Genomic DNA, 288,358 nt, shown 5'->3' on the forward strand with positions numbered 1-288,358 from the left:
ACCATATGTTCTCCCTGATCGGTGACAACTGACTCAACACCAAAAAGGAAACCTCCTGAAGTGAAATGGACACTATGAGAAATGGTGGCTTGATCAGCATAGCTCTGACTGCTAATGGACAACTTAATACATTATCCCTCATAGTATTTTTTTTGTCTGTTCTACTTAATATGACTGGTTTAATTCTGTAATTATCACACAGTTATTCTTAAGTGTTGAAAATTAACCGAAATGTGATCCCTGTTAAACATAAGAGTGGGAATAAGAGAGGGAAGAGATGTATAATTTGGGACATGCTCGGGCTGACTTGCCCCAATTGGTAGAGTTGTATTCTTTTTTTTAAAAGATGCATTCATTTATTTGAAAGGCAGAGTTACAGAGAGGCAGAGGCAAAGAGAGAGAGAGAAAGAGAGGTCTTCCATCCACTGGTTCACTCCCCAGATGGCCACAATGGCTGGATCTGCACCGATCTGAAACCAGGAGCCAGGAGCTTCTTCCTGGTCTCCCACACAGGTGCAGGAGCCCAAGGACTTGGGATATCTTCTACTGCTTTCCCAGGTCATAGCAGAGAGCTGGATAGGAAGCAGAGCAGTGGGGGCTCAAACCAGTGTCCATAAGGGATGCCGGCACTGCAGGCGGCAGCTTTACTCATTATGCCACAGCACTGGCCCCACAATTCTATGCATTCTACATAAACATATGTAAATGATAGAATAAGTATGAAATTTCAGGTGATGGCAATTTGATCCTCTATGGGGAATAAAGGAGTGAATGGAAATGGAGCCAGGTACACTGAAGAATTCAATGTTGGTAGGGTTGGCGCTGTGTCATGATGGGTAAAGCTACCACCTGCAGTGCCAGCATCCCAGATGGGTGCCAGTTCGAGTCCCAGATGCTCCACTTCTGATCCAGCTCTCTGCTAGGCCTGGGAAAGCAGTGGAAAATGGCCCAAGTCCTTGGGCCCCTGCACCTGGAAGGTCCTGGCTCCTGGCTTCAGATCAGCATAGCTCTGGTCATTGTGGCCATTTGGAGAGTGAACTAGCAGATGGAAGACCTCACTCACTCCCTCTCTCTCTCTCTCTGCCTCTGCCTCTCTGTAACTCTGCCTTTCACAGAATTAAAATGAATTAAAAAAAAAAAAGAATTCAATGTTGGGGCAGGCTCTGAGGCACAGCAGTTTCAGCTGCCACCTGGGACTTGCACTGTCCACATTGGAGTTGCCTGCTTCACTTCTGCTCCTGGGAACGTGGCACATGATGGATGGAGTACCTGGGTCCTTGTCACTCTTGTGGGAGAATAAATGCAATTCCTGGCACCTGGCTTCCTCTTGCCCCAGCCTAGCTGTTGCTGCCATATGAGGAGTGAACCAACAAATAGAATATCTCTCGCTCACTCTCGCTGAATCTGCCTTTCAAACAAATAAAAAAAACTTTAAAAAATAATTCAATGATATTAACTGGGCATACTGAATAAATAATATACATTAAATTGCAATGATGTATGCAAGTGCTTTAAAATATTACATAGCTTTCTGTAAGGGTAATTATTTTATAATTTTTAAAATGTAAAAAACTAGAAACTAGAAATTTTAAAAATACTTCTTGAAGATGAATAAAAAGTCCTAAATATTTGTATCTGTAAATCCTTGCAAGAGTTCAAAACTGCCCTGCACATAGCACCTGTTCCACCCCCTAGACTTGGCAGGACCCTGTGTAAGCAAACACACCACATGGGCTGGACTTAAACTGTGTTCCTACTCTAGCACCAGTGTTTTCACTTGGAAACATATCTGCCTAGTTCCATCCTTGTCCTACATTCAGCACTGCCCCTACCACACATGCCTCCATGCCTTTCACAACTTGCTTTAGGGAGTTATAATTTATGTGTGTGCATCATGATTTTGTAATGTTAAGGTCAAGAACTGGATCTTGACCATCTTTGCATTCTTGTACCCTCATCTCATACCTAATAGAATGTGCAGTTCAGCACTTCACACGGCAATAAAAGTGGTCCCAGTATGGCCTCAATCTCATCTTCAGCCACATCTGGCCATGCCCTTTGTACAGTCTCCCCCTCTAGTGTAGCCCTGTATTGGATTTACAGTGCTACAGATCCTGGAACAAACCTATTCCTGTACACATACATGTGAAAGGAATGCATTCTACACAGTATTGGGAAAAAATAGAAAAACACAACCCATGATTCTGACTCAGACATAGCCTTCTCCCCTGCAGAAGATGTCCATAAACACCTGTGTGGCCAAGGTACATGACATTCGGATCTTTTGAATACCAACTATGTGCCAGAGATTTTACTATGAGCTTTCTATGTGTGTTCATCACAACATAAAATCAGAATATGTGATACATCTGTTCAACAGAATACTTGCCGCAAAAGCAATGTCCACTTTGTCCACTAGGATATAAGCTTCATGAAGACAGGAACCCACTTTTCTGTATATCCAGGGCCTATCAAAATTTTTGGCTTGTAGTAGGCATTCAACAAATTTCTACTGACTGATTGAATAAATATTTCTATAACTTGTGTATTATTATTTGTTTTACTGAGAAAATTAAAACATTGCATTACTTGCTCAAAGTCACACAGCTAGAAAATGGCTGAGCCAAGTGTAAATGCACAGTGTTGCAGCACTCAGTATTACACCTGCTTCCTATTGGTACCAACAAATGAGGAACTGTCGTAGCCCAGAGCACCTCTATAAATCCCCGTCAGCTTCCCACAGGGGACCTCACAAGTTCTGTCATACTTTCCCCTCTAAAGATAGTGAAAGTGTGATACTAGCATGTGTCCAAGGTTATCCCTGGCTTTAAAAGAAACAGATGCAGTGTAGCTGCTTTATGGGCAGCAGTGTTGGAGGTTCACAGATTTTCCACTTTACATCTGGACCAAAGAGTCCAGCTCTGACAAATCACCTAGGTAATTATTGAACATCATTTTAGTCATTTATTGATAGGCCTTGAATTATTGCCATTTGCTCTTTAGCTTTCTATGGTAGCTGTTGCAAAGTAATGTTTGTGACATGCTTAATGTCACTGACAGAACCTAATTTATAATATCTGAAGATAATTAGATAATTACTGACAAATACCTAGGAAGCAATGAAGACAAGCTTTTTGAGGTGGAATGAGGCACAATATAGGTATTTGTTGTTGGTTTTCTAGCTATGGATCAGCTAGAAATCCTCTGCAATAAACAAAATGATATTATTAAGCTTTTCCAAGCAGACAATTTTTACAAGATTCATTACACATCAATTTAGATAAAACAATCTCCTGCCGTGGTTAAGCTCACAAACATCCTTTATCATATGATGATACCGACACTTTTGATACTTTGGTAGCTGTCAAAGTGAGAACATCACCTTCTGCTCATAGTCAGCAGGGGAACCAGTGATTCCCCCATAACCAGAGGTACAATTTGTCAACTGGATGGAGGGATAAATGGATGGATGGATGGATGGATGGACGGACAAACGGATGGACAGATGGATGGATACACAGACAGATGGATGGATTCATGGATTGATGGAAGAATGGATGGACAAAGACAGAAGATGTAAAGATAGAGATATGCAGATATACATATACCTATATAGGTATGCACATGGATCACACACGTGTTAAGACAAACTCTAAATCCTGCACTTTTTCCCCAAAGAATTGAGGTGACTGATAAAAGTAAAAGGGATACTGAGGAGGCTGACAGGGTAAAGGGGATGTTTCAGTCAGGAGAACATCCTTTATGACATTAAGAAAGGTCTATAAACAACATCTTGAAAAATAAACTGTAATGTATGCCAGTAAGAAGTCATTAGGAGATTGGTAGATGTCAGAAGTGAAGCAGAATATGATTTTAAAATCTAAATGTATTACAAATGCATGAAAAATCATTAAAGGGAGTGGGAGATCAAAGAGCTGACTTGAGTAACTTTGGAAATGAGTGGACTTTGAAATAAAGGAAAAGCGACTGTCCATAACACCATATATACTTTAGGAGATGGAATTATTGCACACAGGTATGGGCTGACAATTATTGAAACCACTATGTATGCATACTGAAATGGAATGATTAAGTATGTGGATGGTGAACATTGAGAGCCAGATTTCTCATGGTTGGAGTGAGAAGTAATACACAAGCAAGGGGAAGAACTAGAATGATCAGCTTGGTGCTGATTAGAGTGAGATTCATCAGTATGAACAAATGCTTAGCTTAATATAGAGATGTCCACATCTAGAAAAGTTTATAGAGATGGGTTTATCTCTTGGTTTATGTACACAACATACATATCCTTGCTGAGAGGGTGCAGAAGCAATGACACTCAAGGAACAAAGAACACACCCAAGGTTCAGACCTGGGTTCCTAATTCTTTTATACAACAAAAGAAATCATGATCCCTAGGAAAAATTGTTGATTTTAAGACTATTCCAAAAAAATAAATACAAGATGAAGAACTTGGAGCCAGAAACATAATAAAGTATTCACACACACACACACACACACACATGCACTCATACACATGTGCACACACGTGCACACACGTGCACACACACAGGCAAAAATGACAGAAAGTCAAAGAAATGTAGGAGACAATTTAAAGAGCTAATAGCCAAATGTAGAATAATTTGAGTTAAAAAAGAGGTAAGTAGTACTGAATTATAACCAAACTATTCAATGAGAGGCTGGCAGGTTAAGCTGCTGCTTACAACACCAGTATCTGATATTGGAGACAAGCCGGAGTCCCAGCTACTCTGCTTTAAATCCCCACTTCCCTGACAGAGCACCTGGGAAAATCACAGATGATGAACCAAGTGCTTGGGCCCCTGTCACCCACATGGAAGACCCGGATGAAGTTCCTGGTTCCTGGCTTCAGCCAGGTCCAGCTCTGGCCATTGCAGCCACTCGGGGAGTGAACCAGCAGATGAAAGATATTCTCTCTCTCTCTCTCTCTCTCTCTCTCTCTCTCTGCTTCTCTATAACTCTGCCTTTCAAATGAATAGATAAATCTTAAAAAAAAATGATTAAACACAGAAAGAAGGCAAGCCTGCAAGCAGTATCACCTAATGGTGTACAAGTTCCTCATTTTGAATGCATGGAAGTGCAATGTAATGGATGCACTGCTTGGATTTGACTCATTTGGAAAGCATTTTTGTTGTTGTTGTTGTTTTTTGACAGGCAGAGTGGACAGTGAGAGAGAGACAGAGAGAAAGGTCTTCCTTTTGCTGTTGGTTCACCCTCCAATGGCCATGGCTGTCACAGACGGCGCACCGGGCTGATCCGAAGGCAGGAGCCAGGTACTTATCCTGGTCTCCTGTGGGGTGCAGGGCCCAAGCACTTGGGACATCCTCCACTGCACTCCCTGGCCACAGCAGAGAGCTGGCCTAGAAGAGGGGCAACCGGGACAGAATCCAGCGCCCCGACCGGGACTAGAACCCGGTGTGCCGGCGCCGCAAGGCGGAGGATTAGCCTAGTGAGCCGCGGCGCCAGCCCTGGAAAGCATTTTCCAATGAGGTTTACAAAGTTCCTCTACAGGAACCTCTGACTGCAGTTCCCAGGAAACCATGCATACCTCTCCCTTTGTCCACAGCAACCCCCTTTCTCTGTCTCTTCCAAACCACGTGGTCAAAGATGGAAGAGGGAGCCCACAGTCAGTGGGAAGCCATAGGTCTCCTGTGTGTGAGCACACTCAGCACAGGTAGCATTGCATCACCCAAAGTAAACATCTGATCCCTGTTAAATTATCCTCGACTTCCTCGGAAGTTAAATCCAGGGATGCTCCTCACAATCTGTTAAAACTAGGTTTGTCGATCAACTTTTATTAAGAAAATCATCAAATGCTCCTAAGTCTACAGGCTATTTTCGAAGTCTAAGGTAATTAATCGGAAGGCCTCTTTAATCTTCCATGATCAGTCATTCTAATATATTTTCTACTACTAAGCTAATCCACGCACCCTTTGTGCCCCTACGTTTAATCATGATTTTCTACGTGCTGGCCTTACTTCACTTCCTCTCCACCCCCAGTCAGGATTCTTTGCTGCAGACTATGGAAATGGAATTTGGTTAATTCCCATAGAAAAGAAATTAATGAGAAGGATATTAGAGAGTTACAGAATCACTTGGAAATCTGGAGAACCATATTTGGAAGGAAATTAATAAAGAGAGAGAAGGCTGGGTTCCATCACAGGAACGACCCGCTAGAGACCCCCAACGTGACCGAACATTCTCCTGGCCTCACTGAGCTCGCTCTTCTCCTGCAGCTACAGCAAAGACTCTCTCTCCCTAGCCCCGCATCTTTGCCTTATCCCCAGAGGGAACTAAGCCCTAGAGAGGAACATATACTTAGCTGCAGCTAAACTATGTGCCCACAACTCAAAACCCATGAGGAAGAGAAACTACTTCACATCAGAAAAAAGTCAGATTAATTATTTTTGCACATAATACTATTTTTATATAAAAATTCCATGAGAATATATTGAAAATGATCAGTCTCACTGGGAGATATCTGCAGGCCTATGTGCAAAAAACAAAACAAAACAAAACACAAAACTGTATACAGCAACAAAGAGAAAACAGTTAAAATATAAATTATATAAGCAAAAATGTCAAAATCAATTAATTTTGAAGAAAACTACAAAAATTAATTCAGATGTACAAAGAACTGGATTAAAGCAAAGCATGTAATACTTTTGGTGGAAAAAATATTTTAAAATAGCATTTTCTGTACTACATATATAATTCAGGGTGAATCTGGTTTAGACTTTGTAACCACACACCTAAATAACCAACGGGAATTTAGAGTGAGAATTAAATTTTGTTAATTTGATTGAATCTATTCATTTTTTTGGTCAGAGAGAGGTCATATTTATACGTGTTCTAGAAATTGTTTGAAATTAGTTTATAGACAGAGATCCTGAGAGAATGACAGAATCTGATGTTAAGCTAGATAGGTAGACAAGAGCCTATGTGTGTGCAAAGGACCAAAGAAAAAAATGGAATTTCTGAGCCGTGGAATGAGGAAGCACTGGTCAGGAACCAAAGTTTACATGTCAAAAATCCTGCTGATGTTCAATGGCCAGGTGGGGTGGGGGCTGGCCCCAGCCCTCTCCCTGGGGGCACCTTGGGGACCTCATCTGCCCTTCACCCAGGGGCTAGTTTGAAGTTCTGAAAGGGATTCCACACCCAGAAAGTCCTCCACCCAGCAATACCCCAGAAAGGATGGACAGGGAGAAGAAGGGAGGACCCAGACTCAGATTTGTAGAAACTCAGTCGAGTGCAGACTGCACTCAGCTGTTTCCTGACACAGCTGCCTTGTCCATCAGGTACAGTTCTCTTCATTAAATTTTTCTACTTCACTTCCCACTACTCTGTCTCTCATCTGAATTTTTTCATGCGCTAAGACAAGAACCTCCAAGCAGTCAATCCTTTGTAACATTTAGACTAGTGAATGTGATATTAAACACAAAATCATCAACAAAAAAAGGATCTAAGCTCACAGTAGAGTTTTAATATCCACATTTCTACTCAAAGAATTGTTATATTTTAAATCTGAAACTCAATAAGGAAATCATAAGTTTTAGCCTAAGTTTCCATACTATCCATTCTTAAAATGTTACCTTCTCTCCAACTATCTCTGAGAAATGTAGATTCTCCTCTGTTTTTCTGGTATTTTCCTGTGTTCAAAATTAGCACACCTTTTCCCTAATCAGCCATCATGGAACTAATCCTAATTCCTCCTTTTTTTTTTTTTTTTTTTGACAGGCAGAGTTAGACAGTGAGAGAGAGACAGAGAGAAAGGTCTTCCTTCCGCTGGTTCATCCCCCAAATGGCCGCCACGGCCGGCGCGCTGTGCCGATCCGAAGCCAGGAACCAGGTGTTTCCTCCTGGTCTCCCACGCGGGTGCAGGGCACAAGCACTTGGGCCATCCTCCACTGCCTTCCTGGGCCACAGCAGAGAGCTGGACTGGAAGAGGAGCAGCCGGGACTAGAACCCGGCGCCCATATGGGATGCCTGCACCACAAGGCGGAGGATTAACCAAGTGAGCCACGGTGCCTGCCCCCTAATTCCTCCTAAACTATTCAAAACAACTGAAAGGGAATTCTTCCAAATTATTTCTTCAAGGTCAGCAACACCTTAATTCCAAAAGCAGCAAAAGATACAACAAAGAAGTAACTATAGGAGCCAGCATTGTGGCTTAGCAGGTTAACCCTCCACCCACAGTGCCGCCATCCCATACAGGTGCTGGTTTGAGATCCAGCTGTTCCCTTTCTGATCCAGCTGCCTGCTAACGTGCCTAGGAGATCAGTGGAACCCTGTAACCATGTGGAATACCTGAATGAAGCTCCAGGCTCCTAGCTTTAGCCTCTCGTAGCACTAGCTGTTTTGGACATTTGGAGAATGAACCAGCAGATGAAAGATCAATCTCTCTCTAACTCTCTCCTCCTCTCTTTCTGTAACTCTGCCATTTAAGAAATAAAATCTTTAAAAAATAGAAAAGAAAAAGAACTATAGACCAATATCCTGGTGAACACTGATGTAAAAACCCTCAACAAGATACTAGTTAATTGAATCCACCAATACATCAAAAAGATCATCTACTCAGACCAAGTGGAATTTATCCCTGGTATGCAGGGAAGGTTCAACATATGCAAATCAATAAATGTGATATGTCACATTAACAAATTAATTATCTCAATAGATGCAGAGAAAGCACTTGAAAAAATGTAGCATATTTTCATGATTAAAAAAATTTTAAGAAAATTGGGTATAGAAGGAACATATTGTGAGGAGTTAGGCAGGCATGCAGGCAAGTTAGGTCAGGTCTCTACCAGATCTCTGTCCTTAATGTGTTGTACTTTGTGAATTAACAGTATAGCTAGTACTCAAACAGTACTTTATACTTTGCGTTTCTCTGTGGATGCAAACTGTTGAAATCTTTATTTAGTATATACTAAATTGATCTGTATATAAAAATAATTGAAAATGAATCTTGATGAAGAATGGGATGGGAGAGGGTGTGGGAGATGGGACAGTTGTGGGTGGGAGGGAGGTTATGGGGGGAAAAGCTGCTATAATCCAAAAGTTGTACTTTGGAAATTTAGATTTATTAAATAAAAGTTTAAAAAAAGAAAAAAAAAAGAGGCAGAATCCAATTAAGAGCGGACAAAGTGCTTAAACTCTTCCCAGAGGTAATTCAATAACTTTCGCTTTGCTCACTGTCTTTGTCTATCTAGAGATTCTTCTCCAACGTGAGATAAGAACCCATATTGCCTCCATTGTCCCTAACGGAACAGTACTGTGACCTGGATCCAACTCAAATGTGACTCGGATACAGTTCAAAGACTTGGATCTAACCCAAATTCAATTTGAATCAGCACCAGATCACCTCATCAGATGCGTAAGCAGGTGGACAGCTACTGTTTTTCTGCGAGCTTCATTCTCTTCCACAGCAAACTCTCCCAAGAATAGCAGATCCATGTCTACAGAGAAAGTGGTTAGCCTGGCTGCCGATCCTAAGACACAAGGGTCAGGCTTGCTGATTCGGGCTGGATCAGTCCCCCGGAGCTGAGCTCGTTCTACGCCCCCTCTCTTGTTTGAATCAGCCCTTCACGATTGACAGATCCTGACTGGGGCTTACCGCAGTGCTTCCTGAAAGTCTCTTGGGTAGACCCCAGCAGCCTGTGAGGGTGTCAGGCTGAGAAGCACCCACCATCCTCTTGTGTGGATCAGGCCTTCATGAAGGACTGGGAGAAGGTCCTGAAATGATTGATGCATCCTGGCTTCCCAAATGTCTCTTGGCTGGACCCAGACACCAACATCCCGGAATGAAGTTGGGCTGGGAAGCACACATCCTGCAGGGAGCAGCACTACTGACACTGGACACGGTCCGGAGCAAGGCCCTGGGCTCCGTGCCCCAGCGACTCCTTACTTTACCCGGGACTCCGGTGCTCCAGGCCTGCTCCTTTGGAGTCCTTGCAAGCTGTAGCACTAGAGGCTCCACCCTCCCCACTGCTCATCTCAGCTCTGGACATGGTGCTCCTGCCCTACTCAGTTTCCTTTCCTGGAGATGTCGGTCACTTCAGCCTGGAAAAAGGTCTTACAGTAATCGCAAGACTCACGCCAAGGAAACACTGGTGTTTTGCAAAGGATCCTTGACCCTACACCAGACTCCAACAGCCTGTTAGGGTCCCGAGCTGAGAGCTGCGCTCAGTTCTTGCTTCCACGGAGGTCTGGTGAGGAAGGGAGCAGTCTGGAGGGACGGCATGGGTCCCGTGCCCCAGGGATTCCTTAGTTTACCCGACTCTGACAAGATCTCCATCAGTGTTTCTGCCTTCCGCACTACACTGTGGCCTCTGGTCGTTTCCCTTTTCCTGCCAGCTCTCCTCATTTCTTACAAACTCGAATTCCTGCTCCAATTGGTTGGAATTTCCCTAAACAGCTGCTTGGCTGTTTTCCATCTGGACACCTTTCTAGGTGCAGCTCCTCCGTGTCCTGGATTGTGGACACAGATCTCCAGCACATTCGCTGGTGTCCCCCTCCTTCCTTTTTGAGTCTCCCCCTCTTTGGGGTCCGCCTCTGTCAGATGCTCCCAGTGCAGTCCACACCTCAGAGGCAGCTCACTGGGGAGAAGTTCATTCCCCTGCCACGCTCCTTTATCCCTTCACCTGCTAGGTCAGCAACTCTGCAGTGGCCAGGATCGGCACCCTATCCCAACCTCTAGTTCCAAATGCTTTTGTTAAGGCTCTTATCATGAAGGCTTGTTGTCAAAATCAGGCCCATAAGATCTGGCTTAATGTGAGGATCCCTTTGACCCCCCCTAGAGCTTAAAGAAAAAAATGCTAGATCTTTGCCCAACTGCCTGGCCTGGTTACAAACTAGAGGTTGGAGAAAGCTAGCCTAACTGGGTTGAGATCTCTTATGCCCAGGCTTTCTTTGTGCTGAAGTACCCCAGGTTGATGAAGGACCCCAGGAAAATCCCTCCGCCTTCTTAGAACTCTTGAGGGAGACTTTAAATAAATAAACCCCATTAGACCCTGATTCTGTAGAAGGCCAAGTGTAGAAGGAGAAGCTTTGGCCCCCTTCCTCTCTCACAACAACTATAAAAAGCGTCTCGGGAACTCCCTAAGTTACGTATTTCAGCCAAATTTTGAGCAGTGTCTGGAATGACCTAGTATTTACTCACTCCTGTTGATCATACATCCTGGAGACTTGGTACTAATAAAAGCTCTTTCCATCTCTTCCTGAATCTTGGGAAGTCCTTTTCACTGTCACCCTGTCCAAACACTCCCTCTTCGATAAAGTTCTGAGGCTACGATGCCTGAATCCGTGATTGCCGGAGTAGGAGTCTGGACAGCCCAAGGCCCAGCAGACCAGACTCCAGAAGACAATCCAGACCCAACATGAGCAAGGGCAAGAATGACTCATGGGAAGCTACCCAGGGACTCAAGCTGCTGTTCAAGGGGACCCCACTCTCAGATAAGTAACACTTTTTATTTATTTATTTATTTATTTATTTGAAAGTCAAAGTTACAAAGAGAGAGAAGGAGAGGCAGAGAGAGAGGTCTTCCACTGCTGGTTCACTCCCCAACTGGCTGCAACGGCCTGAGCTGCACTAATCTGAAGCCAGGAGTCAGGAGCTTCTTCCAGGTCTCCCAGGTGGGTGCAGGGGCCCAAGGACTTGGGCCATCTTCCACTGCTTTCCCAGGCCATAGCAGAGAGCTAGATGGGAAGTGGAGCAGCCGAGTCTCAAACCGGCACCCATATGGGATGCCGGCACTGCAGGCGGTGGCTTAACCCGCTAAGCCACAGTGCCAGCCCCAGGTAACTCTTTTTATTAAGATCATCACTACCAATACAACTCAGCTGCTGGCAGTTGAAATTCTGGGTCTTCTTTGTGGTAATATTCCTCTTTTCGCAATTCCTAAGTCAGCCTCTGGCCTCTGCTTTGTGAGTCAGGCAGTGCCTCTCCTCATCTCTCCAATGAGGGCATCTGCACGTTCCATACGTGCTGGAGGATTCTTTGTTACTGCTCACTTGAACTGAAGCATTGGTAGCGGCTATTTTCATTATACCAATGCCTGGACTAGATGCATGGGCATATAAGATAATTAATCAATTGACCTGTATATTAGAAGAGACAGCTAATTCCACTGCTACTGCCTTGTGGTATATTAATGACAAACTGAGCCAAATTCAAGAAGTGGTCTTACAAAAATGTGCAGCTATTGATTACTTATTATTAAAGAACCAAATTAGATGTAGCAATTATCGGAATGTGTTGTTTCAATTTAACTGATAATGCAAGCCTAATTCAAAGGGAAATTGGCCAATTACATGAAGAGGTTAATAAAATACGTATGTTGACAGGAAATTTCAATGTCTTTTAAATTGGAAATGGCTACCTTTACTATCTCCCTTCCTAGGACCAGTATGTGCCATCCTATTTATGCTCGTTAGGACCATGCATACAAAACTGGCTTATATATTTTCTGTTCTCCAGTATTAAACAACTGGAAGCCATCAAACTCCAGATAGTACTCCAGATGCCCTCAGGGAAATTGTCATTTTACCAGGACCCCTTAGACCAACCCTCAGAGACATTTCCTGCTGTCACTCCAGCTCTACCTCCCTTATCAGCAGGAAGCACCCCAAGCAGTCATCACCTCCTACCCCTTATGATGGTTAGCTTCCATTATCCCCAAGGGGGAGTGCAAGGAGTAGACAGGCTAACGGGAAGTTAGGTCTAGCTCCCTGTTGGAATGAGAAAAGGGGCAGAGATCCTTTAAGACTGGACAAAGAGCTTGCCTCCTCTCAGAACTGTTTTAACAAAACAGTTTTATCCTGAGAGCAGGCTAGACAGGATGACAAATTCCAGCCTTCTGACAGGTTTTACCTTTGCTTCTAATCGCTTGGTATTCCAGCCCCCAGTTGGCTATTATTCTAGCCCTCTGAGCTGTTAGCTCCTATTATGTTCCTCCCCTGATTGGCTAAATCTAGGTGGCCGCTTTTGTGCAAAAAAGGAGCTAGGACCCTCAGGCTTCCCCAGGACAATTCCCCTCTTGGAGCCTCTTTCCAAATTCCTATGGCAGGAGGCTTCTCACTTTCAATAAAGCTTGCTTTGCTCATTGCTCCTGTCTGTGTAGAAATTCTTCTTTGAAGTGAAACAAGAACTGAGGTCTTATTCATTGCCCTGTAACAGTATCTCAACACAATCAAGGACATATATGACAAACTCATAGACAGCATCATAGTGAATGGGGAAAAGCTGGAAGCATTTCCAGTAAGATCCTGAACCAGACAAGATGCCAACCTTCATCATAACTGTTCAATAGTGTTCTGGAAACTTTAGCCAGACATTAGGCAAGAAAAAGAAATCAAAGGAATCAAAGGGATAAAACTTGGAAAGGAGGAAGAAAAATTATCCCTATTAACAAGTGACATGATTGTATATATAGGAGAACCAAAAGACTCCACTAAAAGACTGTTGGAACTCATAAGAGAGTTTGGTAAAGTTACAGGATATAAAATCAACACCAAAAATCAGTAACATTGATATACACAATGCTGTGAATGAGAACGAACTCATAAGATGAATCCCATTCATAAGAGCTACACAAAATCTAAATATATTAGAATAAATTTACCCAGGGATATGAAAGAGCTCTATAATGAAAACTATAAAACACTGATAGAAGAAGACATCAAAAAATGGAAAAAACCTTCCATGTTCATGGATTGGAAGAATTGATATCATCAACATGTCCATACTACACAAAGTGATTTACAGATTCACTGTGATCCCAATTAAAATATCAAGGACGTTCTTCTCAGTACTAGAAAAAGCAATCTTACAATTCATATGGAAACACACACACATACACACACACACACACACACTAATAGCTAAAGCGATCTTAAATAACAAAAACAAATTTGGAGCCATCACAATAATGGATTTCAAAACATACTATAGGACAGTTATAATTGAAAGAGCCTCTTACTGGCACAAAAATAGGCATGTAGACTAATGGAACAAAATAGAAACACCAAAATTAAACTACATATGTCCAGCCAACCAGTTTTTAACAAATGAGTTAAAATCACTCCCTACGAAAGGACAGTGTCCTCAACAAATGGTGTTGAAAAGAATCAGATCTCCACATACAGATGTATGAAACAAGACCCCTACTTTACACCTTATAGAAAAATAAACTCAAAATAGATCAAGGATCTAAATCTGTGACCTGATACCATCAAATTACTAGAGGAAAACATGGCAGAAATTTTGCATGACACTAGCATAGGCAAAGAATTCTTAGATGAGATCCCAGAAGAACAAGCAATAAAAGAAAAAGTGGACAAATGGGATTACATCAAGCTAAGAATCTTCTACACAACAAAGAAAAATCCAACAAAGTGAGGAGTGAGAGAAAATACAAACAATGCATCAGGTAAAGGATTAATATCCAGAAAATATAAGGAACTCAAGAAACTCAATAACAACAAAGCAATTCAGTTAAGAAATGGGCAAGGGACATGAATAGGCATTTCTCAAAGGATGACATACAAATGGCCAACAGATACATGAAAAAAATGTTCAGAATCACTAGCCATCAGTGAAATGCAAATAAAAACCACAATGTGGTATCATTTCACCCCAGCTGGAATGTTTATCACCCAAAAATAAAAAAATAATTCATTCTGGCAAGGATATGGAGAAAAAGGTACCCTAACAACTGTTGAGAGGAAGGTAAAGTTAATAAGACCATTATGGAACATAGTACGGAGATTCCTCAGAAATCTGAAAATAGATCTACCATACTGACCTAGACATTCCACTCTTGTGAATTTATCCAAAGGAACAGAAGTCAGCACACATAAAAGTTATTTGCACTCCCGTGTTTATAATGTCTAAATTCACAGTAGCTAAGACACCAACCCAGATGTCCATCAACTTATGACTGGAGAAAGAAAATATGGGGTGTGTGTGTGTGTGTGTATATATATATATATATATACACACACAATAGAATATGACTCAGTCAAGAAAAAAGAATAAAATCCTGTCTTTTGCAACAAAATGGATGCAACTGGAGACCATTATGGTTAGTGAAATAAACCAGTCTCAAAAAGACAAATATAATATGCTCTCTGATATGTGGTAGTTAATACAGAATATAAAAAACCACAATGTATAAGAATGAAACACCTTAATTTTTATTATTTGAGATCTTCTTTCAATATATCTATTTTTATAGTCCTTCTCCATATTCCTCTGGAACAGTGGTCTTTCTACTTTTTACTTATTGAACATTATGATTGGTGGTTCACCAAGCCTGTGATTATAAAGTAAATTTGCAGCATGTTACTGTGAAAATTAAAGGAAAGAAAAAGAAAGGAAAAAGGTGGGATTGAGGGAGGAAGGAAGAAAATAAGGAGGGAAGTATGATCATCTCCTTAGAATTGTATCTATCAAATACATGAAATCTGTCCTCTTTATATTAATAAAAATTTAGAAAAAAATTTAAAACTACACACATAGAAAAAACAAAAAACAAAACATCTATAAACCTGGAAAAATGGTAACTTACACATGGAGGGATGACAAATGGTCTAACAGGCAGTTAGGTGGTCCCAGTTGGATGAGCAGAAGGGGAGTCTCCTCTAAGAGGGTATGAGATGCTTGCTTACCCCAAGAGTTGGCTCTGGCAAGATCAAAGTACCAGATCTCACTGCTTGCTTCTTCCCAACAGCTGCCTTTAGCAAGACAACAGTGTCCATCCCAGTCCTCAGGAGCTTCGGAGCTTCCGGTATTACCACGAGAACTGCCAGGAAGTGGTAGTTCCACCTTTTTGAGTTCTCAGTTTACCAAGAAAACATATCCTACCCTTCTGATGTTTTTTTGTCTTACCATGAGCCAACTAGATAGGATAAGCAACATTACAAATCTGGCCTTGTGATGGGTTTCATCCTTGCTTTCTAACTGATTGCTAGCTGCCACTGTTCTGGTTGTTTTTTTTTTTTTTTTCTTTACCCAAAAGTGTGTTTAAAAGACTCAGACAGACCCTCAGACTGTTCTGGGGTGATCCCTATAGCAGGAAAGTCTGACTTTAATAAATCTTACTATTCTGTCCGCCTTGTCCATGTGGAACTTCTTTGACTTGAGATAAAGAACCAAGGTGGTCTTCTTCCACAACCATTTCACTCATACCAGAAAGACTCCATCTTATTTTCCATCTCATTCAGCAACTAGAAAGTTAGATTATTTCTAGTTTTAGTTTGTACTGCCTTGTTTTGCTGTTAGAGGTTCAGACAGATGACAAGATCAAGGATTTGCTAAATCTCCAGTTGAAAAATCCCATTTGTAATTATCAAATCATACTGCAAACATAACGCCATCACTAGTGGAGATTTGATCAGTGTGGTGACAAATAAATGCAATTACGACAATTAGGGAACTTTCATCAAATGTTGGAAATCATGGGATAAACAGGGTGCTCAGAACAAGTCTCACTTTCCACTGTCTGCTGCTGACTGTAATTCAGCGACAGCTGTAACTAAAGAATATCAGGATGTCAAAAGCCCTGCGTAACCACAGGAAGCCTAAAGCCCTGCCAGATATCAGTATAATTTCTTCCTCAAGTGCTGTTATTACATCTCCAAGGCCTTACACATTGCTTGTTCCAGAGTCACTTTATGAAGCTGAACGGCCATGTGCCACACCTCACCTCATCGTGCTTTTGTTGTTCATATTATCTTGGAAAGAGAGGGAAGGGTATATTTACAAACCAAACCAATCAAGCCAAACCTGGAGTGCTATTTACCTTTCTCTTCTAAGTATGTGGTGATGAATAAAGAACAAAAAAAAATCCATTTTTTTTCATGAATTCGGAAAGATCTCTGGTAAGGAGAGACAGGCAAGGAAATAGCTAGATAAATCACTCTCTGGCTCTATGTCAGGCTGCTTCAACCACAACATTCCTTGAGGAACTTACAGCATCTGCTGACTTCTTGCTGATCAGGATCTTGTTTCTAGTAATTTTGTTGGCTACATTTCCTTCTTGCTGGGAATCTAGGCTGTAGGGCTTGTTTTGTTTTTTGTTTTGTTAGTGCACCCAATTCCTGAAACATCTATAATTTAATGATTTTCTGCTAAAAACTATACTACCCCCAGGAAAGCCCATTAAGTACACAGAGGTACAGTGATTGGAAAATAATGATTGTTTACCATATTTTAAGAATAATAATCTGGGAATACATATTATATTATGCTAAAGTGTTTATGATGTCATCAATACTATCACAAACACACACTGACAAAACTACAGTAAATACAGCAGATGTTTTTCCACCTCCTCATTGCTCAACTGTTTTAACTGGTAACTGCAGTCTTAATTTATCACTCTTTAACCTTTTATGACACCAACTGGCCTAGTGATACACTAATCAATCTTGATGAAAATGTCATTGCATAGCAAGTTAAAAACAATACATCATGCATCCAAGATAATAAAAGATAATATGCATTACTTAGACAACCTTATTAGAAGTGAAAGTTATGATACTTAATACACGCTGTGAATTTGGTAGATCTAAACATTCCAAGCTGTAAACTCCAAAGTTAGAAGTCTAAGCTGACTCCATTGGAAGCGATGGAGTTTCTGTCTTCTAACACTTCTAGTGTGTATGTGTCAGTGGAGGTCTGTAAAGGGGCACTGAGTGAAAGCTAGTGAGCAATGGAGGAGTTCATAAAGGGGTATAGACAACTCAATAAGGCTTGTTTGTCCCTAATGGACTGCATACTTAGGAAAATCAAACCAGCATATCTGTAAGTGAAAGTCTATTAACAAATTCATTCATTATTACAGTTCAGCTTTGAAAGGCAACTACTGTTTATTTGAACATTTATTTATCTATTTGAAAGACAGAGAGACAGAAACAGATCTTATATCCACTGATTCACTCACAAGTTCCCACAACATCTGGGGCTAGGCCAGGTCAAAGTCAGGAGCCCAGAACTCAATCTGGGATTCCCAAATGGAAGTCAGGAATTCCAAGTACTTGAGCCATGACTTGGGATATGCATTAGCAGTAAGCTGGACTGGAAGCAGAGGAGCCAGGACAAGAACAGGCACTCTGCTATAGGATACAGGCAGCCCAGGTAGCATTTTAAATGTTGCATCAAACGTCCACCCAACGACTACATTTTAAGATTATAACTTTTGCCATCATCAATGAATTGCCTAAAAATCTCTTTCAGATATGTTGTTTGCCTTATTTAAAACTTTGACTTGCTATAAAATGTTAAAGGTAAGTTTGACTTACAATGAACATTGTGTTGACTTTCCTTAGAGAGGCTAGTAAGGACAAGTAGACTATTCAGGAGTTAAAAATGGAAGAGTAAATCGCATTCAAAAGAAGAACGGCCAGAGCTGTAGCACAATAGGTTAAGCCTTCACCTGTGGCACCAGCATCCCACATGTCCTGGCTTCTCTTCTGATCCAGCTCTCCACTGACGCATCTGGGAAAGCAGTGGAAAATGGCCCAAGTGCTCAGGCCCCTGCACCCATGTGGGGGACCCAGAGGAAGATCACAGCTTCAGTTTGGCCCGGCTCTGGCTGTTGTGGCCAATCAGAGAGTGAACCAGCAGATGGAAGACCTTCACTTCTGTCTCTCCTTCTATCCAATAAATAAATACATAAATATCTTTAAAAAAAAGATAATGGGAATTGTTCCTCTTCGTCCCTTTAGGGGAGGGAGGTACAGAGTATTAACCATCCAACCACAATGGCTCAAGTACTTGAGTCCCTGCCATCCATGTGGGAGACATGGATTGAGTTACCATTACCAGGCTTTGTCCTGACCCAGCCTTGCCACTGTGGGCATCTGGGGAGTGAATCAGCAGATTGGAGATTTCTCTCTGTATCTCTGTCTCTCCCGCTATCCATGAAATATAAATAAATACATATAATAAAAAAAGCCAAACACTTGCCTTTGCATACATTGGCACTAATCATGCTATTGTTGACGTGTTCATCATTCACTCTCTGAACTTTTGTAGTTATTTAACAGAATAATTTCACATCTGTTTAAATCTAGGCTTTGTATTTCCTATTTTCCTAGTAATTTATTTTCATTATAACTTATAAAATTATCTGAAACATGAGAAATTTTTAAAAAATTTTTAACTGAATATTTATGTGGTACCAAGTGAAATTCATTAGATGTATATATTTTGCAATATTTAGATGGAATATCTAGTTCACAAGAATTTTTTTAAAGAAAAATATGTATCTTCACCAAAGATAGAAATCAAAATAAAAGAGAGCATGTAGTAAAGGAGAAACAGAGATTTGGGTTTATTTGGAAAGGAGAACTTTTGATAAAAATTAAGCTAGAGAGCCGGCGCCGCGGCTCACTAGGCTAATCCTCCGCCTAGCGGCGCCGGCACACCGGGTTCTAGTCCCGGTCGGGGTGCCGGATTCTGTCCCGGTTGCCCCTCTTCCAGGCCAGCCCTCTGCTGTGGCCAGGGAGTGCAGTGGAGGATGGCCCAGGTGCTTGGGCCCTGCACCCCATGGGAGACCAGGAAAAGCACCTGGCTCCTGGCTCCTGCCATCGGATCAGCGCGGTGCGCCGGCCGCAGCGCGCCGGCCGCGGCGGCCATTGGAGGGTGAACCAACGGCAAAAGGAAGACCTTTCTCTCTGTCTCTCTCTCTCACTGTCCACTCTGCCTGTCAAAAAAAAAAAAAAAAAAAAAAAAAAATTAAGCTAGAGAGATTAAGAAAACTTCATGGAGGGTATTTTTTTTTTTTTTTTGGCTTTTCCTTCATTTTTTCCTAACCCTTTCCATCCAAGCATAGGTAATCTTCTCAGTGTTAATTTGATTGGGTCAAATATATTGCTTCATGGTCTTCAATGAAGCATTTTGTATTTTCTCTCTTTTTTTTATTTTATTCCATTTGTTAATCATCTCAACAACCTTCCTTTAAGTGTTTGACATATGCACATATTTTTAATAGCAGCTTTAGGCGTTAACTAGAGCCAATTTCATATCCTTGGTGTGACAGTAGGTAATTGGTTGCTTATCTCTGGTTTTCACTCCTGCCATAGATTGATCCATACTCCATGAGTGTCAGCTGCAGAATGTGGCCTTTGTCAAGCTTTTCTTTCACAGGCTTTCTGGGGCTTAGAATTAGAACTAATGGAAAATTTCTTGCAATCAAGAAACTGTACTCCCTCCACTACCGCATCAACATAAGGACAGAAGTAAACAGTTGGATGTGTTCAGGTTTCTCCTCTTCTCTACCCCACATGCTGCCACAGCTGCTTATAGGTGATAAGTATGCAGGGAGCAGAGAAAAGGAGCAAGTGAGGAAAGTTATCCATTTTCAATCCCGGGAAATAATCAAGTCCTTTTCCTTAGCAGCAAATTCATGTTGTAATAATTATAAGCAGAAATCAGATTTCTAACAGACAACTAAGGAAAACAGCCTCCAACACAAGTTCCTATTGTATGGAAATTCAGTTAAAAATCAGCCTGCAGCTTGTTAATATTTTCTGGTTTGCAAAGATGTGTACTGGTTTTACCTTTGAGCAGAGAAGGAAACTATCTTTCGGGGTAATTTATGGGAGTTCCTAGAAGACAGCTCTTTACTATTGGCAAAGAAGACTAAACTACCGATACTCAGTAATGGATGAATCCTGGAAACATGCTGACACAGCAAACCTAATGTCATTCACACCAAGTTCTAGAAAGACACAAAAATAGAGAATGATGAAACATGTTACTACAATGATTACTTCCTGAGTTGAATGGTAGGAAAAGGGATTGACTTAGAAGGAAACTTCAGTATTTTGATAAGTTTGGACTCTACAAGTATACACATTTATCACATCTTATCCAATGCTACATATACAATGTATGCATTTCACTGTATATTTGTAAAATTTATCTCAAAATTAAGAACACACGTACAGCACTCTAGTTAATTATATGCATACTGAAATGTCTAGGGTGAAATGTACTAATATCCACAACTCCCCTTTGAATTTATTCAAAAACCAAGAGCCATGATAAAGATACAGAGCGATGGATAGATATATGATTAAATAAGTGTAGCAAATATTGATTGTGGATGTTCATGTGTAATCCTTTCAACTTCTCTGTGTATTTGAAAATATTTCATAATAAAAGATGACAAGGCTGTTTGCCTTAGCAGTTGAGACACCTGTTCAGACACTAGCATCCCATCACAGTGCCTGGGTTCTAATCAAGGTTCTGTCTATGATTCCAACTTCCTGCTAGTGTGTACCCTTGGAGGCAGCAGAAGCTGAGTGAAGTGACTGTGTCTCTGCCACCTGCATGGGAGAGTCAGACTGAGTTCAAGTTCCTGGCTTTAACCTGCCCCAGCTACTGTTGTGACATCTGCAGAGTAAACCAGTAGATGGAAGATCTCGATATCTCTCTCTCTCTCTCTCTCCCATTTCTCATTGAAAAAAGAAAGAAAAAAAGGTAAAATTTTTTTAAACCACAAACATAAGATTTTTGTGCAAAACGGAAATTTTACCACCCTGAGCCTAAAAATGTCTCCATAAACTTCTGTCAGCTTTTCTGAAATTTCTCATTAAATACTATTAAGTCTTTTTAGATTACTTCTCAGCACTTTTCTTTGGGAGTGAAAGATAAGGTACTGAGTTTCTAGAAGAAGATAAAATATGATTAAGCAACTATATAGCTGTTATTGGTATTAGCTCATTTAATTTTAAGACAACTTTTAAAATCAGATACTGTTTTTGGTGTGAAGATCACATTTTTAATAACATTGGCCCTTTGAGTGCTATGATAACAGAAAACACAACATTACAGATTTTATCAATGTCTTGATGCTTTGGGACAATGGGAGCAAAGAAATGGAAAAAAATAAAATCTCCCAAACATTCTGAAGTATCATTTAAGAACATGAATAACACCTTCCTCATCTTTTTATCGAAATGCATTTACTCATCTTAACAGACCATAGCTGAAGAGATCTATTGTGTCTTCTGGTGATTCTTAGCATTTAATATCTTGGCACCTGGTGATCACAGTAATGCTAAGCATTAATCTTTAAAAATTCAAGAATTAAAATCATATAATTGGCCTTTGCTGTACACGTATCTTAAATCCTAGAAGCCTGCAACTGACTTCAAGTACAGGAGCAAAAGGACAGACAGAGTATTGTCACAGGAAAAGCAATTTTTCCTGGGAGATAAAAGGTCATATCCGTGTTTAAACACATAAATTGGGGCAAGATTATAAAGTCCACAGTTCTCTAAGTTGGGGGTCTAACAGAGTTCACCCCATTCTTCCTGAACATACTTCTTTAAGCCCAGCAATAGATAACCTTATCGAGAAATTCACAGAGAAATAAGAAAGTTCAGAGTGCTTATGAAACTCATCCAGAGCTTTACAGGTAGAGAGTAGGAAATGAAGCTCTACATAGACCTATTTAATTTTTTAAAATGTTCTTTTCCTCTACACCAAGTTGTGATTTATTCTTAATGTGAGTTAGCTTATTGGATCAGTTTCCAGATATGTTGCTGAAAACTGAGCATTGAAAAGAATGGCGGCTTTCACCAGAAAAGAGAATATTGGGATACATAACACTACCGAGAGATGGCTCGTCGAGACATTCCAAGGGTGGGGTGTCAAGTGAGCCTGGAACAAATGAAAGATGGAAGGAAAAGAGAGAGGCAATAAAATAAGCTTCGTGACTTCCCATTTTGTCACCCATACCTTATTTCAGTTATTTTGATAACAGAGGTAGGATTACCACATATCACAATTTGCCAGAGTCTATGCCTGTTGTCCCTGCATAATTATCAGTGTAAAGTTTCACTTGTGCTATAAATCATATGGTCACCCTATTTAGAAAAGAAATATGAATATTGACAATTCATTCATTAGGAAAAAATATGTCATGAGAAAGGATCTTTAAAGTTGGGTGTGATTATAATTAAATGATATGATTATAATTAAATGGTATAATTGCAGCTAAATGGTAGCCAAAAGTATTTTCTGCAGCTATCATTTTAGTGGCCCTGCTGTTAACTCATTGGCTTATTACATTTTAGAAGATCAGTCCAATTAGGATGACTGTTTTATGGAGACACTTTGAGCTGGTTGAAATTATGCTATTCTCCTTTCAAAAAGTAGTCTCTCTGGACTAGGCATACTGCCCGGATTCCCAGACAATTATTCTCAAACTATCACACTTAAATTATTTTAAAAATGTGTACTCCATGCTCATTATGTATTTTCATTTATGCTTTCAAATATGAAATGAAATCTGTTTAGAAAATGGGAAACTATCCACTCTGATCCTTACAGCTTAGCCCCCAGTGCACTTCCTTGTTTATGTCATTTTATATATGAGGTGAAATACATGGTGACAATGTTTTAAAACTGAAATGGGTCAAGGAATATTTCATTTAACTGCAGGGGAACATGAGATAATATTTCTATATTTGTTGAGATATTACGTGGTTACAGTCCATGTGAGTCATTTATATTTCTCAAACTGCTTCCAAAATGTGTGTTATCTGCATCATGAAAAAGGAGTCCTTTAGCAGAGTGCAAAGTGAATTCCGATGTATTCATGCCAAGTCAATGCAAAGCCTGATGGGAAATGTACACACAGATTCCTCTCCTCTCACATCTGTATCTCATCACCAAGGAGAGGCCACCTTGGACACATCATCGCTTTTCTCTAGGCTGACCTCAGTTTCCTCAATTATGGAGTTAAGATGTTGGTTTTAAGGTCTTTTTGTCCAGTTCTAGAAAACAATATAATATTGACCAAAGTTTGAAAAAAAATCTTTCTAATAACTTAAACTTTTTGAATCCTGAACAAGACAAAGTAAATTAGGATACATGGAATGCTTAGTGTTCATCAAACATGGTGCCAGGTTCTTTCCCGTGTTGCAGAATTTGATACTTAAATAATCCTAAAAACTTAAGGAGGAATCATACACCTGAGGACAATATATGGAAGAGGAAATACACCAGAAAATTTCCAAAGATCATTTAATTTGCAAATGGTTGGAACAAGGGTCAAGTCTCAGGCCTCCCAAGTTCATTGCCCATGTGACTAATGAATATGATACCTTACCCCACCTCCTCCCACTCTAATGGAAGACCAGAACTCTCAAGAACAGTGCTCTGTATATTTGTTTTTAATTTCTTTGAGAAGCAGATGCACGCAGAAATAATGGTAGAAAGAGAGAAAACAGACAGTAGGAGAACATTCCCATCTGATGATTCACTCCCCTAATGCCTGTGGCAGTCAGAGGGCTGAAGCCAGGAGCCAGAGATAAATTCAGGTCTCTCACACAAGTGACAAGAACGCAACAACTAGAGCCATCATGGCTGCCTCCCAGGATCTACACTGTAGGATTCCACAATCAGGGGCTGGAGCCAAGAATTGAACCCAGGCACTCGGATGTGGGATTGGGTTCCCTAACCTCTTGGCCAAAGATCTGCCCCTCTCCTGTTGTTTTGACAGGACATAAGCATAAACCTTTGACAAATCTTTTCCACTGGAGTCCCATTCTTTCATTTTTGAGTGACAATCTCGACTGTGAGGAGCTAGATAGGCTAACAGGAAGTTAGGTCAGATCCGTGTAGGAATGAGAAAAAGAGTCAGAGTCCCTTTAGGAGCAGACAAAGTGCTTGCCTCTTCTCAGAGTCTATCTGTAACAACATTTAGTTTTTTTTGTTTTTGTTTTTGTTTTTTTTTAATCAAGATAATAAACAAGTTTACCAATTACCAACCGTCCGATAGGTTTTTAGCTTTATCTTGAAAGAAAGCTAGGCAAGAATACAATTCTTAGCCTTCGGATGGATTTTGTTCTTGCCTCTGATTGGCTATTATCCCAGCCTTCTGATTGGCTGTTATCCTACTTCTCCTCTTATTGGCTAAATCTAGGTAGCCACTTTTCCATATTAAAGACCCAACACTGGCAAGTTTCCCAGGCAACTCTTTCCCAGAAGTCTCCTTCCTGACTGTCGGGAAAGGAAGTTTATAATTTAAATAAAGAATGCTTTGCTCACTGTCCCTGTCCACAAAGAAATTCTTCCTTGTCATGAGACAAGAACTGAAATTACCTTCCTCATCCAGTAACACAACTTCCAAGTTCCAACTCTTTATGCTTATGCTGTAAGAACCTTTTAATGTTTATCATGCCTAAACTCAAACCCTGTTCCGATACCCAAAACTAATACAATTTAATAAGAATAAAGTTCTTTCTCATTGAAATAAACTGATTATTTCTTGGTAGCTCAAAACTGGTTATTTAGAATGAAGATGTAGAAAAGTAGAGAGGTTTGAATGATATTTAGGAAGCAAAACCTACAAAACTAGTTACAGATTAGATGGGAATCCTAAGAGAGGAATAGGATCCCTTAGCTGCTGGCTTTTATAAAACGGTGATGGAGGCAATTCAGTTGGCCAAGAGCACTTGAATAAAGGACAACAGTATTTAGTGTAGATTTTATTTTCAATTTTCTAGTTGAAAAAGTAACTTCCAAACTAAGAGTTGATTCTGGTCTCTCAGAAGGAGAAAGGTGCTGTGTGGAACTACACTTCGCAACCATCTGAAGTCCTACAGAGCTGGGGGCAGTAGAGCTCATCTGTGAAATAAAGGCTTCTCAGTCCTTTCTCCCAAGTCTGTGAACATGGTTATCTAGGTGGCCAGAGATCCAGGAGAAGAACACTGTGCTCCGGGATGCTGGCCCTCAGTCAACACGCGTTCCTCAGCTCAGTCATTCTCATGCTAAAGGTACCCTGGAGGCCAACTAAAGCCTTACTACAGGCTGCAGCAAAGGATACAGGCTCATGATGGCCCCATTTCCCTAGTGAAAGACGCTTGTTGGTGATTTCTTTTTCTTCCACTCAGCTCAGCCTAAATATTTCAAATTTCCTATTCTAATCTCAAGTGTGTTTTCATGGAATGATGGGCTGTGGAATAATGCACAGAGGAATTAAGGAGTTGGCTCTCTTCTGAAACTCAAAATCAAACTCTTAATAATGGTAATTCTGACAAAAATAATTCCCAAACATATATTTCAAAATTTCTCCATAAACTTCCCCAGGATCATTTTTCCTCAGCTCCATTCTGTTATTACTTCCTTCATCTGGGTCAATATTAGATTTAATATTCAAACTGTGCAGATGCTTGGGAAGGAAGCAGATTTCAGTCTGCAAATTCTACAGCTGCCGTGACTCCTGCGGTAGAGGTCCGCTAAGTCAAGTTTCAGCAAAGCAGAGTCAATATATACATCGTTGTCTCTTAGTTTGCAAAGGTCCCATTTGGTGGTACCTAGACAACATTTCTCAATTATACTTTTTAGAAGTTGCTAATGGGCAGAGCCTAGCAGTTTTCAACTCCTTCTTCTCTAACAACCATCACAGCCTTAATACCAACAGCAGGAAAGAATACAACACATCACAATGTCATTTACTTAGATACATCATTATTTTCCAAATGTATAGAACTTATACTAGCTTCTTGCTTTTTTTCCAATATTCATACGTATTTCTACTATTGCTTACTTAATTTTTAGTTGACTCAATATACTTAACACAACATCTTGATATACAAAGGAAATTATATTAAGGTTAAAAATAACTCTTCTTCAAACTTAAAGAGTCTTCCAAAAGTTCATGGAAAAATTCACATTGTGAATTAATAATGCATATTTTTTTTTGACAGGCAGAGTTAGACAGTGAGAGTGAGAGACAGAGAGAAAGGTCTTCCTTCCATTGGTTCACCCCCCAAATGGCCACCACAGCCAGCGTGCTGCAGCGATCCAAACCCAGGAGCCAGGTGCTTCCTCCTGGTCTCCCATGTGGGTGCAGGGCCCAAGCACTTGGGCATCCTCCACTGCACTCCCGGGCCACAGCAGAGAGCTGAACTGGAAGGAAGAGGAGCAACTGGGACAGAATCCAGCACCCCAATTGGGACTAGAACCCGGGGTGCCAGCGCCGCAGGCAGAGGATTAGCCAAGTAAGCTGCGGCGCAGGCCAAATTCTATTTCTAAGAAACAAGTTTCTAGGTCCAACCCCCACCCAAAAGGAGGGGATTACATAAGGCCTAGAATATCAGGAAGCAAGGTGCTTTGGGAGCCATTTTAGAAGATGTTTATCCTGGCAGTACTTGATTAATGTTGGCATGCTTAAGTATAATTACAGTTGAAAAACAAATTACTTTATCCAGAGAGTATCTGAACTCAGTAGTATTTTGTGTCTGATTAGCATTCATTTATGTATCTAACAAAGTTAAATATAACATATAAGATAGAATTAAATACTATTACATGGCACCATGTCATCTACTGTCCCACTGGAATCCACTTGAGAATATCTAAACCATTTCACATCACACGAAACAGTATTGCAAGTATGGATTGAGATGCGTGTGAAAGCAGCAGTGTTTCTCCGGGTTATTTTTACTTATATATGCTATGAACTAAAAGAGGACTAAAGACATTCTTCTTATTCTACCCAGTTAACGTCTAACATTTCAATATGCATGGTACAGTTCTGGAATAAATATCTTTGTGTTAATCAGTCATGCTCAGGTATGCAGCATCTTTACCATGTGGTCTCACACAGTGTGTTTTTGAACAAAGTAAATGAAACGACCTAAATTAAGGATTTGGAGAAGAAGAGAGAATGAATTCAAATCCTAACATAATCATCACTTTCTTTAGCTCTTTATTACTTAATGCAAAGTTGTGAAGTATTTACTGCCATTTCCAATGAAATACTTCTATGCTATATTGATTTTACTGAATAAATTTACTGATCAAAAATTTTTAATTTGTGCCACTAAAGTGCAAAGCACCTTATTGGATACTGGTGATACAACACACAAGACAAACGAGTTTCTTTCCATTTGGGAGCTAGTATGCTAATGAGGGAGGAAGATCTCAAAAGAACATGTAAAATAGGATTACATGGCATGAAGAAAGGTACAAGATATATTCTTGTCAGTTTCATAACAATACCCCATGGACTAAGTGGCCTAAATAATAGGAACTTATTTTTTCAGTTATGGCAACTGGGAGCCCAAAATCAAGGTGCCCCCCCCACGTGGTTGGGTTCTGGACACAGATCTCTTCCAGTCTTCTAAATGTTTCTTGCTTAGCAGAAAAATAACTCTTTCTCTTTCCCATTCATCTTAAAAGGCATCAATTCTTTCAGACAGAAAGAAGTGGACAAAGAGGCTGTAACTTCAGAATCATTGTAGTTAGAGAACTTTTACTACATATGAAAACCCAATCAGCTAGAAAAAGAGTGAGAAGAGCAAACAGTCCAGGTTGGAGTACTGAGATTCCCCAACCTACAGTGGGTCAGTAGAGGAGGGGCGACTGCCAAAGCAGAAGAGGAGAGAAGGGGTGATCTGAAGCTTGGCATGATCTAGGACCTAAGGGACAGGTGTGTGTTTCCGAAGGAAGGAGTAACTGACAGTGTTTAATGTAGTCCCCACTATCATTCTCTCCATAATAACTACAGTAAGGTTGTTTCTCATTTGTTTACATCTATGTATGAATATCTATATCCATACGTATGTGTGTGTGTTTATCCCAGTCTTTGCTTGTACATTCAGTCATGCGAATATTTATCAGGTGTCTACTTTATGAAAGTCATTGGAGAAACAGCAGTGAGTAAAACAGACATACTAATAGAATTTTCAAGGTTTTCTCTCCAGAAATATATTAAGGTTTCTTTTAATCCCAGTAACCCAAGCAAGATCAATAATCTTCCCCGTGATAAATAATGCAAAATGAACTTGTGCCTGTATTTCCTAGAACATCCTACTCCCACTGACTTTTTGAATAAAAGTAATAAATGTCTCTGAACTCAGAGTCAGGAATATATAAAAATCAAGTTGCCCTAATTTAGCAAACAGTTTGACTGAAATATGAGTCCCTGAAGGAACTGGGAAATGATGTTCAGGAAAGAATTTGAGGAAAGAAAAAGCTAGACTTCCCACACAGGACGGAAGTGACCACTGGAAGAATTTCAACAGTGCACGAGGAGTGGAAACACAACATCTGCTCTGCCCTCTGACTTTCCTGAAACTTCCCTTCACTCCGATGCTCTTCCACCTGAAGATGTGACTTTCCTGGCCCTGTTTCCTTCCCTCTGGCCCTGTTGTTCCTGGACCTAGAAAAGCAATGTCTGTATTTCCTACTCCTCATTGCTGCGTTTGGGCCATTCTCATCCCAGGATCTCATGATATCAGACCCCAACACCCACTCTCCTATCTTGCTGTTGTCTTCTGCAGAAATCCCAGGAATGCACCCCTAATTCTTTGAAGAATTGAGCTGCAGACCCACTGTCACTCTCTCTAATACTATTCATGTTATTATTCGTAATGTCAGTATCCATATTTTTCCTTCCAGAAACCTATCTTTTCCTTTCCTAAATTCCACTCCTCAATAAATTTGTTCTCCACTACTTTTCTGCTGTGTTTGATTTTATGCACTTCTACTAATGACTGTCCCTTAATCTTTTTTCAATCCTGTTATTCTTTAGCTATGCCCTGGCTTTAGACCACCCCTTCCTTACCCAAACTAACAACTGTTCAACTTCTTGAGACTCCATTGCTTTGATTCTACCACCATCCCACTATTTGCCAAATTTAAATCTCATCATAACGATTGCTTTGAGCATTCTCATCTCCATGGTCCCACCTCTCTTCTTTGAAATTGCCTGAATAACACCCCACCTGGTTAAATGCACTCTCCACTTACTCTTGTCTTCTCATGACACAGATTGTAGCTAGAAGAAAACACAGTCAGGGAAAGCTGCCAACAGCAACTGTGCTCCGCTTGCTCTCCAGATATCTTACCACATTTACTGAACTCACTTTTCCACTCTCCCCAAATATTTTATACCTTATTCTCTTCTCAAACATTCCATAACTCTTTCCATTTCTGCACTCTAATCTCAGCCCTTGCTATGTACTTCTCTTAGGGGATAGCTTTCAGAAGTTTGGTCACCAGATTGACCATACAACAGACTTCTATATGTCCCTAACCGCTCTCTTTTTTCCTGTTACATGAATCGACAGTTGATTGTTTTTCTGAGCCAAACCCCTCTACTTGGGCCCTGTGTTCCATCGGATCCCACCCACTAACAGAATTCAGTGCACAAGCATGTGATGCATTCCTTTATAAAATGTACTTACCACGTACTGCATTGCATTTTCCACCCTTCTACTCTGCTGCTCACTTAGCAAACTTCCCATCCAGCCACCTGCACTTGAACCCTGCGAATCTTGTTCTTTCACATCTGAAACCTAAATCATTTGACTTTTACCTCCATTCTCCACCTTTTTTTTTTTTTTTCACTAAAGTCAACAACTTCCATGGTTCTAAATCCAGTGGTCAATTCTCCGTTCCTAGTTGGTTCCTAAGCTACATTTGGCATGGTTGCTTACTCCCTTCTGGTTGATAACTGACTCCTTTTTTTTTTTAAACTTTTATTCAGTAAATATAATTTTCCAAAGTACAGTTTATGGATTACAATGGCTTTTTCCCTCCCTTAATTTCCCTCCCACCTGAAACCCTCCCATCTCCTGCTCCCTCTCCCATTCCATTCACATCAAGATTCATTTTCAATTCTCTTTATATACAGAATATCAGTTTAGTATATATTAAAATTTCATCAGTTTGCACCCACACAGAACATAAAGTGTAAAATACTGTTTGAGTACTAGTTATAGCATTAATTCACATTGGACAACACATTAAGGACTGGGATCCCACATGAGGAGTAAGTACACAGGGACTCCTGTTGTTGACTTAACAATTTGACACTCTTGTTTATGGCCTCAGTAATCTCCCTAGGCTCTAGTCATGAGATTCCAAGGCTTTCGAAGCCTCTTGAGTTCACTGACTTCAATCTTATTTAGACAAGGTCATAGTCAAAGTGGAAGTTCTCTCCTCCCTTCAGAGAAAGGTACCTCCTTCTTTGATGGCCCGTTCTTTCTACTGGAATCTCACTAGCAGAGATCTTTCATTTAGGTCTTCTTTTGACAGAGTGTCTTGGCTTTCCACGCCTGAAATACTCTCATGGGCTTTTCAGCTGGATCCGCATGCCTTCAGGGCTGATTCTGAGGCCAGAGTGCTGTTTACGACATCTACCATTCTATGAGTCTGCTGTGTATCTCGCTTCCCATGTTGGATTGTTCTCTCCCTTTGTTACTCTATCAGTTAGTGTTAGCAGACACTAGTCTTGTTTATGTGATCCCTTTTGCTCTTAGTCCTATCATTATGATCAATTGAGAACTGAAATTGATCACTGGGATTAGTGAGATGGCATTGGTACATGCCACCTTGATGGGATTGAATTGGAATCCCCTGGTATGTTTCTAACTCTACCGTTTGGGGCAAGTCGATAACTGACTCCTTTAAAGCCTCCTTCATGTGGCCCCAGGAAATCCCAGCTTCCTGATTTTCCTCTCACCTCAGCAGATGCTTTTTCTGTCTGATTTGCTCATGTGTTTAGTCTCTGATACCTCTAATGGTTCTTTGCCTCTACTCTACATTAGAAACTACACAGCGAGCCTTGTGAAGCTCCCATCCCACATCCGGGCCTAAGAACCGTCTCCTGGAATTCCTGATATACAGCCTAAACTGGGAAACAGAACTGTCCCTCCCCCGCAGTGATGTCACTGAGAGAATGCAACCATTTTAAATATCATCCTTGTGCTTAAGACTCCTACCTTGTATCTCCAGTATCAATTTCTTCCCTGAAGTCTGTCACCTATATACACAACCATCCTCTCAGTAAGAAATTATCTCAAATTAGTCTTTTAAAACTGAACTCTCAGACACAGCCTCAAACCTGCTCCTCCATGATCGTCCCCTAACTGGCAACTCTACTCTTCAAATACTTAGAACAAAAATATGTACACTCACAGGTAATCAAAAACCTTGCAGAGTCTATTTTAAATACATTCAGAATCTGACCTCCTCTGGAGACTTCAACTACTATCACTAAGGCCCAGTTCATCATGGATCTCATCAGAAGCTTAGGAAGCCTCCACAGTTCTCCACAGTCTACCCTGCCTGCTTCCTTCCTTGCCCCTGACCATCTACGATCCACAAAGGCACCAAAGCAATCTTCAAAGAATGTAAGTTAGATGATTTCACTTAGGATACCAGTAACTCCCACTACTGCTAAAAGTCCAAGTTCATTCCGGGGACAGGCATTTGGCCTAAGAGTTGAGGTGCCGTGTCATTCAATGCCTGTCTCTGCTCCTAGCTCCGGATTTCTGCTAATGCAGAACCTAAGAGACAATGCAGATGGCTCAAGTAGTTGAGTGCTTGCCCACATGTAGGATACCTACAGGACTGACTCTCTGACTCCCACTGTGGGCATTTGAAGAATGAACGAGGGGTAGGAATATTTCTCTTTCTCTCTCTGTCTCCGACTCTCTCTCCCTCTTTTCCTTCCTCCCTCCCTTTCAAATAAGTAAATTCAAAAATTAGGTGACACAGAGTCATTACGATGACATAAAAGGCACTACATTATATCTATACAAATGTTTGATTACGACCAGCTTCCCATGCCCATGTGGTGAAAAGCATGTTTTTGAAGAGTAAAGAAAAATGAGAACAGCCACATACTTTATAATTAATCACCATTGGTTCTTTTAGGTTGCTTACCTGTCAGTAACATTGCTTTTCAACCTGGAGTGGTAGCACTCAAAGGAACCAAGCCACCTCCTCAAAGCCCACTGTTACTTTTCTGGGTTGTAGTCTTCAAAAATTAACTATCTGAATTTCTACCAAACTGTCAGCTAAGCATCAAGAGGATCTGTTTCTTGTTCATTTAAATGGAATTTCTTATTCTGTAAATTAATGTTTCATTAGGAGGTAAGCCCTGTTTTGTCTGCAAAGTAAATCCTATGATACAATGTTGGTGCTGAAATCCCTTTTAGCACATAGTTAAGTGGTACTTTGCTTCAATAGTTTAGAGAAAATTATTCTAAGATAAGATATTCTGAACAAAACAGATTGACAGAGTGATTATACCTTTGCCTTGAATCTGAGGCAAAAAGCAGTCATTTCTAATATGATAATGGCTACAACTTAGGAAGCTCTTAATAAATGCCAGAAATTTCAAACACAGTTACTCATATACCCCATGCAGTGGCCTGTAAGATGGGTCAAATTATCTCACCTTATAATCATAAAAACACCAGGCCTTGCCAAGGTCATGTAGCTGATACAATACCGAAATTGTAGCTCAAATTTTCTTCCTAAAATTAACGGCCCCTATGTTCTCCACTCTGTTGATTACACAGTCACAACCAGCTAGCTGTTCAAAACCAGAAAAGATCAGCCTCACTCTAAATGAAACGTATTACTGTGTTGTGATTAGGAAGATTTGGTCAAGAAAAGTTCCCCACTAATTAAAATATTTTTGGGTTTCCACACAGTGGAGGCTCCCATAATCCAAGCCAATCAGCCTTGGACCTGACACCACCGCAGATCAGCTACGTGGGTATTTTGCAAAGGCGAGGCTCTCACTTGCAGGAACAGGGCCCTCCTCGCGATGCTTTCAGATCCTAGCCGTGACTTTGAACGGACAGAACGCTATCTGGATTTCCCACCAATTCTATGTCCTGCTAGGATCCTCCTTGGTACATCCCTCTCCCGTTTCTTTCTAATTTTAACATTCACGAAGTCAGAGGCAGTTACAAAAGCAACCAAGAATTGAGTTTCAACGCATATTTGAAGTGAGACTAATTGTCTCCTGACATGTGTTCATCAGTTACAAGAAACAGAGTGAGGCAGGTGGACATCCTGTTTTGCACTAAAATCTCACCAAGTATGGGCCTTTACATTACAATCCCAGTTCTTACAATGTCACTTTTCGATGGTCAGAATTTACACCTACAAAGAAACGCACCTGCGAAAGGATTTTGACCAACTACAGAGATGGCATATAACTGTCATTGAGTTCCATGAGCCTTTATTACAAAGAATGCTAAGGCTTCAAGCGATGAAACAGCTTCAGAACAGAAAGAACCGACCTGGCCAAAGGGCTGGCAGCTGGCGGTAGCCACGAATCCAGTGTTCTTACGGTGCTCAAAGAGGTATATTTTCTTCTTTCTTTCGGATTTTATTTACTTATTTCAGAGGTAGAGTTAAGACAGAGAGAGAAAGAGAGATAGGTCATCCATCCACTGATTCACTCCCCAGATGGCCGCAGTGGCTGGAGGTGGGCTGATCTGAAGCCAGGAGCCAGGTGCTTCCTCTGGATCTCCCATGCAGGTGCAGGGGCCCAAGTGCTTGGGCCATCTTATACTACTTTCCCAGGCTATAGCAGAGAGCTAGATTGGAAAAGGAGCAACTGGGACTTGAACCGGCATCCACATGGGATACCAGCACTACAGACAGAGGATTAACCTACTGTACCACAGTGCCAGCCCCAGTATATTTTATCTAAATTTTCTACTAGATTTATGAGTGCAAGTTGAAGAGCTCCAATAATCGAGTATGCCTTCCCTTGTAGTCTCTCTAGATCCAGGCTACTCTCCCACGACAGGAATTACCCAATTTTAACAAACCTGGTAGTACAAACAGCAACATTAACTGAATAGTAGCTATGTGCCAGATACTCCTATCTCATTAGGAAGTCACATGAGACCTCTAAAATATGTATGGTTAATATCACACTTTACCAATAAGGAAATCAAATGAATTTGTCTGATTTTACACAGCAAGAAAAAAATGGAACCTGAGTCTATATATGGCTGTCTGCCTCCGAAGTCCAGCAAAATATTCTACTGCAGGGTCATTTATCTGTTCATCTGCTGTACCATTATATTCACTGGCAAAGAATCACATAGGAGTTTAATAAAGATCAACCGAATACATCAATGACAGAGATAGTATATGGGGCATAAGATGATTTATCCAACATATTAGTCTGTCAAAATAATTTTAATGGAGTGCTAAAACTTTGCTCCTTGAGATAACAAGTCTACTATAGAGGAAAGAGAAAAAAAGCCCAACAGATGACTGCATAATACATCCAGGGACCATCTCTAAGCCAGGGCGCAACAGACTTTCTGTAAAGTGCAGGAGAGTAAACATTCCAGGCTTGTCGGGCCCCATAGGGCTCCACTGCAACCATTTGGTTCTGGAGTTGGATGGAGAAACTGGCCACAGATGATATGTAAATAAATGAGTGTGATGTGACACAGTAAAACTGCATTGATGGACACTAACATTTGGATTTCATATCATTTTCATAGGTTATGAAATATTATTCAACTTCTGATTTTTCAACTATTAAAAATATTTTAAAAATCCTTAGGTTGTGTGATATACACACAAAAAACAAACAGTCTGAAATTGGCACAAAAGCAGTGGTTTTCTGGTTTTCTGCTTCAAATCACTCTTGTAGTCTCTTTACAAATGGTGAAAAAAATTTTTTTTGATTTTTACTTATTTGAAAGTTACAAAGAAATGAGAGAGAGAGAGAAACTTCCATTCACTGGTTCATGCCCTAAATGGCCACAACAACCACCAGGGCTGGGCCAAGCCAAAGCCAGGAGCTTCCTCTGGGTCTCCCACACTAGTGCAGGGGTCTGAGGACTCGGTCATCCTCCGCTGCTTTTCCAGGCACACCTCTAAGGAGCTGGATCAGAAGTGGAGTAGCTGGGAGTTAAACCAGTGCTCATATGGGATGCCAGCACTGGAGATGGCACCTCAACCCACTGCATCCCAACACCAGGCCCATAAATAGTGAAATGTTGAAAGAAAAGGAAGATGTGATTCCAAAACAAATGAGGTTCATACAAATGCACTTTGTGTTGTGAATGTTATCTGTGCAAACTCCCATGCAGGAAGTTGAGCCATTAATGTAAACATCCAAGTTGCACCGGATGAATAAGGCCAAGATCAGCCAAGCAGTGCAAATGGGAGGGAGCACTATTACCCTGCTACCTACCAGGGATTATGTCTTTCATAAGATGATGAGAGAGACAAGAGGACACATTTTAAGCCTTGGACGTGTTCAGACGGTCAGAAAAATAGCATCAGTTACCTAAGATCTAATTACATCTTCTTCAGCTAAAATCAAAATTGATTGGCTCATTATAAATGAACTGATTCAAATGCTTTGTGCCCAGTAGTTAAAATGGACCTACGACTGTTAAAATGTGTAGAATACACAATCCAGATCTGGAGGTTCTATTTTTCCATCGACAACTAAAGAACGAAAGCACCTCCATTTCTGTTGAACCAGATTGCTTTTTCTCCTCTCAAAACAGATTTTTCTGCACGCAGACTGCCAAGTGGTGCCTGAGAAAGCCACACAGCCACGCAGGTGGGACCGCAGTCCTGCACTGGAACCGGCACAAAGCCTCTCTCCACCCATGGCCACATCCCCTTCCCTGTCCTCAAACGCCACGCAGAGTCCTTGACCGTTCTCCGGCACAGCCAGTCCGGGCTCCAGCTTTCCTGTCTGCGCTGACCTTGTTTCTGTCTCACAGAGAAACAGTAGCTGGAAGCTGTGAGGAGGAAGAGTTCACTCCCTGCCCACTGAGCGACAGACATTAGGATCTCCTTTCCTTCTTTTGTCGAGCTGAAGTATCCCTTTGCTTGCCTCAAGCCCGTCTCCGCTCCTGTGACCTGGAGACCCACTGCCTTCTCCCACCTTGTGCGGAGTCAGGACTTCTCATCTCTCACATCCTCTCTCCTGGAACTGCAAGTGTCCCTCTTTTCCCACTCCTCATCCTCAGCCTGGGAATACACCTGCCTCTTCCCCAGGTGAAACTGAACCGCCAATCCCTCTCGCCCCCCCCCCTGCTCTCATCCTCCCACCTCCCTGCCCCCCTCAGCTTTCCCATCAGGGCCTTCAACCCCCAGCTCTCTCCTCTCCCTTGTCGTCACCTCTCCTTCACTACTGTGGGCTCTCACAGCCTAGCAGGGCAGACATTCCCAATCACCTTATGTCCTCTGTGAATATGGAACTTTAATACTGTGCTAATGTAAAAGAGAAAACACAATCGCCTATATTTTTAATTCCTCAGAAGTTGACACTGTTTATTTCTCATTAAATAAGTTCAAACTAAAAATGAGGTTTTGATGTAAGATTCTTATATAATCTCTGATAAAATGGTATGCATGCAAATGTACCAAGTACATTTCTGTGAATCTAGGATAATTTTGACCTAAATTGACCAAATTTGGAAGACACAAATTTTACCCCAACAGAGTCAATCACTCAAAATTCCACTACTTTAAACAAATAAAGCAAAAAATGTTTTTCTCTGTTTTTGAATGTCTACTTTTTTAGTTATAATCCGTTAGAAACAAAGGAAGTGAAAATATTTCTATATACTTTTACCTCTCATAAACTACAATTAATGTAACTGCCACTACTCCTCCCAGACATCTATCCATATACATATCCATATACACATGAGTGTGCACACAAGTCAAATTATAACTAATCCTTCAGGGCTGGCGCTGTGGCACAGCGAGTTAACGCCCTGGCCTGTAGTGCCAGCATCCCATATGGGAGCCATTTATAATCCCAGCTGCTCCTCTTCTGATCCAGCTCTCTGCTGTGGCCTAGGAAAGCAGTGGAAGATGGCCCAAGTCCTTGGGCCCCTGCACCCGCATGGAAGACCTGGAAGAAGCGTCTGGCTCCTGGCTTTGGATAGGCACAGCTCTGGCCGTTGCAGCCATCTGGGGAGTGAACCAGCAAATGGAAGACCTTTCTCTCTGCCTCTACCTCTCTCTGCAACTCTTTCAAATAAATAAAACAAATCTTTAAAAAAAATAACTAATTCTTCGGTTCTCTCTTTGCCTAACATCAACATTTTACACAACTGATCCCTCCTTTCCTCTTGAATCCCTTACTTCTATTATCAATCACATGAACCTTAAATACTGTCTTGAAACCCTTTTTCCTTTTTCCATCTTGCAAACAGTGAGTAAAACCTGCCAATGCTGTCGCCTGGCTACTCTTGTTACACACCATACACTAACGCATTGCTGTCGGCAGATACTGCATTTCAGCTGGACAGCTTCTCCGACCCCTGCATCTATTCTTGGCCCTCTCTAATATATATGAGACTAGCACAGCATTTTTCCCCTGAAATATGATCTTCTCCCTGCTGCAGCTGAAATCTTCTAATGACTTCCTTCTGCCTATAGAGCTCAGACTCTTCATTACAAATTGCAAGACAGATATCATATGTTTTCCCTGATCCGAGGTAACTAATAGAGTATTTGAAATGTAATAGATGGGAGTGAAATAGACATTGTGAGATTTGATGATTGCTTCTAGCCCTCGTCTCTTCCATTGAGGAACAGTGTTGTTGCTTTTTTCTCTGCACACTATTTCTTGAACTCTTTTACTTAGTGGAGAGTTAACGATACAATCATTAAATAAACTGAAAACAGATCTTTGTAAAAATTAAGAGTGGGAATGTGAGAGGGAGGAGAAGGAAGAGTTGGAGGATGGGTGGGAGGGATAGTAGGGGGGGAAGTGTCACTATGTTCCTAAATCTGTATATATGAAATACGTGAAATGTGTGTAACTTAAACAAAATTTTAAAAATTAAAAAATTAAATTTTTAAAAAATTTCAAGACTCTATATGATTTGGCCCATGCTTAACCTGTCACCTGTATCTTTTTTACCAAGATACCCTTTCATACTCCCTGAACCAGAAACCCTAAACTATATATGGTTCTTTGAACTTGCTCCTTCTGCCTGGGTTGCCTCCTCCCTATCTCTACATTGTAGTAAATAAGCATCTGTACTTCCAACACACAGTTTAAGCATTACCATTTTTAAAAAGATTTATTTTTATTTATTTGAAAGACAGAGTTATAGAGAGAGGTAGAGCCAGAGAGAGAAAGGTCTTCCATCTGCTGGTTCATTTCCCAAATGACCACAACAGCCAGAGCTGAGCTGATCTGAAGGCAGGAGCCAGGAGCTTCTTCCAGGTCTCCCAGATGAGTGTAGGGGTCTTATTCTACTGCTCCCCCAGGCCATAGCAGAGAGCTGGATTGGAAGAGGAGTAGCCAGGACTTGAACCAGTGCCCATATGGGATGCCGGCACTGCAGGTGGTAGCTTTACCTGCTATGCCACAGCGCTGGCCCCATTTTGATAATGGATTTATTTTCTCCTAAACCCTCAGATAAAGCTCACCTCTCTTGTAGTATACTTTCTTATATATTTTTTAGTTCTACCAATACCTAATCAATTCCATGATTCTCTCAAAGATCTCATGGACATAAGAAATACAGACCATTTGAGGGTAGAAGGTATCTTTGCATATTACTGCTTCCAAATTTGTGTCCTACCTGTTGAGGAGAAAATGCAAGGGTGACAGGTGCCAATTCCTCATCTCAAACTAGTGAGATAGGAACCACTGGGATTACTAAGAATCTGATGAGTCCTAGTGTTTATGAAGACAAAGTAGCCAAGAGTTTGACTCCTGCTCAGAAAATCTAGAGTTTGAGAGGCACTGGGCAGCAGCGCTAGCAGTTGTAGGCTGTTTGTTTACCATCTTGGCCAAGAACGTTTCCCGGGAACTATGTGAGAGCTAGCCAGTGTGTGAGTTACAATAGAGCTTCTTCCATAGGACTGCCTATAGTAAACCCAGTGGACAGATGCCCAAGGTGGACAAAGGAATTGCTAAGAGCTGAAGAGGAAGCAAATGGCCAACTAAAATAGGGAAATTTCATTTGTATTAAGGGAACTACTGGTGAGATATAACTACTTGGGATATACAAGGATTCCTAACTATCCCATGAAAGTATCTCCTGGAGAATCACCGTGAACCTCCTGGCAAGCCCCAAGGTTGGAGCCGTGGTATAAAGACAGCAGAGACAATGACTTCGGCACCTCCCAGGTCTCTCCTCCCTTCCCACTGGTCTAACAGATTAAGAGGAGAAGAAATGCTACAAGTGAAGCTGCCAGCTTGGGGAAGGGGTGATGAGAGAAATCAAATTTAATGTTTTCTTAGCATTTGAATACACATTCTCTTTAATGAACTGAGACATGTTATGAAAAGTGGTCATAACTCTTTCCCTTACCTAAGGGTGAACAGAAAAGTTACAGAATCTGCCATAGTCTGAATCCAGCAGTAAAGAAAGCACTACCCCCGATCAGAGTATTAAAAGATCAGTGGGACACTGTGTTTTTAATTGGCTTGCTTCGGGGCTTATGGTCCTTGTTTGTACATCAATTCCAACTGTGTGGACGATGAGGCAGAATCTATGTTTAAACTGAGATTTTGGTCACCAGTCAGTCCCATAGCATGAATGAATTTAGGAGGGGAAAACTAAAGAGATCAAGGAAATTCTTTAAACTTATGGGGCTGTAAAGTGACCACGGGGATGGGTAGTTGTGGATATCACTCAAGTTAGAAAGCTTAATCCTTGCCCTAACTTTCACCTCTCTTTCATTCTCCATAGCTGGGCAATTGTAGAATCAAGTTATATCAACTTCCACAATATTCTCCAACAGCTCTCCATTCTGTGTGCCCTGGTTTCATTTCTCAGGTTCTCATTCCTGGATCTCCTAGCTGATCTTTCTTCTATAAGATCTAACTGTAATCATTCTTCACTCAGTTTTAAGAGATATATACATTCCCAAAGCAACATGTTTGCACATGTCTTTGCCCAGCTGTTCAGATTTAGTGCAACTTAGCATGGCATTCACAGTCTGCCTCAATCCACTCTACTCTACTTAGCACCCATTACATCACACACACACACACACATGCACACAAATACACACATGCACACACATACACACATGTGTGAACACACACATGCAAACATATGTGCACATATATACATACATGAAGACATGTACACACACATGCAGACACACACGTGCACAGGCATGTGCAAGCACCACAAAGCTGCCTTCCTGTTAGACTGCTTACCATTCCTCAAATAGTCCAGATTAAATATTCTTTTCCAGTCCCACAGTGTGTCACCCTCCTCTCCTCTTGCTTCAGGTCCCGTATTTTTTAGAACTCTTTGAAACATCATCTGGTCTCTGGTAAGCACTGTCGTTGTTATTTTTTATACCGCACTTATTTAAATCATTCCACTCTAATTTACAATACACGGGTTTTTGTTTGTTCCTCTATTAGTTGGTAAACCTTTAGATGGCTCGCCTATAACAGACATCAACAGATGTTTGTCAAACTAAATTCAGTGCAGTTGCCTCTGTCCTTTAATTTTTCTAGAATATAATATTCTCCGATTTTATTACCTACCAGTGCTTACTGTTTCAGTCAAAATGACTTTGAAAGAGCAATATATTTGTTTTGTAAGACTTCAGGACCAGTTTTTTTAATTCATAGAGGTGAAGTAGAATATTTAAAAACAAGTGAGTTTCTAAAAACAGAGATTTGCTTCTCTAAGGCAGAGAGCTTCGTTTTTAGGGAAAAGCAACTTAAAATATGTTGTATTTAAGATAGCCGATGCTGACTACAAGGATGATGTCTTTTATTTGAAAGGGTCAGCACTTTTTGTCTCATTTTTGTTAACAGCTGACTGAGGTATTACTTTTTAATATTTTCATTTTATTTATTTTGAAAGGCAGAGTTAAAGAGAGAGAGACAGAGAGAGAGACACAGGGAGAGAGAGAGAGGAAGAAAGGAGGTCTTCTATCAGCTGATTTACTCCCCAAATGCTGCAATGGCCCGGACTGGACCAGACTGAAGCAAGGAGCCAGGAGCTTCTGCTAGGTCTCCTGCATGTGTGCACACCCTCCACTGCTTTCCCAGGCTCATTAGCAGGGAGCTGGACTGGAAGTGGAGCAGTGCTCACACGTGATGCTGGCACTGCAGGTGGCAGCTTAACCCACTGCACCACAGCACTAGCTCAGGTATTACCATTTTAAAATGTACCCTCTTGAAAAAGGGGGAAAAGATGATGGAATAGAAATACTTGATGATTTCAGAACAGCAAAAGCTTCGTGTCTGGAGTCGATGTCAACATTCCATATCTAGTCTGCTTCAGTAGAAGTAACCATCGTACCCTTCTCTGTGGCAAGGCTAGACGTCCGCTCACATATTAGCGCAGTAGCCTTTTTCTCTACTGAATTTTGGGTGTCTGGAAAACAAAGTCTCCTCCATGTTGTTCCGCTAAGCACAGTGGTTAGCACTTTGTAGCACTCGATAAATATGTCCTCATTAGATGGAAGAACAAAGAGTGACAGAAGCTTAATAGCAACGTGGTGCAATGGAAAGAGGGGGAGCTTTGGTGTCAGAAGAGGAATATAAATATTACTTATGTTTTACAAAGCACAGGAACTCTACAAAGAAATCTGCCATTTCCACTGTTGGCAAAGTATTTCTCTCTTCAGTGCTTAGACAATTGCATTACCTGGCCCCCTTGGGTAGAACCATGTGACTAGACATCTGTCACCTCTGGACCAGAGCACTTAGTTCCTGGAAAACCCTTTAGCGTTTTACTTCTGTTCCAGCCATGACAATAAGCGGGCTGGGGTCCTTGAGTAGCTATGACTAGTTCCTCCCCTTCCTCCTCTCTCTCCCACCAACCCTCAATTGACCCATTAATTCAATGAGAAAAAAGAGAAGTTTTTTAAAGACACAATATTTGGAGGCCATTATAACACAGCATAACCTGTCCTATCTGACATAGGTAAGCAAACAGTAGTGTGTTCTCCACATTTAATAGCTAATAAAACTGAATTTCAAAGAAACTAAGGGAAATTGTCAACATTGCATTAGTCAGTTACTAGAAGTAGGAGAGTTGGAATTTATCACCAGACTTTCTCACTGTAATTGTTAAGCATTTTTGCATAAGTTCTAAAGGAAAAAAATTCTAGATACTTTTATTTAATTGAACACAATTTTGCATATATTTGTGTGTATGTGTACATACATATATATGATTTATATATAATTTTAGATAAAGTGTAGGGCAAAATGAGTGCAATTGGAATAATAAATTTCAGTAGAATTATATTAAAATATTGTTGAGGGGTGGGCATTTCGCATAGCACTTAAGATGACAATTTGGATTCTTTCATACCATATTGGAATTACAGGTTTCTTCTCCTGGCTTTGGCTCCTAATTCCAGCTTCCTCTAATTTATACGTTGGGAGGCAACGGTGATGGCTCAATTTGTTGGGTTCCAGCCACCAATGTGAGATTGAATCCTGGATTGGATTCCCACCATGACTTTACCAGTTCCAACTATTGTAGGCATTTGGAGCATGAACCAAATGGAAGAATTCTCTCACTCGTCCCCATCTCTGACTCTTAAATAAATTACAAGTCTACAAATAGATATGTGAAATTTAGCCAGAACTGAAATAAATCCAATCTCTATAGCAAAGATAAAGCTAAATTTACATACTAGTGTATTTTTAGTGAAAAATTTTAATTTATTTTTAAACCTAAAATTGCTTACAGCTTTAATTAACAAAAAGTCTAAAATTATAGGATTGTTTAGGCATGCAAACTATATTCAGTTTTTGAAATTATATCCTTTTTAGGAAAACATAGTTTTTTGTTGGAAAATGAACTCAATTTCTAATTAAGCTCTCTTTAGGTACTTAACATTAATGAGACAACTTATAATTATATTCAATGTTATTTTAGCAGTATTATCAGGATAGTAAGAAATGTTTTACATATTTACAAGAAAAAAAACTGTGTTATGCAGATTATGAAGTAAACTGAATTTTCTGGTTTTCTATAATTTCATAATTTGCATTGTTGCTAAAACTTAGGATGTTTTTCCTTCCTCTGATTAGCTGCAATATGTAATATATAAGCAAGCTAATCTTTCTCTTGAATCAACAAAAACTATCGTCCAAACATCAATTAAACATTATTTCTGTGGTTCTGTGTGGGCAACAATTTATATCGTTCCCTTTTCTACTAGCAATTTCTATTTTCTGGAACTGAAAATATTTCTCTAATTTTTTTAATCTTATTTTTCAAGGCCAGTGTACAAAAGGGCAGGGGAATAATGTAAATTGTTTAGAAGGCATTTAAATTAAAAAAGAAGACATGCAGACACGAAGTTGAAACCCTGGGTCTTTTTTTTTTTTTTTAAAGATAATTGTATTCCAATGCTAAATTTAGCCACTCGTGATCCAAATCAGTTGCTGGAATACTTATTGAGATGCTTCAGAAGGAAAAATTATCTCTAAAAGAGCAATTATCAAATAAATAATTTAAATTCCCTACTGTCATTATCAAAGCAGCCTCCGAACACTAAAAACTTTAAGTGGAATGATAGCGAACAGTTAAGGATCTCTGATTGAAAGCAACAGAAAGTAACCGGTACTAACTTAGGAAATTAAGTCCATTGGGAGGATATCTCACAGCTTTCAAGAAAGGTTACTGTCCGGGAAAGACAGGACCAAGAAGTCCTGGGGATTCTGCAGCCAGACACGGAACACCCTTCTCCAGGCTACTGCTATAGAACGACTGGACCCCTGCGAGTTCTGTGTTCTGGGATACATCAGAGAATCTGATTCTTTCAGCTTCTTTACTGCCCGCAAACCCCAGCCAGGGGAAGGAGTGTGGCTCCTCCGTTGACCGTCCCGTAAGGCCAGCAGGATGAGGAAGAGATCCTTTTCCAGGGAACCTTCAGCAGGGCATTACAAACTAAGGGGAGCACTCTAGCTGTCTCAGGGTCTCTTCCCAAATGATGGCTCCACGGCGGGGGGGGGGGGGGGGGGGGGGCTCTGTCACGGTGCTCTCCTAACCCCTCTGGCATAACAAGAAGATTTGACAACTCAGACAGAGAACACTGATTTTCACATACCTCCACTCCCTACGATTACGCCTTCAGGATGCCAGGGAAATTAATGACAAGGGATAAGGTGGTATCACTGGGTCAGTTTATCTGGTAAATGAACTGTGGACTGCTTTTGCTTCCTGAGGACGCGCAGTCACTAACCCACTAACCAGTACGGAACTAGGTGGCCACTATTCCAAGTCCCTGTGACCCATGCTTCCTCCCAGGCTGCTTCACGAGCCTCTCCTTCAGCCCTCGCCAACCGTGGAAGGTGAGTGCAGCAGTTCTAGGAACGCCATAACAAAGACCACACATGTGTGGCTTAAACAGCATCAACATTTTGAATCACACTTCCAGAAGCTGGAAATCTGCAAGACATTGGCAGGGCCTTGTTCCCTCTGGAGATGGAAGGAAGGGTCAGCTCCAGGCTCTTTTTCCAGGTTTGGTAGCTGGCTTGGGAAGGCAGGACTCCAACATTCACCTGTGTGCTCCCTGTGTGAGCAACTGTGTTCAAATTCACCCTTTATAAAAAGTCACTGGACATATTGGGTGGCCCACTCTACTCCAATAGTCACTCATTCTAGTTACATCTGCAAGAATCGGATTTCCAATCAAGGTCACCTTCTGACGTACTGAGAGTTTGAGCTTCAATCGATGAAATTTAGCGACTCACAAACCCCTAAGATTGAGATTCTGGCCTCATGATACACTGGTGGTTATGATGTCTTTTCTTATCTGATTTGTCTCCTATTGCTGATCCACAGCTTTCTGTATCTTGTATTTTTGACTGGGCATAAGCTTCAAACGACTTATTACCAAGTTACTACTTCTAGCACCCCCACTTTACACACCAGCTACCCTCACACAGTGCTGTGCTAGGTGCATGAACTGGCATCTCTTCACCCACCAGTTAGAAGCAGGGAGAAGGGACCACTAGACTCGGGAGGAAAAGATTCCAACAGCTTGGTAAGGCTGAGAAGGATCTGACTTCTCACAGGAGAAAAATGTCTCATTTCCCAGAGCCACATTACTACCCGGCTGGAGTTGCCCACTGTTCTGTTCAGCTACAAAATCCACAAGCTGTCTCCACCACCCCTGAGAAATGGCCACATTCCCTTCTTCTAGTCAAATCTGTCACAGATTTCGTGATCTCTCAGAGATGTTCACAGTCATTAAAAGTTATTGGAACTTCGTGTCACATCTACAGACCATCAGAGTTACTGCTCTTGAACATGACATGTTAAAATTTAAGAATGTCATAAGTCTAGATATAAGCACATGTCCATAACCTTTCTGCTTTATCGATATTGACTTCCTTGGAGAGAAATTTCATTAAAAGTCCCCACATTTAAAAAATTTGCTTTATCTGAGTCAAGTTGGACATCTCTTCATTTGTAGCTCTTGCCTATTTTCCTGGACTGTGGCCTTTTTGATGTTTATTTGTTGAACTCTTATTTTGTAGAGCCATTAAGCTTTCGACTATAATGTAAATGAAAAATGTTATCTCAAAAGTAAATAAAATATTAAGTTTTTTTTTAAAAATCCCTACCTTACTGTTTGATCCCTTTACATGGCTCTTCATATATCTCTGACTTCTGACCTTCCTACTAGGATGGTATCTCTCTATTGTTTGATTCATTCTGGCTTCAGAGAAATGGTTTGGGGCTGATCAAACCTACTGAGGGGAAAAAGTTTATGTTCTGCTTTAATGCATCAAATATCTTCTAGAAGACTTTTCTGCCTCCAATTGTTTCAACTTAATATCTTACGCCACTCATGAACACCCTTGTGTGTAATTAGTATTGTGTTCAAAATGTGTGTGGCCTCTTGCAGCATTAGAATAGGGGAAACACAGTGGAGAAAGGATTCTACTTATACATTAAACCCTTGTGAAACACTCTCACCAAAAATCAACTTCCTTGAAAAGATCCTTACCTTTGCTTGCACCTGAATTTGAAATCAAGAGGCTGCTTCTGATTAGTTTTAAAATAGAACTTAGGGATTCATTGCAATAGTCAATGGGGTTTTCAGGCGAAAAAGTTCCAAAAAATTATCTGCAAATGCAGAAGTATGTGAAATGGCATGTATTCTACAGGACTGTTCACCTTTGTCTCCTATTTGCATCATATAAAATAGGGAGCCATTCTGTTCGGAGGTATTGAGAATTAAGTTCCATGAATATATGTAGGTAACTGACTTTTTAATTTCAACATTTTTGTGAGGTCAAAAAAAGGCAAAATGCATACTTTGTATTACAAATATTTTTGTAATAAATGTAACATTTACTTCATTTTATATTTTGCAAAGTATTTTGAAAATTTTCCTTAGTTATTCCTCCCTACTCAACTGTGTAGTTTAATCCCTTCAATGTTACTGTTTCTTAAAACAATAAGGTTGATAACATAATCACTGAGTATATTCTTATTAACGTTCACTTCCCCCATCAAGGCCACTCTACGCCTTTTCTCTTTGTCTCTGAACAACCAGGGCTGTGGAAGAGGAGTCACGGACCACCACCTCCATGGATGCTTTCTAGAGCGTTTGACCAACATGGAGCAGCATCACGAGATGGCAAGAAGGAATAGGACATGGCTGCAGTATTTATGCCTCTGGTGCTCCTCAAAGATTGCCTTGGGCTGCCTGCATCTACTGGGGAGCTCTCTCCACATTCAACAGTCCCTGACTCTTGTAGGCAGTCACACCCTCTCTCATTCATTGAGGTCTATGACTAGTAGTGTTCTTGCCATCAGCTAAGCATGCTGTCTGACCCCTTGTAGTTCATCTACACTCCTCCTGTACCTTTGAAAGCACTTCCTTTATTAAACTCTACTCAAATTATCCCAATTTTTAATACCCTAACTGGAACCCAATGTTCTCAGTGTAACGAGATATCACACAGTTTACTGACTATATAAGATTCATTTAGAGATATTTCAGAAAATATTTTACAAAATCATGCTTGTATGTGATATTTCAAATGATAAAGTTAGCCTAGTAGTGGAAATGTGTGGCATCTCCCTCCCTGTGCTAAGGATCACAACTGACAGTCCTGTAACACAGACTAACAGAAGTTTTATGTAACACAGGAGCATTCAGAAACAAAGACACGCAGATACAGTGACAGCTGCTTTTATGCTTAGGTTCTGTGGAAGATGGACAGTCATGTAGAAATATGATTGGACAAAAACATGTGACTCGGTGGTGATTGGGGGGTGACCCAGCGAGGCCTGAATGCTGGACTCTTCCTGGCCTCTCTGTGCAGTGTTCTTTCCTCCTGGGTATAAGGCAGGAGCCCTTCAGGAAGAAGGGTCTTCTGGTCTACCCTCAGACCTGCTAAGTCAGAGAATTTCCTCCCGGCCCACTCTTCCACAGAACGGTGGGGGACAGTCACAGCGATAGTTCTGCTCTCTGTGAGCTGCTTTGGGGAGCAGCCCTTTTGTGTTTCCGTGGGTCACCGTGAGGAGATGGAGAGAGAGAGGAGAAGTTCAGGAAGAGACTCTCTGAGGCCCTTCCCAAGGCCCTCAGCTTAAAGGACTCAGGATGCCACAATGCTGTGCTTTGAGATCTCATTTTCTGAGCTCCAACATTAGGAAAAGGGCTGTGATTTAGTGAATGAATTATACAGCAGAGCCTTGAAATTCCCTCAGTAGTAGAAGGAAGGGAGACCAAGAACAGCAAGAATGTCCAAAAAATCTGCTAATGAACATCGTGGGCTTCCAGATCCCATTCCCCAACTCCATGCAGTCAGGTGACCCCCCCAGCTCTGGGAGAGGACCCAGGGGTTGTGGGAATCACAGTTCCCCTTAGAAACTGTAGCACTTACTAATAAACACAGGAGTTAAGGGAAAGTTAACAGTCTGAACACTTGGGCCCCTACTTTTATTTCCAGATTGGGAAGAACCCTTCTAAAAGGGTTTATTTAGGAGATCACCTGGAGAAGCCAATGAGCTCCAATGAAGAGAATCAAAGACACTGATACCAACAATTTCTTAATTCTAATTTCTTCAAATCACCCTCTAGGGAACGTCAGAGGTACAAGACTCCATCTATGAGAACACAACTATCAGTAGGTTTTTAATCCTTCATTATTCACCATAAAGATAAACAAGAATTGCCCGACAGAAATGAAAATTATCTATGGAAATTAACAACATGGAGGAAATCAAGACTATGCAGAGAGGTAAACTTTTAAAAACTGGTTAGCAATATTTTCAAATGGGTAAAAAAAATATGTTATCAGGAACAACAGCAATGTGCTATGAAAAACAAATATTTCTACAAAAAAAATACAAATTCTTGCATATTTATTTATAACAGCAGCAATTTTAAACTCAATTATAGAGTGTTAGAAGACAAAGCTGATAAAATCTCCCTATAAATAAAGCAAAAAAAAAAAAAAAACACAAAGGTTTTTAAAATAGGAGATGAAAAATGGAAAAAGAATTAATGCAGAAAGTCTAATGATTATGTGTGTGTGCACATGTGTGTGTGTGTACCTATATGTATGTGCACAGTTATGGCTAAACATAAAAAAATGAGGAATTCATTAGAAAAATAATTTTAGAAAATTCCTCATAACTGGAAGGCATGAATTTTCATACTGAAAGGGAAAATCTGAGTTCCCATATTACTGAATCAAAGAGAGATAAAAGTTTATTTAGAACACTGGGAACAAAGGGAAATAAACCACAAATTTGCAGAAAGGGAAGGAAAACTTTATAAAAATCATACACTGTAGATTTCTCAACAGCAACCCTAGCTACTTGAGTATAAAAAAAAATCAAAGCTTAAAAAAACATGGAGAATATTGTTCAACCTAGAAGTCTATATTGAGACAATTTACCAATCAACAACAAGCTATTGTCATTTTCAGATATGATAAGTGTCAAAAATTGGGAGGGAGGGAGGGTTGAAGGAAGGAACTATCCTTATGCTTTTACAATTGTATCTACAAGCACAGTGAATCTGTTAAAGACCAATTCAAAAAACTTTAATTTATGACTGTGTCTACAGAGGGAACCAGTCTATGAAAAAACAGATTGTGTATGTAGTTTGTGAAAAATGAAACTAAAAGAGAAGTTCATTTTAGTACAAAAACTTTGAGATCACACATATGAGAGCCCTTAAAAATTCATGGAAAATTCATATTGTGAAAAACTATGCATGAAATTAAATATTTTTGCATCAAAAACAACTTCTTCTAACTCCACCTTCCATGAAATTTTTGAACACTCATATCAGTGTTCTTATTGCTGTTATAAAATAGTTGAGGTAGGCTATTTTATCTAAAAAAAAAAAAAAAAAAAAAAAAAAAAAAAAAAAAAAAGATGGGGGCTATCTTTGCCCTCAGTTCTGGAGGTACAAGTTTTAGCAGCTTCAGTCGATGATGGTGTTCTTGCTGGGAGAGTCCGTAGGTGGTACGGAGCAGCACACAGCAAGAGACAGGAAGGGTATATGTCTACTTGTCCGTCTGGTCTCTCTCTTTCTTCTTAAAAATTCACCAGGATATTTTCATGAAGGATCTGCCCTAAGAACTGCATCTAAGCCTAATCAATTCCCAAAGGGCTCAACTTGAAACACGGCAGTCAGATTAAATTTCCATCTTTTTATACCAATAGCATATGACTGAGGATTGAACCTGTGACTGAGATTTGAGTGACAGACGATATGAAAGCCATAGCTGTCAGAAGGCTCTCACAGAGGTTTCTCTAGCAGATGATGCTGATAAAAAATCTTGAAAAGAGATTGAGATGTCTGGCAGAAAATTTGACACTGAATTAGTGACAATATCATCTTTAAAACATCAGGCAAATGCAATACCATCATTAAAACTATGGAGTATGTGATGTCTTATTTTTGATAAATGTATCTTAAAAATAAAAATTATTAACTTCAGTTAATCATGAAAAAAGAATAATCATAGTTTACTATATGGCTCCATTCTAAATAATTAGCATTCTCTTAGAAAGGTAAACATGAAAATTAAAAACAAAAATGATAACAGAAACACATTAGGGACAGTGGAGGAATAGGAGGTGTGTTTGCCATAGTGGCAGATTGGGAAGACTTGGTAAAATAGTGCTGAATTCCTTTTGGAAAATCAATAGGTAATACCTAAAATTTTAAAAACAAATAGCAATGTAAGCATGTTATTTCTCTAACATATAATAATATAATATAATAATATAGAAGTTAAGATCAAAATAAAATAAATTAATGTGATGTTAATAGCTGATTTATTACTCTGGGTTTGAAATTTTTTGAATTCATTCCTGTTTAAGTTCTTGCTTTGTTCAACCTGTTAAGTCATGTTTTCTCCCTCAGAACAAGCAGTAGTTAATACAACCCACATTTCCTAATCCAATTGTTATGAGCATAGATCCTCAATGAGAGTTATGCAACAAAAACTGAATTTGTTCATTCACTAATAGATCTGAGTTATGGAAATATATGCACTCAACCCAAATGCAAAGAATCTAGCCACTAGTTCTCCTTTCCCAAGCTGTCTGCCATCTGCCTTTTCAAAGTTAGTATAACATTATTTAGGAGTTGGCACTGTCAATACATTTTTCAAAACGTCCCAAGTCATGAGAAAAAGTTATATCTGTCTTTTCTTTAAATACTAAAGGCTGGGTTTTCATGTAAAAACATATTTGATATTGAAAGTCCTAGTACCTTTTATATAACAGTTCTTTTCAAAATGAAAACAACAACAAAAGGGTTGCTTCTAATTCTCATAGTAAATGGGCTAATATGTCATCCATGAAGGGCTTTTACCGTAACATAGTCAAAGGATGAGAGGGTTCTTAGGAGGACAAATGCTGCAACCACACACAAGTTATTCAACTGCTGCCATCCACCGTGAGTGCTACAGCACCAGACTCCATGAGCACAAGACAAACAGCCTGGACCAAGCAATGCATACGAAGTTGCCCAGATGTGCAGTCCACCCCCTTTCTGTCTGCCTGCAGAGCTGCACATCTTTCGGGAACTCTGACTCCTGGATGTAAACTGCTGTAGTCAGGGATATTGCCCAGATTTATGGCCTTTTCTGGAGTGCTGGGGGCCTCGCACCCTGAGCAAGGATGATCATCATTCATATATGGAGAGTTGCTTCTTTTGCTCTGTGGCAGATGTAACATTGCTATCTTATTTCAGAAAGTCACTCATACATAATTCAAGTCAAAGATAAAAGGAATAAACCCATTTAACTCTTTCATGGCTCAAGCACAAAAAATAAACTGAATTGGGGCACAGGAGATTCCTTTTGTAGCTGGTGCCAAAACCTTCCATGAAGCAGCCACATCATAGCTTCCCTGGAGGCAATCCCAATCCCCAGTGGTTATTGTAACACAGGAGTGGCACTTTAAGCCTTGTGGTAAGACAGAGTTTAAAATAAACCCAGAAACTCTATATTTCATCATACTTAAGTCCCCCATTGTCTGGAATGCCACTTTCCATGATTTCAACCCCAAAATATAGAGTGGACAATTCCATATTTTGAGATACAGACAACATTCACTTTACTATTATTATAGACTACTATAACTGCCCTATTTTATGAGTATTGTTACTAATATCTTACTGAGCCTAATTTATAAATCAAACTTTATAATATGTATACATGTAGAGGGAAGACTTAGGATGTGGTAATATCAGTGGTTTCAAGTACCTGCTGGTGATCTTGGAATGTATTCTTCATGAAAAAAGGGGGAAATACTCAATTTCCCTAAAAATCCCAGGGCCACATTTTTGGCATTCATCCATTGATAATGAAGTGTTCCTGGACCATTCAGTCCATCCTGATCCACTACACTTTCTCCATGGACATGTTAATAGCATTAACAGGTACCTGTGATTAAGTCTCTACCAAAGCCTTTCAAGTCATCATCACAACTATCCTTTTTTTTAATACAAAAAAATTTTTTGACAGGTAGAGTTATAGACAGAGAGAGAGACAGAGAGAAAGGTCTTCTGTCTGCTGGTTCACTCCCCAAATGGCCACAATGGCCAGAGCTGCATCAATCTGAAGCCAGGAACCAGGTTCTTCCTCCTGGTCTCCCATGCGGGTGCAGGGCCCAAGCACTTGGGCCATCCTCCGCTGCCTTCCCAGGCCAAAGCAGAGAGCTGGACTGGAAGCGGAGCAGCAGGGACTAGAACCCGGCATGCATATGGGATGCCGGCACCACAGGCGGAGGATTAACTAAGTGAGCCTCGGTGCCAACTCCCACAACTATGGTTAAGGTAGGTACCGAGGTATTCACTCTACCTCATGAGTATCAGATGAGAAAACTACATACTATAGAGGTTAAGCACCATGACTCTTGTCATGGCCACGATGAGAAATCACTTTGACATAATGCCTATTCCTCGTAAGACAGTGACCCATCGTGAATTAGAAGTCACATCTGAGCAGGTCACCTCCTTTGAGACCCTTCTCCAAAAGTCCTCCCACCACTGAACATCATCCCTCTCTCACGGCACCACCCCAAGAGCACAGTATTTGAGAAAGCAAGGGGAAAATAGAGCTCACAGATTCCAGGGAGAGAGTACAGGAGAACAGAGGGTAGAACTTTTGCTTCCATCTAAAAATATGTAACTATAACAAACATATTATGCAAATACAGAAGACATACTGCTAATTGTAAGTAACCAATATGTTGGTTTCTGTTATATAACCTTTGCACTTTTTCTTTTTGACAGGCAGAGTGGACAGTGAGAGAGAGAGAGAGACAAAGAGAAAGGTCTTCCTTTTTCCATTGGTTCACCCCCCAGTGGCCGCTGCAGCCAGTGCACTGCGGCCAGCACACCACACTGATCCAAAGCCAGGAGCCAGGTGCTTCTTTGGTCTCCCATGCGGGTGCAGGGCTCAAGGACTTGGGCCATCCTCCACTGCCCTCCTGGGCCACAGCAGAGAGCTGGCCTGGAAAAGGAGCAACCGGGACAGAATCCGGCACCCCGACCAGGACTAGAACCCGGTGTGCCAGTGCCGCAGGCGGAGGATTAGCCTATTGAGCCGTAGTGCTGGCCTATAACCTTGGCACTTACATGTATGTTTGGAAAGCCTTATATTTATTTAAAGAAATCTTATTTAAAACTAAAAGGTAGGTTAAGTCAAGCTAAGACATAAATACTAACACCATGCTAAAGTTTTACAAGTAATAATCACTGAAATTTGCAAGTAGGGAAACAAGGGTCTTAGGACTCTGAAACTCCTACAGCAAAGGAAAAATGCGCTGAAAATGGGCAGAGGTGAGGGTCAGAGAAATAACTGAAAAGGCTGCCCCAAAACTAGGGTAGAAGGTGACCAGATTTGAGTCATGCTGAGGACGGAGAGAATTAGAAAGGGATGGAAGTGAGGGGATTTGTTTGTATGGGTTCCATGGGACTTTGTGTTTGTTGGACTTTTAAGGATGAGCAGGGAAGAGAATCAAATACAGAAACTAGCATGAAATCAAGGAGAAAACAGCGCAGATATGGATGGACAAATGATCATTTCAGTGTGGGGCTTCTACTTAGGAGTACTGACAGGATATCAAAGTGAGATGCCCACAGACCTCAGGACCAGGAGCCCGGAGCTCTGGGAAAGCCAGCCAGGACAACAGCCAAGGGTTTCCTGAACCATCAAAGCCAGAAAGCCAAAGAAGACAAGAGAGCGAGCTGAATGAAAGCAGGGCGGTACAAAAGACGGGAGGAAAGTTCTGGACACTAAAGCTAGGGCATTCCTGCCTCATAGAAGGTCATCCTCAGCCAGGAAGTTTCCAGGATTTGCACATCTCCCGAGGGCGTCCAGGCAGGAGACAACCACAAATCCATATACTCTGCTCCAGGAACACTGGAAGTGATTAATAAAATCTTACCTCTTCCTCACCACAAATCTCCAAGGCAATATAATGATGTTTGCCTTACAAAAGTGGAAATGGAAGCTCAAGATAAGAAGGAATTCAGAGAAGTTCACAAAACAGCACCAGACCTGAGGTTCAAATCCACATTTGAATGATTCCAGGCAAACATGCTTCCTTGCGAGTTCTGAAATATGCCAGTGAGGAGATAAGTTCCATGTTTCTGATAGGTCTTATATTTTAAGGACGTGGAATAATTCAAGCATGCTAGATTCTTTTCTTTATTAAACATTTATTCATTTATTTATTTGAGAGGCAAAATTACAGACAGAGAGGGAGGGACAGAGAGCTCATTCATCTACTGGTTCACTCCCAAATGGCACCAACACCCGGGGCTGGGCTGATCCAAAGCCAGGAGCCAGGAGCTTCTTCCAGGTCTCCCAGGTGGGTGCAGGAGCCCAAGCACTTGGGCCACTTTCATTGCTTTCCCAGGCCATTAGCAAAGATCGGGAGCAGAAGTGGAGCAGCCAGGACCAGAACAGGCGCCCGTATGGGATGCAGGTGCTACAGGCGGAGCCTTAACCTACCAAGCCCCAGCGCCAGCCCCAGTGCTGGATTCCTTAAAGCAGGAGTGAGAGCCCTTCCTGATTACTCCAAAGCAGCATTTGTTTTGATTTAAATTGAGCCTGTTCATGACTTAATCATCTGTTTGCCTTGTTTTCTTTTCTTTTTGTTGTTGTTGATTTTGTTTCTTAGGAAAGAGCAGCAAAGAATTTGCTTTTCTAACAAAAGAATGAGGGTAACACATTGGCTTCAATTCAGTTCTCCTTTCATGTTGAAGTAAAGTGTTTAGTCACAGAAACAAATTAGGAGCAAATTGGTGGGGGGAAGCCCGCCTCAGAGACAGCTGGGAGCCTGACCGCTGGCCTAAGCTAAGTAAGACAGAGAAAGCCCATCTAAGATCTCTGAATCGGGAGGCATTAGTGGATGAACCTTCATATTACCTGACCCTGAGCAGCTGTTCGCAGTGAGATTACCACCTAAACACTCCTGCTGCAATTCCTAGCACAAAGACAGTAGGTGAGAAATACATTTTGGAAATAGCAGTATAGTTGATAAACTTGCCCTCCCACAAATAAAGCCTGCACGTATATGAGTGTGAACCTACAATTCCCTTTTGCAATTTCCATCCTAACCCATTCCTAATGATTCGTTGGCAGGCCATAAGTAACACAGTCAGATTCTATAGGAGGATAAACTATAGGAGAAATTCATTCCACCGTATTCTACCAATGGACAAACACAATGAGGATCAGGGCTTCTGAAGTCAAGTGATGGCAAAATGAGTCAAATTCCAAATCTGTACCTGGTTCATGTTCCTGCTCAAGAGATGGGATAATAGTGATCAAACTCTACTTGCGGCCGGCGCCGCGGCTCACTAGGCTAATCCTCCACCTGCGGCGCTGACACCCCAGGTTCTAGTCCTGGTCGGGGTGCCGGATTCTGTCCCAGTTGCTCCTCTTCCTGTCCAGCTCTCTGCTGTGGCCCGGGAGTACAGTGTAGGATGGCCCAAATGCTTGGGCCCTGAACCCCATGGGAGACCAGGAAGAAGCACCTGGCTCCTGGCTTCGGATTGGCACAGCTTGCCAGCCTTAGCGGCCATTTGGGGTGTACACCAATGGAAAAAGGAAGACCTTTCTCTCTGTCTCTCTCTCTCTCTCACTAACTCTGCCTGTAAAAAAAAAAAAAAAAAAAAAAACAAAAAACAAAAAACTCTACTTGCCACTAGTCACAGCAAGCAGTAGCATTTTTTTTAAATCCAAAATTTAAAAGTATATACAAAATCTGCCACACTGTTATATTGGTTCCTTGATATTATAGTCATAAATATCCTGAAATATTATCATTTATAATCCTATTGTTCAAGGAGCATTTGACAGAATAAATTTTGCACCTCAGACCTTAACCTTGAAGCAAGGAAGTTTTCAGAAAATTAAAGTACTGGTGGAATGCCACTAATATGTATTTCTTTTACTGCCTTTCTGGGTGAGCCTCATCAGATAATAGTATACAAAATATTTAAGGACACGGGATCTGGCACAAGACTCTTACTGTTGCCAGCAAAATGACAGGAAAGAACACAGATCACTCCAGACACACTCAACAACTATGCAAATGCTAAGTCACTCTTCTCTCTCATCTGATATGGGAGTGATAAACAGACTGAAAATCAACCTTGGGTTCATCACTCGATTTAATACACTGACCTGTTAATCTAATAGCATGGTTTTATTGGCAAGCTTTTTCAAATCAAGAGTCTGACTCCACAAACCCGTATTTTATAACCTCAAAAGTGTGCACCCGATATGAACAAGGACAGTCAGCACATGAATCAGTGAGGCAAATGCATAAATATGTCCACGTGGCAATGGAGGACCAGCAAAAGAAAAGGAAACAGTAGTTGATGAAAAAAAAAAAAGTGTAACTCTGCATGGAGGATATTTATATTCAATCTTGCTCTTTTTAATGGCTTTGAAAATTGAAAGCAGAGAGGTATGATACATTACTAAACCAGTAAATACTCTGTGTGATATTTTGCATACTTGTTGACTATTCACGTTGGCTTCCTTAAATCTCATCCTTGCAAACATTACTCAAATGAAAAGAAACACTGATTGAATGAACACACCAAACAGTGTTTATCTTAACCTTGCACATCTGCATTAATAAGTAGTTACTGTAAACAATATGATGTTTCAAGCCAGTAAACTGTTGTGCAAATATGGAATACACATAACAAATATTGAAAACAAAACAGTTCTTATCTGTTAGTGCCTTAGAAAGATATGAGGATCTGAATGTGGATTGAAATTCAACAACACACTGCTATCATGTTTCAAGACACCGTTCACATCCAAGGTAAGGGGCACCCCTGTTCAATGTTCACTTCATACAAACTTCTCACATTTGCCCCAGGTGAGATAACAGGGTCAGCCAACTGGCACGTGGGGCGCTGCCCAGGCCTGGGTGGCTCCAGCTTTGGCTGAAGCCAGGAGGAGCTGCAACCCCGAGCGGCGCGGCACGTGTGCAGTGCTCCCGGGTGTGGGAGGGTGGCGGGGGGTGGGGGGGACAGGGTGCTGAGGATTCAAGAGCATTTCCTCCTGTTGGGAACCTGCAGAGGCCAACCCCTGGGAAACTGAACTCACAGGTGCATGGAATACGCATGTTAACAAATACCTGTTTTTCTCTTGCTAATCTGACTTTGGTTCCACCTCTAGGGTGGAGGGGGCTGTCACCATTGAGAACTCAGAAGGGTGGAAGGAAAACTACTTTTTCCTTCGCCACAGATCTCAACTGGAAAACAGGGTTGACTTTTCTACAGCATCTCCAGGTATTCATTTGCTCTAGTCACAGATACAACAAAGCTTAATTTTACGCCTTCCCTTCTCAGGACTATGACCACTGGACAAGTTGTGTTCTCTTCCTCTGCCTCAACTTTCTCATCTATGCAATGAGAAATGGTAACAGCCCGCATTTCGCAGGGATGTTTCCAGGAAGATGACAGATGCATGGCCGTGCTCAGACAAGAATCTGGCCGTGCTCAGCACTCAATCATGTTGGCTGCTAACAGACTGGACCGTACGCATCTGCCATTTGTAAGTCAAAAGTGGCTTGCCATGAGCAATTCTTTATTGTTCAATCCACTGGTACCTGAAAAATCCCACGTGGGTATCATTTCAGTGTTACACTTCGACTCATTGCAGTCGCTTTAACAAGAGTGCTATAGTCATGAAAAGCCACAGTTCTCCGTGTAGAAACTGGCAAAGTTATGGTTCAAACACAACCCAAAGAAGTTTCCTGTTCTAAAGCAGCACTGATGATGGCCCCGTTCTGATTAGTGGTCTTCTGTTCCACGCTGCCTACCGAGAAAGTGGGCAGTCACGGGACTAAGTGAAGATAATAAATTATCCTTGTGAAATGCTTAACAACTCTGAATAACCTCCCAGCTCCTTCTCTTTTCACTTTAATGTGCTTGTCAACAAGATTGCTGAACCTGCAATGAAGCCACTGCCCGTATTATGGTATAAACCCTAATAATGTAATTAAAACTCTAACAACTAAGCAAATCTTTCCATTGGGAAGTTTTCCATGTCCCTAGGTTTGGAAAGAAAATCAAATATAATTTATTGTTTAATTTATTTTCCCTATCTTTATCATATTTATAGTAATAAGGTAGGAAAAAACAAAAACACTTTTTAAATGCTAGGAATCTTCTTAAAGACTACCTTTCCCCTAATTATGTTTTTCTAAAAACAGTGCTTATTTTTTTTTTAATTTACTGCTATCCAGTTCTATCTTCCAGTTGCTGGGATATTTTATTTTTTTTGAATGGCAGAGGCTGGCAGCAACTCCCTGACTCAGTGATCATCTGCATCATTCAGAGCTTAAGAAAAGGTTATATTCCTCACTTTTAGTTATTTTTATAAAAATAATATATATTTCTTTGAAATGCAGAGTGACAGAGAGAAGGAAAGACAGAGAAAGAGAGCGAGATCTTCCATCTGCAGTTTCACTCCCAGATGCCTGCACCCATGATGTAGGAGCCACATCATCGGCTGTCTCCCTCCCAGATGCATTAGCAGAAAACTACACATGCAGGTGGAGGTAGGGCTCAATTCCAGGCCCTCCAAAATGGGATCCAAGCATCGCCAGTGGCAGCTCAACCTGCTGCACCATCTGTCCCCGACTATAATATTTATTTATCTGGTGCTATTTTCATTAATTCCTTCTCTGATCTTACTCATCTGCTGGTATGGAATGAAGTGCATTATAAATTTAAATTCCGAGATGCACAAGAAAAATGTTTAAGAATCCCCCATTCCATTGTGAACACTGAATTCATCATTTACTTAATGCAAAGGGACTTTGCTTTAATGCCTTATTCCTGGCAGTTCTGGTTGTCTTTCACTATACTTAGGCCTTTGAGAAGAGCAAACTCCTAATGAAAATATTACGCTGATATTCCCTTTCCCACTCTTGTAGCTAAATACACATTTCTCTCCAAATATTTATCACGATTCATTATGGCAATGTTTAAAAAGTAGAGATCTTTGAATATTTATTTTCCCCGTAGAAGTGAGCAAAGCTGCAGCATGTTTTATGTGTTCCGTACATAGCTGGTGGATGATTCATCTCTGAAAAGGTTCCACACAACTGGACCTCTTAGGGAATCCCTTCTATCTTAGCTCTACTTGTACAAGATGACTTGGAAGTTGGTTTATTTCCTGTAAGATGTGACCTTTTGGTGGCCATCTGAATATGTGTAAAGGAAGTATAAAGTCAGACATGTGGGGGAAAGAGGTCAGAAGTCATTTAACTAAAAAGTCATGAGGATGCCAATAAAGCCACAAACAAGTCCACAATCACACTGGTACGAGGCCACTGGCTAAAAGTGTTCAATGGGGGCCATTATTTAATAGGGTGAGTACTGGGCTATGGGTGGTCCAACTCACCAGATACCCAGAGTGCTGAATACTCAATATATCCTGTACTCTGTCAACATCCATATCAATATACTAAATTGACATTGAGTTAACTGGAATAAACACCCTTGCATTTGATTTGAGTAATATGGCACGGATGGCATTGTACGGGATCTGGGCACTGCTATTCTTTTGCTGTGTGTTTCTATCAATGGGTGTGTGCCTCTGCTGAACACACAGATTTACTAGTTTGGAGTGTTTGCAAGGGAAACTTTAAAGTTTTTGAAGTCTATATGAGAGACAAAGACAGATAGTGAGAGAGAGAAAGAGAGAGAGACCAATGGAGCTCCCATCCACTGATTCACTCTCCAAATGCCTCCAATATCCAGGGCTGAGCAAGGGCCAGAGCCATGAGCAAGGACTACAATCCAGGAATCCCATCTGGGTGGGAGGCACCATCACGGCTGCCTCTCGCCATCTGTTGGACACTGGAGTCAGAAGCCAGTGCTGGAGACTGAACCCAGATATTCAGATGTGGGACACTGGTGCACTAACCGCTAGGCTAAATGCCCATTCCCCAGGGGAAACTTTTTTTTTTTTTTTTGACAGGCAGAGTGGACAGTGAGAGAGAGAGAGAGACAGAGAGAAAGGTCTTCCTTTGCCATTGGTTCACCCTCCAATGGCCACTACGGCTGGCGCGCTGCGGCTGGCGCACCGCGCTGATCTGAAGCCAGGAGCCAGGTGTTTCTCCTGGTCTCCCATGCAGGTGCAGGGCCCAAGCACTTGGGCCATCCTCCACTGCACTCCCTGGCCACAGCAGAGAGCTGGCCTGGAAGAGGGGCAACCGGGACAGAATCCGGCGCCCTGACTGGGACTAGAACCCGGTGTGCCGGTGCCGCAAGGCAGAGGATTAGCCTAGTGAGCCGCGGCACCGGCCCCCCAGGGGAAACTTTAAGAGAGCACTACTGGTTTATTCAATTTAGTGCCAAATTATTTTGTGTGGGGGACATTTTTTGATACAGAGACCAGATTCTTTGGAAGAAATCCAGGTCTCAAGACACTTCTTAAAAGAACAGGGTTGGAGCATAAAACCCTTAAAGCACTAGCTTGAAGCCCAGCTTTTTCTTTAAATTATGGATATCACCAAAGTACTTCCCATCATCAACTATTTAGAGTATCTGACATTACTCTGGGGAACTTACACATAAAGACATATTGAATAAATGTTTATAAGTTAAACAGCCTGATGTTTGAGAGACATCTGATAGGTTCTCTATTGAATGTATTTTTGGTTGTTGTTGGATGGATAACATAAAATAATGCACACAAAGCAGTGAGAAGCATTGCTTACATCATGAGCTGAACCAAAGATCTTCAGGAGCCAGCTGAACCTTGAACCTCTCCTCATGTTAATGATTTTGACTTTGAGGAAAACTAATGTTTGTATAACAATTATATTTCCCAAATTTCTTTAGGAAACCTGTCTCCCAATGCATCCACTGACTAAACAAAACAGAGCAATCATTTATGATATCAAAACATGGAGAATTTTGAACATCACTGAGATCAACATTCCATAAGCCAAAACATCATTTTATTTTATTTTATTTTATTTTTGTCAAATACAATAGCAGGTGTTAAGTCATTCACTGCCTAAAGAGATGTTCAAGTGTGGCAAAGGATATGTAAGTATATAGCAGATGTGTCTTTGTCCAACTTCTATTCTTGCCTTTGTTCTTAGTTGGCTATGTAAACTTGGCCACAATATTTAAGTTCCTTCTACTGTGGTTCTTTCTCCATCAAGTAGAGAATTGACCGTACCCTGTGAGCAAGTATTGTGCAGTCAGAAAATCAGAGAATTTGGGTTAGTAAGTAGAATGTTAATCCTAGATAATCCAATGACTTCAAATCTGTGTATGGAGATTTTGTGTTAGAATAGGGAAGAGCAATTAACTTTCACAGGACAGATGGCATTAGATGACAAATAACACCAGGATGCTCTAAATAATGCATGCAGGCTAAATCAAAGGATAGAAGTATTTTAACCCTAATATCTTTGAAAGTCCCTGGAAATTGAGCAATCAGAAAAAGAATCCCTGACATTTGTTTAAAATTAATATATTTTAGGAAATCTCTAAATTGAAGGAGAGTTTAGAATTACCCAGCTTAGATTTATTTATTCAGACTTTGTTGTTTGTCCTGTATAGTTGACCCTAATTCAACTGCCTCCATATGTCTCAGCATGGATCTGCTCAGCCACGGGGTGCAAGTTACAAATAGACCTGTCATAAGTCTCACCCAAAAATGCGTACAGAAAAGCCACCATTTGCCAGGCTCCAGGGACACGACAGTGAATAAGGGACTCACATGTTGATGCTCTCCCATGAGTGTTATTTAAGATACAGGACCTATCTTCATGGCAGTAGAAAAAGATATTCCAATCCTACAGCTAAATGCAGGAAGATATGCAGTCACCTGATGGAGCTAAATCAAAAAGCCCACAAATCAGTTCCATTGAGAAAGTACTCTTTCTATATGGCCTAGACTTTCCGTGGCCTTTGGCCGCAACTTGAGGCCCGCTTTGACTAGCTCACCATGAAGATGCTTACTATGTTATAGGACTCTTAGATATCAGTACCATGGCCTCTGCGTTTTTATGAAGTTTCTGAGCCACACAAAATGTTACAGACACCAGACACCGCACACATTCATCCTACAAATACCCATGGGGCAGAGGCTATGGGCAAAGCATATACTGGCACTGAGTACAGGGACTGCAGTAACGAGAAGTGAGTCCCTATTCCAGAGAGATACATAAACAATGATGGAACACCAACCACTCACGTGGGATTACAGAGGGGAAAGAATCATATTTATTTGTAAGGATTTATTTGTGGGGCAGATTTATAAAAGCATTGGCTTTGACCTGAACATGGGGGCAAGGGCAGAATCTCGTTCAGTAAATAGAGACAGGACATCCCCAGCAGAGAGAACGTCATGGTTATATTCAGGGAGGTGTGACAGCACCAGATGTTTTCAGAGAATGCCCAGTACCATATTTCATTCTGCCTGGTGACTAGCAAAGAGGAATCAGAGAGGGCAAAAAGGAAAGGAGGAGGAGGATGGAGGAGGGGAGGAAGAGAACAATGGATACCGATGAGAATGTAGTTGGGAACTAGAGCAGGAAGCTCTCTGAATGGCCTTCTAAGGGATGTGTTACACTGTATGGGCCATGGGGAATCCAAGGTACAGTCGATCTTTTTGCTCTGAGAATTCAGCCCTACCCCTCAGGGTAAGATGAGGAAGTCAAAGTGAGAGAGGTCCGGTGGTTTGTCTGTCATCGCACAAATGATTAATAACAAAATAACTAAATATTTTCACGTAAGGGCTACAGTGACCCAGGTTCTGCTTCTGGACTATCAATTTAAAAATATATCATGAAGTTTTATAGAACAGAGAGAGAGTGAGGATGAGAGAAACCAGTTAAAGAGATATATCAAAGACCAAAGAAGACATAATGAGAACCTGAATCAAGAAGAAAATGGAAAGGGGATTATAGATGAAGAAAAAGAAGAAGAGGGTGATGATGAATATACTTACTGATTACTGTATCAGGCACCAATTTACGTAGATCAACATGGTTAGGCACTGTTGCAGTGCTATAAGTAACGCTTTATTTTCCCACTTTACTGAAGAAAGAAGATGATCTGAACTAGAGGAGCTGCAATTCCAAGCCTGGCATTCTGGCTCTAAGGCTAACTTCCTAACCAACGGATCTGAGAAACCTCATGGAATGGTCTCCAGGGAGAGTGAGGTACTTGATCTTGTTGAAGGAGGATTCAAATCAGTACCAAAGGGTTCAAACTGGAAGAATGATGACTTTGAAAAAGTAGAAATAGGGGTGCCCTCCAAAGAGTATTTGAGACAGTGGTGTGATAGTAAGGGAGAAAGGGGGGAAATTAAAAGACATAAGAGTAGGGTCCAGCACCGTGGCTCACTTGGTTAATCCTCTGCCTGTGGCACCAGCATCCCATATGGACACCGGGTTCTAGTCCCAGTTGCTCCTCTTCCAGTCCAGCTCTTGCTGTGGCCTAGGAAGGAAGTGGAGGATGGCCCAAGTGTTTGGGTGCCTGCACCCGCTTGGGAGACCAGGAGGAAGCACCTGGCTCCTGGCTTCGGATTGGCGTAGCTCCATCCGTAGCAGCCATTTGGGGGGTGAACCAATGGAAGGAAGACCTTTCTCTCTCTCTCTCTCACTGTCTAACTCTGTCATAAGAGTAAAGCTGGGGCCAGCTCTGTGGTACAGTGGGTTAAAGCCCTGGCCTGAAGTGCCAGCATCTCAAATGGGTGCTGGTTCTAGTCTGGGCTGCTCCTCTTCCAATCCAGCTCTCTGCTACAGCCTGGGAAAGCAGAAGATGGCCCAAGTCCTTGGGCCCCTGTACCCACGTGGGAGACCAGGAAGAAGCTCCTGGCTTCGGATCGGCACAGCTCTAGCCATTGTGGCCATCTGGGGAGTGAACGAGTGGATGAAGACTCTCTCTCTCTGTCTCTATCTCTCACTGCAACTCTTCTTTCAAATAAATAAAATAAATCTTTTCAGAAAAGAGTAAAGTTTAAGTGACTTTACGCTTGGAAGAGCAGATGACAGAGATAAACACCAGAAATTAACCTCTGTAAGACGAGCATTCACCTGCCTGGTTTGAGTAAAATCGTAAGGAGAAAGAACTGAGAAGGGCTTAGCGCTGAGGAGCAAATGGACAGCGAGTCCAGGAAGGAAGCAGAGAGCCTTTCAGAGAACACCGAGAGGAATCAAGAAAGCCGGTCATGAAATCCAGAAGTCGAGAACTTGAGAAGGCTTCGTGTTCATTAGAGACAAACCGAATGAGGAAAGATGGCGTCCTTGTCAGCTAAGGGTTACTAGTGACTGGGACGGAGCCCGTGCAGGACAGCTGAAGGGAAGGAAGAGAGATTAGAAACCATTAGGAAGGGATGGGAGGCCACGTAAATATGAGATCAAATCTAGGGCAGAATATGCTTCCTAAAAATAGAACATAAAAATATTTAAGGAGCAAACTAAAATTGATATCATTCTACCATTGTCACCACTAACCCACAACCACTACCAACCAGGGAAACCAATTTTCCTCTCCAGCCCCCGTACTCCTGTATCACTGCACTCGCCAGCAGCTGCCTCCTGTGACACTCTCCTTCAAGCACAAGCACTGTCTATTCTGCCATGCAGATACTTCAGGATTGTTTAATGGATTGAATTCTCCCAAATGTAATATACTTGAAAAGTACAGCTCGGTGCTAGAAGTAGAAAATCCCAGAACAATTACAGTTTTAATTTTTTTCAAAACAGACTAAAGCATATTAAGCATAGGGAGAACAGCTACAGCTTCTGAAATACCTGGGCTCATTCCCATCTCGCTTTTGCCTATACAGGGGCACTTCAAAAAACAGTGTGGAAAATGCAATAGAGAAGTCTGCTTTGGTGCGGAACACATTGACATCCATGCATGCAAGGGATCTTCAAAAGGTCCACAGGAAATGCACCTTAGGAACAAAACCATGTGTGGGTGTCAACATTTTTGAAAGGATAAACGTTTTTAAATTCCATTTTCAAGTAACTCCATTGCTGTTACTTGGTCACTCTTTATGTCCTGAGAGAGTAATGGCTCATCTCCTGCATGGTGCTTCTCAGCCCATCCATCAGTGTTCTTCCTCTGTAATCCTCTCATTCCCCTTCCTCCTCCTCTACTTTCTCCATCCTCCTTCCTCCTCACTTTTCTCTAACTTCCTCTCATCTTTCAAGGGAACAAGTACCGGAAGTAGTCATTTTGTTCAAAGAATAAGAAGGAGGGCACAATTTTGCTTGGGTCCTTAAACAATAGAAACATATTTTCTCGTAGTCCTGAAAGTTGGAAGTCCAAAATCAGGCTGCCAACAGGTTTAGTTTCTTTAAGGTCCCTCTCCTTGGCTTGCAGGTGACTCCCTCCACTATGTCCTCCCAGCAATGTGTCTGTTCCTCTTCTTAGAACAGCAGTCACACCAATGAGGACCTACCTGTATCACCCACCTAATCTTAACTACCTCCTTAAAGGTGCTGTTGCAGAACCCAGTCATATTCAGAAGCCCTGAAACTTAAGACTTCGAAACAAGAAGTTTGGGGAGACATAGTGTAGTCCACAACAATAAAAAAATCAATTTTTTTTCCATTTTTTGTATCTATGTTACTTTAACTTAGGTGAGAAAGGTGCTACTTCTTAAAAATAACGTTGAGTATTGTTAAATATTTATTTCCCCTTGGTCAATGCCATTGTTTATAAGAAAATACATAAAGAGATTGGCTTTCTCTATATTGTTAAGAAATATCCATTTATACAATGTGTTTTAATTTAATCTGATATTTACTTGGAAAAGAATATAATGGCACTAGCAGATGTAGAACTATCTATATCAAAGGTATTGAGATGAATTTTTGAGTACATAACATAGATAGTGGCATTTCAATTATTCTTTGTGAATAAATGAAAAACAAATGCTGGTGTGTGCATTGCTTAACTATGCAACATCAAAATGGGATTTTTTTTCCTAATTTACAACGATTGGCAAAGTGTAAACACAGAATGTTGATGTTTTTCATGTTTCTTTTAAAATGCTGAATCAGTTCAGTGCCAGAGGCAGAGCGCCCGGCTATCAGCTTTGACAAGCTCTGCTGAAGCAAAGCGTGCCTTCCAAATGGAAAGGGAGCGGCACCCAGGAAATCACTGCCTCCCTCAAACACAGGGCCATACGCTTGCCCTTGACTTCTCCTTAATCCACAACAGCTCTGCTGTCAGCATAGAGAAATTACGCTCATGTATGACGCTGCTTCGGGGAATTTATAAATGTCTTTTGTATTAATGCAATACCAGCCATTAAGTCAGTAGAATGCATCCTTCTAACTGGCCGAGGAAAAAACAATCTCAATCCAACCTTTAGATTCTTCTACTTTTCAGTGGAAATTAAGATTTAATGCACAGTATTTTAAAAATTATACCTTGACTGTATTGAGTATCATTCACAGAAGAACACATGGAAACAAATATTGAGATTTCCTAAAGGATAAGAAGAGATCATAGAATATGCTGGCTGAGGGGCCTGGCATTGTGGTATAGTGGGTAAAGCCATCACCTGTGATGCCAGCAATCCATGTGGGTGCTGGTTCAGGTCCTGGCTGCTCTGCTTCCAATTCAGCTCCCTGCTAATGGCTTGGGAAAAAGTTGTGGAGGATGGCCCAAGTGCTTGGGTCCCTGTCACCCTTGTGGGAGACCCAGATGGAGCTCCTGGCTCCTGCCTTCAGCCTGGCCCAGCCCTGGCCCTTGCAACAATTTGAGGAGTGAACCAGTGGATGGAAGATACTTCTGTCTTTGTCTCTCCCTCTTTCTATGTAACTCTTCATTTCAAATAAATAAATAAATCATTAGAAAAAAAAAGAACATATTAGCTGCTTAACTGTCAGAAGAGAATATGATATAGAACATGTGTAGGAAAGCAAATATAAAGATTGTATTTTGGGATTATAGATATAAAAATCTTCAATATCTACCAAGAGTATTTAAAAAAAAATATAGAGGTCTTGAACTAACCAGTTTCCTAAATAAAGGTAATTCTACATTTAAATTTAAAAAAATTAAGAATAATATCAAGTTACATAGCTAAAAATCAGCTAGAAATTAACAGTTTTATATAATAAAACCAATTCCTGTAAATGTGACTGTACAGAACAAGGAAATTCAATCAGGCTACATACCCACTAAATTATAATTGAATATTGAGTGCTCAATTAGTAAAATAGATAAATGATCCAGAAGAGTCATCCCCTCATAACCACATTATCTCCTTTCTCCACTCTATTTCGCTGGTGCGCTGAAGCTTTCCCAAGTAATTGGACACTCTAAGTGAGTAGCAGGAGAAGCCACCTCTCTTGACAGGTAGTAATCAGCCAAAATGAGATTTCCAGGGTGAAAAGTTTATCTGCCTCAATCACATCCTTGATGTCAGCATGCAGAACTGCAGTTTGGCTCCGTAAAAAACTGTTGTACCAATAAAAGAAAAAATGGAAGAGGCAAGTGGGAAGAGCGGGGGAGGAATAGTAGGAAGAGGAACAAAAGGAGGGGAAGAGAGAAAAAGCAAATCTGATTCACCCCACACACCCAGAGTGAACTGAAATGCTGACAGGTCTGGAGAGTTGTGCGCGCACCTTGCTTCGCATGATGACCGGCACTGCAGGCTGATTAATGTGTAGAGAAACTGCATAAGGCATCCATGTGCACACGTTGCCCCAAGACAAAACTCAGCCTCCCTGGAAGTAGTCTGTAATCAGCAATTACACTCAGGAATGAAAAGAGGATGGCACGTGGAGTCAACCCCGCTAATAATATGCACTCACTCAATGATTTATAATAGACCAGGAACAATTAACACCAACTCAATTTATTTAACTGTCTGTGCACCTCCTCCGGAAAAGGAGATGTATAAACTTTGGGAGGCTGATAAATGACTTGCAGTTGCTTGGAAGGCTGGGTTAAGTGGTGCGTGATTATTTCCCCAACTATTCCAATAGGAACAACGTCGGCAAGTGAAATGCTTACAGTGTTCTTCGCATCTTACTCACCTGAATCCAGGCCAACTTGTTCTGTTACCTGGGACAGCACGGCTGTTTAGTCTCTCTGAGGGAATTACTGTAGCAGTGACCCTAACATACCAAACTGAGAATAGTTACCGAGAGCTCTTGGTTTCAGACACATTTCTCTTGAATAGCCACTCTTACATACACACTCACACTTAGACATCTAAATAAACTCATGTTTTGTTCATTCAACAAGATCTATCTATTGAGTATCCCCTAGACTTTGGAATGTACTAGCCACTAGGAATAAATTAGTAAAACACAATAGCTATCTTCAGAGAAGGTGAAGGAAATGCGGAATGGTTTATTGAGCTTCTTTTATGCGAATACTATACATGATTGTAATGTTGTTGGGAAGTCTGTGCTATTTTCCCGATACTGATAAAGAAACTAAGGTTTAAGGAAATTAAGTGATTAATGTCAATTTTCCAGCTATAAATAGCAAAATGAGTATTCACACTAACATCTGCCAAACCTCAAAATCCAGTCTCTCCTCTATACTTCCAATAGTATGGAAGGTAGGCAAGCAAATACTTGTAACAGTATTTAAATAATAAGGCATAACTGTGCACAGTATAAAACAATGGCAAAAAGGAAGAGTAACAAAAACCATGTTTACATAAAGGGAAGGAGAAAAGGTCTGAGCTGTCTTCTTCAAAGAGATAATATTTGAGCAATGTGTTTAAGAATAAGCAGGAGAGGCCAGGATTATAGCACAGCAGGTGATGCCGCCCCCTGTAATGCCACAATCCCATATGGGTATCAGTTCATGCACCAGCTGCTTCACTTCCAATCCAGTTCCCTCCTGATGTGCCTGGGAAAGCAGAAGATAGCCCAAGTGCCTGGGTCCCTGAACTCACATAAGAGACCCAGATGAAGCTCCAGGCTCCTGGCTGTGGCCTGGACTGGTTCCAGCCACTGCAGCCATTTGGGAAGTGAACCAACAGATGGATGATTCTCTCTCTCTCCTCTCTCTCTCTCTCTCTCTCATACACACTCCCTTTCTGTAACTCTGCCTTTCAGCAAAATAAAGTTAAAACAGAAAAGAATAAGCAGCTTCCCTGGTGAGTACTGAGGCACACAGTGCTATGCCACTGCTACACCCTTAATAATCCGAAATACATCATACTCTCCCCTCCCTTTGTCCATCTTCCTTGATCTGCCAGAAATATCTATTCCACTTTGTATGCTTCGTGAATTCCTATTACTAAATTTAATTGGTATACAGACAAGAGAATTTATAGATACTTATCCAATGAATCATTCATCTAGGAAATATTTAGGAATCCCTATTTATATACCAGATAATGAATATTTAGTGAAAAAGACCAATAAATCGTGACTAGTGTAAAATCTAACTGGGTACGCAGAAAATTAAAATTATGACAATACAATATATGCTACAATAAAAGGAAGTATGCAAGGGCTGTGTGTCAAAGACTGAGTAGCTGTTAACATGTAGAACAAAGAGAAATTAACACAAGAAAACACAATTCCTTGGGGTGTTTGCATTGTTGGAAAAGATTAAAATCTTGGCAGCACTGTAGTGAATAGTTAACTGAGTAATGCAAAAAAAGCACGGAGTAAGTGCATAAGAGCAATAAGGTGGCACACAAATAGCGGAGCGATGCTTGCCTTCGCTGCACACCAGCCCGGAGAGAGCTGATGGTGATGTGCTCATCGGAGGAAAGATAATTCTGAATCTAAGATCCCATCAGACTCACTTTCTGAACAATATTGATCTCCTGATACAATCTGCAAATGAAGGGAAATCTACTTGATTCGCCTCAAAGAAGAGAAATAATTGTGACTACACTGACAACCAGAATGGTAACACAATTCTGACATGAAAGGTTTCTCTGCATGAAGAACTTTCTAGAATAACTCGGCCCATAAGGATATTCAGTATGTTTTTTGATATATTCTCATTCTCTCCCTCTCCTTTCTCTCCCCTCCCCCTCTCTTTCCCCCCTCCCCCGTTCCATCTCCCTCCTTCCCTCCTTCCCTCCTTCCCTTCATCCACTCTTATTTTTCTTTTGCACACACACTGCTTTCCCTATTCGTATCCACGGAAACATTGCAATGAATAAGGTGGCAGGTGTTCCATCATCTCAAGCCTGGATGTGAGCTGGCAGCATCATTGATTTCTTTACTTTCCAATTTTCTCAACCAAAGATTTCAGCTTTCACCTTCCAGCTAAAAGATCCTTTTACACACTTATGGTATACATGTTTTTAAAAGTATTAAGGCCTCCTTTTACCTGTGTTCGTTAGTAGGTAGATATTATTATTACCCCATTCTACAAATAAGGAACTGAATGACTAAATAACTCGCCAAGGTCACATCGTATTTCAAAAGCAGGGAAAACGGCTAGAAAATGATGGGTTGGGGGGTGGGTGATATGCATAGTGGGTAAGTAATAATATCAATGTATCTGTTATCATTTGCCCCCTTATCAAAAAGTGAGTCTCAGGGGATGGTGTTGTGGCGCAGTGAGTAAAGCCGCCACCTGCAATGACAGCACACCATTTGGGAGCCTGTTGGTGCCTCAGCAGCTCTACTTCTGATACAGCTCCCTGCTAATGTACCTGGGAAAACACCAGAAGGCGACCGAGTGCTCAGGCCCCGGCACCCATATGGGAGACCCAGATAAAGCTCCTGGCTCCTAGTTCTGGCCTGGCTCAGCCTTGGCTGTTGCAGTCACTTGCAGAGTGAACCAGAAGATGGAAGACTCTGCTCTGTTTATCCCTCTCTCTCTCTCTGTTAATTCTGCCTTTCAAATAAATTAGTCTTTTCAGCAAAAAAGAAAAGAATTGGTTGTCATACTCATTGTCTTTCAGAGTGCTGAGTTTACCAAAGTTATATAGGGTTACCTCAAAAAGTTCATGGAAAATGGAATTAAAAGATGTTCACTTTGGTACAAAATATTTTGAAAATGTGTGCACAGTTTTTTCATCATTTGTATCTTCCATGAGCTTCTTGAAGATTCTCATATATAAGGGTCTTATCCTTTTTAACTGTTAGAAAGGTGATCTTGTAAAGAATAAATTTGAGTAATACACTGAGAAAAACTGGCAAACAATATTTTGAAAAGACAGATACTTCGTATCTCAAAAACAATAATTATCTTTGACTTTCTCCTATGTTTTCATAATTTAAGCATTTTCAGTTTTTTGATAGTGTACAGTTGGAAATAGGTTACAGCTATAACTCACCTATAACTCAGCTATAACTCACCTAACTCTGAAGCTAAGCATAGCCTAGCTTTGAAAATTTTCACTTTTGGACTTAGATTTTTCAATTATTATGACTTTAACACCATTTTAAATTTCTTTACTAGCAATACTAACTACACTGTTTTCTGGCCAAGACCCTTTCTAAGTAAATATACACACTTATTTGCAAAACATTTATGTGTTATAAGAACTATGACAATGATATTTCAGTGACATTATAATTTATTTTCTTCATTTAATAATAAAATTATCTCTGTATTCATGTCTATACTAATAAAGCATGGTATAAACATGAATCAATTACTAAAATTCACGAGGAGGGAAGAGGGAATAGCACCCAAGCATCAGAGGACTTTTCAGGAATACTGGAAGAAAAATGCATGTTTTGCTGTAAATACCAGGTAATTCCCTCAAGCCTTTGCTGCCTTTGCTGTTGCATGCCTCTCATCTCTAAGAGCATTTCACATGATTTCCCATCAACTGCTAATTATTTATGCTTATTTTTCAAACGTTTGAGACATAAAACATAGAAATGAAAAGCCTCAATTTTAGGATTTTGGAAGGAAAACTTAGCTAAGCCCTCTAATTAAATAAGAAGCTTATTTTACAGTGCTATATTGTAATAACAGGAAGTATCCTGTTTGTTTATCAAAAAAATGCTCAATTATCAACCAAACATCAAGCAACAAGTACAGAATTTAAAATATTGGAGAATTTCCTTGAAAAAATCAAGCAACTAAAATGATAGTATATTTTTCTCATAATTTTAGCACCAACATATTATATCCACCCTGCTCCCAATTTCTTCTACGTGAGCACAAAGTTCACATCTCTGCTGATGTTCTCCAGAAATGCAAACGAAGACATAGTAGTTGGCAGCCTCCTGGAAAGATGAAAGAGGCTTTGCAACCAAAGCTGTGTACCTGGCTGGATTCCAGGTGAGCTGTTTCTTCCCGTTGAAGCTGCATCCACCAGGAATAGCCTAAAGGCAGGAAAAGTGAATGGCAATTAAGGAAAATGAAGCAAAATGACAGAAGATTAAGGGACAACATTCTATCTGATCTCTAATTATATACCAAAGCCTTGTCAATTATGGAAATCCGATCCTTTGATTGTGTTGGCTGTGCTAGGCTCAGAAATCTTTCAAAGGAGTTAGAAACGTGTGTGTCGCAGTTCAACTCAACGAGCAGTACATTTCTTCCACGTCCTTCCTTTCAGAATGAAGAGATACGCATCCTGAGAAGCAAACACAAAACTGCTTCATGGGAGGAGGCCCATGGTGTCAAGCAAAGAGCTTCATTTTCATTTTCCAAGATAGCTGCTACAAGACATCGTGAGCATATGGATCAGACTTCTTCAGAGAGTAAGAGCCACTAAGAGATATTTACAGAGACATTCAGCGTGAGGAATCGGCTCGCAGGATTGTGCATGGTGACCGTCGCAGGATCTGCAGTGACCAAGCTAGAGACCATGGAAAGCCAATGGCACGGAGCCAGCCCAGATCCGAGGGTCTGAGAATGAGGGGAACTGCTAAGGTGGGTCCAGACAGCAGACTGCAAGCTCAGAACCCAGCAGAGCGATGTTTCAGTTCAAGGCCAAATAAAGGGGAAAACCATTTCCAAGCTCAAGGCACTCAGTAGGAGAAAATCCCCCTCTCCCTTGTAGCAGGGCAGCCTTTCGGTTCTTCCCAGCCCTTCAGTTAGCCAGATGTGCCCCACCTCCCTCTGTGAAGGCAATATGCCATTCTCAGTTCAAATGTCAATCTTATCTGGAAACACCCAGGACAATGTTTGACCAAATATCTGGGCACCATGTGACCCAATCAGGTTGAAATATAAAATTAACCAGACACAGAAAGAAAACAAACAGCATCTATTCAGATCTTCTTATTAATTTCAGAAAGCAAAGCCACTCAGGTATCAACAGACTTGTCCAAGGCTATGAAGTCTGTTCGTTTTGAAGTTGGGATCAGATCCCAGATGCCTTGAGTCACTCAACTGTCTTGGTGACACCATACCATGTTTCAGGAAAACACATAAGAAACTTGAAAACAAGGGTTTTCTTTGCATTTTTATTTTTTAATTTATTCTCAGTAAGTACCAGAATACTTCCTCTAGCAATTTCAAACCATTTTATTCTGTCCTTTAAATTCACACTGACCACCTTTAAACAAAACCCCTGGAAATAAAAACCATGGATAAGCCATCTCATTAGACTACTTGTAAAAAAATCTTCTCTTACTAAAAAAGATAAAGTGCATTCTGACACTGAAGTAGCAAATGCTTGAGTTTGGGCAGAGGTAGTATATTATTCTGAAGTGGAAAATGTACCGCACAGAAGACAGAAAACCAATTTCAATATTTGTCTCTTACAGACAACTGCAACAACAAATGATACAGACCCACATAAACAAATGGCTCCACCAAGTCCCAACCCTTTCTCTTTCCACCATGCTAATACCTAGCTGTCTCACATCGTGTGATCTAGTCCCTGGCCATACTGCAGCAAAGAACTACAACTCAGCCACACAAACCACTGGGAGGTGCTCCTCTTGTGTGTTCAGGCCTCTTCTTCAGCTGTCACCAGATCCAGCAAGTAAATTCTAAAACTGCCAGAAAAATGAGAGGCAGCCCTGCTAGATCCTGTGAAATCCAGACCTGGGATTTGTTACCTATTTCCATCTGTCAGAAGAGAGCACTAGCAGCAGGGTGGCAACAGCAGACAGAAATAGGCAAATTGAAAACACACACGTGACACAAAAAACCCACAATACACAAACCCAGGGGTGCCTCCAGGGCAGCTCATCCATGATTTCCTGTGTCAGCACCCAGCCTGTCCTTGCACAGAAGCATCAGAGGGGCCAGATTTTAAGATGCAATAAATACAGGTGCACAGAAGAACTGGGTTTTTTCCTTGCTCTTATTGCCTGTATTTCTGGAGGAACTGGAAGACAATCCCCATCCCCAACCCTAACATCAAGCATTGCTAGCAAAACACCCATCACATGGACTAGAGGGCTCTTCCTCTCTGGCCCACATTTCTCCAGCCCTGTCTCCATGATACCTGCTATCCCCTTTCCAGCCGCATCACGCTGGCCCCACTCCTGCCCACCCCAAGGACTCCACATGCCTTGTCCAGCAGTATGCGTACCTCTTCTCTGCTGCAGGGTAATAGAGGTCAAATATTCCTACATGGTGCTTTTCCTTGCCTGTAACGTGAATTTTCTCTATATTGCTCTTCCGCCATGAAGATAGTTAAGAATTTAGAATTTATTTCTGAAAAAAATGGATGGCAGATACCATGTTGGGAAAGATAAGAAACAGGAAATTATTTTGGACAATTCTTTCACGGGAGTAAGAGAAAAATAAAAGAGAAGTCTAAAGAAAAGAGAGAAAACGTCCCTACTCAGCCCTCAAAGCGGGCCTGAGTTTGAATGGGGAAGAGGGGAAGAGGGAACAGTAACTATAAAACTCTGCTAGTGGTTTGGTCGAATTCCCAAAGAAGGAAGTCATTGCTGCACACACTGACACACTTTCCAAGACTGCATGCTGACCTCAGGGACACTGGGGTGTAAGGAGACACTGATGACCATAGTCTGTGTGGTAAGACTAGAAATGGCTAAATGGAGGGGTCAGATGGATGGGCCTCAAAATAGTCTCTGCTTCCCCTCATCTTGTTCACAGCCCTCAGGGGCCCCCACATTTCTCTGGGTGCAACTGGTACATTCAGAAGATACCGAAGCAGGTAAGTTCACCAGCACGCTCATGATTCTCCAGCAGAGTGATGCAAGGCTGACTTCCCAAAGCAAGAATCAGAATGGGCATCTCGGGAATCATAAGCACCTGTAAGAGACTTGGACAGGGCAGAATGGACAGAAAAGGGAGGTCTTACGGCCACTCTATCTAGGAGAAGGGGTCGTGGACTATCTGAGCTAAGAAGGAACACAGAAAGGGGAAGACATTTGGCCCAGCAGTGGAGATGTCATTTAAGACACTCAGGACACATATCAGAGTGCCTGGGCCCAACACATGGCTCCACTCCAGTCCTAGGAGACCCTGGGAGTCAGCAGGGACAGTCCAAGTGACAGGGTGCCCTGGCACCCATGTGAGATATCTGGACTGAGTTCTTGACCCTGTCTTCAGACCCAAAGAGGGCAACTAGGAAGTGAATCAGTGGATGAAGGGGGAGTGCTTCTCTCTGTCTCTCTCTGTCTCTCTATCTCTGTCTCTCTCTCTCCTTCTGCTTCTCAAAGTAATTAATTAATCAGAAACAGAAAAGCAAGCTCAGGTTATATCATTCACAAGTAGGTCATCAGCAAAGTGTTCAAGACTTGAGATCACACCCAAAGAGCCCACAAGAGGAGATGCCTGTCAGTCAGAGGTCAGCAGTGTCCAGTGAGCCTCACCTCCCAGCACTGTGATGTTACAGAAGCTTCCTCTGGTTTTGAATGCCCAGCAGCTGGGGCTGTGGTGGTAGAGGTGTTACTAGTGGTGACATACAGGCCAGGAAGCAGAGGAAGTGATGAACACTGGCCAGAGGCAAGAGCTGCAAAGAAACTGAGCATTGACACAAGAGACTGAATTCAGCAAAGAGGAACTAAGAAATCCACTTTAAGAAATTCAACAGATGTTCAATGGTGAGATGATGAAGGATTTTTCCCCATCAACAATAACAGTGGCCAAAATATAGAGAAAAGAAAGTTAACCTGTTTGGCAAATTACCCATCACATGTAAATTCCACCCCAACTCCTACTGCCTGTCTCAAGTTTGTTAAACATATGTATGGAGCATTAGCTTACACACAGGCTGTTAACAAATCCCAGACTTGGAGCCAAGTTAACTTCATGACAATGGCACAGCCCAGTGTGGATAGAGACAGGCACAAGCTATCTGAGAAGGTAAGGAAGCAAGGAGCAAAAGAAAGAAAAGAGGAATGCAGGAGGTACCAAAGGGAGAGAGGAAAGGGTGGAGGGAGCAGACAAAGAAAGGGGGAGGATGGGAATGGAGGGTGGCTGGAAAACAGGAAAGTAGGAGAAGGGAGGAGAGAGGATGGGGTAGAAGGAAGGAGGAAGGAGAAGCTGTCATCAGGATCTCCTGTGGCTGCAAGAAGTGAACCTCCTTGCAGAGAGGCCTCATCAGCAGCTTGCTGTTAAATTCTCACTTCTCCGGTCTCTCCCACTCGGCAAACACCCCTAGTTTAAGTCCTCGTGGCACCATTTAACTTCCTGCACAGCAGTTACTCATCTCCAATTTCACACTTATTTGTGTGATTATTTGAGGCACTCCTTACCCCCTTTCTTGAGGGCAGAGACCAAGGCAACTTGTTTTTACCATTCTACAGCAGTGTCTAGCCCAGGATCTGAAATGACTGGTAATCAATAAGGAGCCATTCAAAGGACACGGGATGGAATTAGGGTGTTTGATTTGATTGCCTTCTTCCCCCGTCCATGCAATGGTCTTCTTCTTACTGCTCATTCATTTACAAAGATGAGTAGTGGCTACCTTGGGAGCTTAAGAAGAATCTGAGTGAGCACGTGATATTGTTCTAAATGTTTATGAACGATTTATTCGAAACTTGTCAGATTCATGTTCAATTTACAAACATGTACCTATTAGAGTTTAAGCAACAAAGCAGTGCAATTACAACTAAAAGGTTACCCCAAGAATTAATGCACAGGAACTGCTAATGGTGCCTTGATATTCGTCCTCTGTGTCACTGCCACAGGATTAAAAACTAACATTTAATTTAGCATTTCCCCACCACCCTTTTCACTTGCAGCGATCTTAGGCCTCTGACTAATGTCTACCAGGGATTGAGAAGTGGAAGTATAGTGTGTAATTTCTAGATTATGGGTCATGCCCTTTGTCTTTGCATCTGTCTATTCATCCACTTGGAACCTAGTCACAGTGGTGAGTGACCTGGGACAGCGCTGATGACGGCAGCACCTAGGACAGCACCAAGATGGAAAGGAGATGGGCCTCTGGAAAATAGCACCGATTACAGCTACTTTATCCGTGGCTGGATACTTCACTACAAACTTATGTTATCTGAGAAAATGAACTTCCATCCATTTATACACTGTTATTTTACATTTCTGCTCAAACCCCATTTAACAAATTGAAAATTGAATCCCTGTCAATGGGTAACCATGGGAGACCATGTGCATGGATTTCATCAATCTTGGATATTGCAATGGAAAACAAAGTAGAGTGATTTAAATACAGTGCCTGAGCCTGGACTCTGAAAGCATCTCAGTGTTATTCTATAATTTTCTAAATTATAAAAGCTAGATAACTTAGGTAGGGGTCCTATTTTTTTTAGGTTTTACATAATTCTTTAGAAGATGAACACAGAATAATTTAACAGTCATACTTTCTCTTCTCCAAGCAGTTAGTTATTTCCTTTATTGTTACTATTATCATCACTATTGATTTTTTTTAAAAGACTTATTTATTTGAAAAGCAGAGTTACAAAGAGGTAGACACATAGAGACAGAGAAAAAGATATCTTCCATTCACTGGTTCACTCCCCAAATGGTTGCAATGGCCAGAGCTGGGATGAACCAAAGCCAGGAGTCAGGAGCTTCTTCCAGATCTCCCATGTGGGTGCAGGGGCCCAAGCACTTGGACCATCTACTGCTCTTTCCCAGGCACATTAGTAGGGAGCTAGATCAGAAGTAGAGCATCTGGGACCTAAAACCAGTGCCCCTATGGGTTGCTGGCACCATAGGTGGTGGCTTTATCCTCCAGGCCACAGCACTGGCCTCTCATCACTATTAATTAACATAAGTTTCTCATTAAAATTAAATTGTATTTTCAGTCATTATCATTATTTCATTATTTAACAGTTTTTTTTTTAAATGAGCCTAAAAGAGGCTAAATAGTAGATAAGTGTGTCCATTAGAAAATTTAAAATGCCTTCAAGACACAGTCTCTTAGATCTTGGTTTCTAAATCCTGAACTTTTTTTTAAAACAATTTTTATGAGCTTCACCTCAGGAATTATCACCCTAGACATTGATGGACATGCCTTTCATATTTATTGCATATGATTTTCTACTCTATCAGAATGCTTGCTAGTGTACACATTTCTATGATTTAAAGGTTTCTTATCCATGTCCACCTCTAATGCCTAACACACACTTAAAAATAATGGCAGACATCACACACAAAAAAGATAGCTATATTCACACATGCTGGAAGTGTAAATTTCCTTTTATTCATCAATAATACACAAAATACAGGAAAAATGAGACAAATATTCTTATTTAAATTTCTCATTTAAAATGATTCCATTAAAAAGGCAGGTGATAGGATAACATCCCCAACAGCTCATGGACCCTAGAAGATAAATGGGTAAAAGAATGAACAGATGCCTTATAAAACAGGACATCAGCTTGTGAAAAAAATATTTACTCAACATAGTAAGAACTTCTGGTTCCTGCCCATATGGTAACTTAACAAGGGGCTTCTGGCTTCCTCTGTCGGATTAACCCAGGAATAACTATGGAAGTGGGAGGGAAGACGTACTACAGAAACAAAGCTTCCCCCCAGGATACAGCAGCTGATTTAAATGATATGCCTCAATCTTGGGGCTGGCCTCCTGCTGGAGAAGCAACAAGACAATGTGTGACAGTAAAACTTCCCAACACTGCTCTGGCCTCTCCTCAGTGTGTTTGGGACAATCATTTCCTATGCTTTCACCATAAACATCAGTGGCAACCATTCATATTGCCACAGCAGATGTTCCAAAGTATTGCAAGGAGACTGCGAAAGCCCTGCTGGGCTGTGCAGTCCAACTAAACAGGTGTCCACTAAGCAGCTGCCTGGTAATGCTCTCTCTCTCAGGCAGAAGAAAGATGCTATCCAAGGCCTTGGTCAAGCCCAGGTCTGTTGTTGGATGCTCTCTACACTGAAGTTCATCCCCTCCACTCTCCCTAATTCCACGGAACCAGCGCGTACTGGAAGTTGGCTTGCAGCCCTCTCTCAACTCTTATCACTAAACAGTAGCTCCACCCCTAAAGGACAACAGGTTCACAGGTCAAAATTAAAAGTGTTTGTCGTGAGCAAGCTCCCTAGAAGCCGGGCTCTGAGTGAGATGCCATGGGTTTAAGAAAACGGCAGACAAGGTGGCCTTGAGGGGAATCATCAGCCTCAATAAGGCCTAGCTGAAGAAGAAGAGGAGCAGAAGAACCCCTGCCAACCACAGACCTGAGAGCAGGAGAAATGGAGTGAAATGCCCCAAGAGCCTGGAGGATTCCCACGCCATCATGTCAAGACCCCAAGTCGTAATGTGGAAGATGAGCTACCTGCAAGATGGACGCGAGTGACACACAGGCACTCCAGGCTGCTGCCACCAGCCTGTGGGTCTCCAAGGGGACCCTCATTTGGACTGCCAAATTTCTCTGGTTTTCCCTGGAATATTAGAGAAAACTTTTTTTATTGTTAATAAAAATAAAGCATAACTCATGGCACAGCAAAGAAAAAAAAAAGAAGTATATGTATCTTATTAAAAATTTTAAAAAATGGATCAAATGTGTTTCTTTAAACCATTTGGGCTGTTACAAAAAAAGACAAAAGATAGGGTGGCTTATAAATGACAGAAATTTGTTTCTCAAATTTCTAAATTCTGAAATTTCAAGATCAAGTCCTCATCTCTCTGATGAGGGCCCCCTTCCACATACAGCCTTCTTCTCACTGTAATATCACCTGGTAGAAGGGTGAGCAGTCTCTCGTGGGCCTCTTTTTTAAATTTATTTTTACCTAGAAAACTCTTATTTAAGATATACAAACTTCACGAATTTCATAAGTTTAGGAACATAGTTATTCTTCCCACACACCCACCCACCCACACTCCCATCCTTCTTCCTCCTCTCTTTCTTATTCCCATTCTTATTTTTTACTAAGATCTATTTTCAATTAACTTTATACACATAAGATTAGCCCTATACCAAGTAGAGTTCAACAAATAGTATTTAAAAAAAAAAAAAAACTATTCCTCTAAAAAGGAGAGAATGATCCAACATGGGAAGCGGGATACACAGCAGACTCATAGAATGGCAGATGTCCTAAACAGCACTCTGGCCTCAGAATCAGTCCTTAAGGTATTTGGATCTTCCTGAAGAGCCCATGAGAGTATTTTAGGCATGGAAAGCCAAGACACTCTGGCAAAAAAGAAAAAAAAGACCTAAATGAAAGATCTCTGCAAGTGAGATCCCAGTGGAAAGAACGGGCCATCAAAGAAGGAGGCACCTTGCTCTGAAGGGAGGAGAGAACTTTTACTTTGATTATGGCCTTGTCTAAATAAGGTCGGAGTTTGTGAACTCAAGAGGCTTCCATAGCCTTGGCAGCTCATGACAAGAGTCTTGGGTGTTCACTGACGTCATAAATAAGAGTGTCAATTGTTAAATCAACAACAAGAGTCAGTGTGCACTTGCTTCCCATGTACAATTTCTGTCCACAATGTGTTGTACTATGAGAATTAACAGTAAAAATAGTCTTTGAACAGTACTTTATACTTTGAATGTCTGTGTGGATGCAAACTGTTAAAATCTTTACTTAGTATAAAGTTGATCTTCTGTGTATAAAGATAATTACAAATGAATCTTAATGAAGAATGAGATGGGAAAGGGAGTAGGAGGTGGGATGGTATGGGGGTGGGAGGGCAGGTATGGGGTAAGAACAGGTATAATCTAAAAGTTTTACTTATGAAACTTATATTTATTAAATAAAAGCTTTGTATAAAAAATGAAGTACTTAATAAAACTTTTGCTGCAGTATTAAAAAAAAAAAAAACACTTGCTCCTCAGTTCCCAAAGGAAAAAAAATAAAAGTTCATTCCAACTATTAATTAAACACATGGTAAAAATAGTATATGACTTCTTCTGCATTTTAATTGGTTATAGATAACAGCAAGTTTATAGGAGTGTAGACTACCTTCATATAAATACTAGTGGGGGAATACAAATTGGTATAACCTTTTGACAACAGAATGTGGCAATATGAAATAAGAGCATTAGAACTGATTATGCTCAATGTTATGGTAATACTTAAAATCTATCCTTACAAAATTATAAAAAATTAATACAGATTTCTGTGCAAAGGTATTAATCTTAAAATATTTCTAAAATTCAAAGCCTTAAAGTAATCTAAATTTCTAATTAATGTTTGGTGTGTTTTTTCCTCAAATAGTACCAGCACAGTAAAGAGAATTTGCTTGCTTGGATTCTGGGATAAGAAATGCAATGTACCAGAAAGCAAGGGAAGCATCCAGTTAAGTGGGGTCTTTCAAGAGGAATCCAAGAATCCAGCTGAGGGCACTCCTTACTGACCAAAGATGGGCCACCAGGTCATCCAAACTCTGGCATGAAAATACGTCCTCACGTAATCCAATTATAAAAACCAAGCACCTCTGTGGCCACCACTAGAGATTCATTCCAGCACCAGGGTATTATTATAAAAAGCGACAAATAAAGGTTCACTGGTCTCATCTGCGCAAACCTCCTTTTGGAGTAATCAGAATACTAGTGACAGAGGGTCTTTCTGGACAATATACGCAGAAGGGAAGACAGAATTGCAAAATGTTGCATCCCTGATGAAGTTATGGATCCAGGTAGTATCCACAAATGGATGAAAAAATGTCCGTGGATGGCTGCGGAGTGCCCCACAGGCCTGACACACCTGCTCTGTCCCAGCATCACTAGCTGTGGGCAGCCAGACGGTTGGAACTTCTGTTCAACGCAGTGGGAAGTACACAGCACAAACTATGTCATCTCTTGACAAAAAGAAATTGAACCTGACTCTAATCAAGTCTCCAGATAGAGCTATCAGTTTATAGGAAACATAGTCGTGAGAAGAAGAAACAAGACGTCATGAAGAATCAATCAGTCAGATCAAAAATGTGGGATATACTATGACACAAATAAATCCAGTTTCTCCCCAAATCAATGACATGAGAAATGCGAGACAGGAGACTTGTTGAAGACAAAATGAGATCCAGGAATCACGGCAACCAAATTCACTGTTTGGCTTCGACCTAAACAAGCCAACTGGGGAAACAGTCTTTATTGGGACAACTGGGGACATGTGAACATAAACTAAGTATGGGAAGAGTTAAGGAATTAAAAATTTAGATGTGATAACAGCAGTTTTATTATACAACAAATGACATTCATTAGATGTGCATTCCAAAGCTGAAATATTTATAAGTGAAACGATGTCTAGAACTTAGAATATTACAGCTTTAACAGGAAACACTTCACATTAACATATATATGTAATATATCATTGGAATCTATATAAACACACCCATACATACAAACACACACATACATCATTGGAATCCATGAAACAAGATAGGCTAAAAATGGCTAACTGCCAAAACTTAGTGACATGTATATCAGACTTTGTTATGCCACCTTTTCTATTTCTAAATATCCAAAATGTCCATTAAAAGAAAAAAATAGGCAGTGGTGTTGTTGTGCTGCAAGTTAGGCTACCACCTGTGATGTTCACATCCCATACTGGAGCACTGGGTCCAGTCCTGGCTGCTCCGTTTACAATCCAGCTCCCAGCTAACGCACCTGGGAAAGCAGCAGAAGACTGCCTAAGTGCTGGGGCTCCCACCACCCACATGGGAGACCTGGATAGTAGTCGGAGCTCCCGACTTCAGCCCGGCCCAGTCTCAGCCACTGTGGCCATTTGAGGACTCAACCACCAGACAGAAGATCTCTTTTCCTCTGTGTCTCCTTCCTTCTCTATAGGTGTGTGTGTGTGGGGGGGGGGGGGGTGTGTATGTTTCACTGTTTTTCAAATGAATAAACCTTTTTAAAAAATTTGAAAATGGGGGCCAGCGCTGTGGTGCAGTGCATTAACACCCTGGCCTGAAGCACCGGCATCCCATATGGGCGCCGGTTCGAGACCCAGCTGCTCCAGTCCAGCTCTCTGCTATAGCTTGGGAAAGCAGTAGAAGATGGCCCAAGTCCTTGGGAGCCTGCACCTATGTGGGAAACTCCTGGCTTCAGATCTGCACAGCTCCAGCCATTGTGGCCATCTGGGGAGTGAACCATCAGATGGAAGACCTCTCTGTCTTTACCTCTTTCTCTGCCTCTCTCTGTGTAACAATGACTTTCAAATAAATAAATAAATCCTTAAAAAATTTTGAAATTGATAAATTTGATAGCCTTATATATTATTTAAAAATCAATTTTATCAACTTTTTATACTATGAAATGTGTTTTATCTGATAAACCAAAAAATGAGAGAAGATCATTCTTAGGATGCTGTCATGCACATAACAAACTCACATAGGAAAAAAAAAAAGAGCCTACAAAGAAATCTAGGAAATATGTTGTTGTGGACTGGCAAGATAATGAGTAATATTCCTTTTTCTTTTTTAAGGTTTATTGTAACTGAAAGTCACAGTTACACAGAGAGAGGGGGAGACGCAGAGAGAGACAGAGAGAGAGAGAGAGAAAGAGAAGTCTTCCATCCACTGGTTCACTCCCCAGATGGCCACAACGGCCAGAGTTGCACTGATCTGAAGCCAGGAGTCAGGAGCTTCCTCCAGGTCCCCCATGCGGGTGCAGGAACCCACAGACGTGGGCCATCTTCTACTGCTTTCCCAGGCCACAGCAGAGAGCTGGATTGGAAGCGGAGCAGCCAGGTCTTGAACTGGCACCCGTGTGGGACACCGGCACTGCAGGCGGTGGCTTTACCTGCTATGCCATAGCGCCAGGCCCCAAGTAATAGTCCTTGCTTCACCATATGTACAGGACTATTCCCCAGGCTGCTTGGACTAACCCAGTGCTCCACCCTTTCTTGCGTGTAGACCCCCAGAAGAACCGTTCTGCACTGGGAACACATCATGAGATAAGGACACTGCCTCCCACAGCCGGGCCTTGCTCCTGTCCTGTTAGGAGTGTGACAACTTGTGCTGGCGAGGAACTGCGTGGGACAGCGAAGGTTTGCTTCCTCTCTCCCCTGAAGGCCACCAAAGCTTTTCCAGTGTGTCACGTGGTCCCTGAGGGACTCGATCCCCTGCATGGTCCCTCAGCTGTGGTGCAAATGGGATATGCACAGCTGAGACTCCATCGTCCCATACGGGCTTCCTTGAACCTTGAGGAACCAGCTCTCGGCACTTTCTAAGCCACTTTTGTCCCTCACTGCCTACATGTAACAAACCCACTTACTGTACCCTGTGGCATGTGAGTGTGCCCTGCCTCCCTGGATAACCTGGTAGCCAGTACACACTGAACCTGCTCCACAATGTATTTTCTGCACTTTGCAAATCTCAAACTTTCTAACTACTATTATCAGAAAACACTTTAAAGGATATATCATTTTTGTTCTCATTTGGATGGATAAAAACTGCTCAATCAGGATTTTATTTTTAAAATATCCTATCCCTCAAGAGCCACAGAGTTTTAAAGAAATCCTTACCATGACAAAATGTTTCTCTGATCTTTTAAAAACAGGATTTTCTAAAGTCTCAGCTATAAGTCAAAATACCTTTAAAAATCCTTTACTCAGTGCAGTGAGCTTCAAAATTGCCTGTTTATTTCTCCTCTAGACTTCTATTACTTCACATAACAGTTTTCTGTAGTAATTGACTATCTGAGCTACAGGATCACAATATCTACACACTAAAACCAGAGAAGACAACCGCAATAATTGCAATAATCTGGTTTTGGTCTAAAGTCTTCCAAGTCCCAGCTACATAATTAATATACATTGATTATTAACGTGTCAATGTGATGACAACTATGTTTGATAAATCTATCCTCAATCAACTCTCGTTCATCAAGAAATTATGAAATTACACCTTAACACATATTGAAATGGAGAAAGAGAGAGAGATTTGATCTGCTGGTTCACTCCCCAAAACCCACAACAGCTGAAGCTGGGCCATGTTGATGCTAGAAGCCAACAACTACATACTGGTCGCCCACGTGCTTGTCAGAGATCCAAGTACTTTAGCCATCACTGCTGTTTCCAGGGGCACACAACATCATCAAGCAAGATCAGAAGCAGAGATGAGACTCGACCCCAGGTACTCCAATATGGAGTGCCGGCCGCCTAACTGGTAGCTTCACCCACTGACCACAACACCTGGCCCTGAACATATGGATTTATTTGCCTAAAGATATTCCCATAATGTTGGTACAGCTCATACAACCTCTCCCAAAGTGAATCCTTCTTAACCTGTCTTAAGTATTTGAAGAAAAGCAATGAAATCATTCTGATTTGTTTTCTTTCTGAACTACAGATTCCACATGAGCCATTCTCCTGAATGGGTGAAATGAGGAAATACGAGGAAGACCACCAATTAGACCACCACTTTCACGTAAGGCCACCATCACCTCCCACTGCACAGCTGAAACAGCTGCCAGCTCATCATTTGCCCAACATTGGTGGCAAAGACTCAAGTACTTGAGTCAGCCCCTGCCTCTGTCCAGGGTCTGCATCAGCAGAAAGCTGCAAGCAGGAGTCAGAGTCAGGAATCGAACTCTGGCACTGCCTGTGGAATCTGATGGAATCTAACTGATGAGCCAAAAGCCTGCGCCTCACAAGGAATTTTGAACACTTAAGTTACTGTGTAAGTACTTTTTCAAGTCTGGCCCTTCCTCTACTCTGTTTAATTCAAATTCCCAAATCTGTTCTCGATCGCTGCGGTGACCTGCTTTGCAGAGGAAAAATGCAGTCTTCATGGTGGGAATATCTATGGCGTCATCAGAAAGCAAGTTTATTAAGGAACCATTTGGTGCAACGCTAATGAGAGGGCAAACACCACCTGTGGGAAATACAATGTGCCACCCCTACATCCTGCACCCACGTGCTAACATTTTGCAGACTGATGCCCGTGTGTGTAGGTGTGCCCCCTCTGCACTCCCTCATCTTCAGAGGAGACCCTCAGCTCACCAGGAAACTCTTCTCACCCACAATTTTTTAGGGACATCATCTTAGAAACATCGCTGGAGGGTAGATAGCAGTGTGTATGTGAAAATTTATAGTAGGACATGATATATATTAGCAAAAACACGTATTTTTATCTGTCATATAAATTCCCCTTTCTAAGCTAACCAAGGCTAGAGAGAAAGACATTAGCTAAAATATTAAGTGTGATTTAATGACGATGATAAAATTTTATTTCATAGTAAGTTAAGGGAAAAAATGAGCTTTGGAGTGTGTGGGGGGGAGGGAGAGAGGAGGGAGGGAGAAGGGAGAGAGGGAGGGAGAGAGGAGGGAGAGAGAAGGGTGAGAGGGAGGGAGAGAGAAGGGGGAGAGGGAGGGAAAGAGGGAGGGGGAGAGGGAGGGAGAGAGGGAGGGGGAGAGGGAGGGAGAGAGAAGGGGGAGAGGGAGGGAAAGAGGGAGGGGGAGAGGGAGGGAGAGCAGTACCGAGGATACTGAGAAAATAGTAAGATTGGCTACTAAGTCAAGGAGGAAGACAACAGCTCAGGATCTGGAGATGCTTCGAGCAGCTGTGTCTGAAAGTCTGCACCACTGGCTTTCCCTTCATGCATCAAATGGTGGCCTTTGGAGACACGGAAACCTTAAACAAAGCAGCACAAAGTGACACCATTATGTGAGATGCTCCTCTTTTGAAAATTGCCTTCTCAGCTCTCAGAATTGTTCTGCAATTTTTGTAGATTCTGCATCCTTTGAGCAAAGGACTACAAAACACACACTAATGCATACATACTCATACAACACACACACACACACACACACACACACATCTTGCCCTCTCCCTCCTTCACTATTTTTATTCCCTTTCACCATTAAAATAATAGTCATGAGCATGAGGGAGATTGTAAGGCCTAAGAATCTTTTAAAGAACGAATAACCTTAATTCCTAAAATAGTATAGGGACAAAGCATCATTCACAAAGGGAATTGTATGCTCTAACTGGGATTATGGATTTCTGAAGTTCAAATCCAGCTCAGGAAGACACAGACTATCATTAAGAGAAATGTGATGGCCAACACCAGAAATTTTTATAATCTTGCTTATAAGCATGTAACTTGATGTCATTTGAAATGTTCGGTTTTGTTTGTTTTTGCCTGTAGTTCAGTTTGATTTGGTATAACACTGTGTAGTACAGTTTGGTTTGATTCTTCTTAATAAGAAAATTATTGTTCTTCCCCCTGGAAATGTTCATTCAAGGAGTTCCTATGCTTATGCAAATTTAGGGAGAACACACTCTCTGTTCTGCATTAAGGTGTCCTAGGGGATGCTACCACCCGTCCTCAGACACTGAAAAGGCAAAGGAAGGGCAATTTGTAGGACCTAGGATCTTCTAAAATAGGAAGTATTTTTATGCTAATTCCTACTCCCTGAAATTTAAAACCAGGGAAATTTTTTGCCTCAGAGGTGACCTTTACTACAGTCTGGTACCTGAGGTTGTGAGAGCCTAAGAGCAAGGAGACCAAATCAGCTGGTAATGGTGATTTAATGCTGAGGGCAGGGGAGGGATTTGTGAACAGTGCACACCCAGTGCTGCAAGATCCTCCAGGCCAAGCCAGTCTTGGGGGAGTGACCAAGAACAACAAGGAACACATACTGGACTTGGAGGATAAACTAGGAGTCTGGGGTCCTGGAGACCTAATGTGTCAACGCTTCAGTAGCTCATGGTGGAGGAGCTGGGACAGAGGGTGGAGCTGAAGCCTCTCTCATGGAACAAAGACTACAGCTGCCTGCAGAGCAGGGCCCTGGATGCAACAGACAAGCTCCAGAGGACTGAGGAACCAATGGTCAACAGACAAGCTCCAGAGGACTGCAGGAACCAATGATCAACAGAAAAGCCCCAGAGGACTGAGGAACCAATGGTCAACAGACAAGCCCCAGAGGACTGAGGAACCAATGGTCAACAGACAAGCTCCAGAGGACTGTAGGAACCAATGGTCAACAGACAAGTTCCAGAGGACTGCAGGAACCAATGGTCAACAGACAAGCTCCAGAGGACTGTAGAAACCAATGGTCAACAGACAAGCTCCAGAGGACTGCAGGAACCAATGATCAACAGACAAGCTCCAGAGGACTGTAGGAACCAATGGTCAACAGACAAGCTCCAGAGGACTGCAGGAACCAATGGTCAACAGACAAGCTCTAGAGGACTGTAGGAACCAATGGTCAACAGACAAGCTCCAGAGGACTGCAGGAACCAATGGTCAACAGACAAGCTCCAGAGGACTGAGGAACCAATGGTCAACAGACAAGCTCCAGAGGACTGCAGGAACCAATGATCAACAGACAAGCCCCAGAGGACTGAGGAACCAATGGTCAACAGACAAGCCCCAGAGGACTGAGGAACCAATGGTCAACAGACAAGCTCCAGAGGACTGAGGAACCAATGGTCAACAGACAAGCTCCAGAGGACTGCAGGAACCAATGGTCAACAGACAAGCTCCAGAGGACTGTAGAAACCAATGGTCAACAGACAAGCTCCAGAGGATTGCAGGAACCAATGGTCAACAGACAAGCTCCAGAGGACTGTAGGAACCAATGGTCAACAGACAAGCTCCAGAGGACTGCAGGAACCAATGGTCAACAGACAAGCTCTAGAGGACTGTAGGAACCAATGGTCAACAGACAAGCTCCAGAGGACTGCAGGAACCAATGGTCAACAGACAAGCTCCAGAGGACTGTAGGAACCAATGGTCAACAGACAAGCCCCAGAGGACTGAGGAACCAATGGTCAACAGACAAGCTCTAGAGGACTGTAGGAACCAATGGTCAACAGACAAGCTCCAGAGGACTGAGGAACTAATGGTCAACAGACAAGCTCCAGAGGACTGTAGGAACCAATGGTCAACAGACAAGCTCCAGAGGACTGTAGGAACCAATGATCACCAGTAACAGCACGGCTGTGTCCAGGTTCTTTGGTTGATCCTGCAAAGGAGAACAGACTCATAATGGAAATGCTGACCCAGGAATTATTTGTGACAATCTAAGATGCAACTATTTATTCTGTAAGTTTGAGAAGCAGGCCATCCTGATCATTAACATAATTTAGATGATTCAGGAGTGTTTATAATCATTCCATGGATAATACTGCCTCTCCTTGGCTTTGACAACCACCAGGACACGAACTCGAATCATGACGACAGGACTTATGGAATGGTGTACCAGTGCACTCAGGTGACCTAATATTGGTAAAAACTTGAAATGTGCCAGACACATACTGAGTCCTCTATAAAAAGTGCTTGCTTGTAGTTGCTACATTTATTTTCTCATGCCATTTTGGGTTTCAAAACTTCCCAGAATGCTCAATTAAGTCTTTGATGTATTTTAAGACAGAAAGACATAAAACAAAATAGAAAGTCATAAAAACACATCAATTCTATTCTGCTTTGCATGTGCTGGGAATATTATTTCACCATTGATTTAGGTGGAACTCAATATGATACATACTCTGGAACGCAGGTACTGCTTAATAAAGTTTCATTCCACCTATTGTTTTATAATGAGCAATGAAATAGTGCAAGAGATTTTTAAATACTTAGGCTACTTATGTTTTCTTAAATGAACTAAAAATGTGTCTGAGGAGTAAGAAACCAGTTTCTTCCAAATTTTAATTAATTTATACTAGAAAAGTACAATTACTTCTGGATTATTGTACATTGTAAATGATACTTGTGAGTTTCATACATGTATATCTTTGATATTAAAGATTTTATAATTTGTTAAAGTCCCTATATCATGTCCTACTATAAATTTTCACATACACACAGATTTACTTTTAAGTATATCCATTCATAGAAAGCAATTGTTTCTTAACATTTTCTGAATGCTTGATAATTCTGAATTTGAAATAAGGCCTGGTCTAGTTATTTTACAGTATGACTTCAGTCTAAGAAAATGTATTTTAATTAAGATGTTTAATTATCTTTCATTATTATCATGGCTTAGCTTATATGAATTTGTATAGTTATCCTCACAAGTTCAATTCATATCATGGTTAAGTGAATGATACCAAAATAATAACTGATAAATTACATGTGAGGATAAAGAAGTTTTCCTTTTAATATAACACTATATTTCTCTTCCTCCCCAGAAATTACAAATTCCCACCAAGGAGAAGACTGTCATGAAAACACAATTCACAATTATTAATGTTCTAGAAATGGAAAAGCAGTGGGGATTCCCCTTCCTCGAGGCCCTCAAAAGGGTCCCTGACTTAATTTGTGTTCCTTTACAAACCTTATGGGCAACACATATAAAATTTCTAAAATGATCATCCTTCTAATGCTTCACTGGATCGCGTACCTGGAGCCCAGATCCAGCTTCCCACGCAAAGCCCCTGAGGGAGCCGGCGAGGGCCTAGGCTTCCCCTGTCTCTGTGCACCCTTCTCGCTCTGCATGCTCCACCGCTCATGGTCTGCACGCCGGTGCCGCGGGGCTCGCAGTGCTACTGCACACGGTGCTGTCTGCCTGCTCCTCTCCCACTTCAAACTCTCCAGGCTGCTTGTAAGCACAGCCTGTGTCTGATTGGTATTTGCCCCAGGACCTCGCACCGTGCAGAGTGAATTCTTGTAATTTTATGCTGCATCCCCATCCATTCTGAACACAGGCTGAACTCTGTGACAGAGGGAGCAGGGCTCAGTCTCTCTGCACACAGTTTCCATTTCTCCACCACACTCAGATGGTGTGTGGATGAAGTGACCAAGCTGATGGTCAGGGGTGAAACCTTAGAGGCCTGTGTCCCACCTGTTAGAGTGGGCTCGCTGATTCCCCACGTCTCCTGTTACAGGGGCCATGCAGACATTTGCTCAAGACTGAACGTGACTCAAATAGAATGCCCTTATAGACACTGCCAGCTCCCACAGCTCACACTCCCTCTCTCGGCCCGACTGTTCACTCTTGCCTCACACGGCCCCAGGGTGGGGAACTTCTCTCCTGATTCATTATTTCCTCCTTGCCAAGGATCCATAAGAAAAATATCTGCAGTTTTTCCTACTGTAGTAATGTCTGAATTTGTACCTTCCATCTGAAGAACTAGGGCCATCCAGGCCTCGTTTTCCCCGGGGACACGGGGAGAGACAAGGCCAGATCCCCCACAATAGAAAAATTGTCCAGCAGGTGCAAACAACCCAGATCAGACACACATCGCAGGGGCATCTGTGAGTATAGACAAGCTTCCCAGCCCAGGAAGGCTACTCGGCTTTAGGTGATCTGCCAATCTGCCAGGTACAAGAAGTATCCCAAGACAAGATCACCAGAACACCCCACCACCATCCCCCACTTTCCATTAGCGCACGACTGCACTGGGTTCCAAGTCCCCTAGGGGGCACTCAAAGTACAGGGTAATGCATCCCTATCCCACTGGATTGGGTAGATTCATGGAAGGATTCATCTTTAAAGAACAGTTCTGGACGGCACCGCAGCTCACTAGGCTAATCCTCTGCCTGCGGCGCCAGTGCCCCTGGTTCTAGTCCTGGTTGGGGCACCGGATTCTGTCCCGGTTGCCCCTCTTCCAGGCCAGCTCTCTGCTGTGGCCCAGGAGTGCAGTGGAGGATGGCCCAGGTGCTTGGGCCCTGCACCCGCGTGGGAGACCAGGAGAAGCACCTGGCTCCTGGCTTCAGATCAGCACAGCGCCCCGGCCGTAATGGCCATTTGGGGGGTGAACCAATGGAAGGAAAACCTTTCTGTCTCTCACTGTCTAACTCTGCCTGTCAAAAAAAAAAAAATAGTTCTTTGCTTTGATTCCCTTCAGCAGAAAGACAGAAACCCTGAGACCTCAGCAGGTCCCTGCTGTTCTGTATGAAAAGGCCTTTATCAGGACCGAGCCACTTAACAAACAAGCTCTACCTGAAAATTCTAAGTCATCTCCATTCATTTAAATTTCCAGAAGCCTGCAATAGCAAGCCTAAAAGTAGTGTCTGAGCAAACCTACCTCCTATTCCATTTCCTACCTTTCACAGTTGCTAAGGGCAGATAAAGACAAGAAAGAAAAGCGCTTCTTCAGGTAAAGGTTGTGTGTCTGCTTTAAATCATTTAAAAGCCCTGCTCTATGGGGCAAAACATCATAGTTAAACAAAATATTTTTACCAAAAATGGAAATTCTAAGATGCTACTGCCTTCAAACTGACAACTTAATGGCAAATTATGACCCACAGTCTCCAAGGAGCAACATCACAGATCAAATCAGTGCTAGACAGCGCCTTTTCATGGAAAATGACCGGCAAGGAAAAGACTATCATCAGAACACAATTCACAATTATTAATGCTCTATCAGTGGAAAAGCAGCGGGGACTCCCTTTCCCAGAGTCCTCACACGGGTTCCTGACTTATCAAGGGTCCTGGGTGTTGAGCCACTGGCTATCTGATGCAGTCCCAGTCCTGGAGAAGAGCGGTGAGTAATCCGAGTGCCCAGGGACTGATGGATCATGATTCAAAAAGCAATGATGGGGTCATCAATAATCAATAAGTAGGTGCTGTTTGAACTCTATATATTTGTTGTGAACTGGAGGAAACCTTACAAATAATACCCAGTGACATAAAACCTAATCCCTGACTAATGATTTTATCACCTAAGAAATGCAAATGATACAAGGAAGCATAAATAGCACGCACGTTTTCAAACAGAATGCAAACATTCCATTTGTGTCTGTCATTCAACTAACATTGGCTGATTTTGATCGAATGTCTAATATTTTACATTAAAGTAACACAAACAACAGGAATAATCCAAATTTAAAGAAGGAGATCTCTACAGGGTAGACTGTTGTCACAAAAAGCTTAAGGAAAGACTTGAAGTACATCATCACAAATAATGTTTACATTTGTAAAGATGGAACAGGGAGGGGGGATGGCCTTGAGGTGGGAAAACAGGTATCAATCAAACACTATACTTTTAATTTTCATTCAAATTCCACAACGACTTGTGGTTTGATGTGTTTCAAGCCCTGGATGTGTGAACATATACTCGATGGGATGCTCCTTTCCTTCATGCTTGACGGTAAGTCCTTGAGATGACTGTGTTCTGTAGGATTCTACCCATGCTACTGCCCATTGATCCAAAAACAGGAAAAGGATGGAAGAAACTTCTCTTGAATTAAGAGCAACAGGAAAAAGATGGAAGAAACTTCTTGTGAATTAAGAACAATCTAAATATGCAAAGCACATGCATAAAGAGAAGGGCGCACAAAGAATCTGGTTTGAATGTTTACTTGCTGAAAGTTTTTCAAATCCCCCATGGCTAATAGGCTCATCTAATAAACATATTCAACACTTCAATAAATAGCATATATTTCTACTTGCATCCTAGTGATTGCTTTCATCCGACTTAGTCAAAGCTCTTCAAAGACACTGAGCCGGATTTTCCACAGTTCTAAGTCACTCCCTGGAGGTAATTTGGGCACTTAAAGAAGCACATTAATTCTTTCAGGCCACATGGGGCCCATTTACTGAATATATAGTAAGAAACCAAGAGAGTAAAAAAATTCTCCTGAGCCCCAAACATGGGTGAAAACTCTTCCTTGGGCTTTCAGGAGTATCAAGCAACATGCAGCATGTTAATTAGCAGAGAGAAAGTAGCATTTGGGTTTTGGTTTTAGTGAACCCAAGCGGAATGTCCACCAATGATATTCTTACTCTTAGCTTTACACTAATTTTCTTCTAGTTGATAAGTTTAGTTTTTTTAAACTTTTATTTAATAAATATAAATTTCCAAAGTAAAACTTTTGGATTATAGTGGGTTTCCCCCTATAACCTCCCTCCCACCCACAACCATCCAATCTCCCACTCCCTCTCCCATCCCATTCTTCATCAAGATTCATTCAATTATCTTTATATACAGAAGACCAACTTAGTATATACTAATATTTCAACAGACTGCACCCACACATAAACACAAGGTATACAGTACTGTTTGAGTAGTAGTTTTACTGTTAATTTGCATAGTACAAAACATTAAGGACAGAGATCCTACATGGGGAGTAAGTGCACAGGGACTCCCATTGTTGCTTTAACAATTGACACTCTTATTTATGAAGTCAGTAACTACCCAAGGCTCTTGTCATGAGTTGCCAAGGCTACAGAAGCCTCTTGAGTTCGCCAACTCTGATCTTATTTAGACAAGGCCATAGTCAAAGTGGAAGTTCTCTCCTCCCTTCAGAGAAAGGTACCTCCTTCTTTCTGCTGGGATCTCACTCACAGAGATCTTCCATTTAGGTCACTTTTTTGCCACAGTGTCTTGGCTTTCCATGCCTAAATACTCTCATGGGCTTTTTAACCAGGTCTGAATGCCTTAAGGGCTGATTCTGAGGCCAGAGTGCTGTTTAGGACATCTGCCATTCTATGACTCTGCTGTGTATCCCACTTCCCATGTTGGATCGTTCTCTCCTTTTTAATTTTATCAGTTAGTATTAGCAAACACTAGTCTTGTTTATGTGGTCCCTTTGACACTTACACCTATCATTATGATCAATTATAAACTGAAACTGATCACTTTAACAAGTAAGATGGAATTGATACATGCCACCTCGATGGGATTGAATTGGAATCCCCTGGCACATTTCTAACTCCACCATTAGGGGTAAGTTCAAGTGAGCATGTGCTGAACTGTACATCTCCCTCTCTTACTCCCACTCTTATATTCAACAGGGATCACATTTCAGTTAATTTTAAACACCTAAGAATAATTGTGTGTTAATTAAAGAGTTCAACCAATGATATTAAGTAGAACAAAAAAATACAAAAAGGAATAAAATACTAAGTTGTTCCTCGACAGTCAGGACAAGTACTGATCAAGTCACTGTTTCTCATAGTGTCCATTTCACTTCAACAGATTTCCTTTTAGGTGCCCAGTTAGTTGTCACCAATCAGGGAGAACATATGAAATTTGTCCCTTTGGGACTGGCTTATTTCACTCAGCATGATGTGTTCCAGATTCCAGATTCCTTCAGTTTGTTGCAAATGACCAGATTTCATTGTTTTTTACTGCGGTATAGTATTCTAAAGAATACATATCCCATAATTTCTTTATCCAGTCTACTGTTGATGGGCATTTGGGTTGGTTCCAGGTCTTAGCTATTGTGAATTGAGCTGCAATAAACATTAAGGTGCAGATAGCTCTTTTATTTGCCAATTTAATTTCCTTTGGGTAAATTCCAAGGAGTGGGATGGCTGGGTCATGTGGTAGGGCTATATTCAGGTTTCTGAGAAATCTCCAAACTGGCTTCCATAGTGGCTTCACCAGTTTCCATTCCCACCAACAGTGGGTTAGTGTCCCTTTTTCCCCACATCCTCGCCAACATCTCTTGTTGGTTGATTTCTGAATGTGAGCCATTCTAACCGGGGTGAGGTGGAACCTCATTGTGGTTTTGATTTGCATTTCCCTGATGGCTACTGATCCTGACCATTTTTTCATGTGTCTGTTGGCCATTTGGATTTCCTCTTTTGAAAAATGTCTATTGAGGTCCTTGGCCCATCTCTTAAGTGGGTTGTTTGTTTTGTTTTTGTGGAGTTTCTTGATTTCTTTGTAGATTCTGGTTATTAACCCTTTATCTGTTGCATAGTTTGCAAATATGTTTTCCCATTCTGTCGGTTGCCTCTTCGCTCTCCTGACTGTTTCTTTTGCAGTACAGAAACTTCACAATTTGATATAACCTCAATTGTTAATTCTGGCTTTGACTGCCTATGCCTCTGGGGTCTTTTCCAGAAACTCTTTGCCTGTGCCAATATCTTGAAGGGTTTCTCCAATGTTCTCTAATAATTTGATGGTGTCGGGTCATAGATTTAGATCTTTAATTCATGTTGAGTGGATTTTTGTGTAAGGTGTAAGGTAGGGGTCTTACTTCTTGCTTCTGCATGTGGAAATCCAGTTTTCCCAGCACCATTTGTCGAATATACTGCCCTTGCTCCAGGAATTGGTTTTAGATCCTTGATCAAATATAAGTTGGCTGTAGATGTTTGGGTTGAATTCTGGTGTTTCTATTCTGTTCCACTGCTCTATCCATCTGTTTCTGTACCAGTACCATGCTTTTTTGATTACAACTGTCCTATAGTATGTCTTGAAATTTGGTATTGTGATGCCTCCAGCTTTGTTTTTGTTGCACAAGATTGCTTTAGCTATTCCAGGTCTCCTGTGCCTCCATATGTATTTCAGCATCATTTTTTCCAGATCTGAGAAGAATGTCTTTGGTATTTTGATTGGTATCACATTGAATCTATAAATTGCTTTTGGGAGAATGGACATTTTGATGATATTGATTCTTCCAATCCATGAGCATGGAAGATTTTTCCATTTTTTGGTATCCTCTTCCATTTCTTTCTTTAAGGTTTTGTAGTTCTCATCATAGAGATCTTTGACATCCTTTGTTAAGTTCATTCCAAGGTATTCGACTTTTTTGTAGCTACTGTGAATGGGACTGATCTTGGAAGTTCTTCCTCAGTTGTGGTGTTGCCTGTGTATGCAAAGGCTGTTGATTTTTGTGCATTGATTTTATAACCTGCTACTTTGCCAAACTCTTCTATGAGTTCCAATAGCCTCTTAGTCGAGTTCTTTGAATCCCCTAAATAAAGAATCATATCATCTGCAAAGAGGGATAATTTAACTTCTTCCTTCCCAATTTGTATCCCTTTTATTTCTTTTTCTTGCCTAATAGCTCTGGCTAAAACTTCCAGAACTATATTGAATAGCAGTGGTGAGAGTGGGCATCTCTGTCTGGTACCAGATCTCAGTGGAAATGCTTCCAACTTTTTCCCATTCAATAGGACGCTGGCTGTGGGTTTTTCATAAATTGCTCTGATTGTATCGAGAAATGTTCCTTCTATACCCAATTTGCTTAGAGTTTTCATCATGAAAGGGTGTTGAATTTTATCAAATGCTTTCTCTGCATCTATTGAGATAGTCATATGGTTTTTCTTCTGCAATTTGTTAATGTGGTGTATTGAATTGATTGATTTGTAAACGTTAAACCATCTCTGCATACCAGGAAATAAATCCGACTTGGTCTGGGTGGATGATCTTTCTGATGTGTTGTTGCATTCTATTGGCTAGAATTTTATAAAGGATTTTTTGTCTATGTTCATCAGTGAAATTGGTCTGTAATTCTCTTTTATCTGCTACATCTTTTTCCAGCTTAGGGATTAAGGTGATGCTGGCTTCATAGAAAGAATTTGGGAGCATTCCCTCTTTTTTATTTTTTTATTTTTTTTAAGATTTATTTATTTATTTGAAAGTGTGAGTTACACAGAGAGAGGAGAGGCAGAGAGATAGAGATTTCTTCCATCTGATGGTTCACTCCCCAATTGGCTGCAACGACTGGAACTGTGCCTATCCGAAGCCAGGAGCCAGGAGCTTCTTGTGGGGCTCTCACGTGGGTGCAGAGGCTCAAGGAGTTGGGCCATCTTCTACTGCTTTCCCAGGTCATAGCAGAGAGCTGGATCAGAAGTGGAGTAGCCAGGACTTGAACCAGCACAAATATGGGAGGCCAGCGCTTCAGTCCAGGGTGTTAACCCACTGCACCACAGCACCAGCCCCTCCCTCTCTTTCAATTGTTATGAATAGTTTGAGAAAATTGGAGTTAGTTCTTCTTTATATGTCTGGTAGAATTCAGTACTGAATCCATCCGGTCCTGGGCTTTTTTTGTTTGTTTGTTTGTTTGGAGGGCCTTTATTACTGATTTAATTTCTGACTTAGTTATGGGTCTGTTTAGGTTTTAAACACCGAATAAAATAAACTGCCAGCCATGACCATAATAGTAGCAGCTTACCAAAAACATCAACCAAGAAGATGAATAAGCACAGCTTGCAGAAGAATGGTATTCAAAGTTTAGAGATACCAAGTTTTTTTGCTAATGGTGGTGTTCCTATTCATAGATCTCACTTCCCATTGCTTAGATAGGAGGCACTTTGCAATGATAATCCAACTGCCTATTAAAGATATTTATAGGGTTCAAGAATTACTCAGGTCTGATCTTGAAGGATCTTGGGGTATCATTTAACTCTGAGGAAACAAGCCCAGAATAGTACCCACTGAGAAAGAAAAACTAAAACCCTCTCCTCCAGTTGGATTTATGCTTAACCTCTGCTAAAGCCAGGGCAGATTTTCATCATAAGATTATGTCCTTCAACTAGTTTCTGGGAGAGAAGAAGCATGATGAGGTATTGTATCAGCATCTTCTTGCTGCTATAATGAACCACCTAAGACAAGTACTCACCTGGATGTTCACAGTCCCAGATCAAGCATGCCCCATTGTTTAGCCATCTGGTGAGACCAAGGATGGCAATGACAGATCACTGGAAGCAGAGAGCATGGCAAGGCCCAACTTGGCTGTTAGCACCAACCCTCTCACTAGGTCTTCCAAAGGCATGACTACAAAGGCTCAAGGATTTCCCAACAGGTCTACCTCCTAAACACCGTAACTGGATTATGTTCCCACATTCTCAACTTTTAACTTTGGGAGCTAACCATCTGCATCTCCTACTCAAACCACAGCAGTGTGTGCTTCATTTTAGCTCTCTGTGATTGTAAGTAGAGATGACAATAAATAAACAATTAGGAAATAACTGTCTGGGGCTGGTGCTCTGGCGTAGCAGGTAAAGCCACACCTGCAGTGCCAGCATCCCATATGGCCACAGGTTCATATCCCGGCTGCTCCTCTTCTGTTCCAGCTCTCTGCTATGGCCTGGGAAAGCAAGAGAAGATGGCCCAAGTTCTTGGGCCCCTGCACCTGCATGGGAGACCTGGAAAGAGCTCCTGGCTTCAGATCAGTGCAGCTCTGGCTGTTGCGGCCAACTGGGGAGTGAACCAGCAGATGGAAGACCTCTACTCACTCACTCACTCTCTCTCTCTTTCTCCCACTCTCACTCTCTCTGTCACTCTCACTGCCTCTCCTTTTCTGTGTAACTTGGATTTTCAAATAAATAAATCTTTAAAAATGAAAAAAGGAAATAATTGTCAAAAATGTTTTTCATCTACTTGGTCCAAATATTTATAAGCATTGACAAAATTGTATATGTGTATGAAGCAAGACTGGAGGAAATGATGATTTTTTTATTTACTTTGTGTCATTTGTGATACCACAGAATTTGATTACCAAAAATCACTTGAAGTTTCTTAGAATTAAGCTGCCCCATTTTGAAAAGTGTAATCTTCTTAATACAACTAGTGACAAGATAGAATTTATTTCCTGTAAATGTATATAAACAGCATATACAAAACAGGTTTATCAAATGTATCACTCCAGGTTAAATGAAGAAAACATAATTCATCCCAGGTATCTAAATAGATGGAAGTTATTAAGGGTAACTATTTAAAGACATGCTGAAAGCACTAAAATCAAAGACAGTGAAAGCAATCAGAAATTATGAGCAGGAAGTCTCTACCATTTGGGGGACAGGTGAGTAATTGGAGTTGTTGCTGTTAGCAGAAGCTGGACGCAAAGACTTCTGCAAGAAAGCTGGCAACAGAGAAAGGGGACTTTGGAGGGAGCACCTTTATGACTGGGAGAGATGTGGCCACTGGCTTGGACACCACCAAATCAGCACCAGCTTCTCCCTAAACTCTGTTTGACAAAATCCTGACAGTGCCTCCTCTTAGCCAAATCTAATTTGAAGGCAGTGGGAAAGGAAGCATAAGAAATGTCATCGTTGGAAATCAGGCCCCTGTGAAATGAGTCAGGGGCAAAGACAGAACTAGATTTGAGAGCAAACAGGCAACTGTTAACACGATTTATTCTGTTTACTCTCAGCATCAACCATCACCCTCTACCACTTTTACAACTCATACAATAGAATCTGTCTATCATGACACAACCATGGTTCATACAAACAAAAATACCCTCACCCAATGTCCGGTTGATATTAAATTCTCATCTGACTCCATCAATATCCCACCAGCACATTCTGTAACCTAAAAGTAAGTTGTAAAATTAATGATAATACTACTTAAGTGAAATAGAAGTAGAAGGTAGGAACCAAAAATGAGTGGTTGACGTTGTCAACATTCTTCAATCAGAGATCACCTGTTGAACAAATTGTGCAAGTTGGGTTTATTACTTGTTGCAGAAAGGGAGAGCAAATACCACACAGCTGTCTCAGCAACAGGGCGTTAGAAGTATCCTGTTACAGATAGGATTTGAGCTTCAGGTGGGTGACTAAGGGGCAGCATGAGAAAGCAGGCACTCACCATAGATGGAGTGCTGTCAGAGAGCAGAGACAAGTCTATGAAGGGGAAACACAGTAAACCTTACCTATAAGGCAGGAAGACTCAAGTGAGGATAAATCTGTAATTGAAGTAACAGTCACACATACTTCTTGAGAGTGGGAGACTGGTAGTTATTGGATTGCTTGTTGACCTTGCTTTTGCCTTTCTTACTGCCTTAAAGTGTCCCCAATTAGTGTGATTTTCAGCTAAAATCAGAGCTATGGTAAAGAGACTACAGCTGTTCCATGAGATTGCTTTTGTCCAGCAAAAAACTGCCTGGCCTTAGCTGGTCTGTCACTCACAGGTGGGCCATCAGATAACAGAGCTGCTTCTCTTTCTCAACACATAGACCCTGTATTAATAATACAGCCCATGCTGCATACCTACAGCATCACACAGATAGAAATTTTAAATTGTGTCTATACTGAACATGTACATGTGTTTTTCCTTGTCATTATTCTCTAGACAATACATCATAAAACTGCTTTTGAATCATTTACATCCTTTTAGGTATTATAAGAAATCTAGAAATTTAAACTATCCAGGAGATTGTGTGTAGATCATATAAAAATACTATGCCATTATACATAAAGGACTTGAGCACCCTCAGCTTTTAAGATTCCTCCCCATGCATACTGAGGGACAATAGTCTGTATGTTAAAAGGTGTTATCTTATCTGTCCCACCATCTAGAGATGCTCATAAATGACAGCTACTATTCCAACGCCTCCTTCTTCCACCACCCATTCCATGTATTTCTTACTCCTGGCCAGCACCTTCACAATAGAGATTCGTTTTCTGGTGGAGTAACCCATATAGTCTCTCTGATGAGGTTAAGCATGTAGTGATTCAGTCTTTACCAGATTGTTCTAATCTCACACTGACGTGTTCTGTATGGAAGTACTAAGTGTCGCAGTGACTCCTCTGGGTCTCAGGCATTTCCCAGTAAAACAGCAACCCAACTTTCTCTTGTCAGCTGGAATCAGTTATCCCAGAAGGTCACTAATCTCTTTCTCTGTCCATTGGTTCAGAAGCACAAGGAGACCAAAATGCCCAGGTGGTGTTATCAATTCCAATTCAATCCATTAACCCCCTTTATACCACACATTCCACAGTCTTAGATGAACCATCCTTCCCTTGTGAGAAAGACCTGAGACATCCCAAACCAAGGCCATGAGACTGAAAGAGCAAGTCGCCAGAGACCAAAATTGTGGGAAGATATGATAGAAGGAGTCAATCCTACCCATACTCCTTGAATTTGGCCATGGAGGAAGCAGCACTATACATCAAAGTACACATAGCATCCTTCAGGACAGCATCACTGACTCACAGGGTGTCCTTCATCTGAAACCACACTGAGTTTCCCATAGGCCATTCCCCAGTCCCAGGAGGTCATCTTTTTCCTGGGTGATAAGGTTCATGTATAACTAGTAGTTTCTGCAGCCCATTGGCTCACTTCTGCAATGAAATGATGTCCCCGGGCAGACACCCTATTGAGTGAGGTACTTGTGTTGAATCTGCTCATCCCATGACTCCACCAACTGTGTATGGTCAACAGCATGTTTCACAGGGAAGCTGGGTGGTGAGCATGCACGACCCAATATTATTTTGCAGTGTTTTCTGTTTGAAATCATTTCAAAATTGAAAGCTTAAGAAAGACAGAAGGCTAAATAAGAGGAGTTGCTTCTGCTGGCAAGGAGACTTGGGAAGAACTTGAGCTGTCGATGTTTACCAGAGAAAGGGAAATGTGTGCTATACTAATCCACCACATACCTCCTTCATGGTTGCCAGGGTTGCCATGTGATTTGGCTTCCCAAAGTTGAAAATTAGTGTTAGTAAGAGGATAGAAACTTAATCCAGCTAGAGGGCAGTCCTTAGGTCCTTGGGGGTGTGTCCACAGATGGTGTTTCTGAAAAGGTTGGTTCTAAGAGGTGACTTTGGCCCAGCCACTCTCTTGTTTCCTGGCTTGCCCCCAGGAACCTCCTTCCACACAAGCTACACCGCTACTTTCTACCACAACTCACCAGATACCAAATCAGTGGGGCTGCCTAATCTCGGACTGGAACTTCCAATGTTATGAGCTAAATAAACTTTTCTGTTTATATAGTTAGTTGCCTCAGGTATGTTACTGGAGTGGAAAAAAGCTGACTCATACAATATTCACCCTCTGTAATTATTAAATACACTGATGTAGCATTAGCATTTTAATTTACTTAACACTGTCATGAATCACAGAGGTTTTTCTCTGTCAAACTTGTACAAAATATGCTTAAAACAGTTTTTGATTTTGTTTCCATGGTAACAAAGTATTTCCATCATTTCTACAGATTTTATTTTATCTTTAGATTTTTGTTAAACCTTTGAAAGTCTTTGGGGGTAGGGCTTTATTTTCCAAGAAAAAATTAATTTAAATACAAAATAAATACACCTTGCTAATGAATAGTAATAGTTGAAATTTTACAATGGAAGATTTCAGATAACTGCCTGTCTAATCATGCTCTGAGTTGAGGCTTCAACTTGCAATGTGAATGTGCTCTATTGGAAAAACACTTAGTAAATTAATCAGTGTATACTTTATATGTGAAGAGTTCTGTCTTTATTTTCATAAAAAGACAACATCTATTTTGGCAGGTAAATAAACAATAATTATTTTTGTTTGCAGATAAAAGGAATTACACTTAGACATGTGAATTAGCTACTTGCATGCTTCTGAGTTATTCCAATCACCATCAAGCATCTTCAGTTGACTGGCACCCTGAACAGCCATCCAACTGATTTGCCCCTTAATTTGGAATTAGCAGAGATAAGAATGCAACCATGAGGCTGACACAGTCCAGCATCTGACATCATTTTTCTTATCTTTCAAAAATAATGGGAGGTTCAACTTATGTTCACTTGGGGTTTCTGGCTAATTAAACTGTTAAATAACAAAAGGAAAATGGGTGATAGCAGAAATGCAGGAGAGGAAAGCAAGGGTGATCGAGCAATGAAGGACTTTGCCAGTAATTCTGGGCACACCAGGGAATTTAGACTTGACCTTGAGGCTGATGAGCCACAAAAGGGCACCAGGCAGCAGACAGGTGTCAATAGATTGGTATCTTACAAAGTTATTTGGATATTAAAGGCTTCCTTTTCATTGTGCAAATATACCAGGAAGGATGAGATTTTTGTCATTCACATCTTGCTGTGAATTATTTTGATCAGCTAATCAGAGGGCAGCTGGAGAAGACTAGGTTTCGAGGAGACAGAGGTGGACAGTGCCCAAAACAGATTCTGTCATGAGCCATGCCATCTGTAGTGTGTCACTCCTGAAAACTGTCCCCTGCCCCCCCCCCCAGAAAGCATCAGAGTTGCACATTTCTAGGTGTGTAAAACCAGTATGCACAATAGTGCACCAGAATATAGTCCTAAAACCATCAGCTAGGGTCTATTCAGTGCTTGTAGGATTAGAGTAACTGAAATGTGATTCATTAAAAAGTTATTATGAGCAAGGGACCTTTTACCTACAACAGCACTCAGGACAATGCCTAACCTAGCCTGCTCATACCACTTCTTCAAAAGATTAAATCTTCCCCACATCAGATCTGCTCATTACACTGCTCATCAAGAGGGCAAGACCAGTGCAGGTTCAAAAGCAGAGCTTCAAAGACAAAGCCAGCACTTCTCTGTGACTTTGGCTTGTCAATCAGTCACTTTGCTAGATTTTAAGAATGTGTAACTTACCTTTAAAAAGTATCTTCTCTTATTTACTTCCTATAACCAGTTGCTGAAAACAAAGTAAAACATCTCCTTGATATCTTAATAAGCAGCTCTAGTTCTGAATTGTGGTTTGTGCATCCAGATTACACTCAGCAAAGCATGAATCATATAGACCCCATTATGTGATTATGCAAATACACATTAAATACACAATCACGAGCCTATATGGGCAGTGAGATTTAATTAATTATTATGACTTCGCTTACTTGATGAATGTAGCTTTACTAACCATCCACAGATGTGTTTCCTCTCTTGATTCATTTACATTTTAATACCATATAGAAATGATAAATTTTTGCAACAGCAGATGATAAAAACAGATGGAATAAACATAATTGAACCCAAGATGATTTACATGAGTTAGAGTTGCACAGTTTGTGTACATAAGCCTGTTTTAAATGCTTTGTTCTTAGATTGTAACTCTTTAAGAAAGAACTCCACAAACACACACAAAATCATTCAAACTAGCCAAAGGCATTCAGATTGCACATTTAAAGGTGATTGAGTAGCTCTTTAAATAGGCAATCAATCACTAACTATATTTAAAACTATAACTATCAGAAGATAAAAGTGATCAAAAAGACGAGACACAATGACCTAGATTCTAAAAGTTATCAATAAACATTAATGCTAAATGAAGTGAACATTTGACAAATTACCAGGTGTAATTGAAAATCTCAGCCACTTACAGATCGCATTGTTCCCTGGAGGGCTGCATTCCAAACATAAGCAACTGACAGTCTACTCAGGGAAGAAATCTAAAACCATTAGACCACTTCATTTCATCTCAAATAGTTTTCACATATGTGTACATGTACAGGAATCAGCGATTCCTTTCATGGGCATACATTGGAACTGATGTACAGGGCTAGCATTCCCATTTGTTTGACATTCTATAAAGCAAAATGTCAGTCTCATTAAATGTCAGTGTTTTGGGTAACAAAATTTTCATGCTATTCTAAAAAATGAGGAAAATTTGTTGTTCTTCAAAAAGGAATGTAAGAATAGCATAGGACATGAACCAGTTACCAGAAAACAACTGCTCTGTGAACTGTAGAAAGCCTTTATATAATAAGGGATTCCTGGCAGAACTGTCCTTGAGCAGAAAGTAGATTATAAATCCATGCGCTTCAAACTACGTTTGTTCTCCTTGAACAGTTATTTAACCATACTTCATATCTCTGGTCGTAGCTGCAACCTTAATGCTTTACTTCTATCTCTATGTCAATGCTGCTAAAAGAAAGAGGCTAAATTTCTTGAATAGGGGGAGTGTTATATTTTCTAAAATTTAATTATTTGAGTCAAACAAGCTGTTTAAAAAAAATAGAACAGATGTTTTGGTTTAGGGCTTCATCCTGCCAAATCACAAGCTGGGTTTTTCATACCTGGCTTGCTTGTGGTACCCAGAGATATACCAGAACTGGGCTTACCCCTGTTTCTTTTCTCAGGTTGAAAAGACCAAATTTATATGAGGAATTAATCTAAAAAAAGTTGACCAACATCTCAATACCCAGAGGAATGAGTCTCTTAAGCTCCATCATCTAAGGAATAAGCAAATAGGTGGAGACCAGTCGGCAGCAATGAACTAAGATTTAATTTAATTAGCGAGAAGCCAAACTGAAGTGAGATTCAACCACTTAGCTGTCACCAGATTGGGGAGGTGTTTATTTTGAAGTTTACAATAAATTTTAAAGCAAAGCAAGTAAAGTGAAAACATCCCTCTAGACAAAGAATGATAATTAATATTTACGCACTGAAATCACATACTATTGTTCCCTTGACCACAGTCATCATTTGTGCTTGAGATAAATATAGTGGCTTATATATTAATTTCTCATTCTCTCTCTGGAATAGAAGGGTATGACAGACGAGCAGGCATTTGGTACAGCAGCTAAGATGTAGCTTGGGACACCCCCATCCCATAGTGGGATCCCTGGTTTGAGTCTCGACTCCTCTGCTTCTGATCCAGTTTCCTGCTAAAGTACCCCTTGGAAGGTGGCAGGAGATGATCAAGTACTCAGATCCCTGTCACCCATGCAGCAGACCCAGATAGAGTTTTGGTCTTGACTTTGGCCTGGATCAGCCTCAGCTGTTACTGGCATTTGAAAAGTAAATCAGGAAACCAGGAGATAGTGGCCTGCATAGTGCCTGACACTTTGAAGGGGTTCACCAGAGTCAAGTTTGGTCTACATTTTTTTGCCAAATGTGCCTGCATTTGCTGCAAGAATTGTCACCTCCATTTGCCATCATAGGTAAATGCATTCAAAAACACTTTCCATGTTGTCCATGCAAAACAATAACTTGCTAATTCCCTGTTTCAATAACTCTACATATTTCCACTCATTACCAATAATACATATGAACTTTCTCTCTGTATCATAGAATTCTGTTTTGGATTCATTCATAGGAACCTCAAACACTGCTATAGTAGCATGTCTACAAATTTTGGCTTAAAAACTTAAACACTATGTCAGTCTCCAGCAGTCAGGCAATCACGTTGTGGATTACAATATGCATATCTACAATTTCTTTGAGACTTCATAGATTCAATAGCTTGGTGAATTTGTTTTGGTTTGTTTAACAATGGCCTTACTAAATTCTTCAGGATTCTTGTTGATTTCTGCTCAGAGCAAATTGCTTGATGTCAAGTATCTTAGGTCTACATTGTCTAAAGTATGATATGTGGGTTTCTCTTGCTTCCAAGTCCTTTAATATTCTAGCATTTGGAGATTTATTTTAATCCCCACAGAAGACCAAAAGAGATGCAAACTCACACATGGCCAGTGAATTAGCGACAGCCGTATGTCCGTGCCAAGTTTCTATTTGAGGCATGTAACCCCTTGGTATCTTGAGGAAAACTTAAGATATAAATTTACGGAGCCTGCTTTCTTTTCCAATTGGATGTAACTCCTCTGGCTGATCCTTCACTTTCAGCTCTGCCATAAATAATTAGTCCTGACCGACTCTTCCAACTAAGAGATGTAACTTGCAATTTTCTGTAATAATATTGGATCTTTGCTGTTGTTTAATATTTCCTAATTCATGATGTAACCATTGACTATCTCTAAAATTCAACTCTGTGCCCTCTTGCTACTTGCTGCTCTGAACGCCTCCGGCTGCCTTCTCGCCTCCATTTCTGCGTCTGCGTACTCACTGCTGCAGCTCCTGCCCATCTCTGCTCCAAGACATTCCCGGTTCCGCCCTTCCTACCGCAGAAGTCTTGGCTGCAACGCCATCTCCTCAGTGCAGTCTTGCTCAGTTTCTCCTTCTGCATTGGTATCCCCACCCCTACCTACCCACCACGCAAGCAAGGATGTCCCCAGAGACGGTCTGGGGTTCCTAATGGACCTCAAGAGTAACTGGCAGCCTCAGCCGCCAAATACGCTGTTACTGTGTGGGCCGAGGCTCTGAGCACTAGCGAACTGTTTTCATACAGTGTCAGAAAGTCATGTTTAAAGTCTTTGTTTTTTCATAATATGATATTAAAGTACCTTTAGCCGCAGAGTAAGGAGCCATCCAAAAGCAGGGTATTCTGACTTCAAAACTTCACAGCTCCCCAGTCGCTTCCAGATTTAAATCTGGACTCCTGGACCCTAAGACACAGCAGTAAAGGCTTTAAGCATCTTTAGTGAACTGATGACCTAATCATCTGTAGGTCATTTCTTCATCTATATTCCTAAGAACTGTGTATGGGGATGGGGAGTCAGGTGTGTGTGTAACGAGAAAGAAAAAAAAAACTGGGACAAAACATGCAAACTGTGCAAAAGATGGGGTGAAGTTTTCCGCCAGAGGAGAACTAGGAAATGGAAACATTAAGTTGTCACAAACGAGCAATGTTGATAAAGAAGAGGAAGCCGTTACCATAGAGATGAATGAGCCAGTGCAGCTAACTTTTGCACTGAGGTACCTAAACTTCTTTACAAAAGCCACTCCGCTTTCTCCTACAGTAACACTCAGTATGTCTGCAGATGTACCCCTTGTTGTTGAGTATAAAATTGCTGACACGGGACATTTAAAGTATTATTTGGCCCCCAGGATCGAGGATGAAGAAGGATCTTAGGCATTAAATCCAAGGAAGTAAAACGAAGCTCTGAGAACTGCTTCGGAGATGTCAGTGTGTACTGAAGTCTTTCACCAAATTTGTACCTTTCTGAGTACATATGTAGATACTGTTTTCTGTAAATAACCTGTTTCCTTCCATTGTCTACAATTTGTTTAAAAAATAAAGTCCAAAGTTAAATCTGGTCTTGTTAACCTAGGAATACTTCTGCCTTACTTAGAAATACTTGTGATTTTTATAACAACGTTCTTTAAATGCAATTTTAATAATTTTCAATTTAAATAAAGTTATCTGAATTTCAAATGCCAAAAATAAAAAGCGGTGAGCCTAGGAAAAGGGTCTATGAGCACGCACAGCTGCAAGGGAGTTCACGCGGTCAGAAGGCAAACAAGCCCTCAGGAGCACAAGGCCCCCTCGCTCCCAACGTCTTTCACGCCGGGTCTTCACCAACAGCCTTCCCTGTAACAACTCTGACATCACAAAGGAAAAACCTGAAACAGTTAGTGAGAGCACTGCTCAACAGTGCTTCAAGACTGACCACACATGTAGCATGCTGACACAGACGGGCGACGTCCTCTGGCACACCAGGGAACGTTGCCCATTAACACTGCACGCGTGTCCTGTGAGACAGAATGCAGCTTTACAAAGCTACGGCTCCTCTTCCCTCAAGATATCACAGAGCAAGTACTTCGGGATGCAACGCCTCAACCAGAAGCTCAGCAGAACTGGTGGCTGTCCGGAGCCTGATGATTATGCATGAATTGGACCCCTTTTGATTTTCTGCAAGGATTTAAAAAAAAATCTCAAAATGTTGGTGAATTAAAGAGAGCTGAAAAGAGATACAGTCACAAAGTCTATTTCCTCTCTGATGCCACGAACAGTGTGATTTTTTTTTTTCAGCCATTCCCTTCTTTTCCATTAGAAGTCTATTTTTAAAATGCAAAAATTTCAGGAAATTATAGCAAACTCCTATTGGGTTGTATATTCAGGTGCTGTTCTGCAGGAAACCCCCACTTGATTCCTGCCAGTAAAAGGGCTCCTGGAAGCCAAGTGTCTATTAGGTGAATGTTGCCCTAACTAAGCCAATCAGGCCTTTCAAAATTCTGACCTAAACACACACAAGTTGGAAGTTTTGCATCTTGGTAAGGTAAACAGCAGAGCTCTGGTCTGGTTAACACAGCAGTCGCTAGTCACATGTGTCTATCTAAAATTCAATTGATGACAATTTAAAACACAGTTCCTCGGTTTGTTAGCCACTATTCAAGTGCTCAATCTCAGAGCAATTCCATCACCACAGAAGATTCTGGTAGAGATGATTTACAGCACAGGTCAACCCACTGCCACTCAGAGGCCAAATCTAACACTAACACACCAAACACTAACACACCTAACACTGACACACCTAACACCAATACACTTAACACTGACACACCTAACACTAACACACCTAACACTAACACACCTAACACCAATATACCTAACACTGACACACCTAACACTAACACACCTAACACTGACACACCTAACACCAATATACCTAACACTGACACACCTAACACCGACACACCTAACACCGACACACCTAACACTGACACACCTAACACTAACACACCTAACACCAATATACCTAACACTGACACACCTAACACCGACACACCTAACAGTAACACACCTAACACCGACATACCTAACACCGACACACCAAACACTAACACACCTAACATGGACACACCTAACACGGACACACCTAACACTAATACACCTAACACCAATATACCTAACACCAATATACCTAACACCGACACACCAAACACTAACACACCTAACACGGACACACCTAACACGGACACACCTAACACCGACACACCTAACACCAATATACCTAACACTGACACACCTAACACTGACACACCAAACACTAACACACCAAACACTAACAAACCTAACACTGACACACCTAACACTGACACACCTAACACCGACACACCTAACACCGACATACCTAACACCGACACACCAAACACTAACACACCTAACACTAACACACCTAACACGGACACACCTAGCACCGACACACCTAACACTAACACACCTAACACTAACACACCTAACACCAATATACCTAACACTAACACACCTAACACTGACACACCTAATACTAACACACCAAACACTAACAAACCTAACACTGACACACCTAACACCGACACACCTAACACCAACACACCTAACACCGACACACCTAACACTGACACACCTAACACCAACACACCTAACACTAACACACCTAACACTAACACACCTAACACTAACAAACCTAACATGCTGCTTGTTTTTGTATCCATGAGATTTTTTTATTTTAAAATGATAGAAAATATGACTACTTTGTCACTTGTAAAAATTAAATGAAATTCCAATTTCAGAATAAAGTTTCATTGGAATGCAGATGCATTCGTTTGCATATTGCTGATGGCTGCTCTCATGCTATGTCTGTGACAGAAAGCGTGTGTCTAGCAGAGTCTAAAATATCTACTACCTGGCCTGTACAGAAAAAATTTGATCATCTCCCTGCTCTGGAGGGAGGCAGTAAGTCTCCAAAGCTGCCATTTTTTTGAACAATTGCTACAAAATCTTTATTTAGGCAAATACTTAATCAAAGAAGCTAAAAAATGCTATAATGAAAGCTATAAAACATTGAGGAAAGAAATCATCATTGAGGATGCAAAAACCATTGGAAAGATAGTCCTTACTCATGGAGTGGAAGAACTGCTATCTACAAAATGTTCATGCTAGCCAAAGCAACCAGAGTCAATGCAAGATCTATCAAAGACATTCTTATTTTACTTTATGTATACAAATTTTGTACACCAAAACTGCCTTGATACTCCATGGATGCTAAGATTTTATTAACGACCAATGCGTGCTGACAACTGTTGGACACGCAAGGTGATTTTGCATTTCAGTGCTAAACACTAGAAAGCAGACCTTCATTAGGAGTATCTATCCGGGAATGAGCATTTAGCCTGGTGGGTAAGAGCCCCATGTCCCGTATCAGAGCACCTGGATTCAGTGTTCACCTCTGGCTTCTGACTCCAGCTTCCTGCTGCTGCAGATGGTGGCAGGCAGCAGTGACGGGTCCCTGCCACTCACATGGGAGCCTGGATTGAGGTCCCAGCTCCCAGTTCCAGCCTGACCCAGTTCCAGCTCTTGCAGACATCTGGGAAGTGAACCAGTGGATGAGAGCTCACTTGCTCATACACACTGGAAAGAGTATCTATTTTCTTCCCCAACCCCAAATCAATAAGTGCTAACGCATCCTATTTTGCTGCTCACTGAGGTGAACCAGGTCTACTATTGCCAAAAAAAAAAAGAAAAGAAAAGAAAAGAATGGTAAGAAAACAGAGGTCTTAGCAATAGAAGGAACTCCTTGATATTCTCTGTGAGGGGCCTGCAAAGTTCCCTTCAAGCGAGCACAGTACCAACTCTCCCTGCAGCTGCACAGCCAGACATGTGGGTCAGAGCTGACGGCATAATTAGACTGCAAACCAGGTGTAAGTGCAATCAGAGTGGAAACTATGAGGCTGCATCCTTGGTGAACCATGAATTCCTCCCTACACTGAAAAGAGGCGCGCTGATCGTCTATTTCCTGAAGATTTCATTACACTCGGTAATTATCACAAGTCGCGGAATCCTGAGGGTCACCCACACTGTCAGAGTCACGTTGTACTGGGACCTGCCATAAATTGACAGGAAAAAATGGATCCTGGGCAAAACACTCCAGAGATCAAGACAGAATTCCTGAGGTGGGTAGGCAAGGAAAGTGGCCAGGGGCTTGGGGGAGAGGTTGCACTTCACAGGAATTCCAGGTCATTTGCTATGGTAAGTAATTCTCTCACTAGGACTCTCTGATAGAAGCCACCGGAGAGTCTCTCTAATAATGTACCCGATAAATCACATTTTATTTGCTCAAAGAAGTACCAGGGAATCACTTTGCCTGAAAGCCTGATATACAGATGCTCCTTGATTTATAATGGGATTACAGCCCAATAAACTAGTTGAAAATATCATCAGCTGAAAATTCATTTAATACACCTAACCTACCAAGCATCAGAGCTGGGATTAGCACACCTTAAACATGCTCAAAAAATTCACTTTAAGGGCTGGTGCTGTGGCACAGCAGGTTAAAGCCCTGGCCTGAAGCACCAGCATCCCATCTGGGCGCTGGCTTGAGTCCCAGCTGCTCCACTTCCGATTCAGCTCCCTGCTAATGCACCTGGAAAAGCAGGGGAGGATGGCCCAAGTGCTTGGGACCCTGGACCCCTGTGGGAGACCTGAAGGAAGCTCCTGGCTCCTGGCTTCAGATCAGCTTAGCTCCAGCACTTGTAGCCATTTGAGGAGTGAACCAGGGAATTGAGGCCTCTCTGTGTGTGTCTCTGCCTCTCTCTGTAACTCTGTCTTTCAAATAAATGTCTTAAAAAAAAGTTTAAAAAATACTTTAGTCTACCTCTAGAAATGTTATCTATCACAAAGCATATTTTGTCATAAGTTACTATGTCTTATAATTTGTTGATTATTTTACTAAAAGTGAAAAACAGAGTGGTTGAGTAGTTATGTTTTTGCATCATCATAAATTCATATTATAAATCAAACCATGATTAGTGGGCACAATGTAATTGCCAAGGGAATGGGAGTGAACATGAGGTCAGATGGTCTCAGCTTGAATCCCATGTCTACCATCTAGCATCTGCCTTGTTTTTCTCATCTGTAAAAGGGGTGCCTACTTGTAAATTTGTTTAGATTGCCAATGAAGATAACTCAAGTGTTGAGCACTGAGCCAGGAAGACCATTAGATCTGAATGTTGATGTTTCAGAGAAATTACTAACAGCTGGGCAATTCCCATCTCCTCCTCTACTTTCTTTGAAAACAGATTCTTGGGAATGCTCAGCGACCATGCCCAGTTCCAAGTAAAGGCTCATGATTTGCTTGGACCAACCTTGACAACCCTGGGCCTCATTTTTCCAGCCTCTCTTGCACCTGGAACTTGCCATGTTCCAGTTCTAGGCAATAAAACCTCAACAGAAAGCTCCCAAGTTGGGAGGGGAGGGGAGAAGTGGAGATCCGGGGAAGTTTTGCTTTCTCATGCACAAGGGAGACAGGCAATGTAGTCATAAACATGAAGGCAATGCCACCAGACTTGCAGTGTCACAGCTCCGCCCCCTCTGAAGCACTGAACCATCTACAGTCACGGAGAATGCCAGACTTCCTAGGGAATGAGAAAAATGAACCTCTCTTTGCTGTGCATTATCTCATTTGAGCCATTTCTAAAAACGGATTAGGCAGAATAAAGATTCCCAGAACGCACTGATGGATACCATTTCCCTGTAGATTTGCTAGTCACCACTATGGGAGTGGAACAAGAAAGAAGTGAAACGTGTCCACCAGAGCTTCGCTTCCTCACAGTTACCCCCTGTGACTTTGCACCCTGACTGTCTCCTGCGGTGCTGAAAACCCACAATGCCCTAGTTCCTAGCAAAACAGCATTTTCCTCTAACTGGGAATCAGTTAAGCCTACAGATAGTCCCATGCAGGACAACTCAAAAGTAGCTCATGCTTCTTGAGTGCTAACCACAAGCTGGGGATTGTTTTAAGAATATGACACAAATTGACCTGCTGAATAAAATCATCTACTCATATTGGTGTTACTATGAACTCCACTTCACAAATGAAGAAAACAAAGCACAGAAGAGTTAAGTGCCTAGCCTAAGGACACACAGCTAGAAAGGGGTAGAACTAGGAGCCAATCAAGAGCAAAGAGTCCATAAACCAAAGCACCATACACTGGCACCTCTGCCTCTAAGGATGTTGGCCACAAGCCCAGAGTCAAGCCCCGAACTTCTCACTGTTCTGGTTAATTCACCTAATGGACTGTCCTGTTTGAGACAAATCACAGGGTCAAAAAGTATAACTGCAAATTTCTCTTTTTGTGTTGTATCTGCAGTAAAATATGTATAATTTAATGTTAAGTGAAGGCAATGATTCAAGTGACTAATAATGCATGTACTGTTCTACCCACTGTTAGTTACCATCGCAATACTCCTCATGGAGACAGAATTCATGTCTGCATGCAAGCTCATCCATTCAAGATACCAGCTATTGAGTTTTGCATTCTGACAGGCACTGTACAAAATCTTATTAACCAAGCAAGAGACATGCCCTACATCCCTTCCGCTTCTGGAAGCTTTAGGAGTGGAAACTAACCTCAATGCTGGTGCATTAATGCGTCTTGATTTTGCCCTCAGGGTGAAACAGAGCCACTCAATCTCTGATAAGCGTAATGGTGGTCTTGTACAGATAGGTAGCTCTACTGGGCAGGGCCTGTATGGAAGTGAATTAGCATCTGAATGGAGAAATAACTGATGATCAAGGACAGTGAAGCATTTAAGTCAGAGGCTGCAAAAAAGAAAGGCTGACTTTTTAAACTATTTGATGGATGGCTGAAGTATTTACCCAACTTGGTCTCCTCTTCTTTGCTCTAACACACTACTCCTTCCTTTAGTCATTGCATCCCTAGCTGCACTCAGGAACACACATGGCCTTAACAAGGACTATCATCATCTACCCTAACCCCTTCTCCAAAATACATGGATTTAGGGAATTAAAAGGTGTTTTCTGGAGCCAGCATTGTGGCTCAGTGCATTAGGCCACTGTCTACAATGCCAGCATCCCGTAAGAGCACCAGTTGGAGTCTGCAGCTGCTCCACCTTGGATCCAGCTCTCTGCTAACACATCTGGGAAGCCAGTGGAAGATCATTTGGAGTGTTTGGACCCCTGCCACCAACCTCAGAGACCCCGAAGGAACTCCAGGCTCCTGGCTTCAGCTTTGCAGAGCCTCGCTGTTACAGTCATTTGAGAAATGAACCAGCTGACAGATCTCTATCTTTTCCTCTCTCTGTCACTCTGCCTTTCAAATAAATAAATAAAAGAGAGGCCAGTGCTGTGGTGTAGCAGGTAAAGCCACCAATTGCAGTGCCAGCATCCCATATGGGCACCAGTTCTAGTCCCGGCTGCTCTACTTCCTATCCAGCTCTTGCTGTGGCCTGGGAAAGCAGTAGAAGATGGCCCAAGTTTTTGGGCCCCTGCACCCACGTGAGAGACTCAGAAGAAGCTCCTGGCTCCTGACTTTGAATTGGCACAGCTCTGGCCATTGTCGCCAATTGTAGAGTGAACCAGTGGTTGGAAGACCTCTCTCTGCTCTCCTTCTCTCTCTCTGTGTAACTCTGACTTTCAAATAAAATGAATGAATCTTTAAAATAAATGAATGAATGAATGAATAAATAAATAAATAAATAAATAAAAGAGTGACAGGGAGAGGGAGAGGGAGAGGGGAGAGGGGAGAGGAAGAGGGAGGGGAGGGAGAGGGAGGGGAGGGAAGGAGAAAGTGCTTTCATCTGCTGGTTCACTCTCCAAAAGCTTGGGCTCAGCCAGGCTGAAGTCAGGAACCATGAGCCTTTTATAGGTCTCCCATATGGCTCCAAGGGCCATCCATTAGCATGGAGCTGGATCTGAGGTGAAGCAGCTGTGACTCGAACTGGGATCCAGCATCGCAGGCAGCGGCTTAACCTGCTATGCCACAATGCCAGCCCAATAAGCAAATCTTTTTTAAAAAGTCTTTTCTCTTTCCATATCCAAACCAAAAAGAAGTCCATCAAAGTAATTTCATTACTACAGCTTCAGTTTAGCAGTGGATAACAGTTCTGTAGGAAACTGACACCTTTCAGGAACACAGCAAACTACTCCAGCAGGCTCAACTCCTCTTTAAGAACACAAACAGGTTCTGTTATCTCAGGCATAAGAGGCCATCCTATAGCTATTATTATTGATCTCCATCCTCGGATTTCCTCTCCAAATGGCCACAATAGCCATGTCTGGACCATGCTGAAGGCAGGAACCAAGAACTCCATCCTGCAGGGGCCCAAGTACTTGGGTCATCTTTTTCTGCCTCTCAGGTGCATTAGCAGGAAACTAGACTGGAAACAGAGTAGTCAGGACTCTGAACCCACACTTTGATATGGGATACGATACAAAATGATATGATAAACGCAAGCAGTAGCTTAAACTCTGACACATCACATCACTCCCTGCCACCATTGTTTTTTGATACCAAAAAAAATTTTATATATATATATATATATATATATATATATATATGGCAGAGGCTTCTACAGCCAGGAAGAACCTGATTATCCCTTGATTCCAGAAGACAGACAGTAAGCTGTGAAGAGAGCACGGGGCGCACCGGAGCACAGGTTTGCCTTCAGTCTGCGGATGTGTCTGCATTTTCTTCACGGTAGCTCTGACACCATCACTTTGTCTCAAGCCTTATAAGCAGGCTTCAGCTCCCAACAAAACAGTGTAAAATACTTTTCGTACTGACTCAATGTGAAGTCTCCAATTCTTCAGGCAATGAAGATGCCGTTCAAGAAAACTACAGGTGGTTACACGGTTCACCTCTCCTTAGGATTTGAAACAATTACTTTGTACTCAGGTTTTCCAGCCCTTTGGCACTGCCACCTGCCAGAAATCCTTAATAGACCTGAAGAGAAGCAAACTTGTCAGCTGCAGTAACAGGTCACAGCAGCCAAACAATATATTTCCAAATTAATTGAGTAAGAATATTGGGCCATGCCTGCCAGATTTATATGGTCTGATTTGTAGACGATAATGAAGACTGGGTTCTTAATTATAAGATTTGCATTCCTCTACTCTATCCCGAAAGCTCAGACAAAAGCTGTCTTTTCCGACACTGAAATTACGGTTTGGGAAAGCATGATGGGGAAAAGTGGGCTGGCAAAGCACAAGCCATCCTAACGGGCAGTTCTTGGGCACTCAGGTACTCTCCAAGTTAACAATAGCTATTGCTTTAGTTCTTCTTCTGTTACTAGAACAAAATACATAAGGCTGGGGAAATTATCAAGGACAGAGATTTATGTAGCTCATGTTTCTGGAGGCTGAAAGTCACCTGAGATTGAATGGCTTCCTCTGTTCAGTCTCTTGGAGAGGGCCTCCTTAGATGGGACAAATGGCACCAACTCTGGGGAGCATGAGACAGGGAGAGATCAGCTGGGGATACAGGAAGCTGGAGGGCTTCGGGGGCTGGGTTCATTTGTTGTAACAACCCACACTCACAGAAACCAACAAGGGACCTCCAAGAACAACAGTGATCCTTTGCCCATAATGACACAATCAGCATCACCTTCTACTAGGCCCAGTCTCCTACAGCAACACACTGGGCATCGAGCTTCTAGCACACGAACCCCTAGGGGACAAACTGCATCTCTACCATCCTAGATACCAGTGACAGATGCAGCCCCTGGTCTCACACTTCCGCACGTTCTGTTTCCTGCACTGCCAGCAGGAAGAGACGTCGCGTTCTTTTTCATGCACAAAGAAGTCACCATCATTTTACTATGCACAGTGAGTCATTTTCTGAATTTTAGTTTGAGCTAAATCCCAACTGTAACTGACTTGGCAGGTGTGAAATGACAGACTGGAAAAAAAAAAAAAAAAAGGACTTTGAACCACAGCCCCAGACCACAGAAAACAAGGATGTGAACAGGTTCACAGCTTGAAAGAACGCGGGATGCTGGCTTCCACAGGTCTCTGAAACAACTTGCTGAGTAACTAGAGAAAGCGCCACTTACCAGCCCTGACTAACGGGGTGACGAGCTACAGCTTTACACAGATGTGTAGGGTAGACTAATTGTGCCAGACCAAAGCACAGGTTGGCCGCTGGAAGTATTTGAGAACAAACAAAAGGCAGAGAGACCAGGCTTCTCCTGCAAGACTGCAGAGGCCACTACACAAGAAGGGCCCAAGCACTTGGGCCATCCTCCACTGCCTTCCAAGGCCACAGCAGGGAGCTGGCCTGGAAGAGGAGCAACTGGGACAGAATCTGATACCCCAACCAGGACTAGAACCTGGGGTGCCAGTGCCACAGGTGGAGGATTAGCCTAGTGAGCTGCGGCGCCAGCCAGCCCAGGCATATCTAAACAGTGCTCAGCAATACCAAAGCTGCTGGACTGAGGAAGCTGTTGGTCTGTCTCGGGGTTTCTCAGTCTCATCATTGCCGACGGTTGGGACCAGACGGTTGTTCGCTTTGTGGGGCTGTCCTGTGCATTGTAGGATGTTCAGCAGTGTCCTTTAAGCATCTACCTACTGGATGCCCAGAGCAGTCCCTGCCCCAGCCAATGTAACAGACGAGGCTCCAGACATCGTCACCCGTTCCAGGGGGAGAAGATGCCTGGTGAGAACCACTGACCCAAACAGACAGCAAAGAGTATCTTACACTGACGTCCACTTTCTCTGATTCTTTCATAGAGTTTTACCTGGTCTTGTTTTCATTTTATTGAAAATCTACTTAGAATCTCTCTCTCTCTCTCTCTCTCTCTCTCATATATATATATATATATAGATATCTATATATAGTAAATATATAGATATACAGATACATATATATATATATATATATGATTTATTTTCATTTAAAGGCCAGTTAAAGGGAGTAGAGGACAATACTCCAGGCTAAGAAAATGTTGTGTCTTAGTCGTGATTAATGGGCTACAGAGGACCTCAAGCAGCTGTTAGCCATATTCTCTGAATGCGGTCCTTCTTAAATCTCACATAGTGGGGCATGATTGAGATGTGCTCCCTAAAGTTCCTCCAAATATGTTAACCACTTCCGTAGAGGAACGACTAGAGAAGAGATTCTAAGGTCACCTTAAACCAGCGAAATACTGCTGAACACTAACCTGACACAAAAGAAAACCACAGAGTGAAAGAATTATTAAGAAAAGTAAAATGCCTTAGGAGTGAGGTGATACACTGACACTTAAACAAATAATAAGCAACTATTTATATACAAGCATGCCACTGGAAAGTAAATAAAGGGTGAACCTAAGTCTTTGGAGCAGTGATACTACTGAACACTTACACACAAACCCCAAACCAGCTGCCCTCAAGAAATGCAGCATATAAATCATTCTACTTTAACGTTCATAGATTATTTTAAGATCTTTTCCTTTTTAAAAAGATTTATTCATTTATTTGAAAGGCAAGTTACAGAGAGAGAGAGAAAGAGGGGGCAGAGAGAGAAAGAACTTCCATCCGCCGGTTCACTCCTCAAATGGGCACAATGGTTGGGGCTGGACCAGGCCAAAGCCAGGAGCCTGGAGCATCTGCTGGTCTCTCAGGTGGGTGCGGGGGCCCGAGGACTTGGGTCATCCTTACTGCTTTTCCACGTGGGTAAAGCTGCCACCTGTGGTGTTAGCATCCCATATGGGCACTGGTTCAAGTCCCAGCTGCCTCACTTCCAATCCAGCTCCCTGCTAATGTGCCTGGGAAAGCAGCAGAGGATGGCCCAAGTCCTTGGGCCCCTGCACCCACATCGGAGCCCTGGAAGAAGCTCCAGGCTCCTGGCTTCTGCCCAGCCCAGCCCCAGCCATTGTGGCCATCTGGGGAGTGAACCAGCAGATGGTCTCTCCCTCTCACTCTCTCTAATTCTGCCTTTCAAACAAATAAATAAATCTTGTAAAAACATATTAAATTTAACTTTAAATATGAAAAGGATTACTATTTAGATGAGTAAAGTAAAGGACACAGGAAAGTATTCCAACAGCTCACAGTTCAACAGCAGGCAAACTCTATCCTTTCTGGTACCAGTCCCTGTTCCTGATTGGCAGAAGGAACATATATGGATTTTCATTATAGTAGAGTTTCAGTGTACAACTAACAGTGAATACAACAGAACAAGGATTCTATTATTAATCCAACATCTAAGTACCTATTTTTCCCCTTCACCCTGAAGCACTCCTGTTTCACAGGTTTGCTTTCTTTTCTTTTTTTTTTTAACTTTTATTTAATGAATATAAATTTCCAAAGTTTGGCTTATGGATTACAATGGCTTCCCCCCCATAACGTCCCTCCCACCTGCAACCCTCCCCTTTCCCACTCCCTCTCCCCTTCCATTCACATCAAGATTCATTTTCGATTCTCTTTATATACAGAAGATCAGTTTAGCATACATTAAGTAAAGATTTCAACAGTTTGCTCCCACACAGAAACATAAAGTGAAAAATAATAGATGATTCTTTAAAGGATGAAGAAATCAGATCAGACCTATTGTCATGTTTAATCCCAGTGAGAGTCAAGTTGGGAATTGATAATTTCTTCTTCTTTTTTTTTTTTTTTTTACAGAAGATCAGTTTAGTATACATTAAGTAAAGATTTCAACAGTTTGCACCCCCATAGAAACACAAAGTGAAATATACTGTTTGAGTACTCGTTATAGCATTAAGCCTCAATGTACAGCACATTAAGGACAGAGATCCTACATGAGGAGTAAGTGCACAGTGACTCCTGTTGTTGACTTTACAAATTGACACTCCTGTCTATGGCATCAGTAATCTCCCTATGCTCCAGTCATGAGTTTCCAAGGCTATGGAAGCCCCTTGAGTTCTCCGACCCTTATCTTGTTTAGACAAGGTCATAGTCAAAGTGGAGGTTCTCTCCTCCCTTCAGAGAAAGGTACCTCCTTCTTTGAAGACCTGTTCTTTCCATTGGGATCTCACTCACAGAGATCTTTCATTTAGGTGTTGTTGTTTTGTTTTGTTTTGTTTTTTTTTTTTTTTTTTTTTTTTTTGCTAGAGTGTTTTGGCTTTCCATGCCTGAAATACTCTCATGGGCTTTTCAGCCAGATCCGAATGCCTTTAGGGCTGATTCTGAGGCCAGAGTGCTGTTTAGGACATCTGCCATTCTATGAGTCTGCTGAGTATCTCGCTTCCCATGTTGGATCACTCTCCCCTTTATTTATTCTATCGGTTAGTATTAGCAGGTACTAGACTTATTTATGTGCTCCCTTTGACTCTTAGTCCTTTCATTATGATCAATTGTGAACTGAAATTGATCACTTGGACTAGTGAGATGGCATTGGTACATGCCACCTTGATGGGATTGAATTGGAGTCCCCTGGTATGTTTCTAACTCTACCATTTGGGGCAAGTCAGCTTGAGCATGTCCAAAATTGTACATCTCTTCCCTCTCTTATTCCCACTCTTATGTTTAACAGGGATCGCATTTCAGTTAAATTATAGCACTTAAGAATAACTGTGTATTAATTACAGAATTAAACCAGTCATATTAAGTAGAACAGACAAAAAAAAAAACTACTTAGAGGGATAATGTATTAAGTTGTTCATTAACAGTCAGGGCTATGCTGATCAAGTCACCGTTTCTCATAGTGTCGATTTCACTTCAACAGGTTTCCTTTTTGTGTTCAGTCAGTTGTCACCAATCAGGGTGACAGATTTCAGGACATACTACAGGGCAGTTGTAATCAAAACAGCATGGTACTGGTACAGAAACAGATGGATAGACCAATGGAACAGAATTGAAACACCAGAAATCAACCCAAACATCTACAGCCAACTCATATTTGATCAAAGATCTAAAACCAATTCCTGGAGCAAGGACAGTCTATTCAATAAATGGTGCTGGGAAAACTGGATTTCCACGTGCAGAAGCATGAAGCAAGACCCCTACCTTACACCTTACACAAAAATCCACTCAACATGGATTAAAGACCTAAATCTACGACCTGACACCATCAAGTTATTAGAGAACATTGGAGAAACCCTTCAAGATATTGGCACAGGCAAAGAGTTTCTGGAAAAGACCCGGGAGGCACAGGCAGTCAAAGCCAAAATCAACTATTGGGATTGGGGCGGAACAGTGAGGGCGCACACTGATAGTCCGGGAAAATTTAGTTTAATAAAAGGGGAGTTACGGTAGCCTCAGAAAAAAGAACCAGGAAAATATTGCAGAGGAAACTCTTCTGGATTGAGTGGCTGTGAATCGGAGGACCTACTGGGAGAACAAGGTCGCCCACCGCGTGGAAGCCGAGCTGCGGGAGCCGCGGGTGTTGCGGAAGCCGCAGGGTCTGCGCGCCAGTACAGGAAGGGGAGTGCATGTCACACAACAACAGCGGGGAGAGTTGGGACGTCCAGGGCTCCGAGTCCGCACATCGGCGCTGGAAGGGGAGGTGAGCTCAATAACCTGAGACATTGGCGGGGAAACGGGGGTCAGAATCTAGAGGGGGGCTGGAAAGTGCAGCAAACTCACTACCGGAAAGAAGGAAAAAAAACAAAAGCTTCGGGGTTTCTCTTTCCCCTAACCTTGCAAAGGTTGCAAGGCTGCAAGGCTTGAAGAATTCACAAGAGATAAAGAGCAGGCCCCCTCTCTGGATTTACATATCAACAGTGGAGAGCTAAGGAACTGAGTCACTACAATTCAGTAGCCTAGGCAACCCAGTGGGAGTCCAGAGGAGCCTACACAGACTCTTTGGGTAGAAGCCAGAGACTGGAAGCTAAATACCATCAACTCTGCACAGCCGTGCCATGCGGTGTTACTTACCCCCTGAATAAATAAAATAAAATAAATAAATAAATAAATAAAAAGAGATTTACCACACATAACCTGAGGGTGTCACTTTGCACACCCTTAACCAGGAAGAACCAAGCAGAGCTCTCAGGCCGCACCCATCTCAAGCCTCCAAGGCTCCTCCAACAGCAGGCAGTCCACTTAACACAGACATAGTATAAAATAAAATGAAAAAAAATTAAAAAAAAAAAAACGCACAGTGACAAAAGAAGAATTAACTATGCCAAGCAACAAACACAGAAATCCAAATAAACAAAACACCCCAAGCCAAGATTATGAAGATGATGAGATAGAAGAAATGCAAGATACGGATTTCAAAAAATTTATGATAAGAACATTTAGAAGTTTTCAAAAGCAAATCCTTGAACTACAGAAATCCTTATTGGACAGGATTGAAAATCTCTCTCGTGAAAATGAAATTTTAAGGAAGAATCAAAATGAAACGCAGAAACTAGTAGAACAGGAAAGTGTGATAGTGAAGAGAAATCAAAATGAAATGAAGAGCTCAATAGATCAAATGACAAACACATTAGAGAGCCTTAAAAACAGAATGGGTGAAGCAGAAGAGAGAATATCGGACTTAGAAGACAGGGCACAGGAAAGGATACAGTCAAACCAAAGAAAAAAAGAGGAAATTAGAAATCTAAAAAATATTGTTGGGAATCTACAGGATACTATTTAAAAAACCAACATTCGAGTTCTAGGAGTTCCTGAAGGCATGGAGAGAGAGAAAGGATTAGAAGGCCTTTTTAGTGAGATACTAGCAGAGAACTTTCCGGGTTTGGAGAAGGACAGAGACATCCTAGTACAGGAAGCTCATAGAACCCCCAGTAAACATGACCAAAAATATGATCCTCACCACGACACGTTGTAATTAAACTCACCACAGTGAGACATAAAGAAAAGATCCTAAAATGTGCAAGAGAGAGACATCAGATTACTCTCAGAGGATCTCCAATCAGACTCACAGCAGACTTCTCATCAGAAGCACTACAAGCTAGGAGGGAATGGCGAGACATAGCACAGGTGCTAAGAGAGAAAAATTTCCAGCCCAGAATATTATATCCTGCTAAGCTCTCATTTGTGAATGAAGGTGAAATAAAGACCTTTCATAGCAAACAGAAATTGAAAGACTTTGTGGCCACTCGTCCGGCCCTGCAAAAGATACTTAAAGATGTGTTACACACAGAAACACAGAAACACGGCCATCAATATGAAAGAAGGGAAAGGAAGAACACCTACCAGTAAAAGAGCATGGGAAGCTCAAAGCATATATTAGAACTTATCTTTGGCAAATGGCAGGGCAAAGTCACTATGTATCAATAGTCACATTAAACGTGAATGGACTTAACTCTTCAGTTAAAAGACACCGATGGGCAGACTGGCTTAAGGAACACAACCCAAATATTTGTTGCCTACAAGAAACACATCTCTCTAACAAAGAGGCATGCAGACTGAAAGTGAAAGGATGGAAAAAGATATTCCATGCCAACAAAAAAAAACAAAAAAAAGCAGGTGTAGCCATATTAATATCAGACAAAATAAACTTTAATACAAAAACTGTTAAGAGAGACAAAGAGGGGTACTATATAGTCATTAAGGGTTCAATTCAACAGGAAGATGTAACTATTATAAATGTATATGCACCTAATTACAGGGCACCGGTCTATTTAAAAGATATGTTAAGGGACTTAAAGGGAGACTTAGATTCCAATACAATAGTACTGGGGGGACTTCAATACTCCACTCTCAGAAATAGATAGATCATCCGGACAGAAGATCAACAAGGAAACAGCAGATTTAATCGACACTATTGCCCAAATGGATCTAACAGATATCTACAGATTTTTCAATCCTACATCTAAAGACTTTACATTCTTCTCAGCAGTGCATGAACCTTCTCTAGGATTGATCATATACTAGGTCATAATGTAAGTCTTAGCAAATTTAAAAGAATTAGAATCATACCATGCAGCTTCTCAGACAACAGCGGAATGAAGCTGGAAATTAGCAACTCAGGAAACCCCAGAAAGTATGCAAACACATGGAGACTGAACAACATGCTCCTGAATGAACACTGGGTCATTCAAGAAATCAAGAGAAATCAGAAACTTTCTGGAAGTAAATGAGGATAACAACACAACATATCAAAACTTATGGGATACAGCAAAAGCAGTATTGAGAGGCAAGTTTATAGCAATAGGGGCCTATACCAAGAAATTGGAAAGACACCAAATAAATGAGCTTTCAGCGCATCTCAAGGACCTAGAAAAACTGCAGCAAACCAAACCCAAATCTAGTAGGAGAAGAGAAATAATTAAAATCAGAGAAGAAATTAACAGGATTGAATCCAAAAAAACATTACAAAAAGTCAGCCAAGCGAAGAGCTGGTTTTTTGAAAAAATAAACAAAATTGACACCCCATTGGCCCAACTAACTAAAAAAAGAAGAGAAAAGACCCAAATCAATAAAATCAGAGATGAAAAAGGAAATGTAACAACAGACGCCATAGAAATAAAAAGAATCATCAGAAATTACTACAAGGACTTGTATGCCAGCAAACAAGAAAATCTATCAGAAATGGATAGATTCCTGGACATATGCAATCTACCAAAATTGAACCATGAAGACATAGAAAACCTAAATAGACCCATAATTGAAACAGAAATTGAAACAGTAATAAAGGCCCTCCCAACAAAGAAAAGCCCAGGACCAGATGGATTCACTGCTGAATTCTACCAGACATTTAAAGAACTAATTCCATTTCTTCTCAAACTATTTGGAACAAACAAAAAGGAGGGAATCCTCCCAAATTCTTTCTATGAATCCAGCATCACCATAATCCCTAAGCCAGAGAAAGATGCAGCACTGAAAGAAAATTACAGACCAATATTCCTGATGAACATAGATGCAAAAATCCTCAATAAAATTCTGGCCAATAGAGTACAACAACACATCAGGAAAATCATCCACCCAGACCAAGTGGGATTTTTCCCTGGTATGCAGGGATGGTTCAACATTCGCAAATCAATCAATGTGATTCACCACATTAACAGACTGCAGAAGAAAAACCATATGATTATCTCAATAGATGCAGAGAAAGCATTCGATAAAATTCAACACCCTTTCATGATGAAAACTCTAAGCAAATTGGGTATAGAAGGAACATTCCTCAATATAATCAAAGCAATTTATGAAAAACCCACGGCCAGCATCCTACTGAATGGGGAAAAGTTGGAAGCATTTCCACTGAGATCTGGCACCAGACAGGGATGCCCACTCTCACCACTGCTATTTAACATAGTTCTGGAAGTTTTAGCCAGAGCCATCAGACAAGAAAAAGAAATCAAAGGAATACAAATTGAGAAGGAAGAAGTCAAACTATCCCTCTTTGCAGACGATATGATTCTTTACTTAGAGGATCCAAAGAACTCTACTAAGAGACTATTGGAACTCATAGAGGAGTTTGGCAAAGTGGCAGGATATAAAATCAATGCACAAAAATCAACAGCCTTTGTATACACAAGCAATGCCATGGCTGAGAAAGAACTGCTAAGATCAATCCCATTCACAATAGCTACAAAAACAATCAAATACCTTGGAATAAACTTAACCAAGGACGTTCAAGATCTCTACGATGAAAATTACAAAATCTTAAAGAAAGAAATAGAAGAGGATACCAAAAAATGGAAAAATCTTCCATGCTCATGGATTGGAAGAATCAACATCATCAAAATGTCCATTCTCCCAAAAGCAATTTATAGATCCAATGCAATCCCAATCAAGATACCAAAGACATTCTTCTCAGATCTAGAAAAAATGATGCTGAAATTCCTTTGGAGGCACAAGAGACCTCGAATAGCTAAAGCAATCTTGTACAACAAAAACAAAGCCGGAGGCATCACAATACCAGATTTCAGGACATACTACAGGGCAGTTGTAATCAAAACAGCATGGTACTGGTACAGAAACAGATGGATAGACCAATGGAACAGAATTGAAACACCAGAAATCAACCCAAACATCTACAGCCAACTCATATTTGATCAAGGATCTAAAACCAATTCCTGGAGCAAGGACAGTCTATTCAATAAATGGTGCTGGGAAAACTGGATTTCTACGTGCAGCAGCATGAAGCAAGACCCCTACCTTACACCTTACACAAAAATCCACTCAACATGGATTAAAGACCTAAATCTACGACCTGACACCATCAAGTTATTAGAGAATATTGGGAAAACCCTTGAAGATATTGGCACAGGCAAAGAGTTTCTGGAAAAGACCCGGGAGGCACAGGCAGTCAAAGCCAAAATCAACTATTGGGATTGCATCAAATTGAGAAGTTTCTGTATGGCAAAAGAAACAGTCAGGAGAGTGAAGAGGCAACTGACAGAATGGGAAAACATATTTGCAAACTATGCAACAGATAAAGGGTTAATAACCAGAATCTACAAAGAGATCAACAAACTCCACTAAAACAAAACAAACAACCCACTTAAGAGATGGGCCAAGGACCTCAATAGACATTTTTCAAAAGAAGAAATCCAAATGGCCAACAGGCACATGAAAAAATGTTCAAGGTCACTAGCAATCAGGGAAATGCAAATCTAAACCACAATGAGGTTCACCACACCCCGGTTAGAATGGCTCACATACACAAATCTACCAACAACAGATGCTGGCGAGGATGTGGGGAAAAAGGGACACTAACCCACTGTTGGTGGGAATGCAAACTGGTCAAGCCACTGTGGAAGTCAGTCTGGAGATTCTTCAGAAACCTGAATATAACCCTACCGTTTGACCCAGCCATCCCACTCCTTGCAATATACCCAAAGGTATTTAAATTGGCAAACAAAAAAGCAATCTGCACCCTAATGTTTATCGCAGCACAATTCGCAATAGCCAAGACCTGGAACCAACCTAAATGCCCATCAACGGTAGACTGGATAAAGAAATTATGGGATATGTACTCTTTAGAATACTATACCGCAGTAAGAAACAATGAAATCCAGTCATTTGCAACAAAATGGAGGAATCTGGAACACATCATGCTGAGTGAAATAAGCCAGTCCCAAAGGTTTGCTTTATGTTCTAATATTTGTTTGGTCAACTCTGTATAAACAAATGTGTACAAGCTTAACACAGAAAAGTCTTGTACGACTAAACAGTAAAAATACCAAGCTCACACTCAACAGATACTTTATATCTTTAAGTTGTGTCCCTAAACTACAATTTAGGTGATTGTTTAGAAAGGCGAACTTGGGAGAGAGATTTGATTTTCTCTCTAACATATACAGGTGGACTATAGACCTAGGAAGAGCAGTATAGTTTGTTCTATGCAGAAGGGACTTGCTAGATACTTGAAAAAAAAAAAAAAGACAGTGAATCAATAGAATTAAACAAAAACCAAAGTTGGATACTGTCTCCCACCCCTAGATTATAATATAATGATATTGGATTTAAGGTCAAAATTTATTCAGGTTTGTAGCTCAGAAACAATAAGTTTCAGATTGATAGGAAGAAAGAAATATGAAAAGATAAGATGAGTAGGTCTTTTCTTTACAGTTAGATTACTTTTAAATATCTCACTTTGTTTCAAAACTGTGTCAAGAACCCTAAACAGGATTTGATCAGATGTACCTGGACCTGGTGGGCTACTGTATATTTCCACGGGAAGAACAGACTGCATTGGCGTTCATTTGCAACACCACAGTGTGAGCTTCCTCACATCCAAGCATTCTCTAATTCTCTGGGCACTAACTGGGTGGCCTACAGTCCACATCCTGAAACTAGCTGGAGAGCGTGTGGGACCCCATGGATCTGAGGGCTCACCCCACAGCACAGCGCTGATTCCAGACCCAGCTGCTCTGGTGCTGGGTCCCGAGGTCTCCACACTGTGGTCTGGCTTGCCTGCACACTGGGGATTGCTGGAAGGTTCACAGAACACAGAAAAGCATCTCACCGACCTTTCCAGTTTCTTATAAGGGTTACACCCCAGGAATGCCAAAGTAGATGAGACGTGTGCAATAAATAGCAGAACAGAGGTGGAGGCGGGGCGGAGCGTCCATGGCCTCCCTGGGAACACCACCCTCCACGAACCTCCATGTCCACAACCTAGAAGTTCTCAGAGCCACATTCTTTAGGAAGTTTCATGGAGGGTCATTATGTAGACATGACCAATTAAGTCACCCCCCGCCCCCCCCACCAGTGATGGACCTCAACCTATGGTTGTTCCCCACTCCCTGAAGACAAGGAGGTGGTTCTAACTTTCTGACCACACGGTTGGGTCTCTCTGCTGACCCCTTAATATCCTGACCATCTAGTCCTCAGCTGGCACCACTCTTCTCACTAGCCTACAGTCACTCTAGCTGTGTTCCAAGAACCAGGGACGAAGACCAAACCCGTATTTCCCATGGTACCACAACTACTTACTAGACAAACAGTGGGATCTAGAACCACAGGAGCTACATCCAATTATTATCCAGCAAGTCCAGTGTATAAAATATTGTTTTTATTCTTTTTATCTTTGAATAGATTCCATGGAATGATTGTCTGCAGAATTTTAGCACATATTAAGTAAAATCAAATAGTTCTATTTTTGAATGGGATTAATCTTTGAATGAAATTTAAAGTTGATTTTGTTTTGTAAGTTTTCAGATCTCTAACAACTTAATTTTCTTTATAACCATTCAAGAAAGTTATATATCATGTAAAATCTCCCCAAATCATTTTATCATGAAACACATTTAACAAATAACAAGGCGTCCAGAGATAGAAGACATTAGCAGGGTATATCTAGAAAACAGGGGTTTATCTTGCATTGTATTTCAGATTTTGATGCCATATTCACTTTTGGGTATAAGTGTGAGGGTAGTTCATGTAGCATTCAGTAAGTACCAGCCTATAGCCCTCTTCTTTTGCCTGGAGTTTCATCTCTAGGCTTATTTTGATACTCCTGGGTATGCAAGATTAGTGCTGAAGAAAGTGGGAATTTTGTCTGTGTAAGGTTTTCCTGGATTGGACCCAGAGGTTTTTAGATGCTTTAGTCAATTACTTGCTCCTTAAAGCCTGCGGTATCACACCAAAATCGTTTAATTGAGTTGAAAAAGGTTATTTACAGTATTTTCCACATAACTGACTTTTTCAGCCAACTCATTTGCATATAGTACAACATTGCTAATTTATACTAATGACTAAGAGAACACTGGAGATTACAAATTTAAGAATTAGCCAGTTCTGTATGGGAAAGCATGAAATGAAAAGCAATTAGAGCTGTCTCATCACAAAAGAGACTTGATTAGTCCATGCTTATTGTTTTTGGTAGTGATTTATAATATGCTACCATTTACTTTGTAATGTAACCTTCCTAATGTGACATTTCAGTATCGACAAGAAAGATGGACAAAGCTGTTGGAGACCTGTCATTTATTGCACTATACTCCCTTCCATGAAAAGTACCTTTTATAAGCACAGTTTTCCTAACTTCTTGCTACTATTACAAGATTCATAGACTTCACTGAAACTTGGAAAGCATGGACAATATAAAGAAAACAAAAACACACCAGTAAGTCCATCACCCACAGCAGATCACCACTAACACGCATCATGCTTGCTTCTAATATGGCCCTATAAACAACTATGATAAAATGTGATGTGTATAAATGTTCATGTAACTGAGATTATTTTATATTGTGATTTTCTTCACCAAGCTGTTGATGAGGACACACCAAACTATCTATAATTTAATTAGTTTTTTCTGTTTCGGTATACTAAAAAGTCACCATTTGTCTCATTGATGCTTAGAATTCAACAGTTGTTTAGTTCAAATTATTTTAAAATAATTTCATTCATTCTAATAGTCTAAATCAGCTTTACACTAAAAAGAGATAGTTACTTGTATCCTGTTAGAAAGGCTGCAAATAACTCATTTTGGAAAATGAGAGACTCCATGCTGGTTTCAGCAGCACTTGCTACAGCACAATCTTGACCTTCCCAGTGTAAGCAGCAACAACTTCAGGGAAATAGGAACAAGCACCCACTCCATCTATATTCAGCCTTGTAATAATAAATCTGAACTTCCTGAGTTGCTGCGCTGCATTATAATTTCCATAGTCAATTTCAGCTCACTTCAACGTTTAGGAACTTCAATTAAAAGTTCCAGAAAAAAATAATTTTCATTTTCGCAGTTACGATTTCTGTTTCACAGGTGAATTAATTGCAGTGCTGAATGGGTAGGTGAATTTTATGGAGCAGCACAGGACTTGCATCTCTCAGCTTCCCTAAGGGTTTTGATGCTAGATCCACATACCCACTCACACGAAGACTCAAGTTGTGCCTCAGGAAACAGATGTGATACAGTTGCTGTCGATTGAAACTGTGGCCACCACATGAGAATAATTGGCGTTAATTAATGCATCTAACAGCTTTCAGCTGACTATGCATTTGCACAGCTCCCCTAAAAGCTTTCTAACAGCATCCTCTGAAGTGAACCTAACAGTCCCTTAGAAGCCCTTCAGCAGCCTTAAAGAAGTATCTTGCCCAAGCACTGTGAAGACACATGACCATTCACACCAGCACTCTGGTAGCTCCGGAATTCTCCAGTCCCTACTCCTCAAAAGTTGCTCTTACAAGACACCGTCACATGCTCACAGCAGGTTCTCAATAAATATTCATCATCTCATGTTCCTAGCAGAAATGTAAATGACAAATGACTACGGAGTTACTTTCACCCCCAAAACTGATGGCTTGTGATCCTTCCATTAATACTCCTGGAAAGCCGCTATGGTCTTGTAAAATCCAGAGTTAGTAAAGGGAAAGCAAGAAGTCTTTGTTCTGTTTCTTCCACTTCACAAGTTAATCTCTTTGGCATACATTTATGTGTTGAAGCAAATTCAATTGTTCTATAACACCAACAAAACAATATAATAGGAGGAATCAATGCACAGGGTTCTGCCGGAGAAGAAAATCCATCCATAGTGGCTCTACTTGGTATCTTCCTTGAGCTGGCAACCTACCACAGACTATCTCTTTTGAGCCTCATAATGGCTTGCAGTTGAAGAGAAGTGATGCTCCGAGGAATTATTTACAAGATCTGACCTGAATCTACATCTGTCTCACTTCAAGCCTGTGTTGTTCGTTCCTCAACATGAGCTACTTCACAATCATTGCATCTTCCAACAGATTTCCAATGCCATGTCCCCTTGAGGTTCAACCTGCCGGAGAGGAGACCAGCTACATTCCCTGTACTCCAGGAAGCACATTCTAGAACCTAAGTCACTTTACAAGAATGCAAGGTTTAGATCAAGTCTGAAGCTTTTCTCCTTTATTCATGTACCAGACTGGGCACTAAGCATGTGGGATATATTTGTAAAATCTTGGGAAAACAGAATTTTGGAATCCTCCAAATGAAATCTTTGCCAGAGCCAAACATCCCTAAAAGTTCCACTTAGGGAACTCTCCAACAAAGAATCATCTTGGTCCAGGAATACATTGCTACAAATTCCAAAATGCCCTAATGTGACCCCCACTGTAACTGTCTCCATCTGGCAGTAGGGTCCCTAAACCCATTTATTCATGCAAACAATGGATTGTCAGCACTTATTTTTTGCCTAGCGCAATTGCAGTCAGTCAGGATACATCAGTGAACAAAGCAAATCAAGATTTCAGCCCTCCAAGTATTTATATCTAGCAAAATACAGGCAAGAAATAACAGATACAAATAAACAAATTATGAGTCATATCAAGATATAAAAAGGGTATAGAAAACTATCCAATATTGCAGAGGGGTTCAGACTAGGAGGCCGGCACTGGTTGCATTTTTAAATAGGACCATCAGATCAGATCCCACTGAAAAGTTGTTATCTGAAAAATGACTTAAATAAATTGAAGTGCTTTGCCATGTGAACTTCAGGGGGAACAAAGTTCCTGATAGATACACAGAAGCCCTAGGACAGACACATGTTGGACACATTTGAAGAAGCAATGGTGCTAGGAATGGAGTGGATCTGAAGAAGAATATTAGGATAGAGACAGAGAGAGAGAGATAAATATGGGATCAGACTTTGAAGGAACTGTAGGACTGTACAAGTCTCTGGGGTTGACATAAGTGAAATCTATCAGTCTGGAGCAGAGAAACAACATCATGACTTATCCATCAGCATGTCTCTCTCTGGGTGTTGTGTTGAGAGTAGAGAATAAAGAAGGTGGGGGTGGGGTGGGAGGGAAGTGGGTGGTACCAAGAAGCGCAGGTTATGAGACTACTACAGTAAGTAAGGTGGGGAATGAAGAGACCCTGGACTGGTAGACAGTAACAATACAGGTGGGGAGAAGCGGCTGAAACCTGAAGACCACTGAAGAGGGAACTACCCGTATTTCCAGAGAAACAGGATAAGGAGTGTGAGAGAAGAACGAAGGAAGACTCTTTGGGTCTGGGCATGCGCCCTGATGACTTTGCTTTCACCCAAAATGGGGACAGCAGGACTCTTTAACAGGGGAATCAGGGGTTTGGATTTAGATGTGTCACATTCAAAACATCTATTAAAAACCTGAGTTGGAAAGAATTAAGCAGTAAGAGTTCTGATGGTGTGATGCAAATTTGGGAGTATAACACAAGATCGTGTGAGACCCCAGATGGAGTGAAAGGAGACAGGAGGCACCCAACGGCTGAGCCTGGGGTACGCCAAGGTTAAGAGGTCTGGGAGATGAGGAAGAATCGGCAAAGGCACCTGAGAAGGAGCAGCCAATGATACAGCAGGAAAACGAGGTGTACTGTCCTGGAAGCCAAGAGTGGACTATTTGTGAAGGAGAGGGAGCCATCAATGTGTCAACTGTCACAGAATTAGGACGAGAACTGAGAACTGTCCACTGGATTTGGAAACAAGGACGACAGTAGTGGGCCAGATAAGAATAGTTTGGGGACCACAGTGGGGATAAAAGCCAGAATGAAGAAAGATGACAGGAGAGAAACTGCAAAGTGAGTTTAGACAGCTCAGTTTCAGAGATAGGAAAATGGAATCAAAAGAGTTGGATTGTGTTACTCACTTTTTATTTGAGCAGCTGTTCACATATCAAGCCAAGGAAGCCAGGTGAGAATGTACAACAGCAGGCAAAGACATATTGGAGGCAAAAAGCAAAGAGTTACCACACCACCTCTCCCTCACCTCCAAAGGAGAGGCCTCCCTCTTGGGGGAGGGAGAGGTAATAAAGTCTGGGTCTTAGGCTTGAAACCCCATACTGGGTCTACTATGGTGAAACCTAGAGTTTGACACAGCCACAGAGACTCTACTCCAGGCCAGAACCTGGGGCATGAGCCTGTGGACAAGGGACTGCTTCACCACCACCCCCACCACCCCTAACCTCTGGCAGACAGCAACGCAAAGCTCCAGCTGCTCAGGAGTGGAAATTAGGACTTTCCTTGAAGCTCAGAGCTGCCTCCATGGGGAGATCCAGCACCAGACAGAACTCAAAGGCCTCTGTCCCAAGATCAGTGGTGACAGACACAGTCCCTAGATCTGTCCCAGCATCCGTACCTTGGCGGGATGAATGCTTCAACCTGCATCACCCCCAGTACCCATGTGCTTGTCATGCATCTGCAAGACAGCGCAGGAGGCTGTACCAGTGAGACTCAGGTGTAATTCTGATTAGTATCAGCCTGGGGACCAAGAGACTGCCCTCACCACCTGCCCTTCACTGTGGGAAGACAGCAAGGACCAGGACTCTGGCCACAGGTGAGCAGAGCACCCAAGTGAGGACAACACTCTAAGTGCCTACATCAACAGAAAGATATCAAATAAAAGCCAATGCATCTCAAGTACCTAGAGAAATAGCCAGATTCTACCCAACTTGAAAGGAAGAGCTAATATTTACTCATCTCAAACTACTCAAAGAAATTCAAAGTAGGGGAACTCTTCCAAACTCATTCTGTGATGTCAGTGTTAGCTTGCTTCCAAAACCAGACAAGGACACAATAAAAAACAAAGACTAAAGACTAACATCCCTAATAAATATAGATACAACACTACTCAAAAAATACTCAACCACACAGGGAAAAGATGAACGAGTGAGATGTTTCTCAATGGGGCAGGGATGATTCAATGTATAAAAATCAACAAACATAATGCATCCCATCAACAGAATGAAGGACAAAAATGCAACAACCAATTATATAAAAAAAGAAAAAACCTTAAACGTTTAGATTAGAAGGAACATACCTCAACATGGTCAAAGCTATGTATGATAAACCCACAGCCAACATCATATTGAATAGGGAAAGCTGAAATCACTTCTACTTAGATGTAGCATTAGGCAAAGATGTCCACACAGCTCTTAATACTGTACTGTTTTTAATATGGGGGAAATAGCCCCATGTTTGCATGCTGCTGGAAATAACCCAGTAGATCAATTGACAAAATATCCCTAATGATGTCAGAGAGGAGAGGAGAATTGCTGGAGGAATGACCTTGAGAAAGGAGAAAAGGCTAGGATCTGGTGGCTCAGGCAGGGACTAGACATCGTGGTCACAAGTAGGAGGGAAGAGTACGTGTGAATGCAGAAACTGGAAGACTTTGAAGTAGATGTTATGAGAGGCTATGGAAATCCATTTCCAACATTTCAATTTTCTCTGTGAAAATGGAGAGAGAAGGAAGCACTCAAGATTAGGGAGCAGAAAGTAATTAATTATCAAGTACAGTAGAAGTGTGAATGGATTAGCAAAATTTGGCATGGTTGTCAGTAGAGCATTTAGAGCCCAGTTGAAGTTCAAGGTCATGCATTTACACAGAGACTACTCAATGTGATTATGCAGTTTTTTCCCCAAGTCACATCATGGATACTGCCCTTGAGAAGCTAAAGAGTTGGATTTAACCAGTGTTGTGCTTTGAGGAAAAAAGTATGGTTAAGAGGTTAGAAAAGGACAGAGACTGCAACTTCTGACCATGGAGGTTAAACTAAGTAAAGACACAGTAAAAGTAGCAGATCGTTGGTTGATCGATTCTTCCTCTTTGCAGATGTTGAAGACACTTAAGGTGGCATGAGTCACATTTCTGAATAATGTTACATTCCTGGGCTCAAACAGTGAAGGTCTGGACACAGGCAGCACAAGACAAATGGATTTTCGTATCTGTTTCTCTTTGTGTGATTTAGTTCAAATTACATTATTTCTATGAACATGTGTGTGTGTCTAAAAAGTGAAAACATGCATAAAGATTTCAAAATCCTTGAGGGGGTTGGCATTTGACCTAGCAGCTCAAACAGAGACTGGGACACCCACGTCCCCCAGCAGCTGCCTGGGTTTGAGACACAGCTCGGTCTCCTGACTCCAGCTTTCTGCTAATGTGGAAGACATCTGGTGAGGGCGCCAGCAGTTGGGTTCCTGCCACCCCCGTGGGAGACCTGGATTAACACCGTGACTTCCAGCTTCATTCTTACCCAGCCCTGGCGAGTGCTGGGATTTGGGGAATAAACCAGTGTCAGTGGGAGCATTTTCTTTCCATCTCACTGTCACTGTCACTTTCTGTGCCTCTCTCCCTCTCAAAGGAAAAAGAAACCCTTGAGAAAAAACCTAAGTTTTATGATAAAATTAACCTTAAAATACTTTCATATTTACATTCTTTGAGAGGGATGCTCTTCACATGGTTTATGCCAAAATACATTTATTCTTACTATTAATATAAATATTTCTATTGATATCCATTTTCAACTACCTTTCCTTTAAATTTCCTTCATTTTCTCAAATTTAACATCTTGTCAATGTTAAGATGCTAACAATTAAAAGCAGAATTTAAACTAAATACACTAGATTCCTGGCAGAAAAGTGAAACAGGACTAGTTCGATTTGTTGTTGCTGTCAGTCCACTATGTGACAGTGCACACTTTATATTCTATTAATTGTTTTTAACTTTTATTTAATGAATATAAATTTCCAAAGTTCGGCTTATGGATTACAATGGCTTCCCCCCCATAACGTCCCTCCCACCCGCAACCCTCCCCTTTCCCACTCCCTCTCCCCTTCCATTCACATCAAGATTCATTTTCGATTCTCTTTATATACAGAAGATCAGTGTAGCATACATTAAGTAAAGATTTCAACAGTTTGCTCCCACACAGAAACATAAAGTGAAAAATAATAGATGATTCTTTAAAGGATGATGAAATCAGATCAGACCTATTGTCATGTTTAATCCCAGTGAGAGTCAAGTTGGGAATTGATAATTTCTTCCTTTTTTTTTTTTTTTTTTTTTTTTACAGAGGATCAGTTTAGTATACATTAAGTAAAGATTTCAACAGTTTGCACCCCCATAGAAACACAAAGTGAAATATACTGTTTGAGTACTCGTTATAGCATTAAGCCTCAATGTACAGCACATTAAGGACAGAGATCCTACATGAGGAATAAGTGCACAGTGACTCCTGTTGTTGACTTTACAAATTGACACTCCTGTCTATGGCATCAGTAATCTCCCTATGCTCCAGTCATGAGTTTCCAAGGCTATGGAAGCCCCTTGAGTTCTCCGACCCTTATCTTGTTTAGACAAGGTCATAGTCAAAGTGGAGGTTCTCTCCTCCCTTCAGAGAAAGGTACCTCCTTCTTTGAAGACTTGTTCTTTCCACTGGGATCTCACTCGCAGAGATCTTTTGCCAGAGTGTCTTGGCTTTCCATGCCTGAAATACTCTCATGGGCTCTTCAGCCAGATCCGAATGCCTTTAGGGCTGATTCTGAGGCCAGAGTGCTGTTTAGGACATCTGCCATTCTATGAGTCTGCTGAGTATCTCGCTTCCCATGTTGGATCACTCTCCCCTTTATTTATTCTATCGGTTAGTATTAGCAGGTACTAGACTTATTTATGTGCTCCCTTTGACTCTTAGTCCTTTCATTATGATCAATTGTGAACTGAAATTGATCACTTGGACTAGTGAGATGGCATTGGTACATGCCACCTTGATGGGATTGAATTGGAGTCCCCTGGTATGCTTCTAACTCTACCATTTGGGGCAAGTCAGCTTGAGCATGTCCAAAATTATACATCTCTTCCCTCTCTTATTCCCACTCTTATGTTTAACAGGGATCACATTTCAGTTAATTTTCAACACTTAAGAATAACTGTGTGATAATTACAGAATTAAACCAGTCATATTAAGTAGAACAAACAAAAAAAAACTACTAAGAGGGATAATGTATTAAGTTGTTCATTAACAGTCAGGGTTATGCTGATCAAGTCACCTTTTCTCATAGTGTCCATTTTACTTCAGGAGATTTCCTTTTTGGTGTTCAGTCAGTTGTCACCGATCAGGGAGAACATATGGTATTTGTCCCTTTGGGACTGGCTTATTTCACTCAGCATGATGTGTTCCAGATTCCTCCATTTTGTTGCAAATGACTGGATTTCATTGTTTCTTACTGAGGTATAGTATTCTAAAGAGTACATATCCCATAATTTCTTTATCCAGTCTACCGTTGATGGGCATTTAGGTTGGTTCCAGGTCTTGGCTATTGTGAATTGTGCTGCGATAAACATTAGGGTGCAGACAGCTATTTTGTTTGCCAACATAAATTCCTTTGGGTAAATTCCAAGGAGTGGGATGGCTGGGTCAAACGGTAGGGTTATATTCAGGTTTCTGAGGAATCTCCAGACTGACTTCCACAGTGGCTTGACCAGTTTGCATTCCCACCAACAGTGGGTTAGTGTCCCTTTTTCCCCACATCCTCGCCAGCATCTGTTGTTGGTAGATTTCTGTATGTGAGCCATTCTAACCGGGGTGAGGTGAAATCTCATTTGGTTTTGATTTGCATTTCCCTGATTGCTAGTGACCTTGAACATTTTTTCATGTGCCTGTTGGCCATTTGGATTTCCTCTTTTGAAAAATGTCTATTGAGGTCCTTGGCCCATCTCTTAAGTGGGTTGTTTGTTTTGTTTTAGTGGAGTTTGTTGATCTCTTTGTAGATTCTGGTTATTAACCCTTTATCTGTTGCATAGTTTGCAAATATTTTTTCCCATTCTGTCAGTTGCCTCTTCACTCTCCTGACTGTTTCTTTTGCAGTACAGAAACTTCTCAATTTGATGCAATCCCAATAGTTGATTTTGGCTTTGACTGCCTGTGCCTCCCGGGTCTTTTCCAGAAACTCTTTGCCTGTGCCAATATCTTCAAGGGTTTTCCCAATATTCTCTAATAACTTGATGGTGTCAGGTCGTAGATTTAGGTCTTTAATCCACGTTGAGTGGATTTTTGTGTAAGGTGTAAGGTAGGGGTCTTGCTTCATGCTGCTGCACGTAGAAATCCAGTTTTCCCAGCACCATTTATTGAATAGACTGTCCTTGCTCCAGGAATTGGTTTTAGATCCTTGATCAAATATGAGTTGGCTGTAGATGTTTGGGTTGATTTCTGGTGTTTCAATTCTGTCCCATTGGTCTATCCATCTGTTTCTGTACCAGTACCATGCTGTTTTGATTACAACTGCCCTGTAGTATGTCCTGAAATCTGGTATTGTGATGCCTCCAGCTTTGTTTTTGTTGTACAAGATTGCTTTAGCTATTCGAGGTCTCTTGTGCCTCCAAAGGAATTTCAGCATCATTTTTTCTACATCTGAGAAGAATGTCTTTGGTATCTTGATTGGGATTGCATTGAATCTATAAATTGCTTTTGGGAGAATGGACATTTTGATGATATTGATTCTTCCAATCCATGAGCATGGAAGATTTTTCCATTTTTTGGTATCCTCTTCTATTTCTTTCTTTAAGATTTTGTAATTTTCATCGTAGAGATCTTGAACGTCCTTGGTTAAGTTTATTCCAAGGTATTTGATTGATTTTGTAGCTATTGTGAATGGGATTGATCTTAGCAGTTCTTTCTCAGCCATGGCATTGCCTGTGTATACAAAGGCTGTTGATTTTTGTGCATTGTTTTTATATCCTGCTACTTTGCCAAACTGTTCTATGAGTTCCAATAGTCTCTTAGTAGATTTCTTTGGATCCCCTAAATAAAGAATCATATCGTCTGCAAAGAGGGATAGTTTGATTTCTTCCTTCTCAATTTGTATTCCTTTGATTTCTTTTTCTTGTCTGATGGCTCTGGCTAAAACTTCCAGAACTATGTTAAATAGCAGTGGTGAGAGTGGGCATCCCTGTCTGGTGCCAGATCTCAGTGGAAATGCTTCCAACTTTTCCCCATTCAGTAGGATGCTGGCCGTGGGTTTTTCATAAATTGCTTTGATGATATTGAGGAATGTTCCTTCTATACCCAATTTGCTTAGAGTTTTCATCATGAAAGGGTGTTGAATTTTATCGAATGCTTTCTCTGCATCTATTGAGATAATCATATGGTTTTTCTTCTGCAGTCTGTTAATGTGGTGAATCACATTGATTGATTTGCGAATGTTGAACCATCCCTGCATACCAGGGAAAAATCCCACTTGGTCTGGGTGGATGATTTTCCTGATGTGTTGTTGTACTCTATTGGCCAGAATTTTATTGAGGATTTTTGCATCTATGTTCATCAGGGATATTGGTCTGTAATTTTCTTTCAGTGCTGCATCTTTCTCTGGCTTAGGGATTATGGTGATGCTGGATTCATAGAAAGAATTTGGGAGGATTCCATCTTTTTCAGTTGTTCTGAATAGTTTGAGAAGAAATGGAATTAGTTCTTTAAATGTCTGGTAGAATTCAGCAGTGAATCCATCTGGTCCTGGGCTTTTCTTTGTTGGGAGGGCCTTTATTACTGTTTCAATTTCTGTTTCAGTTATGGGTCTATTTAGGTTTTCTATGTCTTCAGGGTTCAATTTTGGTAGATTGCATGTGTCCAGGAATCTATCCATTTCTGATAGATTTTCTTGTTTGCTGGCATACAAGTCCTTATAGTAATTTCTGATGATTCTTTTTATTTCTACGGCGTCTGTTGTTATGTTTCCTTTTTCATCTCTGATTTTATTGATTTGGGTCTTTTCTCTTCTTTTTTTAGTTAGTTGGGCCAATGGGGTGTCAATTTTGTTTATTTTTTCAAAAAACCAGCTCTTCGCTTGGCTGATTTTTTGTAATGTTTTTTTGGATTCAATCCTGTTAATTTCTTCTCTGATTTTAATTATTTCTCTTCTCCTACTAGATTTGGGTTTGGTTTGCTGCAGTTTTTCTAGGTCCTTGAGATGCGCTGAAAGCTCATTTATTTGGTGTCTTTCCAATTTCTTGGTATAGGCCCCTATTGCTATAAACTTGCCTCTCAATACTGCTTTTGCTGTATCCCATAAGTTTTGATATGTTGTGTTGTTATCCTCATTTACTTCCAGAAAGTTTCTGATTTCTCTTTTGATTTCTTGAATGACCCAGTGTTCATTCAGGAGCATGTTGTTCAGTCTCCTTGTGTTTGCATACTTTCTGGGGTTTCCTGAGTTGCTAATTTCCAGCTTCATTCCGCTGTTGTCTGAGAAGCTGCATGGTATGATTCTAATTCTTTTAAATTTGCTAAGACTTACTTTATGACCTAGTATGTGATCAATCCTAGAGAAGGTTCATGCACTGCTGAGAAGAACGTAAAGTCTTTAGATGTAGGATTGAAAGTTCTTTAGATATCTGTTAGATCCATTTGGGCAATAGTGTCGATTAAATCTGCTGTTTCCTTGTTGATCTTCTGTCCGGATGATCTATCTATTTCTGAGAGTGGAGTATTGAAGTCCCCACAGTACTATTGTATTGGAATCTAAGTCTCCCTTTAAGTCCCTTAACATATCTTTTAAATAGACCGGTGCCCTGTAATTAGGTGCATATACATTTATAATAGTTACGTCTTCCTGTTGAATTGAACCCTTAATGACTATATAGTGCCCCTCTTTGTCTCTCTTAACAGTTTTTGTATTAAAGTTTATTTTGTCTGATATTAATATGGCTACACCTGCTTTTTTTTGGTTTTTGTTGGCATGGAATATCTTTTTCCATCCTTTCACTTTCAGTCTGCATGCATCTTTGTTAGAGGGATGTGTTTCTTGTGGGCAACAAATAGTTGGGTGTTGTTCCTTAAGCCAGTCTGCCCATCGGTGTCTTTTAACTGAAGAGTTAAGTCCATTCACGTTTAATGTGACTATTGATACATAGTGACTTTGCCCTGCCATTTGCCAAAGATAAGTTCTAATATATGCTTTGAGCTTCCCATGCTCTTTTACTGGTAGGTGTTCTTCCTTTCCCTTCTTTCATATTGATGGCCGTGTTTCTGTGTTTCTGTGTGTAACACATCTTTAAGTATCTTTTGTAGGGCCGGACGAGTGGCCACAAAGTCTTTCAATTTCTGTTTGCTATGAAAGGTCTTTATTTCACCTTCATTCACAAATGAGAGCTTAGCAGGATATAATATTCTGGGCTGGAAATTTTTCTCTCTTAGCACCTGTGCTATGTCTCGCCATTCCCTCCTAGCTTGTAGTGCTTCTGATGAGAAGTCTGCTGTGAGTCTGATTGGAGATCCTCTGAGAGTAATCTGATGTCTCTCTCTTGCACATTTTAGGATCTTTTCTTTATGTTTCACTGTGGTGAGTTTAATTACAACGTGTCGTGGTGAGGATCATGTTTTTGGTCATGTTTACTGGGGGTTCTAGGAGCTTCCTGTACTAGGATGTCTCTGTCCTTCTCCAAACCTGGAAAGTTCTCTGCTAGTATCTCACTAAAAAGGCCTTCCAATCCTTTCTCTCTCTCCATGCCTTCAGGAACTCCTAGAACCCGAATGTTGGGTTTTTTTAATAGTATCCTGTAGATTCCCAACAATATTTTTTAGATTTCTAATTTCCTCTTCTTTTCTTTGATTTGACTGTATAGTTTCCTGTGCCCTGTCTTCTAAGTCCGATATTCTCTCTTCTGCTTCGCCCATTCTGTTTTTAAGGCTCTCTAATGTGTTTGTCATTTGATCTATTGAGCTCTTCATTTCATTTTGATTTCTCTTCACTATCACACTTTCCTGTTCTACTAGTTTCTGCGTTTCATTTTGATTCTTCCTTAAAATTTCATTTTCACGAGAGAGATTTTCAATCCTGTCCAATAAGGATTTCTGTAGTTCAAGGATTTGCTTTTGAAAACTTCTAAATGTTCTTATCATAAATTTTTTGAAATCTGCATCTTGCATTTCTTCTATCTCATCATCTTCATAATCTTGGCTTGGGGTGTTTTGTTTATTTGGAGGCGTCATAGTGTCATCGTTGATCTTGTTCCCTCGATTTCTGTGTTTATTGCTTGGCATGGTTAATTCTTTTTCCCTCACTGTGAGGTTTTTTTTTTTATACTATGTCTGTGTTAAGTGGACTGCCTGCTGTTGGAGGAGCCTTGGAGGCTTGAGATGGGTGTGGCCTGAGAGCTCTGCTTGGTTCTCAGGGTTACAGGTGTGCAAAGGTTATGCGTGGTAAATCTCTATTTATTTATTTATTCATTTTTATTTTATTTTATTTTTTATTCAGGAGGTAAGTAATACTGCAAGGCTCCGCTTCCAGCGCCAATGTGTGGACTCGGAGCCGTGGGCGTCCCTCCTCTCCCCGCTTGTGTCTGTGTCACATCGACTCCCCTTCCCGCACTGGCGCTCAGACTCTGCGGCTCTTATATTCTATTTAATCTTTCAGAAAAATCTATGAATTTTCTATTATTATTATTATCCTCATTTTATGATGACATTACAGAATTTGCCCCAAAACACAAAGATTGTCACAGCTGAGCCCGCATTGGAACCCAGTTATTCATGGTTCCAAAGTATATGCTCTTACATGACAACTATCCCAACTAAGTTTGAGAAATGCATTAAAGCCAATGTGGTTCCATTTTATAAGAAGTTTCTGAAATATGGAAATTGAGAATATTAAAGACACTGCACTACAGTAACTCAAGGAAGCTTAAATTCTTCAAGTCTCCATGAAGAACAAATTCTCACAGCCTCTCCCTCTTTCTGCACCACCCATATTCTCGCCACAGCATAAGAGCAGATCCACTGACGTGAGACAATGAGAAGTATTCACGAAAATAAATTCAAAAATTCCTCACTTCCAGTGCTGTAGCAAAGGATAGGATAGGGCTGCATTCAGGAAAGTGAATCTAGATTTGGGGAAAGGCGTCCTAATAGAGCTGAACTGTCACATCGGCAAAAAGACGAGCAGAACCGTGGGCCGGACCTGTGTGCGTGAACACTTGTATGGCCCAAATTCTACTTAGCTGGCATTCCTTGTTCGTGCTAAAGGATTTCTGCATCCTCTCGTTAAAGGCTCTGCATCATAGGCAAACTAATCAATACGGAAGGGTGGGGGGAACTGTCCCACTCAAACAGCAGCAGACGACTTGTGTAGTGCTTTCTAGAAAACCTAACCGAATGAACCTAGGTCGAGGATAGGATAGCTAACCAACTATAGTACTTCACAGTAATTCACAAGTATTTTTTATATTTTTTTTATTCGACAGGTAGAGTTACAGACAGTGAGAGAGACAGAGAGAAAGGTCTTCCTTCCGTTGGTTCACCCCCAAATGGCCACTATGCCGGCGCTGCGCCTATCTGAAGCCAGGAGCCAGGTACTTATCCTGGTCTCCCATGCGGGCACAGGGGCCCAAGCACTTGGGCCATCCTCCACTGCCCTCCCGGGCCACAGCAGAGAGCTGGCCTGGAAGAGGGCCCATTCTTAGCTGCTGCAAGGAGGCTCCTCTCCGGGAGTTGCCTTCCTAGGAGAGAAGCGTCTTTTCAACACATCAGCACAGGCAGCCCAGGGAGCCATGAGGCACTGCTTCGCCATCCTCAGCACATTCTCTCCCAGAGACATCCCTGCGGAGGCTCGCGAGCCCCCAAGACTGCTTCCACAGGCAGGGCACAGTGCAAATGGAATCGCTCTTACCTGCTCCTCTGCATGGGGCCATCTTGTCTGGAGGGAAAAGAATGTTACCTTAACCCAGACTGCAAAGGCCGTCTCCTGAGTAGCCCATCTCAGCTGTCACTAAGTGTGGCCACAGAGTTAGTTTCCAGAATCTAGGCAAGGCATCCCAAGGCAGGAGTAACTCATGTGTTTCTTGCCATGTCGTAACACAAGTGTACGGTGTGCCCTCAGGGTCTGTGGCCTAACGAGCAATTGCACGAAGCAAGGAATGACGGCATCTGGAACGTCAACACAACCCCAGCCTCCCCTCGTGGCTCCCATCACTGAGTAATCGGAGGCTGCCCGTAGTGCCTTGTCAGCCGCTGCACGATGCCATCTGTCTCTCTAAGCAGGCTCAGTGCAGTTGTCCTTCCCTTCTGAGAAGATGTTATCCAGTTATCTCACATCACTGCCAAGAGGCTTCCATAATTTAAAAGACTTCTTTGCACAGCCAAATAGTTCTCATAAAAGTTGGAAACACTCCACCAAAGACCATGAAAAAAAAAAAAAAAGGTATCTCCAAAGGCTTGGAGGACTCTGTGCACGGATACTTCTTGGGGGAGAAGGAGTGAAGCGCTAGGATTAGAGGAGGGCAGAGAAAGAAAAGAGGACCATGCAGGATGCTCAGCTGTTGGATGGCATCCACGTCTTCAGTCCTTGGACCCACGGGAAAGCAAAGAAAAAGAACAAGCAAACCTTAACACCACCCAGCAAGGACCGCCCCTGCAGACCGGGATGCGGCACCCACGGACTTGGAACACACTCACATCATCTGCTGTGAAGATGGATTTATGGCGAGGAAACGCTCTCAAGGGCATGGGCAGCTTGAAGAGGACAGTGGTGCTCTGGAACCAGAGGAAAACCTGCCCGACGTCCCACAAGAGGAAGCCAATAAGCGCACGACAGACTGCAGCTAGAGAACAGGGTATACAAAGTACCCAGAGCTGCCTGACCAATCACTGCACCAGGAATGTGTGGCTTTCCTGGAGCCCACTGTTCCGCCGACAGCAAGCACAGGGCAAGGCATTTTACAGACAGATGATAATGGCCTTCAGTGCCTCTCAGACTGGCTCCAAGCCCACACTGTGTACATTGCTAAAAGCCCCTATGTAATTGTGAACCTCTTGCAGGCCCTGTGACTCCGTGTGCTGGTAATAATTACACAGACTGGATAATTAGCTTCTGACATAAGAAGGAATGAAGGTGAGAGAAGAAAATGCAGACCTGATCATCTTTTACTTAAAACAAGGGCACAAATTGAAAAAACAACAATAAACATTCTGCAGCATTCATTTGGGGAAAAAACACCAAAGTCCATCTATCCAGTTTCCTGTAAGAAGGGACAAACTTCTCCACATTCACCTGATTATTCTTTTCTGATATTTCTGAGTGCTGCAGCCTCATTTTATTTTTTCTTTCGACAATCTTGCCTCATCAGTTTTGAGATTCCTGGGAGAAGCTCTAGGCCCAAGGCTCACGACAGAGCACAGAGTGTTAACACTCAGCTCCCGCAGGTAGAGGAAGATTGACCTGTGCCTGCAGTACACCGAGGAGCTGGAATGGAGCCCCCTGCATAATGCTGCAAGTGTTGAAGAGCTGTCGCCTCCATGAAAAGAGAATTAGAAAAGCCCTGGGAGACAGCAGGAAGATGTGCCATCTGTCCAAGGCCAAGAGGGGAAACAGAAAGAAGCTCATGAGACACTGAATGCCAGGTATTCAGGGTCTCAGTCCACACTAGTGACATGGGAAGGGGTCCTGAAGACAAGAAAGCAAGACACCGGCCTCTTCACCGTCGCTGAGCACCTGAAGGCACTGGCAGACGGTACCCATGGACTCCTCTGTGAACATTCTCACAACCATGGGTTCCAGGGGCTCCTGGGAGGAAGATGCAGCCCAGCTGGTGGGGAACTCAAAATTAAAAAAAAAAAATTAAATCAACAGGACAGAAAGTGCCTGGAGGGACAGCATAGACTCCAACAGTCCTGAGAGCTGAAAAAGACTATGTGAAAAAGTTTTTAGCACTACCGAGGAGATAAAAAAAGTAAGTAAGTAAATAAATACAGAACACAATAAAGCAAGCTCTGGCTGCGGTCTGTTATTATTATAACTAAAAATTCAATAAATGACAATGATATGCATCGCAGATGCAGGAAGAAAATAGCATGGAAGAAGAGGTCATATGTACAACACTGAAAATGATAAACTACAGATTAAAATGCCTCATTTAAGTACCCTAAAATACACAAGCCCATTATGAAGAAAGCTTGATAATACTAATAAAGGACAGGAAAGAAGATATGAACACGTGGAAAATGTGCTGAGTTCTGTTAGGAGATTCAATATCAGAATCTTAATTCCCCTTCAAGTAATTTATAAACTAGCCCAACTCAAAATATCAAAATAATAGCTAGATGAGTTGATTATAGAGTTCACAAAAATAATCAAATAATCTGGAAAACACTAACTAGAAAGATCAATGGAGGAATTATTACTACCAATATCTAAATATTTTATTGAATGTCTATGCACAAAGCCACATTGTATTGGTACATAAACAGACAAGTGCTGTAGAAAAGGAAACCCAGGGTATAGCCAATTGCTCATGGTAATTCACTATATGACAAATTCATTCCAAGGGGGGTGGAGGAGGAGGCTAAACAAGCAATAAGAATCACTTCAGGAAGTTAAGCAGCTATATGAAAAAATAAGTTGAATATATAGCTCCCACCTCCTTTGTAATGGAACAATGATTTAAATATTCTTAGTGAGGCAAATAAAAGTAGAAGATATGGGATTGCTCCATTACAAGGTCCTTTCACTCTGAAAATTCAGAATATTCATGAACTGATAAGTTACACAAATTTTTAAACTACTGGAGTGATAAAATTATAAGACAGAAAGGCAAATGGATAATCATAAAAAAATATTTTCAGCTCATTTAAGACCAAGAATAACCTACGTAGAATACACCAAAAACTGTTATGAATGGATGAGCAAGAGAACTCAATGTAAAAATGGTCAAAAGATACGGACAGATGCTCACTGTGCTCAATTTACAGAAACAGAATATTAAGACAAAAGGACATCGAGAAAATTGTATCACTTATTGGGTTGATAAAACTTCAAAATTTGATCTTAAATCCGTAAGACTGGGCAAACAGACACTACGTGTCTGAGTAAATTAGCACAACAGCCAAGAAGGACAATATCTATAAAATTTTAAGTGGAAACACTTTCACTATCACACATTTGAAATGACTAGTATCAATATCATCGGTAACACTATAGCAAGGGTTTAAAATCAATCCAAAATCCACCAATAGAATTATAACTCACATGTGCAATTGAACACATTGTAGAACACATTGTAAGAGGATTTTCTATTACCATTAAAAAAACATTTCCAAGCTGCACTCTTAAGTGAAAAGTAAGTCAAGACACAGGAGAGTGAATGTGTAAGCTAACTCTGCAGTGTTAGGGAAAGGTGGTTAAAAATCCAGTGAAATAGAAAAGATCAAATGGCAAGACGGTGAAAGTGAGGGCGCACACTGATAGTCCGGGAAAGGATAGTTTAATAAAAGTGGAGTTACTGTAGTCTCAGGAAAAGGCTTGGGGAAAAATTGCAGAGGAAACTCTCCCGAATCTAGTGGATGTGACATGAAGAACCTACGGGGAGAGCAAGGACGCCCATGGCGTGGAGGACAGCCGCGGAGTCTGCGCTCCAGCACTGGAAGGGGAGGTGAGACAAAAACCTCGGTAACCCGAGACATTGGCAGGGAAAGGCAGAAAGAGCCTAGAGGGAATGAAAGCCCCACTGGGGAAAGCTCACCAGGCTGACTAGAGGAGAGAAAAAAACTAATAAGGGGAACCAGCATGGACACTAGCCTCTCTCTCCACTCACCTTACAAAGCCGAGCAAGACAAAGAGCAGGCACCATTTTGAACATACGTAAAGTGGTACCCACCATCAGCCAAGCAGAAAAAACCTACTCTGGTGGGGATAAATAACAGGAGGTTAGGACCTAGTGAAAGTGTGGAGCTAATGAACTGAGATTGTGAAAATCTGAGGGTGGGCGAGAGAACTCACCGAGTACACAAACTCGGTAACCTTGGTAACCCGGTGAGAGACTGTGGAGATATTTGAGACCACACTGAGGGCTGCATAAACCCTTTGTGCGGTCCCTGGGGTAGAGAAAGCAGATGAATACCCACAGGAGCCACATTTCATACATCAACTACCCTCAATTGCACTCAGCTGTGCGGAATTACTTCCCAACTGAGTCAAAAAAAAAAAAGAGAGAGAGAGAGAGAGCGAGAGACAACCTGGGTGAGTCACTTTGGCACACCCTTAACCCTGAAGAACCAAACAGAGCTCTCTGGCCACACCCATCACAGCCTCTAAGGATGCATCAAAAGCAGACCGTTTACTTAATCTAGAGTCATAGTATAACAAGAAAAAACACCACAGCGAAGAAACCAAAGAATATCTCCAATATGCCAAACAACAAATGCAAAAACCAAGGTAACAAGAACAAGGAAGACACTATGACACCCTCAAATGAAAAAGACACCAGAATTCAAGATTATGAAGATGATGAGATAGAAGAAATGCAAGAAGCCGATTTCAAAAAATTGATAAGAACATTAAGAAGTTCTCAAAAACAAATTCTTGAACTACAGAAATCCTTAATGGACAAGATAGAAAATCTCTCTCGTGAAAATGAAATATTAAGGAGGAATCAAAATGAAATGAAACAACTAGTAGAACATGAAAATGTGATAGTGACGAGAAATCATAATGAAATGAAGAATTCAATAGATCAAATGACAAACACATTAGAGAGCCATAAAAACAGAATGGGTGAAGCAGAAGAGAGAATATCAGACTTAGAAGACAGGGCACAGGAAAGGATACAGTCAAACCAAAGAAAAGAAGAGGAAAGTAGAAATCTAAAACATATTGTCAGGAAACTACAGGATTTTATTAAAAAACCCAACATTCGGGTTCTAGGAGTTCCTGAAGGCATGGAGAGAGAGAAAGGATTAGAATGCCTTTTTAGTGAGATAATAGCAGAAAATTTCCCAGGTTTGGAGAAGGACAGAGACATCCTAGTACAGGAAACTCATAGAACCCCTAATAAACAGGACCAAAAGAGATCCTCACCACGACATGTTGTAATTAAACTCACCACAGTGAAACATAAAGAAAAGATCCTAAAATGTGCAAGAGAGAAACATCAGAGTACTCTCAGAGGATCTCCAATGAGACTCACAGCTGACTTCTCATCAGAAACCCTACAAGCTAGGAGGGAATGGTGAGATATAGCCCAGGTACTAAGAGAAAAACTGCCAGCCCAGCATATTATATCCTGCAAAGCTCTCATTTGTGAATGAAGGTGAAATAAAGACCTTTCACAGCAAACAGAAATGGAAAGAATTTGTTGCCACTTGTCCAGCCCTGGAAAAGATGCTTAAAGATGTGTTACACACAGAAACACAGAAACACGGTCATCAATATGAAAGAAGGTAAAGGAAGGAAACCTCACAGCAAAAGATCACAGGAAGTTCAAAACATATATTAGAAAATATCTTTGGCAAATGGCAGGGCAAAGTTACTACTTATCAATAGTCACATTGAACGTTAATGGCCTGAACTGTCCAGCTAAAAGACACCAATTGGCTGACTGGGTTAAGGAACAAAACCTTTCCATTTGCTGCTTACAAGAAACACATCTTTCCAACAAAGATACATACAGACTGAAAGTGAAAGCCATGCCAACAGAAATGAATAGAGAGCAGGTGTAGCCATCTTAATATCGGACAACATAAACTTTACCACAAAAACTGTTAAGAGAGACAAAGAGGAGCACTATATAATGATTAAGGGATCAATTCAACAGGAATTACATTCCTGGTATGCAAGGATGGTTCAACGTTCGCAAATCAATCAATGTGATTCACCACATTAACAGACTACAGAAGAAAAAACATATGATTATCTTAATAGATGCAGAGAAAGCATTCAATAACATACAACACCCTTTCATGATGAAAAATCTAAGCAAACTGGGTATGGAAGGAATATTCCTCAATACAATCAAAGCAATTTATGAAAAACCCACGGCCAGCATCCTATTGAATGGGGAAAAGTTGGAAGCATTTCCTCTGAGATCTGGCACAAGACAGGGATGCCCACTCTCACCACTGCTACTCAGTATAGTTCTGGAAGTTTTAGCCAGAGCCATCAGGCAAGAAAAAGAAATTAAAGGGATACAAATTGGGAAGGAAGAAGTTAAATTATCCCTCTTTACAGACGATATGATTCTTTATTTAGGGGATCCAAAGAACTCTACTAAGAGACTATTGGAACTCATAGAAGAGTTTGGCAAAGTGGCAGGATATAAAAACAATGCACAAAAATCAACAGCCTTTGTATACACAGGCAATGCCACAACTGAGAAAGAACTGCTAAGATCAATCCCATTCACAATAGCTACAAAATCAATCAAATACCTTGGAATAAACATAACCAATGACGTTAAAGATCTCTACGATGAAAATTACAAAACTTTAAAGAAAGAAATAGAAGAGGATACCAAAAAATGGAAAAATCTTCCATGCTCATGGATTGGAAGAATCAATATCATCAAAATGTCCATTCTCCCAAAAACAACTTATAGATTCAATGCAATACCAATCAAGATACTGAAGACCCTCTTCTCAGATCTGGAAAAAATGATGCTGAAATTCATATGGAGACACAGGAGACCTCAAATAGCTAAAGCAATCTTGTACAACAAAAACAAAGCTGGAGGCATCACAACACCAGATTTCAGGACATACTACAGGGCAGCTGTTATCAAAACTGCATGTTACTGGTAGAGAAACAGATGGATAGACCAATGGAATAGAATTGAAAACCAGAAATCAACCCAAACATCTACAGCCAACTAATATTTGATCAAGGATCCAAAATCAATCCCTGGAGTAAGGACAGTCTATTCAATAAATGGTGCTGGGAAAATTGATTTCCGTGTACAGCATCATGAAGCAAGACCCCTACCTTACACATTACACAAAAATCCACTCAACATGGATTAAAGACTTAAACTACTGACACCATCAAGTTATTAGAGAACATTGGAGAAACCCTTGAAGATATAGGTACCCGCAATGACTTCTTGGAAAAGACCCTGGAAGCACAGGCAGTCAAAGCCAAAATTAACATTTGGAATTGCATCAAATTGAGAAGTTTCTGTACTGCAAAAGAAACAGTCAGGAAAGTGAAGAGGCAACTGACAGAATGGGAAAACATATTTGCAAACTATGCAACAGATAAAGGGTTGATAACCAGAATCTACAAAGAGACCAAGAAACTCCACAACAACAAAACAAAGAACCCACTTAAGAGATGGGCCAAGGACCTCAATAGACATTTTTCAAAAGAGGAAATCCAAATGGCCAACAGACACATGAAAAAATGTTCAAGGTCACTAGCAATCAGGGAAATGCAAATCAAAACCAAATGAGGTTTCACCTCACCCCGGTTAGAATGGCTCACATACAGAAATCTACCAACAACAGATGCTGGAGAGGATGTGGGGAAAAAGGGACACTAACCCACTGTTGGTGGGAATGCAAACTGGTGAAGCCACTATGGAAGCCAGTTTGGAGATTCCTCAGAAACCTGAATATAACCCTACCGTACAACCCAGCCATCCCACTCCTTGGAATTTACCCAAAGAAAATTAAATTGGCAAACAAAAAAGCAGTCTGCCCCTTAATGTTTATTGCAGCTCAATTCACAATAGCTAAGACCCGGAACCAACCCAAATGCCCATCAACAGTAGAGTGGATAAAGAAATTATGGGATATGTACTCTATAGAATACTATACAGCAGTCAAAAACAATGAAACCTGGTCATTTGCAACAAGATGGAGGAATCTGGAAAATATTATGCAGAGTGAATTAAGCCAGTGCCAAAGGGACAAATATCATATGTTCTCCCTGATCGATGACAACTAACTGAGCACCAAAGTGGAAACCTGTTGAAGTGAAATGGACACTATGAGAAACAGTGACTTGAACAGCTCTTTTCCTGACTGTTGATGTACAATGTAATACTTTATCCAACTTAGTATTTTTTTTTTGTTCTACTACTATTGGTTGAACTCTGTAATTAACACACAATTATTCTTAGGTGTTTAAATTTTAACTGAAAAGTGATCCCTGTTAAATATAAGAGTGGGAATAAGAGAGGGAAAAGATGTACAATTTGGGACATGCTCAATCGGACTTGCCCCAAATGGTGGAGTTAGAAACGTGCCAGGGGATTCCAATACAATCCCATCAAGGTGGCATGTACCAATGCCATCTCACTAGTCCAAGTGATCAACTTCGGTTCACAATTGATCACACTGATAGGTCTAAGAGTCAAAGGGATCACACAAACAAGACTACTGTCTGCTAATACTAACTGATAGAATCAAAAAGGTAGAGAACGATCCAACATGGGAAGCGGGATACACAGCAGACTCATAGAATGGCAGATGTCCTAAATAGCACTCTGGCCTCAGAATCAGCCCTTAAGGCATTCAGATCTGGCTGAAGAGCCCATGAGAGTATTTCAGGCATGGAAAGCCAAGACACCCTGGGGAAAAAAAAAAAAAAAAAAGAAGAAGACCTAAATGAAAGATCTCTGTGAGTGAGATCCCAGTGGAAAGAACGGAGCCATCAAAGAAGGAGGTACCTTTCTCTGAAGGGAGGAGGGAACTTCCACTTTGAGTAAGACCCTGTCTGAATAAGATCAAAGTCAGCGAACTCAAAAGGCTTCCATAGCCTTGGCAACTCATGACAAGAGCTTAGGGAGATTACTGACGCCATAAACAAGACTGTCAAATTGTTACGTCAACAACAGGAATCACTGTGTACTTACTCCTCATGTGGGATCTGTCCTTAATGTGTTGTCCAATGTGAAGTAATGCTATAACTAGTACTGAAACAGTATTTTACACTGTGTGTTTCTGTGTGGGTGCAAACTGATGAAATCTTTACTTAATATATACTGAATCAAACTTCTGTATATAAAGATAATTGAAAATGTATCTTGATGTGAATGGAATGGGAGAGGGAGCAGGAGATGAGAGGGGTGCAAGTGGGAGGGAAGTTATGGGGGGGAAATCCATTGTAATCCATAAACTGTACTTTGGAAATTTATATTTACTAAATAAAAGTTAAAAAAAAATCAAATGAAAAACTGAAAAAAAAAATCCAGTGAAATATTCATACAAGCGTTTGCACATGCATAAGGAAACTCTGAAATAAACAAAATAACTACAAAGCAGTGGTTAACTTTGGGAAGTCAGTTGTCAGAAGAGAGATTTTCCACTGTGTGACTTTTAACACTCCAATTTCTGAATAGTAATCTATTACTATATTCAAAAATTAAATTTAAAAATACAACTAAAAACCTTTAAATTCAATGATAATTAAAATTAAATGCACTAAGAATTGGCATACAAAAACATGAGTGGGTTATATAAATTAGGTTAGAATCTAAATATTATTTATCTATAACATATTATTTAAAACAAAGGAAATGTGGAACAAATATAGTAATATGACAACAGCTATTAAATCCAGGTGCTGAGCCGGTGCTGTGGCTCAATAGGCTAATCCTCCACCTTGCGGCGCCGGCACACCGGGTTCTAGTCCCGGTTGGGGCGCCGGATTCTGTCCCGGTTGCCCCTCTTCCAGGCCAGCTCTCTGCTATGGCCAGGGAGTGCAGTGGAGGATGGCCCAGGTGCTTGGGCCCTGCACCCCATGGGAGACCAGGAAAAGCACCTGGATCCTGGCTCCTGCCATCGGATCAGCGCGGTGCGCCGGCTGCAGCGGCGGCCATTGGAGGGTGAACCAACGGCAAAGGAAGACCTTTCTCTCTGTCTCTCTCTCTCACTGTCCACTCTGCCTGTCAAAAAAAAAAAAAAAATCCAGGTGCTGGTTATTTGGTTGTTACGTTATCCTCCATACTTTGTTGTGTGTTTTCATTTCATTTTAATTTATTGCACAAAATTACCCATGAAAGTGAAACATAGCTTTTTTTAGTATATATAAAAAATTTGCTCCAAGTTACCAAGACTTATATTATGCACATGCTTATGTAATGTTTAATATTTTATGAATATCTTTTAAATATCAAATGCAATACTTAAGACGTTGAAGTGTTGACTGCAAGCAATGAGAAACTAAGTTATTTGAAATTTAGGATTAAGCGGCCAGTGGTTTGCATGGGAGCATTAAGCCACCGCCTATCATGCCAGCATCCCCAAAGGGTGCCAGTTCATGTCCCAGCTGCCCCATTTCTGATCTAGCCCTCTACTAATGGCCTGGGAAAATTGTGGAAAATGGTCCAAGTACTTGGGCTCATGAATCCACATGGGAGACCTGGAAGAAGCTCATGGCTTCAGCCTGGCTTAGCTCTGGCCGTTGCAGCCACTTGGGAAGCAAACCAGCATATGCAAGATCTCAAGCTCTCTCTCTCTGGAACATTGACTTTCAAATAAATTATTTTTAAAAAAAAAGAAAAGAAATTTAGGAATAAGATTCAAAATTATCTAATGCCACAGATCTCAAACACTGGCACACACCAGTGTTTCTATGAATTCCAATGTCCAGTTTCAACAATTTCAAGTCTATAACGTCTGGTTTCTCAGGAGAAAAGCTAGATAAATGCTATGTAAATTAGCAAACTCTGCTGCGAAGTCTGAGGCTCACTGGCCTGCAGCATCCAGAGGTGCTTCGTTTTTTAAGACTGATGTATTTGAAAGGCAGAGTGGCAATGAGAGAGAAAGAGAGGGAGAGAGCGATCTTTCATTCACTGATTCACTCCCCAAAGGAGCACAACCACCAGGGCTGGATCAGCTACAGGAGGGGCCGAGAACTCCATCTGGGTCTCCTTGTGGGTAGCAGGGACTCAAGTACTTGAACATGATCTGCTGCTTCCCAGGTGCATTAGCACATAGCTGGACGAGAAGTGGAGTAAGGGGGACTGGACCCTCACTGGTGCTCCCATATGGGATGCAGGCATCACAGGAAGCAGCTTAACCCTCTACACTCCAACTCCCACCATGAGCAGTCCTTCCTCAAGTGTTAGAAGAGCCTCATGGCTCCAGTGCTGGAGAACATTACAGTCCTCAGTCCTGCCATGGGTCCTTCTCCTGTGCACGACTGATGGTGGTGCCCCGAGACCCTGCACCACACCAAGAACCGCCTGTTAGTCTCAGAGGAGGCTTTAGAAAAGTCATACAGATCAGGCATTTTTTCTTCTTCCTCACTTAGAACTGTACTCAAGAAACAGCTGGAGGAATGCAGGCTATGTTTAAAGCAAGAACCAGTCAAGTGGCAAAAGGTGTTTAAAAGGAGATTATAAAATTTACTGTTCTGGAAATGCTAAAAAAAAAAAAATATAGTCTTGCTGGTAGCAGAAGACTAAACTAACGACCTCTGCAAAGCTTTCATAGCCCTATGGTTTTAGATATAATTAAATGCCCAAAGGTAAAAGAAAATAAGAAATAGAATGGGTTTTAGAATGGTAAGTTAACAATATAATAATGGGTTAGGCAAAAACATTTTTGGTGCTCCTTTAGAGTTGTGCAATGAGTTTTCAAAAACTTGAAAGAAGAATGTGAGGGCAAGTGTGGTGTCTTAAGTCCTTTAGCAACTCTGCTGCCTAGCAGGCGAGCTCTGCTGTATTCCAGCTGCACAGCTTGCCTGGCCTGAGAAGGTTTTGCCATTGTTAGCTTGCCTTCCCCTGAGCATCACATCTGGTTCCAGGCAAACAAAGAACTAGAACGGACTCTAATACAGGTGCACAGTCAGCACTTTCTCATGAGCACAATTTCAATCCAAATAAGTTTAAATGGCCTGAAACTGAGAGTAGGAAGATGTTAATTTTCATTAAGCCCAGAGCCACATTTTTACAGCCCTGCTGTGATTGTGTTAACAAAGTTATCAATTTCAAGCAACCCTCTGACCCCTTTTGAAGCTCCATGTCCACCCCTATATGTAGTATACAGACACACACATCAAGGATAGTTTTTCTAATTTTTAAATTTTTAATTGACACTGTACAGATATTTAGATACAGTGTGATATTTCAATACATATATGCACTGTGTAATGATTACAGCAGAGTAACTGTTATAATTATCACCTTAAGCATTTATCACTACTTTGTGTTAGAAACCTTCAAAATCCTCTCCACTAGTGACTTTGAAATGCAGTTAAATGCTGCCAACTGTATTCATCCTTCTGGCTATAGAACATTATAAAGTTATTCCTTGTATCCAGCTGTAACTCTGTACCCAGTGACCATCATCTCTCCTCTCCACCACCACTCTCAGCTTCGGGTAGCCACTATTCTACTCACCACTATGCTGCGATCAATTTTTTACTAGAAGCATGTATTTTTTAAAAAAATCAATGGCACTATACTGCAATAACCAACTGCACATAATTTTCAATGCAACTTTCCAACTTGTCTTAGTTGCAAAGGCTGCAGACGCTATCATCAAGGATAGAAGACTGGACCTGGAGTTGAAGCTCTGGGTCTAGATTTTGATTCTAACATTTACTAGGTGTGCCATTTATACTAGATCGTGTGTGTGTGTGTGTGTGTGTGTGTGGCAGTTTTAAAACACTCCAAACTAGGGCCGGCGCCGCGGCTCAGTAGGCTAATCCTCCGCCTTGTGGCGCCGACACACCGGGTTCTAGTCCCGGTCGGGGCACCGGATTCTGTCCCGGTTGCCCTTCTTCCAGGCCAGCTCTCTGCTGTGGCCAGGGAGTGCAGTGGAGGATGGCCCAGGTGCTTGGGCCCTGCACCCCATGGGAGACCAGGAAAAGCACCTGGCTCCTGCCATCAGATCAGCGCGGTGCACCAGCCACAGCATGCTGGCCGTGGCGGCCATTGGAGGGTGAACCAACGGCAAAGGAAGACCTTTCTCTCTGTCTCTCTCTCTCACTGTCCACTCTGCCTGTCAAAAAATAATTTTTAAAAAAAATCTTTCTAAAACACTCCAAACTAGATTATTTTCAAAAATAAGGGGGTAAAAATTACCTAAGAGGCAGGAAATGAACTAAAATCACTGTAAGATCAGTATTTATGTGTCATTACCACTTTAAAACTTTATATTCGAGGTCACAAATTTGGTTCTCAACTCTCAAGCAAGTAAGGTGAGTGAAAAACCATGGTCAGTTACAGGATTTATAGAGTCCATAAGACTAAAACAAATGTTTTCATAAAATGTGCTACTATAACTTCTGCTGAATCCAGAGAGAAACTTTTCCTGTTGAGTTTTTCTAGTAAGGACAAATGCAGTGAACAATGCTCTCCAAGTAGCCTTAGACTAAATGCAAGAATAAGCTTCTTATCATGTGCATCATGCTTGTCAACGCAAGCCTGAAAATACACTGTCCCCAAATCTCAATGCTATAAAACCAGTTTTAGGGAATAGACTAACTCATGTGTTAGGGACACAGATCCCTAATGGCAACTTAAAGCCTTTGGAGTGGAGGCCACAAATGGACAGAAAATAGACCCACTGATATATTTTCACTGGTCTATTAGGTTTGGAGAGTTTTTCCCATAACATTAAAATTAGGAGATTTCCCATAAGACTCAAGTCCAGGGTGTGTTTTGGTTGGTAGAACCAGCACCACTGGGCTGGGATTCCACAGGAGGAAGCCACTGGGAACTAGAGAGCAGCCACTGCCTTCAACATCATCCCTTTTCTGTCTGCCTACATTAGTCATCAACTTGGCTGTTTGGCCCCCACACTGATACTTAAAACCACTGACCTGGAGGAATGGGTAGAGTATGTTTAACTTGGACAGAGACACATCCATATTTCTCTCACCAACCTTTGAATATTCAACAGCAGCAAAATTCATGGTGTAGCCTTGAGCAGGAAATTTCATCCTCTCTGAGCCTCCGTTTGCTCATCCTAAGAAAAGCAACTGATAAAGACTACCTCAGAGTTACCATGAGGACCAAACGAGACTTTTCAAAAAGATGAACTGCTAATTACCATTCAAATGAACCATATTATTCCCACAAATTTTCCCTAATGCTAGCTTACATCACCTTAATCACCACAGAGTTTTAGAAATTTCTGTCTTTACTGGGTTATTTCTTTTCTTTTCATAAACTTCTAATACTTTGGTTGCCTGTTAGAATGGATGTTTCCTGTGTAACATTTCGAATCTTCTTGGTCATCCCTCTTACTCCAATCACTGCTGTAATGACAAGTTCAAAGGTGGTTCAACCAGCTTAGTGCAGGTACCACCGGACAGTTGTGCACCCGGGGTCTAAAGGAAATACCCCATGCTTGCTGCTACAGGACTCAGCCAACATGCAGCACGGGTGTCATCAGAAACCAGCTTGGGATACTTCATGCACATCCCAGAAGTACATGTCCTTGGGAATACCCTTGACAAATGGATAAATGGGAATGGATGCCTAAGTCATCTTATGCTTTGTCCTGTGAATGAACAGATCTGAAACACATTTTTATAATGCCCCTCAGAAAGTTCCAGCAGGGTTCAAGTATCAGTCACCCAGACGAGCAGCTGATTCATCACCGTCTGCTGTCTTCCTCCTTCCCTGATTCAGTCTCCTTGTCTCTCACTCCTGCTCCCTGGGATCACATTCCAATAAATATCTGTGCATAAGCTTTGTTTCCAGAAGCCCCATATTAGATACACTCCAAAACAGGCTGTTAGAAATCATCCTTCAAGGGGTCCATCAAGAGAGTGGAAAGATAAGCCATGGAATGAGTGAAACTTTGGAAAATCTGATGAGGGATTTAGATCTAGAACATATAAAGAATTCTAATAACTCAACAGTAAAATTAAAAATAACACTAGACATTTCTTTGCCAAAGATATATAAGTGGCTGGCAAACGTGAAAAGGTGCTCAACATCATTAGCGATCAGGGAAACTCAGGTCAAAACCACAATGACGACACTACTTCACACCCACTAGAAAGGTTATAATCAAAAAGTCAGAGAGGTAAGAAATTTCAATGATTATCTCTCTGACAGGAGCATCAATTTGAACAATTTACATGTGAAACTACCTTCATAAGAGCTAAGGAAACCAAGAAGAGATCTCAGAGCTTGATTATAGCAAAATAATAAGAAAATACGGATTGAAGAAGGCGGAAAAATAGAATTGTTCAAGACAATGTGTTCACCCAACTCTAAGCAACATGGTGTAGAGACAAATGTCTCCTGCTTGGGGTCAGGAAGAAGAAATTAAGTCTAAGCCTCAGACTTGGAGTGGGCAGGTCCTCCCAATGGCCCCTGCTCCTGAGCCGGTCCCCGCATACCAAGCCTGTTAACCAAGGAACTACCTCTACCACTCTTTTCCCAAATTCAGGCAGCACAGCATGGAAAAAGACTCCATCTACCAGAGGATAAAACAGAAAAGTAAACACAGGAATTGGCCTTGGAAATCAATGCCAGGAAAATGAAACCTAATACCACTGTATTCTAGCAACCATAGTTCCAAGTCAGTTCCTGCAGATGGAGCCTCTGGACCTATCCCATTGTCAGGTGGAGACCTGTGGCCCCAGTCAGATGGGCTTTCCTTCCAACCAGCATACTACCACAAGCTACGGTGGTCTTAGGCCACAAGTAACACCATAGCAGGAAGCAGCCATAGCAATGTAGATCTTGGTCCTGTCACTGCTATGGTCGTCTTGGTGGGCCGTGGCTTCTAGCTGTCACCCAGAATTACAGAGTTGGTAGCCATGGGACCATGGCCTACTCCCAACTTTCCCTCAAACCCAGGCAGCACAATACCAAAAGAGTAACTGTCTGCTTGGAAAAACAGGTAGGTGGGTGTCAATCCAATGCTTAAGAGCCCAGGGCTGGTCTCAACACAGTTAGTCCCAGAGCAAAGCAGAATCCCAGGACTCCTGACCACAGGAGAGTGACTATGTGTGAGGAGCCTGGACCTATCCCACACCCATGTGGATGGATTAGCCTTTCTAGCCACTTCCTAGTTCATGCTGAACAACACATCAACTATGGATTGGGACAAGTTTGGGCCTGGAAGCACCCCAATATGCTCAATGACAACACACAAACTGCAGACACCTGGCAAATCTGGCTAGCTAGTGCCGACACAGTCCAGTGACAAAAGATGGCAGAGAAAATAAGTCATCTGCTTAGAATTTCTGGGATGATAAACATTAACTACACAAAGCCAGATTATGAAGAATGGAAGCTATCTCATCCTTTGATGCACAAACATTGCCATATGCCTTCAATAATATTCAGGTGACGATGATCTCATCTACTAACAAAAGAGGTGCCCGCAATCAACAACAACAACAAAATAGATACATACAAACTGAGTATTTTGAATAGCTATTTTAAAGAAACTCAATGAACTTCTACAAAACAGATAATACTTTATCTGAGAAAGATGAGATTTGTAGTAATTTTGAAAAACAAAACATTGAGCTGAAAAGTACACAAAGAAAATGAAAAATGTGATAGAAGACATCAATAGGGGAATAGATCAAACATGAAAAAGAATCAGTGAACTCAAAAACCATTTTAAAGTACATAGTGAACAGAGAATAAAGGAATTCAGAGGAACAAAGAAAACATACAGAAATGTTGGGACAGCATTAAAAGAACAAATATTTGGGTTATTGAAGTTCAAGAGAGACCTGAGAATGCGAAAGTGGTAGAAAACTAATTCAAATAGCTAATAACTGAAAATTTCTCCAATCCTACAGGATAATACAAATATCCAGGCAGAAAAAGATCAAAGGTCATCAGTGATATTAAACTCAGTCAAGTATACAAGATGTTTTATAATACGTCTCAACGTCGAAAGACAAGAACAGGAGCCAAAAGGCTACAAGACAAGAGAAAGAAATAATACGTAAGCATTTTCAATTCCACTGGCAGCAGACTTCACAGTAGACGTCTTACAGTGTAGGATTGAGTAGAATGAGTTTTGGACTCTGTCTCTCTCTTTTTTCCCACTCCGTGTGTGTGTGTGTGTGTGTGTGTGTGTATCTTCTTGTCTCTTAAATACAAATCAGTTAACTAAAAAGCTATAAAAAATACTTAGGAATAAATTTAACCAAAGAAGTGAAATATCTCTACATTGAAAACTACATAATGTTGAGGAAAGAAATTGAAGAGGACACCAAGAAATGGAAAGACAGCCTGTGTTCATGAACTAAAACAATGGACTCTCTTAAAATCTCTGTACTATCCCAAGAAATCTGCAGATACAATGCAATCCATGTCATAATATCAATGACTTTTTTTTTTGCAGAATTGTGGAAAAAAGCTACTAAAATACATATGGAACCAAAGAAAAGCCCCAAATTTCTGAAGCAGTTGAACAAGAGCAAAGTAAATGGCATTAAACTACCCAGTAGTTGCAGCCACATGGGGAGTGAACTAGCAGATGGAAGATCTCTCTCCCCCTGTCTATCTCTCTCTCTCTCCCTCCCTCCCTCTCTCTAACTTAGCCTTTCAAACAAATAAAATAAATCTTTAGGTGTGCATACATTGATCAATGCAAAAAAAAAAGTCTAGAAAAATACACATATATGAAAATAAATTATTTTTAAATAACACATATTATAGAAAGGACTATTTTTTTCAATAAATAGTGATAGGAAAATTGAATGCTCACATGCAGAAGAAACTAGACCCATATCTCTCACCATGTACAAAGATCAGCTCAAAATAGATTAAAGACCTAACTCTAAGATCTGAAACCATAAACCTGGTAAAAGAAAACATAGGATAAATGATTCAGGAAGTTGGAATGGGTAAGGAATTTTGGATAAGATCCCCAAAGCACAGGAAACAGAAGCAAAAATAGATAAAAATGGAATTACATAGAACTAAAGGATATTGTACAGCAAAGTGGTCAACAGAGTGAAGATGCAACCTGCAGAATGGCAAACAGTGTCTTCAGGCTAAGTATCTGATAAGAGGTTAATAACCAGAATGGGGGCCAGCAATGTGGAACAGTGGGTTCAGCTGTCACCTGCGACACCAGCAACCCACATGGGGACCAGTTGGAGTCCCAGCTGCTCCACTTCTAAGCCAGTTCCTGCTAATGTGCCTGGTAAAGCGGTGGAAGATGGCCCAAATATTTGGGCCCCTGCCATCCATGTGGGAGACCTGAAGAAGTTCCTGGCTCCTGGCTTCATCCTGGTCCTGTGCTGGCACTGCAGCCATTTGGGGAGTGAACCAGGGGATAGAAGATCTCTCTCTCACTTGCTCTCTCTCCCTCTCTCTCTCTTTTTCTCCAACTCTCATTCTCTCTGCAACTCTACCTTTCACATAAATAAACCTTTACAAAAGTGTTTTCCTTAAAAAAAAAAACAGAATATATTAGAAACTCAAAAACCAATCTGATGTAACAAAGGCAATAGATCAAAATAAAAAATTCTCAAATGAAAACACACAAATGGCCAAGGGGTACATGAAAAAATATTCAATATCACTAACCATAAAGGAAATGCAAATCAAAACCACAATGACATACCACCTCACCAAAGTTTGATTGGCTACTGTCAACAAGAGTGAAGATAACAAATGCCAGAGAGGATGTAGAGAAAAGGGAACATTCGTACACTGTCGATAGGAATATCAATTAGTATAGGCATTGTGGAAAATAGTGCAGAAGTTCCTAAAGCAAATTTAAAATAGCATGACCATATGATCTAGCAAACTCACTACTGGATAAATACATCCAGGGAAAATGAAATCAGTCTGAAAAGAACTCTGCACTCTCAGGTTTACTGCAGCACTATTCCCAGCAGCCAAGAAATGGAATTAACAGAAATGTCTGTCAATAGATTAATGGGTAAAGAGAATTCGGTACACATAAAGAAAACCATTCAGCCATAAAATGGATGAAATCTTGTCATGTGTCACAACATTGATGGAACTAAATATCAGTAAGTTAACTGAAATAATCCAAGAAAAGAAAGACAAATACATGATCTCACTCACATGTGGAATTTTAAAAGTTGATCTCCCAGAAGTTGAGATTGCAATAATGGTTATTAGAGGTTAGAGAGAGTAGCAGGAGAGATAGAGGTACTAAGTAGTAAGGCAAATCAGACAGCAGTAAGTTCTGCTGTAGTGTTAAAACTGACTGCAAGATAATGAGATTGTACTCTAAAGTTCAAAAAAACTAAAGAGATTTTAAATATTTTCACTACCAAGAAGTGGTAATTGAGAAGACAAATATTCTGTTTGAACATTAGACAATGTATACTTGTACTGAAAAATCACATGGTACCTATAAATATGTGCAATTTTATGTCACTTTTTAAGAAGTTGAATAATAAAAAGCGTTAACAAGAATGTGAAGAAGGCGGAAGGCTCACACACTGCTGGTGGGAATGTAAAATGGTACAGTCATTTGAGAATACAGTCTGGCAGTGCCTCAAAGTTTAAAAATACAGCCACCATATGATCTAACAATTCTACTACTATGTATTAATGTAGAGCCAAGAGATATGAATGCATGGATGTACAAATCTTATACATTATGTTCATAGCAACATTAGTCATGATGGTCAAAAATTAAACAATCCAAAATGTCTGTAATTGATGAATGAATAAAGTGGGGCATACTCATGCAATGGAGTATTATTTAACAACAGAAAGAACACATACCACAACATGAACCAATCTTGACACATTATTCCAAATGAGCGAAGTCAGCCACAAATGCCCATCTATCATTTGGTTCATTTATGGGAAATATCCAAAACTTGCAAATGTTTGAGGACAGAATGATTAGCGCTCACCTAGCATTGGTGGAGCTAGAAGGATTAATGGGTACAAGTGAGGGGTGTGATTTTCCTTTTGAGAATAATGAATATATAACATAAATTTGATTTGTAGTTATGAGTACACAACTCTGCAATCAAAGCCACTGAAATGTACACTTCAAATGAGTGAGTTCTATGATATGTGAATTATATCTCAATAAAGCTGTTAAAAATAGAAATCAATTTTTCATCGACAACAGCCTACAAATCACAGTGGTTATTCATCACCACAAAACATCACTGGATTCTCCATTTGTCTATTTCTTTCCTTGCAGTTCAACTGCTTAAAATAGTAGTGTCCAGAGCAGAGAACATTTCTCCAACATTGTTCACATCTACCTTTCTGGCTTTCTCATTCTCTGGTGGTATTTTTGTTATCTACTATACAGACATCAGAAATTTGACCTCACATGACAATCCTTTGCAATAGCTAAACTGAAAGACAGCCACAGGGCCAGCATTGTGGCACAACAGGTTGAACCTCTACTCACAGTGCCAGCATCCCATACCAGAATGTCAATTCAAGTCCTGGCCACTCTGCTTCCAATCCAGCTTCCTAGTAATGCACCTGTGAAACCAGATGATGGCCCAAGTACTTGGGCCTCTGTTACCCACAAGGGAGACTCCAAAGGAGTTTTTGTCTCTTGACATAGGCTGGGCCCAGCCCTGGCTGTTGAGGCCATTTAAGGAGTAAGCCAGCAGACAGAAGATAGCTCTGTGTATCGCTATACCTCTGTCTCACTACATAAATGAATTTTTTTTTTAATTTAAAGAGAGAGAGAGCACCACATCTTTTCACCAATCCCCTTGTCATTCCCACTCTCATTGTGGCCACACCCCAAAAATAAATTAACTGTCACATCATCATTTCCATGTCCCAATCCTGTGATTAAATTCAGGCCTAGAGTACTTTGAGGCTGTTGTTACTGAGGATTGAAGCTGTGGAATGACTGATAGGATGGCCATGCACATAAACTAAATCTCTGAAGAAGAGGCAAGGTGGGAGCCCCTATTTGTTCAACACCACACTACTTACAGTAAGGGTGGGAAGGGTGATAAAAAAAATCCATCCACATTCATTTTACCGTGTATTGCTCTAAATAACTTAAGTCTTGTGTTTTGCTTTGTCAAAAAATCAGGGAAAAGAAATGAGTGTCCACACCTTTCTGGAAAATAGCTATTTTACTGTGTTCCAGCAAACAATACACGTTTCTGATGCTTACTCTAGTCAGGTCCAAATCTTCAGCACTGGTGATATTCTTAAGCTTAGACTGGAAAAGTCTACCAGACAGTTATTGTGACAACAAAAATAGGAGCTGTACTGCCCCGCATCTTAGCTCTTCACTAAATGAAGTGATGTATTTTTTTCAGGTATTTTTTTTCATAGCATTGGGCCTACAGTTCTCAATTTGAGTACCAGCAAATATTGTCTGAACAACGAATCCCACCTAGCCCAAGACTCGACACGAGCTGACTTAACTGCTTGGTGTCGGTTTTGTGAAGTAATGGATACCTAATCCAAGAGAGATGCTTCAAGAATTAAGATAAGCTTCAGTGGATGACATTGGTTATTGCTACTTTTCTCCCTAATTTCTGCATTTCCTTTCATCTTGGACCTTATGCCAGACCTGCTGGGAGACTGCAAGAGGAGAGAAACAAAATTTGTTCATCCTAACCTCTTCTGAAGCTGTGCATGGAGTTATTGCCTGTTTAGTTCAGAAACAGGCTGTAGGAAGGAGCTCATTCCTCACTTCCTCTTTGCAAATCTCAGGCATAAGAGCTTGGAAATATAGATTATATCTTTTCAACTTCTCCTTATTAAAACATAAGGACATTTTTAAATTCCCCTCATATAAGCAAATGTATTTACTTATAAATTTTACAGATTACTGTGCTCATGTTATATATACTAACATACATAGAAATTAGAAATAAAAATATTAAATAAAAATATTTTAAAACATTTTATTGTATTTGTTAAAAATTCTAGAACTATTTTTCTCACACTGAAAATAATAATAATGTTAGAGTGAGGTGAAATATGGGTAGTGTAATAATTTCTTAATATAGCCAAAGGAGAATTCCTATATCACATAGGGAAAATGTCTACAAGTTTCTTGTTGTTCATTTGTGTTAGGATTATTTTCAGTCTTTAATTTCTTTCCTAAAATATTTTAAGTCACTTGGCCATGTTATGAATGTTAGCTGAGTTAAAGTTAGAGAATATGCTGTTACTCTTCTTAACTACACAAGCAACATGATGCCTAGTCCAACATGCTGAACAACAAACTGAGAAGCTAGTAACCACCAGTCACTCTGTGTTGTAGAACTTTCTTTGGGATGACTGACAATAGAGTTAAGGTGCCACAGTCAACCTACAATTGCACTGATTTCTTTATTAGATGATTATTATGTATTTTTTAAAGAAGAGTTCTAGTACTCATATTCGCCTCCTCTAGCTCAGTGGGTAACGCTGAACACTGGTATATAATCCTCACCTCATTGTACCAGCCACTGTTTTCCAGCCCCCAGCTTTTGTATTACATCAAGTCCTTGCAATAAAAGTACCCATGTACCATCAGAAATGGGTTCTGCTACATGCTTCAACAGACAGAAATTTATTTCCTTCTCGCACCAATGTTGAATAAAAGCCACCAACAGCTACATTGGCATTTCATGAGGTTAGAGTCCTTCCATCTTGCTTCTCTATCACGCAACACTTGGATAACAACTCGCTTTGAAAGCCCACATCTAGCTATGGGGAAAAATCAAGGTTCTCTTATGAAAGAGACAGTCACAAATTTTAGCCACAATGCATACAGATGTTTAAATATACATACACAGAGGCAAAGGAGTTCTAATCTTTCAGTATCCTCTTCTTACTCTACCATTAAGATGCATCCAAAAAATTCTTGGCCTGGAAAGAAAATCGAGCCAAAACGCTCTGGGGGAAATCATGCTTGTCAGCTCTCTGCTGTGGCCAGGGAGTGCAGTGGAGGATGGCCCAAGTGCTTGGGCCCTGCACCCCATGGGAGACCAGGAGAAGGACCTGGCTCCTGGCTTCAGATCAGGGCAGTGCACCGGCCATAGCAGCCATGTGGGGGGTGAACCAACAGAAAGGAAAACCTTTCTCTCTGTCTCACTCTCACTGTCTAAATCTGCCTGTCAAAAAAAAAAAAAAAAAAAAGAAAAGAAAAAGAAAGAAAGAAAGAAAGAAAAGAAAGAAATATGTCAATCCACTTGTGAAATTAACATGTTCTACAAAATACATTCATACTTCTCCTGACCACAGTATAGTGTGAAAAGACTGTATTTTAACAGCAATTTTTCTTTCCCCAAAGCAAGAAACAATGTTATTTGTCTTCTAAGGGGAATACAGAGCTTTGCTTTGACAAGTACCTTTCCAAGTTTACTTAGACAACTTTATAGGAGAGACTTAGGTCAAAACTTAATTACTCCAAATAATAGCTGGCAAAAGATACAATGAGTTAAAAGAAGTAAGAGGGTAGAATCCAGTAGGAAAGAGAGGAGACATTCAAAACGGGCATTAATAGGAAACTGAAAGAGAGACTCCCATGGTGGAATTGCTGACTAAGGGCTTTGTGTAAAATAGATTCCTAAATTGTTTTTCCTTCCCTCCCTCCCTTTCCCCCTGTAAAATCTATTTTGTTCACTCATGCATTTATCACTAATTTCTTGATGATAAATTTGAATTCTGTGTCCAGTTTACTTTGGTCTCTAATAGAACAGATTCATGGACCTAGAAATTAGAGGACGAGGGAGAATCAACATCAGAATGACATTAATAATACAAAAATGAAGAGACCATATTATTCTCATTAAAGTCAAATTTATATATAATCAGGTAAAAATGATAATGACTTCTCTTATATTACATATTCTCACTAATAGAATTGGAAATTAAGTATAGACCTACTTACATACCTTGATACATATTTCAAATGCATTTCAAGTTTACATTGGATATTTTGCTTAACACTGGAAAGATTCACCACAGTAAAATACTTGGAGTCCATACAAATGAATGTAATGTAATTTGAAGCATTGAATAAGAAACTTCCTACAAACAGGGTCCAATTGAACAAAGCAAAAACAGGAGAAAATGGGCAAAGAGAAAATGATGCTAACTCGGGACGGAGGAGAACAGAAACTTGCTTGTTACAGGTACAGAGCTAGACAACCTGCTAGATCTTGGTCAAGAGAGATCATTTCTAAAGATTAAACAGAAGGTCAGCACACCAAGACTGAGAGTTAGGATAGATGATGCCATAGCTCAGCACTGCACCAGAGGCTGTGCAGATTCAAACAGTTTTGTCGACAGCACCAATAACTCATCCAGGATCAGGCTAGTGGTGATCACATGACCTAAGGCAATCAGAAATAAGTAGAAGTTGCTTCATGGGGCTTTCAAGAAGCTTTCTCAGAAAATTGGGTATAGAAAGAACATATAATAACATGCACATACATGATAACAAATAACAAAGCAAAGGCCATATAGAATAAGCCAACAGATAACATCAAATGAAACGCAGAAAAGCTTTAAGCTTCCTAACATCTGGGAAAGGTCAAAGAAGCCACATCATCACTTTTATTCAACACAGTACTGGAAGTCCTTGCCAGAACAATTAGGCAAGACAAAGAGATAAGAGGCATCCAAGCCAGAAAGGAAAAATTCAGATCATCACTGTTACAGATCATAGGAACTCAGCCAGGGAAAACCCCCAAAACTCCACCAAAAACCTAACAGAATAAAAGAATTAACCATTTCCAGAATATAAGATCAACATATAGTACTCAGTACAATTGTTATACACCAGTTGTAAATTACATGAAAAAGAAATCAAGAAAGCAATCCCATTCCCAACAGCTTCAAACAGTAAACATGACAATAAACTTCACCAAAAGTGTTAAAGATTTCTACAAGGAAAACTCTAAAACATTGATGAAAGAAACTGAATGGGACACAACAAAATGTCAGTACACCTAATGTTCATGGATTGGAAAAATCAATACTGCGAAAAACGATCTACAGATTCAATACAATCCCTACAAGAAAATCAATGACATTTTTCTCAGATTGAGAAAAAACACCATTAAAAATCATGTATAACCACACCAGAAAAATCCACAAATAGCCAATATAATCTCTAGTACAAAAAGAACCAAGCAAAAGGAATTACACTGCCTAATTGTATAATAGACAACAAAATTATAGTAATTAGAACAGCATGGTGTTGGCATAAAAACACATAGATCAAAGAAGCAGACTAGAGACACTAGAAATAAACCCACACACTTAGAGACAACCCAGCCTTGACAAGGTGCTAAGAACACACATTGGAAAAAGGACACTCTTTTCCATAAATAACTGGGAATGTTGGCTGTCAACATGAGGAAAAATCAGTTTACAGCCCTATTTCTGACAATGTACAAAAATCAACTCAAGATGACTAGAGACATAAATGTAAATCCTGAAACTATGAAATTACTATAAGAAAACATGGAAAATTATTCAGGACATTGAAATGAGCAAGAATGTTCTTGATAAGAACCCAAAAGCACACTTGGGGAAAAAAAAGACAAGTGAGATTATATCAAACTAAAAAGATTCTGCAAAGGAAATAAAGCAATCAATAGAATGAAGAGAACTTGTAGAATGGGAAAAAAATTTCAAACTAGACATCAAAATATATAAGGAACCCAAACACCTCGATAACAAAAATAATCCAATTAAGAAATGGACAATAGCTCTATATATTTTTCAAAGGATACATAAAAATAGCCAACAAATTCATAAATGCTCAACATCACCAAACATCAGAGATATGCAAATAAAAACCACAATGTGTTATCACTTCTCCCCAGTTAGATTGGCAATTGTCCAAAGACAAAAGATAAGTGCTGGAGAGAATATGGATAAAAGGGGGCATACAGACACTATCTATGGGAATGTAAATTAGCACAGCTAATATGGAAACAGTATGGAGATTCTTCAAAAAATTAAAATCTAATTACAATAGAATCCAGCAATTCCACTACTAGGATATATTCAAAGAGAACTATATCAGTATGCCAAGCGGACATGTGCACTCCCAGATTTATTGCAGCACACCATTCATGATAACTATGAAATGTAAATAAACCAAGCAACCATCAACTGATGAATGAATAAAGAAAATGTGGCATGTACCCACAATGGAAAACTATTCAGTCCTTGAAAAGGATGGAATCATCTTATTTGCATCAGCATGGGTAGAACTGTAGGCCAATATGTAAAGTGAAACAAGCCAGGCATGGCAAGGCATTCTCTCACTTACATATGGAATCTAAAAAAGTTTATCTCATAGAAGTTGAAATCAGTTCTGGTTACCAGAGGCTGGGAGAATGAATGGGAGAGATGCCTGAGGAAATACTGACCAATAGATAGTAAGTTACAGTTCAAAAGAATTAAAAAGTTAAGGTGTTCCACTGCATAGTAGGGTGACTATAGATAATGATAATACTGTGTATCTTTTTTCTAAAAAGCTAGAAAAGAGCATTTTTGAATGTTTTTACCATAAGAAACAGTAAGTATTGAAAGAGATAGGTGTGTTGACCCCAGACGAACATTACATATGCATCAAAACATCATATGGTACCCCATAAATATGCCAAATATTTATCTATGAAATAGAAAAAAATAAAAGTTCTACACATTCCAGGCTGCAATAAAGAGACAATTGTTATGTGTCAGCAGGACACTCAACCAAATTGTGGCTTCACCCCTACTAGAACCAGACAAGATATTCTTCACAGAATATAGTTAGAAAACAGCTAGGACATTTCTGAATGTGGAAATAGAATGGTTAGTTCTCACAGTTTTCAGCCAAACACTACCAAAACAAAAGTGTAAAGTCAGACGAGACAAAGTCTGCTTGCAGAAATGGAAAGTGATGCACATCACTGCACTACACTCTGCCTTCAGCAAGAAATCTAGATAGACCGAGTCCCCAGTTAGGATTCTTAGAGGATGAAAAAGCCAATTGCTTCTGTACCCCATATTGAAACTCTTACAAGTTGTAAAGTGGCAGCCCTGACAGAAAATGAGATTGGTGACCCTGGGCTTGCTTCAGCATATTCCATTAAAAGTTTTCTGGAAGAACAAAAGAGCTAATCTCACTGTGAGGGAGGTCACCCCACTGAAGAGGTTATTTCAAATTGCTGCAAAGAAATAGTCTTTAAGCCAATGAGGATGCTCAAAAACCCAAAGCAAATACCAAAAGTCCCCAGGACTGAAACTTAAACAAAGGTGTTATAGTGCCTCACACATCAATCTACTGGACACGACTAATCAACTAATCCAGGAATCCACGTGCGTGGACAAGAACACTGCATTGTTTCAGGCCCGTTAGCTTGTTGTGTCCTGGTTTCTCCAAGCCTTGTCCTGCAGTTCTTTCTGACCAACACTGTCACCCCTAATGGAAGACACCACTCCTCCTCACTGGAAATCACTCACAGCTATAGGCCAAACTGGTCCCTCCTAGCACTGTGCACAAGACTACAGTGCTCCCCACCCTGCTGAATCACATACCATAAGCAGTCCAATTGCACCAAAAACAAAATCTTGGTGGCTTTAAAATCTAAATTTATTTTTTCTCCCTCTATCACAGAGAAGCTAGGGAACTCAAAGTTATCACTTAGAAACTCAGCCACCAGACAACATCTTCTCAACATACAGGTTCCATAATTTCAGAAGCAGGGAACAAACATGATGAATTAGGCAGTGACCCTTAAAGCCTCCTCTTAGAAGGGACACACACCGATCACTTAAAGTTCACATTTTATTGTCCAAAGTCATCACATGGCCAGGCAACAGGCAGAGAAAAGCAATCCTACCAGCATACCCACAGTGAGAGAAATTCATTTTTGAGCAGCCCTAATCACTACCACGTATGTTCCTAGCTAGTTGTTCCATATTCTTCTTAGGGGTTCATAACATGAGAAAAAGAAATAAAACTATACTGCTCAAAAATCTGTCCTCAAAGTAGCAGAGGTTACAATACTTTATTATAAGTGTCAGCAAACATTTGAAACTACTAGAGCAAGCTGAGAGATTTATTAAAAGCTGGACAAGGTCAAAAGACCTTCACAAAATAGTTCCTCCCTTCAGATTTCTCTTGAATGGAATAAATATTAACACTGTCAGTCACCCCTAGGAAGCAGCAAATCATGGGCAGAAAATGTAGCCTTAGAGGGTATGGCATAGGAGAGAAACAGAGGGGCCATATTGCTTCATCTGACATGAAATGTGGGAGAAGTGCACTCTCCGTTGCACAGCACTAGGGCTTTCTGACTCTGGGTCTCAGCTGAAATATCATTTGGTTAGAAACACCTGCCCTGCACACTTTATACAAAATAGTACGTACACGCACACACACACACACATACCCCTCTTCTGCTTGATATGCTTGACCTTAAAGCACAGGTCACTGTCTGTTATGAATTGCACTTATTGCTTTCTGCCTACCCACTAGAATGAAACCTTCAGGGTAGAGATTTTTCATATATCTCCAGTTACTAGAAAAGTGCTTGGCACACAGGTGGAACTTATTAAATACTTGCGAAGAAATGACTAACTGCATGAGAGCTCTACCATGTAGGCTTTCTCCACTGCATGTGACTCTGAGCTCCAAGAAGGCAGGAACTATCATATCTTGGCTCTACTTTGGACCTGTTGCCTTAAACAGTATAGTGTTAACTGAAGCTTAATGTGTCAGAGGAAGGCAGTACTGTACCTAAAAGAATCCATGTGCACCTCAGATATCGCCTACAAACCGAATCGATCCCTTAGGATCTACTTCTTCTCATGAATATCTTTTCTGATATTCGTGAAATAAAAATTCATTTTAAAAGAGCTATTGAACTGAGAATAACTTCTGAAGTTGTACATTTTCTCTGTTAGTGAATGCTAAAAAGCGTACTACCATCATGCGGAAACTCCAGTAATGTTTTGATTGTTTTTTAAAAAGATTGTCATACTTGAAAAGATGGAAAAGGACTGAAGTATAATAAGATGAAATTGAATTCATATACAGAAAGGTGTGCCTTAGGCTGCAGGTTTCCTGGCTCGTCTGAGCATATAATGTTGATGGGAAGTTAATTCAGGAAGGATTTGGATTGACTCAATGTAAATGGAGAAGCCAACTTGTAGTAATTGCTCCCATGGACTGTCGACACACATCCTTTAGATGGGAGTCTCTCAGGTTCAACACGAGCATATTTTGTCTCTCAATGAAGGAAACAATCTCCTTCTCATTTCCCACACGGGCAGGTGCACACACACAACACACTCAGGCAACCTCATTTGGTTAAAACCAAACAAATTCCTGAAGCTTTTACTCTGCAAAGGAGAGTATCCAATCAGATGATCCTTAAGACTTTATCTTTAGGGGTTGGTGCTGTGGCTTAGTGGACTAAGCTTCCACTTGTGGTGCTGGCATCCCATAAGGGTGCTGGTTTGAGTCCTGGCTGCTTCTATTCCAATCCAGCTCTATGCTAATGATCTGGGAGAGCAGTGGAACATGGACCAAGTGCTTGGGCCCCTGCACCCACATAGGAGACCCAGAGGAAGCTCCTGGCTTCTGGCTTCAGATTGGCCCAGTTCTGGCCATTGCAGCCATTTGGGGAGTGAACCAACAGATGGAAGATGTTTCTTTCTGTCTCTCCCTTTCTCTGTCTGTAACTGTGGCTCTCCAATAAATAAATAAAATCTTTAAAATGAAAAAAGACTTTTTTTAGGTTTAATTTTTCAAACTTCTGTACTAACTTAGTTGATAGGTTCTACTGTCACTCAAAGGAGAATATTAATTAAATCAACCATAAAATGGTCAATCTAAAGTTATTTTAAAGAGGTTAACCACTGTGACACAGGGAGTCAAGCTGTAGCATGGAATGCTTGAACCCCATATCAGAGTCCCTGGGATCCACTCCCAACTCTACTTCCAATATGACTTCCTGTTAATGTGTCTGGGAGGTAGCAGATGATGGTCCAAGTTTTTGGGTTCCTGCCACCCACTTGGCACACTCATATGGCTCCTGGTTCCTAGCTTCAGCTTGACCCAACCCTCTCTTTTTCTCTCCCTCTCTCCGTCATCCTGCCTTTCAAATACATACATACCAATCACATACATCTTTTAAGAAATAAGAAAATAAACTTAAAATAAAGCATGTGAAAATCACCATGTAGATTATTCATGCTCCCTTATTCTTGTCTTCCTAACAATAGAATGTGGTCATTCGTTCAGAGAAGGGATGCTTCTACTTCAGCAAACTACTAACAAATATGCAATATAACAGAATATGCAAGTAAAGCAATCACGAGCACGAATTTGGAATCTCGCAAATCAAGACTACAGCCTACTACTCTGTCACCTATGAGCTACTGGTTACTGGACAAGTGACTCACACTCCTCAGGAATCTTTCCTTCACCATAAAATAAATGTCACAATATCTACCTTGCAAGATAGTGTAGATAGCCTGGCACTTGCTAAAGACCAAGTAAATAATTGACATCTTTTTACAGATGCACCAAATATATTTGCCTTTGTCTAGAGCAGTTTAATCTGAACATCTTGCCCAGTTACTCCATTTTTATTTTATTTTATTTGAAAGGCACAGACACTGAGAAACAGAGACACGACAGGCAGGCAGAGCTCTCCCATGTGCTGGTTCACTCCCCAAATTCCCACAGCAGCCAAGGCTAAGCCACAGCTGGGAGGCACAAACTAAATACATGTCTCCCATGTGGATGGCAGGGCCCAACTATATGATTCACTGCCTCTCGTGTCTAGGATGTGCATTAGCAGGAAGCTGGAATCAGCGGTGGAACCAAGAGTCAAACCCAGGCTCCCTGATAGAGGGTCGAGGTAGCCCAAGCGGCATCAATCATTTCACCAAATGCCCACACCCTGTTTCCTCTGTTTCTGATCTATGCAATGTGTTTGGCATTGGGTGGGGTGGGGGTTGGAATCTTGAAATGAGTAACGCTGATTTGTAAGTTTCTCATAAATAATAAATAAATTCTTAGTGGATATTCAAGTCTTGTCCATTGCAGGGCTCACCTCTGAATAGTACACTTTGAGCTCTACAGCAACCATCCTCTGGATTAGACATCTGAGGGAGAGCTTCCCCGGTCATCTGACGTCTTGCAGTCAGGAAAGCAAGAAAAAATCATTTAGAAGTTTTTACATGGAAGCCCAATATTTTACTGGGGGACCTTATCCAGGAGACAATTACTATTCTGATAGTATCATTTGCTAATCATAGGACACATTTAAAGTCATATATACAGACGTATGATACAGGTTGCGAATGCACTTCATCTGTGCTAAGTAAATGCATAGAATTTATATTACGTCTATGGAATGCTTAGTTCAGCCATGATTCTGATAATTGACCCAAGACAAGTAAAGATACAGACATACATAGTGTTTACCTGCCCCTTTTCTCATGTACACACACACACTTTTCATTTCAAGAACATTCCATAATCATCCATAAATCTGTATGTACCTAGGATTCAAAGCTAAAATACTCTAAGAGACACTGTACCTCCCCGGGCTGTCTCTGCAATTGCTCTGTTGGGACCCTCCACCACTGGAGGCCCAAAATTACAGAAAGGAATCAGGTAAGTGAAATTCTTTTTGTAGACAGCTCCAGCCAGACTATACTCACGGGAGAATCAATCTGAATTCTAGCCCCAAGGATAGAAATGGAAAATAATAGAGCAATTTTTCCCTGGAGGAGAAAGCTTTTGATCCTACCACCTATAAAATGCTATTGCTCCTGTTCTTCGCAGATTCTGATTTATCCAGGCTCTGAAAGGCCTGACTCTCAAAAGTAAATGAGGTAGCCAGGTTTATCAAATACATGCTGCTCTTCTTTGCTGTGCGATCTGCAGTCCAAAGGGCCTGCCTTGATGCGTCAAAGAACTGAAGCAAGTTAGGAACACATCCCAAGTTCATTCTGAGCCCGGGGCTTCCGGTTTTCTCTGGTTCTAATGCCTTTATCTTTCTACCATGGCATGCTGTGTTGATGTAAGGCCTTACTCAGAAGTCTTAGTTTCTAGTTATTCTTCCACTGTAATCTTGAAAGGAAAATAAGGGGAGAAGTAGAAAAGTATGAGGGGGTGAAGAAGACAGAGAGAGAATTGCATTAATTAAATGTGTGCTAAAGGACTACTCTAGGGTTCCAAGTGCTAAACCTTCATTCTACAACAACTCCAGTCCTTGAAGAAATTCACATGGAACACAAGTTGCTAGGCAATTAACAAATATTCAAAGTTAAGGCAAAGGTGACATACATGTATGATTTCCTGGTACAGTGGCAGAGAAAAATAAAAGAGACAGATACAGAAAGATTGGTCTCCCGTTCTTTGGTTCATTCTGCAGATGGCTGCAATGGGCAGAGCTGGGCCAGCCTGAAGCCAGAACTCCATCTGGGTCTCTCACATGGGCTGCAGTGACCCAAGCACTTGGGCCATCATCCACTGATCTTGCAGGTGCATTAGCAGCAAACTGGATCAGGAGGAGGGCAGCCAGGACTCGCACTGTCACTCCGATATGGGAAGCCAGCATTGCAAGCGGCTGCCTAGCCCGCTGTGCCACAACACCAGCCCCAATGCTGGTCATTTTACCAAAACATGAGTGTGTTGACATTAGCTGTGAAAAGGTGACTTCTGGCCGGCGCCACGGCTCACTAGGCTAATCCTCCACCTTGCAGCGCCAGCACACCAGGTTCTAGTCCCAGTCGGGGCGCCGGATTCTGTCCTGGTTGCCCCTCTTCCAGGCCAGCTCTCTGCTGTGGCCAGGGAGTGCAGTGGAGGATGGCCCAAGTGCTTGGGCCCTGCACCCCATGGGAGACCAGGAGAAGTACCTGGCTCCTGCCATCGGATCAGCGCAGTGCGCCAGCCGCAGTGCGCTGGCCGTGGCGGCCATTGGAGGGTGAACCAACGGCAAAGGAAGACCTTTCTCTCTGTCTCTCTCTCTCACTGTCCACTCTGCCTGTAAAATAAATAAATAAATAAAAATTAAAAAAAAGGTGACTTGTAATAGAACCTGAGACGAAAGGATAGCACAACCAGACAAAAAGTATCTTAGAAAGAAAGAAAAAAAAAAACCATTGTCTCAGTTATCTGTTTCATAGTTGTATGTTTTATCATTAAAAATATCTCATTGATTAAGTACCACTGGATTTTTAATAAAAGATTAAAATTTTAAATACAAAAGCAGTTTAAACATATCAGCTAGATACAAGGTGAAAAACTGCTTTCTTAGCATTGATTTCAATGAGTGCTGGCGTGTTAGAAAGGTGGTCTCATTTTAAACATTAATGATAGCACACCATGCTTTGCAAGGTTCCTACTCCATTATCGACTGTTCTAAATGTATATCCGTGTCCCATATGATATACTAGTTGGCTGTGTTGTTGATGGATAGGTGCATAATGTACCATATAATTATGCATATGACATATTCAATTACAGTGAGTTATTTCTTATACACTGTCTGTAATTTGTGCTACCTAATTGCTCCATTTAAAAACATAGCTGTATTTTCATAAATGTATAGTTCTCCATTTCAAAGTAAGATACTGGGTACCTACTGGGCACACTAGTGGAACTAGGCCTGATGCATATCCCCACATTTTAGGAATAATGTATGCTTATTAAAGTGAGTATATCAAACTTAAGGATCTGAAACTCTATAATGACTGTTCAGCTTCAACTGAACAGGGAACTGGTTAAGTATGAAACCAGTAGGTCACATCTGCAGGTGCATTAGTGAGTATACACATGGAATCACAGCCGTCCTCCAAGGTCACTGGGTCAGACTTTGCTACACGGATACTCCACCAGAGCAAAGGTTCATAGAATAAACAATATCACATGCCAATTACCTACCTGCATATTGTTTTTACAATACACAGTGAACCTGTTCTTTAAAACTTGGACTTAGCTGATCATCTAAAGAACTGTAGTTTCTACTGCTTTCCTCACACTAGGTTGTCAGTACAACTAATGTTATTTAAACACAGGTTGTCCTGACAAATAGTAGTAGTGAATCATGAAGTATTCCCATTTTATAAACTAGATGGCCATGGATGTCAAGACAGCTCCAACTGGACACTATGACATCTCTAACCTGTACCTTCCTTGAAAAGTAAAGCAAAACTGTTCTGTAAGGGAGATGTGAATAGGATGAGAAAAGTAGCTCATCTAATTGGCATTTGTTTTCTCAGGCAAGTAGTTCATTCAGGGAAAACAATAGCAACAAAAAAAAAATCTGTCTTCATGGAAACATCCCACTGCGATAGAAGTCTGGGGATTTAAAACCTAATTTCTGCATTGTGGTTGCTGCTTTTACTCTTACCCAGCCTGGTCTTAGAACCACCTGTTCTCCACTGGCTCCTCCATGCTGCCCTACCCTCTGCCACTGCCTACATTTCTACAGGACCCGACTGCTTCCTCTAATGCAAACTGCACTAAAACCATTACTGCTTAACTTTATTTGTAGTTGTCACTGTTCATTCATTCAATCAACACCTATGCATTCCATGATAATCACCTGTCACTTTTTATCACTGAGGGCATACGGTAAACAAGAATAAAAAGAAAAGAAAAAAAAAAAAACTTTTGTGAGAATATGGGGGAAAAAAGGAATTCTTGCACACCGTTAATAGGAATGCAAATTAATTCAGCCATTATGGAAAACAGCATGGATATCCCTCCAAAAAATCAAAAATAGAATCACCGTATGATCCAGCAATCCCACTTTCAGATACAGATATAGACATAGCCAAAGAAAATGTAATTAGTATCTCAGAGATATGCACCCTCCCATTCATTGCAAAGTTAGGCGCAATAAATATCCAAGATATGGAAATAATCTAAGTGCCACTGAACCCACACACACACACTGGAATGCTGTTCAGTCACAAAAAAAGAGCAAAATTCTGCCATTTGTGACAACTTGGAAGAACCCAGAGGCCATTACACCAGGGGAAATGAACCAGACACAGAGAAACAAAGGCTACGCGAGTTTAGCTGATGTGCAATCTTAAGTCCAACTGACGCTTGCACTGCTGGCATCCCACATGGGCACTGGTTCATGCTCCAGCTGCTCCACTTCTGCTTCCCTGGGAAAGCAGACCTGGGAAAAGCAGGGGAAGATGACCCAAGTTCTTGGATCCCTGCTACCCTCTTGAGAGAACTGGAAGAAGCTCCTGGCTTGGGCCTGACCCCAGCACTGGCTGTTATGGCCATCTGGGGAGTGAACCAAAAGATGGAAGATCTCTGTCTCTCTAACTCTCTCAAATAAACAAATCTTAAAAAAAAAAAAAAAAAGTAAACATCAAACTCAGAATCAGAATAGAATCAGAGTAGAACAGTGATTCCCATGGGCTGCAGCATGGCAGAGATCACACCACCTTTGTTCTCAGATAAATATTGTGGGGATCTAATGTACAGCATGGTAACTACTGTTAAAAACACTGCATTGCTTCCTTGGAGTTTTCTAAGAGTAGATCTTAAGTGTCCTCACTGTATGCACAATAAAGGAAACCACATGTGGAATGTATTAATGTGATGATTGCTACCATATATATGGACATCAAATCATGTATATGTGTATCAAAGCACTGTACACCTTGAATACACACAATGTTAGCAATTACATCTTAGTAGGGCAGGGGGTGCATTTCTCCATTGGCACTTAGAAAAGCCACCACCTGTCCAGCTATAAGGGCACTGATGAGGGAGGCAGAGGGAGTTAGTGCAGCCAGAATCACAGTCATCGTGTTGAGAAGCAATCAGAGAGGTGTAGAATGCACAAAACAAGTATCACCACTAATGGCTCCATTCTTTACACACACTGGGTACCCAAGACAGATGCCTAGCACTCACCGGAAATGGCCTTGTCCATCACTGCACGCACACTCTGGATTTCCAAGGCTGGCCTGAATGCTAACGATTAGACATCCAGCATCTTCTCTTTCCAACTTTGTCTTTGAAATATGCCCCAAAATGGAACTGAGTCTTCAACTTGTTCAGTAACTTTCCCAGCTGCTCTATTCAGAGCCCAGACACAAAGGCATCTAATCCATTTCCCTATCTTTTTATTGGACTTATTTGAGAAAAGGATTGAACTCATTACATTTATTTCAAGATCGTGGAATTCTAGCTGAAAGAAAGATGTTTACTGAGCGTCTGGATTTTGATTGCTTTTGTGGCGGGTCACATTTTATGCCTCGTGATTAGCTGAATTGAACTAATAGTTTTATATATAACAGAATGCATCCTGTGCTAATTTGCAGACCTCCTTTGTTTTGGAAGGCTCTTTTCTCATGAAATCTGCTATTAAAAGTACAATGGTACTCAGAGAAAGATAGCTTGAGAGCCACAACCTCTTCCCTGACAACAAACATTAGCAGTTGAGACACACAAGAAATGTTTGGAAATGGGTTCCATAAGGGATCTTCAAAACATTCATGGAAAACGGAATTTAAAAGGTAACTTCATGTTGGTCAGAAAAACTGAAATCTGCATAGTTTTTTCATAACATGCATCTTCCATGAACTTTTTGCATTTGTCTCATATATTGAACTCTCCAGAAGACAAAATAATTATAATTATCTCTAAAATGTCATGATTGGGCCACTATTTACAGTCCCAAAATCATGAGCATTTTGAAGCCTTCTGGGAACTTTACTTTTTTTTTTTTTTTTTTTTTTTGACAGGCAGAGTGGACAGTGAGAGAGAGAGACAGACAGAAAGGTCTTCCTTTTACCTTGGTTCACCCACCAATGGCCGCTGCGGCCGGTGCATCGCGCTGATCCAAAGCCAGGAGCCAGGTACTTCTCCTGGTCTCCCATGCGGGTGCAGGGCCCAAGCACTTGGGCCATCCTCCATTGCGCTCCCGGGCCACAGCAGAGAGCTGGCCTGGAAGAGGGGCAACCGGGACAGAATCCGGCGCCCCGACAGGAACTAGAACCCGGTGTGCCAACGCTGCTAGGCGGAGGATTAGCCTAGTGAGCCACGGCGCCGGCCCTGGGAACTTTAAAAGATAATATTATACAAGCACCCAGACTTATCAACAATCCAAACTTAGGATTTACATGAAGAAAGTTTTCTAATTGGACAGCATTCTTAGACTGTATTCTACCTAGTGTTTTATGCTTTTATACTAACAATCTACAATATATTAGGAAACAGTACATCTCCCTAGAATATACTGGGGCTTTCACAGAACACAATTGAGCTAGAATATCCATGCCAGAAACAGGACAAAAGATCTTCTAGTTTTCTTTCTTTTATTATCATTATGAAGGTATGATTTACATACAATAATAGACACTTTTATGTATACAAGTTCTATGAGTTTTGACAAATGTTTACAAGCACGTAATGAACCAATGAACAGGACAACTCAGATATAAAGCATGTCTACCCCCATCAAAAAGCTTCCTTTGCAGTCAAACCCCAGGTCAAGTTCACCATTGATCCACTTTTCCTGTAGATTAGTTTCATCTAATCCAGAATTTTATACAAATGGAGTCAAACAGTGCATACACTTTATGCATTCATTTACTCAACACCATACTGTGCTGTTTATAACCGTTTTTTTTTCTTTTTCATTGCCAAGTAATGTTCTATTATATGACATGCCACCATTTGCCTATTATTCATCTGTGGAAATTTTGGTTGCTAAAAGCTATTTTTTTTATATTTTTGTTATTACTGTTATTGTTATTGTTGTTATACGAGTGTACAGTTTAGTGTGGTGTGTGTGTATACCTGCATAGAGGGTGCTATGGGTTTGAACAAAATTCAGCTCCCAAGTTATGTGGCTGTTAAGCCCCACAGTCCTAAGTTGATGGTACTGAGGTGGAGGTGGGGGATCCAACTATGGTGATTACAGGTGAGGTCCACCTAGAGGTCCTTAGCTTCGGGAGGGGGGCTAAACAGTCAAAAGGTAATTCTTGCAAGAGGTTGGTTATGAAAGCCTGCATCAAGCTAAGCCAGTTTCTCCACCTCCTGTCTCCTCATGGGATCCTTCCTCCACTGACACTCCACACTCTGTCACTGGTACTCACACCTGATCTTGGACTGAGAATCTCCACAGCCGTAAGCCAAAGTATACTTCTCTTTCCTTCATAGGCAGCCTGTGTCAGGTATTTTGTTGCAGCTAAGAAAAGCTGACCAATACAGAAGAGATTTGTGTGGTGCATAAGATGTGATGTCTTTGAACATGTGGAGACTGGAGGGAGAGAGAAAGAGAAAGGATATTTCTGATTACTCTGACACTGGAGATTTTGCCTAAAAATGATTTGTTGGGAAACCCCTCAACCTTTGATTTGCTTAAATAAACTCAGAAGCCTGTTTCATTCTAACACGTGTGGGAAGTCATAAGCTTAACGTCCATCAGGTTCTAACGTGATGACCCCTGGATGATACCCTAGACTCCCTTCTAAGATCACCACTGGAGGATGTGACTCACGGCAAAGGCCCCAGAGCTGCTGCCTCATCTCTAACTCATCTTTGAGGAAGGCTGTTTGAGAGCAGCAAAGGGCAAGTTTTCCAGAATTCTCTTCTCCAAGGACATGGGGATGCAGTCAAGGCAGCCTGCTAACCCAGGTGGAAAATCTTTTCTGTCTCTGTAGAGTGGGAAATCATAGATTCACTCGGCCTCTACACATGTCTTAGGACATTATCTAACAAGTTACCACAAACTAGATGCCTCACAACAGCTGGTATCTGTTCCCACAATTTTGGGGGCCAGCCATCTACAACCAAGGTGTTGGCAGGCTGCACGCCCTCTCGAGGCTTTCGGGAAGACCCATTCTTCTAACTTCTGGTCACTGGCAGCTTTTCCTGCTCCACTCCACCTTCACATCACCTCCTCTGCGTGTCTGTCATCTCTCTTGGCCTCTGTGATGGACACACATCATGCCACTGAGAGCAGTGGTCTCCTCATCTCAAGACCCGAACTTAGTGACTGCAGGAAAAACACTTTTCAATAAATAAGTAAAATTCCAGGGATTCAGACTTGATATCTTTGGGTGATTTTTGGGTGCGCAGTATTCAACCTGCCATAGCCTCAGCCAATTTCTCATACCTCACACAAGTCCTTGGCCTACCCAAGACTCCGTGCTCTCATATACACAACAGAAACAGCATCATACAGTTCTGCACTTAACAACAAGTTGGATTCCAAGTTTATACTTCAAAGAGACAGAGAAAAGTTTCAGTTTTTGCAAACTCCAACACATTCCACGAGAATGTGGCCTAAATCCAAGTATGTTTTTTCCTGCTTGGTGATACATACATTTGTATGTGATGAGGGGTCTTCAAACAGTCCACTGTAAATGTATATTATGAAAAAATGATGCATGGGTTTCTAAAGGCTTTGCACCAAATAAACTAATCCTTTAATTCAGTTTTCCATGATCTTTTTCAAATATCCTGAGTGTCTCTGTATAAATATTTATTCATTCATTCAACAAATGTTTACTTGCCTACTCCTTGCCTAGAACTCTTTGAAGTACTAACTAAAGTTCCTGCCCCCCTGGGTCTTATAAAGAGGAAGTTTCCAGATCAATGTGCTAGCAGGCAGTTGCATAGAATCGGGAAAAAAGAAAAGCCAATAAAAGGGCTATTATTGCACTGTAGTTGCTTTAGCTGTGGGGACTCCGTTCCACCAGGACATTCAAGAATTCATCAGAAGTGTCCACTGATAGGCAAAAAGCCTGGAGGATTTATCCCCAGTCTCCTATGCACCATCTGTTGACAGCTGCCTCTCAGACATTAAGTTGGACGTAGTCATAGGAAGCCCAGCAACAACATCTAGGGCACTCCTGAGGGCTGACACTGGTGTGAAGACAGTCTTGCCTGCACAGAATCGCCACTACCGCTCCAGCTAAAACCCACACTGGGCCTAGGGAACATGACAGGGCACCTGAGGCATCTCCTGACCTCTCCTTATTGGCATTTACCACATTCTTCCAGCGTTTGCACTGATTGCACATAATGTGGTTTAAAATACTTGTGAAATACTCAAAACTAAGCACAAACACCATGTATATAATTTACTAGTAGCATACTACAGAGGACCACAGTGGCTACCATGTCTGTCCTCCATCGCCATCTGTTGGTGGAAAATAGAATTGATATGCTTTTCCTCTACCTTAGGAAACCATAATTTGAACATCTGTAAGCCAAGGAATTTCTGTAATTCTTATCTCATGGGATTTCTATGAGGAGTAAATGAGAAAACACATCATAAATCACTTTATCCATTATAGAACATTATATAATGTTTTTACACATTTATGGGAGAGATTTAACAGTCATTTCTGTCCAGATTAAATCCTCATGTGTCACAGCCAGTAACCCACAGAGTAAATTAAAGTTACCAAATGCTGTTCTTACTTTTTGCTCCTGCCTGAAATCTCCTTTTCAAGTGATGTTCACCTGCAAAGATTCGCAGCCCAGTTCAGACGTCATCCAAGAAAACAGATCTTTGTCTCATACTCCCTTTGTACCATCGTTTGTAGAGCTGTTTTATAGTTCATTGCAAACAACTCTCTTGCCTCACTCAACAGTGAACATCTTGAACTCAACAATGATAGCTGATCCCTTTTTATATGCCTACCACGTAGCATTATATTTGGCATATAGTAGGCATTCAATAAATGTTTGTTGAAATTGTTGAATTAATTTGCCATCAAGCAACAACAGCCTCCTTCCTACTTTGCTGTGTCTCACAGCAAGCAGCCAGGCCCAGCAGGGTGGAAGAGATGAAGGGAATCACCTAAAATCAATTTATTTGGGGAGAAAATGTACTGTATTCAATGAAATGATTCGGCTTCATCTTTTTGTACATAGCTTCAGAGTTGTACATGATCATAATTTTATGTCAAACATCAAGTCCCTGAAGTCATGTGGAGATATATTACTTTTCTGCACATAGTGCAACACTGAAAACAACACTAACAATCCCACAGGAATTAAATCCTGGGGTTTTAGAAAGTGAAAATACTACCAGTGCACCTGGTAATGGCTGGGTCTTATACAGGTTGGGGTAAAGAAACCCCTACATACACACAGATACTTAGATAATCCGTATGGCCACAAAATTATCACATTCAAGAAAAAAAAAAAAACAAAATACAAACAAAAACACAGGACTCAGTTTGAAATCAGTAGGCCTCATTCCAGCTATAATAACTGCAATGCAGAAGACAATTCAACATTGTTGCGAGGACTTCATGGGTGTCTTTCCTATCTTTTCTGAAACTGATGTAAAAAAAAAAAAAAAAAAAAAAAAAAAACAGGATTTGTTAAGGCACGGATCAGAGAGATAGGAGAATATTTAGACCTGACTAGGCGGTAGCTCATCTGAACTGCTGGCAGGTTTTGTTGAGATGATGTTTCCTAACCAACCGAGTGAAGCCCAAGCGCACCGAGTTCAATGTTGCCAGACTACAGATCACGCTTTCTTACCAAGAGATAAAGCACTGCCAAGGAGGACTGAGGAAAGTAGGGGGGTGGATATTTTTTGCTCCGAATGTCAGTGATGGTCTGCCCTGCACCAAACCCATACTTTTTGCGATATCACTCTGAGAGAGGCAAAAATGAAATGCTTTCCCCGGGCAAGTCAGCGATGTGACTTCAAGTCACGGCGGACCCAGGCCAGTGCTGTATCTGTCACTGAGAGCGGAGAGTCCTTTGCAGAAGACAGGTGGGCGGCAAAGCCCCTCTTCACCTTGCTCACCGCAAGTCTGCCTTCTGAACTCTCCTGCCAGATGTGTTGGCCTTGACCACACCCTCAGTCTCCAACACACAGCTCCACCCTGCCCGTGCAGCGCTCACGCTGGTTGGAGCTACAGCTGCAGCTGGACAGACAGCGTGTACCCGTGACAGGGGTTTCTCTGGGGGTGTTAGAGTGACTCTACTGTGGAAGCTGCTGGCTCCTGGCGAGTCAGTGAGGAACACATCAGCCGACTGCCCTCCCAGCGCCTCCCAGGCCACTCCTTCTCCCAGGGGGCGCCTTCTTGGTCAGCCAAGAGAACAATGAAGGTGCCCACCAGGAGCATTTTGTGGGAGCCTGGAACAGGGATCTCTACCCCGTGGCCCCAGGAGTTTCTTTATTAGTCATCTCATGGTCCTTATGAACTATCCATGAGCAAACACTGAGGTAGCTCCTGTACACTTGCAAAGAAGGTTACAGGCAAGAATCAGCCTGCAAAATTCATGCTTACTAGTTGGGGGAGGGGGGTTTGCGGTTTTTGCACTTTTTTTTTCATGCAGATCAGGAATGATTTGGGTACAACATAAGCCTCCACATTTTCCCAGAGGAACAAAGAATTTGTAAAGATAGTGATTCAGAAAAAGGTATCCCCTTAAAAAAACGGAGAGAAGGGGTACCCCTCTGTTCTGTCTGCGATTCCCTCCAGGCTCTGTTCGCCAAAGCCATCGACTTCTGGTCTATAATCTTTCTCTCCAGTTGCCTCTGCTTTCTTCATGCTCACATTTAGAGTTTCCAAAATGCGGGACAGTAAACAGGGATCTAGAAAGAACAACTATGTCTTTTAGAAAAACACTTGCTCAGAACATTCCGCAGACTGTTGCCCCTCCCACAGAACATTCTAGCTTGGCTCTGCCTTTGGTTAGAAAAACTCTAAAGAAGAAGAATATCCACGAAAGTCCACCTGGAGAACCTGGAAACACCCGAAAAGCAAACGCGGAAGAGTAGTTTACCTCTGGGGAAACGGACGGCTGGAGCTGTCCTTGGCCGGCTGAAATGAATCAGGTGCGTCTACCGTCCCGGGAGCAGGACTGTAAACAGGACCCACAGTCGACATAACCAGGGGAGACAACAGAAGCCTGAAGAAACCCCAAGACCCTGATGCGCTGCTGTTGACCCGGCACCCTCTAGGCGAGGGTTACTCTGAACGTGACCCAAGGAGAACACACAGTCCCCTGGGGTCAGTCCGCTTTCCGTTATGCTAACCGAGACAGCTGAGAGCGGCCGCGAGGGAAGGAGGAAGATTAATTCCAGCCTACGGCTTTGGAGGTCCACGGTCCATGACTGGGCGGCCCCATCAGTCTGGCGTCCAACGAGCACAGGGAATGGGAATGCGCGCAGAAGCAAGACCACGCTGCAAACCAGGAGCTCAGGGGCAAGAAGCACGCATGGCTTACGCAGCCAACTCTCTTTGTGGAACTACCTTCCCAGGCCACTCCTCCGTGACCTAAAGACCTCCCACTAGCCCCACCCCCACCCCAGGTACCATTGTTAGATCAACTGTCCACACTTAATCCATCTGCTGTTAACACAGGACTTTGGGGTTCCAACGCCTGCAAGAGTGAGCCAAATCCTGTTCAAACCATAACACCTGGGGAGTGCCTGTCCAGCTTTGCTTTTGAGTGACCTGGAGTAAATGCTCTCTTCTTCTCTGAATCTATGATCCCAGCATTCTTTTCTTTTTAAACATCAAAATGTTTAAGCTCCTCAACACCAGGAAAATAGACACTCTGGATAAGGGACATAACCATTCTATCACTGCAAGTTATCAGCCCTGTGTACAAATGAGATACACATGGGGTTCCTACAGCTTCTCGCACAAGTTTGGTTAATTGATATCTAACAATATGTTGCTACTGATTGTTTTCACCTAGTTCAAAGCTGAAGACCATACTCCTGTATCTTCCCCCACAAACAAGAGTTAACATTAAACACACTCTTACTGTATACAAAACATTTTCTAAGCATTTATGTACATTAACATATTTTACTCTAGCAACAGCCCCATATTGGAAGGGCAGAAATTACTGTTACTGAAGAATTTGCTTGTGATTCCATAGCCGCTGGGTGGTCGAGACTGTGCAGAGAAGCCCTATAAGATGCTCCCATTTACGGAAACAGGCTCTTGGAGGTCTTGGCCTGACCTCTAGCCAGACTAAGTACTTCTTCTGTAAGGTAAGCAACAGAATTGTAAAGCAAGATTTAGCTTATTAAGTTTTAAATGAATGTTATAACTGATACGCAGAAAATAAACATTTTTCATTGTGTAATAGTTGACACTTACGGAATAAAATGTGTGGCATGTGGAAGATGTACAGCATAATCACATGAAAACACCCGTGAACTATCAGGCCGCCTAAGTATAAAGTAACTTTCCCCACTGCATCCCCTGTGGGCTCATCCAGCTCCCTGACCTGCTTCAGCCTCTAGAAAACAAATCACTGTTACCTTTCTTATCGGAGTTTGATCACACACGTGAGCTTGCACATATACATATCACTGAGCTTCATGAAGATGGCATCACACAGCCGGTGCTCTTGTTCTTGTTTTTCCCATACAAACTTATATCCCAAGATTCGCTCGTGCTGTGGTACACGTTTGTAATGCATTCAGTTCACTGATTTCACATAACTGTCCCCAACCTGAAAGTGTTGGAGATTTACATATAAGTGAATTCCTTTATAGAGAATCTACTGTGGTGGGCTAACTGGAGCTGATTCTTAGAAGATAATTAGTCTTCTGTAATTAAAAGTAGGAAGATGAGCTTTGGGGGGAGAAAGAGAGAAGCATGAGAAAAATACAAGGGCAGGAAAATTCAAGATACGTTCAGGAGAAAATATGTTTTCCTTGGAACAATGCTGAGGCAGCAAAGGAGACAGAAAAGGATCAGTCCCGGAGGCGGGAGGGAAACAGGAGAACGAGAGGTTCCAGCAGCCAAGAGCGCCAGGTTCAAGGCACAGAGCCGATGGTCAACCGACAGGAAAACCGCTGAGAGAGAAGCGTCGCTTGGAGTTTCCAACACAGTCATCAAGCCATCCCTCTAACGTTCCTCTAACGCCTCTTGTTCGAATTCCATGGTCACCCAATCGCTCTGATTATGCAGAGTTCGCCCCTGTAATTCTGCTTGCAGAGGAATCATTCGTCAAGAACGAAGACTTGAAGTGCTTCTCGTGCCTCTGCTAGGACGTCTTGTGGTGCACTACAGGAGGCAGCTTCTGGCATGTGTTTGCTCCTTATTCACGGCCACAGAAGTGTCTTGCTCTGCTGGGGCTGCTGTGACGACATCACAGGCCGGGTGGCTTTTGCAGGGGACATAAATCCTCGTATGCCAGAGCCTGGGCAGTCCAGCATCTGGGGGAGGTCTCCTGTTGGCTTGCGATGGCCTTCTTCTCACTCTGTCCTCACACGCCAGAGGGCGCTCTCGCTCCGGAGCCTGCTCCGGCTCTAGCTTGCCCTTGCTCTCGCTCTCGCTCAGGCACTCACTCGTGTCTCTCTCTCTCTCTCTCTCTCTCTCTCTCTCTCTCTCTTACTCTCCCCTCCCCCCCCCCGCTTATAAAGGCACGAATCCCATCACAAACACCCCACCCTCATGACCTCATCGATACACAATCACCTCCCAAAGGGCCCATCTGCAAACACCATCATATTAAGGTTAGGGCTTCAACATAGGAATGGGAAGGAATGGGACCCAGTCCACAGCAGGCACTGCCGTGAGAATGCCCAAGTGGCCATAACAGTAACTCAGCACAAACCATTAAACTGGACCCTATATCTGGCCTCTAATCAGCAAGCACAGGAAATGCGAATCCATCTCAGGGCCTGACCATTATCATCATGTGGAGTACACATCTTGGGCTTTCCCAGCATAGGAAAACCCTGGACTAAGTTCCCGAACAAAGTTAGCAGCAGAGCAGAGTCTCCCTGGCCTCACCAGCTTCCACAGGTGACCGTCACAGCCACCTGGGTGAACGTCATCAGACTGTGGATTCTTTCACCCACCTCGCATATTGAACATCAAACATTTCCCTGTCCATAAAGTTCAGAGAGCAGTTGGCAGCTGCCAAGCAAACTGAGGACTGGATGGGCCCCTCAGGCACAACCATCAGAGAAGACTGGACTCCCTGGGCCGGTCTGCAGTCCTCCGGCTTCCGAGGCTGGTGACCATTCTGTGTGTCCTGCACACGTCCTGTTACAAGATTTCTAGAAAACTGCACACAATGTTTCATCGTCACTCATGCCCTGAGTACTTTGGTTTATCCTTTGATTTCCTCCATTATGTTCTGCAAAACAGTGGCTTCTCCCCTCCACTTACTACAGGAAAAGGCCAGATGAACCAGTAATGTTCTTCCCCCAACTAACCTCAGGAGGTCAGGCCTTTGTTCACTCTGCCATGATCAGCATCTGTATTTTTCATAATCTGACAATGAAACTGGTTTTACCCTTTTGCCAGAAATGCTTCTTCATGTTTGCTGTCAAAACCGAAACTTTCATCTTCCTCATTCTGCAACCTGAAGTCTGCAAGCGGCATCATGAACCAGGCCTCTGCCTGCAACACCCGCTCAACCCACTTCTGGCAACAGGAAATGTTGCACAATATATTTCATTAACATACGTGTGGGCCAATGTGAGACGTACAAATATGTTTTCTTCATCCAAAAGAAAAAAGCTTTTATAAGTTGACTAATTTCACTAATATTTTATAGGCTACTTTTGTACATGTGTCTTTACAACCACACACTGTTTTTGAACTTACTTAGCAAATTCTTCCTTTTGGTTTATTATATATTTTAATAGACTATTTTTTTAAGATCAGGTCCCACATTGCATTTCCCAGGGACTAACCCTTCTAAGTTTTTTTTTCCTGCAGGGGGTGTAATAGTTTGCTGTCTCCTCAGAATTCAGCTACAACATAAATCTGAATTGCTCGTCTTTCATCTCCTCCATTCTGATGTAACTGCTGCTTCATAAACTCAGCCATGACATCAATATTCTATTTCTCAAACAGTCATCTGCAATCCAATTATACGTCAAGCCTATTTTGTCACTGCCAAGATTGGTTCTTTTTGCAAAGGATTTAGAACTAAACAGTGTCATTCATTCTGCAGATGCATGGGGCTGTGACAGTCTCTTCTAACAAAAATAACATGTTTGGTGGCAAGAAAATCAGGTTACAAAGCGGAGTTTCCTTTTCTTGACTCCAATAATGTTTTTTTCACAGCCAAGAAAAAAAAACCTTACTATAAGGTTAAACTATTTTTTTGAATTTTTTACTTATATAAGGTGAACAAATTTCATATATACAGATTTAGGAGCATAATGACACTTTTCACCCTATCCTCCCTCCCACACATGCTCCCACAAACTATGTCTTTTCTTCATTAAATGTATTCCTCCTCCTTGGTTCAAGCAGTTGATGAGAATGCTTTACTCAAAAACTTACAGTTCTATTTCCAGACTATCTGCTGCTCCCATCATCACACCTCACGATGCTCATTCTAATGATTGGCTTTGTTACCTCCCAGACCTTGTTTTACAAACACCTTCCCTCACTAAAAGGAACCAGAGAGTCTTGGACAAATCATTGAATCCCAGGACTGGGACGTGGAGACATGGAAAGCACAAAACAAATCTGGAACATCTTCTAGAGCCAAAAAAGAGAAGTGCTCAAAACACCATAAGAAAAAAAAAAAAACAGACAATAATACAACAGCCAGCCTGAGGGGACTCTCACTGGTCAAATCTGCAATAATCTGAACCTCAAAGTGATACATTATGATCTACTGAATTAAATAAGAATCTCTGGGTCCTTATTGGTAATTAATAGTTAAATGAATAGAAACAAAGGAGTTCTTTCTTATAGTGCAATGCCAAATGATGAATATAGCAGTGTAAAGAGGGCGGAGCCAAGATGGTGGAATAGTGAGGGCGTGCACTGAGAGTCCGGGAAAGGATAGTTTAATAAAAGTGCAGTTACTGTAGTCTCGGGGAAAGGCTTGAGGAAAAATTGCAGAGGAAACTCTTCTGGATCTAGTGAATGTGATACAGAGGACCTACGGGGAGAGCAAGGTCGCCCACGGCTCAGAAGCCTTGCCATGGAGTCTGCGCACCAGCACTGAAAGGGGAGGTGATTCAAAACCTCGGTAACCCGAGACATTGGTGAGGAAATGGCAGAAAGAGCCAAGAGGGAACGAGGCTTGAAGCCCCACTGGGGAAAATTCACCAGGCTGACTGGAGGAGAGAAAAAAATGAATAAATAAAGGGGACCGGCATGGACACGAGCCTCTCTCTCCTCTCACCTTACAAAGCTGAGCAAGACAAAGAGCAGGCGCCATCCTGGACATAAGTAAAGTGGTGCCCGCCATCAGCCAAGCAGAAAAACCTGACTCTGGTGGGGAGAAATAACAGGAGGTTAGGACCTAGTGAAGGTGCGGAGCTAATGAACTGAGACTGAAAATCTGAGGGTGGGCGACAGAACTCATGAGTACACAAACTCGGTAACCTTGGCAACCCGGTGGGAGACTGCAGAGAAATTTGAGACCACACTGAGAGCTGCATAGAACCTTTGTGTGGTCCTTGGGGTAGAGCAGACAAATATTATACCCACAGGGGCCAGATTTCATACATTGACTACCCTCAATTCCGCTCAGCTGTGCAGAATTACTTCCCTTCTGAGTTTAAAAAGAAAGAGAGAGAGAACAACCTGGGTGAGTCACCTTTGGAACACCCTTAACCCTGAAGAACCCAACAGAGCTCTCTGGCCACACCCATCACAGCCTCAAAGGATCCATCAAAAGCAGACCGTTCACTTAATCTAGAGTCATAGCATAATGAGAAAAACCACTACAGCGAAGAAACAAAAGATTATCTCCACAATGCCAAGAAACAAACACAGAAACCAAGGAAACAAGAACAAGGAAGACACTATGACACCCCTAAATGAAAAAGACACCCCAATTCAAGATTATGAAAATGATGAGATAGAAGAAATGCAAGAAGACCTTTCTTAGCAAACAGAAATTGAAAGAATTTGTCACCACAAGTCCAGCCCCACAAAAAATGCTTAAAGGTATGCTACACACAGAAACACAGAAACAAAGCCATCAATATGAAAGAAGGTAAAGGAAGAAAAACTCCCAGTAAAAGATCATAGGAAGCTCAAAGCATATACTAGAAAATACCTTTGGGAAAATGGCATGTCAAAGTTACTACTTATCAATAGTAACATTGAACATTAATGCCCTCAACTCTCCAGTTAAAAGACACAGACTGGCTGAATGAATTAAGGAACAAAACCCATCTATTTCCTGCCTACAAGAAACACATCTTTCTTTCGAACAAAGATGCATGCAGACTGAAAGTGAAAGGTCAGAAAAAGATATCCATGCCAACAGAAACAAAAAAAACAGGTGTAGCCATATTAATATCAGGCAAAATAAACTGTAACACAAAAACTGTTGAGACAAAGAGGAGCACTATATAATGATTAAAGGTTCAATTCAACAGGAAGATGTAACTGTTATAAATGTATATGCACCAAATTACAGGGCACTGGTTTATTCAAAAGATATGTTAAGGGACTTAAAGGGAGACTTAGATTCCAATACAATAGTACTGGGGGACTTTAATACTCCACTCTCAGAAATAGATTAACCAGACAGAAGATCAACAAGGAAACAGCAGATTTAATCGACACCATTGCCCAAATGGATCTAACAGATATCTACAGAACTTTCAATCCTATATTTAAAGAATTTACATTTGTCTCAGCAGTGCATGGAACCTTCTCTAGGATTGACCACATACTAGGCCATAAAGCAAGTCTCAGCAAATTCAAAAGAATTAGAATCATACCATGCAACTTCTCAGACCCTAAAGGAATGAAGGTGGAAATTAGCAACTCAGGAATCCCTAAAGAGTATGCAAACACATGGAGACTGAACAACATGCTCCTGAATGAACAATGGGTCATAGAAATCAAAAGAGAAATCAAAACTTTCTGAAGTAAATGAGGATAACAACACAACATATCAAAACTGATGGGATACGGCAAAAGCAGTATTGAGAGGAAAGTTTATACAATAGGTGCCTACATCAAGAAATTGGAAAGGCACCAAATAAATGAGCTTTCAATGCATCTGAAGGATCTAGAAAAACTGCAGCAAACCAGACCCAAATCTAGTAGGAGAAGAGAAATTATTGAAATCAGAGAAGAAATCAACAGGATTGAATCCAAAAAAAATTACAAAACTCAGCCAAAAGAGGAGCTGGTTTTTTGAAAAAATGAATAAAATTGACACACCATTGGCTCAACTAACTAAAAAAAAGTAGAGAAAAGACCCAAATCAATAAAATCAGAGATGAAAAAGGAAATGTAACAACAGACACCACAGAAATAAAAAGAATCATCAAAAATTGCTACAAAGAGTTGTATGCCAGCAAACAGGGAAATCTATCAGAAATGGATAGATACCTGGACACATGCAACCTACCTAAATTGAACCAGGAAGACATCGAAAACCTAAACAGACCCATAACTGAGACAGAAATTGAAACAGTAATAAAGGCCCTCCCAACAAAGAAAAGCCCAGGACCAGATGGATTCACTGCTGAATTCTACCAGACATTTAAAGAAGAACTAACTCCAATTCTTCTCAAACTATTCAGAACAATCGAAAAAGAGGGAATCCTCCCAAATTCTTTTTATGAAGCCAGCATCACCTTAATCCCTAAGCCAGAGAAAGATGCAGCACTGAAAGAAAATTATAGACCAATATCCCTGATGAACATAGACGCAAAAATCCTCAATAAAATTCTCGCCAATAGAATACAACAACACATCAGAAAAATCATCCACCCAGACCAAGTGGGATTTTTCCCTGGTATGCAGGGATGGTTCAAGGTTCGCAAATCAAACAATGTGATGCACCACATTAACAGACTGCAGAAGAAAAATCATATGATCATCTCAATAAATGCAGAGAAAGAATTCGATGAAATACAACACCCTTTCATGATGAAAATGCTAAGCAAATTGGGTATAGAAGGAACATTCCTCAATACAATCAAAGCAATATATGAAAAACCCACGGCCAACATCCTATTGAATGGGGAAAAGTTGGAAGAATTTCCACTGAGATCTGGCACAAGACAGGGATGCCCACTCTCACCACTGAATTCAACATAGTTCTGGAAGTTTTAGGCATAGCCATCAGGCAAAAAAAAAGAAATTAAAGGGATACAAGCCGGCGCCATGGCTCACTAGGCTAATCCTCCGCCTAGCAGCGCCGGCACACCGGGTTCTAGTCCCGGTTGGGGCGCCGGATTCTGTCCCGGTTGCCCCTCTTCCAGGCCAGCCCTCTGCTGTGGCCAGGGAGTGCAGTGGAGGATGGCCCAGGTGCTTGGGCCCTGCACCCCATGGGAGACCAGGTAAAAGCACCTGGCTCCTGGCTCCTGGCTCCTGGCTCCTGGCTCCTGGCTCCTGGCTCCTGGCTCCTGGCTCCTGCCATTGGATCAGTGCAGTGCGCCGGCCGCGGTGGCCATTGGAGGGTGAACCAATGGCAAAAGGAAGACCTTTCTCTCTGTCTCTCTCTCTCACTGTCCACTGTGCCTGTCAAAAAAAAAAAAAAGAAATTAAAGGGATACAAATTGGGAAGGAAGAAGTCAAACTATCCCTTTTGCAGATGATATGATGCTTTATTTAGGCAATCCAAAGAACTCTACTAAGAGACTATTGGAACTCATAGAAGAGTTTGGCAAAGTAGCAGGATATAAAATTAATGCACAAAAATCAACAGCCTTTGTATACACAGGCAATGCCATGACTGAGAAAGAACTGCTAAGATCAATCCCATTCACAATAGCTACAAAATCAATCAAATACCTTGGAATAAACATAACCAATGACGTTAAAGATCTCTACGATGAGAATTACAAAATCTTAAAGAAAGAAATAGAAGAGGATACCAAAAAATGAAAAATCTTCCATGCTCATGGATTGGAAGAATCAACATCATCAAAATGTCCATTCTCCCAAAAGCAATTTATAGATTCAATGCAATCCCAATCAAGAAACCAAAGACATTCTTCTCAGATCTAGAAAAAATGATGCTGAAATTCATTTGGAGACACAGAAGACCTTGAATAACAAAAGCAATCTTGTACAACAAAAACAAAGCCAGAGGCATCACAATACCAGATTTCAGGATATACTACAGGGTAGTTGTAATCAAAACTGCATGGTACTGGTACAGAAACAGATGGATAGACCAATGGAACAGAATTGAAACACCAGAAATCAATCCAAGCATCTACAGCCAACTTATATTTGGTCAAGGATCTAAAACCAATTCCTGGAGCAAGGACAGTCTATTCAATAAATGGTGCTGGGAGCATTAAGCATGAAGCAAGACACCTATCTAACACCTTACACATAAAACCTTAGTCAACATGGATTAAACACCTAAATCTACCACCTGACAACATCAAATTATTGAAGAACATTGGAGAAACCCTGCAAGATATTGGCACCAGCAAAGACTTCTTGGAAAAGACCCCAGAAGCACAGGCAGTCAAAGCCAAAATCAACTATTGGGATTGCATCAAATTGAGAAGTTTCTGTACTGCAAAAGAAACAGTCAGGAAAGTGAAGAGGCAACCAACAGAATGGGAAAAGATATTTGCAAACTATGCAACAGATAAAGGATTAATAACCAGAATCTACAAAGAAATCAAGAAACTCCACAACATCAAAACAAACAACCCACTCAAGAGATGGGCCAAGGACCTCAATAGACATTTTTCAAAAGAGGAAATCCAAATGGCCAACAGACACATGAAAAAATGTTCAGAATCACTAGCAATCAGGGAAATGCAAAAGAAACCACAATGAGGTTTCCCCTCACCCCAGTTAGAATGGCTCACATACAGAAATCTACCAACAACAGATGCTGGTGAGGATGTGGGAAAAAAGGGACACTAACCCACTGTTAGTTGGAATGCAAAATGGTAACGCCACTATGGAAGTCAGTCTGGAGATTCCTCAGAAACCTGAATATAACCCTACCATTCAACCCAGCCATCCAACTCCTTGGAATTTACCCAAAGGAAATTAAATTGGCAAACAAAAAAAGTGGTCTGCACCTTAATGTTTATTGCAGCTCAATTCACAATAGCTAAGACCTGGAATCAACCCAAATGCCCATCAACAGTAGACTGGATAAAGAAATTATGGGATATGTACTCTATAGAATACTATACAGCAGTCAAAAAACAATGACATCCAGTCATTTGCAACAAAATGGAGGAATCTGGAACACATCATGCTGAGTGAAATAAGCCAGTGCCAAAGGGACAAATATCATATGTTCTCCCTGATTGGTGACAACTAACTGAGCACCTAAAAGGAAACCTGTTGAAGTGAAATGGACACTATGAGAAATAGTGACTTGATCAGCCCTTGCCCTGACTGTTGATGAACAACTTAATACTTTACCCCTTTTAGTATTTTTTTTGTTTGTTCTACGTAATACTATTGGATGAATTGTGTAATTAACACACAATTATTCTTAAGTGTTGTAACTTCACTGAAAAGTGATTCCTGTTAAATATAAGAGTGGGAATAAGAGAGTGAAGAGATGTACAATTTGGGACATGCTCAATCGGACTTGCCCCAAATGGTAGAGTTAGAAACATACCAGGGGTTTCCAATTCAATCCCATCAAGGTGGCATGTACCAATGCCATCTTACTAGTCAAAGTGATCAATTTCTGTTCACAATTGTTCATAATGATAGGACTAAGAGTCAAAGGGATCACACAAACAAGACTAGTGTTTGCTAATACTAACTGATAGAATAAAAAAGGGAGAGAACGATCTAACATGGGAAGCGGGATACACAGCAGACTCATAGAATGGCAGATGTCCTAAATAGCACTCTGGCCTCAGAATCAGCCCTAAAGGCATTCCGATCTGGCTGAAAAGCCCATGAGAGTATTTCAGGCATGGAAAGCCAAGACACTCTGGCCAAAAAAAAATGTCCTAAATGAAAGATCTCTGTGAGTGAGATCCCAGTTGAAAGAACAGGTCATCAAAGAAGGAGGTACCTTTCTCTGAAGGGAGGAAAGAACTTCCACTTTGACTATGACCTTGTCCAAATATGATCAGAGTTGGCAAACTCAGAAGGCTTCCATAGCCTTGGCAACTCTTGACAAGAGCCTAGGGTGATTACTGATGCCATAAATAAGAGTGTCAATTTGTTAAGTCAACAACAGGAGTCACTGTGCACTTACTCCTCATGTAGGATCTCTGTCCTTAAGGTGCTATACATTGTGATTTAATGCTATAACTAGTACTCAAACAGTATTTTTCACTTTGTGTTTCTGTGTGGGTGAAAACTTTTGAAATCTTTACATAATATATACTAAATTTATCTTCTGTTTATAAAGAGAATTGAAAATGAATCGATGTGAATGGAAGGGGAGAGGGAGTGCGAGATGGGAGAGTTGTGGGAGGGGGAGTTATGGGGGAAAAAGCCATTGTAATCCATAAGCTGTACGTTGGAAATTTATATTCATTAAATAAAAGAAAAAAAAAAGAAAATAGAATTTAGGGATCATTATGTAACCAATAAAAACAGGTAGACTAAAAAAAAGTGTAAAGCTGAAGAATCACTATTTCACAGCCATCCAAGTAAAAACTGATTCAGGAAAGAATTGTCAATGAGTGCTAATTATAGTGGCAACATATTAAGGCAGTAAGTTATTTACATAATCTCAATATATCTTCACACAAATTACTTCATACAGTAAATGCCAAAAGAAAAAATAACCACAGTAGAGTTGGGAGACTGGCAAGACCTTAATCAAGTGATCAAAGTTTGTGTTATCAGTAAGAAGAGCTTTTGGTGGCAAGAAGGAAAAAACAACCTGCACATAACATTCCACCAAAAATATAGAACCTGAATATAAGCAAAGGGAAGTATCAGAGATGCCTAAAATAAAAAGATATTCTGTAGAATACATATCCCATGTTCTTCAAAATTGTCAACATAGAGAGAGAGGGTGTCAATGTGACACAGTGGGTTAAATCACCACCTACAGTGCCGCAACAAATATGGGCATTAGTTTGAGTCCTGGTTCTGCTCCACTTCTGATCCAGCTCCCTGATAATGGCCTGGGAAAAGCAGACCCAGAAGAAGCTCCCAGCTCCTGGCTTCAGCCTGGCCCATCCATGACCACTGTGGCCACTAAGGAGTGAACCAGCAGATCCAAGATCTCTCTCTCTGTATCTCCTCTCTCTCTGTAACTTTGCCTTTCTAATAAATGAATAAATCTTTAAAAAAACTGTCATAAATTGATTTCTGGAGTTTCTTTTCTGTTCCATAGGTCTATAAGTCTGTTTTTGTACGAGTACCAGGCTATTTTGATTGCCTAACTGCCCTGTTGTAAGTCTTAAAATCTGGTATTGTGATGCCTGCAGCTTCATTTTCATTTTATGAGATTGCTTTAGCTGTTCAAGGTCTCTTGTGTTTCCATATGAATTCCAGGAGAGTTTTCTTTAGATCTGCAAAGAATGTCATTGGTATTTTGATTGGGATTGCATTAAATCTGTAAATTGGTTTTGGTGGTGTGGACATTTTGATGATGTTGATTCTTCCAATCCATGAGCATGGATGATTTTTCCACTTTTTAATGTCTTCTATTTCTTTCATTAGTGTTTTGTAATTTTCATAATAGATATTTTGACATCCTTGGTTAAATTTATTATTCCAAGGCATTTTATTCTTTTTGAAGCTATAATGAATGGTCTGTTCTTAAAAGTTCTTTCTCAGCCCTGAGACTGTATGTGCATACAAAGGCTGTTGAATTTTCTGTGTTGATTTTATATCCTGCCACTTTACCAAACTCTTTTATAAGTTCCAACAGAGACAGTCCCTTTAACAAACATTACTGGAAAAACTGGATCTCCACATGCAGAAGTATGAAATTAGACCCCTACCATATACCTTCCACAAAAATCCACTCAAAATCAATCAAAGACCTAAATCTATGACCTAATACCATCAAATTATTAGAGATCATAGGAGAAACTATATAAAACATCAGCATTGGCAAAGAATTCTTTGAAAAGAACCCAGAAGCACAGGCAATCAAAGCCAAAATTGACACATGGGACTACATCAAGCTGAGAAGCTTCTGCACCGCAAAAGAAACACTTAGAAAAGTGAAGAGGCAACTGACAGAATGGGAGAAAATATCTGCAAACTATGCAACTAATAAAGGGTTAACATCCAGAGTATACAAAAAGCTCAAGAAATCCAACAACAACAAAGCAAACAATCTGGTTAAGAAATGGGCGAAGGACTTGGACAGACATTTTTCAAGAGAGGAAATTCAAATGGCCGACAGAACTTGAGAAAATACTCAGGATCCCTAGCCATCAGGGAAATGCAAATCAAAAGCACAATGAGGTTTCACCTCACTCCAGTTAGAATGGTTCACATACAGATATCAACAAACAACAACTGCCGGTAAACATGTAGGGAAAAAGGTACTCTGATTCACTGCTGGTGGGAATGTAAACTGGTGTAGCCACTGTGGAAGACAGTATGGAGATACCTCAGAAATCTGAATATAGACCTACCATATAATCCAGCCATCCCATTCCTGGGAATTTATACAAACCAAATAAATCAGTATATTAAAGAGGTATCTGGGGCTGGTGCTGTGGCACAGCAGGTTAAAGCCCTGGCCTGAAGTGCTGGCATCCCATATGGGCACCAGTTCAAGTCCCAGCTGCTCCTCTTCCAATCCAGCTCTCTGCTATGGCCTTGGAAAGCAGAAGATGGCCCAAGTCCTTGAGCCCCTGCACCTATGTGGGAAACCCAGAAGAAGCTCCTGGCTCCTGGCTTCAGACTGATGCAGCTCCAGCTGTTGCGGCCATCTGGAGAGTAAATCAGCAGATGGAAGACCTCTATGTCTCTACCTCTCTGTGTAACTCTGTCTTTCAAAAAGACAAAATAAATCTTAAAAAAGAGATATCTGTACCTACATGTTCATTTCAGTACAATTCACAAAAGCTAAGATATGGAACCAACCCAGATGTCCATCAATTAGTGACTGGATAAAGAAATTATGGTATATATACACTATGGAGTACTACTCAGCTGAAAAAAAAAAACCTGTCTTTTGCAACAAGACCGTCACAACTGGAGACCATTATACTGAGTGAAATAAGCCAATCCCAAAAATACAAATATCCTATGTTTTCCCTGATCCTATGCAACTAATAGAATACCTGAAATGTAATGTAGTGAAGCAGAACAGACATTGGGAGAATCAATGATTGTTTATAACCCTTGTCTCTTCCATTGAGGATCAATCTTTTGTTTAGGTTTGTTTTGTTCTGTTTTCTTTTTCTCCATACTATTTGTCCAACTCCTTTACTTAGAGTAGGGCTAAATATATGAGCATTAAGTAAACTGATAATTGATCATTGTAAAAATTAAGAATGGGAATCTGAGAGGGGGAGGGCTGGAATGTGGGCGGGAGGGAGAGGAAGTCCCACTTTGTTCCTAAATATGCATAAATGAATTTGTATAATTTAAATTAAAAAACCTGTCACAGTATGAAAGACAAAAGAAAGGCTAAGGAACCATTCTAGCTTAAGGGAGACTAAAGTCATAAAAACTAAATTTAATGCCTGACCCTAGACTAGATCTTCAACTGAAAAAAAAGGAATTCTGTAAAAGAAAATGTAGAGTCAGGGTTCCTTAAAGAAAGAGAGGCACTACCCAATTCATTGTAACATAAACCTCTTTCTATACAGAAAAATGGGAGCTGGCAACCGCCAAGACTTACAGGATAAATCATCAAGCTGGGTACCCAGGAGAGACAGTAGTGTAGCTGCAGCCTGAGGGCCAGCGGGCTCAACACCCAGGAAGAGCCAATGTTCAAGTTTTAATCCAAAGACAGGAGTAAGTTCTTGTTCCAGTTAAAACACTGCCAAACAGGAAGAATCTCTCCTCCTTCAGGAACAGGGGGAGGGCGACCTTTCTGTTCTACTGAAGTCTTCAGCTGACTGAATGGGAGCCACATGATGGAGGGCAATCTGCCCTGCCAGTCTACGGGTTTCAGTGTTAACTTCATGCAGAAACAGCCTCACAGAGACACCCAGAAGGTTTGATCCAATACTAGGACACTCAGTGGCCCATATTGACACATAAAGTAGACACCAGATGTGGCAGTAGACAAAACTAGAATAAGGTTTACAGATTAAAGTATTCTATCATGGTTAAGATTCCTTGCTAAGTAAATTGATCATGTGTGTGTTATTAACACCATAAAAGTAGAAAAGTCTGTTAATTTTTAAAAATGTTTTCACATTAAGGTTCCTGAATTTAACCATTTTAACTTGGCTATATAAAAACATATTCTTGTTTTTAAAAAATATGCACTGAAAAAATTATTGGGTAAAGAGATATATTGTATGTAACGTAGTTTCAGAGAGTTCAGAAAAAGAAATATCAAGATATAAGGGGTAGATCAAAGAATCTGTGAAAAATAAAATTAAAAGATATTTCTTTTGGTGCAAAGAAAAATTTGAGCTCTGCACATAAAATTTCCAGGAATTTATTTAAAAATCTTCATATGCATAAGTTTCAAAAAAATTGCATCAAAATTAATTTATCTTTTCTTTCCATTTTCCACAAATTGTTTGAAATCCCTCATATGCAGAGAGTGGAAATGATAAAGCAAATATGACAAAATGTTAAAAATTGATGAATGTAGATAGAGATATAAGTTCTTATAATTTTTGTCTAGTCATATAATTTAAAAAGAGAGAGAGAATCCAATCCCAGACCTATGCTATCAGGTTCCAAGAAGTTTTCATTCAATTGGTTTGCGCTAAGGCACAGATCTGGGATTTTTCAACACTCTCCCGATTATGCAAAAGTATAGTCCAACTGCACAACTATGCAATGAAAAGGACATATTCGGATTTATAAATGATGCCATAATATGCTACACTGAGTTCATGCCCTAAATCTTCTCCTAATTTTTCAAGTAAGGTCAAATTTAATCATAACCATAATCAATAAGTATTTATACTGGCATAGTCTACCAATAAGGCAAACATCAGAAATATCAAACGTCTGGGGTTCACTTCATCTAAGAACCCCAGGCTCGATGCCAGCCTGGCACCTGCGAACCTTTTCTCACATCACCTGTGGGGTCACTGCACAGGGGCTGCTCACTGAAGTCACACGATCTGTGTCGATTAAACTTCATTCCCAGGGAAAGAAAATCCCCCTTGCTTGCTGCTGTGTGAGTGACGAGAGTTCCTCTTTGTAAGCGTGACAGTTAATCCTGGAACAACCAGCTGCAGACAACCCAGTGAGTAATGAACTTGAGCAGGTCAGGAGAGGGCCACATGATTTACATTCATTAAAACTAATTAAAACCACAGGCAGGAACCAAACACCGGTGACTCTTATAATCAACAATTATTGGACTGCACTGCAAACTCTTCTAACAACTCTTTCAAGAACTTTTCTCCTTAAACAGTTAACTCTCTCTACCCCATGCCCTGGACCACAAGTTAATGCTGGATTTTATATTCTACCAGAGAGTGTTTTGTTATTCCATGACATTTCTCACCAATGTCAAAAACAACAGCCTAAGCAGAGATTCATGGCTTTGCGTCATCCATGGCGGGCGGCTGGTCCTCCCACAACCTACACTCTTTGAACACACATTTGTTGAACACCTACCCTCTGGGAGGTACGACACAAGTACAATATACTTGTGAGCTGAGAACCACGTATTTAGAAGGTACACAGAGCGAAAGTTCAACTTCCATACTGAAGTCTGCTGCCAGAACATTTAGGACTACATTTCTGCCAGTGCTTCAAAGAAAAGCTCTGGTTCAATCCTTAATCCAACCTCATAATCAATCCTCAGGTAAAGTTTTTTGACTAGATAAAAATTAATAGCACCTCCAACTCCAAGGTCTTCAATGAACATTATAGCATTTATAAAGTCAAATGGTGCATTCCAGCAAAAAATTGAGTAGCACTGTGGATCAATTTTTAATTCAGCATTCCATGATCATAATTCTACACCATTTAAATAGATATTCAGAGGGTGGTTCAAGTGGTACATGGCAGGTCTCAAAAGAGATAAAGTGGAGGGGCTGGCGCTGTGGCGCAGTGGGTTAAAGCCCTGGCCTGAAGCACTGGCATTCCATACGGGCGCCGGTTCTAGACCCGGCTGCTCCTCTTCCAATCCAGCTCTCTGCTATGGCCTGGGAAAGCAGTGGAAGATGGCCCAAGTCGTTGGGCCCTGCATCCAAGTGGGAAAACCCAGAAGAAGCTCCTGGCTCCTGATTTCAGATCGGCTCAGCTTCAGCCATGCAGCCATTTGGAGAGTGAACCAGCAGAGGGAAGACCTCTCTCTCTCCTCGTCTCTACCTCTCTGTAACTCTGTCTTTCAAATAAATAAAATAAACCTTTAAAAAAATTTTTAAAAAAGATAAAATGGAAAGAAAACAATCAAGCTCTTGTAGAGTATCGGAAGCAGTGAAAAAGCTATGTTATAATTTGCCACACGTTGGATGCACATTGTTTCTTAATTGCAGGGAGAAGGATCCCATTCCTGCTCCTTGACACATCCTAGCCCTTAACTGGGGATGCCTTAGTCTTTCTCTGCCTGGACAAAATCTATCTCATCTGAAATAAGCCTCCTTTTTTAAGGCTGACTGTAGTGGAACAAATCACCTACTCCCAGTGTGGTTTGGAGGTGTTTCATTTGTTTTGTATAAGTTTAGGCCACCCTCATGTGTAACTCGCTAAGGACACACTGAGTCACACTCACTTTCACGGCCCCGAGTACTGAGCAAAGTGCCGGGCACAATGTCAGAACCCAATAAATGTCTGTGAACTTGGAACCAAACTGAAAGAAATAGTGCCATTCTAATTACTAGGAAAAAGACCTTTCTTGGGGCCAGCACTGTGGCGCAGCAGGTTAACGCCCTGGCCTGAAGCGCTGGCATTCCATGTGGGCGCTGGTTCTAGTCCCGGCTGCTCCTCTTCCAATCCAGCTCTCCGCTATGGCCTGGGAAAGCAGTAAAAGATATCCCAACTCCTTGGGCACCTGCACCCACATGGGAGACCTGGAAGAAGCTCCTGACTCCTGGCTTCAAATTGGCGCAGCTCCAGCCATTGTGGCCAACTGGGGAGTGAACCATCGGATGGAAGACCTGTCTCTCTCTGCCTCTCTTCTCTCTGTGTATCTCTGACTTTCAAATAAATACATAAATCTTTAAAAAAGAAAAGAAAAAGGCCTTTCAGATCACTGAAAAATGCTGTTAGAGAAGAAAAGTATTTTTAAAAATAATCTGCCCCCAGCTTTTGATGAAAAAAAGGAAAATTCTGTAGCAAATATTACCATTGTTCAATCCAACCAGCAGGACACAAATCCTGCACAAAATGCAGGCTTCTTTGGGAAATTCATAAGCCCTTTTCCCAATGAGATGTAGCATACAGTTAGTGTGAACGATACTCACGTGTGATCTGGAGCAACATACATCATTTAAGAACACGTATATGGTAGCAGGCCACATCTCTCCAGCCTAAGGCTACAGATTGAAATAAAGAAGTGTCATGCTCTCTCTGGAAATTATAACCAAGGCAGCATTATTTACACCCCGTTGGTTCTGAAATGTTTGCCAGTGCACCACTTCCCTTCAGTCAACAGTGAGTTTTTAGCTAGTCCCATAAAACTGGCAATCAGGAATGCAATTACAAGTGTCTGTCTATGGTCAGAATGGTAAAACAGGAAGCCGTTCTTTGCTTCTTTGGCTTATTTTTTTAAGCCTTTATAATACTCGTTCACGTATCCCATGACTGCAGCCACTATCCCTTTAAGTAAAGTTAAAGGTATGGAGTCCATATCTTCCCTACTGTGAAATGTGCTGCAATGAACATGGGGGTGCAGATAACTCTTTCATATGCTGATTGCTTTTGGTTTGGGTAAATTCCCAGAAATGCGAAGGCTGGATCATATGGTGGGTCTATATTCAGATTTCTGAGGTATCTCCGTACTGTCTTCCACAGTGGCTACACCAGTTTACATTCCCATCAAGCGGATTAGGGTACCTTTTTCCCCACATCCTCCCCAGCATTTGTCATTTCTTGATTTCTGTATGTGAGCCATGCTAACAGGAGTAAGGTCAAACTGCACTGTGGTCTTGATTTGCATTTCCCTGAGGGCTAGGGATCCTGAGTATATTCTCAAGTGTCTGTTGGCCATTTGAATTTCCTCTCTTGAAAAATGTCCAAGTCCTTTGCCCATTTCTTAACCGATTGTTTGCTTTGTTGTTGTTGAATATCTTGAGCTCTTTATAAATTCTGAATGTTAACCCTCAACCAGTTGTATAGTTTGCAAAAAAAAATTTTTTTATTTAACAGGTAGAATTATAGACAGTGAGAGAGAGAGAGACAGAGAGAAAGGTCTTCCTTCCATTGGTTCACTCCCCAAATGGCTGCCATGAGCAGCGCTGAGCCAATCCAAAGCCAGGAGCCAGGTGCTTTTTCCTGGTCTCCCACGTGGGTGCAGGGGCCCAAACACTTAGGCCATCCCCCACTGCCCTCATGGGCCACAGCAGAGAGCTAGACTGGAAGAGGAGCAACCGGGACTAGAACCCGGTGAACATATGGGATGCTGGCACCACAGGCAGTAACCAAGTGAGCCACAGCACCAGCCCCTGCAAAAATTTTCTCCCATTCTGTTGGTTGCTGCTTCACTTTGTTAAGTGTTTCTTTTGCAGTGCAGAAGCTCCTCAGCTTTATGCAATCCCATTTGTCAATTTGGGCTTTGATTGCCTGTGCTTCTGGGGTCTTTTACAAGAAGTCTTTGCCCATGCCCATGTCATGCAGAGTTTCCCCAATGTTCTCTAGTAGTATGATGGTATCAGGGTGTAGATTTAGGTCTTTGATCCATTTTGAGTGGATTTTTGTAAGGTAGGGGAAAAGTTTCAAACTGCATATGGAGGTCCAGTTTCCCCAGCACCATTAATTAAAGAGACTGTCCTTGCTCCAGAGATCAGTTTTATCTCCTTTGTCAAGTATAAGTTGGTTCTAGATGCACAGATTGACTTCTGGAGTTTCTATCCTGTTCCATTGGTCTACAAGTCCGTTTTTGTGCCAGTAACAGGCTGTCTTGTTTATAACTGCCCTGAGCTATGTCTTCAAATCAGGTATTGTGATTCTGCTTTGTTTTTGTTGTATAATATTTCTTTAGCTATTTGGGGTCTCTTGTGTTTTCATATGAAATTCAGCATCATTTTTTATAGACCTATGAAGAATGTCATTGGTATTTTGATTGGAATTACACTAAATTTGTAAATTGCTTCTGTTCATATGGACAAAAAATGAAATCCTGCCTTTTGCAACAAAATGGATGCAACTGGAAGCCATTATATTTAGCCAGTCCCAAAAAAGACAGATATCATGTTTTCCCTGATCCAAGGTAACTAACAGAGTATCTGAAATGTATGGGAGTAAAATAAACATTGTGAAATTCAATGGCTGTTTGCAGCTATTGTCTCTTCTGTTGAGGAAGAGTGTTTTCTCTTTTTCTTTGAAATATTTTACTTGGCGTAGCATTAACTGTATGATCATTAAGTAAACTGAAAATTGATATTTTTAAAAATTAAGAGTAGAAAGGTTAGAGGGAGGAGGAAGAAGGATTGGAGCATGAGCAGGAGGGGGAGTAGAGGTGGGAATGTCACTATGTTCCTAAATCTAGTATATATGAAATACATGAAACTCGTATAATTGAAATAAAATTTTTAAAAAGGTACTGAGTGATACCCACTTCTATGAATAATCTTTAACTCTTCCAAAAAATTATTATACCTAACCACTTATCTTTTTTTTTTGTCTTTATTATTCAAGGCCATCCACATGGCCAAATCAATGTGCTGCATTGTTGAGAAACCAACAGCTCTACCGGAAAGCATTTTCATTATTTCTAAGGACCTTTCTTTCAACACCAGATGAGGGTATTGTGCCCTCTTAAGAAATCAAAACTCACTTTCTACAGTTTGACCTGTTTAAAATATTCATATATAGAAATCAGATGAAAATAATTCAGAGCCTTTCAAAGATCTGGTATCAATTAATAAAGAAGATACTTCCAGTTATTCATAAATTTACTTAGAATCATTATAATTTTGTACAAAACTGAATTATTCTGCAATTTAATATTTTGAAACCTGAAGAACATGAGGAGTATGTTGAACAAATTGCTTAAATGCCAATATTTCAGATAAAATAAAACATTACAGGAAGAACCCCTGCTCTTTATCAGCCTCATGCTAAACAATGTATGTTACAAGTGAGAATTCATTGCTGCATCACATCTAGAGCCAACATTGAATTTCTTTCTCCTGTTCAATTATTTTAATTATCTGAATTGATTGTCATTCTTTTTTCCATCCATTCTACTTTTTTGAATCAATATCAGATCGTGGTGAAAGAAAGCCTTAGAGAGAAGGAGAAATTGAAATTTACATTCTTCAAGTATATTTTTGTGGTCTTCCAATTACTCTGACTTCATCTAGTAATTCAGACTACAGAATAAAATTCAGTAATAAGAAAATGGTATTTTATCCAAATAATTCCTATATATATGTTCACTTCAAGTGTGAAATTAGAAAATGACCATTGCAGAATTTATTTTAATTAGAAATTCATTGAAGGCAGAGGGAAGAAAAAGAATTAACTAGGAACATATGTGATTCTGAGAGTCTCAGTCAATTCATCAGAATTTGAATTCTAGAGAAAATGTTCCTATCCCCAAGAAGCTGTCCAGCTCATTATATGCTAGAAATATTTGGATAGACAGTATTTAATCCAGCATGTTAATAGTAATTACAAACAACTCCACATGCTTCCCAACACTGAAAAAAGCAGGTTCTATCATTACTTTCACTTGACATGTTAGGGAAAGTAATTTATTTAGTTATGGCTAAATAACTTGTGAGTGAGCTGGGATTCAAAGTCAGGGTAAGGACCTCCGCTCTAGTCCCCTAAGCCCTTGCAAATGTCACACGTCCTCAGATCCAGCCCCAGCTCTCATTGCCAGGGTCCCAGAAAATCAGAAGGTGTAACCAGGAAGAACACATTCATTAGAAAAAGAGGAAAATGTCATTTATTGCACTTGGTGGTGACATTGCTAACATTAGGTGAAATGAACCAATAATCATGCATTCATTTCATTTGGGTCCTACCCAACTCAAAAACTTGCTGTCTCTGGATGTTTCTGGAACCCAGGATTTTATGTAGGTTTGTACTTTGTGACAAAGGAGCTGCTTTTATTTCTTAAAAATATCTTCTGCCACAAAAAAGCTTTGATTTATTGATCCAAATCTGCATGTGGGCAACAAGGCAAGAATTCACCATTCTTGGGGGACAGGGAGAATCCAAACTATCCAACTGCTTCCAAATTGAAGTGATTCTAGCTTGTAAATGCCAGAGAAGAGAGGAAGCAGCAGACCGGCAGAGGTCTGGGGCAGGCAGGAGGCAGGAGAAAGGGATTCACGCCGACTGAGGCTGCAGACGAGCGACAAGGGGCTGCCCTGGGGCCCAGAGGTGCTGCTCTGATGATGTGGCTGCAGCGCCATGTGAGACGTCTGAAACGCTGCAGCAGGGGAGAGAAACCGCCAAGGTGGCACCAAGCATTTCATTCAGCCCTCTGCAGAAATGGACTGCATCCTCCTGAACAGACCACGGGGCAGAAGAGATGGTATTTTTAAAACAGGAAAGAGAAAAATCCATCAGATCATTTCCTGACTTCAGTGCTGCTGCCTGATGCTAAATTAACCAAACGTTGCATACGTGAACAAATTATCAAATCTTTAAATACAATTGTGGTGCGTTTTAAAATATCAGTTCTAATTATATTTGCTTTTGACAAAGTAATTATACTTCAAGAAACTGCGATCAGTACGATTTTTGCTGCCAAATCGGAGAACAGGAAAGTGGGAAAGGTGCTTTTACATGAGCATACAAGAGGCAAGCTCAACTTTATGTAACCTTCCTTCCCAGCCTTATAAAGGGAAGGCTTAAAAATAGACCCACAAACACAAATTTTCAACTTCTTTCAAGTCTCTCCATGGTTTGTAATTTACTGTTCCTTTGGACAATGGCGATCACGCGCTGCAGCCTGCCTTCCCTCCATGGATTTGTTTTCTGCATATCTAAAATCACAGGGTTGTGCCCAGAGCTTTTTTGCTATTAGTCCAAAACAAATGAATCGAACCTTAGGCCTCTTTTTCCCAACAGGAAGCACTACAACGCCCTCCGCGGGTGCTTTAGACTTCAGATTTCCCCGCACTCTGTCTTCCCCGGGGCCTGCAACTATTTCTTGCCTTGAGAGGTCTCCAGCCCCTACTACTTCCTCTTCCCCCCAGTTTATGTCCTAATGAAGAGATGTTTCTCTGTGCACTTGAACAGGATTCATTTTGCCTCTTTCTGCCCAGAAATGGCTGCCTCACCCGCCTGCTACATCCTTCCCACACAGGTGGGTAGGGGTAGCCTGGAAGCACAAACCCAAATACCTCTCAGCTTTATCCTCTTATCCCGTCTTCCTTCCCCGAGGAGAGGAAAAAAAGGAATCCATGAACTGCAAATGCACAATGAATAAACCAAAGAATGGAGATGCACTGGTGAACTTGTTGGTACAGAGTTTTCCCTCTGCAGTTAGGGAAACCTTGAATGTAGCTCACGGAGAGCTGAGCAGGGAATTTAAGAATGATCTCTGTCTTCTGGCTGAGGGAGGGGTCACAGGGCAGGAAGGGAGGAGCGAAGGCCACACTGATGGTGAGAGAGAAATGCAAGACCCAGGGATCTGGTTTCTACAGCGTGTATTTTTACGCGTGGATCCCTTTGAGAAGGACAGAAGAGAGCACACGAAGCAGCAGCCTATGCCCTATTTTGGCTGTGTTAGGTAGGTATAGACACCTTATTGAGCCTCACTAAACCATCAGATGCTCTAAGATTTAGCGTGCTCTCTGCTAAAGTTGGGAAGAATTCAAGCTGTCGCAAATCTGGGAGTAGAAATAGAGGAGGGAGGAGTGAATTTCAGTTCCAGGAACTTCCCTCCTTAGCTGAGGGGTAATCACTGGTCAGCATAGCAATGATTGACAAGTGACAGAGTTCCCGAGTGAATCACTGCCAATCGTATGGGAGAATGTAAATGAAAACTGCGTTTTCTGCATACGGGCTAAAAATGAAACATCTCAGAGCTAAAAGGATGTGGGAAAGGCACCGCAGGTATGCGCCTCGCCTTCTGTTTGACCGATCCTAGTCATCCTAGTCAATGAGCCTATTTCTAGGCAACACCGTATTTTTTCTTTCTGTAACTACCTAATGTTAATTTTGCATGTCAGAAAATAAGCACAGTATTCCCATTTTATGGAGCTGGTAACTCAGTAGTTGGCGCTCTCCGGTTCTGAAAAAGTGCTTGCTTTAAAAGACAATGCCAAAGTCTGAATTACAGACTTGTTTTCTCCTCTGATGTTTGCATACAATTTGTATTCATAGGAGACTACAAGGAAGTCCTATTATTCATCTTTTAAAAGACTAACAGAGAAGAACCTTGCTTAAACATATTCATATTCACTCCTCTATGCAAAACACAGCCCTAAAAACCTCTTGATTTATTACATTATTTTATTATGTTCTGTGAGTTGGTCCTTGATCCTATAGTTAAATGACTAAGCCAGATCATTTCTCTCCTGCATAGCTAGCTAGAAAAAAAAAATCTTCTGTTGATGGGAGTCATGACTATCAGGTATGGCAAGAAAATGACAGTGGCTTCGTATAGTTTCCTACATTCTGGAAATTCTAGTATGTCTGGATAAGCAGAACTTACATTTTATCTTTTCATTGCCCCCGTCCAGAAAATTCAAGGGGAGGGAGGGGGTATTGACAGGGCTCAGCGGATCGATTATGTAATTCAGAAGAATCCGATGTGGCAGGTGCTCAAGACCCGCTAAGGGAGTACCCGGACTCAGCTGGTCCCTGAGGAGCTGTCCAACAAATGGAAACATCAATATACTAACTAAAGAGCACGCTAGCACCTTTGGACAAGCCTAAGCCTACACTGTCTTCTCTAATCCAGCTCCTAGATTGTGCTTAACACCAGCTGCAGGGCCTAACCCAGATTCCGGGGGTAAACACCCCCTCATTTCCCCAGAAGTCTCCCCAAATCCCCATGCTCCTGACTCTGATGTCCTCCCACACCTCGGAACCCACCCTGCTCTTGGCCTCCAGGTACTTGTCTTGGGGTCTTTCTCAAACGTTCTATGAATTTCTGTCTTATGCTCCCCAATTTCACTGTCACAGGCAGAGAGAAAGCACCACATCTTTGTATTCCTCGAAGATCCTGCAGAATCTGGGCACAACAGTCATCACTCAATAACTGCTTCTGCAATAACGAATGAGAAAGCAGAACAAAAGGACTCGTTCATTACTCTGACACACCAGTGCTCCGGCAACTTGAAGGGAAAAACGTCACTTCCAGTCCTGCCACTGTACTGAAAACGCCTGCTTTAAAATATGTTTTGATTTGTTTGATTTTTGAGTGCTTTGTTCTATCAACCTGAGTGGCAGGCATAGGTAGAAATTAATCACCCTCTTTGTGGCTCACATTTGGCATTTGTATGCTTATGAGGTTGCCTATGGAAGAAAGATGTACCGTTGGATTTTGTATGGGGTGCAGCAATGATCAGAGATCAGTGCCCTCACACGTTCAGCCTAAGAACTCCTTCCTCAAGGATTTGATCAAGTTCGGCACCATCACACCAATTGTGGTGCACGCACATATGCACCCCTAGGAGAGGTAAGGAGTCGATGCAGAAAACCACAGTTGGCAGAGAGGAGCTCTGAGGGACAAGTCATCAGCTCAGATGTTACTTTGCCAGTTTCTGAAATTAGGAACAGGAGTGGGCTTTTGATGCTGCAGTTAAGAGATCCAATAGGGGCCAGCGCCGCGACTCACTAGGCTAATCCTCCGCCTTGTGGCGCTGGCACACCGGGTTCTAGTCCCGGTCAGGGCGCCGGATTCTGTCCTGGTTGCCCCTCTTCCAGGCCAGCTCTCTGCTGTGGCCCGGGAGTGCAGTGGAGGATGGCCCAAGTGCTTGGGCCCTGCACCCCATGGGAGACCAGGAGAAGCACCTGGCTCCTGCCATCAGATCAGTGCGGTGCGCCGGCCGCAGTGCGCCCACCGCGGCGGCCATTGGAGGGTGAACTAATGGCAAAAGGAAGACCTTTCTCTCTGTCTCTCTCTCTCCACTCTGCCTGTCAAAAAAAAAAAAAAAAGAGAGAGAGAGAGATCCAATAGGATCCACTCATTCCACGTTGGAGATCTGGGTTCAAGTCCCACTCCACTCCTGTTTCCAAAGTCCTGCTTATGCATACCCTGGGACGCAGCAGTGATGGCAGCCTAAACTGTTGTGGATATTTGAGGCATGAACCAGTGGATGGATAATCTGTACATCTCTCTCTCTCTCTTTCTCTCTCTCTCTCTCTGCCTTTCAAATGAATTTTAAAATTAAAAAATTAACAAAATAAAATTAGGGGGAGAAAACTAGAGAAAGTCCTGTTATGGCTGGAGCTAAGTTGTCGTTGCTGCTGTTGCTAGTTTTCATGTAATATTTTGCTCCCCCAAAGGATTTCTGTATTCAGTCTATCCCTTAGCATTCAAGTCCAGACGTAGTGGAGGCAAGTGTGTGAAAGAGGAGGACTGGAGATCCGTCACTCTGGTGGGGAAGAAGCCTAGGGAAGCCTTTGGCACTCCAGGAAGAAAAGTCACCGACTCCAGCAACACCAGCTGCTGTAGACTAGTTTCACAAGCTGAGCTGGCTCTGCTGAGCCAACAACTTAAAGTTGCTTCGTGGTCACATGAGTGCTGCCACTGAGACACTGGTTTGTTATTTTTTTTAAGTTTTTTTCGTATTTGAAAGGCAGAGTTACAGTGAAAGTGGGAGTGACAGAAATCTTCCATCCACTGGCTCACTCCCCAGATGGCCTCAGTGGCAGAGCTGGGCCCATATGAAGCAGAAGACAGGAGCCAGGAGAGTCTTCTGGGCCTCCCACATGGGTACAGGGGCCCAAACCTTTGGGCCATCCTCCACTGCCATCCCAGGCACATTAGCAGGAGCTGGACTGGAAGTGGAACAGACAGGAATTGAACCAGCATCCCTATGGAATGCTGACACTACGGGCGCGGTGGCCTAATCCACTATGCCACAGCACTTGTCCCATAAAAAAAATTTTTTAAGATTTATTTTATTTATTTGAAAGACAGAGTTACAGATTCCTATTAGACTGGAGGTTTTGAATTTAAAATGTCTCTGTAGGTTCCTGAAGAGGCCTATTCAATGATGATTTGATAAAGATCACTTTTGCTTTAAGAGTGTTTAAGAATTAAATAAAAATGTGTTTAATTCAGCATTGTTTCCTAAAATACTAATTATCTTACTATGTTCCCTTCCTTCTAGTTATGTTTGTCATAAACTTAGTGTTATATATTTATGGATAAGCAAAAACGTTAGTTGATCTCATGGGGGTTTTCCATCATTTAAACCAATTGTATTATGATTACCTCAATGATTTTTCAATTCATTCTACATTCCCTTCCAAGAAGAGTATTTATTACAATTGTAAAATTTCATTCTTCTGCTCTTCCTGATTACCACTTAAAATTCACAATAGTAATCTGGAAAATGTATAAAAATTAAATTCCCACTTAATAAAAGAGGGAAGAAAGAATTTACCAGTTCTTCTATTAACATAAAAGAAAAAAGGTGAATAAATCAATGATTTCTAAAGAAAGACACACCTTCAATTGGAACAGAGAAAAGTAATTTGAAGGCCCCACACTACAGCAAAGAGGAAAATAAAATTCTAAAGCCAACATCGGTGAGGTCGAGGGAATGGAGGAGAGTACGGGTCTGTAAGGTGCTGGTTCGCTCTGGGTGTGCGACAAGACCCATAAAATTAAGGGCAGAAACTAGGCCTTTGTTGTTTAATAATTACCATCTTAGGGCCAGAAGCTAGCACAATTTCTGAAGCGTTTCAGAAAACGACTAAATATTTTACAAAGGAATGAATAAAGGAGATGCTCATGTCCACTAACCTGTTAACTCCACCCCGAGAAATACAGAAAAAAGAATTAAGCTGAAAGGAAAAAATGAGACTTTTCACAGGTGTTCATTGTGGTAAAACCTAGAGACACTCAGATGGGGGAGGTGGCCATAGGGGAGCTTTCTTAAACAGCACCTGTGGCCTGGTGCACGACCCACACTTACCAGGAAGACGTGGGCTCCTCTCCGTGGGGATGAGGGCCCAGCGTGGGCAGAGCAGGGAGTCCGGTGAGAACCGCAGTTCCCCAGAGTGGAGGGGAGAGGAGAGTGCCCGCAGCAGTCCCGGGGAGTCTGGGATGGACAGTGTGGGAACCGTCCCACCCCAGGCAGACAACTCGGTGCACAGCAGACAGAACGGGAGGCAGCAGTGGGGCCGCCCCAAGGCCCTGCAGACAGATTCCCTGAGCTCAGTACCATCCCCAACAAGCAAAGCAGTCCTAGGGCTGTGAAAACAAAGCTTACAGCGGAGCAACTGACGCTGAACTGTTCAGAGGTTAGGATCCACGGTCAGCTGGGTACCAAGAACCTCCTAAGGTAGCTCAGCGTGGCATCCCGCCGGCCTTTAAGGGAGAAACCAGTCAACTCGCGTGTTGAAACAAACAACAGAGACTGAGGCCCATTTCAACTGATTTCATGTTACTACAAATCCTAATATTTAAGTAAATTTAGAAGCTTTTGGTATTTCTGCTGCTAAGATACTATAACAGCAATGGGACACTAAGTGACATCAAAATAGTGAGATCCCTCATGGTTACTCTGCACTTGTGTTTAGTCTTTCAGACAGTAAAAGAAATGGATTAAAGTTTTTTATGGGAAATGTAGGAATACAGTGATGTGTGACAGGTACTGTCCTTTCAAAGTGCCACAATAATGTGCTATGTGATATTTTTAATTTATTTCAAGGGTTCAGACAACAATCCCTGAGCTCATAGAGCAGTTAGAATATTGTGCTTGACTTCTTGGTAAGTTCATGTAGACAAGCTAGTGTCGCGTGACGCTCTCGGTTCATCTTTACTACCAGGCTACAGCATGTCTCAGGAAACCTGTTGGTCCTCAGCTGCCGTGCTAGTCCTCACATTACAGACAAATTATTCCTTGCAAGTGCAGAAATAATAGGTTTAAGGGAAAGGGATAAGAGAAGACAAGGCATTCATAACATTGAACTCCAGGGCCTTCAATATCCTGGCTGTTGTTCTCATTAAGTTTGCTACCTAGAGAGGGCAGTGTGTACCCATCTCAAGTACATCGGGTAAGAAAGGGAAATTTCTGTGATTTTAGTACTAGTCTTCTATTTGGAAATAATGACTATTAACTCCGGGGCTGGCACTATGGCACAGTGGGTTTATGCCCTGGCCTGAAGCACCAACATCGCATATGGGTGCTAGTTCTAGTCCTCGCTGCTCCTCTTCCAATCCAGCTCTCTGCCATGGCCTGGGAAAGCAGTGGAAAATGGCCAAGTGCTTGGGCCCCTGCACCAGCATGGGAGACCAGGAGGAAGCTCCTAGCTCCTGGCTTCGGATCAACACAGCTCCAGCCATTGCAGCCATCTGGGGAATGAACCAGTGAATGGAAGACCTCCCTTTCTGTCTCTCTACCTCTCTCTGTAACACTGTCTTTCAAATAAATAAAATAAATCTTTTTTTTAAAAGAATGACTATTAACTCCAAAGCTATCCCAAATCCTGTGATTTATGTGGATGGAGGAAATATTCTCAAAGTCAGAGAAAGAGGAATCATAGCAGTCAGGGCTCAGCCACAGCTAACAGAAACCATTCTAGGATCCTTGCACCTGGAAATGCACTGAACTCTGGGAATTAGTGTCGCTCCCCCTCTTCGTGGAGGAACAACACTAAATCCTGCCTAGGCTTCATATCCGAGTCACGGCACCATTATGTCGCTCCCCCTCTTCGTGGAGGAACGACACAGGACCCTGCGCTGTTCTTTTGTCTGCTCGGCCCTTCCACAGAGGTGGAAGGGACGGTAGCCAACCCGGGAAGAACCAGCAGCAAACCCGGGGAGGGCCGAGCAGACAAAAGAACAGCGCAGGGTCCTGTGTCGTTCCTCCACGAATAGGGGGAGCGACAAACTAGATCCTTCCAGAACTTTTGGAAAGGCCTGAGGAGCAGCAATGATTCCCAAACACAGCCCCAGAATCACCCTGCCAGGAATATTTCGCCACAGCTATGTCCAAGAACAGTGCCAAGGATCCCACCACCACAGCCATAAACCAGGGGAGAGAAAGCTGCCACTAGGAGTGTGACCTTCGGAGCACCCAAACCTCGCTAAGTACCTGATGGGACTGGACCAGCCAGGATGCCGCGTTTCCAGACCCCAGTCTCCTGCCAGTGTGCCTGGTGGGCAGAACTTACACGACACGGGGATCCCCAGCTGTGAAAGTGGCCAAGGAATGACATGATCAGCCTTCCAGCCTCGGCAGGACACAAAGGCGCTGCCCACGGAGACGGGCACAGGTGGACAGAGGGCCATGCACGCCACTGCACCCGCTCTAAGCCGGCAATTCTACCAGGAGAAGCCCACAAGCTTTCAGAAATCTTTCTCTGGTGTTTAATGAATTGATAGGAAAATAAAAATCATACCAGGGAATATGGAGAGAAGATTACTCAAAGTCAACTGACTTTGTATATGTATTCAATGTACATATTCATGAAGGGCCGGCGCCCTGGCTCACTTGGTTAACCCTCCACCTGCGGCACTGGCATCCCATATGGGCACTGGGTTCTAGTCCCAGTTGTTCCTCTTCCAGTCCAGCTCTCTGCTGTGGCCCAGGAAGGCAGTGGAGGATGGCCCAAGTGCTTGGGCCCCTGCACCCACATGGGAGACCAGGAAAAGGCATCTGGCTCCTGGCTTTGGATGGGCACAGAGCCAGCCATAGCGTCCATTTGGGGAGTGAACCAGCAGAAAGAAGACCTTTCTGTCTCTGTCTCTCTCTCTCACTATCTATATCTCTACCTGTCAAATAAAAAAAAAGGTCAGTGTACATATTCATGACTTATGCACATGTATTCAAACACATTAGGAGACATAAGACTATACCTAAGGTTTTTTTGTTTTGGAATAAGATTAAGATTGAGAAGAAAAACACATAAAAGAGGACTACAGAATAGTTAAAGAAGTGTTACAATATTTGCAGACATATGAACAATAGAAAAATATATACAAAGATAGAAAACTTCTGAGTAGGAAAAGATCAAGTCCACTTCTTAGCCACACACAATCATGCGTGGCTTAATGATGTTTTGGTAGCAAAGAACCACATACACAACAGTGACCCCCCCTAAGATTACAAAGATGAAAAATCCCTTTTACCTGGTGACCACACGGCCCTCCTCACGTCGTGGTGTGACGCACTCTTCTCGGTGATGCTTCTAGCTATAAGGAAATCCAGTGCCCTGCTGTCCCATGAGAGTGTGGCACATGCAATTCTGTTCAGTCCACACTCGTTGGTAATAAACTGCTGCATGGCCCTGGTGCTTGGAGTTACCACACCTTTGGCCATTGTTTTACAGAGTACACATTCTACGTATCCCTGTAAAACAGTGTGCCCTGTTATGCCCACAGCAGCCTCCTACACCTCATGGTCATCACGTCTCTTGATTTCACTTGCAGCCCATGCCAAGTGCCGACCCATAGCACCAGATGTGTGTAAGCACACACCATGATGTCTACACAACGGCGAAATTCCCTAACACGTATGTCTCAGACACACGTCCCTGGGAAGCAACACAGGACTGTATGGTGGATGCCAGTTTAGACATCAGGCTATTGGAAACTCAGCCCCATGTCAGCTTTTTGACCTTGAGAAATTTATTTCACCTCATTAAGACTTGGACTCACTTCCTGATCTAGCTTTAAAAGGGGACCATAGAGTGATACCACGAACACTAAATAGAATATATTTATGCATGTCATTTCTTCAATAACAAGATCTGCATTTTATGATTTCTCAACTATGGAAGCATGTTTATTTTAATATGTGAAAAAATGTTCAATACATCCATGCAGAAGAATAATTGTCAACGCCAGGCACCTTCACAATCCATTCATCCAACGGTTACTTCAGTTGAGGTTTTGTTTGTTTGCATTGTGTAATTGAATTTTTTTATAAGATGAAACCTCTTGTTCCTAAAACATTTTTCAAAAATATTACCCTACTGTAAAGCTTTTAGGGAAACTGTAACTGTGCAGAAGTGATTTTAAAAGTTAAACTGTTGGTCTGTCTACTTTATGTATAGTAAAGGCCTGTCACAAAGCATCAAGTATCTATTTAGCAAAAGCTACCAGCTGGCTTTCAAGCGATGCTCAATGTCCAAGAAGACATAGTTCCATTTAGAAAAAAAATGAAACCACAAGTTAATAGAATACTGACACACAGAGGTGCTGTTCTAAGTTATAATCCGAAATACTGATGTCACAGAATAGGATTTTTCTGGAGTATTGGGCATGACTACAAAAGGTCAAAAATTCACATTCTGGTTCTACTAACCTGAATGAAAAACAGCCTTTAGTCCACTGTTGTAGTTTTGTTTCCTCCTTTTTCTTTACCCCTTATTCCAAAAGCTGTTATTAATTAATTGTAAACTACTGGCTAGGTGTGGATCATAGAATGAGAGATGAGAAGTTGCTAGTAATTAATCTACCTCAATGTTTCTGTATTCGTAAGTCTTTGGACATTTTTCTTTATGTTTTGCCAAGGAATTTTGGCCATCAGTTTTGTTCAATGTAGATTTTAATCAACAAACTTGAAGGCAGGTTAGACCACTCCCAGATGCTCACTACAGTACATTTAATTCCTAGAAACAAATTCAACTAAATTGAAATCACATTTCTCCTTCCTCTCCAAGTCTAGACCCTCAGATTTCATGTTTATATACCAATACAGCCTCAGAACTCGTAAGTTGGCACAGTCAGCTAAATGCAGGTCTCTATCACCCAGTCTGTTGAGGGCCTGCCTGGAACAAAAAGGTCTGACAGGGGGCGTCCATCTCCTCCTGCCCTCACGCACCAGTGCTCCTGGTTCTTGGCCTTTGGACTCACACAAGACTTCCGCTACCAGTTCCGCTGGTTCAGACCTGCTGGTTGGGACTGGCACCACACCACCAACGTTCCTGGGCCCCCAGCTTGAGGACAACAAATCACAGACCTTCTCAGCCTTCCGAGTGTCTCAAGTCAATCCTTCCTAACAAACGCCTTTCTCCATTGTCACTTATATCCCCCGGTTCTGTTTCTCCAGGGAACCCAGATGAACACGAAGGGCTTTCTCAGCCGTCTCACAGTCAAGGTGATAATCGTGGTAATGCTAGGAGACCAGACCCAACGAGATGACAGGATGATGACTTGACCCAGACCACTCAGAGTCACGGCAGACACGGATGGATTCAAGCTGGCAGCTGCAGAGGCCATCCTCGTCCAGCTCCAGGGACAGAGATGGGCTCCCTGTCAACCCTGAGCCCTAGGATCCAACTGGACAATGCTCCCATACATCTCAAACTTTCGTCTTTATTAATAATTTTTTTTCTTTTTTTCAAAACCACTTTTAGTTTCAGTTTATGTCGGATTCAATGAAATTAATTTTTAAGTACCTTGAGCATTCTCATGGATTAGAAGCTATACTAGGCACAGGTAATAAGCAGGACAGAGAAGTCGCTATGTACAAGAAAGACTAGCACCTTACAGCTATTTTTCTAGGCCTTGAACTCTTCTAGGTGCATCGTATTATTTTAGCAGCAATACTGATTCTTCTAAGTTGATAATAGAAGACATAAAAATTATAATTTAGCCCCTAACTATAATTTTTGTTTTTCTACTCCTATATATTTACTGGCTACTCATGGGTCAGAAAGAAGTATGTGTCTTGACTTATATTAAGAGGGAAAATGTAGTGATCAAGTGTTTATCACAATGCCCCAAAATACAAAAACAACGCTCATCATTCACAGCGGTTAGGTTCTATAATGTCACTGTGAACACCGGATTACCAAGTGCCCAACCATTGCTCCTGGAGAAGAGAGAAGATTAGACCCCCACACACCTCGTCACATTTCCACCAACTGATCCATTTGTGACTTTGTTTTATGTGTGCTTGCATTGAAAGGTATCTTTTGAACCAGATGTTGTTGATTTATTGATGTAGCGTTCATGGCTAACGTGCCTGGATGAGGTTTAACACCTGTGTTTCTCCTTCAGGCACACACCAGCCTTCTTGCACTTAGAAACACTGGAGAGCACTTTGGCTGTAGGCTTGGGGGTCTTTTTAAATCACCCACAAAAAGCATAAAAATGCAAAAAACATAAAAGCACTAAACAGGTCAGGTAAAGGGCTTGTGCTTGTAGGCCCAGGGATGAATCAAGAAGGCTGAGAATCCCCTTGTGAGCTCACAACAGGGAACCTGTGCATGGGTCAACTGCCTCTGCTCCTGAAAGTACCACGAATACTGGTACTATGATGAGTAGGAGAATTAGCAAAAATAGAATCCACAAATAATGAGGGTTGACTATATCTGCCCTGGATAAAAGCAAAGAGGAAACTCACCCTGATGTCCAGCAAGGCCCTGCACATCACAACAAGTACCTAATGAATGTTGAAGAATTAATCAGTAACACTGAAGGCATTGAAGGGACTAGGAAAATGTCTACTTAGAAAATTAATGAATGTTCTAGCACATGGTAGTAATCATAAACACTCATTGACTGTAGAGTGTGGACACCGTTGTCACCCCTTTGACTGTAGAATATGAAGCTAGTTATAAGGCTAGTAGACTTGGTATGTACCACTAAGTCTCATTTGGACTTTCCCCCTAAAATGTATAATCTACATCATCAGGAAAAACCATGTGGGTAAATTTACATTTAGACTCTGTACTAGAAAAATAGTTCATAAAATATCTCTAGTTGATGGATAATCTCCAAAAAGCATCTAGGAAATAAGGGGATGAGTTTTCAGAAATATTCCGGATGTAACTATTTATGTACTTAAAATGCTTATTCAAGTCTTTCTTTTAAAGATTGTATTTATGTATTATTTGAGAGGCAGAGTTACCAACAGAGAGAGGGAAAGACAGAAAGTTCTTCCATCCACTGGTTCACTCCCCAAATGGCCACAACAGCTGGAGCTTGGCCAATCTGAAGCCAGGAGCTTCTTTCCACTCACCCATGTGGATGCAGGGGCCCAAGCACTTGGGCCATCTTCCACCACTTTTTCAGGCTGTAAGCAGAGAGCTGGATCAGAAGAGGAGAGCTGGGACATGAACCTGTGCCGCTAAGGGACACTATGCTTCAAAAGGAGGCTTAGCATACTATGCCACAGCTCTGGCCCCTTATTCAATTAATTCTACCTTCACTTCCAAAAAGGCAACTTCTAAATTTTATTTAATCCACTTCCTTTTTCTCCGCAAACTTTGAGAAAATAAGACACAATTTTTAAAAATTATAAAACTTTAGGAGCTGGCACTGTGATGTAGTAGGCTAAGCCTCTGCCTGTGGCAACCCATGTGGGCTCAGTTTCATGTTCTGACTGCTCCTCTTCTAATCCAACTCTCTGCTTATGGCCTGGGAAAGCAGTAGAGGTTGGCCCAAGTGCTTATACCCCTGCATCTGCATGGGAGACTGGGAAGAAGCTCCAGGCTCCTGGCTTCAGATCGGCTCAGCTCCAGCTGTTGTAGCCATCTGGGGAGTGAACCAGCAGATGAAAGATTCTGTCTCTCCCTCTCTCTGTAACTCTACCTCTCAAATAAAAAAAAAAATCTTAAAAAAAAAAAAGATAAAACTTTCTAACTCAAATCAATGGCGCCGCAGCTCACTAGGCTAATCGTCCGCCTGCGGCGCCAGCACCAGGGTTCTAGTCCAGTTGGGGCGCCAGATTCTGTCCCGGTTGCCCCTCTTCCAGGCCACCTCTCTGCTGTGGCCCGGGAGGGCAGTGGAGGATGGCCCAAGTGCTTGGGCCCTGCACGCTCATGGGAGACCAGGAGAAGCACCTGGCTCCTGGCTTCGGATTGGCGCGGTGCACCGGCCGCAACACGCCAGCTGCAGTGGCCATTGGGGGGTGAACCAATGGAAAAGGAAGACCTTTATCTCTGTCTCTCTCTCACTGTCCACTCTGCCTGTCAAAAATTAAAAAAGAAAAAAGAAAATAAAGGTAGTTCCTATGTGATCTCCTTGCCATGACCTACTTGATAATCTGATTTTTCTACATCCTGGGGGTCACTTTACACTGACCAGGCCTACCTGCAGGGACCTCATCCTCTGCCAATGCATTGCTGGCCCTTTATCTTCAGCTGCTGTTTGGGACTAAGCTGAAAGGTATTTTCTTCTCTGTGATAATCGGGATTCTCCAGAAAGATAGAAGATAGATAGATAGATAGATAGATAGATAGATAGATAGACAGACAGACAGATTTATTAGAGGAATTAGCTCATGGGATTATGGAAGCTAAGAAGTCCCACAACAGACCCTCTGCAAGTGAGAGACTCTGAGATGCCAATAGTGTGGCTTAGTCCAAGTTCAAAGGCCTGAGAACTTGGGGTGGGGGAGAGGTTGCTGTATCCTGCAGTGTAAGACCAGAGTCTAGAGCTCCGATGTGTAAGGGTGTGAGAAGAGTGGGTCCCAGGTACAGGAGAGATCAATTTGCCTTTCTACTGTTCTGTCCAGGCACCCAGCCCATTGGATGATGCTACCCACACTGAGGAGGGATCTTCCCCGTGGGGTCCACTCAGACTCACACACCGACTCTGCTGGAAAACCCCTCAGACACACCCAGATCTCCTGGCATTCCTTTCTCCAGTCAAGTTGACGTCTGAAATTAACCATCATCGCCCCCTCTTGTCTTCCTTCCTTTCCTCTTCCTTCCCTCTTCCTTCTTCCCACATTTCAGATTAGGTCTAGAAGTGACTCTCCTTCTCCAACAGCCCACACAGGTCTAGGATGAAAATAAAAACTCACACGCTTCAAATTCAGAAACATCTATGGCCTAAGAGATTAATCCAAATTGAGAGAAATTACTTCCCTTCATTAAACACATATATGCCATCCCGACAATCCAAAAAGGTAGGTGGTATCTTATCCCTATTTTATAAGTAAGAAAAATGAGGTCAGCTTAGAAAATTAACAATTCATTTTAGGCTTCTCAACTAGGAAGTCATAGGTTGCCCTTGTCATTAATTCCAACACCATGCTATGCTGTCTCCCAGTAGATACAGGGCATGTGCGTTAAAGGGGTGCCCAAGCCCAGTGCTTCATTAACACTCCCGCTAATAAAAAGGATCATCCTGATTTCATCTCCTCTTAACATATTACTTACAAGGTTGTTTAAGTCCTTTAAAATATTAATATTTAATTAGTCCTACCACAGCATCTCCCTGAGGCAATAGTTAGCCTGTATAATTGTTATGTTGGTTAAAAAGAAGAGCAAAGGGAAGTTTGAGCATAAATTAACAATAATAAAACAGACCATTACATTTCATGCCTGGAGATTAACATGGATTACTCCCTTCAGGTAAAATTGCAAAAGTACTTATTAAACTCAGTCTTTACAGATGACCTTGTCATTGTACTTTAACGGGGTCTCCACAAAGCCAAAATGACCAGTCATTCCATTAATGTGAGGTTACCATTCTCACCCACTAGCTCTCAAGCCATCCATCAAAGACTCCTGCATGGGAATCATTTGGGAGTTTTATTTTAAATGGAGATTTTTTAGTACTCACATGAATTATTTTCTGCATTTTTAGCAAGTCTTTTCAAATGATTCTGGGGTATAATATCCGATATTTTAGGGACGCATCCTTGTTCATAGTGAATATATACGAAACATTATTTCTACTAAATAACAGTTGGAAGTTACATCTTCATGCCAGTCTGAAAACAACTTGAGAATTGAGAGGATGCTTTATTCAGAAATCACTCCACCATTTAGCGAAGAAACCAGAGCAAACCTGAACCTCAAAACTGTAATAGTGAATCACCATGAACCTGGTTGGCTGAGATTCTTGTGCAGTGAGTTAAGCTGCTGCTTAGGATGCCTGTGGCCCATAGTTAAGTGTGATATTAATTTTTTTTATTTTTAAAATAAAATATCCCAAATCAGGCACATCTCAGGGTGCCTGGGTTGGAGTCCCATCTGCTTCTGATCCAGCGTCCTGCTAGAGCACCTGGGCAGCACCAGATGACGGCACAAGTGCTTGGGTGTCTGCCACCCATGTAGGGAATGCAGGTGGAGTTCCCAGCTTCTGGTTTCAGCCTGATCCAGCCCAGGCTGTTTCAGGCATTTGGGGAGTAAACCAACAGATGGACACTTGCTCGCTCGCTCTCTCTCCCTCTGTCTTCCTCACTCCCTCCTCCTTTCTTAGTGTCACTCTGCATTCCAAATACATAACCATTGAAATAAACATAGTTGGCTGGATTTTTCATTTTTAAAAGCCCACTTTTAGCCAAAATGTGTGTGTGTACCCATATACGTAGAAAATTCTAGGAAAAACACCTGAAATTTGCTTCCTTTTTTTCCCTACATAAGCAGGGTTCTGGGCTCCTGGTTTCAGTCTGGCCCAGCCCTGGCTGTTGTGGACATTTGGGGAGCAAACTAGCAAATGAAAGATATCTCTCTCTCTCCCTCTCTCTCCCTCTCTCTCCCTCTCAGTGGGGCTGTGGCATGGTGGGCTGGGCCTCCGCCTGCAGCATTGTCATCCACTGATTCACTCCCAGATGGGCACAACAGATGGAGCTGTGCTGATCCAAAGCCAGGAGCCAGGAGCTTGTTCCGAGTCTCCCACAAGGGTACAGGGGTCCAAGGACTTGGCCATCTTCCACTGCTTTCCCAGGCCATAGCAGAGAGCTGGATTGGAAGAGGAGCCACTGGGACTCGAACTGGCACCCATATGGGATGCCGGCACTGCAGGTGGTGGCTTTACCTGCTAAGCCATAGCATCGGCCCTTTGCTTCCTTTTTTCTAAGGTTTAAGACCCAAGTATGTGCTTTCCAAAAAGTGGTCTCCTCCATTATCTAATCAAAAGAGGTTTGCACTGAGAACTTCCACTAAGAAGAAACATGCTTTTCAATTGGAGGTCAGCATTCCTGCCAACAGACCTGGTCTTCTAGCGACCTTGGGCCCACAATAGAGCATTTTCTTACTTTATACACTTATCCGAAAATTCTGCCTTACTGAGATCTGGCACTTGTCCAAAGCCCACTGCAGACAGGCCTAATGGAAGAAGGAAACTAAGTCTAAGGCACACGTTAAATTACACATCTACCCCCAGACCCTCGTCCCTGCATTCAGTTGTCCCATCAGGCAATAATATACTCCATCATGCTATTTTCATTCCCCCTAAAATCACTGCACAATATCTAAATTCAAAGGTGTAACCATGGTATTTACTGAAAACCAACCGAAGACAGGCATATTTTCATTTTCTTCACAAAAGTGTGACTTCATATGTTATGTTACATTATGAACTTCAGACAAAGAGATGTCCAAATATATTCCTCATAGTATACAAAAGCAGAAAATGTGTTTCTCTCCAGAGAACTTGAAGGATTCTATTCATCCTACTTTGAAAACTCAGCAGCCTCTCACATTTCTGTTTGACTTCACTGTACAAAAGATGAAAATTAAATTCAGTTTTCAATGGCATCAACTAATTCATTCCATATGCATGACATAAGTGTATTTCACCTTCTTAAAATTGTTTCTATAATTTCTCTTTTTATCTTGCCTGCTTTAAGTGGACTTTATCACTGGAAGTCGTTTCTAATGTTTTGAAGGAGTAGGTAAAAAGAAAGTCAGATTTTTTTTAAGAATTAAAGCAAGCTAAGGTAAGTCTGAGAGGGAATGTGACAAGAAGATTGCTTGGGTACATGGAGAGATCAAGCAGCTAGGACAGAATCAATTTTCCCTGTTCTATAACCACAAGGCCATTTTAACTAACAATAATGCCACCAAACAGATGACCAGAAGGTCTCAGAAGCCAACCCAAGTTATAACCCTTGCTAGGCTAGCTCAAAGCTAGATTCGGAAGTACAACAGGTAAAAGATAATGAAATCTAACCTAACTTGCAATTAAGTCAACATCAAAGGGCCAGAAACCAAGAAGTATTTCCAAAGGAAATTTTTCATTGCCTTATATTTAACATGAAACTATTTTTGAACAGCCAAACTTCCAGTCTTAAACTTTAATGTGTGTTCATAATGCTTCGGAGCCCCCTTTAAATGCCGGTTCAGTTTGGTTCGCACAGCTGCTCCAAGGCAACCCGTGGAGTGCCATCAGAGTTGGCCAGGACCACATCAAATTCCAGCCTTGCCCCTAAAAGCTGTTAAGTCCCTTAACATCTCAGGCTTTGTCACCTTGCCATTTGCATGGGAATAACAGCTTCTACCTTGTCCAGTCCTTGAGAGAATTTACAGATAACAGCAGGGAGCAGGGACGTTCTCAACAGACATTCTGCTTTGACTGCTTTTGTTAGGACAAAACATCACTACAGGATTTGGAATGCAAAATGAAAACCTTGATTCTAGCAAATGAATTTTACATGTTCCAGACACAAATGTGCATTTAAGTGAAGTTATCCTAACAAAAGTTAAAAGTTCCACACTCAGTATATATATATAGACATATATATATGAGTATATATATAGACATATATGAGTATATATATATAGATAGACATACACACACACACATATATATATATGCATATATCACTATAAACTGATAACCACATAACTGAAACCTGAGATATTATCTTAAATTTTATCTAATAACCAGGAATCTCTATATAAGGGAAAATGATTAAGGGGGTGAATTAAGAAAGAAGTTTGAAATAAAAGACAGCAAAGGCAAGAAATTAAACAGCATTCTCGAACCTATGCTTATACTTCACATGCAACTGACAAATCCAAATTCTCATCTTTACATTCCTTTTGTATATTTGTTTCTTAATCTTCATTTTATTTAAAAGGCAGAGACAGAGATGAAGACACACACAGCGAGTTTTTTTTTTTTGAAGATTTTATCATTCTATTTATTTGAGAGGCAGAATTATAGAGAGAAAACGGGAGAGATAGAGAGAAAGGTCTTCCATCTGCTGGTTCACTCCCCAAATGGCCTCAATGGCTGGAGCTGAACAGATCCGAAGCCAGCAGCCAGGAGCTTCTCCCACATCTCCCACATGAGTGCAGGGCCCAAGGACTTGGGCCATCCTCCACCGCTTTCCCAGACCACAGCAGAGAGCTGGATTGGAAGAGGAGAGGCTGAACATCTCATATGGGATGTCAGTGCAGCAGGCAGAGACCCAGCCCACCAAGCCACAGAGACCCAGAGAGTGAGAGCAAGCGAGCGAGAGAGGTGTCTTTCATTTGCTGGTTCTGAGTCACTGGGACTCAGCTCCCACCTCAGTTCACTAGCCAGAAGCTGGCTTAGAAGCAGAGTAGCTGGGACTCACTCCAGGCTCCAACACGGGGTCACTTCCGCTGTTTATACTGAATGCCTGCCCATGTGGTTTGCATTCTTTAAATTTAAAAAGTAAGGGGAAACCAACACAAACTGGGGCTTATCCCTTCAAACTCTTTGGAGCTTCAGGCAAGGCACAAACCAGTCAATAAAAGAAACTTCTTTGTCAAATTGCACAGGATCATATTAATAACAGCTTAATTAAGAAATTCATTAGTGAGGACAAGAAAGCTGTCATGAAAAAGCTTTCTAAGTACGTTCATGGCCCATCTTCGCTGGCATTTCAACTGAATTTTGTCATCAACTTTCAGGGTGCAAGGAAAACATTTTTATTTTCTGTTTCAAAAATCAAACTCTAGCCTGAAGTATCCAGAAACCTTGGACAGTTGCGTTCCAAACAACAGAAATGGTGATATTTTGTTACACCCACACTACGATGAAATCTTTGAAATGGCATAGCCAGAAGCAAAACCCTCAGGAGACTAGTAACACTTTCACATTTCCAGCTCACATATGAATGTTAATTCCGCTCTCTGAAGAGAACCCGCCAAAATGGCATTCACTAAGATTAAAGCCATATTCCTACAGAATGGGAAATTTATATGTGGGCTCCCTATAAAATGCAGATATTACCAAAGAATGGGTCTCTGCTGAGCTCCCTCTACCCTAGTCCTTTGCAGAGTTAAATCACACCAGCAGAGCTCTTTCAGGAAGGCCGCGTCACACCGAAGCAGCAGGCACCGGCGATTCTGCTGCCAAGGCTGCCCCAGAGGCTGTGGACAATCCCTCGCACCCCTGGTGAACACCCACTCACAGACCAGCCACAATGGCCCGCCAATAGAGGCTGCCCGGAGACATTTCAGAACTTCAGAGCCCGGAAAAGTGGAAGAGACTCCTGCAAACTGCAGCTGTTGATTGGGGTTGTCTTGCCCTTGGAACGAACGTCCTTCCTGGTTAAATCCCTTCAAGAATGCGATGCCCAATGGCTTTTTCCAAGATTTAAAAGTCAACAACAAAAGCAAGTGTTACGTAAAACTCAGAAAATGATAGAACTGTATTTTTTTCTGCTCTGCTTCTTAGAACAGTATTTTAAACAGGTTTGCTGATAAACTACTCTACAAGAAAAACAACCTTTTTTTCTCCATCCTCCCACTTCATACCTCTGGCCATCAACTCTGTGGGGGTTTTCCCACATCAAGCAATTGCCAGTCTCCAGACACCAGCTTGGAGCCCTGCAGCTCAGCCCAACGAGACACAATCTACCTGGAGTTGGTCAACATCATACCCCACAGGTGTAGAGCTCATCCCACAAGACAGGGCCCCATCAGATGCCACTTGCAAGTCTAGGTCTTCAGAACTTCTGGTCTACCAGATATAAACTGTGGGAGCAATACCTGGCTTCCACGCATCCTTTTAGCTTCCTTGGCTAGTCTATGAATTAAATCAACCTAAGGAAGATCAACAGGAGAGAAAATGTATTTAGTTGTCTGTGTACACACAGGAGTCCCACAGAACCTGAGATGCAAAGAAGGGTCAGATGGTGACAGCTGATACAGCCTCCTGAGCTGTAGAAAGGAGTAGGATCTTGGGGCTTCTCAGGGGTGGTGGTGACAAAAATCACGGGAGGAAAAGGAGAGGAAACATAAACATAAGTATGCGATAAATAGTAACAGGAAATGGGACTGGAGGTCAGGCACTTGCTGCAGTTCTCAAGACATTGCTTAGGAGGGACCACGCTGTGATGTCGTAGGCTAAGCTTCCACCTGCGGTGCGGGCATCCCATGTGGGCGCTGGTCCGTGTCCCGGCGCTCCTCTTCTAATCCAGTTATCTGTGTATGGCCTGGGAAAGCAGTGGAAGATGGCCTGGAAGAAGCTCCTGGCTCCTGGTTTCAGATGGGTCCTGCTCTCGCCATTGCGGCCAATTTGGGAGTGAACCAGCAGATGAGAGACCTTTATCTCTGTCTCTCCCTCTCTCTGTCTATAACTCTACCTCTCAAATAAATAAAATCTAAAAAAAAAAAAAAAAGACATTACTTAGGAAGCCTGGATCCTACATCAGAGTACAGGAGTTCAAGTCCCCATTGATTTTGCTCCTGATTCTGGCTTCCTGCCGATGCCCACTCGGGAGGCAGCAGATTATGACTCTAAGTACTTGGGACCCAGTCACCCATGCAGAAGTCTGATTGCATTCCTGGCTTCCACCTGGCCAAGGGCAGTTATTGGAAGCATTTGAGGAGTCAATCAATGGGTGGGAGCTCACTCGCTCTTTCTCTCTCTCTCTCTCTCTCTCTCTCTCTCTCTCTCTCTCTCTCCAAAATAAAAAACAAATAAGAATTACTAAGGAAAGTGGGGAGAAAGCAAGTGCCTTGTTCCAGATCACCAAGCTGGGATATAGAAGAAGCAGAGTGGCTCTGCTCTGTGCTCCTGAGAAGAGGGGCTGGCAGCCCTCCCTCCCCAGCGTGAGCCAGGCACAGTGGGAGGGGTGTCCTGGCCCAGAGAGGGAGCTGCTCACTCTCCTAGGCAAGGAGGGGTCACCTCCTAGTCACTGAACAGAAAATACTGAAACCCCCTCATTAGACATTTATGGTAGTTTCCAGCTAAATTTAGATTCTTTGAGTCCTTTGTTGGGAGAAGATGGGGTATGCATTATTTATAAATTAATTAATTACAGTGGGAATTAAGCAACAGAACTAACACTGAAATTAAGAAGAGAGGCAGAAAGTTCCCAATGGCTGAATTCACAGCAGAAAACCACTGAAATACATATTTTTTATTAGTCAGGAGGCTTGACAGAATTTCTTGGCTAATAAACTAATGTGTTCTGATCTGAAATGAATGCTTTCATTTAGCCCATATACGTTGCATTTACACTGAGTTAAAGTGAATTCTCCTAACTAAGATAATTTCAAATAACTTAAATGACCTCAGTCACATACAGTGTTGATGTGATTAATGTGAATCTAAGAATGCTTTACTATGACAAAAAGGATTTCTGTACTACTGAATACATTTTTATTCTTGAGACACTGCTAGTTTAATTTCTATATGAATATATTATATAAAAATTCTAAAGAGAACATTAAAAGTAACTACTTGGATTTTTGGGGTATTTTTATTATTTTCTATTTGTTTGAGGGAGGGAAGGCGCGTTCATCGGCTGATTCACCTCCCCAAATGCCTGCATGGCCAGGGCTAAAGCTGGGAGCCAGAACTCAGTCCAGATCTCTCCTGTGGCTGGTGGGAACCCTGTTATGTGAGCTATCACTGCTGCCTCCCAAGGCCATGTTTACAGGGAGCTGGAGTCAGGAGCCAGAGCCAAAAACTGAACCCAGGCACTCCATGGGAGACCCGGATGGAATTCCAGACTCCTGACTCCAGCTTGGCCCAGCCTGGGATGTTGAAGACAGTTGGGGAGTTAACCAGCCAAAAGAAGTGCACGTTTCTCTTTCTCTCTCTTTCTCTTTCTCTTTCTCTCTCTCTCTCTCTCTCTCTTTCTCTCTCTCTCTCTCTCTCTTTCAATTAAATGAACACAACAATTAAAGGTGGAAGAAGATTGGATTCACCCTCTCTCTGAACAATTGCTGAACTGGGACATCATCTTTTCTGTCTTTTCTGCCCTTAACACTCCTGGTTCTCAGGCTTCAGACTGGGAGTAGGATCTACCCCATCAGCCCACTAGTTCTCAGGTCTTCAAATCACATCACTGGCTTTCTTGGGTCTCCTGTTTGTTGGTGGCAGCTCTTGGGACAAATCAGGTTCCATATCATGAGAGCCAATCCTTTATGACAGGTAGGTAGATAGGTAGGTAAAGAAGGAAGGGGAGGGGGGAGAGAGGGAGAGAAAGAGGGGGGAGATTAGAGATTGGATACACTGGATAAATTGGATAGACGGATGGATAGATAGATAGACAGATAATCCCAATGAATATGTTTCTCTGGAAAACCCCAAAATACTGTGTGAGAATGTGAGCATGAATTGTTCAAGAGGTCATAATACAGAATGTAAAGATAACTTCACAGTATTGTAAATGCAGTAGCAGAAAAGTACCAGATTGTGTGGAAAGTGTACTCACTGTAGGGCATACCTTGACAATTGCTTTTAAAAATGCTGATATCAATAAATTATATGATCACTTGCCCCATTATCAAAACTGAAGCTGGTCCGAGTGCAGTGATATTTAGATGTTTACAACTAATTGGTCACAACAAGTTACAGATTTCTTTGGGGCCAGTGCTGTGGCGTAGAGGGTAAAGCTGCTGCCTGCAGTGCCATCATCCCATAAGGGCTCTGGTTCAATTCCCGGCTGCTCCACTTCTGATCCAGCTCTCTGCTGTGGCCTGGGAAAGAAGTGGAAGATGGCCCAAGCCCTTGGGCCCCTGCACCCACGTGGGAGACCCAGAAGAGTCTCCTGGCTTCAGACTGGCCCAGCTCTGGTTGTTGCAGACATTTGAGGAGTGAACCAGCAGATGGAAGACCTCTCTCTTTCTCTCTCACTCTCTACCTCTGCCTTTCTGTAACTCTGCATTCCAATTAAATAAATATATAAATCTTAAAAAAAAAATAAAAGTGAACTGCAAGGGTGTTGTGGCATGGCAGGTAAAGCCTCCACCTACAACACCAACATCCCATATAGGCACTGGTTCAAATCCCTGCTGCTCCACTTCCAATCCAGCTCCCTGCTGATGCACCTGGGAAAGCAGCAGAAGATGGCCCAAGTGCTGGGGCCCCCAGAAACTCCTGTCTCCTGGCTTCTGCCTGGCACAGCCCTAGCTGTTGTGGCCATTTAGGGGGTGAAACAGCACATGGAAGATACCTTTCTCTCTCTCTGTCTCTCTCCCTTCCTCCTTATTTCTAACTGTACCTCTCAAATAAATTAATAATAATAATAAAATGAATTGCAAACAAACACAGGCTTGTTAAAGTGTTACTGCATGGTGAATAACAAGACACATTAAAAATGACTTGTTTGAATTTCATTTCCCCAACCAGGAAAAACAGTATCTTTATGTTATTATTATTATAATCCTCAACTGTTCTGAAAATCACACAACATGTACCATAACTGTGATACCATATCTCAGTACATTGTTCCTTGTTTATCAGCCAATTAAGAAAAAGCAATCCATTGGGTGAAAAAGTGGTTTGTGTATATTGTATTTTTAAAGTACCTCACATTCATGTCTAAATCCAAGTTGTTTTCAAATTATTGACAAATTCTATCTTGCTTTTATCCTTCTGAGTATTTGTTTTCTTTTTAAGGAAAACCTATTAAGGAATTTTTCTGAAACAAACAAAAGATGTTAGTTCCCTTTTTTACATCCTGTTTTACAACCGTTTCCTATCTACACATTTCAGAAGAGACTATAATGGCTCAAAGAACAAGCCAGGGTTATAATTATGCCTACTGTTCATCGACTCTTCTCAAAGACTACCCCAGACCACCATCAGAACCCATGAGCACTTGTTAAAGATACACACTCCTGGGCTCCACCCCAACCCACTGAATCCGATGCTCTGGGAATGAGACCCAGCCAGGTCTTATCAAGTCCTCCGGCTGACCTGATTCTTACACACATCCAAGTTTGACTGCCACTGCTCTATTTAGATAGAAGAATATTTTAAAATGTGAAGGGATTTATCCAAAGCTTTCATTAGGTTATGTGCTTCAAGACCATTTCTCCCCATTTTCAATGTCCCAATTCTGTATAATGCCCTAATTTACACTTTTGAAACATCAGCACATACTTGCCATCAATAAAATGGTCAGTGATTCCATCCAGTTTTCCCTAATTTCATATGGAAGCGAAACCCAGATATTATCCATAGTGCATGCACCTGTAATATGAAGTGTCCCAAATAACCCAGGGTAATTTGATCATTCTCCTCACAGCTATCATCTCTGTAGTCAGATCAGCATGGGTGCCTCCAACAGAACCACAGATGAGGACTACTTCACACTGAGTTTCCTGGCTTGATAAGATTTTTTAAACACATTGCAAATGTAAGAACCAGCACTGTGGCGCAGCGGGTTAAGCGACCAGCTACAGCCCCAGCAACCCATATGGGTGCTGGTTCAAGTCCCAGCTGCTCCACTTCAGATCCAGCTCCCTGTTAAAGTGCATGGGAAAGCAGTAGAAGATGGCCCAAGTCCTTGTGCCCCTGCACTCACATGGGAGACCAGGAAGGAGCTCCTGGCTCCTGGCTTTGTACTGGCTCAGCTCCAGCTGTCACAGTCATTTGGGGAATGAACCAGATGGAAGATATCACTCGTTCTCTCTCTCTCTCTCTCTCTCTCTCTGCTTCTGCATTTCCCTCTCTGTAACTCTGCCTTTCAACTAAAATAAATTTTTTTAAAAAATTGCAAACATATACATGTTTTTCTCAACAAGATACAGTACATTTTATATTGTTTTCATGTAAATAACACTGTCATTAGGATAAAATTTTATTAATAGACCTTAATGTGCCCCAACAAATAAAATTGACTTCTCTAACAAAATGGAGAAAGAGTGTGTTTCACTTCATATAAACTGACCTAAAAATTAAAGGAGAAACGATTTTCTGGAAAATTGCTACTTGAATAAATAACAAGCACCCAGTGAAACGGTTCTTTTCTTAACTGCTCTCCTGGGGTTTGCTAGCTGGAGGGAAGAGGGCAGGTAAACAGACAGGGTTCCGGGCCCACCAAGGAGGGGAAACGTGAAATCAGACGGATCCAGGAAGCAGGTGAGATTTATTCACAGTGCAGGGCAAATTATGAAGCCAGAACCAGGCAGGGACGGATCATGAGGGGCGAAGTGCGAGTTTGTTCTCCACAGTGGTCAGAAGCCATTCAAGGCGGCAGGTCAGTGCCATGATCAGTCCAGCCTTAGAGACCAGTCGGTTGCCCCCAAGCATAGAAGGACGCATTCCAGGCTGCAACCAGAACACCAACGGCCGTCAGGAGAAAGGTGGGAAGAGCTGAAACTGAAAAGCAGTGTCAGTGGTCAAAAGGAGAAGAAAACAGATTCCCAAGATGGAGGGGAGGAAGAATAAAGAGACATCTACTTACTGGAGAGCTCTCCTTAGGAAATAACCAAGCGCCTCCAGCCTTCTCGCCAGAGTCCAAACACTACAATCAATTAACTAATTAATAAATTAAAATCTTGACTGCTTTACTAACTATTTTAAAATTACTCCTGAATTTTAGCCAAAAACAAATACTGCTTGCAAGAAAAGGGAACACCAACCTTCTATCAAACACAGACAGTTGCACTCAGTCTAACTCGAGCAGATCACTATACACACACACACATGAGCACACATACAATGTTGCATACATATGTGTATTCACACACATGTTGCATACACACATGTGCATACACATGTGTGCAGCCACGTGCATGCGTGTGTTGTGCATGCACACACATGTGCGTGCATAAACACAATCACTAAAATGTAACCTTAAAATTGAGTCTGGGGGCCAGCACTGTGACATAGCTGGTAATGCTGCAGCCTGCAGTGCTGGCATCCCATAAGGATTCTGGTTTGAGTCCCAGCTGCTCCACTTCCAGTCCAGCTCTCTGCTATGGCCTGGAAAAGCAGTGGAAGAAGGCCTGAGTGCTTGGGCCCCTGCACCCCTGTGGGAGACCTGGAAGACGCTCCTGGCTCCTGGCTCCTGGCTTTGGATCAGCTGAGCTCTGGTCATTGCAGCTATTTGGAGAGTGAGCCAGAGGATGAAAGACTTGTCTCTCTTTCTCTCTCTGCCTTTCTAAATAAATAAATAAATAAATAAATCTTAAAAAAAAGTCTGTTTAAAAAAGAAAATTGAGACTGTCCATATTAGGCACACTCTCCTCGCTCAGCCCCATCTCCTAACTGGGTCAGTTCTGTAGAATTACTAGAATTACTTTCTGAGCAGCCAGTGCTACCACCACAAGCATAGATTTTCTGGTTACCTTTTTTTTTAAGATTTATTTATTTATTTGAAAGGTAGAGGAACAGAGATAAGCAGAGGTCTTCATCTGCTGGCTCACTCCCCAAGTGGCTGCAATGGCCAGAGCAGGGCTAATCTGGAGCCAGGAGCCAGGAGCTTCTTCTAGGTCTCCCTCATGGGTACAGGGGCCCAAGGACATGGGCCATCTTCTACTGCTTTCCCAGGCCATGGCAGAGAGCTGGATCAGAAGAGGAGCAGCCGGGACTCGAACCTGCTCCCATATGGGGTGCCGGTGGCACAGCAGGCAGTGCTCTACCCACTACACCACAGCGCTGGCCCCTTCTGATTACCTTTAAAAAGTCCATGTTTGCTTCAAGGAAATGAACTTCCAGCACATTTTTTTTAGTCCTTTGGGCTCTTCTGTGTCTCCACTCAAGATAACATCCTTTCTCCAGCTTAGCATCTTCTCATTCTGCTCATTGTTGGGAGAGTCCCCAGGTGAGAATAGGGCAGGCTCTGGGACTCACTGCTCCATGCTCCAGTTTGTGAATACCATTTGGGCAGTACTCAGGGTTGGTTGCCAAGGCATGGTTACCACGGTAACATCACCAGATAGCATTATTTTAAAAACAACAACAAGTTAAAAGTATTTCCAATGAAAGCATGAGCGAAACAGGCAGGGTCCGATGAAAAACCAAATTTCTTTGCTACTGATTAACTTCCCTCTTCTAGGGATACAATATTAAAAAATAGAAAGAAATGTTTAGAAGAAGCAGCCATTCCCCAGGGGAATATGAAAGCGGCATAGTCTACTTGTCTATTTTTTGACTTAACTCACTCTGAAATTTTCAGCTGGGAAATTTCCTGATTGTTAGCCGTTAACCTGTTGTAGGGGAGGAATCGCGTCTGCTCCCCCCCACCCCCCGACACCGTTGCTGCCACCTCTGGCATCCTGGTGAGGTCAGGGTTGAACCGGAGCCCCTGAACTCTCCTCGACCTCATGCGCAGAAATCTCACTACCGTGAATCTTCAGGACGAACCGTGGAACACATCAGTCCCCCACAGGTGATACTAACGGCTGGGCTTACACAAAACTAATTTCCTAAGTCAAAACTGCTTTACTGTGTAAGCTGTGGTATTATATAATGTGCTATTGAGCTGTCCTGTCTCAATAAACATTTTTTTTCTATTCTTGGAAGATTAAAAAATTAGATTAAATTATGCAATTTCCATCTCTTTCAGTTTTTGAATGCCAATGGTTATTGAAAGCCCTACTTAAATATAAATAAATGAATATGCATTTTGTATCTAGAGACACCCAGTAGTTTTTCCCTTCGAAGACACATGTCTTTTTTTAATGCACATGTGATAGATGGCTCCTGCATTTTCCTAGCATCTGAATTCTGAAGTTCTAAGCAGTAATCAAAGCTGCGGGAGCTGACCCACTGCAACTTCAGCACCATGGCAAAATCAGCCCCTTTGTTCTAAGGCTCACATTTCCAAAGACGCTCTCAGCAGTCTACTTTTTGTATGACTCCAGTGTATGCAGCTTTTCCCCTGAACCTCCGCTCATCCCTACAACTGAGATTCCTAAATGCAGCAAGCTGTTCTTTCTTTTTCATCAGCAACGTGTGAGTGCAGATGGGCTACAGGAAATAAACTGGGGTCATGCAGGCATTCCGGGTGTGTGTCCTCTGTGACATTCATTCAGGAGTTACGGAAATTTGGAAGCTGGCACTTGCACATTTAAAAGTATGTCACTTACGGGGGGAGGGGAAAAAGAAGAGTTCATATCATTGCTGAACTAGGGTTCTTTGTGAATAAGGGCAAGAGGCTTTCATGGAAGCCACAGGCCAGAAACTCACGAAATTTCACTGCTGAAATTAACAGAAGCAATTTCTAAAGGCTTCCAAAGAGAATGATTTAAAAGAGGAAAGCCAGGCTGCATGCCCTCTTTTACAGCTGCCCGAAATTCTGGGTCTTATAAATACATCAGACTGTCCCGTGGAAACCCAAGTGTGATTCCACCCCTAGCAAGATGGCCATGTGGAAGGGACAGTAGCATTGAACAGGACTGTTCAGAGGCGAAGACAAAGACTTCCTGTTTTACATGTCTTCCTTTAAGTAATTGTGCACTGCCTGTGTTCTTAGGAATGGCAATGTAGCTTCTACCTACAAGCATACCTTGGAGATGTTGCAGGTTTGGTTCCACATCATGTGGGTTTCTCCCCGAGTGCATGTAAAATTTATGTTTATACTATACCATAACTTACTAGGCACGCAATAGAACTAGGCTAAAAATAAAGTGCATGCTTATTTTAAAAACTCCCAGTATGACCCTGATACATGAACTGAGTGCATGCTGGTCAAAATGGCACTGACAGACTTGTTTGGTTCAGGGTTACCACCAACCTTCAGTCGGTGAGGCTCAATAAAGCAAAGCCCAGTAAAACCAGGTCTGCCTGCTTCTCCCTGCCTTGGTCCTGGACCAAACGCTCAGACACATCCGTCTTAAGTGGAACACTGGGACCATGAGCTGAATCCCGTCACGTGGTCTAGAGTGCAGCGAAGGTTACGGAAGAATATCTTCTAGTTCCTCACCTCCCAGAGGGAGACCTATAAATCACGGCTGTGGAGATGCCAAGGAGGATTTAGTTCATCACCAAAAACCCATCTGATGGGCTGGCATTGTGGCGAAGTGGATTAAGCTGCTGCTTACAACACCAGCATCCCATATGAGCGCTGGTTCAAGTCTTTACTGCTCCACTTCCAAACCCACTCCCTGCTAACGGCCTAAAAGCAGCAGAAGATGAACCAAGTATTTGGACCTCTGCCACCCGTGTGTGTGGCCTAGATGGAGCCCCTGGCTCCCGGCTCCTGGCTCCTGGCTTCAGCCTGACCCAGTCCCTACCATTGCAGTCATTTGGGGAATGGAGCCAGCAAATGGAAGATCTCTCTCTGTAACTCTGCATTTCAAATAAAAGAATGTTTAAAGAAAGGAAAAACCATTTGGCTCGGCAGCTCAGTGCCTACCTCTCCACTTGAGCAAATAACTCAACACATTGTAATTTTTAAGGAGCTTATAAAATCTAGTTGCATCCCTCAGTAAAAAGTAGTTGATAATATTTGTCATCTAGATGGTCTGTTCTGAAGATTAAAAAAAGACACTGGATTTAACTCACCTCTTTCTCTAAAACCAACAGAGCTTCTTCTGGAATTAACAGAGAATAGAGCTTATTGAAAAAGAGAAGACTTTTTCAGACACAGATAAATATTAACCACATTCACAAAACCAAAAGAATTATTGATCTTTCAATTCAGGGATCTCCCTTTGCCTCAGTTATGTAGTACACATAAAAGTGGTTGGAATTTTTTGACAGAGCAATTCAAGTAACTGCTTCAGTTACCTACAACCTTTTATTTTTCATTTGCCTTGAAGGCTGAAAAGAACTTTAAAAATAATATAGCTACCTTTTAATTATTCATGGACAAATGTTAGCAATGTGAGAATCTGTTTTACCTTCAGACTTTTACTGCCAGGAATAAAAGAGAAATTAATAAAATCATTTGCCAGCTATTTTTCTGCCATATTTGCATTTGAGCTTTTTTGCTAGCCATATTCAGCTAAAATATTTTATCACTCACTCCTACATGGTGAAGCCAGTAAAAGATAGTGCTTACTTTATATCGGTCATTTGTACTTCTCTAAGAAATAACACTATCAAATTCCAGCATGGATTAGGACGCCAAAAAAAAAAAAAAAAAACTAGCTGAGTTAAATGACTGGAGAACTGTGTATAAAATTGTGAATTCCCACATTTCAATAAAACCACTGATAATAAAATAAGCCACTAAACACACATTAAGATGCTAGAACAAATACGTGTGGATTATCTACACAAATGCTACTTCCCCTAAGGGAAGATGATCCAAAATTGGCTTGAAATAGCTGTGCATTGACTGAGTACATGATCTGCATGTCAGCCTAACACATTCAGTGCTAAAATACACTTCTAATTTAAACCTCTCTGAAGGAAGGAAATAACTGCCCAGTGACCTCTGCGCAAACACAAAATTGAATAAACTGCATATTTCCATCAATCCTGGGACCCTTCTCCAATAGAAGACTTTTCTGAATTTCATAAAGCTATTCCATCTTACTCAACTTCTGTAATCCTTTTGATAAAGTGCATTGTCATTTTGAAATGAAATATATGTAATAAAACAATGCTATTTTTATGTTACAAAATGAATATTTTGTATTCTGCATTTGCGGTAGCAGGTATGTATGTTTGCATGCAAAACCAAAAACTGAACAGAATAAATACATTTTCAGAATTGACAAATTAAACGATACATCTGTCCAGACATGGAAACAAATTGCTGAAAACAGTGTTATTTACTACAGAACTACATGACTCATTTTGCAATGCCTGGGCTCAGGGAGGAAAGGGAAGAAGGAATGTATTAATTACACATGATGAATGACTTGACACTTCCTGGGTGCTGTGATGAAGACCAAGTTTTGAAGGGTTTTCCCAGGGGGTTGCTTCATGCTACAAATGAGTACACTTTTCTTCATATTTTAGCATTTTTAAAGACTTAATAAACAGAGCAGAAACGCATTATACATTGTGGCACACAGGAATGCACACACACACACACACACAATCATGTCACTTAGTGACGGGGACACATTCTGAAAAATCCTTTGTTGGGCGATTTAGCCACTGCGTGAACATCACCGAGCACACTTATTTAAACACAAGAGACACAGAAGAGCCGCAATGAGACTGCTGCCAGCCCCACCTGGCTCAGTGTCACAGTCAACTGTATTTTTGAGTGAGTGCACTCCACAATGACAATAAAAACCCTCATAAATACATAAAGCAGGAACACAGTCATTTTACCATGATGCAATACTGCAGTATGTGCTGCATGCTTGCACACCGACGGTGCAGGCTGGTCGCACCAGCAGCACTACACACACGAGGGTCACACTTCAGGCGCCAGTGTAACAGTGGCTACAACATCACCAGGTGGCAGAAATTCTGCCACTTGCCTTATAATCCTCCAGGACCACTATCATAATCATAAACTCAACAAGCCACAGTAGAGTGACATGTTGCTTTGTGGTACCTGACTGTACTTGTATTCAGTTGCTCTCAACAGACAACAAGTCAACTCCTGGGATGGCCCCCACCGCTTCTTGTAGCTACTGTAAACTAGTGATTCTGTTTCTCCCTGCATTCTAGATGGTACCCTGTTGTCTTCTCAGCATTTGGCACCTCCTTCAAAACAGCAAGAGTAACATGCTACAAAGTTAATGTAAAATAACCACCACCTGGGGTCAGTGCTGTGGTATGTTGGGTAAAGCTACTGCCTACAGCGCCCACACCCCACATGGAGGCCAGTTCAAGTCCCAGCTGCTCCACTTCCAACCCAGCTCCCTGCTAATGCTCCTGGGAAGGCAGAGGAAATGGCCAAAGTCCTTGGGCCCCTGCACTCACATGGGAGACCCAGAGGAAGTTCCTGGCTCCTGGCTCCAGATTGGCACAGCTCCACCTATTGCAGCCATTTGGGGAGTAAACCAGCAGATAAAAGATATCTCTCTCTCTCTCTGCCTCCCCTCTTCCCTCCCTCTCTCTCTGTAACTGCCTTTCAAATAAATAAATAAATATTTTCCATAAATCAATAAAATTAGCATTACCCTTAAGAGAACGGTGGGAAAGCAATAACCTCATTTTCAAAAATGACATTATCCTAAAAGCCTACATCCTAACATATCAATATTGACTTTTGTTTTGAGAATTGCACCATTAGGAACAATGACACCTCCTATTTTAGAAACTGTATTTCCAAAGCTATAAATTCAGACAGTCCCAAAGTTTTTTCAATCACGCATACCAGGAATTCATACAATAAATCAGGAACTCTGAAATCTCTAAATCCTAAACAACCCTCTTCTTCCTCCTTCCAGTTGGATACAAAAAGGAACACTGCCTCTTTCCTTACGGTTGTGCCTCATATTTTAGAAGCACAGTTAAGCTCTAGTCATGGGAAGTCCAGGGAGAGATAGAAACTGGTAAGGAAAAAATATTCCTTCTGAGTCATCATGGATACCGTGAATTGGCCCCTAGATCCTTGAAAACAACTCCCCAACAGAGTGGATTTGGGAATTCAGTGTCCAAGTTCCCATGATTTTTGTTGGAGAGGTTGCTCTGTAATGTGTAATGCTGGGACCAAGGTCTTGCCATAAACAGAAACTGAGATTTCTGCCTCCTCTTTCCTCAACCCAGTACGGTACCTGCCCAACTCACTCATCACCAAACACCGCCCAGGCACTCCTAGCGTGAGGCAGTGGAACAGCCTCTTGGTCTGCCCCTCTCTCCCCCATCCATGTACGGCGGCACAGGCTACCTGCCTGCCTCGGATCCGGCATGGAACAGGCACAGACCAGCTGCGATCTCAGTGAGTGAACTCGCCTTGCTGTTCAGAGAGGGATCTGCAGGGATTCCTGCATTGACGCCGACGTGCCGTGTCCAGAGTCATCAAACCAAGGGCCGAGAGTTGTGTCCATCGTGCGCACCTTGCCCGAGTGCACCAGAAGACTTCGCTGGCCTGGGCAAGAAACAAAACTCCTGCCTCTTAGGGTCAGAGGAGGGGTCCCACCACAGGTCCCTGGGGACCACCGAGATTGTGGCCGGGCAGGAGCTGGGCAGGAGCGGGGCCAGTGACCCAGTGCCAGGTGCAGGACGACTCCTCCCCCAGCACAGCCACCACAGGGCTGTGGAACTGCAGCACCTGGGGTGCAGCCTTGATCTAGGGGAGGGGCTCCCTCCTCCCCAGATGAGCCCCACAGCCCTGTGGCTCGGGCGCTGAGTGCAGGAGACAGAGCGGGGTCCCCACCGCTTCCGTTTCTGGGGCACGGAGAACAGGACGCACCTGAAGTCCTTGCACAGCTCTGGGGCCGTCTCCAGGTAAGAATCAGCCGTGCACACAGTTTTCATTCATTTTCAGCTAAAGACATGGGTTCCTGGGTAAAACACTCAGAGCTCTACTTCTGGGGTCCTCTGCCATCACTGTCTGTGTGTGTTTCTCAGTTAACTGCGGCTGCAAGCTCATGACGTGGAAAAATAAACAAACAACAAGGGCTGGAAGATAGGACGAGGAGGACCGTGGGATTTTTTTCAAAGAGCTCATCCTTGCTGCACTTTTACTGGTTTACTGTTTCCAGGAGGCCACGCTGATGTAACTACTGCACATTTCCTTCCTGTTTCTTACAGAAAAACTATTCTAAATGTCACATCCCATGATCCCCTTGGCAGGCACTAATTAGGGCACGGGTTTTGACCAGAATCAAGTTGCGCAAGGCTTTGGTACTAGGACTGAGGAAACAAACTTCCTCTTTGCCTCCTCTCTGGAAACCAGCTGTTGATGAGTCGGCTGCGATGGATTTCCAGAAAGCCCCAGAAGTCTCTCTAGCAGGGATAGGGGGCTGTGCTGGGACCACACCCTGGGCTTGCCAGTCAGCTCCCTTCCACCCAGGGAGAACTGGACAGGCACACCCTTCCACTTCAGGAGCAAGGTGTGGAGAGCTGGGAGGAGGCCTGGCCACTCCCCTGGCCTGGGATGACGAAGGGTGACACCAGCCAACCCCTTCGGGCTCCCAGTGTACCCATCACTGTGTGTCCGGCTCAGAGCCACACGCTTTACCGCAACTGGATCCGGTTCATCTTCACAGCCACCCAAGGAGGCGTGCGATGCTGTGCACCCACACTCAGAGGGCAGACATCCTGCCCAAGGACGCGCAGGCCGTGCAGGAGGGGCACCTGCAGTTCCCGATCCGGACCAGAGCCCCGGGCTGCTCTCTCCAGCCGCAAAATCGCGGCTCCTGAGACCCTGAAAGACCAACCACACAAGAAGGCTCTGCTTTGAAAGATCGCTTTGCTCCACGGTACCTCGCTATGTGCTCTCCTATATTGGAGCGATGATGGCCTTTAATTTAAAGAAAAAAAGTCTACACTGTCTTTAAAATATGAGTTAGGCATTTACGTGAGAGCATAATTAATAACTCCAGTTAATTGGAATTGCAATTCTGACTCCTCCGTGTACAGGCTATTAAATCACCCAGGACTGTACTGCGGCCTCCTGGGGACACCTGCGTCCCCACTGCGGTGCGCCAGCGCCATCTGGAGGCCGTGCTCGGCAGTGCCGCTGCGGCCCCGGCCAGCCCCTTCTGCTGCCCCTGCAGACTGTAGGCGACTTCGGCTGTAAAGACAGTTCTTTTCTCCCTAAGGCGTGTTCACAAAAGCCAAGCCTTTGAGCCAAATACAGTGCAGATGTTTTGGGGCAGGGAATTTGAGCACAGCAATCAGGAGATCCAAGCGTTGCTTATAGAGTTCTGTTGTGGCCGTGTGAGGAAGAAACGTGCCACTTTGTGTGCACCGTGGCCAGTTCCCACCCCCCTGCACATCTGTCCAGTACTCATCACATAAGCTGCCAGATGTTTCCAAAGAGTCACACGCGTTTCGCAAGTACCAACAAGAAATACAGCAAAGCAGTAAGACTTAATTTCCCAATCTTTGCAATAATATGAAAAATCCAGAGGAAAAACTGCCAATGGTACTTTATCTGGTAGCCCACAGTAATAATGATAAAGCTAATGCTTACTGAGAACCTACTGCGTTTAGATCGCTGGCGCACTCATATGTTATGTCTAACGTCATAGCTATTTGAGAGTTATCAGACAGCTCCCTTGAGAAATAAGGAAACTGAGCCAGCCTTGTGGAGCCGTGGGCTCAGCCGCAGCCTGGGAAGCCCACGTCCCATGTGAGTGCCAGTTTGAGTCTTGGCTGCTCCACTTCCGACCCAGCTCCCTGCCCATGCACCTGGGAAAGCAGCGGAAGAAGACCTGAGTGCTTGGGCCCTATACCCAGCTGGGGGACCAGATGGAGTTCTAGGCTCTTGGCTTCAGCATAGCCCATTGTGCAAAACCCCCTTTGCGGCCATTTGGGGGGGTGAACCTGTGGATAGAAGATCTCTCCCTCCCTCCCTCTCTCTCTCTCTAACTCTGCCTTCCAAATAAATACATAAATCTTTTTTAAAACACATGCATATAAATGATAAAATTGATAAATTAAAAATGGTAACTGATGGAGCTGATATTTAAAACAGAAGACTCCAACAATCCATTTTGTTTCCAATCAATCATGTTAATTTGAAACTAATAAAGAGCTACTAATTATGTATCTAAAGTGGCACATGGTAGGTCAATACCATTCATCTTAATATTTTACCTTAGATATAACCAATGTTATTCACCTTGTTTGAAAAATTGATTAAAGTCACTGAACTACAGTAAGTTTCTTACACTTGGACCTGCAGCCATGGCAGGTGGAGCTGACCAACCTGAAGAACACTCCAGCGCAAGCGATGCCGGGAGCAGAAGAGGGCGGTAGCCAGAGAAGAGGCGAGGCCGGCCTGAGGAAATGATTGTGGGATGCTCCTGAGCACATGAGAAAATAAACTCGCTGCCTCCGCGTGCACGGGCAGGAAAGCTCGCTCTAGACCAGGACTTACACCGCTAGATGCTCCGACCCGGGGGTCACGGTCCTTTGGCAGTGGGGACCTGTGGTCCCTAGGCCAGCGTCACGAGTTTATTTCTCATATCTACTCTCTAGGCACTTCTGGCCTCCGCAGAATCTGTGATTAAAGCTTTCTGTTGAGATTTGTATTTCTGTAGCATTGCATTCACTCAGAAATAGAACGATAATGTATCATAAATGTTGACTAGTTAAGGTCCTGGGATTTTTATCAAATGCAAATGTTTATTAAAATGATAAATTCTAAAATATAACTGTGGAAAATACGTCTTTTTACCTCTTCCTGAAACAAGAATGATTTCTACCTACTTCTACCTGGCAAAAAAGAATGATTACTTGAATGTCCCGAAAGAGCCTCACCACCATCTCTGTTAGCAAGCTAATCCACAGGATTTTGTTTTATTGTAAAAGCAGTATATGGACCTTAAGATCTCAGACTGCTTAAACTACAAGGGGTGTCCAATATCATCTACTGTACAACATTCATTTTCACAGACGAAAAATCTGGGGTTCATAAACACGAAAGGACCCACCTAACACAGCAACGCAAGGGCAGATCCTGGAAGCAGTGAGCCAACTGCCACTCTCGACCTTGTGAGAGACAGCACAAAGTGTGCTATAGGTGCACGCTCCTTCTTACTCGCACCAGAGCCGGCAAACATCTGCCTTCGGTGGGTGCCTTGAGCAGAACCGGCACACAGCATCTCCTGAATGTTGGCTGAATGCCAAGCAAGTCCTCCAGCTTTGGTCTTCTGTGTGAGGGAAATGGAGTGAGAAAGCAACATCCCTCAGTCACAATTCCAAAGAATGGACGCAGGAGACAGAAAGCGCTTAGAATCACCAGTAGAGACAAATGATTCCATAAGACTGGCTGTTTTAGAATATGTAAGTTAGTAGTCTTGCAGTTCAGTCAATGGAGAGATAAATATTGATAAAATCCTCACTCTAAGACAAATAGAAAAATGCAGGTTAATTGTACCTCTGGGCTGTGTCATCTTGACATTCAAACAGTCACTGGTATCAGAAGGCTCGTATGGCTGGGGGTGGGGGCTGACCTTCTGCGTAGCCCCTATAGGGCTTCATAGTGCCCAAAATTATGAGAGCCCAAGGGGCATATTTATCAAGAATTCAGGAGATCTGTTCAAAATTCAACTGTAGATCTCAACCTTATTCATAAAGAGAGAAACATGAGTGAAGAGGACTCGATTTATACTTATTACATTGTCAGAATTTTAAATTGTGCCAACAGTCAATTGTCCAGTAGGGAATATAAGCACTCTCATATGTTGCAATCAAGTTCATCCTTATGGAAGATAACTTTTACTATCTGTCAACATGACAACCGCATATGCCCCTTAACTACGCAAATTTACTTCCGTGTGTTTATCTTGTATATATGCTTGCACTTGTGCAAAAAGTAATAGCTAAATGATTTTCATTGTTGATCTTTCATTACAGTTAAGACAGGAACCAACTCAAGTGCCCATCTACAGGGAAATTGATAAATAAATCACTGTATATTCAGGGAAAACAACTTGAATAGACATTTCTCAAAAGAAGATACATACACTGGCTAGAGGGATATGTAAAAACATCAAACACCATTAATCAGCAAGGAAATATAAAGCAAAACATCAAGGAGGGGCAGGCATTTGGCACAGAGGCCAAGTCGCCACTTGGACCCCTGCATCCTATATGGGAGTGCCTGGTTCAAGTCCTGACCCCTCTGTGTCTGAATCAGTCTCCCCATACTGCTCAGCCTAGGAGGCAGCAGGCGATCACTCAAGTGCCTGGGTCCTTGCCTCCCACCTGGGAGACCTGGGTAGAGTGTTGGGCTCCTGGCTTTGGCCTGGCCCAGCTCTGAGTGTTGCAGACATCTGGGGAGTGATGCAAGATCTCTTTCTCTCTGCTTTTCAAGTAAAATCAAAATAAATAAACAAAAAATTACTTTTTAAAAACACAACGGGATATCATCCTACCCCAGTAATAAGGGCTATTATCAAAAAGACAAAAAGTAGAATTTGGAGAAAGGAGAAATCTCATACGTTGTTGGTAGGGAAAATAAATTAGTATAATTATGTGAAACAGTATGGAACCTCCTCAAAAATCTAGAAATAGAACTGCATGATCCAATGATGTTACTACTAGAGTGTATAGCCAGAAAAAATGAAATGACTATGTCAAAGAGATACTTGCATTTCTGTGTTTATTACATCACTGTTCACAGTAGCCTATATACAGAATCAACATAGATATCCAACAACATATGAATGGATAAAGAAAACGTGGTATATGAAGACAATGGAATTTTACTCAGCCACACACAAAAATGAAATACTTTCATTTGCAGCAACATAGATGGAACTGGACAACATAATTTTAAGAGAAATAAGTCATGTACCAAAAGACAAATACTACATGTTCTCACTCACATGTGAAAGCTAGAAAAAGCTGATCTCATAGAAGCTGAGAGTAGAATAGTGCTCAGTGAGCCTGGGAAGTGGGGAGAGAGGAGGCAGCAGAGACAGGATGCTAACCAGTTCAGGGGTGTAGTTAGGAGGTTTAAATTCTAATGTTGATAGCACAGCAGGATAACTATGATTGAAAAGAACTGTGTATTTTACAACAGCTAGTAGAAAGGGTTTGAATATTTCCAACACAAAGAAATTATAAATGTTTGAAATGATGGATAAACCAATTAGCCCAATCTGATCATTACACATTGTGTGCAGGGACTGAAATGTCACAGTGTACCCCACAGGGTACAATTACTGTGTGTCAATTAAAAATTAAAATATACTAAAAATAACAAATATGCTATTGTGCATTCAAGTAATGGAGTAATATTTATGGCTGTAATAAAGAATAAGCAGCTCACTGTGCACCAATAAGGAAAGACCCCCAGAAAAATCCCTGTGAGAAAAGCAGTGAGTTGTACATCATGTACAGCACACCCCTTTGTGTAGAAGAGAGGAAAATATGATATTAGTATTTGCGTATTGCTATTTTTCAAATCTGGGCAGGCATATGAGGAACTGACAATGGCAGTTCATCGTGGCTGAGGTGGGGCTGGAGGTGGGCAGACAGGGAACAGGAGCGGAATTCAGGGTTTCCACCACGTGCATTTTCATTTCCTTTGCATTTTCAAAATTTGAACTGTTTTTGACCTTGAAAAGGGGGGTGCAGGGGTGGCTGGAGAAAATGAACTGTACAAGGGGACGGGATGTACTTAACAGGGGTTTTACTGGGGTGCTTGGACGTGGTGGGAGCACCTCCACAGGGAGTCCTGGGCAGCAACTACAAGACTAAAGGGTGGGTTGCAGGAGCAGCTGTAGGTAAGGGAGCAAGAGAAGCTCCCCAAAACCAACCCACCACTCTCCTAACCGAACCCAAGATTGACAGGAGAACAGCAGGTGACCGGGTATTATAATTTTTGGATCCTCTGACCTCTAATGCATTTTGATACAAAACATGCACCTGGCTGAGTTAAGACTCAATAGATATTTGAAATATGTTTCCTTTCAACGGACCACATTCCTGCCTTAAGCAGAAGCCATAGTGGGGAAGGTGCTTGCAAAGGGACGGAACAGCTAAGACAATCGGTACCCTCCCAGGGACCAAGGCGTGCACATGTTCATGTATGCATCCAGGTCTAATTGCAAGGCCAAATGCTGTAAAATCCTGGGGCCAATATATTGTGAATCCTTGTCCATCTAACTCTAGAGAAATATAAAAACTAACTTTATCAAAAACAAAAAATGAAAAACAAATCACTGTACATGAAGATATGTTGACAGGTATCAGCAAGAGCAGTGCTCTCAGTGCTGCTTTGGATACTCGAAATAAAAAAGTCGAGGGGACAAAAGCATGAAAATATGATGCCTCACTACAACATTATAGAGAAAGGTCTAATTTTATTCCCCAGGTCTTTGGCAGAAATAGCCAGGCACACCTAGAGATTTCCCAAAGCTACGGACAAGCTGTTTTGCTCTAAATCTAAATGTTATCTTCTTTCTGTGAGATGAAGTCAATATGAGAATTACACAGTTACACTTCAGTTACTTTAGCCATAATTTTTAGAATTATGCCATTGAATTATGTGGACTTGAAGCAAAAAGGCCTTGTAATCCCTGCTCCTCTGTCACGGAATCACAGCACTGAAAAGTTCAAGAAGAGAGATTTTCTCTGGCCACTGTTGACCAGAACAACGTAAAGATATATAATATTGTCCCATTTTGTAGGTCTTCCTAGCAAAAACTATTAGTCTTTCCTATACTTCCCATAGATAAACTGTGCTTTTGCATTTTCACAATGAATTTAACCCTGAAACCCAGGGACACTGTTGGTGCACTGGTTGTGCACAGAGGGTAATTCTGCTTCCCTTTCTCCCCTGGGATGTTGGACTGTGTCTTGGCACGTGTTTGGCTGTCACAGCCAGGGCTGTGGGGAGCTCGGTGTACCATGGGCATCTAGAGCATAGAGGCCAATGTTCAGCTTCCTCCAGGACACGGGACAGTCCCCACAACGCATTCACTTGACCCACAGGGTCAGTAACACCAAGGCTGAGCTGCTGCTAGAGGAATAATTGTGTTTACATTTCCTAGACGAAATGGATTTTGGCCACGGCACACACACCAAGGATGCTTCTGTTATGGTAGCCATTCCTAAAGTAAATTGTTCCTAACATTTATCTCGACTCCAGTACTTTACAAAGTGAAAGTGTGATTGCGTTTTAATGCGGTTTGCATTTACACAGGCAGCACATTCTTCGTTCCTAATCCTGAGCCACAGGGTCATGACGGCCTTCGGGGCTAAAGGGGAGAACAAAAGGAAGCTCACAATGTTACTAATTTTTCTTCTTTACTATAAACACAGCCAAAATTATCTGTAGCTGGGACTCGGTGTGTGTGTGTGTGTGTGTGTGTATGTGTGTACTGTGTTACAATTCGATGTATTATGCCAGATCATGCCCAAAATGTTAGCCAGGTCCATGCATCCAAACGTAATTAAATGCGTCAGTCATTCACATCTACTGTGGTTCACAGACTGATAAGAAACGCAGGCCTAATTGACATGTTTCCATACCACCCTAGCAGGCGAGCAGTCAAACTGTGGTTAAACAAACTTGCCAAACATTTGGACTCATTCAGTCTCGCTACAATTACAGACGGAATTTTCGCATTCATTTTAACTATCGCCCAAACACTAGCATTCCTTGTCAGATAATTGCTCTTGCAGGAAAAAGTTTGACTTTTTAATCTAATTCAAATGGAGATAAAAAGTAAACAAACTGGTGATGTGAGAATCCATTGACCTCCACTGAACTCCAGACCGGAGAATCTGGAATTCACTAATTGAAGCCAGAAGGGGAAAATCAACGTGGGAAAATCCAGAATTTTAGACTTACTGCTTAATGGAGGAAGACCTTTGATCAAATAAATCATTCTAGTGGCAACATTTGATTTTTTTTCCAGAAATAAGAGGAAGCAAAAAAGCAGATCCAAACCTGCAGTTTTCTAGCAAGGCAGCTATGAGATGAGTGTAAAAGTGGGCTTTCACAGTAAGGAGCAGACATCCTATTTCCATCGAAATGTAAATGTGCTGTTGAATTTGCATTAAGGTTCATGAATATGAATGAGCCACCGTGATTTCAAATGCAACTGTGACCATGTGTGTGATCAGAACAACTCTGAGCCCTTGGGATTCGTGTGTCCCATGAAGCGCTCCACGTGCGGCTGAGGACAGAAGCCTCTCGATGGGAGTCGCATTTTTTCAGATTGATAGATGCGTCGCAGACTCTTTCTCTCCCACGATCTGCTCACCTCGGAAACGCTGTTCTGAGAAGCAGCACGTATGAAGTTCTAGCCTCACTGGCCATTACGTGGGGAGTCAGGCGGCAGTTTCAGGTGTCACCTGGACTCACAGAGCCTCCAGCTCTGCTGCCGTAGGGGGGTTCTCTTCTGCCAGGACACAGACTCCCACCCTGGTCACGGACCCCTCTGATTTTCTCCCTGAAGGGCAGCATTTTTTTCTTTCTCGCCTTACAGCACACCGTCTAGGAGTAAGCTACAGCTATGGGATGAAAGCTGAATTTTTTAAAAAAAGATTTATTTATTTGAAAGTCAGAGTTACAGAGAGAGAGGGAGAAAGAGAGAGAGAGAGAGAGAGATCATCCACCTGCTGGTTCACTCCTCAAATGGCCACAATGGCAAGAGCTAAGCCAGGCTGAAGTCAGAAGCCAGGTTCCAGGAGCTTCAGCTGGGTCTCCCACATGGATGCAGGGGCCCAAGCATTTGGGCCATGCTCCACTGTCTTCCCAGGCACATCAGTTAGGGAGCTGGGTCAGAAATGGAGCAGCTGAGACTTGAACCAGCACCCATATGGGATGCTGGTGCTACACAAGGTGGCTTAACCCACTGTGCCACAGCACTAGCTCTGCAATCTGAATTTTCAAGCTCTCCAGAAGTGAACCAGATGAGATCAGATGCACTCAGTGTGGTAGCTCTTTTGTATGCTAATGACAAACTCATAGAAAGAGAAATCAAGAAAGAAATACCATTCACAATAGGCACCAAAAAATCAAATATTTAGGAATAAATTTAACCAAAGAAGTGAAAGACCTTTACAATGAAAATTACCAAATATTGTTGAAAGAAATCATCAAGGACACACAAAAAGTGGAAAGATGTTCTTTGCTCATGGATCAGAAGAATCAATATTATTAAAATGTCTATACTATCTAAAGTAATCTTCAGATTCAATGTAATCACTATAAAAATAGCAATGGCATTCTTTACATTATTAGAAAAATCAATCCTGTCCGGCACCGTGGCTTACTTGCCTAATCCTCCACCTGTGGCGCCGGCACCCCGGGTTCTAGTCCCGGTTGGGACACTGGGTACTAGTCCAGGTTGCTCCTCTTCCAGTCCAGCTCTCTGATGTGGCCTGGGAAGGCAGTGGAGGATGACCCAAGTGCTTGGGTCCTGCACCAGCATGGGAGACCAGGAGGAAGCACCCGGCTCTGGCTTCAGATCAGCACAGCGCGCCGGCCATAGCGACCATTTAGGGGGTGAACCAATGGAAGGAAGACCTTTCTTTCTCTCTCTCTCTCTCTCTCTCCAACTCTGCCTGTCAAATACAAAAGAAAAAAAAAGGAAAAATCAATCCTAAAATTCATGTGGAAATCACAAAAGGCCCTGAATAGCCAGAGTGATCCTTAACAAGAAAAATCAAGCTGAAGGCATCACTATACCTGACTTCAATGCATACTACAAAGCTCTAATAATCAAAACACATGGTACTGGCATAAAAACTGCTACACAGATCAATAGAACAAAAGAGAGAGCCCACAAACTAATCAACATTACATACAGTCAATGGATTTTTGACAAAAGTGATCAGATCATACAGTGGAGTAAGGATAATCCTTTCAACAAATGCTGATGGCGAAACTGGATGTATGTATGTAAAAGAATGAAATTAGATCCATACCTCTCACCATATACAAAAACCAACTCAAGATGGATCAAAGACTTAAATTTGAGGCCTGAGACTATGAAGTTGCTGAAAAAAAAAAACATAATAGAAGATGACTTCTTGGATAAGACCCCCAAAGCACAGGCAACGAAAGCAAAACTAAACAAATAGAACAATATAAAACTTGGAGGCTTTTGCACAGCAAAGAAAATTATCTATAAAGTGAAAAGACATCCAATAAGACATCTGTAATTAACACACAATAATTCTTAGGTGTTTAAATTTTAACTGAAAAGTGATCCCTGTTAAATATAAGAGTGGGAATAAGAGAGGGAGGAGATGTACAGTTTGGGACATGCTCAATCAGACTTGCCCCAAATGGAGTTAGAAACGTGCCAGGGGATTCCAATTCAATCCCATCAAGGTGGCATGTACCAGTGCCATCTCACTAGTCCAAGTGATCAACTTCGGTTCACAATTGATCACACTGATAGGTCTAAGAGTCAAAGGGATCACACAAACAAGACTAGTGTCTGCTAATACTAGCTGATAGAATCAAAAAGGGAGAAAACGATCCAACATGGGAAGTGGGATGCACAGCAGACTCATAGAATGGCAGATGTCCTAAATAGCACTCTGGCCTCAGAATCAGCCCTTAAGGCATTCAGATCTGGCTGAAGAGCCCATGAGAGTATTTTAGGCATGGAAAGCTAAGACACTCGGGGGGGGGGGGGAGGGACCTAAATGAAAGATCTCTGTGAGTGAGATCCCAGTGGAAAGAATGGGGCCATCAAAGAAGGAGGTACCTTTCTCTGAAGGGAGGAGAGAACTTCCACTTTGACTATGATCTTGTCTAAATAAGATCAAAGTCGGCAAACCCAAAAGGCTTCCATAGCCTTGGCAACCTGTGACTAGAGCCTAGGGAGATTTCTGACTCCATAAACAAGAGTGTCAAATTGTTAAGTCAACAACAGGAGTCACTGTGTACTTACTTCTCATGTGGGATCTGTCCTTAATGTGTTGTCCAATGTGAAGTAATGCTATAACTAGAACTGAAACAGTATTTTTATACTTTGTGTTTCTGTGTCGGTGCAAATGGATGAAACCTTTACTTAATATATACTGAATCAATCTTCTGTATATAAAGATAATTGAAAATGAATCTTGATGTGAATGGAATGGGAGAAGGAGCAGGAGATGGGAGGGGTGTGAGTGGGAGGGAAATTATGGGGGGGAAAGCCAATGTAATCCATAAACTGTACTTTGGAAATTTATATTTACTAAATAAAAAAATTTTTTAAAAAGACATCCAATAGAATGGAAAAAAATACTTGCAAACCTCCTGTCTGACAAAAGGTTTGCATCCAGAATACATCAGCAACTTAAAAAACTCAACAACAAAAAGCAACAATCCAGCTGAGGAATGGGCAAAGGACGCCTATGGTTCTCAAAAGAAATACAAATGGCCAACAAATATATGAAAAAATGATCAGCATCACTAGCCAGCAGAGAGATGCAAATCAAAACCACAATGTGACATCAGCTCGCCTCTGTTGAAGTGGCTAAAACCCAAAGCACAGAGAGAAACACATGAAGGTGAGCATGTGGAGAAAGGGGAGCACTTACACACTGTTGGTGAGAATGTACAATAGTGCACTCACTGTGCAAAACAGCGTGGAGATTTCTTTAAAAACTAGAAACAGCCTTGCCATATGAACCAGCAATCCCACTGCTGGGCATATACTCAAAGGACCTGAACACAGGGAATCGAAGAGATACCTGTACCACCATGTTTACAGCAGCACTGTTTACAATAGCCAGAATGTGGAACCAACCAAGGTGTCCATCATCAGATGAGTGGATAAATTATACACACACACACACACACACACACACACACAGTGGAATATAATTCAGCTATAAAAAAAGGAATGAATTCTACCATTGCAGCAAAAGGGACACAACTGGAGGACATCATGCTGAATGAAATAAACTGGTCCTAGGAAGGCAAATACTGCATATTATCCCCGCATATATGGGAGCTAAAATTTTTAAAACAAACAAAAAAGAAAAAGAAGAATTTAAATGTCTATGTTTATCACTATTGCTGCAAATATAGTTTTGTAAAATTTTGTTTTATACATTTGTCAAACAATGATTAAGAATAGCATACTACTATAGGTTTTTTAAAAAGATTTATTTATTTATTTGAAAGTCAGTGTTACACAGAGAGAGGAGAGGCAAAGAGAGAAAGAGAGAGAGAGAGAGAGAGGTCTTCCATTTGATGGTTCACTCCCCAGTTGGCCACAACGGCCGGAGCTGCACCGATCCAAAGCCAGGAGCCAGGAGCTTCTTCCAGGTCCCCAGAGCACCTCCCAATAAACCCCCTCCCACAATCTCCATCTGCAAGGTTCCCAGCAAGCAGACCTAATGCAGGCCGCCGAGGCCCAGGCCTGTGTTCCTGGCACCACAGAGCACGTGAAAGCAGGGGGAAGTTGCTCGCAATGAGACTGCATCTGCCTGCCAGGCCATCGGCAGATCTATTACAACTGCAGAACCTGTAGTTTTAGATTGTGGCAGGACAGCTTCGCGATCATGCATGCAGAACAGAGCCTGAAGCAAAATTAAACACCAGCAATAGTCCCTGCTACCTCTTTTATGTGAAGAGACAGAAAAAAAAAAAAAACAGGACAAAACTGGCTCTTGCTATCGCGATTCCCAGGGTACCAACTCCCCCAGTGCAAGAGAGCAGAACACGGCCCCCACGCAGAAGTCCCTGCTCCGCAGTCTGACTCCTCAAAGGGCACCCACAGTGCAGGCTGCTGGTGGCCACAGAGGTGCCCAGAAACTTGTCTGTGCATCCTTGTCTTTGGGAGCACACACCTCACACACAAAGGTCTCAGATCAGTTGTGTTTCTGTTGTCCTCACTCCTTTGAAGACACTGGGTCAAACTGAGCCGGATGGCATTCTCTCTCCCAGTCGTTTGGACTTTTCAATCAAGAGATCCAGAAGCTGTTGGTCTCAGTGATGTAAAGGTGCAGAAAAGTGACCACCGATGGCTTCTGCTGCGGCCCAGAGCAGCACTGATTCCCAGGGCCTGCCTATACGGCTCCCTGTACCATCAATCTTCCCAGGCAGTTTGCCAATGCTTCTGTGTGGGATTCTGTTGCTTAAAACTCAAATACAATTAACAACTCCAAGTCTCCTGTAAGGTTCTGCATAAATCCTCAGAAACTTGATGTAGGCCTGTGGCAGAGAGGGACATTGACCTGAGAGGAACACTGGCCTCCCGTATGGTGGTGTTGATGGAAGCAAAAGAAAACTTGAAGTATCTTCCTGCCTTGATGCCGTAGGACAGAGGCAAGCAAGCAGAGATGGAAACGATTCACAACAGCAATGAAAGGTGCGTAAGAAGTCACACCATTTCTTATCAAAAGCCTCCGGTACCTCCCATCACACTTCAAGTAAAGCCCACTCTTGGCATCAGCTGGACCCCACAGTCCCACCTCACCTGGTCCCTGACTGTCTCTGACCTCATCTCTGTTATTCTCCTCACTTACTCCATCCAGAGGCACTGGCCTCGCTGTCCTCCTGGGCACACTCCTACCCCACGGCCTTTGCACCTGCAGTTTTCTAATCGGGACATTCTACAGAGTTCTATGTGGCTCATCGCTATCTTCCTCCCCATCTCTACATAGATAGCATCTCCTTGGAGAAAGGCCTTCTTTGACTCCAGTGTAGAAATACTGCTCCCTCGATTATCCTCATATTTCTATTTAACTTTTCTTATTGCATAATTTTTTAATTATCGATCACCCCTACTAGAGTGTATTTTCCATTAAGGTAATGAATTTGTATATCATTGTTCATCAAGGAGTCCACACCATACCATGACTTATAGAGTACCCTCAGCTGATGTGTATTAATGGGACAAAATTAACCCAGGATTAATATCTAAGAATTGAGCTATTTCTATTTGCAAGCATAATGTCAAGAATGTGAGCTGGGGCCAGCGCTGTGGCATGATAGGTTAAGCATCCGCCTACAGCACCAGCATCCCATATAGTCACCAGTTTGAGTCCCAGCTGCTCACTTATGATCCAGCTCCCTGCTGGTGGCCTGGGAAAGCAGTGGAAGATACTCCGAGTGCTTGGACCCCTGCACCCATGTGGGAAACCTGGAAGAAGCTGCTGGCTCCTGGTTTGGGTCTGTCCCAGCCCCAGCTGTTGCGGCCATCTGGGAACTGAACCAGTAGATAGACAATCTCTCTCTCTCTCTCTCTCTCTCTCTCTCTCTGCCTCTCCCTTTCTCTGTCCATAACTCTACCTCTCAAGTAAATAAATAAATCTTTAAAAAAATAAAATAAAAGACTGTGGGTTGATGTTGATGACTGTGCATGACTTAGCCCTGGGCCCTCAGGTCTCTTAGGCTGCACAGTCTCATCAAGCACAATCCAGGAAGAGAGCTCTTGCAGGCGAGGCCCACAGGCAGCACCGCTGTCCTTCCTGACATCAGTTGACCACACCAGGCCTGGAGCACTTCGAGCCTGTGAGATGGTTTTAACGCTGCAAGCAGAGCAGGATGCCATGAATACTGACAGGTGCAATCCCACGATGAGGTGCAGCAGATTGTGAGACTTGGGAAGAAGGCAGAGAAAGGTCAGGTTGGTGAGCTCTATGGCAACACCAACCCTGAAAATCTAAGCTTTCCCTACAGGCCTTTTGCCTCTTCTTAAATGGCTTTTCCAGAAACTTTCCACTCAAGCTCTCATGGGTTAAACTTTCTATGTCACAAAATAAATTTTATTTGTGAATGTCCTAAACCTTCTTTGAAGCCCAGTTGTTTGCAAGAGAACAAGCCAAAGCATTAATGCCACTGGCACAGCAATGGTGAATTGCATTGAATTGCAATCTGGGCTCTAGACAAATATGGTTGAGATTCAACACGCAACGAGGCATTCACACCACGTAATGGCAGGGGCTCTTCCCACCATTCTTACCAAACCCACTAGACTGCAGTGGGTGGACCGGGACAGGTTGTGGGAGGATTGGATGAGGAAATGTTCATGAACAAAGGCTTCACATTGCTACTAAATACCAGTTATCTGGCAGAGTACATGTGAGGATAAACACACAGCTAAATGTGTTCTTTCATGTTGTCTTAAATAGACTTGCATTTTACTTAGTAGTCAGGAAATCATACTCATTGGCAATTGAATATAAAATTCATGTTGTCAAGAGCAACAAAAATATGAAAATATATCCTTCAAGAGATAAAATAGGGAAGATCTCTGAGAGAAAAATATATTAAAAATCTCTTAAATGTACTATTTTTGGATCTAGCAATTTTATTTTTGGGAATTTAGAATAAGATAGTAATAGACATGCAGAAAGACAGCTACAAAGGTGTCGGCACTTGATGTGAGTAATCATGAAAATTTGGAAACTCCATAAATGTCAGCAATAGAGGCTGAGCAAAACAAGCCAGGAGCATCCCTGCAGAAAAATGCAATAGACCCATTAACAGGATATTAAAATATCTAGAAGCCTTGAAAAGTAGTCAACATCTACTTTATGTTTAAAATGGATCCTATTTGTTTAACAGGATAAAATGCCATTTTATTTAAAAATGAATGTGAATTTTTACTCAAATGAAAAATTCTGGAAGGAAATGTACCAAATGACATTAGATTGCCCATAAGTACTTGAATTATATATATATATATTTCTCTTTTATTCCCTTTATACGTTTTCCATAAAATCACTTATAATGAATACATACTACCTTTTAATTTTAAAAAGCTATATATTTTGAAACTATCTGATATAGGAAATGTACTTTGTGTGCAGCAGGAGATTAAAAAAAAAGCAGCTATTCGTTGCAATGACAGAGAAAAATTTGTGTGATGGTTCTTAGAGATATAGTCCCATCTTGCCACCTTGAAATGATAATAAATAACAAGCACTCTTCCCATGAAGCAGTGTCAGGGCTACCATGAGGAGCCAAAGCAGTACTAATAGCCCCCAAGTCATACGTCAACCAAGTGCAAGCATTCCCTAAGAAACACTCTGGTGGAATAAATAATCAAGATCAGAAGCACACGCTTCTGGTAAAAGGTGCTCCCTGTGAGGTGTGTTAGAGGCATTCCAGGTATTAACCACCACGCTAATTTTTGACACACAGTGATAAGTGTTTTAAGAGTTATGTTACTAGCTTCCTATAGTCACCACGCAAAGAGTTTGTTTAAAGAGACATTTGGAAAACTTTGATCCACATAACCATGTCTAAAATTTTACTTGTATTTCTAAAAGCTGAATGTTTCCAAGCATGCATATCCTACAAATGGCTCTTCCTTGCTTTGCTTCCTCCCTGGCCTAGCTTGCCTGCTGCCCGCTACACAGCCTCCCATCCTACTGCCACGATACCAAGAACAAGTAGTAATTCCTGGTAGTTTTACCTAGCAAATTTTCTGCTCTCTAATAATCTAGTAACAAGAGAGTCTAGGTTTTCTGTTTGCTGCCTAGGAGAAATCTACAGGAAATTGAGCTTCCTCGATTCATAAAACCACTGCTAAGCCTGTCAACTCTTTGTCATTCAAGTCACATCAATCACATTGATTCCAGAAGTAAGGAGTCAAGATCAACGTTCATGGAAACAGTCACTTCTTCCCCTTCATTACAAAAAAGAATGTCATCAAATCTGCCCTTGAACTCCAACCTGGCAGTACAGATTTGCCCTCCCCTCATTGTTCAGGAAGGATTTTCATTGCCATGAGGAAGGGCACAGTGCAGGTGCCACATGCTGGTGGACAGCCGCTGGAACGGTGTGTCTCCAGGAGGGAGCACTCCAGGGAGGATGGGGAGTTGTCCAAATGGACTCCTTTTTGTTTGGGCTCTATTTCTTCTTCTTTGCTTAACAACTCACATTCCCTATAGAAGATTCCTAAGGAAAAAGACTTCAGCGTGCATAAATCCTAATGGACGGGTGTTTTAGTTTGGCTTCTCCAAGAACTAGATCAAGAGCCAAGCATTTAAGGAGATACATATTTGGAAGTTCCAGAAAGTCCAGTAGCAGAATAAGAAAGAGATCCAAGGAAGGCAGGCAGCCAAAGGGACAAAGTTGTTAAACGTATTGGTTAGTTCTGGCTGCATAATGTACCACCAGTGTAGCTTTAGAAACACACACACATGGCCCCTCATACTTCTGAGTTGTCCAGGAGTTCTTCTCATCCGGGCCAGTGCAGCTGACTCCTGCGTTCAGCTGGCTGCTCCGCGAGGTCCAGTGTGTCTTCAGTGGCCAGACACACACGTGGGTGGCCTAGGGGTTTTGGCTGGAACAGCACAGCTCTAAGTCATCTCTCACCCTCCAACAGGCCAGCTTGGTCTTCTCCAGGTGGCCGTCTCTGGTCCCAGAAAACCCCACAGGAAAAGAGTTCCAATACGCAAGCATTTTTGAAACCTCTGGTTGAGACAGGCTTGCTCATTTCCCAATGACCACAGCTACTCACAGGACCACCCAGATTATTTATTATTTAATTTTTATTCGAGAGGCAAGAGACAGTGAGGTAAAAGGAAAAAGACAGAGACAAAAAGACAAAGAGAGATCCCATCCACTGCTTAACTCACCAACGGCCCACAACAGCCTGGACCGGGCCAGACTGAAGGTAGGAACCAGGGACTCAACACAGGTTCTCCACGTGGATGTCGGGAACGCACCCACTTGATTCAGTACGCTATTGTCTCCAGCGTCTACATTTGCCAGGAAGCAAGAATCGGGAGCAGAGCTGGTACTGAACCCAGACACGCCACTGTGGGATGCAGACGCCTGACCTCCTAGGCCCCTCCTCTCTTTGATGGGGAGGTCTAGAGTAGCACATGATGAAGAAGAGGAAGGTTTGTGGGTGGATCTCACAGTCTACCACCACCACCTGCCATCCAGGGTGACTGGAACCTAAACTGACAGGGAAACTCGGCATCATTCCATGCTTCCAAATTCACCCATCGAATTCACCCACATCCTAGGCCTGTGGGAACTGGGGTGTTCACACCCACATGTCCAGCGGTCACTAGAGGGCTGCTCCCGGACCATTAATGCCCCAGCACTTCCGGCTGGTGGCACAAAGAGCAGGCAGAGTGATCAGGCACAGACCTCACGCACACCCAGGAGATATTAGCAGCTGGAAGCCTGCAATAGCCAGAAGTGAGAAGTCCTCAGGGTAACAGAGGGCTGGTCTATGAGTGATACGAAAAGCACACAGCTGCTGTTCAAGGTGACTCAGTGCTGGCACTGTGGCATAGCAGGTAGAGCCACTGCCTGCAGTGCTGGCATCCCATATGGGCGCCGGTTGGAGACCCAGCTGTTCCACTTCCCATCCAGCTCTCTGCTATGGCCTGGGAAAGCAGCAGAAGATGGCCCAAGTCCTTGGGCCCTTACACCCACGTCGGGGACCCAGATGAAGTTCCAGATTCCTGGCTTCTGATCGGCACAGCTCTGGCTGTTGCAGCCATTTGGGGAGTGAACCAGGATGGAAGACATCTCTCTCTCTCTCTCTCTCTCTCTCTGACTCTGCCTCTGCCTCTCTGTAACTCTGCCCTTCAAATAAATAAATAAATCTTTTTTAAAAAGTGATTCAGCCATCCAAGGCCGAAAGAGCCCATTATTTTAACTCTAACTCTATTTCTCTTTTTAATTCACGAGACTGTAAAATGTTTGAGAACCGGTGTTCCATGGTCCTTATCTGATTTCTATTTAAAAGAATGGCAGAGTCACTCTTTGGGCCCCAATAAATAACTACCAATAGGGCACAACCAATAGAGAATTTGAACTAAAAGTCAACCTGTTTAACAGCCACTATTTGATGTTCAGAGGGTATCCCCCTCGTCATACAGGGAATGAACAAGCTAAGCTAGTTTCAGGTGATGTCACACTGTGTCTTTGTACCATACCAGTGATTAAAGAACAGGCGAATATTTTCTGGAAAGGAATGATCAGAAAAGACTCGTGACAACATTATTACCATTACTGTCAGCCAGGTGTTACTGAAGACCCAGGTCTACAGTGTAAGACGCCTACCTGTTTTGTTTATGGAACACTTATATTAAATACAGTGAGAAGTGGCAAAGCAGAGTGGCCAAGGTTATGGATCTAAAGTCAGACGAGTGGGTGGAATCTTGGCAGGCCACAGCCCATGAATCAGAGAAACTCAATTTCCTGTGGATATTTCCTGGGTAGCAAAAATAGACACCTTAGGCTGTGTTGTTATTAGATTATCAGTGAGCAGAAAATTTACCAGGTAAAACTGCAAAGAAATACTATTTGTTTTTAATATCCTGCCAGTAGGATGGGGGAGGAATAGGAAGGGAGGGAGGGAGGAAGAGAGAAACACAAGGTTGGTAATGTCTCCTGTCCCAGAAATTGTAGTGAAGAGCAACACATTCAAAGCTCCATAACAACACTGGGCAATATGGTGAAGACCTATTGGTTTTCAGAAGTGATTCCCATTCTCACATAATAACTGGTGCGCCAATAGCCTGAGTCAACAAGAATTATTTGAAAACAGAAGATGAAAAAAACTTCATAAATAAGCTTTATTTACACACAGGTGTTAGAAAATGCCTGAGCAAAGTGGCTGTCAAAAAAAAAAAAAAAATGAGAAGTACGTAGTTCTGGCCCCGGTGGATTCAAATCCTTCCTCTTCATGATTTCTTGGTAAGAAGTAAGTACTCTGTTTCACACAGACACTGCTTTGCAATGCCTCCCCTCCACACACACACACACACACACACACACACACACACGAGAGCTTCATAAAGCCATCATGTTGCTATCATCTGTTCTCTTCTATTTCAGTTTTTTAATATGCTGGCACAGGTCTATGAATTTCACCACCATGACATACTGTTCAAAAAATATCATAGAACCAATTCTCACAATGAGACAATTACTTGGGGAAAAGCTGTGTTCTTCCCCAGTAGTGGCCACATTTGAGCCAAGTTCTGCCTGCCGTGCAGGGCCAAGGTCACACTGTCCTTGTGATGATGGCAGGCAGAGGCCCTGCAGGCCCTCTTGCAGATTCTACACTTTATCAGAGTGCCGTGGTCTCCTCACTTCCCTGAACATGCAGGACATGGGCAACATTTGTCTGTGACCCAGGGGCTTCTGCCTGTTGTGGGTGGGGAAGGTGGGACGTTGTAGCAGGAAGGGGTCCCACCCCTCTGGAGAGCTGTGCAAACCGTCCTTTAGGCCCCAGAATCTTCATCTGTCTGCGGCTAAATAAGCACCCAGCCCTTGATGATTAAACACACAGCAGCATTTTAGGAACAGCAGTTCTGTAGGGACGGCGGAGGCAAGTCCAGATTATGTCTATTTTTAATGCAATGAATCAAAACGTGGTTCACTTGCCTTTTCACACTTTCTTCTGCATGCTGTCACTAATCCTACCTGTAGTCACGACTCAACACCTCTCATGTTCCTTAAGGTGGCTCCCCTCTGCGGTTGGCACACTTGGTGAGTTAAATTAGACGGGATTTCTCCTCTCAGACCAGTACTGAGTAGCCGTGCTGGAGCCGGGTGGTGCGAACGGTTGCACAGCTCCGAGAATGTCCTTGAGGTCGTTTGTCTGTACACTTAGGAATGATGAAGGCAGTGAAAACTAGGTGTATTTTACCACTACTTCAAAACAAATTAGGAAAAAGTACTAAGTAGAATTTCTTGCACATTCAGACTTTTTCCCCACTAAACCATCCTACCCACATGACCTAAAAAACCAAAACGTGTTAGAGTATGGTTTGGTATTCAAGTAAAATTAGCTTGTTGGTCAGATCGTGGAGTGTGTCATCCACCACCACTTCTTAATTTTCGTGGTTTTGGGCTGAACCAGAGGAAGCAGCAACATCCCTGTCAATGTCTGAGTTCCAGCTTCCACGCACGCCCCACTCACAACTGGGAGCCTCCTCCCCTAACACTCGGGGTTCCACAGCCAGACCAGTGATTTCACAAACACCACAGTGGACATCTTACTGAAGCTTTGTAGTAGAAACCTACCAACGAACTCAAACCGAGCAGCAGTGTCAGTAATAACAACACCTTCCAAGAATCACACAAATGGGCTTTTCCAGAAAATATGAAAATGGAACCGTGCTCAACAATGCCTGATTGGCTGGACCTTAAAAGCTAAAGAAGCCGGCGCCGTGGCTCACTAGACTAATCCTCCACCTTGCGGTGCCGGCACACCAGGTTCTAGTCCCGGTCAGGGTGCCGGATTCTGTCCAGGTTGCCCCTCTTCCAGGCCAGCTCTCTGCTGTGGCCAGGGAGTACAGTGGAGGATGGCCCGAGTGCTTGGGCCCTGCACCCCATGGGAGACCAGGAGAAGCACCTGGCTCCTGCCATCGGATCAGCACGGTGCACCGGCCGCAGCGGCCATTGGAGGGTGAACCAACGGCAAAAGGAAGACCTTTCTCTCTGTCTCTCTCTCTCTCTCACTGTCCACTCTGCCTGTCAAAAAAAAAAAAAAAAAAGCTAAAGAAAACAAGGATGCTTCTTTTAGCCCTTCTACTGGACAGTTTTAAGCAAGGCCTTCAGGAAAACCAGGGGGCATTCATACAACGGGAATGTCTCGTTGCCCTGGGGAAGCCTCCTCCAGGATCCCTGTCAGAGAACGTTGTAAACGCACTCTCACTCACCTTTGCATCCTGAGGGCCTCGCACGTCACCCCTGTGGTTAATGTGTCATCAGAATCCATTCCCCCATCATTTGTGTCTAACTCTGCTGTAGCTTCCAGTTACCACAGTGTATGTGCTGCCCTCCCACGCTCGTCTTTCTAAACATTCTCCTTACCAAGAATGAAGTCATAAGATTTATTTTAATACTATGTTTAAGGACACATTTTATTTATTTGAAAGGCAGAGTTATGAACAGAAAGATAGAGAGAAGGACAGAGAGAAATACAGAGATTTTCCATCCGCTGGTTCACTCCCCAAATGGCCACAATGGCTGGGGCTGGGCCAAACCAAAGCCAGGAACCAGGAGCTTCTTCCAGGTCTCCCATGTGGGTGCAGGGGCCCAAGCACTCAGGCCATCTTCCGCTACTTTCCCAGGCATATCAGCAGGGAGTTGGATTGAAAATAGAGCAACTGGGACCTGAACCAGTGCCCACATGGGATGTCAGCATTGTAGGCGGTGGCTTAACTTGCTATCCCACAATAGTCACCCCATATTTTAAGAGTCTTCTAACTTTAGGCTTTCTTCTCAAAGCTTAGTAATGTATTCAGCATCTCAGTCTTGATTCTAGTCCTGAAATCTCCTTCATTCAAAAGTAACAGCCTCATAGCCACCATCATACCCTAATCCCACTTTGATTTCTCAAATGACTGAGTCTGTAGAAAACACAGTATGACCAGTATGACTTAAGAGATGAGAAAAGACACCTAACACTTAAGTCCTAATTCAAACAGGGGAAATTATTTCTTTTTCCCACCTTCCTTATCCAGGTAACACACCCCCTATTTTGACAGTAAACATTTGAAATCAATGACAGGAACTGAGCAATTTCATTAAAGTTTTCTATACAGATACCTGAGCTTATTTTTTTAACAAGCTAATCTGGTTAAGCTAAAAGCATCAAGTAAAGCATATTTTGAACCATTGTATTAGTCTAATACAGAAATTAATTTTTTTGGAAAAAAACACGAATTTTCCATTTAAGAATTATGTAGTTGTGCTCTGTAGAACATATATACTCCACTACATGCAAAGAGAAACAGTCAGCTATGCCTAGAATACTGAGGACAAAGCAATGCAAATAGCCCCAGTTACACTGTATTTTACACAACAACCAACGACCACGTCATGAACAACAAGAGGTCTGTTAAAAAGTTGGAAGAAGAGATTTTGGATTTAACCTAATGACCGAAAGACGGACCAGACTTGTAGGCGCATACTTCAAAGCGTATACTTTTTCATAAATAAAGAAATCTTAACCTTATGGCCCTAAATCTCTACATAAACAAGGAAGTAGAGCTCGTCCAAAACATTAGTGACATTTGCATTAAAGAACTATGACACAGCTAAGAAAGGGAAAGATACCAAATCCCTTTCCCGTGGTAGCCAACTCAGTCCTTTTGTCTCTGCATGCTCCCGCAGCTGGTTCGGCTCTCAGCCAGGAGCCCTGTCCAAGTGACTCACACAGACCAAACTCTAACTATTATGAAGTCTCTGCTGCTTTACCTACTGACTTCCACAATCCTGGCCATTTCAATTCCCAGACTTTTTAAAAAAGATTTATTTATTTATTTATTTATTTAAAGGCAGAGTGAGAGAAGGAGACAGACAGATCTCCCATCTGCTAGTTCAATCCTCCAAATGCCTGCCAAAGCCAGAGCCTGGAACTCCATCTTAATAGAAGACAGAAGCCCAGGGAGTTGGGCCATCTTTCTCTAGCACCTTTGCAGGGATCTGGATCAGAAATGGAGTTGGGACTCAAACCAGGTACTCCCATATCGTATGTGGGTGTCCCAAGTAACAGTGAATCCGCTGCACCACAATGCCCAACCCTCAACTCCCACTTCTGACTCTGATTATTGCTAAAATCTCCTACATTCAATTCAAGAAAAGGAAAAGGAATGGGATTAAAAGAGTGAGAGAAATTGAAAAAAGAGGGAAAGAACCAGCATCGTGGAACAATGAGCTAAGTTGCCACCTGCGGAAAAGTGCAATAGCCAGTATCCATATCAGAGCCCCTATTCAAGTCCGGCAGAGGGTGACCCAAGTGCGGGGGTCCTGGGATGTCAGTGAGAATGGGTTTGAGAGTGGAAGAAGAGGCAGGAAGGGGATAGACGAGATAGACCAGTTGAGAATTGGGAATGAGTCCTAACAAAGAAAAGTGGTACAAGCAGAAGAAAAACAGCTCTGAAACGTGCTGAGAAGGAAGACTGGATGACACCTAGCAACCAACTGGCTATGAGGGGTGGGGCGGAGTGAGGAGGAAGCGAGACACCTGCCCCAAGATGGCTGCCTAAACAGTCCAGGAGCAGGACTGGGGTGAGAAGGTGGAGCGGATGCATTCCAGAGGTGTCTGCCGGGCACCCATCGAGAGATCCACCAATACCAGGGACAGACAGGACTAGAACTCTAGAGAGGGGAGTGTTTCTCTCTTTTTTTAACATTTAAAAATGTATTTATTTTGATTTTATTTGAAAGACAGAGAGACAGAAAGACAGACTGAAAGAGATCTGTATCCTCCGGCTCAGGCCTCAAATGCCCACATGACCCAGAACTGGGCTAGGCCCACACCAAAGGCCCAGAACTCAATCTTGGTCTCCCATGTGGGAGGCAGGGAATCAAACAGTTGAGCCGTTCCTGCTGTCTCCCAAGGCGGACATTAGCGGCCACTGGATTGGAAGTGGAGCAGCCACGCCTTGGGCCAGGCGCACTGAAGGGGGATGCGGGTGTCCCAGGCGGCGACTTCACTTGTGCACCACACGCCCAGCCGCCCAGGAGCTGCCAGGAACTCCATCATGACGTGCTTTACAGAGAGGAAAAGAAAGGGAAGGACAAAGCTCTGGGGAACTGGAAAACACAAAAAAGGCAGGGAGATCGGGCCAGCACAACGCCAGTGATGTTAAGGGGTTTCAAGGAGGGAGTGGAAAACAGTTTTAAACCTCTCAAAGAGGGCAGAACTGAGGATTTGAGAAGAGGCCCCTAAAGTTCATAATTAAGAAGGGGGAAACCAGAAATCTCTCCGGGGCCTTTTTCTTGTCTTTGTGGTGGTTTCTGTTGTCGCTGAAGGCCTAACTGCGGCTGTGCGAGGAAGGACAGGTGAACCCAGAGACCAGAATGCAAAAAACAGAGCATACTTGTTAGGAACGGCATCCCGGAGGGGACAAAAAACCCAAGTGAGCCGGAGGAGAGCTTCTCACTTGGAGAGGAAGACAGCTAGGGGAGGAAGATGCCTTGCCTGCTGTTTGTAAAGCTGCAATGGAGACTAAAGAGAAGGATGGTGACGCTAGCAGGTGACACCAGTGCACGGCACAGCCAGGACAGAGCGCTTCACCAATGCTGCTGGATGAATGATGCTGCTACCCAAACACAGACAGAGATTTCTATTGCTGAAATTTGAAAACTCGTTCAGAAAGTTAATGGCTATAGCCGTTAACCCTAAAGAGAGCTTAAAAAAAAAAAAAAAATAAGGTGGAGAAAAGTCTAGAACATGCAAACCCACTATTGATTGATGGTTATCACCTGCTGCACCCTGTGGCAGAAAATCTCATCAAACTTGCTCAACAACACAAAAGGTTGGAACATCAAATGTAAAGAAAACATGAGTTTAGAACATTCTGGAAAACTGAACTGGTACTTACTGTCATTCATCTATGCCCTTGAAAGGAAATGTGCTAAGGAACCCAGTTTTCTAAAGGAGCCAATGATTTAGTGACCTCAGACCTTAGCTGTCTTCATGTCTAAGAGCTAAGGGCTAATTTTCTGTGTCACGCACTTCTTTGGCAGTCTGCTGAAGCAAATGGAATCCTCAGAATAATATAAAGAGACATCACAAAGATCATGGAAAGTGCATATTATGCAAAAAGTGTGCATGGATTTCAAATTTTTGCACCAAAATAAGCTTATTTTTTAATTCCATTTTCTCCGCACTTTCTGAAGCACTCTCATATTATAAATGCACAAAATAAAAATAGGCCTACAAAAGCAACGGAATTGGATTGCAGTTGAAAAGCAACTTAAATACAGCTATCAAAATATTAAAAGAAACCGTGTGATATAATAATATGCAGGCACTTAATTAACATATCAAATAACAAGATTGGCAGTGGAGGTAATAGCTGCTATAATCTCAATATGGTGGTTAGCATGAGCAATATTTCAATATAACTAGAGCATGTGAGGAAATGGAAAAATATTGGTGATTTCTACTGTGACAAGGTCATGGCTATCTACTAATACAAGGTAGTAATGCTGGTTCCACTCCTTTGAGGCGAGGTTCACAGTTGAAAGAAGTTCTGCTTCAGTTTGAGCTTAAAAAAAAAAGATTCTCCACCCATCTAAACACACAGACTCCAGGTCAAGAACTCCTGGTTGTCCTTTTTATACACTGTACAAATATAATAGTGTTTGCACACTGTGGTTACAAATGAAATGAACACAATTTTTTTTTCATTTTTTTTAAGATCTATTTATTTAAGAGGCAGAGTTAAAGACAGAGAGAGGGAGAGACAGAGAGGTCTTCCATCTGATGGTTCACTCCCCAAATGGCAGCAATGGCCAGAAATGGGCCGATCCAAAGCCAGGAGCCAGGAGCTTCTTCTGGGTCTCCCACATGGGTGCAGGGGCCCAAGCACTGGGACCATCTTCTACTGCCTTCCCAGGCCATAGCAGAGAGCTGAACTGGAAGTGGAGCAGCCAGGTCTCGAACCAGCGCCCATATGGGATGCCGGCACTTCAGGCCAGGGCATTAACCTGCTGCACCACAGTGCAGGCCGCAACGAACACAAATTTTAATTGAGAATCCACCAAGTGTGCATAGATCATGTAATGGGAGCTGCAGCTTACCAGGGGAAGGTAAGGGCCATGGGAGTGGGGATCCCCAATACCCTCAGGGAAGGGACATCCGAGAAATTCCATTTACTCCATTGGCTCCCACAGGGCCCCAAGGAAGGGTGAGGTAGTGGGATTTCCTCAGTTACCCCAACATGACCCGACTTCCTGTCTGCGTCCTGGAAACCCATCACATACAAAGTGCAATCTTAAGTATATAGGATCATATGGTAAAGTTCATTTTTCCTCTGCAGTATTTTGATTAAAATCTTTCTAGCAGGCCCCAACATCGCTCATTAAAATATTAAGAATGCAGTAGGCATTTATCCTAATTGTTAAGACACCTTTACGATGCCTGCATCTAGCGCCAGCATTGTGGCACAGCAGGTAAAGCCATCACCTGTGATGCCAGCATCCCATGTGAGTGCTGGCTCTATTCCCTGCCCTGGAAGATGGCCCAAGTACTTAGGACCCTGCCACCCACGTGGGAGACCCAGATGGAGTTCCCGGCTCCTGGCTTTTTGCAGCCACTTTGGAAGTGAACCAGCAGATGGGATCAGTTCTCTCTCTCTTTCTCTCTCTCTCTCCGTGTGTCTGTATGTATGTGTAATTCTGACTTTCACATAAGTAAATACATGACTCTATTTTAAAATATTGTTCTGGTGGGTGCCTCAATTCCATACCTGTCCTCAGCTCCTGACTCTGGCTTCCTGCCAGCACAGACCCTGGAGGCAATGATCATGGCTCCAGTGACTGGGCTCTCCCCACCCATGTGGGAGACCTGGATTGAGTTCCTGGCACCCAGCTTTGGCCCCCTGGCCGCTGCACGCATTCAGAGAGTGAACCAGTGGACAGGAAAGTTTTGTCCCTTTCTCTCTCTCAAATGAAACCTAAAATTTTTTTAAATATTAATGAAAATATAACAGTAGAATTTTTATTGATAAAATCCTATATAAAGCACACATGAAATATTTAAAAACCAAGACCACAGATTTCTCTGTCTTTAGTTGCCTGATTGTTGTGGGTATTGGGTTCCTTCTGCGGTAAAGGGCAGCCCAAAGGGACAGCTGACGACACATGGGACAGGAAACAACCAGACAGGCAGTAATACAAGAGCATCTCTGGCATTGCTCAAGCCAGAACTTATTTTCCCACCTAAGACAAAGTATGTTCATTACCTGGAGCTATTAAAACAAAACTACAGAAATTTGTTTTCTCCATTTTAGAGGTCAGAAGTCCAAAACCAAGAGGCTGACAGGGTCTCTTTCTGGAGACTCGGAGGGGAGCTCTGTCCCATGCCTCCCGCCACAGCTTCTGGCTGCAGCAACCCTCTGCCTTTGCTGTCTTAGGGCTGTGACTCCGATGTCTGTCTTCACATGCTCTTCTTCCCCCCAGATCTCTGATTCTCACGTTTTCCCTTTGCTCTCTTAAAAGGACACCAGCCATCAGACTTCGGGTCCGCCTACACCCCAGATGACCTCGTCTTGCAGTCCTGAACTCGTTACATCTGAAAATAGCCAATTAAGGTCACACTCACCACTTCCAGGAGTGAGGAGTAGAACATATCTCTGAGCATCACAAATCAACCCATTAAACCAAAGCTCCCTAAAAGTCCACACCCTCCCGGGCTACAGAATTTGTCAGTATCTGATCCAAGGCAACACAAGGCATAAAGTATTTTGTTCTTGCAGACAACATCCGTAGGCATTCCTATAATTTTATATGCATGTATATATACATACATATATGTATATATATGTGTATATATATAAAACTTAAAACTGTGCATCATAAATAACTGGCATTTACAGATTTGTACATGAAACACAGGGAGGAAATGAGCTAGGGAACAGAAATAGAGCTGATGTGGTCTGTGTGGCTGACACAGAAAGTTACAATATTTTAAGACCAACTTGGAGAAATTATAGACACAAACCAGGAATTCCCAGCAGAGACCTCTGAAATGAGATGTGCCCAGGCCAGCACTGGAGGGCGTGGGCCAGTGAAGACAGAAAAACAAGATGAAGACAGACAGCCCCTTAGTCACCACTGCCTGAGGGTGTTCCCGATTCTTTAGGGCAACAGGCTGCTAATTATCCAACCCACGCTGGAGCCATGACTGAATTGCTTGAGATGTGCTTTGTGTATTTGTGCCTAAACGAATTCTGTGAGTTTCAAATAAAGCCAATTCCTCTGAACGAATGCTTCTATGTTGATGTACTTAGATCTAAGATAATTGGAGAAAAGACCCTAATAGAGTGCCAAGGGGAAACAATGGTGTCTGAATGGGCTAGCTCAACTGATACTCGCGGTCGTAGCGTGCAGAATGCTGACACCTTTAGATCCAAATGCGGATATTCATTTTTTGGATCCAATGCCCTCTGCATATCCTAGGATTTTTAAATCTAGGTATGGTGATATGACTTTTATCCACATGACCAACATCATATTTTCCATGCCTTCAAAATTGAAAGTACATCATCCTCTAAAAAGTCAAAGTAGGGGCCGGCATTGTGGCATATCGAGTAAAGTCACTGGCTGCGACACCAGCATCCCATGTGGGCACCAGTGTGAGTCCCAGCTGCTCCACTTCTGATTCAGCTCCCTGCTAATGTGCCTGGGAAAACAGCAGAAAATGGCCCAAATGCCTGGGTCCCTGCACCCATGTGAGAGACCTGGAAGAAATCCCTGGCTCCTGCCTTTGGCCTAGCCCAGTCCTGGCCATTGCGGCCATTTGGAGAGTGATCCCCCCGCCTTCTCTCCCTCTATCTCTATAACTCTGCCTTTCAAACAAATAAGTAAATCTTAAAATAAAATAAGTCAAGGTATGCATGCAAAGGTATCAATTTGTTATTGTCTTTAATGACATATAATTCTTTATAGATAGATATAATTATTGCTATTGTTACTATGTTATTATGGTGTAATATTATACATTCTTATAATTGTTGTTGTCACTACAACATCCCTTAGGGAGAGCTTTAAGGGAACACTTGAAATTGAAGTCCATGAACCTGACTGAAGCAACGAGGCTTCCGAGGTATATTTCCTTGGCCTCCTTCCCTGTGGACAAATGAGGTTTTACTCTTTACTTTGTGAAAAGAGGAAGGAGCACTAAGAATGACAAATGTCAGCTCCCAACGACAATAATCATCAATGTCTAATTCCATCAAGTGGGTTTTGAGGAGCTTTGACAAACTTCTCTATTTAAATTTCTAATGTGCCTATGAAATAACTTCTCTTGCCTAGCAATGATCTTCTTGGGAAATTGCCACAAAGTTATGAATGAGCCTGGATTTAAGGTCAGTGTTAAAATAGTTATGATTTAGGATTTTAATTAATTCATATTTGAATGTCATAAAAAATTGTAACTGGGGCCGGTGCTATGGCCTAGCAAGTAAAGCTGCTGCCTGCAGGGCTGGCATCCCATAAGGGAACCAGTTCAAGTCCCAGCTGCTCCACTTCTGACCAAGCTTCCTGCTAATGGCCTGGGAAAGCAGTAAAAGATGGCCCAAATCCTTCAGCCCCTGAACCCACGTGGGAGACCTGGAGGAAGCTTCTGGCTCCTGGCTTCGGATTGGCACAGCTCCAGCAGTTGCAGCCGTCTGGGGAGTGAACCAGCAGATGGAAGACCCCCCCCCTCACTCTCTCGCTCTCTCTGCCTCTCTATAACTCTGCCTTTCTTTTTTTTAAGATTTATTTATTTATTTGAAAGGCAGAGTTACAGAGAGGCAGAGAGGCAGAGAGGCAGAGAGAGAGAGAGAGAGAGAGAGAGGTCTTCCATCCTCTGGTTCACTCCCCAGATGGCCGCAACGGCCAGAGCTGTGGCAATCCAAAGCCAGGAGCCAGGAGCTTCTTCCAGGTCTCCCACAAAAGTGCAGGGGCCCAAGGCATTGGGCCATCTTCTACTACTCTCCCAGGCTGTAGCAGAGAGCTGGATTGGAAGTGGAGCAGCCGGGTCTCTAACCGGCACCCATATGGGCTGCCGGCACTTCAGACCAGGGCATTAACCTGCTGCGCCACAGCACCGGCCCCTGCCTTTCAAATAATAAATAAATAAAGCTTTTATTTTTAATTTTTTTTATTTGACAGGTAGAGTTATAGACAGTGTGAAAGAGAGACAGAGAGAAAGGTCTTCCTTCCATTGGTTCACTCCCCAAATGGCTACTGCGGCCGATCCAAAGCCAGGAGCCAGGTGCTTCTCCTGGTCTCCCATGCGGGTGCACTTGGGCCATCCTCCACTGCCTTCCCGGGCCACAGCAGAGAGCTGGACTGAGAGAGGAGCAACCAGGACTAGAACCAGCGCCCATATGGGATGTTGGCGCCACAGGCGGAGGATTAACCTACTGCACCACAGCGCTGGCCCTTGGGCTTTAATTCTTAGAAGTATCTTTTTGAGGTGGGGGGGAGGAGGAGGGAAGGAGAGGAAGAGAGGGAAGGGGAAGGGAGGGGGAGAGTAAGGGGAAGTGGGGGAGGGGAAGAGAGAAGGGGGAGAGGAGGGGAGGGAGAGAGATGTCTTCCATCTGCTGGTTCACTTTATACTTTATACTTATCTTTATCTTATACTTATCTTTACAGCAATTCCAAGAGAGAAAAATTACTCTTAGCAAGTATTGATCGCTACAAACAGTAAAAAAAAATGCAGGAAAAAATAATGGCCTAGTGTTTTCAGTATTCTTATATTTTTGCTTTTCCTCCTAGGATCTGTTTTATGCTGTTCCACTGCTAATTCCATTCAAAGCTAACAGAACTACAAGCACTATTTTTTTGGTCTCCTCTTTAAGGTATGAGAATCCTGCAAAACTGCCTTCACTGGCGGGAGGCACAGATCGCTGTACTGGAAGTATTTCCCCAGGAGTCACCGTAAACACCACGCAACTGTCGATTCACGCCGTGCCAGCAGCTCGATGCTTGGCTATGTGGGCCAGGAGGCTGAACTGTTGAAACTGGGGTGGCCTAGCTCCAGCTTTTGATTTACCAAAAGAACATTTCTACTGATATCAGCTGCATTTATCCAAACACTAACAAACATTTCCACACCTCTTCAAACTGGTTTGATTATCTTTTCCTCTGAGGACACCATCACTGAGCAAACTCCTCTGAGGCCAGCAGGTGCGGCGTGGGCCACCCCCAGATGTCTAGTGGTGATGCTCCATCCGTAGCCCGGCCTGTGCTCCAGGAGACTCCAAAAGTAACTCGGACTGTGCCCCAAGGAGCTAGGGAGCCAGATAAAGAGGACAAGGATTCGCCGCCCATTCTCAGTCCCAGAAGCAGCTATGGCTGTCCCTCCCCTCCAGGCCTTAATTTTTAACTTAATTCATTTACTTATTTGTGAGGCAGTGAGATAGAAATGGAGAGAAACAGGGAGAAGAAGGGTTCCCATCCGCTGCTTTACCCTGCGGTGCCCACAACAGCCGTGATCCAGGAACTCGGCCCAGGTCAGCGTCTGGCAGTTTCCCTTCAGTATTTATTTTGGGGTAAGAACGGGCAGTAAACGGTTGTTTGCTTTTGCTTCCTTGCCTGGGTTGGCAGGGATCCCCGAAAGTGGTGCAGCGGGGTCCACAGCCTCCTTCCTTCCCCACACGCCGCACAGCTCCACAGGAGAGGGGGCGCAGGAGGGGGACCCTATTTGCCTACTTCCCAGGAGAATAGGGAAGAAATAGAAAAAGATGTTTTCGGAGACAGGAAATTGAATTTCCAAATGCACTGGGAAGCAGCTCAGAAACTCCAGCCACAGGAATCGCGTCCTTGCCCTCACCCCAGCCCCAGCCCTGAATGGCAGGGAAGCAGAAGTCACTCAAAGATATGTTCCAGGATTTCTAAAATAGCCACGATCAGGGATTCACTTCACTGGCTAGGCAGAGTCCCTGAGGAGCCTTTCATTGTACTTTTCATTTTTTCAAAACCAGGGAGCGGGTGAATCTTTAAGTCACTGAGTTTTTCATACACAGTTAATAATTGGCCATCAAGTCACCTCCAGGGCCAGTACCTGATGAGAGCTCTGCCCACAGTAAAGTGTGGCAGGGGCAGGCACTGTCACACAGTGGCTATCTGCCACTCAGCACACCTGTGCTCCATATCAGAGTGCCTGAGTTCGAGTCCCCCCTCCACCACTTACTGATAATACAGACCTTGAGAGACAGCAGGTAATGCTGTGGGTGGGTCAAGTGCGTGGGTCCCCTCTATCCACGTAGGAGCTTCAGATGGAATTCTGGCTCCTGACTTGTCCCAGCTGATGCAGGCACTCAGGAGTATGAGTCAGCTAACTCAAGATCTCTCTCTGTCTCTGTCTCTGTCTCTCCCCTCTCTCTCTGCCTTTCAGACAAGTAAAACTCTTTAAAATACATGGTGCACTATAATGTAAGAATAAGGGCAGCAAGATAGCCCAGACCTAAGCCAACACAGAGGGCAGGCCCTGGAAGAACAAGAAGGACCTAGAAAAGGAGATTCCAATGTGCCTAAGAGGCACATAGGATCACTCAATGCCGCTTAAGGATCACTGGCCCTAGACCTACTTCAGTGATTTTCCAGAAGTCTGCCATCTACTGCACTTGAGGCAGCAGGCTGGAGAGTGGGGGAAGAGCAGCAGAGGCTCAGAGGCTCAGTGAACCTGGAAACCCTGAAGCCCATGGGTGAGGCCCAACATCTGGGAAAGTTTGCCCGGAGCTCTGACGATCAGACCGCGGCAGGAAGGTGGATCCTGCCAACAGCAAATCCTTGTGTATTCAGGTTGCTGGCATCTTCCAGAAGCTTAATTTTCCCCTACAGCAAGGGTTGAAGGAACAACTAAGAAAGTTATGAATTGTGTGTCCCTCCTTGGCCTGAGGGGGAAATAAATCTTTCTACCACAAGATAAATAAGTCAAGTGTCTCTTAAGTTTACTGCTAATAAAGGCAATTTTTCTATCTCTCATATCTCAGTAATTTAATCTCCCTTTTCTAGGACTCTGGTCGCCTTTAGCAAAGAAAAAAAAAAAACGAGCTTATATAACTGAAATACATCTGCCTCTCATAACAACTGGGCCTCGAGATTTTTCACCCACCTAAACACAATCAGTAAAGAAAGCAATGGTTCTGTTATGACTTGGAGGCTTCATTTGGGAACATGGCCGTCCCTTAGTGCAACTCCTAGTGGCTCCAAACGCTACCCAGAAACCAGAGTGACCTGGCCCATAGACCCCAGCTGTCTGTGTCCAGTGGCAAATCCATCACTGTGGACGCAGCTCTCCTATGGCCCACTCCCCCGTTTACCTCGCAGCTTTCTGTATGTAAATGGCTTTCGTGGAATGTGCTTACAGGAAGAGAATGTGGTGGCCAGAATGTCTGGTTGTCTCAGCAACTCTTCACAGTAACTATTTTGTTTTATAATCCACAGACACCAAGAGATCTGCATTCTGGTCGTAAGCGTCGGTTCACGGTCCGTGTGCTAAGGATCACATTTTGTGCCTGTAAGATCTAAATCCAGATTCTAGACCGGAGGCAAGTGTAGCCAGCATGAGGCCTCTTTCCTACTAACACACACTTCTCCTGCTTGTCCGTCTTCAACCAGGGAAAGTCAGATGCTACTGAAGCAATGAAGAACCGGCATCATGGTGTGGCAGGTTAAGCCACCACCTGAAACACCAGCATCACACACAGATGCCGGCTGGAGTCTCAGTTGTTCCACTTCTAACGCAGCTCCCTGCTAATGCACCTGGGAAAGTATCAGAAGACTGTCCAATTGCTTGGGCCCCTGAATCCACATGAGAGGCCCCAGTGAATCTTTTGCTTCAACCTAGTCCAGACTGAGCCATTGCAACCATCTGGAAGTGAACCAGAAGACAGGAGATCCTTCTCTCTGTGTAACTCTGCCTTTCAAATAAAGAAATAAAAGAAAAGAAGCAATGGACACCTTTTCAAAGGTATCCATTCATCCCTGGCTTTAGCATGCTATCAGTTAGTCTCTACAAACAGAATCGTTGGCAGAATTTTTAATAATGAGTGCAGCAGATACTGAAGACTGATTTTGTGCAAAGTGCTGTGCTAGGCATTGTGGGAGGTTCCAGACTGAAAAGGATCAGGTGACAACCTTTGGGGCTTGTACTCCCAGAGAAGAGATCCATACGTAAGAGCTCTTCTGAGGGGCAGACTGCCCTGTTACAGGGGAATGTACCCACTACGGTGCTGTAGCGGGGCAGAGACCCACCCCACCCCTTAGTTTCTTACACAGGCTCCTGGGCTGGATCCAAGAATCCAGTGAATACAAGCACTGTCAAAAAAAAATTTTTTTTCCATAAAATGTCCATGTCCATGGGGATCATAACAACAGAGACCAAAGCATGACCTTTCTAAATGTTCTAGACAAAGAACAACGATTCTGTGGTGGATGACAAGACCCACGGTCTCGAGTAGTAAACAACAGGGATGTTCCCTAAAACATACGGAGGGGATACGCAGAAGCTAGTTGAAAACAGAGGTTACTCCAGAGTGTTTACTCGGGTTCTCTGCGGCCCCTGTTGTCAGCCTTTGGTGAGCAAGACTATTTTCCAGCCTTGGTCTGGTGGACATTCTCCCAGAAAGATTTTTATGGTTTCAGCATGGAGGAAAAGATTGGCCAAATGGCTCTTTCTGAAGTTTTGGTTCCTGCTTAAATAATCAGTTTGCCCATTTGGCACAGTCTGAGATTTTACTCCATGGAGAAATGAAAGATTTAATTGTATCCAGTGGCTCTGAGAAGATTCCTTGGAGGACACGGGGTCTGGGCTGTATCCACGAGATACCCTAGGGAGAGTGCAAACCAGGAAAATGGAAAGTTGGCTCAATAGCGCTGGAAACAGGTCACTCATGTGACAAAGCATCTGGACACGGGCAGGCAAGCCATGGAATGGAAGCCCAGATGCGTGGGCGGGAGGGAGGCAGACTGGGAGGAGTGTGGGTTCTAGACTGCAGAGTTTGGGAGTCAGAGGCGCTTTGCTCCTCTGGTTATGATTATTTAAATCTCAAACCAGCCTGGCTGTGGCTCGTGAGGGGCTCCTGTAGAAAGGCACAGGAGGATGTGGCATCTGGTGGAGCAGTTAAGAAACAGCTCTGGAAGCCCGCATTCGGTTACGGAGCACCTGGATTTGAATCCTGGCTCTGCTTCCAATTTCACTTCCTGCTAATGGGCCAGGAGGTAGCAGGTAATGGCGAAAGTACCTGGGTCCCTGCCACCCAGGTGGGACATCTAGGTTGAGTTCTGGACTCCTGGCTTTGGCTTGGCACAGTTCCAGCTGGTGCAGCCATTGGGGAAGTGAATCTGGATGGAAGATCTCCCTGTCTGTATCTTTCAAGTAAATTAAAAAAGAAATACAAAACAGAAAAGCACCAGCGTAGCTGTGTATACAGTTGACCCTCTGTTTCCACAGGTTCCCCATCCATAGATCCAACCAGTCACAGATTAAAATCCTTCCAGAATAAAACTGCACCTGTCCTGGACAGGTGCAGGCTTTCTCCCTTAACAGCATAATTCCATTTATACTATATTGAATATCTTAAGTAATCTAGAGATGACGAAGTACAATGGAAGATTGTGAAGATTATCTGCACTTACACCATTTTACGTCTGAGATCTGAGCATTGGAAGATTTCAAAACCCTCCAGGGTCCCAGAACCAGCCCCTGAAAGATAGAGAGACACAAGTGTACGCAGTGAGATACTCTCATCCTGTTATCTGGTTTGTCTCTTTTGCGTGGTTTAAGATATCCAAATTAAGTCCTGAAAACTCAACATCATTCAAGCTGTGAACCCCACGGGCACCCAGGGCTTCCAGGCAGGGCGACGCGATGTCACCTTTATCTGTAACCTGAGACACGGCGGCAGCAGGACAAACAGAGCAGCCTGAGCCGCTGGGGGAAAGCCCTGAACTCCACGGTCGCCAGGGCGCGCTGGGCAGCGGCAAGTTCAGCACAGGAACTTCTGGTCCTTCCAGCTGCGCGGGGTTTCCAGCGCGAGCCCTTCCTGGAAACGCTTTCTAAACCGCTTCTCTTGCGCAACTTAGCGGGCCGTCCCCTCCCTCCCGGCTGGGCTTCTTATACCTGCGGAGCCGGAGCCCGCCCGGAGCTGAGCCGTCCGTCCGCCCGCGCCGCCGAGCCGCGCTCTCCTCTCCCCGCCCGGGACCCTGCCCGCCCTGGAAGCGCCTCTCCAGCAGGTGGGTCGCGTTGCGGGCGGGGACCTCCCAGCCCTCGCCAAGCGGCGGGTCCCTGGCGCATCCCACTCCCCTTCCCTGGTCTACTGGCACCAGAGGTGCGCGCCCTCATCCCTCCAGGGGAAGCCACTCAACAAACTCAGCTTCCCCAAGTTTCGTAGCCCCTCGCTTCCCCGAGAGCACGTGCAGACGGGTCCGCAGCAGGGGAGACGGGGCCGCCCGAGCGCGCGATCCTGGGCTGAGGGGCTGTGCCCACCTAGGTGGTCTCAGATCTGAAGGAGGGCGCACTGCCCCGTAGCCAAGACCTGCAACCTCGTCTTGCATTTCCTTAAGATAATCTGCAATAGCTTTTCCGCTGAACCTCGTTTGGAATGCAGTTGGCAATGGAGAGTAAATAAAGCCTGGATTCCCGGTTTGCAGACAGGCGGGAGGAAGGTCGTTTGGGAATGGCTTAAGGTGGGTGTGAAATGGAGAGTGGGGGAGGGGACCGAGACCGCAGCCCATCCCCTCAGCCTCAGTTTCCCCGAGTGAAAAGTAAACAGCGCTTGGTCCCCAGGATACCCAAAATCCAGCTCTGACAAAGTGACACGCCGTGACTAAAGAGGCCTGTGGGTTTTAAGTGCTGGAAATCTTGTGAATGCTACCCCTATAACCCAATTACTTTGTTCATAATAACGCCGGGTTGGTTTTTGTAAGGAAACGACCCAGCTGTGCAGAGAAAGCCTCTGCTCGCCGAAGAACCTCGAAGTTCTTCCCCATTCACCACTCGAAGGGTGCTCGCCGCTGTCAAAACCCATCTCCAGCCTGGCTATGTGAGGATGTCCCATTCGCTGTAAATGGCAGCCACAGAAATGTCACTCACATGAAAGAACATTTTTTTTCTGATACAGTAGGTGTAATTTTATAAAATGGCACATTTATTTGAAGCAGTAACTTCTTTGAGATATGGCCTTTGGCAAGGCCCTGCAATGTTCCGAATGCTATAATTTAGCACTGAGATTGCATTGCGTGTGTTCTACCTCCACGGCAAACACTGCAAGCCAGAAACAGAGCAGAGCACTCGCCATTATCAGGCGTGGAGGCTGTCAATTCACTGCTGCGTGCGCTAGAGAAACTGGGTCAGAGCTCTCTCCGTTGGCCATGGTTATGGTTCGGCTGAAGTTCGTAGAACTTGAGGTTCACAAACTAATATATATAAACCCTGGCCCCTAACCTGACAGATTCCCATCCTTCCGGCCGGTGGCAGCTTGCTAACTGTTGTTTATAAGGAACCAAAGATATTTTCATAAGCCTGTTAAAAAAGTGAACACCCCAATCCTTGCCCTGTGTTGCCAGATTTTTAGACTGAAGGAACCCTGGGCAGCTCCAGCACTATGTGCCTCTGGTGGGACTGCAGCTATGTCCTGCACGTTATTGCTACTGCTGTTAATTAGTACTAGGAGGGATGAACTAAGCAAGGCGGAAAGGGTGCAGAGTTGCCTTTGCGTGTGAGTGGAGCTCACTCTGGAGGTGCCCGCAGAAACACGCGGGTGCTCCTGACCCTCCCGCCCAGCTCTCTGCGGCATTCGTCTTCTTACCCACTGCTGCCTGACAGTGGTCTCCTGGGAACATCTTCTATAGGCTGATAAGTTCTCACACAGCAGCAGCAGAGGGAAACACCACCACAGTGGTTTCTCACAACTTCAGGCTTTGCTACGGCACCCACGCGCTGGGGCTCTGTGGTTGTTCTTTGAGGAGATCATTTGTTAAGTGTCGGCAGGTACACCTGCCCGTGATGCCTACTAGAAGAATCTAGAAGAGGCTGCAGCTAATGCAGTTTTCTGGGGGAGCTTTTTGGGGGAGGTTTACAGGGCATGTGTTTGCTGCTTGGGGCACCGATAGCCCATGTCGGAGCACCTGGTTCAGGTCCCAGCTACTCCACTTCTGATCCACATTCCTGCTAAGGCACACCCTGGAAGGCAACAGATAATGGTTTACATGCTGAGGTCCCAGCCACCCACATGGGAAAGCTGAAAAATGGAGCTCTGGGCTCCCCGCTTCTGCCTGGCCCAACCCTGTCTGTTGCCGGCATTTGGGGAGTGAACCAGTAGATGTAGGCTCTTGATTCTCTGTCTCTGTCTCTCTCCCTGCCCCATCTCTCCTTCTATCCTTCTCTCCCTGCCTCTCAGTAAAATGAAAATGAGTAAAAGTTGTTTTTACAAAGGAAATAAAGTTTACAAAGACAAGGTCTCTGCAGTCACCTGTTCTTTACACGTCCAAAGAGAATGATTTACTGGTTAATTAGGAAGACTTCCTGCACAGCCCCACATGAGACATTGGCTCAGAGTTTTTGTTAAGTCACTTGTAAAGTGATTTGAATTATAAGAAACCAGTCTGAGAAGGAACAAAACTAAATAAATAATGGAAAGGATAATGAACGCTTAAACCAGTGCACGATAAGGAAACATACTTGGCCCGAAAACATAAACAGTTTGTTCTCCCAGTATCAGGAAGGAAGAACGAACACAGCCGGCTTTCGCTGCTTGAAGATCATGTTCAGAACTGCACCCCTGTAAGAGTGAGCGCACTCTCCTCCTGAGGGACGTCGTTCTGCTCTCATTAACTAAGCAGGGCGCTGACTGCTCACCGCACTCCCCTCTGCGTGTGCGGGAAGGCCGCACCGTGCCGCACCCTGGCAGTCACACAGTTCCGAAAAGTTCTGAGAGGAAGCTGTTCTCCTAAGCGGAGATCCTGTGGTCAATGCTAACACCAAGCTCAAGTTCACTTTTCATCTTAACAGGAAGGAAGGTGTGTGCAGAAGGGCCCTTGTGAAAAGCTAGGGACTCCAGTTCTGGATAAAAAAGCGGCTCAGAGGTGACTTGATGCAGCCACATAGTACACCTCTCAAAGAGCGATGGGAACACAAACTAGATGTCTCTTTCACCTCGGCCCCTCATATTAACAGAAAAAGATGTGCACCAGCAACAGAGTGAAGTTTCCCATCAGGTCATCAGAGCGCCGTGGCACCGGTCCTGTGGGCCTGTGAGCAGCAGGGAAGTAGACAGATGTGAGCTCAAGTGAAGCGGTGGTAGGGGTAGTTCTGCACAGCCTTTGTTCAGCTTTCTTTTCCTGCGTCCCAGGAGGTGAGTGTGGCCCCTCGGAGCTCCCACCCTCCCCGCCTGTCCCTCTGCTCTTAGCCCCGTGGCAAGCGTAGCTGTGGTTTGATCCCCTGCTGCGTCCTCCCTGGGACCAGAACCCCTGTTGCATAGCACGCAGCGGCCGCCATAGAGCGGCACAAAAATCCTGCCCAGATGTGATTGATAATCCTGATTGTAATTTCTCAAAGATGGTGACAGTGAGTGTGGATGCCACCTGCACTGTGCTTGTTGGCAGGGGGCAAAATCCAGAGTCCGCCGTCTGCACGTGGGGAGAAGCTGGAGACTGTTTCGTGGTGTCCAATGACCAGCTCAAGCTATTATAACTATGTATCTTAAACTAGCAAGTTTCTAGTTTAAAATACATTTTGGAGGGAGGTGGGGGGGAGCCACAACAATACAAAAGATGCATAAAAAATACATTTTACCTGCATATTAGTAATCCTTTTGTGTTACTATACTAAGTACCTTTCATGATAAATCTGTAACTACAAAACTTTGGATTCTAATAAAGAGTGACATGATGTGATTGAGGCACATCATGTGATTGAGAAGTCATCAAGACAGGAATATGGAAAATTTTTAAGTAATTTAAGTAAAACATTCTGGTAGTTCCTTAAAGCCTGGCATAATAAGCCAGTTGAGCAGTTCAAAGGATTCGTACACAGCCATCATGCTTCCAGTTGTTTCCTCTTCGGTACCGAAGTATTAAAGTGATTTCTTCATCTCATTCAGTCTCCTGACGTGGGTTGAGGAGAAAGCAATGAGCAATTGGTTAATGGTTCATTGCAGTTATCGTACCAGTGGGCCAGTTGGCACTTTCTCAGACTGAGTTCTTAATTGTGCTTCCCTCCTTCTGAGGAGAGCCTGAGAAACTGAAAGCTTTGGGGGTGGAGGTGCACAGAGTGCCCTGTGTCTACCGCCCCAAGGAAAACAAGACTCTGAAGGTGTCTGGTTCGCAGCCAAAACTGTGTTGGCCCCATGTGTTAGGTGACAGGTCTGGAGCCTTTGCTGGAACTTTGGAGAACGTGTTGTGATTTGGGTATTTGGTGTAAAACCTCCCACCATGGCGGATCTCCAGCTCTGAGCTGGCAGGTACCACGCAGGCACACCACTGAAAGGAGCAGAGGCTAAAAACCCAGGAATTAGAAGCCCTTTGATTTTATCAACTGATGCATCTCTCAAGCCTGTGGTGTCTGAGTAATAAAAACGGAGTGAGGAGCACGTGTCCAGAGCACTCTCTGGCCCCTGGGGTAGGAGATGGAGCATGGGAGGCCAGGGACAATCTGCAGCTCCTTCGGAGGGTCTCCACACAGGACAGTGGCACCTGGATCAGATCAGAAGTGGAGGAGCGTGGCACTCCGGAGAAGCTGATGGCGCCTGAGCCTCCCCCAGATTTCCAGAAATGAGCAGGAGATGCTTTGAAGCACAGTGGTTGGAGGGGCACCAGGGTTGGGGTCAGATCCATAGCAAAACTGACCTCATCTTGATTAATATTTACGGAACCCCTGGTGGCCTTAATAGGAAGATAAATGAATACTCCTATGAAAAAATTGCTCCAACAGTCCATTGAAAATTCGTGTTGTCCAGTTACTTCCTAAATATCTGAGTACAATAGACCTAGAAAAGCAAAATGATTCCTTGGCTCCAAGTTTCTAGGAGGGCTGCTGCAGCTCGTCACATTGAGCCAGTGCTGGCTGTGCCCGCTACTGTACCCACCAGAGGCCATCACATCAGTGAGGTCTTTCCCTGACAGTGGGGACCCACTAGTCGTGGGCCCAAGGCTGAATCTTTGGTGAACCACAGGTTTGTGAGTCATTCAGGATCTAAAATGTAAAAGGAGGCCAAGGTAAATTAACCCGGACCTGGCTGGTTCCCTCACCCTGTTGAAAGCCGCAGGCTGGAGCTGAGTGAACTAGCCAGCCCAGACAGCAGATAAAGAACCCATGTGGTGAAATCCTTGGCCAAGGAATCCTAAAACACTCTTAGTTTATTTAGACAGATGCTGCTGCGATTAGAGTGTGGCAACATGCATTAATGAGATTTTTAATTGAACTAAAATATCAACAAAGAGCTAAAATTAAAAAGAAGTAATTTTCCCCTGAAGTATAATTACATAGCTAATTTCAGCTCTGCAGTACCTCCCCCTCCTCACACTGTGCTGGGTGGTAGCGACCCGTGACCAGTGGAATCACTGCATTGCAACACATGCCAGAGGTAGTTTGTAGCCAGTTATTAGCAGTCTGTGTGCTAGCAGGTTTAGGCCTAAAACATTAATGCAAAGGCGATCTTTAGCTACATCATTGTGACTTGGTCAAACCATACAACACTCCCATTTCCTTTTGTGTCATTCTATCGGCTAGCATACATACTAATCATCAGTAAATTAGGTTGACATTATATGTCAAAATATGACATTAATAACATAATCTTATCAAACAACTGAAATAATCTGGTTTTTAGCAACCAACCTGCAGTGGTTTCTTTAAAGATGTTTAAGTGATAGATTTCTGTTAGTCTGTGGTTATTATTAACTCACATGGCTGCTACAACTTATTTTGCAAATCACTAAATGATGATTTATTCCTCTTCCCTCTAAGTAAAGATTGAGAGGGTATTTCAAAAAGTTCATGGAAAACCAATTTAAAAGATGTTTTTGTGGTATAAAATTTTTTTGAGTCTTCTGTATAAAAATATAATTAAAAATGAATCTTAATGAGAATGGGATGATAGAGGGAATGAGATGGGAGGTAGGATGGGAGTGGAAATGGGAGGGCGGATATGGGGGGAAGAACTGCTATATTCCAAAAGTTGTACCTATGATGTTTATATTTATTAAATAAAAGCTTTCTAAAAATGTTTTTGAAGTTCATGTATATAAGGAATCTTCCAAAATTTCATAAAAATACATATAAGAAACTATGTATGGATTTTAAGATTTTGGCATCAAAATAAACCTACTGTTTAATTCAATTTTTTCATGAATTTTATGAAATATCTCCATGCATATTATGTATTTTACAAATACAAGTTTTATGTACCTAGAATAAAAATTTATACTTGAATTTCAGGAGAGCCTCTCTTAGCTTTAACTGGTAACCAATTAGAAATAGACATTAACACACACTCAAAGTTTTCCAGCCTATCCTATTACTTTGCTCCAATTCTCACTCAGTTAAAAAATGTAGAAATACAGAAAAATATCTAGTAATCTTCCATGTCACATGACCCAATCCTGGAATACATTGAAGTGGCAATAACGTCTTCACTAACCTGGTTGCAAATTAGGTGATCTTTAAGTGGGATATTCTCGCACCTGTCGCCCTTTCCTGCCACCGTAGTTAACACGGAAGCCCGGGCTGCTTTCCCTTCTGCTTTGAAAACCCCTCTCTTGAATGCCTCTTCTCATCCTTCAGGTCTCAGCTTGACTTATGGTTGCCATGTAAAACACACAACACCCAGCCCAACTGCAATTTCATATTGAAGGCTTTTTAGTATAACTATGGTCCCAAACATTGGGGGTAGGGGAGGAGGTATTTACTGATACTAAGAAATCATGCATGTACCTGAAATTCAAATCCAATGGGCTATCATATTTTTATTTGCTACATCTGGCAACCCTCACTTTACTTGGGCCTCCGTAGGGAGACTTCAGACAGACCAGCTCTCAGAAAGGGATAATCCCTACTCCTGGCTACGTTTTCTATTC

The 288,358-nt window shown here is 42.1% G+C and overlaps 1 protein-coding gene and 1 long non-coding RNA gene across 4 annotated transcripts in view; one reads left to right on the plus strand and one right to left on the minus strand.

Annotated features, from left to right (window-relative positions):
* Positions 1-72,315: 72,315 nt before the first annotated feature.
* Positions 72,316-204,550, minus strand: LOC138845910 (uncharacterized). Of its 2 annotated transcripts, none has more exons than XR_011383228.2 (3): positions 204,369-204,550; positions 108,484-108,585; positions 72,316-73,065 (listed from the first exon to the last, which is right to left on the minus strand). It is a non-coding gene; the product is annotated as an uncharacterized LOC138845910 (long non-coding RNA). The 2 variants fall into 2 exon arrangements; XR_016222808.1 differs by lacking the exon at positions 204,369-204,550 and adding an exon at positions 149,292-149,373.
* A 76,506-nt stretch (positions 204,551-281,056) lies between these two features.
* The window catches only part of STEAP4 (STEAP4 metalloreductase), a 21,924-nt gene continuing 14,622 nt past the window's right edge, over positions 281,057-288,358 (plus strand). For both annotated transcript variants that reach the window (XM_089315844.1, XM_089315843.1), the window contains exon 1: positions 281,057-281,518. The gene's annotated coding sequence lies outside the window, so the exon portion shown is untranslated. The remainder of the gene's footprint in view (positions 281,519-288,358) is intronic.

This window comes from Oryctolagus cuniculus, chromosome 16, assembly GCF_051225735.1.
Source record: "Oryctolagus cuniculus isolate XC-2025 breed Fujian yellow rabbit chromosome 16, ASM5122573v1, whole genome shotgun sequence".
Lineage (NCBI taxonomy): Eukaryota > Metazoa > Chordata > Mammalia > Lagomorpha > Leporidae > Oryctolagus > Oryctolagus cuniculus.